Here is a 267,202-nt window from a genome sequence, read left to right on the forward strand (position 1 = left end):
TTGACAGGCACTCGTAAGAAATATCCCTCTTCCTAACCCTGAGCCCTCCCGGATCACCGTCTCCAGCCAGGAGCTGGAGGCAACAGCAGTTTGGGTGCAAAGCGCATGGTTCTTTTGCACTGCTACAGAAGCACTGAAATGTGATAGTTGCGGCAAGGGTGGTAAGATCTGCTAACAGGACGCATTGGGCTGGGTGCTCCACAGACACGCGGTGAGAGACAGGCCCTGCCCCGAAGGGCTGACAATCCAAACAGACGAGACAGAGGAAGGAAACACCAGCCCCGTTTTATAGACGGGAATTCAAAGCCTGGAGAGATGCACAGACTTGTCCTGGGTCATACAGGGAGCCTGTGGCAGAGCCAGGAAATAAGCCCAGATCTCACACATGCCCAAGCCCAGTGCCTCCAGCACTCGACCACCCTTCCCTCTCTGAATAGCGAACATCAGTGCTGCCTCCTGCTCAGCCTGTCCAAATCGGAGCGAATCTCCCTGCTCCCCTAGGCGAATCTCCCCCAATTTCCCCAGAGTTTTCCCTGAGGAAGGGACGGATGATCTGACCCTTTAAAGTAATGTGTTCAACTGCCCTTTGAAGCGCTTTATGGCGGATGTTCGAAGTGCTCCTGCTGGGACGCCCTGACATCCGTACGTGCAAATTGAGTCATTCCCTCCCCACCCCCACTCATGTGCACAGTAAGTCCTTAATTGGAAAGGGCCCTTCCCAGGAAAGTTTGGTTCTTTTGTACAGCCCCACAGCCTCTCCTGCCCCTGGAGCAAGCCGACATCTCATCATTATCACGACCCCAGCATCAGAACCGCCCGCTCCTAGTCCAGTACGTAGTGCATTATTCTACCCAGCCTCACAGAGCTGCCCCCCCCCCCGGGCCAGACGTCACACTGGCGGCTCAGCTGCAGGCAGTGGCTGGCAAGGAGGGAACACAGCTAGGTGCTTAGAAACCCCAAGGCCATCCCCGGGCAGCTGGGGAGGTGAGAGAAAGCCTCTCTTCACAAGGAAAAGGGGGGTGCGGGTCACTGACAGCAGAATCTGACCCCTCAGCCTGAATATCCCAGAACACTCCACAGCAGCTTTAATTTTTCCCTCTTGAAATGGCCTCACTCCTGCAGAATGGTTTGGCAGCAGGGTCCGAACTGAATTTCCTGTCCAAGCCTCAAGTGGGAGCGGCAGGCTCCTTGCACGCCTCTAATCCCTTACGCACCCACCTGGATTTAAATCACCGGGGAGTACTCTGTGAACACAGAGGGATGGGGGGGGGGGGGGAGGGATAGCTCAGTGGTTTGAGCATTGGCCTGCTAAACCCAGGGTTGTGAGTTCAATCCTTGAGGGGGCCACTTGGGGATCTGGGGCAAAATCAGTACTTGGTCCTGCTAGTGAAGGCAGGGGGCTGGACTCTATGACCTTTCAAGGTCCCTTCCAGTTCTAGGAGATGGGATATCTCCATTTAATAAAAAAAATAAAATAAAAAAAAAAAAAACACGCCCGACAGAGATTCTGCTAAGGTTGCCAACCCTCCAGGATTGTCCTGGAGTCTCCAGGAGTTAAAGATTAATCTTTAATTAAAGAGTATCGAAACCTGCAGGAATACGTCCAACTAAAATTGGCAAACCTAGATTCTACCCAGGCAAAGTCTGCAAAGCATGAGCCCTTTGGTAATGCAAATAAAATCTATTCATTACTTCCCAATCTACCCATCGCAGTGAAGAACAGAATTGTCAGACACATAGATGAACTTAATATGTTGAGGAGGAGTCTTTTGTAAAAGGAAATTACGCCTCACCAATCTTAGCATTCTGAAGATGTTAGCAAGCACATGGACAAGGGTGATCCAGTTGATATAGTGTACTTGCCTCTTAAGCAAAGGAAGCTGTCATGGAATAAGAGGGAAGATCCTCTCATGGATCAGTAACCGATTAAAAGACAGGAAACAGAGGGTAGGAGTAAATGGTCAGTTTTCACTGTGGAGAGAAGTAAACAGCGGGGGCCCCAGAGGATCTGTACTGGGACCAGTGCTGTTCAACATATTCATAAATGATCTGGAAGTGGATAACCAGCGAGGTGGCAAAGTCTGCATACGATATGAAATTACTCAAGATAGTTAAGTCCAAAGTTGACTGCCAAGAGTTACAGAGGGATCTCACAAAACTGGGTCACTGGGCAACAAAATGGCAGATGAAATTCAATGTTGATAAGTGCAAAGTAATGCACATTGGAAAATATAACTTCAACTATACATACAAAATGAAGGGGTCTAAAGTAGCTGTTACCACTCAAAAAAGATCTTGGAGTCATTGTGGATAGTCCTTTGAAAACTTCTGCTCAGTGTGCAGCGGCAGTCCAAAAAGCGAACAGAATGTTAGGAACAATTAGGACAATATCATAATGCACTATATAAATCCATGGTACGCCCACACCTTGAATACTATGTACAGTTCTGGTTGCCCCAGCCCCAAAAAGATACAGTAGAATTGGGAAAAGTACAGAGAAGGGCAACAAAAATGATCAGTGGTACGGAACAGCTTCCATATGAGAAGAGATTAAAGAGACTGGGACTATTCAATTTAGAAAAGAGATGACTGAAGTGCGGGATATGATAGAGGTCTAAAAAAAATCATGAATGGTGTGGATGAAGGGGGAAGTGTTAGTTACCCCTTCATATAACACGAACACTAGAGATCATCCAATTAAATTAATAGGCAGCAGGTTTAAAACATACATAAGGAAGTATTTCTTCACACAACACACAATCAACCTGTGGAACTCATTGCCAGAGGATGTTGTGAATACCAAAATTATAACTGGGTTCAAAAAAAAATTAGATAAGTTCATGGAGGATAGGTCCATCAATGGCTATTAGCCAAGATGGTCATGGACACAACTCCATGCTCCAGGTATCCCTAAACCTCTGACTGCCTGAACCTGGGACTGGACAACAGGGAATGGATCACTCAATAATTGCCCTGTTCTGTTCATTCCCTCTGAAGTATCAGGCACAGGCCACTGCTGGAAGACAGGATACTGGGCTAGATGCACCATTGGCCATACTGGGTCAGACTATTCTTATGTTCTCACACACACACACACACACACACACACACACACACAAACAAGGGCCAGAGACACCCCTTCAAACCAAAGCCAAATGCCCTTTCCAATGGCACATGGCTCCAGGTATAACCCCCTAAAAGGAGTTCGTGTTTGACCACTCAAAGAGATGCAGCACATCACACTTACAATTAGTCCTGTGTTTGTACAGCACTTAACACAATGTGTCCTAGACAATGACTGGGGCTCCCAGGCACTGCACCAATACATACCAATAATGAAGGTAGACTAGCCATGCTAGCACTGGGGACACCCCCAACCCTTGCAGGCTGTGGGGCAGCAGCAAGCTGCTCTTTGGCTGGAAGCGCAGCTGCCTCAGTTCAGGCTAAGCCCTTCCTTGAAGGTAGGGCTGCAGGGTGATTGTGGACTCATCAGCCCCCCCTGCGCAGCTACATGCGGAAAGTCCCCGCAAGGCAGAGGAGCCAGAACTCTCTGTTGCTAACCCCCAAAATTTGCAAATTAGGAGAGAGATCCCCCCAAAATACCCCTCCAGTGTGCGAGACACAAACTTTTGCCATCTATAGTAATGTGATTTCGGCCCCTGCTGCAGGAACTCCCAAGATTTGGGCCCCATCGTGCTAGGCACTGTACAAACATGCTGCACAAGACAGCCCTTGCCTCCAGCTTACAGTCTAGTGCAAAACATAGGGGTGCGTCCATGACACAGCTCATTAAACCAAACTCATTAAGGGCCACCAAGTATCCAGTAGGTGGGAACAACTTTTAATCCCTGCTGAGCTGGGCAGGAGTCATACTGCTCAGTGAAATGCTCCATAGCTCATTAGCAATGCCCTGTGGTATCCTGTTCCCTCCAGTGCTAATGTTACACCATGGGGAATGCCCCTGTCCAGCCGGGCCAGTGCGTACTGACTGCCCCTTGGAAAACCACATTCACTCTAGTGCCCCTCTCCTCCCAGTCGCCTCCCCACAAAGGGGCCCAGCAGCTAGGAGACGGTTTTGCTGAGATGAGCATCTGCAGCAGTGCACTGCAAATCTTGTCTGTGCTGTTAGCAGGATTCAGAATTCTGATATAGCCCCACGTCCACAAATCCCCACGCTTTTCCCTGCTCCCCTCCCCACACAGCCCCTTATCCTCCAACTGCCCGACACATGGCCCCCTCCTGTCCTCTAACCCTCCACTGCCCCTTTTATCTCCCCCGACACACTTTATTCCCCTTATCCTGTCCCCAACACATGCACTCTGCCTCCCTTATCCCCCCCCCCCACTCACCGCCCCTCCCCATCCCTGTATTCCTTCTCTTGTGCACACTCTACGCCAGATTTGCCCGCAAGAAAAAGCCGAGCTCTATCTGCAATTCAGAAGAGACCAAACTCCCTGATCCTGAATCTGAACCCGGATTTCATAGTTGGCCCTTTTCTAACTGGCTCAACCCCAAACTTTGGACACAGATCCACATTTTGCAAAATGGCCCCTGTGTTTATAATGGACTAAACCCAACCTACAGATCTGAACACTTTGGGCCATCTTAGTTACAAGTTCCCTATGCCCTCTCTCCTGGCACAGTTCATCTTTCCCTGGCTAGAAAGCGGCAGAATGAAAAGAGCAAACCTTAGAAACCTGGGACAACGTTTGCTAATCCACAACTCAGACATGGTTGGTGTGTGTGTGTGTGTGTGTGTGTGTGTGTGTGTGTGACAGCACTTTACATATTTTAACAAGGTAACCCCCTTCCCCCCAAACAACTGCACAACTCTGCAAAACAAACCTGTCTGATCAACCAGTGCCATTTCCAAGCAGCACAAAGGAATGAAAATACACAAAGTTTAAAAAAACCAAAAAAAGATACATACAATAAGCAATCCACCTCAATCTGTCCTGTGCCTACCTGTGAGAGGAGCCCTGTGCTTCATGTAACCGCTCCCCTTTGTTAATCAATAGCAAAAAATTAAAGCAAGCGCCACACTAAAGAACACAGATAAATTAATTCCACAAACCTCATTAGTGCTTTGTCTGATTCAAAGTCCAAATCCTCTGCAACAATCCAAACAGCAGTCACCCACACAGCAAGCCAAGAAATTCTTCTGAAGGCAAAAGGGGAATTTCACTGCTTCACTGCCACCAGCAGACTTCCACACTTAGCCTGTTTATTTTATTTCTTTGGTCCCCTTTCTCTCTTTTCCATTCAGTTGCCAAGTTTAAATCCACAGGACAGGCAGGCAGCTCATGAACTTGACATAACTTTGCAGGGCTCTCTGTCCCCTCTGATCAAATATTGACTTCTTTTCCTCCTCTTTCTCTTAGGAGTTACTCCCTCTGCCTGTCTCTCTCACCAGTGGTGTAAGGAGAGGAGGAGAGAGGGTGAGGTGAGGATAGCTGTAGTGGGATCCTTTTTCCAGAAAGGGACAGTTTTATTCCAGCTCAGGTAGAGGGGGAGGGGAGGCTCCCGTGACTCAGTCTGGCATTCCTTCAATTTATGCACACCTGTATGGGCAAGAACAGCGAGGGCAGCTAGGCACTCTCTCCCTCCTCCCCATCCACACAAACACCCACCCACAGGAAAAGGGCTGGGAGCTGAGACATAGCCCAGCCCAGTTACACTTCACCAACAAAGATTTACAGAAGGGATTGTTTGGAGAGGGAGTGGGGCTTGTGTCTCAGCCTTTGCGTTAGAAACCCGATGAGTTCTGTCTGGTAGGATCTTTTCCTCCAGACTTTCCATGCTGGGCAAGCTGAGATAATATTGTATTGCAGAATTCAGGTCCCAGCAGAATCCCTGCAAAAAAAGGTCAATCAAGTTCCAGCAGGGACAACCACCACCCCTTCCCCACCTACCCTGTCTCTTTCCATGTCTGGCTGACAACAATTAATGGTCAGCGTCCTCCATTTGCGCCCTGAATGGGAGAAAAAGCCCTCAGACCTCATAGGCACTACCACTAGAACCAAACCAGGGTTCCAGGTGCAACATTTCCATGCAGTAGTGTAAACAGGACCCACCCACATCCCTGATCTGTGCTAAGGCTTAGACGGGCCAAGGCTTTAACACTGTAAGGTGATTCTGGTCCTGGATGCAGCTCTTGCTGGTTGGCTGGTAGGCTGACGGCGTGGAGCTTCCAGCTTCTCCCCAAGCCCCCCCACTTCTAATTAATTCATTAAGTATTCTCCAGCCCAATTAATTACACAACTTCCAGCTACTGCATCATTTTTGCTCCCTCAGCCCACCTTCTGCAGCTCCCAGGGTTCTTCACCCCCCTCTCCCAGCCCTGGGGGGGCAGCATCAATGGGGTTCCTCTCACCCCCTTTCCAGGGTGGTGGGGGCAGCTCTAGGAGCTCTTCACTGCTCCACCTGCCTTCCTCCTGCAGCAGCCCTGATTGGCTGCTCTTCCCCCAGAGGCAGGCAAGCGGGGAAGACCGCCAATAAGAGGGGGTTTCCTCTGGGCAGGGCTGGAGCTTCTCCTGTCATTGGGCTACTGGCTCCAGTAGGGGCCAAAATGGCATTACTTGTGAGAATTGGCTGCACTACCTGGGCCGAGCTGGAGAAGCACCGAGCATACATGAAAGTCTCCGTGCCTGCCCTTGATACCATTTCCCCAAGGTTCGCCACCAGCATGCAGGAGCCGAGCAAAGCAGAGAGAGTCCTACTCTGCCCCGAAGCTGCAGGATGGCGCATGCTCAGTCATCCTTGGGGGATGTGTAGCCTGTGGGGGCTGCATGAGGACAGAACATGTTTAGTGCGGATGGCAGCTTTGAAAAATAACGCTGCAAACCTCTGAGCATGTGCGAATTGTGATTGTTCAGAAGCTCATAACTTGGCCAAATTTGGGCAGATATTCACGGGGATGGCTAAAGGCGCATCCCTGCCACCAGGGCCATCCCCTTGCCAAAATTTCAAGTCACTGCTCCAAAGCATGGAGACAGAGCTTCTCAGCTAAATGGGGGTAAGAATTTAGCATTATCAAAACACCGTCAATTTCCCTAACCTAAGGAAGGGTTGAACCATTTTTACAGAAGCTTCCCAAAAATATTTCAGTCAGAGGCAAACAGGCAGCATGGAAGATTCCTATCTGAATGGTTAAAGGTTGGCAGAGTTATAAGCAACTGAAAACAGGAATCTTCAAATGGGAAGTGTTCACAGATTTAATTATAGACATCGCTACCACTAACAACTATTACAATGCATGTGTCATGATCTCACATTAGGAAGTCATTGGACTGATTTTGCAGGGATTACATGGCATAACAGTTTTCTATCATGGAGTCTGAAATGCAGTGGAAGGTGGATTTTATAGGTACTGGAGCCATTTTGGTTTGGTTTAAATGTATATTTCCCTGTGGAATTAGCTGCTTTCCCTATGTAAATATGGGGATCAGAATTCTAGCCTTCTGAACAGTCTATGGGAGGTTCTCTTAAGATTCACTAAGTCTGGATAACTGGGCACCCAACTTAGTCTCTCCTCTGTACAACTCTCAAGATTCTGACCCTTTGCACAGGAACATGAAAATCACGAGATCTTTGGCTGCTCTGAACAGCACTTCCCTGGGGGGAGTTCCTAGTGGGCTTTTCTTTCAGAAATGGATGGGATGATAGAGGAAGGTGGTGTTTTAATAACTCTGGGAACAGGAATCCTTTTCTGTGGCTGAACAATGGAGGACTCTGGAGGAACCACTTCTAGGGTGAAAATAGTTCATTCCCAGGGCCCATTTAGTCCTTAATTTCTCTGCTGGGATTGCCAGTCAGGATGCCAATTGCTAACACTTAGCTGTGGGGTGGTTTTTTTTTTTTTTTTTAATGCCACACCAGCCTATTCAGTGTCTTGCCTCCTTACATAGTACACCGAGAGTGACAGCCCTTGGATTCTCACTTTGTCAGATCATACCTTATGTTTCTCTTAGGCCAGGTCTACACTACCGCGGTAGTTCGACGGCTGGCAATCGAAGTTCCGGGTTCGATTTATCGCGTCTGGTCTGGACGCGATAAATCGATCCCGGAAGCGCTCGCCGTCGACTACGGTACTCCAGCTCGGCGAGAGGAGTACCGCGGAGTCGACGGGGAGCCTGCCTGCCGCATGTGGACCGCGTCTGAACTGCGGTAAGTTCGAACTAAGGTATGTCGACTTCAGCTACGTTATTCACGTAGCTGAAGTTGCGTACCTTAGTTCGAATTTGGGGGTTAGTGTAGACCAGGCCTTAGAGAAAAACATTCAATAGCACAATAATGAAACACAAACCCTCTTTTGCATTATATGATACAAAAAATCCTCAGTAAAATTTTGTCTGAAGAAAAGATCTGTTTTGTACCAGAAATTATGTTGACGAAAACCCACTGGCAGCATCCTTTATAATGTCATCCCAAGGGAATTTCAGCAGCATGAACTCTGTATCCAGGTAAATAAAAGTTTTCATTCAAAAATTAGTTATAAACTGTAATTATGTATGTAAAGAGCTTAGAATGAAAGGAATTCTCTATCCTACATATGTCAGAGTGGGAGTGAGAACAAACACTGATCACTGAAATGCGGCCAATGCTGGGGTGGGCAGACAGTGGTCAGGTGGACTACAGACACATGGCACAACAGCAAGAGGAAGAGGAAAAATGTTGGCCAAGGGCTGCAGGACAAACCCCTACTCTGGCTTAAGGCTCTATGGGGACTTTAACATCCATACAGAGCTGATAGATGAGACATCGCAAAACCAAAGTCCTAACTGACCTGCAAAGAGAAACCAGGAAGAAACTGCATTTACCTCTGAAGTTTGAGGGACTTTGATGACTCCACTGGAATTAGAACCAGTTGCTCTAGGAAGTCTCATTACATCAGTCCTGATGCTTTGACCACTAAGAAAGGCTCTCAGCTCTGTCTCTGTCCCCTGCCATGCTGCGTACCAGCCACTGCCACCCTAAAGTAAAGGAATCTGAACTTCAGCAGAGTGGATGCTGGATGATTGTTCCTCCAAATTCAAATGCAACAGCAATGATGAGCTCTGCAAGGCCATCGGGACAGAATTAAAAATTGGGACGAATTGACATTTAATGGAGAATGCCTACTCCACGTCCACATCCACATCCTTTGTGCTTCTGGGTAGCCTCCTCTCCTTTCTGGCAATCACTGGGGAACACGTTTCTCTGAGCACAGCTGGTACTCAAGCTGTCAGAGCCAAGCTATGGCTTAAATTATACATGGAGCAATGTCAGTGGGTTGTAGTGTTCAACAGAAAAGGTCCAAGACACACACAAACACACACTCTCCATCTTGAGTGACTTTGAGGCAGAGAAAGAGGCAGGGAGGGGAGAGAAAATCTTATTTCTAGGAAACCGCTTCTCCCCCTCATGAATTCTGCAGACCACTGGGCTAATTCAATGCCTCACACCTTCATCTTTGGACTCAGCTAGGATTCTAATGCAGAGAATCTTCCTCTTGATGTTTCAGTCTCTCTTCAGTACTGAGACCACACGTGGCTGCTGTACAAACTAAAATAAATAAGATACAAGATAATCGGTAGGAGCCCATTTCCTGCTACGCACCTCATCACAGCAACTGCACTGGAAGGGGACATACAGGCTGATGGAAGCCAGGTTCTAGTGCAGCGATGTTGGAGCGTTCTCAGCAGAGGGCTCTCAACTGTGCTGTGCCTTAGCACCTGAGATGAGGCTGTACCAGCCTCTTGATACTATTAGGATGGGATGCAAGACACCTATTCCAATAGTAGGGAATGCAAGATCAGCCCCTATTGCGTGCTCTAGTTTAGAATCATCTTGAGTAGAGACTTAAAATTGACAAGAGGAGCAGAGAGATTTGTTCTTTTTTGGAAGACTTAACTTGTTTTAAAGCAATCAGTTATAGTATCCCTAAAGCAAGAGATACCTTGGGACTGCACATATAAGATTCATAACATCAACTGGCATGAATCGTGGAGTTTGCTTCTGAATGGCAGCAGAGCCCATCAGGTGAATGCAGCCTCGTGGTGTATCTTAGTGCAGAGTGGAGTTCTGTCTGCAGTAGCACACAGTTCTCATTTCTTCGGGATGTCTTCCTCTTTCATGTCTTCAGCTGGCTCACAGAATGTTTCAGGCTGGTGGCTGATGGATCTTTACTTTTTCCTCCAGTGATTTTCATTCCTCCCAAATGAATTAACAATCCTGTCTTTCGCATTGCAACCCATATTGGAAGAGTCCCAGAGAGATGCTCTTTGAACCTGAACAAGCAAACTGTAGGTTCCATAAACAAACTACAGATGACACGAGATAAGGGGCTGAATCATCAAGAAATAATCCTCATGGATCATACAGCACCAAAAAGGAGAAAAACACACAGCTACCTGGAAATGACTAAGTGCTTAGAGACACTCCTTTTGGGCACGCTCTTATCAACTAGAAAACTCTCCTATATCAAGCCATAGCCCATGAAGTCGTTACCCAAAGGAATGATCACGTAGACTCATTCAATTATCTGGCTTCCTTGTCTTGGTGAACATTTCATGTCCAGTCAATTTAATTTTCCCCATCCAGTGACACTGATGGGCAGTTACCAGCACTCAGAATTACCCAGGAAAGGAGATCAGCAATCTGATCTTTGCTGGTTTTTTAAATGGAAAAGTGAACAGGAATTTATAGCGAGCCATTACAAAAAATAGTAATAAAGTCAGGAATTGTATATTTTACAAGTTTCACATGGTTTCCATTGTCCCAGTGACACCACACACTCCTGAGTCTTACAGTAAAAGGAGAGAAAACAGGAGTTCTAAATGGCCTGTAAACTTTACTGGACTCCAGAATGCCAAAAGTTAGTTGTATGCAATCCTAGGGAGAACACTATACTTTTGTAGTAACCACTGGCAAGGAGGGAGCTGCTGGAGAAGGACTATTCATGTGGGGCCAGATCCTCAGCTGGAATAAATCATTGTTGCTCCATTGATTTCACACCATGGACCTCTCCCCCAGAAATGATAGCACTTGAGTGGTTTCAGTGTGGGTAGATACACATCCTACAGCCTCTAGACTTGATGTTTCATGGCAAACCAAGGGTAGCGGTATGGTAAGTTCCATCAGCTGCAACAGAGGGTCTCAGTAGGGCAACAAGCACTAGAATAGGGTGGTTCTGTCTTCTGCATGTGACTGCAGAATGGGTAGAAATTGATAAAGTGGATCGAACGTGGCTTCTAAAGAAATGAATGAAGCAGTGTTGAGATTCTTCATTAAGAGGTCCTTCCTCCTGCTGATTTAAGAGTTGCCCTTTTCATCAAAATCTTCTCTCTCCATGTCTAATCAAAGGCCCAGCTGGGAAACAGCAGGCCAAGAGGAGGGATGCAAGAGAAAAGATTTTAAAATTAGAAAGTGACTAAACACAATATAAAAGCCATGCGGAAAGCACAAACTAAAACAGTGATTAAAAACCAGTTTTAAAGAAGGGAAGAAACCACTTGCAACACGGATTATTTGCCCACATTAGATAGAGTATCTAGGGTCCCTGTGCTTAAGATTGTCCTACTGCAAACAACCCCCTCCCCCCGCAACATTGTAGTGTCTCTTAATGAGTCAGTCTGCATAAATCTGGGAGAAAGGCTGCCACTGCATAATGTAATGATGCTTCATAGATATGGCAAGCAAGGGATTTTGAGGCAAAACTAAACTGCTTGTACTAGTAGAATGCTGGGCTGGAAGATATGCTATAGAAGGGCAACGTTATTGGTGTTTTAGCTATTGTAGAAGAGGCCTGGTAAACAACAAGTCTAATTTTCTTTCAGTGCTGGTCTAAACCAGTGGGCCAAGGGAAAGTAAGATTTGTATTACCAGAGGAAGGTGAACAATTTCCTAGTGAAACCCCAAGTGCTTTAGAAGCAATCAGCTTTCAATAGTTTGTTGACTGGAGAACTCAAAAGCATTAAAAGGTTTAACAAATGAATAAAAATTAGAAGCTATCAGCCTCTGTGGTTCTTATTTAGAAGAACAGGGAGGAAGTCCAATGGCTCTTTAGGGAAAAAATCCCTATTTAAAGAGGAACAGCCATAATTAGCAAGGCCAAGGCAGTGGAAGATTGCAAGTAAGAAAATGCTGGGAAGAACAATGCTGATCCCACTAAAAGGGAAAAGAGGGACCTTGCTGGGATCTTATTGCCCATTAGCAATTTTTGATTAACAGTGAATTGTTTTTACACAAGAGTCTTGTAAGCCCCCTCCCCGGGAAATGCAGTTCTCTTCTGAAAGAGCGATGACTCTGCCTCCCTCGGCTCACAAATCTATTGTTCAACTGGAACACCCCCATCCCATTTGGTGACCTTCTGGGCACTCTGCAAGAGACATCTATTTGATGGGTTTTTCTGCAGAGATCTGAGTGCTTGCTTCCCATAATGATGATGGGGTGGGAAGAAGTTTCTATAGGTGTCTGGCTGAATTACTGTTGAAATGATTACTCCAATGCTGCTGGGATTTGACTGCACGATCAATGGTGGGTAGGAGCCTAAGGCCTTGGTGAGGTGGGTTTTTAAACCCACAATATTGGTGATGCATATAAAATAGACACGGGGACTGGCAGCAACAGGACAAAAGCCATAGCTTCAGGCTCCACTAATTTAGGCTTTGAGGTGGAGCCAGCAAAGGCTGCTCAACCTGCTTAGGTTAGAGGCCACATCTTGAGAACACTAAATGAAGCCCAGAGCAAAATCTCACCCCCTTAGAACAAAGCACCTGATACAGAAACAGGGAGGGACAGATCTCTGAACAACAAGAGGCAGCATGCAATGTCAGTCAAAAACCAACACGTACGGGCTTGGAGGCAGGAAAATCTTCAAAAGCAAAGCTGACGCAGCGCAGAGTCTGCCAGAGATGACTTCATTCACCTGATCTATCAATGTCTAAAAAAACCCAGTGACTGGCCTGCCTTGGTATACCCAAGGCCTTTGAATACATGGCTTCGGGCTGAGATAAACCCATGCAAACACAAGGAGCACATGCTTAGAGGGCAAGGAGACTTGAAGCCCACAGAAAAATGAAGGAGCCACAGATGGTGAATGGTACTAGCTATATCCCTCAGAGAGAGAGAGAATGGGAGCAGAGGCTGATTTCATTGTCAGTGAATGGCAACAGTCTCCCATGGGGAGAAGGGGATGGGGAACTGGCTGCAGCCTTTGTGAAAAGGCTCAAGTGATTGCTAACGTAGGATTGGGATGAAGAATGTTTTAGCCCTAAGTAATCTGTTCACATCAGACCAGGATGGCAGTGACTGAAATTATTGCCATTTAAGTGGGATTTTTGGTGGCCTACGTGGAGTGAATTTGTTTCAGTCCAAGCTAGTTCCCTAGAGGACTGTGCATACGTTCAAAAAGGCAGCCTCCTTTGTTGACAGCATCAGTAGACACTAATGATCAAATGGGCCCTTGGAACCAAAATGCGCGCCCAAAGGTAGATCACATCTAAAGCACTTTGGCAGGGAAGCTTGCATTGTGGCTGGCGTATTTCATCAGCACTAAGTCATAGTACTGCAGTAGCAACACTATTGTTACTGGCTACTGAGGTACTTTTGTTATAAACCCTATTTTTAAAAGGATGTTGGCTCCTGGAAAAATCGTAAGAGGCTGGAATTCCAAATGCCCATTCATAGGTTAAAAATGTTTTTATATTAAAATGACAATTAAAAAAAATATCAGCTACTGCCCATGGACAATAGCTAGTTTTCCTCCAATTATGTCAATGTACTGATGTCTGGAGCACCAGCTAAATATGTGCAAACTTGTTTATCTAGAGAGCCAGAGCCTAAAATAAATACATCCATGTTTATGTCACGTGATGTAACATATTAACTTAGACAAATAAAGGAATGAATAGGTTTCCTAAGTACAGTGCAGTGGAAAGATATTTCTAGCCCATGTGAATGTGAACTGTACAAATGACTGCCCTGACCGGGGAGGGGGGGGCGGCTTGGAATTATTACAGATGCTACAGGGAGAGAGGGGAAGCGGGAACATGGGAAGGGGAAGGGTGGGGTGGACAGGAAGTCTATGATGACTAAAATATTTACCAAAAAAAAATTAAAATGATCAGCAAACTGTGTAGCGAGTGATTCATCTCCCAAACCTTTCAATAGTCACCCTGGCTGACTGGTGTGTTTAAGCGCTGGGGAGCAGGCTTGGTACAGGAGATTCCAGCTTCACATGGGCATTGGCAACAATGCTAACCTCTTTCCAGCTTTCCACCCTGAGAGTCCCCTTTTCCTGCCACAAATCTGTTTCCTGGCGGCTGCCCAGCTAGGTTTAGTTTGGCATTTTCAGAAACCCACTAGCAAAGAGGGCTTTACTAGATTAAGAACAATACTAGCTCTCTCTGCTATCAGTGGTATGGAGAGGTGTTTATATAAGACACACAAGAATGACAGTCCATTAGCTGTGACACTTTGAACCAATTGCATTATCATAAGTGAGACGCTTGCGTGTAAACTCATCTGAACTGATAGAAGTCGTCCTTTTGGGTTTGGGCTTCCACAACACCTGCCTCTGAGACGGCCACCTGTCCTAAAGGATACTGGACTGAAAAAAATTAAAGCAGATCTGCACTGCAATGTAAGTCTTATACCTGTGTGGCTGAAGTGTCTTCACAGATCAAACGAACATCTACAGCAACATAAATTAAGATAAGGGTGATCAAGCCTCCCGGTTTAGGGCATACATTGGACAGATGCAGGAGTCAGGAAGGAGTTTCCCACCACCAGTGTGAATAGACCTTATGGATATCAGGTGGCATGATTTAGACTAGATTGGCTAATGGCCTGATCCGATGTGAATAGGATTTGCCATTCATCAGGCCTACGGTGGTCACACAATTATCAGAACTGCACAAAGTCATCTTTTCCATCACAACTGATGCTGATGGTTGGGCTTATTTGATGTTTTTCAGGTTAAGCCGAGCTGATCTTTACCAGGTGGTTACACCCTCAGTGTTTCCAAAATAGGCAGTAAATACACAAGCCGCAGTAGCTGGCACTACTGCTAACTCTCGTGTTACTGACAGCCTATTGCCTGTTCACATTCCAGTGAGAAGATAAAATGTACATTCCCATTCTCAGACAACATCTCAGAGCCTGCTCCTGACAAACATACTTCAAGGATGCAGTCATTGACTGAGCAGTAGGCTCCCTTCTCTTTAGGACACTCTTCCCTTCCACATTTATAGGATTACAAAAAACTGCAATAAAGTCGCTGGTGCTACAGCAGCATCTTCTGTGCCAAAGGAGACTCATGAAATACAAGCAACATTTAATTGCCATTATTCTGCAGAATGGGAGTTAGAGGAAGCTATACCACTACATTTGCTTTGCCTCCAGTTTCAGTGTTTCACTTTCAGCCATGCTGTTCGGCACACTTAAAACCATCTACATTCACATCACACTCACACATTTTGACAGGCCTGCCTCGGTGCTAAACACTGCCCAGAGAGCCATTCCACCTCAGAGTGGAGTTAACAAGGCACCTGCCATAGTTAGTGGGAATCAAGTCTGCTACTCTGTGCAGGGTTCTTACTTCAGTAAGAATGAAGAGAAAAGCCACGCCACCAACCATCCTCATAACAACTCATTCAGGTTTCACTTTCTTGGTATATCTGTGGTGCCACAATCCTATCAGTGCTCCAGTGGACCCCTGAATATTCCAGATAAACAAAATCTAACATCTATCAAAGTGATTAGGAAGAAATCCTCTTCTAAGTATATCAAAAGCAAGACAGACCCATTCTCCCTCCCCCACTTGAAGTTATAAATTTATTTTAGGCAAGCTAGAACTCAAGAAAGCAACATGAAATCCAGAGAAACTTACATTTTTGCTGATCTATTACATCCCTCTCTCGTCCCTGCTTTACAGCTTAAAAGACTAATCTAGGTAGCAATTTTTATCTCAATACAATCTGCAACATCTGGAATATTGAAGCTGAAGGAAATTGGTATTTATTAATGCAGAGTTAGCAATCTTATACTGACTGGTACAATAAACAATTTAGTAGTGATTTCTTCAAACAATTATGGCAGTGTAAATTATTCCATCCACCCACATCAAATAGTATTTCACTGGCTTTCTAGATGACTTTGGGCAAGACACTTCACCATATAATACTTACCTCCTGGTAAAGTACTTTGAGATCCATGGAGGAAAAGGATTATACAAAACACCTGTGTATTATTAGGGGCTGACTGCTGGTAAAATTAAGAAAAACTGGCGCAAGTTTACAAAAATCAGAATTTTAAGGCATCAATCCTAGAATATGGGTTTTATAATGAAAGAGCTGAGAAATCTTTTAAAAGGAATATAAACACAAAGTATGTCCAGAAAATGGTCTCAGTCAACAGACAAAAGTCTAAAGATGTTTCCATGATTTCTTAAAATGTTACGGGGAAAAGTTTTAAAGTAAACACGCCCCTGCAGCATTTGCAACCCAGGTATCAACACTAAAAGTGAAAATAATGATTTTTTCATTAGCTGGTCAGAGAAATGCACATAGTAAGATATGAAAAGGACACAGGAATTTTTAAAATTTTCCATTTTTATAATGAAGAATTTTTAGTAACATAGGTAAGAACCCCCGCCCCCAAATAAAATTTAAGTTGACAGTATCTTTTTCACTACAATGGAGCAAACAGCACTGCTGTGTGTATTTCACAGTATAAGTCACTACATTATACATAGACACCATAGGCTTCTACATTAGGAACACTTTCCTCTGACAATCTGGTATCTGATTTTACTCCATGGTGACAAAATTTCTCTCAGCAGCTCCTCTCCAAATGCACGCTCGGATTTCACAAATGTGACACCGACAGTCCAGGTTCTGCACAGGGGGTCTCCATCTCTCCAAGAGGCTAGCAAAACTTGACTATTTCACTATTTTATATCCAAAAATTTCAATGCTTTTTAACACCTGATTACCAAAATAAAAGCTACATGGATATGCACATAGGATACAGATGTGAACAGCAACTGTATGAATGTAGACTCATTTCTTTGCATGTAGATTATACACTCACATCTCAGCTATGCTTACGAGCAAGGATGCTGATCAGCCTTGTGCACGTTAATTCCCTTGAGGCAGAGTGTGTGTGCGTGGGGGAGACCAAGTCATAGGGCAACAACCTTTAAAGCGTGGCCGGAGGTGCAAGAGAATGACTGACATTTTCCCATTTATTTTTAAAATTCAGATTTCCAGTAGGGATAAGACTCTCCAAGCCATAAAAGTAATAACAATACAGCACTTAAATGAGCTAATGTTTACAAGCTGACACATTGCACACCATTGTCCTTCAGCACACTATAGAGCGACTGGTCATTTCAGCAGTGACACGGGATGGAGAAACTTCTTTCTATGAAGGTCAGTCCTGTGTGCACACACCTGATGTTCCTGCTTCCCCCACTTCCCTTAATGGGGGGGGGTAGGGGGGGGACGGCGCATGTTGGGTCTGTTTTCAAGTCTTGCCATTTTGTACTGAGCAAATAAGAGTGACCCTCTCCTCCTCCCCTTCAAAGGGTGGTGCCTTCAATGAGAATTCAGTCTGGAAGCCCAGGTCAAGTCTCAATGCACTTGTCACTGCTTTGCTTTTTTCACTATGGTGCCAACAGCAGAGATAACTGTGGTTTTGGAGCCGCTTGCGCTGGTGGTTACTGTGACAACAGCTGGCAATGTTGCAGTGGTGGTGAGGATGGTGGGCTGAGCTATTGTTGTTACCGGGATGGCGGAGTCCCACTTACTCTTTCTCTTTTGAGCATCTGATTTGGAAAAACCAAGAGATACTAGTGTTAACATTAACAGCCATTGATCTTAACGATCCCCCTCCTTCTCAACCCTCAAAGAGCCATTGCCTGAGTGGACAGCATCTCCTCACCCCTATCTGAGGCAACTGGAACTTGGTCAGGAAGTGTTGAGCATAAACCTAATGGAACTTTGAACCCCCAAAGGCAAAACTGAAGGATCTGCACTGTTTATGCCCCTGAACTCTTAGAAAAGTGACATGAGATTCACTCTTTCCCCCAACACCAAAGTAGGTTTGGTTTGGACAGAAAACATGGATCTCCCCATTCCATTAGCACAGGGGTTCTCAAACAGGGGAATGGGACCCCTCAGGGGGTCGTGAGGTTATTACATGGGGGTCATGAGCTGTCAGCCTCCACCCCAAACCCTGCTTTGCCTCCAGCATTTATAATGGTGTTAAATATATAAAAAAGTGTTTTTAATTGATAAGGGGGGGGGGGGGGGAGTCGTCACACCCAGAGGCTTGCTATGTGAAAGGGGTCACCAGTACAAAAGTTTGAGAACCACTGCATTAGCATGAGGTATAGCACTAACTGTCAAGAGTCATTATCCAAATTACAACATCAAGTTGTTCATCTCCTCTTTTCCCAACCCTCTCCTCAGGCTCTGGGGAAAGACCTGTTCAAGAGACACTCAACATACAGCAACAAATTCCATTAACCCTGGCACAAAGAAATCCTTCCCTTCCCGAAGCTACTGCCAAGCCTTCCTACCAGGAAAACCGGCCTGCAACCCCCAAACCCAGATACCAGTATTAGTTAACACCAAGGCTACCAACTCCTGGCAATCTGCGTTCTTTGGGCTGGTCTACATTACTGCTTAGGCCGATGTAACTTGCGTTGCTCAGTGCCGCCCCCCCGAGCAACGCAAGTTACATTGACCTAAGCACTGTCCACACCGGTGCTATGTCAGTGGGAGACGCTCTCCCGCCGACACAGGTTCTGCCTGTGGAGGTGGAGTAATTATGCTGACGTGAGAGTGCTCTCCTGTTGACATAGCTTGTCTTCACCAGATGTGTTACAGTGGTGCAGCTGCGCTGATGTTGCGCAGTAGCGTAGACTTGTCTTGTGTGTCAAGGGGATGGAGAAGAAAGGGAACTTCTAGGGTTTCTGGGTAGCATGAGAGGCAAATTGCATTGCAGTTGTGGGAATTAAGTTTGAGGTCGTCACATGTATTTACCTCCAACGGCAGTGCTGACTGTTGTGGTTGTGGTGGATGAAGCATTTGTTGTTGTGCCCTTCTTAGTGCCAGTCACAAACTCAATCTAGAAAGGAAGAAGGGGGGGGGGGGGGGGAAAGAACAGATGTTAATATCTAGGTCTTCTTCCCTCACTATAAAGTTATTCTTTAGATCCAGAATATAGCAAGGTATTAAAACAAGACAATATAGGTGAGGTAATATTTTTTTATTGAACCAACTTCTGTAATAAAAAGTTATTACCTCACCTACTTTGGTCTCATACATCCTGGGACCAAGAATGCTACAGCAGCTGAGCAAACAAAGTATAAAAACATTTATTGGGCCATTCCACTTATCATTGGCATGTTGGGGAGAGAAAAACCAAGTACTCCAAAATGTACCAGTTATAACCATTATGAAAATGTGTAATATGAAGATTCTCCATGTGTAGACAGATCAAAAAGTTTGGTACCATCCTTAATGGACAGATCAGGACTCGAATCCTGGTCTGTACAGACATATTCTTACAAATCATTTCTTCAATGAGAAACCAAGATAGAAAAATAAAAGCTGTCCTAGAATGCAAGTCCCCACACGCATCGTTTACAGAGACTGCACCACAGAAGGAAACCTAGCAACAAGGGCCACAACAGCCTGCAATTACATACCTATAAGTCTACAGCCATGGGAGATGAGGGGGGATAGTCACAGGTGACCGTATTGCTGTGCATAAAGCAAAACAAGAGGCAAACAGAGATGGCTATAAAAAAAAGTTTGCTGCAAAAATGTACTCGTTGCCAAAAAAGCATTCTACAAATCTGAAGTGAGATCTCGTTAATTAACTATTTGGATATGATTTCCGAATGCCAGCCACTAATCCAAGCGCCTCTCCATTTGGTGGGGGTGATGTGAAGTCCTCCAGAGCTATATAGCGTTTTAAATGCATTTACTCAATTTCCTAACACGCAAAGACATTTTCAGGTATCACGGGGTTGATATGGGTCTAGATACAGTCAAAGTGGTAATAAGAGAAAACAAAACCCAGGCCCGAGTTCAGCATGATTTGCTGGGGAAATTAAGCTACGTTAGGCTGCGTGACTAGAGGCATAGTGTGAAAGACTAAGGACCTAGTAGTTATTTACAGAGTATTGGTGATCTTGTATTTGGAATACGGGGTCAGTTATGCATACTCTGATTTAAGAACATTGACAAAATTGGACAGGACTCAAGGAGCAAAGGCAATGGGGCCTTGAGAGAAACTGACCTACAAGGAAACGCCAAAAACCTAAATCTGTACAGTTTGGCAAAGAAATGAATAAGGGGAAGATGCCAGAACAGTCTAAAAATACCTAATGGTCAATACAAGGGGTAGTACATGGAGGAACATGAAGCAACGGAATGAATTTGAGAAAAGAACAAATAAAGGCTGGGAGATTGATCTCTAAATTCCATAATTCTTGATTTATTACCTTTGTGCGCTCCTTCTTGGCCTTTTCCAGTTTGTCCATTTCAATCTTCTGTGCTTTGGCTAAAAAAGGTTGATACAAGAAGTTATAAAAAGCAAGAGATTCAGCAAAAGGAGTAATTCATCTCCACAACAGTCCCCTTCCCCTCCCCAACAATCAATGGGCAAGGTCCCACATTCAGAAAACTATTGAATCAGCTATGAAATAAAACTTTCTATCAAGGCAACATTCCACTTATACTTTCTTCAGCCTCTTCACTGCAACCAGAGCCTGCTTGTATCTCAGACCAACAATTTTAAGGGAGGGACTCTCCAAACGAATGGAAACTCAGGAAGTTCTAGGTCCGTCCAGCCAAACTGGACTAGTGCCTAACCAGAATGCAGCAGGCATGTTCCATTCATTCAAAAGGGTGTTCAGTTAAAAACGGTTGCTAAAGCTCCCGCATGATTCAATAGCACTGATAAAAGGGATAAAAGCTGTCGGAGGGATCAGAAAGAACTTAAAGATATCCTTAAGATTACCTAGTGCCTCATAGTAGGAGTCCTCAGACCACCCATGAGGGTCAAACATGTCCTGAAAGAGAAAAAGTTTTACATTATTTCAGGAACTTGTTTGAACAGCAAGATATACAAAACACTTCAACATTTCACTCAGCATCAAACATGTACTTCTATTAAAGTACCACAAGGAAGAGTAGGAAATATTCACTACAGCTCTAAATGCCCCTCTCTCTTATCCCAATCAGACATAAAAGGTTCATATGCAGTGTAGTTGTAGCTGCATTGGTCCTAGAATATCAGAGAGACAAGATGGGTGAGGTAATATATTTTATTGGACCAACAGAAGTTAGCTTATGTAATATATTTTATTAGCCTAAGAATCAATGAATCTCTTATACAGACGTCCCAAAACTGTGGGGCACGCCCCCCAGGGGGACACGGAGGAACATTCGGGGGGTGCAGCAGGTGCAAGCCAGTCCCCACAGGGGGTGGGGAGGGAGCACCACCCAGCCCCATCCTAGCCCCATCCCAGCTCTGCACCCGGCCCGGGGCCCGGCTGCTGTTCCCTACAATGGCCCAGCAGTGGCTTTGCTCCTGGCCCCGCTCCTGCCCCCAGCCTTGGCCCCTAGCTGCGGCTCCATTCCTGGCCTTGGGCCGAGGCTGGGGCCGGGAGCAGAGCTGCACCAGGCTGCAGGCCCAGCTGCCGGCCCCCACCACAGCCTGGCTGCAGCTCCTCCGCGCCCCCCCCCCCCCCAGACCCACCCCCAGTTTTGGCCCCCTTACCTTTCCACATGACACCCCCCACCCCGCCCAAGCCATAGCCCTGCTCCCAGCCCGGGAGTGAGGTAAATCATGTTGTGCTTTTCTAAAGACCACTATTTTTCAGGTGTGAATAGTCAAATATTTTACAAGATGTTGAGGCTGAAGGGACTAACATGAATGGACACCCAACTCCCAGGTGCCTAACTGTCTTTGGCTTCTTTTACACAGTCTTAGCCTGAAGCTAGATATGTTCCTGGTACCATTTTCCATCTGACAATTCAGCAATTTGCATGATTTGTACCGGTTATGCCATTTCAGCGAGTGACAGATGCACTAAATATTTCTCATTGCAAATAGACACTTGTTTCCCAAATTTGTGCCTCCTGAAAGACTGACAAGTCAAAGTACAATTTTACCTACACCACTACAAACTCTCAAATTAGCTGTCCCCAGCCACAGAATTCAAAGTCTATATTGCAAAGCTACAGCTACTGGAGTTCACTGTTACACAGAGCACATTTTACTTCAATGCAACTGGAAATCAAACTGCAGACAAATCTCTAGCTGACTATTTCCGTCATCAGCCCTGAAGTACGAAGCCCTAAATGACCTGGCTGAGAAAGAGGACAGAACTGATGAGAGCTTCATGTACCCACCCCATCTCCCAGGAAATCTTTCACTCTTCTTACCTTGGGATAATTCGTACCAAGTTCGTCGATGGCACAAAACTGGATCAGCTTTTCATAGATGCTGAGACAGAAGAACAATTATTTATTTCTAGCTTTTCCCCGCCTTTCTTCAAGTTTAAGCTCATTGGAGTCGTTGGTACAAAGAGGCTGGTGCTCCTTTTCAATGGCCCAGGTGCAGAATCAGAGTGCAAAGAGTAACACTCTGAAGACCCATGAACACCACCACAATATGCAAAACAGGCCATAAACCCTGGTTATTCCTCCCCCCAACCAGAGATTCATCTCTAACTCCCAACCCAAAACATACCATCCACAGAATCATACCTAAAGCCCCACACACTTGGTTTTAAAATTTGTGTTTTAGTTGTGGTTACATGGATCTCCAAAGAGTCTCATACTCACTCATTTTTGAGATGTTTTTCTAGATCCTCTTGCTGATTTCATGAGCAGTAACAGCGTCTATTGCTCAACATCCCCAATTTCTGATAGGACTCTAATGGCAGGGACGACGAGTCTTGGGATTAGCTTTCATGTGGAGTTGTAACCCCAAAGGGAAAACTCACCTGGGATTACGAAATTCCTTCTTCCTCTGAATGATGTAGTTCATGTCCATGCCCTCTTTCATCTTCCTATCGTACAACTTTTGAATCTTATCCTAGATAAAAAGGAAACAGTGTAAGAGCCAACACCAAGTAGTAACACACAGGTAGGAGATATTCAATATGCACGAACATGGTTGTCTTATTTCTGCATAGTTAAACCCAAAATGGGCACGTGCCTAGGGGTGCTGGCATTCTAGACAGGCCTTCCCTCTCTCAAACTGTGTGCAACATGAAGATCAGCTGTAGGTGGGGGGGTGCTGAAGATGCTGTGCCTAGGGGCGCGTAATGTGTAGATGCGGCCCTGGGTGGGGGAGGCACAAAAAGTGAAAGATCCCTCTCACTTCACATGTCCTTAAAGTCTTTCCTCTTATTAGCAGGACTGCTCACCAAGTTGGACTTACGAGGCTTTAGATTAACAGTGCAACTGAGATTCAGAGTCCACACAAGAATTTCTCCACTAAGTTACTGAGACAATTGGCGACATCCCAGAAGGCTGATTTGGGAAAAAGCAGCCAGCATCAATGTTCCTCTCTGAGAGCCCCTAAAGTATAGATCACATGAGAGTACTGGGGGAAGGGGGGAATTAAAGCCAGGGGCAGTAAGAGGTATGCCAATAGCTCAAACTGGGCAACCAGCATTCGTACAGAACAGTGCAATTCAAGTGTTTAATCCTCTCATCTATTCTCAAAATCTCAGATGTGCAACTGGAGAGAACGGTCACTGGGCTATCCCAAGAAAAGGACATGGCTCATTGCCAGATCTGGGTAGCACAAGGGAAGGGGAGCAGAGTTTTGCTGGAAATCTAACTTAGATGCTCTGTGCAAACAATGTTATCTGCAGGCATTGTTGATGCTGTCCACTGTCAGTGCCATGCTCTTGGTAACTACCCACTTGTGAATGTCTTTGGGCATAGGTGTCTGGTTAGGTGAAAGTGACCTCTCCTTGGAGGTCCTGCAGCTGCACAACGCAGGGAGTCTTCCAGTGAAACTTGAACTGCTTGGGAAAGGCAACTTAAACAGATTCAGAAGGTTGGAAATACTGGATATAATTACCTTTCAAAAGGAAGGCCTTGATTTAAAGAAAACTGCATCTGTTTTGCTCAGCAGGGCAGCATAAAATTTTTGAAACGCGCTCCCTACTCCAGTGATTTCGGGCAGAGTGTCTGACATGGAGCACAGAAAGCAGAAGAGGGAAGATGCACTTTCAACCCTGAATAACCTGGGAAATGTAGTTACTTGGTAGGTTTTAAATTACAATCGGTATTTGAATCTTGCACGAAAGGAAGTCATCCTGCTGCTAAGCAAGGTGGTTTGTGACACTAGCACTATGGGGGGGAGGGGGGGAACTTACTTATAAAGCTAAACTATTTTACAGGAAGTGAAATTCCAGAGACTTTACAATAGAAAATTAAGATCTTGTGGCTGAAACCCAAAATTTGGAGGCAGGAGATACAGATTCATATTCCCTGTTCTGCCACTGACCTCCTGTGTGACCTTGGGCAAGTCTCTTAAACTCTCAGGTCTCAGTTTCCCTTTGTGTAAAATGGGGATAATATGTCCCCAACTCAAGGAGGTCCCTTCCAGCCCTGCATTTCTGTGATTTTATGTGTAGCAAATTTCACTACAGTTTACACAAAGTAGCAAGATCCTTGGATGAAAGGTCAAGTATCATCAGGTATAAAATTGCTATTTCCTCAATTAAAGTTAAGCTTTTAGGTTAAGTTCTACACAGACAGTGAAGTCACACAATTACCCTATTAACATGTCCAAAGGAGGTACCACAAGTTTTGAGAGAACAGTTGCAACAATCACTGAAAATTCAGCCTCTAAATCTGAAGTGTTGATAGCACCACCAAGATGGAGTCCTCATATTTAGAATATGGAACTTCCACAAAGCAAAGAACTAGTGGGTCACCTTGAAAGTAGGAAAGAATTTCCACTTTGCATAGACCTTTTCAAGATACAGCATATTACAGAGATAAACTGACCAAGGGAAGGTAGAGATACCAATGGAATAAAGGACAGTTTATTTCCAAATCTCCAAAGTATGTCAGGCCCCCCCCTACAGAACTGAAAAATGTTTTAGTTGTGCAATTTGAAAAAGGCAGTTTGCTCTGCTTGCAAAACTGGAGCAAGTCTCCACTCTTTAAGGTGGTTTGGGGTAGACATATTCCACACAGGGTGGAGACAACTGAGAAAGGAAATGGATCTGTCTTAATTTATCAGATCTTCGCACCAGTTTACTGCATTCCTCAGACCTATGCACTCTTACTCATTCACTGATGTCACACCATTAAAATCTCTTGCAGTACAGAACAGAACTAATAATGGGTGCGTCAGGTACAGCACACAAAGAGGATGCATTCTGTACTGTGATTCAAAACGACTTACTAACCATTACAGGGTTGTAACTCACCTTTTTGACGTTTCCCCACAACAGTTCTTCACTACTGTGCCATCTTAAATTGTCCACCACTATTAAACCTACTAGCAGTTGGCAGGAAACAGCAGCCCCACACCGCCTTCATTTACCTTCCCCAATCTATGGCATGCAAGAATGGGGACCACTATTAAGTAATATTTGAGGTCTTCTTCCACTTGTTCCAGGGAATAACAGTTTTGATACACAAAGGGGCTGCTACACATTTCTATGGACAGCTCTCCCAGATACACATATGAGTAGAGGCTTGGAAGAATGAGATTTATCAGTAAATGGTGATAAACAGATTTCACCATACATACACAAATGGATGAAAAATATATTTCCAAGGATAATCAACATTTACAAATAGGCAAAGAAAGAAAAATGCTGCTTGAGAACTTTAGAGTTTGATTTAAGGCTATTTACTTTGTATATTCTGACATGTGATGTTGATAATTTGTGTTCTAATGGTTATAAAGCTTTAACTTTTTGTATCTCAAAGTCTATTGTAATTAAATAATTACTGTCTGACCCCACCCCCAATTTCCCACAACTGTGAAACTTTAAAAATAAATGCTTAAAAATATCAAAGTTTATCAGTCAAAATTATGTTTAAAAAAAATCAAATTCTGCTATGCCTACATATGCACTAAACCCACTATCAGTAGATAATTCTGTTCCTTTGGCATGGAGTTAAGTTGATGACAGCACCTCGCCTACTAATACGATAAAAGACTGCATTAGCATCAGATGCAAACAAGCCACTCTTCATCACAGGGTAGCATTAGCAACAATTATACAATTGTATGCATTCTCCTGTCTCCCCACTAAATCCAGCTCCATATCTGCCTCAGAAAGGAAGACAAGCTGGGCGAGGAAATATCTTTTTATTGGACCAACTTCTGTGTGGCTCGGACTCTCTCACCAACAGAGCTCTTCTTCAGATCTGGGAAAGGTACCCACAGCAAAACGCAGGAGGGTCCCAGAGCCTGGGTTCCAGCCCAAGCCCAAAATGTCTATACTGCATTTAAACAGGCCTGTCACCTGAGCCCAAGTCAGCTGACACAGGCCATCAGTGGGTGTTTAACTGCAGTGTGTACATACCCTTAGAGTTAAAAAACCCCGTGGAAATATGCTACTGTTAGATGAGAGAGCTCTTACCAAGTGTGGAACCCAAGCAAAAATGGTAGTTTCTGGATTTAGAACAGAACCCACCACTTCTGAATTTCAGCGCAGTACTGGCCAAGACAAGATCTGGGCTGCGGTATGCATTCCCACACTATCAATTTATTATTCCTGGATAGCTCTGGAAGCAGGGCAAGAGTTACTTACACAGATTTTTTGTTTGCATAGTACATTTCTCCATCTAGTTAGAAATGGGGAGTTAATTCGGTTTCTTTGAAAAGGCTTAAAAGCAGCTAAGGTGATAAATGCAGTTCCTTTCTATTCAATGAATATGTCATTTTGCCCAGTGTTGGGTGAAAGACCTTGCTGTAGTGCTCACACTGAAGTGCGGTAAGCATGCTGGGGAACCTTAACACTGCATTTGACCTGTATGACATTGAGGAAAAAATCTCTCTCAGATGGTTTTGATTCTGTGGGAATCTCTTTTGCTGCATTTTACCAGCTCTTAGGATGTTTGGTTAACTGAAATTTCAGACAAATCCTGAGAGATGACAAACTGGAAGAGAGTTTGTACCTACCTGTAAGTGGTTTGAACACCTGCCTGGGGGTTCTGGAGGGATTTTGATCTCATCTGGAGACATATTTCTTACTCGCTCTGAGAAGGAGGCTGCAATGAAAGATCAGGACATGAGATCCGGCACCACTGCAAGCAATTTTAAGCCGACACAAGTCATGAAAACTCATTTCACACCCTCACTGGCACTATTCTGTCATTTTGAGGATTCAGGATTGGCAAAATGGGGAGAAAGCTGCAAGTCTGCACCCAAGGAAATTTGGCAATTTTGTGCCAGGGGCTTGAGACTAGGAGTTTTGCAGACTGAAGGCTGAAGAACATTGGCAGAGACGTGCATAGGAAGCTCATGCAGCACCTTACACGATGGCTTGCTCTGGCCAGTGCTTAATCCTTCACTTTCATGAACACAAGAATTCATTTAGTTGCATTGTGAAAGGCAGGTGATTTTCCAACTTTATCTACTGCCCCTTCTATTCCAAAGTGGCTAGCAGTTTGCTTTTTTGGGGAGCGGGGGGGGGTTTAAATCAGACAGAAATGGCTCTGCAAGTACAGGAACAAAAGCTGTTCAAAAGGCATTATTCTATCCCAGCACTGTATGCCACCCTATGCACTGTGCTTCACTTCTGCACCAAACTGTGCACAACAATTACTTGCAGTCTTGCTCTGAAAGATTCAGATAACGCGCTGTCTGTAGCCAGAGTCTTCCCCCTGCCCTTCAGCAGATAATATCACAAAGAGTGTCATACTGTGAAAGTGAAGAACCAAAAGGAGGAAAAACCTAAACTAGCCCAGATTATGGTCTGTTAGTTTTGGAAGAGACCCAATTTGGACTCTGCTTATTTCAGGACAGCATGTTTACATCAAAATGATGCAGGCTGAAAACAGGCACACATCTCCAACAGTTGCCAGGAGTTACCACTCACAGCTTCCATCTTCATCTTAAAGTTAATATTTTCTTAACAGATGCTTTGATTTCTACTTATGGGGTCAGATTATTACTAGAAAGAGCAAATCATTCAGTGAGACTGATGACAGAGCAGTACAGGTTTGACACGTTGTTCCACAGCTAATTTTTAATGCTGGTCTCCATCAGTATGGTATCTGTGCGCTTTACACATTCAAAACCTCAGTAAGGCAGAACACCAGGCTCCCATGTGAGCTGCAGCTCTACCTCTCAGCTAGGAAACCAGGATTGAATCAGTTGGGAATGCCTGGACAAAGATGCATCTCATAGCAGATTCTGAAAGTGGCCAGGTTTGCACTTTATCTTGTTTCCACAGGGAACAGATTCCAGAGTCATGGACTTCCTAATGAAAACACTTTCCGCCAACACCCACAAGTTATGTCACTCTTGAGACATTCACATTTGTGATTCCACAGCTACAAGAAAGAGTTGATTAAACTGCAGCTCCAGAATGTCCAAGTTAAACCCTCTTTGATTAAAGCTCAGAAGGGCCCCCGAAGGACAGACAGTATAGAATCTATATCAGAAGACAAGATGGCATGGTAACACATAGCTAAGGCCTGGTCTACACTACGACTTTAATTCGGATTTAGCTGCTTTAATTCGAATTAACGCTTGACCCGTCCACACAACGAAGCCATTTAATTCGAATTAAAGAGCCCTTTAATTCGATTTCTGTACTCCTCCTCGACGAGAGGAGTAGCGTCAAAATCGGTATTGTTAATCCGAATTAAGGTTAGTGTGGCCGCAATTCGAAGTTATTGGCAATTCAATGTTATTGGCTACCCACAATGCAACGCTCTGGAAATCGATGCTACTACGGTAGCTTGGACGCACACCACCGAATTAATGGTGCCTAGTGTGGCCGAATACATTTGAATTTATAAAATCGGTTTCCTAAATTCGAATTATATAAATTCGGATTAATCCTGTAGTGTAGACATACCCTAAGTCTGGCAGATAATAAGCATTACACTTCTTCAATGTGAACAGCTTTTTTTCTTTTATATGAATGTAAAGCAACAAGAACAGCAGCAGAGGATGCAGATCTGGCAGGCGACCACTCGTTCTGCTTGATCAGGATGTTATTGAGAGTTAAATTCTTCAGCAATTGCAAGTAAACAAAAAAAAGTGTCCTTTGGCATTTACAAAGGGCATGCACGCCTCTGTGGAGAAGGGAAAGCTTGCCAACGTCCCTACAGAAAAGCAGTCACTTCGGGACTCCTGGACAACAAGGCCACATTTGTTATAGGTTACAGCGGCTGATGGCATGGGGGATGTCTCTAATTTAAATTAGCATTTCAGAAGTACAGGAAGATACGAGAGTGCACAGAAATGTTAAGTGACAAAAGGGAGACAACATACTCCAGAAAAGGTAAAACAAATTATTGGGATCATAAATGCATTCACATTATTGGCTGAAAGATTACAAGAGCAAGGAGGTTACCCAACCCAACCCAGACTACATAGTGTAAAGGAGCCAAATTAAATCCAGGTCTAGCCCTTCCAAATTCAAGATCCAGGTCTTTCACGGCTCCTCTGCAGATGGTTAGAGGATCCATTAAGTGAAATAAAAGGATATAAGGAAGTAAGAAATAGTACTTTCACAGAAAGGGAGTTCTTAACCAAAAGTCAGCCAGGATTTGAATGCAGGAACCCTATACTAACCCAGCATATCATTCAAATTAGCCTGTAAAAGGAGATGGGCAGTAATCAGTTAAGAAAACTTTTCTGGATAGGGATAAGGGGGAAAGAACATGCTGGGCTCATGTTGGGAAAAAGAGGGATATACTGAACCACGCTATTTCAGTTTTTACCTCCCTCAATTGCTGGTCTGCATTTGAGGCATATGGGAGTGCTCAGTTATTGGCACTACCCTGATGTGCAGTCCAACCTCTCCTCAGTGTATGGCTATGTCTCCACTGAACAGTTAACCCCCTACCATCCACATAGAAAAAACCTCTAACTGCGTGGTTAGAGGGGCTTTAAGCCGTACTACATTACCCAGCTGGAGGTATGGGCATAGGGGCTTTAACCCCATGCTACATTACCCAGTTGGGGGCATGGGTGAGAGCCCAGGTTGCACTTTAATCTAACTGGAATCTGGCCCACTTTGCAGTGAAGACAGGCAAAAACCGCACAAACACTCAATTGCAAAAAGTCCTCCAATTCCCTTTCCACAATTCCCCCCCCAAAGGACAAACTCTCATACAACTGACACAAATGACTGGGAATGCATCCTAGAGCAACCCAGCACAAAGAACCATGGGATATGCCCCAGACACACAGGCAAGTGCAGAAACAATGAAGACATGGTAATTCAGGTAGGACTTTGCAGTGGGGGATGCTCACACCCGGTCTAGGCTAACCCAAATGCTCAGACCTGAGAGCGGGTTAGAGCTGAGTGAATAATTTCCACTAAACTGAAAAATCAGTCATGTGCCTGACCTTCTGGCATGAAAGGAATATTGTATCCAGAGAAAAAAAAAAAATCTTTGGAGGAAGGGGTGTCAGGGTTGTTTGGTTTTGTTTTCCCGAAGATGTGCCTTACTACGAATGGAGTAGAAGAGGTTTCAGTTATTTATCATAGTCTACATTAAGGGCTAGGTATGGCAAAGAGGAGCCTACATTCATACTTTTGAGGTACTACAACCTTCTCTCTCAGTGCATACGAAGATTACCTTAAGAGTCCAGAGCCCTCTTTTCCATTAATTTTTTCCTACTTGGTAGATGGATTATGACTCAGGAGAATCCTGGGAACTCCAGCATACTGAGAAATCAGCCATACCTGCTCATTTAACTAGTCTTATTTGTTCACTACTTGTAGTGCCTTTATGTAAGCAATGCAGAGAGCTTTTAAGTGGCAAGCTCTCCTCTCTACAGCTCTTTCCATGTATGCAGGTGTGAATGTATTCAATCAGGGGTGGCCAAACCACATGGGGCTCTTTCACAGTTAAAGTGCAGCTTGAGGAGCCCCCCCATTCCCCACCTACCCGATTTGGGGGGAGGGAAGCTTGGGACCTCTGCCTTGCAGCAGGGTGGTAGGATAGGGGCTTCTGCCCAGCGTGGGGGGGGCCTCTTGGGGCTTCAAGCAGGAGTGGAGCCCCCGCAGGTGCCTTCCGTGGGGCAGAAGCCCCGAACCCTGGCTGGTGTGCCCCAGATCCTGAACTTCTGAAGATTGTTGTATGCAGCTCCGAGGGTCAGTAAGTTTGCCCACCTCTGTACTAGATAGCAATGCCATGGTGTGTCCTCACAGGATATGTCCAGTTGCTCTGTGCATCTTGTTATTTCTACAAGATCAAAGCTTTGCTTTTTATGCCAATCAGAGGTAGCGACATTGGGTGTGGCTTCTGATTGAGTCTGCAATCTGCTCGCTTCCGGCCTAAAGGATCTCAGGAAGTCAGGTGGCTGGCATGAGTCACCATTTCAGGAACACCCAAGTTCTGGCTTGTAATAAGTAACTATTCATACCTGGCAGCTATAGATCTGATTGGGATGAGAAAACTTGCAAAGAACAGGTCGTAAGACAGACTTGCATGAATCAGCTGGTGGTTGAAACAACAAGGAGTCCGGTGGCACCTTAAAGACTAATAGATTTATTTGGGCATAAGCTCTCATGGGTAAAAAACCCACTTCTTCAGATGCATGGAGTGAAAATTATAGATGCAGGCATTGTATTACTGACACATGAAGAGAAGGGAGTTACCTCTTGGTTGACGTATATTTGGGAGCATGTCCCAAGGATACTGCTAGATCAGCAAGTGAAGGCATCCTCTTCCAAAGCGTGCAAAGATGGCCAATTTGCTAGGCCTGTGGGTTTGCTTTCATCAACTGATAATGTAGTTTAAGAATTCAACTGCATTTAATTAATTTGTGCAATTTTATAGCTACTTTTTGGATAGCCATTGCATTCACCCCAGGAAGGGTGAGAGGCCCACCTGCATTTAAGTAAGACGACACAGGTCCATTAAACCATCAGAATGTGCTTGGGAAAGGTTCAGAGCACCAGAAGTCAATGAATACTTGCTTGTCAGAGTTCTTGACCAGACAGAGCATCAAATCAAAGCCTGCTATCTTTAGCCTGCTCCAGCTGGGTAGTTTTTCTGGCCAATACACCAGGCAATAGAGGCTGCACAACAAAAGAAGTGGGGGAAAGTAGAAAGGGTGACAAAAATGTAGATGCCAAAGAGGAAACTGTATAGCGGTCAGTTCCTTCCAGTTCAAATAAATGGCCACTCTCAGTTCAAACACTGTGTGTTGAGAGGGAGGAAGAGATGGAAACAGGCAGGAGTTTACTTCTCCTGTGTAAGACAGGAAAGCATCTGATAAACATTGGCACTCTGTACATGTGCAACAACTTCCAGACACTCCACACACTTGAGCTCTGCAAAACACACAATGGAAGTTACCAAAGCCTTCCCCTTTAGTCACAGTGAGTATGGCACTACTCTTCAAGCAGTGGATTGTGACTGAACAAGTCATAAACCAGTATACCAAGAGATCTGTGTGTGCTGTACTTTAAGCAGCCATGCATTATGGATAAGGCTAAGATTTAGTCACAGGTATTTTTGGTAAATGTCATGGACAGGTCACGGGCAATAAATAAAAATTCACGGCCTGTGACCTGCCCATGATTTTTACCAAAAATACCTGACTAAAACTCTACTTTTGGGGTCCTGCTGCTCAGGGGCCTGCTGGGGGGCCCTGCTCCAGTGCTGGGGGTTGACTGCCCCCCCCCGGCGCCCTGGGACCACCGCTGCTCGGGCAGTCCCTGGAACCAGCTGCCTGGGACCGCATGAGCAGTTGCCATTGTGGCTGGCCCCGGGCCCTGAGTCAGCCCCCATCCCCCCAGGACTGCTGCCCAGACAGTCCCCGGGGCCGCCCCCAGGACTGCTGCTCAGGCAGTCTGCAGGACCAGCTGCCTGTGGCCTCTCCAGTAGTAGCCGGCCGTGGATCAATCCAGCAGCGTCCGGTGCGCCAGGCCCTGGGGCCAGCCACGCCAGCTGCTGCAGAAGTCACGGAGGTCACAGAAAGTAATGGAATCCATGGACTTCCGCGACTGCCATGAAAAAATTAATTATGGATAGTGTAGCACCACCTGACAGTACCTCTACATGTAAGACCCCCAAGATCTGTGAAGCACTGGCAAATGGAGAAGTGACATGCAATAAAGCCCAGGCAAGCCCAAATGGAGCGTGGTCTGCATTCTCTTCCATCCAAAACAAGTTTGCTTTCTAATACCATTACTGGAAGTGTGGGTTTCCACAATTTCCTGGCAGCAAAAAGTAGAATCCCAGGGAAGAATATGAGGCATTAACATGCCACTGAGTCATCCATCTTTGAAAGGCTGGGGAATGCAGAGGAGGACCAGCATATATTGGCCATATTTTCTGATATTTATAAATTTTAACTTTGTTAAAATATCCAGAGCACTAGATGCTTCCTTTTGTATGGGCTGAAAAGAAATTCTCTCCTTGCACAGCTTTATTTGCAGCTAAAGAATCAGTATATTGCTGCTCGTGGCTACTGCAACAGCATGTATTTCAGAAGGGCTATATGGAGCAACAGCAAATGGAGATGCAGCCATCAGCATTACAACTGCTCCCACTTTTCACGCAGCTAGCAGTTCTTCTGACTGGCAAAGTGCTCTAATGAACAATCCCTTCAGAAGAAAAAGTTCCACACATTGATGTATACTGTACTCCCCGTGCTCTTTCCCTTTAATGTCTGGCACAGATATCCTTGCTAGAAAAAGAACTGGTATTTCAAACTTTAGGGGGAAGGAGAAACTGAATAGTTATGAAACAGCTTCTATGGAAGATTTTCAACATACTGGTCCTGCAGATAGACGGTAGATGCTCCTTTTGAGCTGAAAGGATTTGGGATATTTGATCCAGGCTCCAACTGTAAACCTTCAAGGGGCACTTTGCTGCAATACTAAAACACTCTCTTCCACTGCAGAGACTATCGTAGTACTTCTTTATCAGGCTGACAAAAGGTTCAGTCTGATTGAAGATAGTTACACAGAATCCTGCATGGCACACATTGACCCTAGGTAACCCAGCACCACGGTTTAGCTGTAGGCAGCTTGCCCTTTGCATGCTTCTGTTGGGAAAGGAAGTTAATGCAGATCTCATGTCTCAGCTCTTAACAGGTCTCCAACCCACCTTAACCATGAACAAGTTGAGGCACCAAGGACTATGTTGGGTGCTACATACCCAGGTTTCAAACCCAGGCTTTTCACAGAGTGTCATCCAAACTATGGGCTCAAATAGGACAAGGGTGTCAGCCTTGACAGAGGTTACTCTCTCGACATGAGTATTAGGGCCAAAGCAGTCTTTGGATGAAGGGGTGTCAGAGTACTTTAATGCTTAGGCTATGTCTACACTACGGCTTATGTGGGCAAAACTTCTGTCATTCAGGGGTGCGAATAACTGTCTCCCTGAACGACGCAAGTTACACCTACATAAGCGCCGGTGTGGACAGCGCTATGTCAGTGGGAGACTCTCTCCTGCTGACACAGTTTATGCTGCTTGCGGGGATGGGTTTTTTATGCCAATGGGAGAGCTCTCTCCTGTTGGCATAGTGTCTTCATCACATGTGCTGCAGCAGCACAGTCGTACCGCTGCAGCGCTGTACGTGTAGACATGGACTTACTCAGGCTATGTCTACCCTACAGATCTTACAGTGGCACAGCTGTAAGGTCTCCTGTGTAGCCACTCTATGCCGACGGGAGAAACCTCTCCCACTGGCCTAATTAAACCACCCCAACGAGCACCGGTAGCTATGTCAGTGGGAGAGTCTATCCCGGAGCTTCTGTCCATGAAATTTATGTCCGTTTTTTCACACCCTTGACTGACAAGTGCTAGCGTAGACATAGGCCTTGTCTACACTACCAAGTTTTGTCGACCAAACAGTGAATGTGTACAAAATACAACCACCCCGACGAGAGACATGTCTTTTTCCTCTAAATTTGTGTCGACGAAGTGCCAGTGTAGACACCATGCTTGATTTCATTGCTTTAATTGGCCTCCAGGAGGTGTCCCACAATGCCCATCGTGACTGCTCCGGTCAGCAGTTCGAACTCCATTGCCCTGCAGCCCGGTAAGCAACCATCCGCCCCTCCCCCTTAGAAGCCCTGGGAATTTTTGAAATTTCATTTCCTGCTGGCTTGGCGTGGAGAGGTCTCATCGCATCTTCTCAGGTGACCATGGAGGGTTATTGCACCAAAAGCCCTCCTGCTTGGACAGCTGCTGAGCTGTTGGATCTGATCAGCATATGGGGAGAGGAGGCTGTGCAGTCCCAGCTGCACTTGAGCCGTAGGAATTGGGATACCTACAGGCACATTTCTCGAGGCTTGTGCGAAAAGGGCTATGATTGGGACACGCTGCAGTGCGGCGTGAAGACGAAGGATCTGAGGCAGGCGTACCATAAGACAAGGGATGCAAACCGCCGCTCCAGTACTTCACCTAAGACCTGCCAGTTTTATAAGGAGCTGGACTCTATCCTTGGTGGCGACCCCACCTCCACCGCCAAGAACCCTGTGGATACTTCGGAAGGCACGGAGGCGGCGGAAAGAGGCACTAACCTGGAGGACGAAGTTATTGATGAAGAGGTGGAGTTAGAGGACTATGTACAGTTCCCATTGGGGCAGGCAGCCAGGAACGGTTCTCCACTCCAGAGATGTTTAGCCAGTCTCAGCAGTTGCCCTCTGGTGAGCAAGAAGCAGGAGAGGAGATGCCTGGTAAGTGGCTGTGGTTTGTGTAGTGCGGAGGTGGGCTCACGGTAGAGAAATGCGGAAGGCTGGCTGTGTTTCTGCGAGATGCACATTTCCCTGGGTAGCTAATCGGTACGGCGGAAGAGGGTGTTGATGCACGCCGAGATCTCACGGGAATCCTTCAGAGAGATCTCCAGAAAAACTTTCCTGGAGGTACTTGGCAATCCTCTGTCGAAGGTTTCATGGCAGAACAACTTTGTTCCTTTCCCCCATTGTAGGAAACTTTCCTGCGCCATTCAGCAATCACTTGTGCAGGGACTAAAGTGGCACATAGGTGAGCAGCAAAGGGAGCAAGGCGGAAGCCACAAGCATGGAGTAGATTTACCCTCGTTTCCCTGCTTACCCTTAGCAGTGAGATGTCTGCTAGAATTACCCCCGCCTGTTGAAAAGTGTGGGAATTTTAGAATTTTTTCCCTAGTATGCTGCGCCATGACCCTTGCAAAAAGTGTATGCTCTTTTCCCCTCACGTGGAGTGACCCCCTCTGCCACTCACTATGCTTTGGGTGTTCGTGGAGATGCGGTGCCTGGCGAGGGTCAGTGAGAAAGTGATGGCAATGTTGTAAAAGGTGTATTTAACTGAAATGTTTGAATACTGTGCATGGCTAACAATCCTGCTTCTGTGCATTGTCCCGTGTGCTTCGACAGAGGTGGCCTTCAGGAACACCCCACACACCCCGGCCAAGCAACTCCACCAGATCAGAAAGTGCCTAAGATGCAGCAAAGACGACATGTTCCGGGAGGTCCTGCACTGCTCCAATGCAGAGAAAAGGGAACGCAAGGAGTGCTGGGAAGCCGAACAGCAGGCCAGAAGAAAGAATCAGAAGTTTGTTAAGGATGCAACTGAGCAGATGATTAAAGTAATGGAGGAGCAAAGGCAGATGCTGAAGTCCTTAATATTGCCGCAACTGAGCAGCTCCGTGCTTACCCTCCCCTGCAGCACGTTCAGAACTTTTTTCCATGCCCTTCCCCACACCCCAAACTCCGCCCACATATTCCTTTCCACTTTCCAGAACTTCTTGTTTTCCCATTCATTCCACCCCCTCGGACAACTTTCACAATGATAGCTGGACCTATACGTAGCTGTGAAAGTCTGCCTTTCCCTGGTTCCTCTTTTCCCACCAAGCATCTTTGTGGGTGCTGTTTCTTGTGCAATAAAAGCAAAGTTTTCGAATGATAAAGCATCTCTCTGTTTTCTACCAATTGAGATTGCAGGCACTACCAATACATGCACAGGCATTTTAATCATTTGCTTACTGGAACACAAGGCCCCAAATGTCACCATTGCTTCCTAGGAAAACTACATGTAATGTAACATTGAAGCACCAATCACAGAGATATACATTACTGGTTCTCATTTTCAAAGTGTTGCCTCAAAGCGTCCCTGATTCAAATTGCCCCCCTCTGGTCTCCTCTGATTGCCCTAGTATCTGGCTGCTCAAAATCAGCAGCCAAGAGGTCTGCCTCAGCACTCCATCCCTGAGCAAACCTTTCAATTTAGCTTCACAGAGATTATGCAACATACAGCATGCAGCTATGACCATGGGAATATTATACTCATTAAGGTCTAACCTGCCATAAAGGCATCGCCAGCACACCTTTAATCTGCCAAAGGCACATTCAACTATCATCCAACACCTACTCAGCCTGTTGAACAGCTCCTTACTGCTGTCCGGGTGTCCTGTGAGAGGTTTCATGAGCCACAGCTGTAAGGGGTATGTCAAGTTTCCCCAAGATCACTATGGGCATTTCAACACCTCCCACTGTAATCTTGTGGTCTGGAAAGAAAGTCCCCGCTTGTAGCTTTCTGTACAGGCCGGTATTCCTGAAGGTGCGTGTGTCATGCACCTTTCCGGACCACCCCGCACGGATGTCAGTGAAATGCCAACAGTGATCCACAAGTGCTTGCAACACCATGGAGAAGTACCCCTTCCTATTGATGTACTCCATCGCAAGGTGGCCTGGTGCCAAAATTGGAATGTGTGTGCCATCTATCGCCCCTCCACAGTTAGGGGGGGGATAGCTCAGTGGTTTGAGCATTGGCCTGCTAAACCCAGGGTTCTGAGTTCAATCCTTGAGGGGGCCACTTAGGGATCTGGGGAAAAATCAGTACCTGGTCCTGCCAGTGAAGGCAGGGGGCTGGACTTGATGACCTTTCAAGGTCCCTTCCAGTTCTAGGATATCTCCATTAAAAAAAAAAAAAAAAATTCTACAAAGCCGTCCACTATTTCATGCACATTTCCCAGAGTGATAGTCCTTCGTAGTAGAATGTGATTTATTGCCTTGCACACTTGCATTAACACAGCCCCAATGGTAGACTTCCCCACTCCAAATTGATTTGTGACCGACCAGTAGCAGTCTGGAGTCACCAGCTTCCACGCAGCGATTGCCACATCCGTCTCTACCGCTAGGGCAGCTCTCATTCTGGTGTCCTTGCGCTGCAGTGCTGGGGCGAGTTCCGCACACAGTTTTAGGAAGGTGGCTTTCCACATCCAAAAGTTCTGTAGCTACTGCTCTTCATCCCACACCTGCATGACGATATGATCCCACCATTCAGTACTTGTTTCTTAACCCCAAAAGTGACAATCTATTTTATGCAGATGATCTGTGAATGCCAAAAGCAATCTAAAATTGCTCCTATCCATATCATGCAGCATGTCAGGTGCCTGTGAGTCTTCTTCAGTTAGGAACTTCACGATTAACTGCACTACCATCCACAATGTCTTCATGACAGTTAACAGAGAATAGGAGAGCAGTGCAGGATCCATCCTTCTCACAAAGATGCCATGGAGCACAGCAAAGGAGGGCCATTGCAAAAATGCCATGAAAGAAAGCTGGAAGCCCATGGAGTGCTGGGACAGAAAGCAATGCATCATGGGACATTGAGCCCGGTCCCAAGATACGCCACGATCTGCTCCGCCTTCCCACAACACTTAGCAACAGAAGGTGTCGAGCTGGACTGTAGGATAGGTACCCACAGTGCACTGTTCACACTCTCAATGATAGTGCACCCACTGTGGATGCGCTCTGCCAACAGAGGGAACGAGTGTGAACATGAAATTCTGATATTTATTATGTCGACTTTTGGGTGTCGACATTACTTTTGTCGACAAAAAACTTGGTAGTGTAGAAAAGGCCATAGCCTCAGAGTGTCATAGCTATATATAAGGTGGAACAGATTGTTTAGCATAAGCAGTTAACACATTTCAAGGGACCATTCAAGGTAAAATGGCTCATTAATACCCCTCCAGTCATAGGGAGGAAAGGAAGGCAGGGAAGGGAGACGAGCAACTGGGGAGGGGAGTGTTAGGGTATGTCTACACTACGAGAGTAGTTCGATTTTACTTAAATCGAATATGTGGAATCGATATTGCAAAGTCGAACGTGTGTGTCCACACTAAGGACAGTAATTCGACTTTGTGAGTCCACACTAACGGGGCAAGCGTCGACATTGGAAGCGGTGCACTGTGGGCAGCTATCCCACAGTTCCTGCAGTCCCCGCTGCCCATTGGAATTCTGGGTCGAGCCCCCAATGCCTTCTGGGGAAAAAAATGTGTCGAGGGTGGTTTTGGGTAACTGTCATCATCCAACCGTCACTCCCGCCCTCCCTCCCTGAAAGCGCCGGCGGGAAATCAGTTCGCGCACTATTCTGGTCAGTGACAGCGCGGACGCCACAGCACTGCGAGCATGGAGCCCGCTGCGACCATCGCTGCAGTTGTGGCCGTTGTCAACGCCTCGCAGCTTATCATCCACCTTTCCCAGAGGCAGATGCAGATAAATCAGGCGAGTAGGCTACGGCACCGCGGTGAGGGCCTGAAGTCTGAGTAGCACAGACCTGTCAGAAAGCACGGGACCCAGCGCCGAGGACATCACGGTGGCAATGGGTCATGTGGATGTTGTGGAACGGCGATTCTGGGCCCGGGAAACAATCACGGACTGGTGGGACCGCATAGTGCTGCAGGTCTGGGATGAATCCCAGTGGCTGCGAAACTTTCGCATGCGGAAGGGGACTTTCATGGAACTTTGTGAGTTGCTGTCCTCTGCCCTGAAGCGCAATGACACCCGGATGCGAGCAGCCCTGACTGTCCAGAAGCGAGTGGCCATAGCCCTCTGGAAGCTTGCAACGCCAGACAGCTACCGGTCAGTTGCGAACCACTTTGGCGTGGGCAAATCTACCGTGGGGGTTGTTGTGATGCAAGTGGCCAACGCAATCGTTGAGGTACTGCTCTCAAAGGTAGTGACCCTGGGAAACGCGCAGGCCATCATAGATGGCTTCGCCGCGATGGGATTCCCAAACTGCGGTGGGGCTATAGATGGAACTCACATCCCTATCCTGGGACCGGACCACCAGGCCAGCCAGTACATTAACAGAAAGGGCTACTTTTCAATGGTGCTGCAAGCACTGGTGGACCATCGGGGACGTTTTACAAACATCAACGTCGGATGGCTGGGCAAGGTTCATGACGCTCGCGTCTTCAGGAACTCTGGTCTGTTTAGACGGCTGCAGGAAGGTATTTACTTCCCGGACCACAAAATAACTCTTGGGGATGTGGAGATGCCTACAGTGATCCTTGGGGACCCAGCCTACCCGCTAATGCCCTGGCTCATGAAGCCCTACACTGGCGCCCTGGACCCTGAAAAAGAACTGTTCAACTACCGGCTGAGCAAGTGCAGAATGGTGGTGGAGTGTGCTTTTGGCCGTCTCAAGGGGAGATGGAGAAGCTTACTGACTCGCTGTGATCTCAGCGAAACCAATATCCCCATTGTTATAGCAGCTTGCTGTGTGCTCCACAATCTCTGTGAGAGCAAGGGGGAGACCTTTATGGCGGGGTGGGAGGTTGAGGCAAATAGCCTGGCATCTGATTACGCACAGCCAGACAGCCGGGCGATTAGAAGAGCCCAGCGGGACGCGCTGTGCATCCGGGAGGCTTTGAAAGCTAGGTTCCACAGTGAGCAGGGTAACCAGTGACTTTTAAATTTCTGTACAGAGAAGCTGAACCTGCAACCGTTTCTTTACCCAGTTAATGTTGACTATCCTCTCCAGTTACAGACCCCCTCCCAAAAAAATAAAATCAGTTTTATTTTGTTAATGAACACCGTTGTCTGTATTACTGTTTTCGCGGGAATGTTTGAAACCTGGGACGCAGACTGTGGTGGGGAGCGGGTGTAGTGTACTGATGCAAATGATCCTTCTAAACTACAGGAATGACAGGATTCGCAGTGGCGGACTGGTTGTTTCAATGGAGCCTGCCAGCCCTCCTGAGCGGGACTGCGTGTATGTGGACGCTATGTGACTTTATGGCAGGGGGAGGAGGGTTACAGATCCCCTGCTGCGTGGCTCTGTGATCCAGGACAAGGACCGCTGCATAAGATTTGTAACTGCCCTCCCCCGCAACAAAGTCACAGTGCAACCCCCCCTTCCCTCCCCACGCACAGAACATGAAAACCACCTCCCAGACTGACCAGGGTAACTAGTCACTGCACTGTGTATGTGCCCTGCTGCTGGACCTGCCCCCGCCTCTGTACCCTGCTAAAGGTGACTGTCCTGTCCAATTACCAAGCCCCTTCCCCCCCTTCAGACAGACTCTCCCTCAAAAGAACATGACTGAAACAGTAATGAACAGAAACGTATTTTTTATTAACAACCACACATGAAACTGGGGGGTGAAACTTGGACGGGGGCTTGGGTGAGGCGGGCAGGAAAGGACTTTTCAAATTTTGGGGAATGACAGCCTTCTGGTGCTTGAGCAGTCTGCAGGGGTGGAGTGAGAGTTTTCACGGACTCTGCCGCCCCTCCTTCTTTGGACTTTGGGCGAGGGGGGTATGGGACTTGGTGGCGGGGGAGTGCGGTTACTGATAGACTGCAGTGGGGCTCTGTCCTCCTGCCTCCGTTCCTGCAGAACATCAACAAGGCGCCGGAGCGTGTCCGTTTGCTCCCTCAGAAGTCCAAGCAGCGTTTGAGTCGCCTGCTGGTCTTCCTGCCGCCACCTCTCCTCACGTTCCATGTGTGTCCGGTGCATTTGGGACAAATTCTCCCTCCAATGGTTCTGCTGTGCTGCCTGGGCTCGGGAGCAGCCCATTAGTTCTGAGAACATGTCCTCTCGCGTCTTCTTCTTCCTCCGCCTAATGTGCGCTAGCCTCTGGGAGTGTGATGCCAGGCTGGGTTGGGAGACAGTCGCAGATGTGGCTGTGGGAATGAGAAAAAGGTAGTGAATTCCTCCGAAACATAAATGTAGTTGTGAACAAAGAACATAGTCTTTCTCTGTGAACAAGACCATGCACCGCACCTATCACATGCGCACTCAGGACAAGGTCGAATTTTCAGACCTCGCCTTCAGTGCCTGGGGTTTTGCACTGCCGATCTGGGAAGCGTGGCAGGACACCGTAATCTCTGTAGCAGGCAAACATGGTAAGCCGTAGACTTGTGGCTGCTTAAAACTTTAGTAGTACCACTGGCCTCCTTTCACATTGAAAGCAATGCCAGTCTCTGCTGCCAGCAATCGGCCAAGCATAAACTCTGGCCCTGTCCCACCCCCTCGCGGATGTCCCAGGGAAAGATCCCTGTATGCTGCCCCTCTCCCGCCTCCACCGCGTGGCTGTAAACCAGCGGTTACAGTTCTGTAAAGGAACTTGCAAGCAGTCCCAATACTAACAGTCCCCTACCTAATTCAAAGCAGGTCATCATGAGCGACATAACTATCATGAGGATCTCGGACAGCGAGAAGGAAAGGATGCTTCGGGAAAGCCTGCAAAGACCAGGGCCCTATGCCGCCATGCTGTGCAAGGCTATGATCCCGGAGTACTTGCTTGTCTCCTGGCGCGGGAACGTCTCCTACTTCGGAGGACCCAGTAAGGCCGCTCTCCCCAGGAACCTGATGAACAGGCTTTCCCATTACCTGCAGCAGAGCTTCGTCGAGATGTCCGTGGAGAATTATTGCTCTATCCCCGGACATATAGACCGGATTTTCATATAGCTGCAGTGGCAGGGACTAAAGAGTGGAGTAGCTTGGGCAGCAGAATCATGCACAACTGGACACTGTTAAGATTTTTTTTAAATAGTTGGAACTGAATACTTAAGCGCCCAGGGTAAAGAAATCATGCAGCACACATTGTTCTTATTCTTAATATTCCAGTTTTGTTAAAAATAAATGTTTAGCTGTTTAAAGCACTTACCGCTTGATCCTTCCCCTGAATCTGTGTCCGGGTTAAATGCTGGGGAGGGTTGGTAGGGGATCTCTGTAAGGGTGATGAAGAGCTCCTGGCTGTCGGGGAAATCAGCTTGGTAAGTGCTGTCGACTGCCTCGTCCTCCTCATCTCCTTCCTCATCTTCCCCGTCCGCTACCATGTCCGAGGAAGCGGCCGTGGACAATATCCCATCCTCAGAGTCCACGGTCAGTGGTGGGGTAGTGGTGGCGGCCGCACCTAGGATGGAATGCAGTGCCTCGTAGAAACGGGATGTGTGGGGCTGGGATCCGGATCGTCCGTTTGCCTCTTTGGTCTTCTGGTAGCCTTGTCTCAGCTCCTTGATTTTCACGCGGCACTGCGTTGCATCCCGGCTGTATCCTCTCTCTGCCATGGCTTTAGAGATCTTCTCATAGATCTTTGCGTTCCGTCTTTTGGAGCGCAGCTCGGAAAGCACGGACTCATCGCCCCACACAGCGATGAGATCCAAGACTTCCCGATCAGTCCATGCTGGGGCCCTCTTTCTATTCTGGGATTGCACGGCCATCTCTGCTGGAGAGCTCTGCATCGTTGCCAGTGCTGCTGAGCTCGCCACGATGTCCAAACAGAAATGAGATTCAAACTGCCCAGACAGGAAAAGGAATTCAAATTTTCCCGGGCCTTTTCCTGTGTGGCTGGTCAGAGCATCCGAGCTCGGACTGCTGTCCAGAGCGTCAACAGAGTGGTGCACTGTGGGATAGCTCCCGGAGCTATTAGCGTCGATTTCCATCCACACCTAGCCTAATTCGACATGGCCATGTCGAATTTAGCGCTACTCCCCTCGTTGGGGAGGAGTACAGAAGTCGAATTTAAGAGACCTCTATGTCGAACTAAATAGCTTCGTGGTGTGGACGGGTGCAGGGTTAATTCGATGTAACGGCGCTAAATTCGACATAAACGCCTAGTGTAGACCAGGCCTTAGTGGTTTACAGATTTTGTAATAAGCCATAAATTCGGTGTTTCTGTTCAGTCCATCATTTTTAGTGTCTAGCAAAGTTACGTATTTAAGCTCCCAGGCACATCTTTTGAAAGTGTTGTGCAGGTTTCCTTTGAAGATGAGGACTGATAGCTCAGATGCACACTGACCTAACAGTGTAACATTCACAGTAAAGCACTCCCTCCACCACCTCCAATTCTTCAATTTACCATTTTACTAACTATCATCATCATAAGCAAACTCACTATTGTTAGCCACAGTGAACGTATAAGTAGGAATTGCAGGTACAAAAGTGGTCCTTTAAGCAGGTACGGATAGTTAGAATTCTGCAAAAGATCTATTTGTCCAGGGTAACTGTTTCATAGGCAAGTAAGAGATCAGATTCTGCCCCACCATCCTGCTGCTCATGACAAAGATAGGAGAATAGATTTTGAATTTAGGTTGGTAAGTTTCCATGCCAGTTTTGCAATGTTGACTTACACTACAGGCCTAGGGAATCCTGCGTTAGCACAATGGCAACAAACGGAACCCATATGTTACAATACATCCATGCTTTAAATAGAAAAATAAAACTAGTAGTAGTGTTACTGAAAAAGGTCTCATCAACAATTTCCTTAAGTCTCTCCCCTTCCCCAATAATGAGGGTTCTGAAAGAGGCTGCCTGGACAAAATCATTACTGTTTTTTATTTTCCAGATGAGTTAAAAAAAACAAAAAAAACAAAAAGACCTTTTTTTTTTTATTTCCCCTATATTTTAGATGCATATAAAAATATTTGCACACATTTTGGGAATGGCTGTCTCCCTTCCGAAGTTCAAGCCAAACAAACATTAGCCCGGTAGATGAAGTCACTGAAAATATTCCATTGAGATGAAAATGAGCACAGAGGATAAGCCAATTAAAAACTGCATGAACAGAAGGGATCCAAGATGATCTTCATTAGTGGAGAGAGAAGCACAAAGAGATGGTTTGGATGTATATTTTTAAATATATAGCATTATGTGAACGTACCAACTAGCTCCTGGGGATCTCTCTTCTCCAGTTCTGAGAACTCCTGAGGGAGGAAAATATAACAATGTTAGCAAGATAGGTCATGCACTAGAGTCATTGGCTACACAAATGTATATAAAGATTAAAAGGAAGAACGGAATGTAAAATATTAAACATAAAGCAATGCTTGCCCTGAGACTCAGAAATGTAGGACTAGAAGGGATCTCAAGAAGTCATCAAGTCCAACCCCCTGTGCTGAAGCAGGATCAAGTAAACCTAGACGGTCACCCCTGACAGGTGTTTGTCCAATCTGTTCTTACAAACCTCCAATCATAGGGATTCCACAACCTCCATGGGAAGTGTATTCCATAACTTAACTACCTTTATAATTAGAAATTTTTTCCTAATCTAAATCTCCCTTGCTGCTGACCAAGCCCATTATTCTTGTCTTGCCTTCAGTGGACATGGAGAACAATTGATCACTGTCCTCTTTATAACAGCCCTTAACATATTTGAAGACTTATCAGGTCCCCTTCTCAGTCACTTTTTTTCAAGACTAAAGATGCCCAGTATTTTTAACCTTTCCTCATAGGTCAGATTTTCTAAAGTTTTTATCATTTTTGTTGTTCTTCTCTGGACTCTCTCCAATCTGTTCACGTATTTCTTAAAGTGTGATATCCAGAAGTGAACAGGTATTCCAGCTGAGGCCAAGAAGAGCGGGACAATTACATTCAACACTCCTGCTAACACACCTCCAAATGACATTGGCCTTTTTTGCAACCGCATCACATTGTTGACTAATTCAGTATGTGATCCACTATAACCTACAGATGAGCAGAACTACTTACATCACGAAAGCCATCAAACCCCCTTACAGGATGCTTTCTATTCTTGCAAAGACAATGTTATCTAGGAATTAAAGCTTGCTTTCTACGAGCACTGAGCATTCTCAGCTCCCAGTAACTTCAGTGACAGTTGGGGTGCTCAACACCTCTGGGGGTGGGAGGGAGGATCAGGTCTTAAGGATTGACCAAACTGGATCAAAAGATCATTGATTCATCAAGACTGGTACTTGACCACCGACAGTGGAGAATACTCAGTGCTTCAGAGGAAGGTTCCCACCACCCCTAAACATACAATACACTTAGCCAATTGTGCACAGCTAGAGTGTCTTCCTTTTATTAGGGAGCCTTTTTATTCATTCACAACTCAGAATTCGATATTAGAATTCCCTTAAAGGGACATAAATGTAAACAAGATCCCATATAAATTGTTTGGTAGACCTCAATGCTGTCCAAGAGGTCAATGAGACCACCATGAAAAAGGGGGAAATAGTCAAATGGAGAAGTGAAATTGCTCGTCTATCAGTCTTTTGACAAGGTACACCTCTACTCTGATGTAACGTGACCCGATATAACACAAATTCGGATAGAATGCAGTAAAGCAGTGCTCGGGGGGGGGGGGGGGGGGGGGAGGGAGGACTGCGCACTCCAGCGGATTGAAGCAAGTTAGATATAATGCGGTTTCACCTATAACGCGGTAAGATTTTTTGGCTCCCGAGGACAGCATTATATCGGGGTAGAGGTGTACTCCAACAGTGTGATTAGCACTACAGAATAGTAGTAATATCCAAGCACCAGAAGAGACGCAGGCTCAGAAGCAACACCAGTTCATTATCTTTGCTGATAGAGCGCCTCAGATGCATCAGGTATGAGTGGCTATACTGAAAGCAAGAGTTATTCATCACAACAGGAAATACTGCTGATTTGAGAGGATTGCTAAGCAGAAGTAGTGATAAGACCATGGGCCAAACTGTTCATGGTTACACTCACGTGAGGTTATTTTGAACCTACATTTACATACACATAAGAGCAGAATTTGGCAGTATGGATTTCTACAAGAGAAGGGGGTTATAAAAAAAGGTGGTCGAATGTGATTAAAGATTATCCAGGGCCAACTTTAGAAGCAAGCATCATAACACTTCGAAGGTCCCAGGAAAATGACTAGTTCTTACACAATTCTCCCCAAATGACACAAGGGCTCTGAAGCAGCCGTGGCAACAGTATTCTAACCACCTCCCTCTTCCCAAAAAAGCCTTTCACAATTCATTGGGCTCTGTGTCCAAAATTCCTCAGCTTCTCAGAACACTGAATCTATTCATTCAACCTGAAATGAACACAATGCTGCCTCCTTGTTGCTTAGGAACCAAACTTTCACCACTATACTCCATTAAGGAGGGGCTTTTTATGTTGGGTGAGGGGAAGAGAAGGAGAGGTCAGTAAGCTAATTTGGACATTTGCTGTGCCAAATTCAGGCTGGCATTATAAAAATCACCAATTCCCAGGGGGATTCAGTGCCTTCGGGATCAAAAACCCAGCATTCCTTTTGTAGAACTAAATGAAGTGTAGTGATATTTACCGCCTTTCATTAAAAAGCATTGTGGCTGCAAGTACATTCGGGTCATAGAAACACAAGGCTGAGGCTATTTTAAAAAATGAGGTACATGGAGGAACACATGTGCCTGCTAGCCAGCTGGCTAGAAACCAGTCTTGTCCTTTTATGTGGAACTGAAGTGGACTGGACTATTGTGTCTTTGATAGTACTGATCTTCCTATACATCGCTAATGTGACCACACTGTAGTCTCTAGATGCCAGTATCCTACCACCTGTTCTCTCAGGCCATTTAAAAGCCTTTTGACAGATAATAATGATATATTCAGGAGAAAATTAAAAATAGATACTTAAATTAGGAGTCTGCAGGAAATTTCCCAGCAAGTAATTTTAAGCATTCACCGAGAGGAGGGACATTGTCTTCAGGTTAAAGCACTGGACTGGGACTCAGGTGATGTGGGGGGGTCTGTTCCTGTATTCCTAACAAACAGTGTGAGACTGTGGGTAAATCACTAACTGTGTGTGCCTCAGCATCCCATCTGTAAAATGCGGATAATCCTTCCCTACCTCATAGGATTGCTGTGAGGGCAAATTCATAAAATGTGAAATACTCACATACCAAGAATGAGCACAACAGACTAGCCTATGAAAAAAAAAAGTTCATACAGTTACAGATATGGAAGAGAATCATTGGGTCCTTCCCCTCCAACCAATGCAGGATTTTTCCTAGAGTGGTTTAATCATGTCTCAAGCACTGTCTCTCCTGGGAGACTATTACACAGCCTAACAGATCTAACTTAGAGAATTTTTTCACTTCAAGGTCCCAGAAGCAAAGACAAGGTTTTCATCTCGAGGCCAAAAGACCAAAAACATCAAGACACTTGACCACGGCCTTGGATAGACCAAGAGACTACCTACACTTGACCAGAGCTCGGAGAGCCGAGATACATATTATCTCTTTTCACCCGGATATCTAGACACTAAATACACAAATTTAAATCTTAACATCTTTGTGGGGGGGGAAAAAAACTACTTTTCACTCCACCCATAGTGAGGTAGTTATTTGATAGTTCTTTTCTTCTGTGGGGACACCTATGGGGAAAGAGGACTACTTCAGTAAGTACCTATTGTCCCTAGCCTTTATCTAGAGTTCTGACCTCTCCTTGTTTTTTCACAAGGAATACCTAGATGACATTAACGAGTGAATGAGAGTGGTACACAGAACGATGCAAGGAGATCCCACTGGAATGAATTATACTGCTATGAACATACTTAAAGGTGACCAAAGGAAATGGTCAGAAATTCGACAGCTTTTAGAAATGCGGTAACTTTCCCAAATAACCAGGCTAAGAAAGCATTCAGCAGGCCACTCACTTATTATCATGGTTTTAAGCTAATAACTGTGCTAAGAAGGGCATTCACCACATATAGGTAAAGTTACTGAATTTTCAAAACACCATTTGCAAGTCACCTTTAAATCATCTGGAGCAATCTTTGCAATAGTAAATCTGAAACCGAGGGCACTGTCTGCACTACAAAATTATGTTGATCTAACTACTTAACATAAGAACAGCCATAGTGGGTTAGACTAATGGTTCATCTAGTCCAGTATCCTGTCTTCCGACAGTGACCAATGCCAGGTGCTTCAGAGGGAATGAACAGAACAGGTAATCATCAAGTGATCCATCCCAAATTAAATAGCTTGTGTGTGTTCACACTTGGCTCCTTGTGTCGGCAGTGCACGTTCTCACTAGGAGCACTTGTATCAATTGTATTGTCAGTGTGAGGCATTATGGGATGGCTCCTGAGTTAACCTAATTACACTGACCGTGACTCTATGCTGCTCAGGGAGGTGGTGTTACTAAATAGGCATAGAGAGGCACTTACACTGACAGGAGCCAAATTTAGGTGAAGACACTTCCACAGCTAGGTCGATGCAAAGCGGCTTACATCGACCTAACCCTGTAGTTCAGGCCAGGCCTCGCCTCAGGAAAGAGCAGACAATAGTCTTAACAGTAGTAACTGGATAACTGAAATTCCTCTTGGTAACGTTCTTGTTTTAAGAAGCAAAAATTGATTTTTAAGAAGTGCTACATATCACAAATAAATTAGCTCTGAACAAGATCGGTGTGATTCTATGAAATTCCAAAATCACAAATAAAGTATTGATTTCTGGGAGGTAAATATTTCTTTATCTTGGCTTGCGCTCTACAGTTCCTAGAAGGAAAGAGTCTTCCCCATTTACAGCAGTTTATACAAAATGGATCCCTAACACTTGGTAGATATATATTTAACCAAAGGAGCCATCTGCACAAGACAGGCATGACGCCATCATCTCCAGACTACCCAGAACTGCAGTCACACCAGCAAGTCCAGTCTCCACATCCTCAGGGCACAACCAAGACATCAGAAACTCTAAACATGCACAAAGAAAACAAGTTCTAAGGAATCATAACCACACCCACTGCCCAGAGGATATGAATTTTGCTTACTGATGAATGAAGTATACCTGCTGTTCCATGATTAATTAAGCGGAATGCATCTAAACAATCTTTCATTAAGTCCCTCATTTCAAACTTTACAAATGGCTTGCTATGAAAATGAAGGACTGGTTCTCTTAGCCCCTACATGGTACTTTACTTGCTCCGAGTGTTGTTCCTCTAGTAATCCTCAACATCCTTTGCACCAGGCAAGTATCCCTATGTAGCAGATGGGAAAATAGAATTTCAACATCTTGCCCAAGGTCATACAGTAAGGACTTGTCTACACATGAAAGTTATTCTGGAACGTTGTAGCTATTCCAGAATAACTCCATGTGGGGACATTTATTACACAATAAAAGCATCTTATGCAGACTTATCTTAATCTTCTTCCAAAGTGTGTTAAACGAATTCAGAAAAAGCCACTTTTTCTCCGTTCCAGTATACGAGTCCACACATGGAGTTAACCCAGAATAATTCCATGTGTAGACAAGCCCTAAGGACTTGTCTTCACTACCAGGGAGATCAACGCTGCTGCAATTGATGCAGCGGGAGCTGACTTAGTGGGTTTAGTAAAGACCTGCTAAATCGACGGCAGAGTGCTCTCCGGTTGACTCCGGCACACCTGCTCCCTGAGAAGAGTAAGATAAGTTGATGGGGCAGAGCGTTTCCCGTCAACACAGTACAGTGAAGACACCGCAGTAAGTCGACCTAAGCTACGTCGACTCCAGTTAAGTTATTCACGTAGCTGGAGTATCATAACTTACGTCGCCATACCCCACTAGTGTAGACAAGACCTTAGATAATGGCAAAGAGATTAGAACTCAGACTGTCTACATCCACCAGCACCTCCTGGGAGCACAGAACTCCTAACTTCTCAAAAGGTCCACATAGCATTAAGGCCTGGTTTATACTTAAAATATAGGTTAACAAAGGTACAAGGCACAGGGGTATGAAAAATCTACACGTCTGAGCACCATAGCTATGCTGAAGTAAGCCCGAGCGTAGAGGCAGCTAGATTGATGGAAGAATGCTTCCCATCAACCTAGTTACGGTCACTCAGGCAGGTGGAATTCCTGCAGTGATGGAAAAGCCCCTTCCATTGCTATACTCTGCATCGATGCTACGAGGTTACAGCAGTGCAGCTATAGCTCCGTAGCTATGCCACTATAGCGCCTATAGTGCAGACATGGCCTTAGACATAACTCCCATTAGTGTTCGTGGGACTTCATATAAACAAAGGCTTTACTCTGAATGCTTCCCATTGACTTTAGCATAGGCTTCAACACATGAAGTAGAAGTGAGGGTGTTTAAGTACAGTTAACTGTTTTTCTTAAATTTAATGTGCTATGGATCTGATCCCAGACCAAGTTAAAAGGTGAGGGAGGGAAAGCTTTGAGGAATAATGTAAAGAGGCACAATATAAAAGTGAAGGGTTGCAATACTTTAGCGTGGTAAGTGGAAAAGAATATCCATTTCTTGACACTGACTAACAAGTTTTCCAGAGCATTTAACAAAAGGAAGATATTTTGACTGTAAAGTGGAGGAAAATTTTAAACCCCAGAGTAAGGGATCTTATCCGTTTACATAAGGCACCAGAAGCATTCATGGTACTATATACATAAAGCATTGGAAAAGTAGAAGTTAGCTCAGTGTTACTCATTCTGTGGCTTGCGAGCCACAAGTGGCTCTTTAATGCGTCTCCTGTGGCTCTTTGTGATGTAACAATGAATTCACACTACTGTGGCTTTTGTGAGTCATGTTGATTGCTAATTTGGCTCCTGAACCACTGAGATCTGAGTATCACTGAGGCTAGTCAAGCAGCACTGTGCATTGGTTGTGTCCAGAATCAAGCCAGATACTTATGATGCTGTAATTTCATCAAGGAATGTGTATTTCAAGTCAATAAGTCGGACATCTGTGAAAAATTGTGCATATTGACCATGTTCCAATGGGGAGCACTCACTGAAGTCAATAAGGTTTGGATTTCACCCCCAGCGTTTAACCTGGAGTGGACTGAGTGCCAGCACTGCATCGTTTTCACAACCTTGAGCTCTGGAATGCTGTGTGGGAAGCTACCCACATTTACGTTTGTGGTCAAAGTCTTTTTCTGGACACTGGGCTGGCCACACTAATGAATCAACCCAGAGATAGCTGTTGGCTAAATAAGCCGCAGTTTATCTCCATCACCAGGGAGGTATGACCTCTTGTTCCTGCATATCCCAAGCCTAATAGAAAGGCTTTTGTCCCATCTGATATTGCAAGCTGATAGGTGAAAACTGCCAGGATAAAAAGTGTAAAATAAAGGGGCTTTTCCCCACCTCATTTTGTGAAGGACAGAGTAAATATATTCATTAAGTAGTAGTAGTAGTAGGCATCTTTCAGTCTCAAGAGACCATGGATATGTGCCCCTGAGATGTAAAGAATTTACTCAGTTGGTTTTAAGGCAGCCATGGCTGTGGCTGAAGAGACCCACTTGAGAGAGAATCTCTGTTTACTAAGGTTTTATACTAAAGGCAGACCCCTTGGAGAAAACCTCCTGTTTGAAGACAAAGCTTGCACTACTGCAGTGCCACTGGTGCTCAGAACAGTGGGAATACTAGTGTAAAATAGTCCATCTCCCTTCTTCTCCCATTAGAAGGGGAGACCCTTCCCATCACTCTCCTCTCACCCTTATCAAGGAAGGTGTACCCCACAATTCTCTCCCTCACCTCCCCTGCTGGGAAGGTCAGCTCCACACTGCCATCTATCCCCTCCTGCTGTTCATCCCTCAATCAACATGATAATGTTCACAGCTACTCCCAGCAGCGGCACACACCATGACACTTGTCAGACTGGTCAGTTTCACTACTGCTGCTTACAGCTTCTGAGCAGTAGTGAAGGTGAGAATAAATCTTACTGAAATGCTGCTAATGGTCAGCATCTGTGCAGGTGGATGGAGGTGCAGAGCAAGGAAATATAAAAAAAAGTCAGATTTTAGGGACCTCTGATCACCTATGTTTCTAAGATCTCTAGACCGATCTCATGCATAACAAGCCATATGATTTCTGGTCCATGTGTTCCAGAGCAGTTTAGTGAAACTTACAAGAGTATTATTTTCACCAATGACTGACTTCAGCTGCTATTTAAGTTTCAGTATTGCTGTTCTGCTAGCATTCAGAAAAAGTTTCCCATTTACTACTGTTGAGCAAGTAGACAAGTGCCTTTTTCAAGCCTCGGGCAACGAGACACTCCCTCTGGCAGCCCGACGGTTGTATTTATTATTAAACTGAGCCACCAAGATGGATTCATACCTGTTGACCAAGGACAGGCACTGTTTCTGCTTGTTACATGTAAGAATTGCAACATGAAAGCAATGCATTCTAGTTAAACTCCTCATCCTACTGTGACAAGATATGGACTGTTAGTAAGAGATTCAGTCCAACAAAACTGCAGGGTGTGTCCACACTATGGAAGGTTAAAAAAAAACACACACATAAGAACGCAGCCTACCGTCAGGTCCCACTGCAAAACTCAACAGCAATCCCCTCAGTGGGAACAGAGATTAAAACATAGGAAGGAAATGAAAACAATATGAATCTGACACTGAAGAATTTAAGCTTCAGAAGATTTACCGAGAAAAGTCCATTTTATTTGATGGAAAGAATGGACTTATTTACAACAATGCTTGCTAAATCCTTCCTGAAACAAAATCCATAAAACCAGTACAAAGCACACACCCACACTGTGGAACACTGCAGCTACTGGGGTTAGGATTGGTACCCTTTGGCAAGAGCTATCAACTTCACAGCTGCAGTGGCATAAAATTACTAGGAGTGCATTTTAATCATGCAGAAGGCGAGGGGGCAGGGAAGATAACTGCCTTGTGGGGAAGGAAAGCATGTAATGTCTAGAGGTACTTGGGTGCTTAAAACAAGATCCAAGTTGTGAATTTGGATTGACTGAGAAGTCAGTGTCCAATTCCCCAGCTTGGGTTCTCTCCTTTCCCATGCTTTTTCAACCAAGCCAGACCCACAAACTCTCTCTAGTTTCCCCACCACTGCTGATTAGCATCTATTAAAACAATCTAATGGGTTAGAAGCACCAAGTTTTTGCATAATTAGCCTGATCTTACGTCTGTTAATCAGATCCTCCTTCCTTTCATTTATTATATCCGCTCATTCCATCTGGTCTAAAATTAGTTCATGCCTATTCCAAAGAGTTTACAGTGTCCTCCTACTAGTTTGTACAGCACCCAGCGCAATGGGACCGTGATCCTGATCAGGGCCTTTGGACACGTCCATAATAATTTTAAACACACCCTGATAGTGTTATTATCCTTTCCCAGCCTGTGCATCCTGAGGCATGATGCCATCTGATTTATTTAGACATTTCTTTAGTGCTCATCAACTTGGTAGCTGATTATTGAACAAAGTTGTAAAAACAAGTCCACATATGCAGATCACAATGGGTACAGTGCCCTGAAAAGTGAGAGGTAGAGAGTTCCAAAGCCAGGGACCTTGTGTAAATAACTGGATGCCAGTCCTCACTGGTTCAATCCCAGCCAAAACAAGAACATGCTAACTGACAGGCTGGCACGGCTGGACATCAGGAGAGACACACTAAATTAAACGAACCCACTGATTGTTGCAATTCAGTGTCCAGATTCAAAGCACACTGATGATACTGGAGATTGGGCTGGCAGAGACTGATTTGTTACAGGGATAGCTATTTACACAAAAGTACATTTGTAAAGAGATGGAAAGTAGTTACAGCAATACTTGTGACCACCCACAGGGTTCAGCAGAATATATTGCCTAGTAGAAGACTACCTTTAATCCAAGTTTTTAGTACAGTGTTTGACCAATACAAAGATACTTGCCTATTGGTGGTAAGGTCATTACAGCAGGTTTCACCCCACATGAACGTAGGTACAGCTAGAAGTGAATGGACATTTTTTCCTCTCTACAACAATTCATGCATTGGGTGGAGGGGAGGAGGAGGGGAGTGAAACTGTCTCTTGTTAAAGAATCTGCTAAGGCAACAGTATCATTCTGCTGCAGAAAGGATCTAAAGTCTGGACGCAAATACTTCCATCTCCAATACCAGCCATAACAAAGCAAGAGGGAAGAATACCTATATGTAGACAGGAAAGAGTTTATGATTAATTTCTCAACCCTTCTCATCTCCGGGCAATGCACATGCTTCAGTATATGTAGTTAGCTGGATAACCTAGTCATTCCTACAACAGAGACAGACAAAATATTAAAATCCATCAGATTTGAGGAGTTAAGAGCAAAGAGTGAGCTGCAGAAAGAAATGGCAATTTCACCTCTCACCCACCAAAGTTTGTCAGTTGTAACATATGCTACATTAGAGAATCTGGTAAACAGAATAAAGTCCAAGTGTGTGTGGGGAGGGGGGAACAAAAGTACAAAGTTTTATTTCCTTTCCCAACAAAAGAAAAGGAGAATCCTGGGAGAAAGCCCAATACAAGCCCATTTCCTATGGCCATATCCTGTTTGCCAGCTCTGTCACATTGCTCCAGGCAAACTGCCCAGCTCCGGAGGAGAAAATGAACTTATCAGAAATATGAGAGGAAGCCGCTGGGGCCATGTTATGAAAGCACCGAAAAGCACAGCGGCGAGCCACCTCTAGGGAAGAATTGACTGTTTTCATACTGCAATATGAGACTTCTATACAGTCTGCACACTCTGAGGTGTCACCCTGTTGTAGACAGTGAGGAAGAAAGAACAAGACAGGAAAGAGAACGCCTCAGACTCTTTCCCTATCTTTAGGAACTTATCAAAAGAAAAGAGCAGACCCAGCTGACACTGACTTTTACTTTTTAAGCTATATTAAGTCTGTGCAAACCCACTGCAATTTCACTTCAATTCTATGGCAATAAAACAACAACAAAAAAAACCCCAGCCAAACAAGACTTGCTAAGTCTGAAAGTGATAAAATGTTTTAGACAAAGGAACTTCTATAGCAGGAGAGCCTTTAAATAGTTCCTGCTTGAAATTTGATTCCATTCATCTGACACATGGTGTTTTAATAGTTTTCAAATATATCTGTTATTTAGAGTAGCAGCTTCTAACCAGGGGTTACAGCAAAGGGCCCTGAGCCAAGGCTCTTGTATTCTGGGTTAGTAGCAGAGCCTGGATCACTGTGGCATTTGGGGCAAGTCACTGAACCTCTGTGCCTCAGATTCCTCACCTTTAAAATGGGACTAGTATCTTCCTCACAGGGATGAGGAGTTTGGTGTCTGTAAAGCATTAGCAGAGCTTCAGCTACAGGAGTGCAAAGTAAGGGCTCTCGGTATCACAAGCAATGGTCCCAAATATGGTGGCATACACATGTTTAAGAGCAGTAAAAAAACAAACCAAAACAGCTCTCACTGATTGTCCAAACAGACCAATTAAAGACCAATTGGAGCAAACAAGCACTTGACTGGGGTTGCCAGAACTTTGAATCCACCTCTGCTCATTTCCATTAGTCAGTGAAGTTGATTAAATGACCTTAAATGACTGCTGCTTGGAGCAGCTAGTCCTGGAACCCACAAGAGGAGAGGCAATTCTTGATGTAGTCCTAAATGGAGCATAGGATCTGGTCCAAGAGGCGAGTCTAGCTTGACCACTTGGTAATAGTGACCATAATCTAATTAAATTTAACATCCCTGTAGCGGGGAAAACACCACCGCAGCCCAACACTGTAGCATTTAATTTCAGAAAGGGGGACTACACAAAAATGAGGAATTTAGTGAAACAGAAGTTAAAAGGCACAGTGCCAAAAGTGAAATCCCTGCAAGCTGCATAGAAACTTTTTAAAGACACCATAATAGAGGCTCAACTTAAACAGATACCCCAAATTAAAAAACTTAGTAAGAGAACCAAAAAGGTGCCACCATGGCTAAACAATAAAGTAAAAGAAGCAGTGAAAGACAAAAAGGCATCTTTTAAAAAGTGGAAGTTAAATCCTAGTGAGGAAAATAGAAAGCAGCATAAACTCTGGCAAATTAAGTGTAAAAATATAATTAGGAAGGCCAAAAAAGAATTTGAACAACTAGCCAAAGACTCAAAACGTAATAGCCAAAAAATTTTAAGTACATCAGAAGCAGGAAGCCTGCTAAACAACCACTGGACAATCGAGATGCTAAAGGAGCACTCAAGGATGATAAGGCCATTGCGGAGAAGCTAAATTAATTCTTTGCATCGGTCTTCATGGCTGAGGATGTGAGGGAAATTCCCATTCTTTTTAGGTGACAAATCTGAGGAACTGTCCCATATTGAGGTGTCATTAAATGAGGTTTTGGAACAAATTGATAAGCTGAACAGTAATAAGTCACCAGGACCAGATGCTATTCACCCAAGAGTTCTGAAGGAACTCAAATGTTAACTGTAGTTTGTAACCTATCATTTAAATCAGCTTCTGTACCAAATGACTGGAGGATAGCTAATGTGACGCCAATTTTTAAAAAGGGCTCCCGAGGTGATCCCGGCAATTACAGGCCAGTAAGCCTGACTTCAGTACCGGGCAAACCGGCTGAAACTATATTAAAGAACAAAATTGTCAGACAAATAGATGAACATAATTTGTTGGGGAAAAGTCAACATGGTTTTTGTAACGGGAAGTCACACCTCACCAATCTACTACGATTCTTTAAGGGGATCAACAAGAATGTGGACAAGGGAGATCCAGTGGATACAGTGTACTTAGATTTTCAGAAAGCCTTTGACAAGGTCCCTCACCAAAGGCTCTTAAGCAAAGTAAGCTGTCATGGGATAAGAGGGAAGGTCCTCTCATCGACTGGTAGCTGGTTAAAGGATAGGAAATAAGAGGTAGGAATAAATGCTCAGTTTTCGGAATGGAGAGAGGTAAACAGCGGTGTCCCCCAGGGGTCTGTACTGGGACCAGTCCTATTCAACATATTCATAAATGATCTGGAAAAAAGGGGTAAACAGTGAGGTGGCAAAATTTGCAGCGGATACAAAACTACTCAAGATAGTTAAGTCCCAGGCAGACTGCGAAGAGCTACAAAAGGATCTCACAAAACTGGGAGACTGGGCAACAAAATGGCAGATGAAATTCAATGTTGATCAATGCAAAGTACACCTCTACCCCGATATAATGCTGTCCTCGGGAGCAAAAAAAAAAATCGTACTGCGTTATAGGTGAAACCGCGTAATATCGAACTTGCTTTGATCCGCTGGAGCGCGCACACTCCCCCCCCCCCACCCCCGGGAGCACTGCTTTACCACGTTATATCCGAATTCGTGTTATATCAGGGTAGAGGTGTAATGCACTTTGGAAAACATTTTAATTCCAATTATACATATAAAATGATGGGGTCCAAATTAGCTGTTACCACTCAAGAAAGATCTTGGAGTCACTGTGGATAGTTCTCTGAAAACATCCAGCGGCAGTCAAAAAAGTGAACAGAATGTTGAGAATCATTAAGCATGGGATAGATAGTAAGACAGAACATGTATTGCCTCTATGCAAGTCCATGGTACGCCCACATCTTGAATACTGCATGAAGATGTGGTTGTCCCATCTCAAAAAAGATGTATTAGAATTGGAAAAGGTTCAGAAAAGGGCAACAAAAATAATTAGGGGTATGAAACGGCTGCCATATGAGGAGAGATTAATAAGACTGGGACTTTTCAGCTTCGAAAAGGGACTACTAAAGGGGGATACGGTAGAGGTCTATAAAATCATGACTGGTGTGGAGAAAGTAAATAAGGAAGTGTTATTTACTCCTTCTCATAACAAGATCTAGGGGTCACCAAATGAAATTAATAAGCAGAAGGTTTAAAACAAACAAAAGGAAGTATTTCTTCACACAATGCACAGTCAACCTATGGATCTCCTCCCTAGAGGATGTTGTGAAGGCCAAGACTATAACAGGGTTCAAAAAAGAACTAGATAAGCTCATGGAGGATAGGTCCATCAATGGCTATTAGCCAGGATGGGCAGGGATGGCGTCCCTAGCCTCTGTTTGTCAGAAGCTGGGAATGGATCACTTGATTACCTGTTCTGTTCATTCCCTCTGGGGCACCTGGCGGAAGAAAGGATACTGGGCTAGATGGCCCTTTGGTCTGACCCAGTATGGCCGTTCTTATCTATTAGTTCTGATTCAGTGATTTCCATTTTGAATGAAAGCAACAAGTTTAGTCATAAAAGTAGCCAAATATAGCCTCTGGTAATTCCCATTAAAAGTGGACAAGCTCAATAGAGCTGTTTATTGCTGTGTGAAGCCCATGAACCCAGCAACTTCTCTCATCCCATTTCTGCCTCCTATTTGATTCCACAGAGAAGTAAGAATGGCAACTTTGTGAGATCATAAATATCAGTATCACATGGCAATGACTGAAATGTCAAATCATTCTGAGAATTTTCTTTAAGGATTATTTCACAGCAGGATTAAATTGAAGGTGAAGCTGAGTTGTGAGAAAACTTAGATCTCAGCAACAACAGCAATGGAAAAATGCAAAAGTGCTGGCAAAGGGAATTTCTTCTTGTACAGTAATTCTTTGCCAAGTACATCCCATTGAAATTCCTTCTTCAAAGTCTAGAGAAAGAGATTAAGTGCCATAGCAGAAATTCAGAGAGCTGGTAAGAGCAACAACCAAAGAGGACTATACTGCTGCAGACAGATATTTAACGCTAGAGAAGGACCCATGGCAAGTGATGGAGGAAAGATATTGTTCATTAATTTGAAAAATGAGAGATAAGAAATTGCAAGGTTAGTTAATAAAAATCCATGAAAAAGCACATTATCCTAGCAGTTCTGGGGTTAATTATTTATGCCAGCAGAAAAAGGGTGCAACAAAGATTTTCATTCTCTAGGAAGCACATCAGAAACTCATATCCACCAAGCATTGTCTAGAGAAGGATTCCCTGTGCCAAATTAGTTTCCAGCACGCACAATGCATTGCTATAAGGAAGTTTAAAATGGTATGAAAGACTGCTGTCTTGGTAATCTCAATTTGTCTCCCAGTGGCAAGTGTCCATAGCACAAAACTGAGCCATCAGCACATGCGGCACTATTTGCACCTCTGCTGTCACTCTCAGAAAGGCCCAGGACTGAATACGCTCTGGAGACTGAGGGCAAAGTCTACACTATAAAATTAAATTGACCCAAGTTACTGCGGTGGCTGTATGTTGATGTAATTGAATTGGTTTTACACGTCCACGCTATGCTCCTTGTGTCGGCGGTGCTCGTTCTCACCAGGAGCGCTTGCACCAATTTACCTGACAGCATTTGGAATTGTGGGACGGTTTCTAAAAGGCAGCAACAGTCAATGTCAGCAAAGCAGTGTCTACACTGACACTGCGTTGACCTAACTACATCGACTTAAGCGCTATGCCTCTCGCGAAGGTGGAGTTATTAAGTTGGTGTAGTAGGCGAGTTACATCGGTGGGAGCTACATTTTAGTAACTTACAGAGTTAAGGTAGCTTACGTCAACCTAACTGTAGTGTAGACCACGTCTGAGGGATCACCTCTAGGCATGAAAGGGTTGGTTAAGATATGGGATAAGAGTGGAAGGTTTGCACTGATGCTGTATGCTGTCATGGCTCTGTAAGTAAAGGGAGAGAGTTCCAGGGCTCTCAATCTGGCACCATTCAAGAACATTTAATAGAAAAGTTACGATGCCAGGAATGTAAAATAAAACAGCAGGTTTCTCTGCAGGTAGTCAGAGGGTCAAAAAATAAGTCATGCTTTAATACAAAATGTGCATATTCTTCCAGTCTAGCTCTAGCTGGTGAAAAGAATGCAAGGAAAGTGGCACCACAAGTTACTCAGTGTTCTGGAAGTTTTTATAAAACAGATTAAAAAAAAATCTTTCATGGCTCTCGCTGAAGAGATGAGCCACACCTATGTCAATAATCTTTGGTATTCAGCACTTCAGGGAGTGAAGAGTCTGTTGCAGCTTGTATGCCTGGCAGGGGAGGAATGAGACATGTCCAAATACGTGCCTACTCATCTTCCAAAACAGTTCATAAGAATTGGTTTACTGAATTCAGGGCTGCAGCTTTGAACCCAAAGTTTTAAGCCAACAATGCTACAATCTCTCTCTGCAGTTCTCAAGCCAAATGGGCTAGAGGCAAAGGGGGGAAAACACACGAGAGAAAATTAGAATAAAACTTTCAGTGCCAGGTTCATTCTTTCATGTCAAATTGTGTTTAGCATTTGCCAATATACTCGGGCAGATAAAGCTACTTGTAACCATGCCCACCTGCCTAGAAAAAGTGGCTAAGATACACCAACTGCTTTAATTTCTGATACAAAGAGCACTTATTTTAAATAGTGGGTGAGGACCGTACAAGAAACTGACTTATCTGTACTCTTCTGAAAAACCTTCCAGGCATAACAACATCAGTGAAGCCTCTCAATACTTTGGGTTTCTTAATGGGAAGTTGAAAGGCAACGTCTCTAGTGCTGAGAATAAAGGAGGGGCACAATCAGTGAATTACTGTGTAAAACTAGGCAGAACAAGCAGGTGTTCTGATTGCAGGAAGCCAAGAGAAAAGAGAACACTGATATAATGTTCAGTGGACACAGTGCTACTCCTGCAGAGAATGGTTTATTGTACAGCATTTAAAGTCTAAATCAGAGAGCAATAACTTAAAGTACATTTTCAGGGTTGGTGGATTCCTGAAGAGAAGAGCAATGGAGATAAAATTCAAGCTCACAATTCACTGTGGAAAGGTTAACTCCTACCAGACCAGGCCATGTCTTTCAGAAGGTCAATACAGGACCACTGCAGTCATCACTGAATAGGGAGGTTTGGGGGGTTTTAGAACTGGCTCTTGAACCAGACTAGTTTTCAGAATTCCCCAATGACATTTTTAACAGCTGCCCCTTCAACACATGAAAGCAGAGGAATGACGATTCACTTGGGCCTACTTTTGAGCTTTGTCACCCATAAATAAAACATTAACATTCATCATAAGAATGGCCACACTGAGTCAGACCAATGGTCCATCTAGCCCAGTATCCTGTCTTCTGACAGTGCCAGGTGCTTCAGACGGAATGGACAGATCAGGGGCAATTACAGTACAAGCTGTTTTATCCGGCATGTTGGGGGGGGGGGGGGGGTGAGGGGTGCTGGTAAGTGAAAAATGCCAGCTGACTGGGGGGGGGGGGGGGGGGGGAAGAGTTTGGGTGTGGGAAGAGATGCGGGGCAGCAGGTTAGGGTGCGGGAGGAGGATGCCGCGTCACTCACCTCAGGTGGCTCCCTGCAAGCGACCTGTCCCAGCTGCTTCTAGGTGGAGATGCGGTAGGCGGCTCCATGCGCTGCCTCCGCCCGCAGGCGCCGCGCCTGCAGCTCCCACAATGAGAGCTACGGAGCTAGCGCTTGGGGTGGGGGCAGCGTGCAGAGCTGCCTGCGCGCCTCTGCCTAGGAGCAGCCAGCACAGGTCATCATTTGCGGGGAGCCACCCAAGGTGAATGCCCCCCAGATCTGGCACCCCACACCTCCTCCTGCGCCCCAACCCGCTGCCCCAAGTCCCCTCCTGCACCCCAACTCCCTCCCAGAGCCCGCGCTCCACACTCCCTCCCGTGCCCCAACCTCCTGCCGGCCCCACACAAACTGGACTATAAACCGGAATTTCAATGAAGATCAGAAGTGCCAGTTTATAGAGCTTTCCGACTGGTGAAGTGCCAGATAAAACAATTTTTACTGTATTAAGTGATCCAGCCACTGTCATCCAGTCCCAGGTTCAGGCAGTCAGAGGTTTAGGGATACCTGGAGCATGGGGTTGCATCCATGACCATCTGGGCTAATAGCTATTGATGGACCTGTCCTCCATGAACTTATCAAATTCTTTTTTGACCCCAGTTATAATTTTGGTATTCACAACATCCCCTGGCAACAAATTCCACAGGTTGACTATGTGTTGTGTGAAGAAGTACTTCCTTATGTTTGTTTTAAATCTTCTGCCTATTAATTTCATCAGGTCCCCCTTAGTCATCTCTTTTCTAAGCTGAACAGTCTCAGTCTTTCTAATCTCTCCTCATATGGAAGCTCATCCTTTTAAGACATGTTAATACTAATTCCTATTGCTTATGATATCCATTCCCTATACTTGAGAGTTACCTGCATCCCACAGCTGGTTGAGTGGACCTAAAGATATTAGGAACATTTTAAAAGTTGCTAATTTGAGCTTCATAACTCAAAATGTTTGCCCAATTAAACTTAGAATTTCCCTAAAAAAATCCTTTGGCCTGAAATATAATCTGCTTAGTCTTTCTCTGGTGGAGAATTTTTTAGTGGAAATTCTAAGATTAATTGGGCAAACGTTTTGAGTTATGAAGCTCAAATTAGTAACACCCCCCCCCCCCACCCCACCTTTTTTTGGCAGAAATTGGTGCAGGTGGCTTTCCAGAATTGGGCTTAAAACAGAAGCTGTCTTACAGCCTTGAGTGGAGGAGAGTTGCTAGTGTGCTTTGACAATGCCAGTGTTAGAGACTCCATTATTGTATGTTCACCTGTTGGTTTACAGAACAAACTAACACCCGAAATCAGTAATATCTCTGAGAGCAAACAATGACAGTTAGGAAGAGCTGGGGGAGGCAAGAATGATCAAAAGCATCACAGTTTGGATGCTTACTCCCATACTGGTATTACTCTCCCCTCCCCCCAAATCAAAATGATTGCTATCGCCTCCCTAAAGTAGCCAAGGGATCACTCATCCATTGAAGGAATTATTCTATGGGAGGGCCGGATCAAGGTTACAGTTAAAGCTGAGCATGTCTCTGAAGGTTATCAAAAGGCCCTTTGTTAGATTTGCTTAGGAAATGCATGTTTCTCTACAAATCTGACACCGCCTCTGCTCCTTTTGTCCTGTAGTCTAACTTGGCAGCCTCCCAGAGTCCCAAGACACAAAGTGAGGGGAGGGGAGGGTTCTGTAAAAAAGGAACTTCTGACAGGACAACAAGCTTTCAAAATCTGTAAGCAGTTGTTGGACTCAGGGTATGTCTACACTGCAGTTAAAGACATGTGGCTGGCCTGAGCCAGCTGACTTGGGCTCACAGGGCTTTGTCTCCGTGGCTGTTTAATTGCAGCGTAGACATTCTGGCTGGGGCTGCAGTGCAAGCTCTGGGACCCTCCCACCTTGTAGGGTCCTACAGCCCCGTCCAGCCCAAGTCCCAACGTCTATACCTCAATTAAACAGCCCCTTAGAGCCCCAGAGAGCTGTAGGTTATTAACTGCAGTGTAGACATACCCTCACTTGCAAGGAAGCGGCCATATACAGTAACTTTCTGATATCAAGTGCAATCAACACAGTAATCAGGGCTTGAGTTAATGATTGCCCTGCGAATGCCATCTGAAGTGAGCTGAACAGAAGGGTTGGGCTCACAGTCCTTGCTTGACTTCTACGCCCTGTTTTAATAGTCCCATCCCCACAATGTCTAGGTCCAGAATCCTTCAGATCAGAGTTTAGTAGAGGGGTATGCCCAATACTCTGTTTCAAACCAGTTTCTCTCTTTCCCCTGATGACTAGCCCAGTTTACAGTGAAGGAATTAAACAAAAGGAAAGAGTAACAATATTCTGTACTTCTGGCAGTAGGCCAAGCACACTGTATGACTACACACAGCTCCTTAACCCTTCCCACCCTAAATAAGAGAGCCAAGAATGCCACATTTTAGAGCCAGGTTCACAAAGCCACCATACCTTTCCCTCTTGCCTTAAACCCATGGCTCCACACCCAAAAGAGAGGACCCGAAGAGGCTCATGTAGGCTGTGGGATGCTATCCATCCAAGTCCTTTCCATGCTAGCTGAACTGTCAATCATTTCCTTCCCCCTACTAAATATAATTCTTTGTGATTCTGTAGTTTTTTATATATTATATATATATATATATAAAAAAAATTTTAAATGACTACCTGCTTACAGGTAAGGGGTTTACCTTCTTGGTCACTATAAATCCCCCATGTAAAGGGATTTGGGTTTACACTCAGCATGCAGGGTCTCATACCAGGAACAGTTCTCCCCAGAGAAAATTCTAGAGATCAATCTGCTTTTTGCAAAGTTACAACCATCAGGAGCTTGTGCTTCTTTTCATTAGAACGCCATATTGCTGAACTAGCTGCCGGCTCACTACCTGCTCTGAGCAAAAGTTTACACTTCTCTAATCAGTTTGAAGGCACACCCTTCCCATTCACGCCCTTCTTCAGTTAGTCAAACAGCTCTGGTGCATAAAATACTTCCACTAGTCTTCACCTGTGCTAAAGAGAAACAGTAGTGTGACGCATCAGTATCTGAACTTGAAAAGCTTATTGGGACTTGCTGCTCCAAAGTTTAGTGTCAACATGACAAAGAGGAAGCTGCAGTCTGTTCGGTCATTCAGGCTGTTTTCATCCATGACTGAGATAAGTGAGAATGTGTGTGCCTGTGGCACTCCCCATAAGTGAACAGAAATACGTTCATCCACAGCAACTGTGATAATTTGATCAAAAAAAATCAAGGAAAAAGATACAGGGTAAATGTAAACATAAGAGCTGTGTAGGTGAGAGGAGAGGAGCCTGGGCACTTCTCTATATTTGCATGAGTCACAGGTAGGGACCAAATTTGGAAAGCAATCCCCCACCATACCCTTTAATATAAAACTAGTACAGAAAATTATGCCTTTATCCACTTATAACTTCCACAGCCTTTGCCTACGACAGCAATGACACCTGATGAGCCTTTCAGAGGCTCTGTGTTTTTGGCCTAAACATCAATAAATTCTGAACTGCTTTTATGCAGTCTCTGGAATGGACCTGAGCCACAGGCGCAAGGAAACCTAACCCCACGTAACCTTGTTTAAATTAGAGAATCAATGTCTTGCTTGATTACTGTTCAGATAAAATCCTACATCTAAGCTGACTGAGCACAAACTTAAAGAATTCATTCACCATTTGCTCACAGCTGTGCCTATTAGAAAGACAGCAGAACATATGTTTATTGGTTATGAATAACTGCACAATTAACTGATCCAAGGATAACTGTTTAATCTCCTTTTTACAACAGGATAGCATGGGTTCATCTTCGGCTTGCCCTAAAACCTGAAAGAGCTGCACCAGGCCATTTCTACAGCACAAAAACGCCCAAGCCTTGCATTTAACACAGATTTCCAAAAGTGAACTGTGTGGCTTTATTCTGAAATATGCAATATTTATTGCATATTATACCTTACATCTAACAGCAAAAATATTTGTAAGTACATCAGAAGCAGGAAGCCTGCCAAATAATCAGTGGGGCCACTGGATGATCAAGGTACTAAGGGAGCATCAAGGATGATAAGGCCATTGTGGAGAAGCTAAATGAATTCTTTGCATCAGTCTTCACTGCCAAGGATGTGAGGGAGATTCCCACACCTGAGCCATTCTTTTTAGGGGACAAATCTGAGGAACCATCCCAGACTGAGGTGTCAATAAAGATGGTTTTGGAACAAAGGGATACATTAAATAATTATAAGTCACCAGGACCAGATGATATTCACCAACAGTTCTGAAGGAACTCTCATATGAAATTGCAGAACTAACAACTGTGGTTTGTAAACTCTCTTAAATCAGCCTCTGTATCAGATGACTGGAGGACAGCTAATATAATGCCAATTTTTAAAAAAGGCTCCAGAGGCAATCCCAGCAATTACAGGTAGGTAAGCTTAACTTCAGTACCAGACAAACTGGTTGAAACTATAGCAGAGAACAGAATTTCAGAGACATAGCTGAACACAATTTGTTGGGGGAAGAGTCACTACGGCTTTTGTAAAGGGAAATCATGCCTCACCAAGCTATTAGAATTCTTAGACGGTGTCCACAAGTATGTGGACATGGGTGATCCAGTTGATATAGTGTACCTGGACTTTCAGAAAGCCTTTGACAAGGTCCCTCACCAAAGGCTCTTAAGCAAAGTAAGCAGTCATGGGACAAGATGAAAGGTCCTCTTATGGATCAGTAACTGGTTAAAGGATAGGAAACAAAGAATGGGAATAAATGGTTAATTTTCACAATGGAGAGAGATACATGGTGGAGTACCCCAAGGATTTGTACTGGAACCACTGTTCAACATATTCATAAATGATCTGGAAAAGGGGGTAAATGGTGGAGTGACAAAGTTTGCAGAGGATACAAAATCACTCAAAATAGTTAAGTCCAAAGCGGACTGCAAAGAATTAGAGGGATCTCACAAAACTGGGTGACTGGGCATCAAAATGACAGATGAAATTCAACACTGTAAGTAAAAAGTAATGCACATTGGGAAATATAATCCCAATTAGACATACAAAGTGATGGGGTTTAAAGTAGCTGTTACCACTCAGAAGATCTTAGTCATCATGGCTAGTCCTTTGAAAACATCTGCTCAGTGTGCAGCAGCAGTCAAAAAAGCTAACAACGTCAGGAACAATTAGGAAAATATAATGCCACTACATAAATCTATGGTACGGCCAAACCTCGAATACTATGTGCAGCTCTTATTGCCCCAGCTTAAAAAAAAAAAAAAAGTTAGAATTGGAAAAAATACAGAGAAAGGCAACAAAAAATGATTAGGAGTATGGAACAGCTTCCATATAAGGAGAGATTAAAGACTGGAATTGTTCAGTTTAGAATTATAAATAAATTAAATTAAATAAATGAATGGAGATATCCTATCTCCTAGACCTGGAAGGGACCTTGAAAGGTCATCGAGTCCAGCCCCCTGCCTTCACTAGCAGGACCAAGTACTGATTTTTGTCCCAGATCCCCAAGCGGCCCCCTCAAGGATTGAACTTACAACCCTGGGTTTAGCAGGCCAATGCTCAAACCACTGAGCTATCCCTCCCGCCATAGGGGAGGGATAGTAGAAGAGAGACTACTAAAGGGAGATATGATAGAGGTCTATAAAATCATGAATGGTGTGGAGAAAGTAAATAAGGAAGCGTTATTTACCCCTTCACATAACACAAGAATTAGGGATCTCCCAATGAAATTAAGAAAAAGCAGGTTTAAAATGAACATAAGGAAGTACTTCACAAACTGCATGGTCAATCTGTGGAGCTTGTCGCCAGGGGATGTTAAAAAAGTTTAATTGGGTTCAAAAAAGAATTTGATAAGTTCATGGAGGATAAGTCCATGAATGGCTGTTAACCAAGATGATCAGGGATGAAACCTCATGCTCTGGGTATTCCTAAACTTCAGACTGCCAGAAGCTGGGACTGAACAACGGGGGATGGATCACTTGATAATTGCCCTGTTCATTCCCTCTGAAGAATCTGGCATTGGCCACTGTTGGAAGACCGGATACTGGGCTAGATAAGTATGACCATAGTGGGTCAGGCCATGTTCTTATGAAACCAATGGAGAATGAAAATTATGTTTGGCTGGAAAAGACGTTATCCAAAGCGGTTAGTGGATTAATCAAATGGCTCTCCATTAGCCACGCTTTGGGTTTATGATAGCCAGGATTATGTTTACTCCCTAGTTTGAACATGTTAAGAAGATCAAAAGGACGAGAAGAAATAAAACAGAAATATACTGCCACTTGGTGGAAAAGGTAGGTATGAAATTCCTGCTACTCTTACAAGCAGAACTTTTAAAATTAAGTTTTCCAATGGATTTCTTGGTAGCATTGCTAGTGAAAACTCAACCAGCACCTTAGATAAGATTTACGGTGATGTGTTTTAACAAAATCCCACCCCACCTTAGGAACCTGGTATTGGGCCACCTGGCAGGATGACATCCTGAGGAAGCCCAAGATTGGGGACTCTCCAGGCTAGCAGTTCATTTAAAAAACAAACAGCCTAATGGATATTTTGTGGCACTCTTATTTTGCACCCTAGGCATATGCCTATTCTGTTTATGCCTAAGGCCAACAAATAAGGGAAACATAACTGGAGCATTACCAAAGTTCCATTTCCTTTTGCTCTCCCTGCCATTTCTTCTACCTCTTCCCCAAGACGGATGCAACTTCATAAGACTGCCTCCTCACACAGAAAGGATATTTCCATGTCCAGCTGGCCAAGATCTAGTGCAGTGGTTCTCAACCTGTGGCCCAGTTAGCACACAGCTGCAGCCCAGCTGAGTGCTAAAAAAAATTCAAAATTTGCAGCTGTGGTCTGATGGGAGTGGGGCTGGCTGAGAGGGAGACAACATTTGGCTGCCTTCAGGAGGGCTCCTGCCAGCAGGGTGCTGGTGAGTGCAGTTGGCAAGTGCAGCAGGGAGGCAGGGGGTGAGAGAGTGGGTCTCCAGGCAGGCTGAGGGGGAGGGGGGAAGGCAGGCAGGCTCTGGGCTGTGATGGGGTAAGGGGTGCTGGGAAGCAGGGGTTTGCGGGGTGCCAGGTTTTAGGTGGGGTTCTGCACCTAGGGTCTTCGTTGCTGGCCTGCAACTGGCACTCCACTCCTGGCCTGGTGCCGGGGTCCCGGGTTCCTGGTGCCCAGCCCCGTGGGGTCTGGGTTCATCTGCCTGCCCCGAGCCCAGGTCTCCCCTCCTGGCCTCCTCTGTGGTAAGAGGGGTGGGGGTGCTGTGGTTCTCAACCTGCAGCCCACGTAACACATTGTTGGCCACAAACAGGTTGAGAATCACTGATCTAGTGTAACATCAGTTTATCATCTGATATGTTTTATATTGAGGAGGGAATGATTATATCCTGCGCTTGAAGTGGAAAGATCTAGCCTAAGAATTAAGATCTTATATTTTAGAAACAATTTCAAAGACCTGGTTTAAATGGGATGTGGAATGTTGTTCAGCTACTTAACTAAAACCTCAACTAAAGCAGGGGGCAAACAGCTCAGCTGTTAGTTTATGTATCAGGATTCTTCTTAAAATATGTTTCCACTCTCTGGAAAGAGTCAGAATAATTAATCCTTGCGTTGTCAGCACAAGCAGCAGAAGTGGGAGAGATGACAGCAACTCTACTTGCCCGCCTGTCCTCATAATGGGTTCACTATTTACATTTTCTTTAGTCTCCTTTCCTATTGGGGCATTTTCATAAATCTTCTTTCATACATTGCTTTGAGGCGCCTCCAGTTTCCTCATCTGTAAAACGGGAATAATGACATCTCCTTTGTGAGGCACTTTGAGATCTACTGATGAAAAGTGCAGTACAAGAGCAAGGTAATATTCCAGACTGAAGAGAAGTTACACACACTTGCATTAAATATATCATCTTCTCTCAAAAGATCTGAAAATACTTCATAGACACTTCAAAACCTCCTGGAGGTAGGTGGAGAGAGATTAAACAACCTGCCTAAGATTACACTATGCCTGTGGAAGAGTTAGGAAAATAATACCGGTCTCCTCTCCCCTGCCCCAGCTCCCCAAGTCCTCTGTCTTAACCACAAGACCTTTCTTCCTCTCATGTCTCCTCCCAGCAAGAAAGTTGGATTCTAAGTTATCTTAAAATGTTTATTACTTCTCTAAACTGAATAGTTAATTCAAACACAGCCATAATCATATCAGTGCTCCCAAAGCGATTATTGTAGAGTAGACACGGGCTGTCAGGTTATGAAAAAAAAATAATTGAAAAGTGTGAATTATTTTTCAGAAGCATAATGACAGAGTAGTGTTCTTCCCCTCCAGTTTTCCATGGGGTAGTGTTTTAAACCATTCCACTTTCTTCTTTTTTCACATTAAGTTGGAGCTCTTGGTTCTCTGTGTGCAACTTTTTTCCTTGTTAAGGGCATTAACTGCTATAGTAGTGGGTACAAGTCCCCTGAAGTCAATGGTGATTCACCTGCTTATGTAAGTACTGAACTTGGCCCTAGATCTCAGCTTTCACTTCCCCCTAGGCATAGCCTCCCTCCATGTCCAACATATTCCACTTGCCTAAATACTCCCTAAGCCTCAGCCTCCCATTCAGCTTTACATTTTCTTACATGCTACTGGCTATGACAGCAACAGTCTGCCTCTTGTCATGACTGACTCCTCTTCTCATGTCTGAAATCAAGCATTTTCTCAATTCCCAATATCAATCTCCTCTTTGATGCTCTATTCCAAGTTTTGAATATAACCGTCTCTCTTTAATACTGTATTTGAATTAGACCATTAAAGTCCTTGATGCAAGACCTGCTTTTATGTTTGAACAATGTTTTGTTCATTTACTGTATGGCTCTCTAAAAACATTACTCTATGTAACTCTGGATTTCCCCCATTATCCCTTCTGTTATAATTATTCTTCCCCAGGGCAGGTATAGCTGGCACTCTGCTCCAGCTTTGATAGAACAGCAGTGGAAAGCTAAAGTGAAAGAACAGGCCTTAAAAAGAGCCACTGCCAATTCAAATGGAGGAATAGCACAGATGTGAATGGTGGCTCTATTCCTAGAACCATTTGAATTCCAGGACAGTACTAGATCAGTGGCAGGAAGGTGACAAAGTAGAATGCATTTTCTGGGAACCAGGGAGGCTGCAGGCAAGGTGTTCCTAGTTCAGGCACTGGAATGGGAATCAGAACTTACTGCATTACCTTAGGCATGTCACTCAGCCTCTGTGGCTTTATCTCCATGTTTGTATTTTCTTGCCTGTTACCGCTCATTACAAATGTGTTTGCACAGAGAAGCTCTATTCCTCCATCTCCTGCCCGTTTTACTTAGCAATTCAAGAACCCAGACTGTAAGTGCCTTGGGGCAGGAACTATCTTTTAGTTAAGTGTTTGTACAGTGCCTAGCACAACAGGCTAAGCCATGAGCTGGGCTCCTAGGCAGTACGGTAATAGAAGTAATACTAAGAGTGTTCGTGGCATCACAACTGCAGCCCTATTGATTGATTGGGACAGCAGTGCATATTAGGCATTAGAAGCATGGAAGTTAAAGGAAAAAACGGTTTATGAATGAATATTTTGATAGATAGCAAGGTGATAGTTTAAGTTTTAGCAAAGTAATACATAAGATGTAGCAAGAGAGATCGCACCACTGCTATCATGGACAGGTTTTTGTTGTTTCTGTTTGCAGCTGAATGACGTAACATGGGGAAGAAAATTAGTATTTTCTGGTGGAATTTACAGCTGGAAAAAGCTGTACATCAACTGCTCTGGAGATTGAGCTCATTCATTCACACAACAGGTGCGGGACAAGTAGCCACACCAGGGCCCTGTGTTCTGCAGCAGGGACTAGATTCTGCTGGAGAGTCTAAACTTTTGTTTTAAAAATTGTTGCTAGCCCATATGGCTGTAAAAACATGAACCAACTGCAAACCAATGTGTATTTTCTTGAGTCTGCTGATAATTTTAGAAGAAACATCCAGCTAATGTGCTTAGCCATTGGTGACGGATGCAATGGCCAGTATTTAGAAGTGGAAAGTGGTTGCTGAGGTGGGGAACTAGAAATTTGAAGCCTGCTCCCCAGCCTCTTCACCCAATTAACATAAGAATGGCCGTACTGGGTCCATCTAGCCCAGTAATCTGTCTTCCAATAGCAGCCAATGCCAGGTGCCCCAAAGGGAATGAACAGAACAGGCAATCACCAAGTAATCCATCCCCTGCCGCCCATTCCCAGCCTGTGGCAAACAGAGACTAGGGACACCATCCCTGCCATCCTGGCTAATAGCCATTGATGGACCTATCCTCCATGAACTTATCTAGTTCTTTTTTGAACCCTGTTATAGTCTAGTTGCGATCACTTTCCCCCTTGAATAAAGACGGAAGAGAAAGCTGCAATGTATTTCTCCTTTTTCCTAGTATCAAAAGCCTCAGCCTCCTCCTGTATGCCAAAAACCTCTACCATGTCCCATGCACTCCCAGGTGCAAGACACCCACAGACTCCTATCCAGCTGCCAAAACCTCTAGGTATATTAAAAGTATAGACAGACTTAATCCAAAGAATTATGTAAACTGATGAGGCGGGGCTATTGTGAAACATGTTCAAACTGGATAAAAATACTGAAATCATCATGTTAATTTTCATGCTATCCAATAAAGACCTCTATATTTTAAGAGTACCTGAAGCTACCATAGCATTTCCAATTTCCTGATGAAAATCAGAAGGCCTTGCTGTAGGGTTTAGATATAGCTTGTCAGAGAGGACACAGGTCCTTGGTAAAACTAAGGCCTTGACAATCGGTTCTCTTTCAATATCCAACAGCACTTTTCATATGGTTAGGGAAATTAATTCTTAACCTAATTTCTTAGCCAAATTCTAACACATTAGTTTTCACTCTCTACAGATGCTTCCTATGCTATTTCAAGCGGATACAGTATCCCCACCAAATGTACTTCCTGTCCCTGTTTAGTCTTACTACATGCTATTAAACAGCTGTTGCCTCGCACCACAAAGGTGTGTAAAGTATTCCCTGGTATATGCTATACAATGCACAAGGGTGTGAGAGGTAATTTATAAAAGCAATTATTTGGAAATCTCTAATTGGATATTAATGATGGTCGTTCACAGTCAGATGGCTTTGCACAAAGAATCCTTACAACAGGAACACTAAGACTAGTGTCAAGTGCTTGGATTATTTCTCAAAATGATTTTGTAAGATTTCACAATCTCCGGGAATCCACTCCAAATTGAATCATCAAGCTGTTTCTCGTGTAAAATCTGTCTTCCAGGTGAAAGTGTTCAGACGTGTGTCAGAACATGGCTCTGAATAGTCAGGATAGGCTCCTTGTATTACATTATGATCTCTTTCGGATCAGTGCAATAAAGCCTCCTGTCAGTATCCCATCACATCAGATCCATTTCACAACATGGCTCACTCATGATTTCAGACCTCTGTATGCCAATCAATCAATGCCCCAGCTAGATAGCTCTGCTGCCTCTTTAGATCTTTTTCAGGAGCCAGAATTAAAATCCCTGAATATTCATGTTACAGGTGCAAATAAAATAGAATAAAAACAATTAAGCACTAAGACTAACCAGAGCAGAAAACAAACCATGAACCAAGCCATGCTGTTAAGACTTATTCCTGTTGCAGACAGCTACCCAACCACATCCCACCACACTTCCAAATACCTTTAGGTCACCAGCCTCAGGTTTTTCAGTCTCTGAATCGTCATCTTCCTACAAGACAAGAATTTACAGGATTAAGCTTAAAGGGTGGGCTTGGCAAGTTCCTGCATATATAGCAAGGGGCTTGCATTCAACAGCCCAGTGACAGTCCAAGACCCTTTCAACCAACAAGTCATCATGAGCTCCATCCCACCCCTTTGCACGACCAAGAGATGAATCACATAAACCATGAAAAAGTGTTGTTTAGTAAAAGAACAACTCCAAGTAGCAAATATCCCCTGCAGAATTCATACAGCTCCTGGATATTCAAAACCGGACAATAAAAGGCAGCAAGCTTGTCTCATCTGATAATTCCAGCCGTTAGTTTTTGCTTGCTCTATAATCCTCACAGAAAAAGCAGCATTTGCAAGACTTACTGCACGCCAAAGCATACAGCAGCAACATACACAGGACACACCTTGCCTGCCGTCCCACTCATAGACTCATAGACTTTAAGGTCAGAAGGGACCAATATGGTCATCTAGTCTGACCTCCCGCATGATGCAGGCCACAAAAGCTGACCCACCCACAACAGAATCTTCCAGCCTGCGACTCCTGCCCTATGCTGCGGAGGAAGGCGAAAAACCTCCAGGGCCTTTGCCAATCAACCCTGGAGGAAAATTCCTTCCCGACCCCAAATATGGCGATCAGCATGCAGGCTTGGTGGTGCTAAGCCAGACTCACAAGCTTCAAAGAGACAGTGATACCAGCAGACACCGCATCTTTGTCTTTCTAGTTTAGTGCCCTAAATTGCTTTCACCCAACTTCCAAACACACAGGAGGAAACAGCCGGTGTTTGGAAGGATTTAATTCTACCATTTCCATCCAGAAATAAGAGCCAGATGTTGCACAAAATGCCACCAAGTAAAGAGTTTGAAGAGATCAAGTTTTGAAGTGCATCGGCATGGTAACCCCTGTTAAAGGTGACCTTTGGCTTTACCAATAGGTTTGATGATCAGCTGGGACTACACTGCTCCATTAGCTACTTAACTTGGGTCATACAGAGCTATGTATCTTTAGAGGTAAATACATAACTCAAATCAAAACAAGTCACTTTTGAAGAAATAGAATATATTTTGTCCTCCCATAACTTAAAGACCGCTGCTTGGATTTCCCCCAAACTTCTCCATTCAGTTTCAACTCTGGCCTGAACCCAAACACTTGATGTTTCAGCTTCAAAAGAAAAAAAAATTAGAAAGTTAAAAACTGAAAGAGAAGTTGCTAATGAAAGTGCCATCTCAGTCTTAATTAGCATGTCAAATTGCCAGAAAATTCAAGATCACAGTAGAGAATAATTCCATGTTTTTATCAGAGTTGTGATGCTTTTACCAATGAGAAGGTGACCTTTTGTTTAAAATGGCTATTAAATCAAAGAGAACATGGGGTGCAATACTTTCACGAATATTAAGTCTTAGACAATGCAAAGGGTTTTTAGAAATCTACTGCCTTAACATATAGGTATTATTTACAAAACCAAACATACAAGTTACACACAACTATTCAGGAAAGTAGCTTACCAGCCAATACTATGGCCAATGTAAACATATGGAAAAACAGACAAAAGCTTAGTCAATTAAGTGCAACTTGCCTGGCTCTCTGAAGGCCACCAAACCTGGACTCAGATGAACCAGGAGAAGTAGCAAATTCCAAAGTCAAAAGCCTTCCACAAAGAAGGCTCTAATGCTGATCCTTGAAGTATTAGTCCTAGAAATTGATGTCCTACTATTGCAACAGTACACAAGATGAGAGTCAGTCTAGGTAACTGGGTTGTAGACCATCCAGGGTTATGTCACGTACACAGCTGGAAGTGTATGAATAATTAGTACAGAGATTTGAAGAAAGTTAGATGCTCTCCACATCTTGCCCCCTCGGAGATGGTGGCTAGCTACATTATACATTCCAAGAAATTGTGCATGCAGATTTTGAAAAATCCACTTCTCAGTGCTGAACAAGAAAGTTTTCTTGGCAAGCATTTCAGCCTAACCCACCGGTTTCTGCAAAATTTAAGCTCTCTCTTTTTTTTTTTTTTTTAAATAAAAAGATGCTTTTAGCTCTTACGGTTGCCAACATTAACACTATGAAACTGCATTAGTTTACACTCTTTCTGAACACCCAAAAATCACTCCAAGGTCTCTGCTGTCATAGCTTTTCTAAGCTGCAGAAGAATGAATTTAACAAGAACAGTCTGCTTCACTTCTGCTATTCAGAGCCAGTGAAAGTAGAACTTAAATTCCAGCTGCAGTTTGGGACAGCTAAGAGCAGTAGCTGAGACACTGAAGTTAATCACAAGGGAGGGTCACAAAAAATGGAATTTGTGGAGGATTACAGTCACAGCGACCACTTCCCTCCCGCACTCCTCACAGCAGCTAAAAGGCTGGAAAAGGGGCAAAGCAGCAGAGATACAATCTTGTACCAGCCAGTAGTCTGTGGACGGCAAGGAGAGAAAAGCTCCTTCTCTTCCTTTCTGCAGCTAGAGGAGGGAAGGAGCTTCATGTTTCTCAACCACCTACTACCAAGGGTTGGATCCAGAAGATGGATCCGGTGACGGAACCCTAAAACAGATTCCCAACTTCCCCATTCATAGCAGTTGGGCTTTTCATTAGGACACTGCCCCATGGTGAGACTGACCACCCTTTTGTATCTCATAACTACATTTGGCTAATTGGTGCCCTGTGAAGTTCTCATGCACTGTATATGTCTTAGGGATGCTTTGCGATACACATTACTTTGGTATTTAAACGCTGTTATAACATGCCAGCTTTCATGACAAACAAAAGCCATACAGATCTAGACAAGAAATCACTGCTACACCAAGATACTGATGTAGTAAGTGGGATTATGCACAAAAAACCCAACATGATGCTACACAATTTCATTCCTGCTAATCCTCCAGCCTGATCATGCAAAAGCTAGCTGTCCTTTTACAGGGCTTTCCCATGCCTCTCAGAAGTGTAGTTGAGCTTTCCACCTCTCTTCTCCATTTCCCCACTACAGGATTTCATAACCAATTTTATATATCAAGAAATGAAGGTTTATTTTATATTTCAACTATCAATACATAAAGCTGGTACCTTATCTTATCCATAAAGTGGAGTCAAAATGGCAACTAAAAAGTTAGCAACAAGCAACACAGATGAGTTGAGCTGATATTTTTAAAGATAGAGTTCTTGGATTTTGAAACAGACCAAAGGAAATGAAGTTATTTGGTAAGCATGGTTTGGTGGCTGAAGAGTCAGGGTTTCTGGTGTGTGTGTGTGTGTCTGTGTGCTTGTTAGAGAAGCACTCTGAAGTCCCTACATAGAAGGCACTATAGAAATATTTAAACGGGGAGTCAGACCAGCTAGCAGAAAAGGACAAAACTACTTACTGAATGTCTGCTGTTTTCATCATCCTCTTCCTCATACCCATCCTCATCTCCTTCCAACCGGGTGAAATCATCTTCGCCATATGCTTCTGACACCAGACCTCCTTTTTCTTCTAGTCCATGCATAGGGGAAAAAAAGAAAAAAGAAAAAGCATAATCAAGGCATAAAGTTAACTTTTTTTTTAAATCAAAATTTTAATTTAAATTAAGTACATTTTCTCATCATAAACACACTTAAAATTTGAAATTACGAGAACCTGTGTTAAAGCCTAAATTCACTACAGTCAAATCACTTAATAATAATAATAATAATATTGAGTAGTATTTGTTTTTATTTTGACGTTTTAAAAAAAGTCAAGCCACCAAATTGGTTGAAGTCACTGACTAAACTCTTGGAACCAGAGTTTGTTGAAGTGCTAAACCAGTTTTTGACAGCAGTACCCTCTTCTCCAGGTACAGAGAGAATATTTTCTTCATTTCAGTTTATTCAACTAGTTCAATTCAATAACTAGTTCATTCAAAGTTAAGAAACCGATTAGGAACTGAAAAAAGCAGACAAGCTTGTTTTTCTCTCTCCCAATCTATTAATAAACAACTAGATAGGAAGAGATGAGATCTACTAGTTCTAAAATTCCAAAGGATATGGTGACCAAAAATAATCAGGTCAATTCACTAATTAGATCATTTGTTTAATAAGTTAGTTTTGTAAAACATATTTTGATAATTTTTTTCCCCTTCTGTATCCACACTTATGATAGCTTTATTTCTTAATAAAAACAATTTTAAAATGCTGGCTTTGTACTTTTAATTGAATTCCAGTTTCTAAGTACAGCTTGATACAGAATGACGGCAAGTGATCATCTAGTAAAACAGAAAATGGTGACTAATGTATTTAATATAGTAAAAAAATGCAAAAATAAAGAAGCTGAATAAATGTATGTTAAGCTACATAACTGGTTAAATGTGTAGAGCAATAGTGCACCCTCCTGATTAGCAAAATTTAGCGTAACGACTATAATTTGCAACTAAAATAACACATTTGAATGGTTACCAATGAGCATCAACTGTTCTTTAGGTCAGGAAAACAGCTTAAAAAGTACAATTACAAAAAAAAGATTAAGATGACTGCACCCTGATTTAGATGGACACTAACAATAGCAAGCACAAAATGTGAGTTCTGCAACAGGACTGAACTGTTCTCATATTAAATTTGTGATCCACTATAATCCCAAGATCCTTTTCTGCAGTATTGCTTCCTATGCATTCGTTTCCCATTAGTATTTGTGCAATTGATTATTCCTTCTTAAGTGCAGCACTTTGCATTTGTGCTTATTGAATTTCATCCTATTTTGTCACTCCAAACTGTCAAGATCATTTTGAATTCTAATCTTGTCCTCCAAAATGCTTACAACACTTCTCAGCTTGATATTGTCTTCCAACTTTACAAGTGTACTCTCCATGCATTATCCAAATCATTTATGAATATCTTGACTAGAAGTGGACATAGGACAGATCCTTGTGGGACCCAACTCAGTATGTCTTTCCAACTGGACTGATGACTATTTTCTGAGTATGGTTTTCCAACCACTTGCACGCACATCTTATAGTAGGTTTGGCTAAACTATATTTCCTTATTTTGCTTACAAGAAGGTCATGGGAGGCAGCATCAAAAGGCATACTAAAGTTGAGATATAGTACATCTACAGCTCCCCCCTATCCGCAAGGTTTATTAGCCTGTCAGAGAAGGATATTAGGTTGGTTTGACCTGATTTGTTTTTGACAAATCCATATTGCCTGTTTCTTATTACCTTCTAGGTCCTTACAAACCGATTATGGGATTATTTGCACCATTATCTTTCCGGGTACCAAAATTAAACTGACTGGCCTGTAATTCCCAATATATTAACTTCCCACTAGACTCAGGGAGGAGAACTTTTTCACTTGTAATGCTGATTGTATTCTGAAGATGGAAAAAGCAGCTGACTCCTCTGTAAGCCACTGGGGACGGGAGGTTGCTCCCTTTCTCTGGTTACTGGTGGCGAGGGAGTAGAAGTAATTTCTTCCTTCTCGCAGCTATCGCAAGAGATTTAGCATACCGGGGATAAAGTGATACGGTTCCACTGGGACCCGAAGGAACAGTCTCACTCCTGCTACAACGAAGGGAGGAAAAAGAGCAGATTTCCCCTAAACCGGGGAGAGGCTCCCCCTACAGATTATGAGCGGGGAGCGTTTTATCCCTTCCCCGGGGCGCTCTGGTGGAGGGGGGCGCCCGCCTCTCGTAGGGGCATTTCTCCGCCGCCACTCGCCTCCCGCCCGTGGGTGAGGGGCGGCGGGGAGGAGTGGGCAACGCTTCTCGGGGGGGGGGGGGGGAGGTTGCTCCCCGGGAGCGAGGAGGATGCGACCCCCGTCGGGGACGGGCGCTCTCCGGCCGGTGAAGGAGCCCGGTCTGAGCAGGGGCGCTGCGGGAAGGAGGAGGAGCAGCAACGGCAGCTCCCCCGGAACTCACCCGCTGCCGTCCCTCCATCGCTCCCCGCTGCGCCGGCCTCGCTGTCGGATTCGGGCTCGGAATCCTCCGCGTAAACCGCCAACGACGACAAGACGCTCTTCTTCGCCGCCGCCATCTTCCTCAGCCCGCCTACTGCACACTTCCGGCGACCGAGGATGACGCAGGCAACACGCTGGGATTAGAAAGAGGCGAGCGCTATAGCAACAAGACCCACCCCTTCCGGCTTGTGCTAAACCCTGTGAACTCAAGCCTGAAGCGCTTCGAGGGTTAGCGTGGTGTCCAGAGACACGTGGCCCTGTTAGAAGAGAGGCTGGGGAGGGGAATGTGCGCGCACGAGGACGGAACTCTAAAATTAATGGCACCTACTGGGCTGTTTAAAGGGGATTAGCTCTGACGTCATCAACCCGCGCCCAGGCGGGAGCAACAGTACAGCAACAGCAGCCGATACGGAAGCTGAATAAGTGCGAGTAATGAGGTGGGGGGCAGCCTGGGCGGAAGGATATAGGCAGGGGGAAGTGGAGGAATAAAGGGGCATGGGGGTAACACCTGGGCATAAAGTAGTTCCTGGAGTGAGGGTGCAGGCAGGGGCTAGTCTCTTAGGCCTCAACCTCTCCCTGGGGGGGCTTGATTCAGGTGGTTCCTTTGCCAAGCAGAGTTACTGCCCTAAAACCAGCTCCGGCGTCTGGGCCTGGTCTGGGTTAAAGGGGACCTTGAACCTGCCCATTTCCTTCACCCCTTTCCTCTCTTGGCAGTTTCAGCTTTGCTCCCTCAGTGATAATTGGGGGGGGGAGCTTTCTGGGGGAAGGACAAGGTGGTAAGAGGCAGGAGTGTGGGTGGAGGAAGCAGACTGAAGGCAAGAGGATCTGGGCATAGAGAGGACGTGGGTGTGCGAGAGGGGAAGGAAGGAAGGAAGTAGTGGGTGTAAGGGGAGAAGAAGGTTGTGGGGACAACTGGGAAGCAAGTGCAGGTGGAGAAAATCAAATGACAGGGCTCTGAGTGAGATCAGGCCTGGAAAGCAGTAAGGTTGGCAGAGAGGGGAGGAGAGCAGGTGAAGAAGGTGCCAGTATGAAAAGAGCTGGTGTGAGGGGTTAGAGGCCATGGGATGAGAATTGAGAGCAGGCAGAAAGGACACAGATATTTCCTTAGCCTTTCCTGTTTAATCAGGCCATTCTCCCACAGTAAGCTTCCCAGTGGGGTGGCAGGTTGCGTGTGAATCAGATGCTCTGCTCAGTCTAAAGAGAGTACTGCATAAGTGGATTCTCTTCTTGCTCAGTTGTTTCCGACATGTGGCTCTATATTAGAAACACTAGCTAGAGCTGTCTGTAAGAAGGGATTTGCCACAAGTGTAAATGAGATTAGATTTTCCTTATTTTTAGGATCGGGGAGGGAAGCTGATTTACAAGTGATTCTGTCTCTGTCAGAGAGAGACTTTGGAAGCATATATACTCCCAGAAAAATATTCCTGGAGCAGTTTAAACTGATGCTTTGGCAGCCAATAATCTAATGGGAAAAATTCTCTCTGTGACCAAGAAGAATTTGTGATTGGTTGCTGGTGTGAACAACAGTTGAGCTAAGTAAGCTCCTTTCCTTCTCATTTACCTTGACCTATTTCCAGTACTGTACCTATACGATGAACGACTACACTCCCTCAGGCCTAGATGGCAAGGTCCAGAAAACTCTGAAAAAGATCTTTGGGTTTGACTCCTTTAAAACCTCTCTGCAAGAGAGCGCAACCATGACAGTGGTGAAAGGTAAGGCATGACTGTCTTTCTTGGAACTCTAACCTTGTCTCTTCAATTTTAAGTCTTGCTGCGTGAGATGGTGTTCAGAGAACCAGTGTCACACCTGTTTTGACATTGAGTCAAAATCCCAGGATCCTTCTCTTGTTTCCACTAGAAACCAGCACATGCACACAGCTGTTGCCAGCAGCCATGGTGGCATTAGATCACCAGTATGGTTCTGCCTATTAAATAGCATGGTATTGGTTGGCATCCTTCTCTGTCAGTGGATGCTGTTTAATAAAGTGATAGTTTATTTGATAAAGAATACTCTATCTATAACGGAAAGATTCTCATCTCCAGTCCAGTACTGGGAGAATTTGTGGTAAAGTTTAACAGGCTGCGGTAAAGGTCCATTTAGTTTGGTAGCTGGATGTAGAACCTGCCAGATGAGTTAAAAGCAAGCTTCTCTGGAAGTGAGCTGATATAAGTTTGGTATGTCATTTAACTTCTCTGTACTTTGATTTACACCTCTGGGTAGAATAATTCCTGTCACCCAAGGGTGTTATGAGGCTTAATTCATGTTCATAAAGTGGTTAGAGTTGCTTGGAAGGAAGCCGGTGGAGAAGTGCAAAATATTGCTATTATTTTATTATTATTCTTTTAAAAATTAAAAGAAACCTCTCTCATGTTGGCATGCAGCATTGTACTTGCAGAGACACACTTCTAATGCAATTTGTCTTGATCTAAAAGACTTTGTGCCCAGTCCTCCAGAGCAGAATCTAGGTGAATTGCCACGGTTTAGTAGCCTTGAGCTTTGTTTTGTTGTCTTTGCAGGCAAGAACGATGTCTTTGTATGCATGCCCACAGGGGCAGGGAAATCCCTGTGCTACCAACTTCCTGCAGTTCTGGCAGTGGGCATCACCATTGTCATTTCACCTCTGATTGCACTGATTCAGGTAACCATCTCCTGTTAGCTGTGGAAAAGCAATCAGTGAAGGGAGGGTGGGGAGACTGTGCGGATGCACAGTTGGGTCCAATCCCTTCCCCCACTGCCAACCTCTGATCCCAGTTTCTCTTTATTCTCATTTCATTGATGTGGGTTTGGTTTTCTGATCCTGTGAGTAGGTAAGAATACTGCTGCTAACTGCCTTGACAGTAGAGTCCTGGGGCACCTTATAGAGTAACAGACGTATTGGAGCATGAACTTTCGTGGGTGAATACCCACTTCTTCGGATGCATCCAAAGAAGTGGGTATTCACCCACGAAAGCTCATGCTCCAATATGTCTGTTAGTCTATAAGGTGCCACAGGACTCTTTGCTGCTTTTACAGATACAGACTAACACGGCCACCCCTCTGATACTTGACAGTAGAGTTTTTCCAATTAACCGTAGTTTAAAGTATCCTGGCTTGCAGAACCATGGCAGGGCTGTATCACAATCTAACATCCTAAAGGGGAATAAGGGGATTTGAACTAAACTAACTGCAGGGGGATTTTTTTTTTTAAATCTTTAATAGGTGATCTAAATGATCACTTCTCTCCCCTTTTGCCCCGTTGCCTGTTACCTCCATTCAGAGATGTACTATCTGGAGGCAGCAAAGTAGAACATCTAAAATGGATTAAATTGGACCATTCCTAAGAAGAAAACTACTATTTTATTTATTTCTGTAGTAAAACCCCTGGGAAATATCAGTTTTTCCTCATAACAGATATTTTGCTTAGTATCAAGCTGGCTTTCTGTCATTCTTCCCCATTCCATCACAGAAAGAGGAAGTTTCAGGCAGCGCCACTCCTTGAACACTTAAGGCTTCAGGGCAATTCCATATGGACATTTGGCCTTTTCTGGTGCTTTGTCACCCAGTTGTGAAGAGTGACTTTCCCTGCTGTTTTACTTAGTCTTTTGTAAGGCATTTGATTTAATGCCACACAACATTCTGGTTAGCATGTACTTTGGCATTGTCTTGTGCTATTTTTTTTAAAAGGAATCAGGAACTGGCTAACTGACAGATCTCAAAAAATAATTGTCAATGAGGAATTCCCATCAAATGGAGCTGTTTCTAGTGATGTTCCATAGTGATGTTCTAGGACTAAGTTTGACACTTTCAATATTTTTCAATAAGTTATTTGGAAATACATACAAAATTGCTGCTGATAAAATTTTTGGATGACACAAAGATTGGCAGAATGGTAAATGTTGATGACTTGGATCACTTGGTAAGCTGGGCCCATTCAAAGAAAATGTGTCTTAATACAGCCAAATGCAAGTTGATACATTTAGGAACAAGGAACGCAGGCCATAACTACACAGTGGAAGACTGGATCCTGGAAAGCAGTGATTCTGCAAAGGATGTAGGAGTCATAGTGGACAAGCAACTCAACATCAGCTCCCAGTGTGAGTCTGTGGCCAAAAGGGTTGATGCGATCCCTGGATGTATAAACAGGAGTAGAGCGGTGATCTTACCATTGTACGGGGCATTAGTGAGACTGATACTGGAATACTGCATACTCTTTTTAAAAGGATGTTGAAAAGAGAGAGTGAAAGAAAGCTCCAAAAATGATTTGAGGGCAGGAGAAAATCCCATGCAGTGAGGGATTTAAATAGCTCAATCTTTTTAGTTTATCAAAAACAATATTGAGCGGTGACTTGATTACAATATATAAGCATCTTTATAGGGAGAAAATAGTAGGTACTAATGAGCTCTTTCATCTAGTTGAGAAAGGCGAAACTGGAAGTCAAAGCCAAAGAAATTCAAATTAGAAATAAGGCACAAATAGTTAACAGGAATGGTGTTTAACCATTGGAACAACTACCAAGGAAAGTGCTGTATTCTTCCACTTTTGATGTAATCAAATTAAGACTGGACACCTTTCTGGAAGAGATGCTTTAGCTAAAACACAAGTTCTTGGGCTCTGTGCAGAGGTGATTGGATGAAATTCTATGGCTGGTGTTATGCAGAAAGTCAGAATGGATGATTTAATAGTTCCTTCTGGCTTTTAAAATTGATTTAATTTTACCCGAGGTGGCTCAATTTTAGTGGTGAACGAAGTGATCCCAGTCTATACCCATAGTCTATACTCAGTTAAATTTGTAAAGTTCTTTGGGATCCTGAGGGATGAAATGCGCTATAAAAATGTGAGTAGTTGTTGTCATGCATTTTCCTTCAGTGCAGTGAGCTGATGCGGATCATCCTGAGATGATCTCATTGTCATCTCCAATGTCTGAAAATAACTGGGTCCCTGCTGACAGTCTCATTGCTGATAAGAGAACCTTTGTCTCTTATAAATGCTGATGGTTACCTGAAGAGATGGGTGGCTGATAAAGCTGAGCAGTTTTGTTAGCTGCTGCAGTTAAGCCTGTTTAAAAAGACTCCTGCACTTAAAGACAATTGGAGCTGAGGCTATGCAGTAGGTGAGATGTGGGTGGACAGGGTCTGGAAACTACAGGACTAGAGGTAAAGCTTGGTTATTGTGTGTATCTCTGTAGTAGTTGTTTTGGTAAAGACTTTCTTCAATGCCACTTGCTTCTTTTTTAATCACAGGACCAAGTGGATCATTTGTTGGCACTGAAGGTCAAAGTCTACTCTCTGAATTCCAAGCTTTCTGCTCAGGAAAGGAAGACCATCCTGGCTGACTTGGCAAGCGAGAAGCCCCAGGTGAAGCTCCTGTATATCACCCCAGAGATGGCAGCCGCCTCCTCCTTCCAGCCCACCCTGAACTCCCTTGTGTCTCGAAACCTCTTGTCCTACCTAATAATAGATGAGGCTCACTGTGTCTCCCAGTGGGGACATGACTTCCGACCCGACTACCTGCGACTGGGCTCCTTACGCTCTCGCATACCCAACACGCCATGCGTCGCCCTGACTGCCACAGCCACCAAACAGGTCCAGGATGACATAGTGGTGTCACTGAAGCTAAAGCAACCTGTTGCCACCTTTAAGACGCCTTGCTTCAGACCTAACCTGTTCTATGATGTGCAGTTTAAGGAGCTCTTGACTGATCCCTATGCGAATCTGAAGGATTTCTGTCTGAAGGCCCTTGAAGAGAAGAATGCCCAAGGGGTAGGTTTAAGTCTCAGAAGCTACTTTCAAGGGCAGAATGGTAAATGGAACAGAACTGTCCTAAACGTTGTGGTATCGGGATGGCACTAATAGGACTAAGATGGGGAAGGGAGAGGTCACTGAAAGAAACACTCAGGTACTTTTTGAAAAACTTCTTCTAAATCTTTGAAATACTTGGCATCCTTCCAGATATTGACCTCACCGTGATGGTGAGGCTATGAAACTGAGTCGCCCCATAGCTGCTACGGCAGTAGCCTCGCTGGTTCAGCATCCTCTCTCCATGTGGTAGAGAACACTGGCCATTGCAGAGGTGCTCCTGTCCCTTTCTGTAAGCCTGACTGTTCAGGGAATTACTGCGGGGCAGCATTTCCGTACATATCTGATGGAGACCCTCTCTGCGGGCTCTCTGGTAAAGCATTGGAGGGCGTAGCACTCAGGAACGGTCTCAATGCTTATTGGGTCTGATCCTGCAAAGTACCCTCCGTTCCCTACTGAAGTCAATGAGAGTTGCCAGTGTTCATCAGTTCACAGGATCAGGCCCACGGTGCCAGAGATCATTGGCTGGCACCCTTCCTGGTGAGCCTTCACATGTCCATGTTGTTTCAGCAGATGCTTTATTTCCCTTATGGTTAACATTTCTTTCTCAGCTGATTTTGTTTTCTCTCACTTGACAAACGCACACACATCGGTTTGGTTTTGCTGTGTCTCTGTGGCAAAAAGTAAGAGAGAGAGAGAGAGAGAGGTTTGCCCAGTGGTTATGGCACTAGCCTAGGATTTAGAAGAACTGGGTTCACTTCTCCCTGTGTGACCCTGGGCAAGTTGCTTAGCCTCCCTGTGCCTCGGTTCTCCCTGTGCAAAATGGGGATAATAGCACTGCCCTGCCTCCATTACAGATTGTGGGGAGCTCAGATACTACAGTGATGGGCCAGGCAGTACCTAGGATAAACATGCTTCCTGCTTGGTTTACTTCCATGCTGGTTTATCAACCCCATTGGGAATACTTACAACTCAAAGGATATTTTGCGGCTGCAGGGGAGCCAGCACAGGGAGAAGAGTCTCAAGCTTTTGTAGCCCTGTCCCCTCAGCAGTAATGGCTGTGAGCTTTTTCCGTCTTCCCCCGGATAGCGTGCTGGATTTTCTCTTCTCTGGCTCTGTGTAGGTATACTCTGGCTGTGGCATTGTGTACTGCAGGATGAGAGAGGTCTGTGACCAATTGGCTATTGAGCTGAGCTACAGAGGAGTGAAAGCCAAGGCCTATCATGCAGGTACTGGATGTTGTGTCTACATTGTACAGCCCCTCAGGCAGGGCTGCAGAATTTCACATTATCTAATAGTCTGGGTCAGGGCTACTTTAGGGAGCAACTCTGTACATGTGATCCTGTGGCTGCTGAGATTTGGTCAGGAGCTTGAGTTGACAGGCCCTTGATCTGAGCGGGGTGGGATGGGGTGGAAAGGTGCTCCTTTGGCTCTGGAACTCAGTGCCCTCTGCCGGTCCTATCTATTCAGGCTCTTGCCTGAGAGGGAACTGAATTTTCCTCTTGGGGTGGGGGGAGTATTGAGTCCTTTTGTTTGATGATGAGCCAGTCTGAAGTGGGGGGTAATGTACTTGACTTTGACCAGCACATTTTTATACATAGGAGAGTGGGGAGAGATTGCTGGGGAACTGAGGGGTGAAAGGGTATCTCCTCTTTCTCTCTGATTTCCCTGCTTTCTCTCCTTTTCCCTCCCCAGGGCTGAAGGCAGCAGACAGAACTTCGATTCAGAATGAGTGGATGGAGGAAAAGGTCCCTGTTATTGTTGCTACCATCAGTTTTGGAATGGGAGTCGACAAAGCTAATGTCAGGTATGTAGGAGCTTGGGCAGAGAGGGGAAAACATCCTCCTTAGGGTCCCTCCCCCGTATACTAACTGCAGTCTCAAGAGAACTTGATACGCTTCTCTAGCCCTCCCTGTGAAGAAACCAGATCTCCACAAGAGGGCGTGGGGATGGGAGGAATTCATCTTCAAACTTCATAAACATGTGAGAGGTGTTTCTGTTTAGAAGCTGCAGAGAGTGGAAAGGTTGGGCTTTTACTCGTTATGGGATACCAGTGTTAAACACAGATCATTAGAGGGTCTGACTTGAGGGGACCTGCTACAGACAAAGAAAGTGTACTCTCCTTTGCTGCTGTCTGAGGTATAAAGGGGCTTGACAGTTGCTTTTGCAAGGTTAGGTTTTGATTTCCTTGTTTTCCCAGAGGTTTCCCTGGAGGGTTGGAGACTGGCATCAAATAGACAAATTTGAGCAGTGGAGAGGGAAAGACTTTCTTAGCTGCTGTTTAAAACTATGCTTAATTCCTGATTAACTCAAACTGCTGGCAGACGCTTCGAAGAAAAGTTGTCTTTGTGAAAGATTCAACACACCTGCCCCTTCAGCTAAGGGCCAAGAGAGCTAAAATTCTTTTAGTCCTCTAGCAAAAACTAGGAAGACAAGACTTGATATTCCTGATATTTCTAAGGTAAAGGACAAACAAAAAGAAAGAAAAATCCTTTAAGGCCTTCTTTATGCATCATAACATTTGGTTTTGGGTTGTTGTTTTTTTAAAATAGGGGGGCACATGCAAACATGCCTGTTTGCAGGTCACCAGAAAATTCAGAAGAATGCCTTCTCTTGCAGTTATGCCTGGGCATTATTGTGGGGAATAGCATCCCTATAGTAAGGATGAGATTTGCTGATTTTTCTGAGTGCTCTAAAATCCTCATGCATAATAGCATTAAATGGAAGGTTAAAGTCTCTAGTCAGCACCAACAATACAGCAACCTGGTCATGCTGCTCACTCAAGTCCTGAACAGTTGAAGACTGAGGGCTTGGCTACACCTGTGAGTTAGAGCACATTAAAGCAGCCCCGGGCACCCTAGCTCACTACCCGTCCACACTGGCAAGGCACGTAGAGTGCTCTGACTCCAGGGCTAGAACGCTCCTGGTACTCCACCTCGGTGAGAAGATTAACACTTAGTGTGCTTTGGCTGAAACGCCCAGGTGTCAGTGTGAATGAGGTGTTGCATTACTGCGCTCTGATCAGCCTCTGGAAACGTCCCAGAATCCCCTTAAGTCAAGTGGCCACTCTTGTCGTTGTTTTGGAATCACTGCAGGAATGCAGATATGCCCTTTGAAAGCTCCGTTTCTGACAGCTGGCATGCTTATCTGCTCTGAGACAAAGCAGCCATTATTGTGGAATGCTGTGTGTGGGGGGGGGGGGTCTGCTGCTGTCTGAACTTACAAGACAGCATGCTGACATGCTCTCAGCCCCCCAAAAACCCACATTCTCTCCCCCCACATACACAACACACTCCCTGTCACACTCCACCTCCCCACCCCCCATTTGAAAAGCACGTTGCAGCCACTTGCATGCTGGGATAGCTACCACAATGCACTGCTCTCTGTGGCCATTGCAAGAGCTGCTAATGTGGCCACGCCAGTGCGCTTGCAGCTGTCAGTGTGGACAGATTGCAGCGCTTTCCCTACTGCGCTCTATGAAGGCTGGTTTAACTCAAAGTGCTCTACATCTGCAAGTGTAGCCATGCCCTGAGTGTGATCAAAGAAAAACAAGTAGTGATGGCTTCACACAATGGCAGCATGATCAGAGAGGCTGCTGGACATCAGCATAAGCGCCCACAATAAAGTTCTATTCTAAGAACTGGATTGATGTTGACACGGACAGATGACCGTATCAAACCAGTAATATGTGTTTGTCATGAAAAATAAACACAGTAAACAAATTTCATCTTTCTACAGTAATTTATCCAGTCTAGAGACACCAAAAGTTTACATCTATCCATATTACCTCTCAGAGGGCTGTAGTTTCTGTGAAAGAGGGCTGAAGGAAATGTCAGATACTAGAAAAATTAGTCATTTGCTACTTTTTAAAACAGTCATAGCAAACCTCAAATGGGATTCCCCCCATAACAGCTTGATTTTTCTACAGCAGTTTAACAAACAATGATAAACATTTAAAAACCATCCCTTAAAAACAGACTTTGTGCTTGTCACCCCTGTTAAAATGGAGATCGTGGTGTAACTGTGGTGGCATTATCAACCCACATTTCCCCCCCCTCACCCCCCAATATTGCTGTGCCACATCAGGGCCCAGCATGGAGTTAGTAGTGCAAATTGGGGTAATTTGGACAAGGAGTTCCTCAGATACAGGCCTCTCCTCCCCCATGAGGAGCTGATTTTAATATTAAAATTGCTCTAAAACCCAGGGGGCTGGACTAGATGACTTCGTGAAGTCCCTTCCAAACCTACATTTCTATGGTTCTATGTTTAGAGAGATTTTCTTGAAATTACTGTTTCACAACAGGGGCTGGGGTAGACTTTGGGAGATGGGGAAGGACCCCATTGAGATGAATGGGTTAGCTCACACATGTGCCATCTTCCTAAGCACAGTCATGGATGCTACTAGATTGCTACAAAGGCAGAATTGACTATTGTGCTCCTCTACTTGTACAACCCACATAATTCAGCACAGAAATGAGGAGTCTCCTTGTACAGTATTATGAACTGTAGCAACCTGCAGCAAGAAATCGCTGTACCAGTCAATATGCCAGTCCCTAACACAGTGGAGAGCAGAGGGAGAGCATACAGATGAATGAGAAAACACATAAAACAGCACATTTAGTCATTGTGTTGCTTGTAAGGGCAACCCTTGACAAAACATACTTACAGTAGAACCCCAGTGGCTCTTGCCAGCTGCTGGTGCAGAGTTAAGTTTGTTGGGCAGAACGGACTATTTCCTGGCTTTCAGTGGTTTAAAGATAGACACATTTGATATTCCAGAAGGGTATGTGGTACTACCAATCAACCGTAACCCTGCAGTAACAAAGTTCTTGGGACAGTAATTGTACACACATCATCAGGTATAAGATCATGCCTGAGAAGTGTGGAGGAGGCCCCTGAGGGAAATGAAGGGAGGGTTCCCTTGCTGTTGCCAGCCCCTCCCTATTTGCTGCTTATTCACTGTGGCTGGAGATAACGTATTTGAGGCGCTCATAAACATACAGGCAAGGAGGAAATGTTATGCTCTGCTACCTCCTGCCTGGCCCTGGTTCTGACAGAGTGTTCTTGTTTAAATGAGGATAACCAGTGACTAGATTTCTGCAGTCTCTCACGCCATACGTCTGCAGCACACAAACTTCTGGAGTATGGGGTTTAGCATACAATAATGAGGCCACTTTTGAGGGAACTCTTTGTATAAAATATTGGCAGCACATCACCGAAGCATAAACTGCTCTGGGACCCAGAGGGTAGAGAACACAGCTGTCAGTGAATGTTCTAGCATTTATAGGTTTAAGTCAGCCATGCAATGGTATTTTGATTGCCGTTTTTGTGTGCAACTTCAATGGTTGTTTAGTAATGATCCATGGTGGCATATTATGATTGCAAGGGAGCCCTTACTGTACAGTTGAAGTTTGTAAGACAGAATTCCATACGCATAGCTTGTAGGCAAAGAAGCTTCTAACTGAAGTTTAAATGGGGAAAGTTCTATCGCCTGTGTATACAGGAGGTCAAACTAGATCACCATGGTCCCTTCTGGCCTTGGAATCTATGAATAATAATATTATAAAACATGTTGCAAATCCTTAAAGTAAATAATGCATATTAATAACATGCACAACTTTACAGTAAAAGAACGCAAACTCCTGGAGATCAATACTGTTTTCTCCCCCCTTCACAGCTGTATATCTTTATGCATTTATAGTATATACACCATGCCTAGTCTCCTCCATTCGCTTTGGGTGTGTCCCACTGACTTATTGTTTACACACACACACTAGGCTTTTGTTGTAGCTTCCCTTGGTGCCTCTTTACTGTTTTAAGAATGCCCAGTTAAGAATCCTTTGCTCCATTCCCTCCTAAGTCCTTGCTCTCACTTACGCTGCTCTGTTTCTACTTTATTGTTGGCCTCAATAGAGAACATCTCTGTGTTTACAATGACGGGAGAAAGGACTTCAACTTGATGCTTACCATTCTCTTATCCCATGCAGATTTGTTGCCCATTGGAATATTGCGAAGTCGATGGCTGGATATTACCAGGAGTCTGGAAGGGCTGGGAGAGATGGGAAGCTGTCCTGTTGCCGTCTCTATTACTCTAGGAATGACCGGGATCAAGTCTCCTTCCTGATCAAGAAGGAGCTCTCTAAACTCCAGGTAGGATCTGCAGAAGAGCTTCCTACAGCACTACTAACGCTAGGTTTTGCTCTTTATCTATGTCACAGGCCTGGCTAGCACCACTTTCTGTGCAATGCATGGTACTATGGGTGGTCCCTGCCTCAGTTCACAAATTGTGGCAGCCTGTTTGGAGCAGGGCAGTCTATGCTGCAAGCTCAGCACTCATCTTTACACAGTTAAACTCAGAATTTGGCTGTCTGTGCCTTTAAACAGGCAAGTGCTTGATTGTAGTGCTTGAAGCCAAGGCCCTAGCCTGGTTCAGGGTTTGCACTGAAGAGCTCCTTCTCTGTCCAGGTCTCCCCCAGTACTCCCCTGGAGAGGAAGCAGACAAGCCTTCTTAACTGGCCTGCTGGCTCCTGATTGGACAGGGTCTCCTCCTGGCCTTTCTGGGCCTCTGGAGGACTAACTCTTGTTTGTAGCCTGGGCTGAGTTGGTTTTCCTAGAGCAGGGGGGTGTCAGTGCTTCAACCGCTGCAGCAAGAGATAGAGAAGGCCAGATATACCCCATCACGGTCTAGTTCAATGGCTCTCAACCTTTCCAGACTATTGTACCCCTTTCAGGAGTCTGATTTGTCTTGCATACCCCCAAGTTTCACCTCACTTAAAAACTACTTACTTCCAAAATCAGACATAAAAATACAAAAGTGTCACAGCACTGAAAAATTGCTCACTTTCTCATTTTTACCATACAATTATAAAATAAATCAATTGGAATATAAATATTGTACTTACATTTCAGTGTATAGTATATAGAGCAGTATAAACAAGTCATTGTCTGCATGAAATTTTAATTTGTATGACTTCGCTAGTGCTTTTTATGTAGCCTGTTGTAAAACTAGGCCAATATCTAGAGGAGCTGATGTACCCCCTGGAGTATCTCTGCATACCCCCAGGGTTACACGTACCCCTGGTTGAGAACCACTGGTCTAGTCAGCCCCTTGTTTGCAGTTACCTCAGACTGTCCCAAGGCAGAATAGAGTTTTCCCAGTTCTGGCCACATTACTGCTACTAGGACTGGGGTTAGAGGCATTGTGCTTGGATCTGGCTGCAGCAGTGTCACAGCTTAGAGTGGAAGAGGCAGAAGTGCTGGGGAAGAGATGGCTGGACCTGGCTGCAGCGTTGTCAGAGGGTCTGAAGGCATGGCAGAGGAGGTGGTGGTCACTCTTGGCTGCGGTACTACCATGGGGTGGAGAAGTGGAGCATAGATCTGGTTGCAGCTATGTTCTGGAAAGATGGTCGGATTTGGCTGTCAGCAGAGGTGCTGCATCCGTCCATAGCTACATTGAAGGTGGCTTTAAGCATTGTCTTTTATTATTCCCAGGAGAAAAGAGGCACCTTGAAAGAGTCTGATAAAGCTGTGCTGACGGCGTTTGATGCTATAGTGAACTTCTGTGAAGAGCTGGGGTAAGTGTCTCTCTTGTATGCATTGATAGCGGGAGGGGTGGGTGAATTAATCTACTCTTCCCCTCTTTGGCACCATTATTGCCAGTGTATTCTGGAACTATGATGCTGTGGAAAAACTTAAATTTCTAGACCTCAAAGTTTTGGTGGAAAATGTGAACTGAATGTAACAGATGCAGTACTGTCTATGGGAAGACTGTCAGAAATAGTAGTTCTAAGAGGTGTGAACTGCCTGCTTTCATTTTAATTCAGTTACTCCTGGAAGACAGGGTACTGGGCTAGATTGGCCACACTGGGTCAAACCAATGGCCCTTCTTATGTTATGTTCACAAACCCCATCATCTGCCCACCTGCTTTCCCAGGCACCAAAATACACAACTAACTGTCTCCTGTTAAAACCTCCAACTTCCCCTATGACAACTTCTACAAGGCAGTTGTTCGCTGCCAATGCAGAAATCTGCAGCGTGTTGACAATCAGAGAGAAGCATAAAATAAACTGACTTTAATATTAAAATAAATAGCCAAAAGTTGTATTTTCATATTTAAAACACTCTACTTTTAAGTGTACATGAAACTACCCCAGAATTCCTAGTTTGCTGCAGAATTCTGCACCAGGTTCTGCATTACAGAAACCAGGGGCCCTTGTGTTAGATTGCACAAGGTGTTGGCTATTTCTACTGATGATTTGGGCCACCTACCCTGTATCTGAGTGTCACTGCCTCTGAGACTGGCCGGTTCAATGGCTTATGTAACCACATGTGGTATAATCTTGCCTCTGTTCTGAGCATCTCATCTTTCTCCATCTCCTGTCAATGGGGTGCCCATTGCCACCAAGTCCTCAGAGTGTGAAACTGGCACCTAGCATTGTATATTGATTATCTGGTTATGGGAAGGGGCTACTGTATGACCATGACATCCTCCCATGCTACCACATGGAATTGTCATGCAGCATCAGCATTTTTCTGCTAAAGAAACCAAAGGGAATGGGCAGTGTTTCTTTGCGCAGCTTTTCCTATTTTCTGACTCACACTGGACATTCCAGTTGTCTATTTTTGACTTTTTCTTTGCCACATCATCTCTGCTGTAAAGAAAGGCATGATCTAAAGCCCAGCATCTTGGTGTAGAAGCAATTAGCTTTAATGTTTGCCTCTGACTCGAAAGAGCTCCATGCTGCAAGATGCTAAGTGTCCCAAATTCCTGTTGTCCTCGACAGGAGTTTAGGGTGCTCAGCACCTTTCAGGATCAAGGCCATAGCGCGCACACGCCCAAGTTGGGGAACCTAAACGCAGACTTGTAACCACTATACACGTTACAAATAGTGTACTGTAAATCCGAGAAGGCTATAATTGTAACAAATTACTATGTGCCACTAGTTTGAGACAGCAAGACCTTAATTTTCCCAATAAGAGAGCAGTGTATGTTTACAAACTGGGAAATGAATATCCTCCCTCCCACATATAGCCTTAGATCCATTTTCATTATATGGCTCTGCATCCAGAGTGGTTTTGTCAGGATTCAGTGGTGGAAACGGGAATATTTATTTTCTCATTGCTGGAGTCCTGGTGAGGGCGTTGCCTTCAGTCATGTTTTGACAGAGAACAAGACCTGTTGAACAGGTTATTATGAAGGATTTTTACCAGTTGCCCTGAGGTCTGGCCCAAATGTCAGAATAATTGGCATGCCCTTGAAACAATGCTTGATTGGTTGCAGTTAAGGTGACTCCACTAGGTGTCTGCTGTGAGGCACCATGCTCTAATATTTTGGTCAGTTTATGCAGCTAAATCAATCTTCAGCTGCTGTTGCATGCCTTTAGGTCCTACCTAGAGTAGCCAGCTGTTGCTTCTGTTGCCAGTTGAAATGAGAAGTCCTTTTTAATAGCTATGGGGTGAAGATATCTTAGCTTCCGTCTCTGATTACTCCGTGATCTCTCTGCTGAGATTACTAGCAAGGGTTTTGTCGCAGCTGGTTTGCAATGGACACTTGTGCACTGGGAACTCACCTGAGACTGCCAAACTAATTTTGCACAAGCCATCAGTAGTTATAGCAGGACTTTCTAGGGTAAGTGTTAGTACCAGAACTTGGGTTAGTTAAGGTTCATGTAATTGCTCCGTCATCTTGACTTACATCTCCCACCCTAGAGTGCCGGGAGCCTGGCTGTTCTTTACAGAGATGACTCTCCCTGGTGCTGTTCCACTGCAGCAGTAAAGCAATGGGTATGTGCTAGGGAACTTTGTATGTGGCAGACCCAGGTACTAAGGTACTAATACTTTACCTGGAAAAAATAGATTTTCTTTAGCTGAGACTGTTGGAGAGAGGAAGAGTGTTTCTTCTGTTCCATGGGGGCATTTAAAAGTAAAATCACCCTTTTCTTGCTGCACTGTTGTTAAGGGGGGAAGGGGATGCTGACCACTCTATATTTAAGGCTGAAAGTAGCTTCCAATTATAAATCTCACTTTTTTCCCCCCAACCCCTTCAAAATCTTCCCTTCCCTAACTTCACCAATCCCCACTACCCCCTGAAATTCCACATGCTACCTCTCATCCCGGGGTGATCTTTACTGCAGGTGTCACTGCAGGGCCCCTCCTTGGGTTTGTCTGCTGCATGTTGTAACTTCCTACTAGCTAGAAACCCTTGTTAAGAGACTGTTCAAAGAAACATCATGTTTTTCTGTTATCCAGTTTTTTTTATTTTAAACTAATAGGTTTTTCTACCCACTTCCATAAAAAACAAACAAACCTCCAGAAACCAAAACAACAAAAACCCTGACCTTGTGAGGTCCTAAATTACAACAAAAGGAGGAGAGAGAGACACTTGGATTGTCTTGCACGCATGTTATTTTAGGTTGTTATGTAACCAGAGCAGAAGAACGTTGCATCAGCTTCTTTTAACGAAAAAGCTTTCGACATAGAAGGGTCGAGATGAGCTTTTGATCTGGGGGCTATTTCCTTCCTCATCTGAATGTGGTGGGGTTACTCGAGGGTCTCTTCCAGCTTCAGAATGGCAGTAACCCAGTAATTTTCCTTGTCAGGGAAAAGTTCAAGCAAGCAAATATCTTGACTGTAAGGTTTGGCTGGTCACATGGTCCTGAATTGAGATTGCATTGTGTGTGGAGATTTGTAATTGAGTACACAACAGCATGAGGGCCTCCCTTGCAGGCGCAGTCTTATATGCGGGCTGTCAGATTGCGAGTGCCTCAAGTCTGTGTGTGAAGAATTAACCACACAAGAAGGATAAAAGATGAAGCTTCCCTTTGACCTGATCAAACAGTTCGTGGATGGGCCAATTCTTGCCTGGTTGTGGTATTCGTGAAATGCCCCACTCTTGTCCTTGTGGTTTATATGCAACTTGATTTACGCTTTGGAGCTGAGCACCAGCCAAAGATGGCAGCGAACAAGAGGAGGGCAATGAAGACTGTGCAGAATGACCCAATCACCACTAGTCCTGCGAGAGCCCAATCATCTGTCAGAATGCAACTCTTCAAGTTTTCCAGAACTGGGGAAGCCGTTTGTGTTGAGGACGACATGCTGGCCCGTCCCTGCTGGAATTAGAGTGGGGAAACCAGATGAGTGTCTGATACTTGTCTACCTTCTCTACTTCCTCAACAGATATATGCACGCACATACCCTTTACACACTTACTAGCATTGTTCTTTCAAAAGGTGTAGTCACTCTTTAGAGAAACCAATCCCATGAACATAAACAGAATATAGAACACCAAAGAACTGTCTAGTGGTCTGTGCCAGAGAAGATTCTGCCCTTAAAATTCTGTTCAGGAATTAATTATTCCAGCAGTGGGGTTTTATTTTACCAATATTTTAGCAGTGACTGCTGGTGCAGCTACAGTCATGGCTTTGTCAGAATCTTCAGTATAAGGATTGTATAGTCTGGATGTAAAAGGAATATAATAAAAATCAATGACCATAGCAAGTCTGTCAGAGCAGAAGGCATTTTGAACAAGATCCTCAGCAGGGGTAAATCAGGATAGCGCCACTGAAGTCAGTTGAGATACTCAGGTTTACACCAGTTGAGGATGTGGCCCTTTTAAAATAAAAAGTTAGGCTCTTAAGTCATGGGAGTACACCAGACATGGACATATGCTCTTGTACCCCTATAGCAAAAGCAATCTGTTCTGCAGGCACATTATCAAATGGGGGATTAAACCTTCTTGTCGTTTAATACAAAAAGAGAAGCAATTAGAACAGCCAAGCTACCTCCATGCAAACGTTTCTCCTTCTGCAGGTGTAGTTATGCACAGAGTGTTAGTTTTAGCTTTTCCTCCCGTTTTTGACCCAAACCTTACCATTTCTTTAACAGTAACACATGCATGTGTGCACACGCACACTTTCTCACTAATGGTGTTAAACTGCAACTAAAATATTTTTATTTTATTTTATTGACCTAATTTAATCTGGAGTCTCACTAGGCTCTACACGCTTGCTCATTCAATGCCATCTTGCCCGTTGCCTTGCTCACAGCCATGCTGTTACACCATTTAAATAACATCTGACATCTCTTTGCAAGAAGCTTTAATGCTTCCCTGCTTTATACACCTCAGTGAGAAATGAAAGGATGGATGGATTATTCCTCCTTCCGTCAGAGCGACTGCTATCCTGACCTAATACAAAGAGTGGGGGAGAGGGAGACAACACCTCACTAAATTATTTCAGTCTACTTATACCTGTACTAGCCCCCTCCCCTTGCATTTCTGCCCTTAATACTGCATGAAAGGAAAAGGGTTAGACAGTGTGAAGTTAATTTCACCCTCACAAAGCGGTGCCCGCTAGAATCTCAGAAACACATTACAGTTGTTGTTTGTTACTTCTGCCCCAGCAGCCAAAGTATTTGGATACTGCTGTGATTCCAAAAACCAAAGCATATCATTTTAACAGGGTCCTTTATAACTCTGCAGTTAGACATGTAGTGACAAAGGGCCTGTCTGGATAGTTCACCCCTGAGAAAGCTGCATGCAGACCCTCTGGGACAGTCTCCTCGCCCTCTAAAATAGTGACAGCATCGATAGCCTCAAAATAGGTCTCCTCCAAGCCCGAGGGAAGAAATACAGTCTGACTGGATACCCCAAAGCTGCCATCTTTCCTCTGAATGCAGTCAGCCTTGAAACGAAGTAGTTGTGGATGGTTCCACTATTACCTGAAGCTGCTGTGGATGTAGCGTATGTGCCTTCTGCCACTGGTGCCTTCTCTGCACGTCCTGCAGAAGATCCTGGCCTGCTGAGAGGTCCCTCTTCAGTGTGCATGGGAAGGGCGGACTCTCTGTGGGAATTGCCTGTTTGTACTTGAGTAAATTATTAACAACAGTGGCAGTGTTTTGTGTCTCCCCTGCAGACTTTCTGGAAGGGTGGTGAGGCTTATCTGTGGCTTGTCTGATTGTACAGTTCAGAGACATGGTTTGCCCATGACTCAGCCACTCCCAAGCCTTATTTGTGTCTGTGTGTGTTTCAATTGGAGTAGTCCTGCTGGAAAGGTAGTGGAGGGAAATGGTAGGTATCATGTATCCAGCCCTTGATTGCAGTGTGACTTGTGATTAAAAGCTGTGGCCCCTGATCAATGCTGTTACTCCTTGATCTATTTGATCAAGCACCAGTCAGTGAGAGAGCCTGGGGGGGGGGGGGGGGGTATGTTGGCAATATGAACCTCTTCCCCAAAGGAGTAAAACATTCATCACTTTGGTAGAGACCTAGAGTTGCTGCCTTTAAAAGTTTGTCCTGACCATGGGCCAAATTGATTGGATCAGGTTCAGACATGGTGTGAAGTTGAGTTGCATATGCATGCACCAGGTCTGAATTTGGCCATGTTTGTCATCCCATCATGATGCAATGTCCTGACTCGATGCTGTGCTGACTCCAAAGGATATTTTTGAACATTTCAATGTCGTGCAAGTCTTACTTGTATGATGTGAGACTGTCATAGGAAACAATGCGACAGGTAGCAACCCTTCCTCTCTATAATTCATCCCACTGATCTTTTTGCTTTATGGTCTCCACATGACACTGATTGAATCAAACATCTTTTCTTCCTCCTTTCCATGCCTGCATCTTGCTGCAGGAATCCATTCCAACAAAAAACCTTACTGATACTTGAGAGGACCTGCTAGTTCTTGTAGCTGCTGGGTCAGGTGGTAGCTCACAACCTCACTCTTGGTGGAGGGGATTCGGCTCTAATCTCTGATTTATGTACAGAAGTCAGTATCCCAAGCTCAGTTTAGAAACAAAGGGCATGTCTACAATGCAGCCCCTACAGCGGCACAGCTACAGCACTGTGCCACTGTAGCGCCATAGTATGGGGATGCTTTCTACGTGAACAGAAGGTGTTTTTCCCCTTCACAGCCTGCATGACCTAGTCAATCTAATCTTTAAGTGTAGACCAGGCCTTACTCCTCTCTTTTTAGAAGTGTGTTAAACAAGGCCACGCTTCCAATCAGTATCTTCATCAGTTTGTAACAGTACAGGCAGAGTAGTCCCTTACAGAGCAATTGCACTGTGGGATAGCTATGATCAAATAGTCTCTTTGTTGCTTTCTTAAAGTGGAACAGGAAGATTACACAAGTAGAGGGCTCCAGGGGCATGGGGGAGAGGGGGAGGTGAACTTGTTGCTCACCGTCAGATCCTACAGTCTGATCAAAAGTAGCATTAACTGAGGTCAGTTTAGCACTCTAAAGCGGGAGGGTTAATCCTGGCGAGTAGAAGCTTTTATGTAAGATATACGTGACCACACTCCACTTTACCAAAATGAAAATTGCGTAACAAGAAAACTATGACAGCTGCGTCGTGGAAGACTAAGGCAATCGTCGCGTGCATCTTGCACTTCCTGCTTTCATGCTAACTCCAGCTGTTGCACGTTTACAAAAGCTTCTGCATTTGAAGAGAGTTATTCTCTGCCTGTGCTTGCTGGACTTAAAAAAATTCCCCTCCTCCTATCTGAGCAAGGAGGCGCCCCAGATCCAACACCGCGCAGGGTAAATCTGCCTGTGGCTCCCATCCACTTTATCTGTAGATTATTTTCAGCCAAGAGACTAGAAATATAGATTCATATAGATTCTAGGACTGGAAGGGACCTCGAGAGGTCATCTAGTCCAGTCCCCTGCCCGCATGGCAGGACCAAATACTGTCTAGACCATCCCTGATAGACATTTATCTAACCTACTCTTAAATATCTCCAGAGATGGAGATTCCACAACCTCCCTAGGCAATTTATTCCAGTGTTTAACCACCCTGACAGTTAGGAACTTTTTCCTAATGTCCATCCTAGACCTCCCTTGCTGCAGTTTAAGCCCATTGCTTCTTGTTCTATCCTTAGAGGCTAAGGTGAACAAGTTTTCTCCCTCCTCCTTATGACACCCTTTTAGATACCTGAAAACTGCTATCATGTCCCCTCTCAGTCTTCTCTTTTCCAAACTAAACAAACCCAATTCTTTCAGCCTTCCTTCATAGGTCATGTTCTCAAGACCTTTAATCATTCTTCTTGCTCTTCTCTGGACCCTTTCCAATTTCTCCACATCTTTCTTGAAATGCGGTGCCCAGAACTGGACACAATACTCCAGCTGAGGCCTAACCAGAGCAGAGTAGAGCGGAAGAATGACTTCTCGTGTCTTGCTCACAACACACCTGTTAATACATCCCATATGTGTGTGTGGTGTGCAGGTGGAACTGGTCCAGTGTTTATTAGCCAATCATAAACTGTAGAAATTCAGTGAGTTGAACTAGTATTTGTGGCGTCGCCTGAAATTCTTTGTGCACTGGGACTTAGACCCCATCTCGCCATGTACTTAAGCATCTGCTGAATTCCAAGCATGTGAGTAATCCCACTAACTTTGAGGGGACTGCTCACATGCTTGAAAGAGCAAGTAGCACCTCAGCGCTTTGCAGAACTGAGCCCATAGTAGCTGTCTCCTCGCGAGGGTGGGGTGTCCATGTCACCTGCTGGTAGGACACCGTTCCCCTGGTCTGAAATATGATCTTGGTTTCAGGCTGTCTTCAGCAAGTGTTTAAATTCCCGATTGCTCTCTTTCTATCCCTCCCTTTTTTTTATTCCCGGTTGTTGCTAATTCGGGAACATATTGTAGTGGAGATAAGGCAGGGGCCTGCCTCTTGCTGCTCTTGGTCAGTATTTTAAGCCTTGTTGCTATGCCTGTGTAGATAAGGGCTGGTAAATATGGGCTTGCTTGTCGCAGTCCCCAAGTACTCACTGTCACTCCAGGTGAGTTTTTCCTCACTGCAGTGTCCTCCTTGTGACAGCCACCATGACTGCATTAGCACAGGCAGCTCCATGATGGTGAAACGCTTCATGCTAGGATCCTATTCATTTCCATAACAGCCACTGCCTGGCTGAGGGTAGGGAAGAAGTAGGTGCTGTTTCATTGGTCACAGGTGTCTAGGTTTCGAGTTAATTGAGAAACAAAAAGCTCATCCTTATAAGTCAGGATGTATCAAGTTTCCCGTTGGGCAGTCAATTAACATCTCTGTGCCTCAGGGATAACCACAGATGTACCTAGTGTGAGGGTTACTTCCCTGATGTCTGGAATGTTGTTGTAGTCATGTTGGTCCCAGGATATGAGAGAGACAAGGTGGGTGAGGTAATATCTTCTATTGGATAAAAATACCCTGTTACTTGTGGGCGAATACTTTTCGCAGAGTGTTCACTCCATATCTGACTTATCAGCCCTGGTCCTCCAAGGAAACCTTCACAACACCTTCAGTGTAACCCCCTTATGCTTAACAATCTGTCCCACCTTGTATTTAGTTGTAACATTCTGGTTACCTTTTCCAGACCTGAAGAAGAGCTCTGTGAATCTCGAAAGCTAGTCTCTTTCACCAACAAAAGTTGGTCCAGTAAAAAATATTGCCTCACCCGCTTTGTCTCTCTAATGTCTGTAAAACACTTGGAGATCTTCTGTGGGAGGGTGCACCAGACCTATGAAAGCTTATTATATTAAACTGATACTACACTAGGGCTTAGTTGTCCCAATTCCTTTGTTAGGAGATGCAAAGTTTTGCTTCTACCATGTGCATTGTGGCAGCCAAATGGAAAGGCTGGGCACTTCAGTCTAAATATAACTTTTATTCTTTGTGTGTGGCTAGCTTATAGCAGTGGAGCATTATTATTATTTAACTTTTAATAGCCCCGGTCAAGTTAGGTCCAACATTTTTAATTCTCTTAAAAACCAAACCATCCCCATTAGCTATAAAAATGCATTTTATTTTTGCACAATTGAAATGCTGCGGTATTGTTTTTTCTTAATCTAAACATTCCTCTGCATTGTTGGCAGCTTCCAGAATTGTTCCAAAGTATGAGAATGAACTCAGATGCAAAATGGACAAATCTAATTGAGTGAAGAACAAAAAGCTAAACAACACAAGTGGTGAAAAGTAAACTAGTTGATTTTGTGTGTGTGTATTTGTGTGTGTGTGTGTGTACACACACATATACACACAGAGGATATTATTAATAATCTAGGGTGCTCTTAGTAATTTAGCTAAGGGATTCTTTTAAATATTTTTCCTCTTTTCATTGCTCCTTTTTACAGAAGTGTCAGCAAGTGTTAAAAAAGCACCATATTCAAAGCTTTGTAACTCAGCCCACCTTAGCTGAACTCTGGCACTGTAGATATGTATGTAGTACATTTGGCTGTTTCAATCATAGTAGTAAAAATGCAAAATGCGAGTAGAAGATTTGTTTACACTCTCTTAACTCCGAATGGGCTTGTTTTAATTTCTCTTAAAGGTGATCAGTTCATATTGTGGCATAATTGCTTTCAGTTTTAAAAATTAAACCCCTTTTAACTAACGGATTACTGAGAAAGGGGAGTAGTTTTTCTTCTCCTTTCCTACCCTTAATTACAAATGTCGGGCCCAATGCTGCAGACTTTATACACATGTAACTTCCTTTTGAAGTTCCCTGGACTATAAACCAAATTTACACAGTGGCTGCAGTGTTGAAAGGGTATTTATTTGCACTTGTTAACTTTAGTGATACAGTTTGCTTGGCTCCAGTTTGCTCCACCACTTGTCATGATGCCATCTCTCAGCTGCTGCACGTATATCCTGAATTAACACTGCCCTCACTGTATATTCTTTCTCTGAAATACATGTGTGAATAAATATACCTTAAACATTTGCTGCCGTTAATATAAACTACACACCGGCCTTCTTTAGTGCAGGGAGCAAGGCATGCTACTCCCATGAATAATAATGGGGATTTGTACATCTGCTTCAGTGCCCCATGCACTGTACTGAACACTCACCCTGCAATATGCAGAAAAAGCAACACTTTTTCATGGAAGAGAAGGATCTAAATAAAAACCTTTTTTAAAAAAATGATTACTGGCAGGGCAAGCAAACAAAACAATTTGTATTAGGGTTTTCCCCTCTTGCCTTCATCCTTCAGTGTATGATGGATATTGCACATAGTCTAATTGTTTTCCTCTTTGGCAGTTTTCTTGTCTTTGTAACACTGAGAAAATAAAAGCAGGGAGCATTTGATGCCAACTGTACTTCCAGTCTCTGAGCTCATGTGCCAGCTGAAAGTTCATGTCATGCTGTGCTCTGAGTGGATGGCTCTGTTAAATTTCACGTACTCTATTACTCATGGTTTTAAAGAAAGTAGAACAGGGAAGGAAAAGCCATACTTGCTTTGGGCTTGATCCTGACGGGTGCTGGTAATGGATAGCTCCAGTGATGACAGTAGGAATTGCTAGTGCCCAGCACCACCTCACTGGATTAGGTCATTTATCAAGAGAGCAGGGGACCTTCCTAACCCCGGGGCAGTCTGCATGTGGTCTTTGTGGTTTGCTGCTCTTTGCTCACAAAAAGAGAGCCTGTTGGAATTTTCTGCCAGCCCAGCTGCAATGTTCGCTTTGGGAAAAGTCTGTTTTTTGTGTCTTTCTATGGCAAGGAGACAAGGATGTCAGAATACTGTTACCTATGTGGCCACATCACAGACCCAGGCAGTGATCATTGCAGAACAACCTAGTCCATCTTATGATCCACTTTCCTCCTCTGCATAGGGTTAGCAGATAGCAACTGTGAAAAATCGGGGTTGGGGGTAATAGGCGCCTATATAAGAAAAAGTCCCCAAAAAACTGGACTGTCCCTTTAAAAACAGGACATCTGGTCACCCTACGGGCTGGTCTACACGGGAGGGGGATCGTAGCAAATAGCGTAGCTGAAGTCGAAATATCTTGGATCGAATTACCTGGGCTCCAGACGGCGTGGGATCGATGGCCGCGGCTCCCCCGTCGACTGCGCTACCGCCGCTCGCTCTGGTGGAGTTCCGGAGTCGACGGTGAGCGCGTTCGGGGATCGATATATCGCGTCTTAACAAGACGCGATATATCGATCCCGGATAAATCGATTGCTACCCGCCGATACGGCGGGTAGTGAAGACGTACCCTACCTCTGCCGCGTATTCTCATTCACTCCCACCAGCCCGTTCAGAGGGTTAGTGTAGAGAGGGTCATTCCCAGGCCATTCAGCCACAGTGGCTGCCTATGTCCTCTTTCACTGTCTTCTCCTGATGCATTTCACACATGAGCAGTTGGCTGGATCTGGATCTTCCTGCCTCTCTGATCAGGGCTTCCGTGGCAGCAGCAGCGATAGCAGCAACAGCTGCAGGCTAGGATCATCAGTGACAGCACAGTAACTGAAGAGAGAAATGAAGAGTATTGGCTTCTGAAAAGATCTTACAAGAATAAAAACAGACCAACTTTGCAGTGCCTTGAAGAGGCAGAATTTCCTGGAAGCTCTGCTGTAAATGTTGGATTTATTTCTGGGCAGGTGGAGATGGTACGTTATGGCAAAAAACCAACAATGTTGGCTTATCAGTATGTGAGCAAATAACCTTAAAGCTATAGAATAACATTTATAATTACATTATACAGCACATTTAATTCCAAAGGATCTTAAAATACTTTCCAGACTGTGGGTCCCGTGATGCAGTAATTGCACATGAAAAATTCCCATTGCCATTCCTGGAAGTTATATGCTCATAAGGCCTGGGGCATCAGGCCTAATGGGAATCCCTCCACCCCTCTTAGGACAGCCTCCTCTGGAGTGAAATGCATCAGCTGTGTAGTGTTGTGTGGCTTTAAAGGGTGGAAAGTGAAGAACAGTGTCCATTCAGATGAAATTACAGGGGGAATCTTAAGGTATGCAGGGAACAGTTACCAGAGCTGGGATTTGTCTGTGAGGTCAGTGTTCTCATCCCATCTCTTAAGAAAAGTGACTTTAATGCCAACAAAAAGAACAAGAGTACTTGTGGCACCTTAGAGACTAACAAATTTATTTGAGCATAAGCTTTCGTGGGCTGTAGCCCACTTCATCAGATGCATAGAATGGAACATAATGATAACAGGTATTCAGAACTTTGGGGTTTTTTTTCCTTCCAAACTGGTAAACTAGTAGGCGCTTATATTTTTGTTCGTCATAGAATTTAAGGCTAGAAGGGACTCTCAGATCATCTAGTCTGACCCCCTGTATTTCACGGGCCACCATCACCACCCAGCCACTATCTGTCCAAACTATATATAGTGTCATATATAGGGTTCCCTTTAAAAACAAAGAGCTGAACTGCCAGGATCCTGTTAGGGATGATGGTCAAGATGGGGATGGGATTAATACCTTTCTCTGGAAGAGATAAGGGTGATGCGTTAAGTGTTACATAACACCCATTGTGTTTGTTCCTTTAAGTGTAATCCATTGACAGGATGCCAGGTAACCAGACCCAGTGGGGAAACCAGTTGTGTCTATGAGAAGCAGATATACCTGCTTCCAAATTCCAGCTGAGGGAGGGATCCCTTTGTGGTGGACACCGCCGTTCCCCATGGCATTCAAACTGCGAGCAAACTCCCCCCTTTCCCTTTCACTCAAGGGTTCCTGCCTTTCCTCTTCCTACTTTTCCACTGTTTAAAAAAACTTTCTCCATCTGACCGGACAGCTGTTTATTCCCCCTCCTCCAACACCAGTTACTCCATGACAGGGTGACTCCATGAGCTAACCTCTTCAAGGGGGAGGCACTCTTTCTGTTCACACCAGGAAAAGAAATGTGTCCACTAAAGTGTGCCAGTTTCTAGGAAGTAGCAGTAATGGGGGCAATCCCAGACTTGAGTGTCTTGTCTGGTGGCAAGATACACTAATACCATTCTTCACAAACGCTCTCCTTCTACTCCTCAAAACATTTACACATGATGTGACTCTGGGATTTACTCACAGCGATAGCAAGCGTGCTTCCCTCCAGATCAATGTTCAGGGGCGATGGTATGGGGAAAGCTTGCACTGCTGCTCCCCATGCTATATGTTCTGTACATAAACAGGAATGAATTCTTCAGGGCCATTGGTCTGGTCCTATCCTGAGTGCTAAAATTCACTTCCATCAGAATGGATTTGTGGGAGAAAATAAGCTAGAGAATCACATTCTTTAGAACAGCTGCAGAACACACCTGCTTTAGCAAAGTCCTCAGCACAGCCTGCCAGCCTACGAGATCCGAGAGGTTCAGGCAACAACGAGCACATAGGATCCTAGCACTCTTCCATGTACTTACCGATAAAGAAGAGGATAATACAAAATGACACTATCTCCACAGGTTCAGCCTGGGGCAGCTTCTGGAGCTTAAGCAGGAACTTCTCACCAATGGTCTGTATTTCCTTCAGAAAGCCTTCAGAAGACATCCTGGCCAGCACTGTCCAAGTGTGTTATACTGGAGAAAAGCCAAAGAAAGAAAGAGAGAGTGCGCATGAAGCTTTTTACTGTCAATATTATTAACACTAGGGAAACAAACAGCCTTCTTTAGGGAGCTAATTTGGGATCACAAGTAAAACACGTTTATCCGGTCTCAGCCCTTGCTCCCAATAGCTAAGGAGGAGGGATTTTAACTATCTGCATATCCTGACATTGCTTTTATTCAAATCTGGAGCTAGCTGACACTCTGGCTTTGTATCAGATCAGTTTGTGGGTATACTCTCCATCTGGGCTCTGCTTCACCGCTTTTAAAAAGCCAAATGATTTTGCACAGTTGGGCAAGGACAAAAATATGGTGTTCCCTCTCAGCCTGCTATGTATGGGATGACATTAAAGCTGGCTGATTTCCACAAAGGGAAAAATTAGTTGTTGCTTTTCAACTGTCCAAGCTCATGTTCTCCCAGAAAATAAGCTGACTTTCACTTGCTAACCTGAGAATGTGTGTCCCAAATCATGCCCACGATGCTGCATTCTGTATACAAAATTGTCTTCCCCTGTGTAACGCAACACACGCTCCCTTTTAAGGTTTCTTGTAGCTCCAGCAGCAGCAAGCCACCTTGTGAGTGCTTCCATTATCATAGCACCCTTGTGTAATACTCATGTCACATTTCTGGTTTCTAGGGCTGGTGGTGTATGGTGATATTGTGAATTTTGACTGATCCACATCTATTTAGGAGACATGAATGCTTTAAGTTTATACAGCTGACTGTGACTTTTGTACCCGGTAAGATAAATATAGATCTGTTTGACCACACATTTGTAGTAATGTAGTGACATATAATCTGACTAGGGGATTTAGACTTCGACGCATTGTGTATATGGGGGGGTGAGGGGGGGAAGGGGAGGAAGGGAGAACAAATGCCACGGAGATCTGTTTGACTTTAGAGCCTAGTGTAGATCCTCTGTGAGCTGAGGGGTGAAAACATTATCTATGATCCTTACTCTCTTTCTACTGCATTCCTCTTGTAATTCCATCAAGTATGAAAAGGCAACTTATTGTCAGGAGCTGAAAATACTGTTGATAAAGTTATATTTATATAGGGCAACATTTTCAAAGCTACCACTTCAATTGTATCCATAATATTTGCAAGCCTGCTCTTTTGTGGGATCAAAAACTTCTTGTGTCTACAAATGGATGAGCTTGCAATGTTACTGGAGAGTGATGTAGGATGCTGTTTTTAAGAGCTTGCCTATGCTGAGAATGTAATTTGGATTAAGGGAGGGTGTGAATTTAAAGCAGAATAACTATTCCCGATTAACTGTTTGCATGGATGCTCCTTATTCCAGAATGAGAGTGTCTTATTCTGAATTAGGATAATCCACTTTTCAAAGCAGGTTGGCTTGTCTACATAAACATTTAGTTCACGGCAGGCTAAGGTGTAAACTACACCGCACTAGCCTGCCGTGCTATAGGAGTCTGTGTAGCCTCTGCTGATGTGCACTAACCGTTCCTTAATGCGCTTTGATCTACTCCCAGGGTAGATCAAAGCACAATAGGGAACAGTTAGTGTGCTTAGTAGGGTTCACGCAGACACTTAGTGCACAACAGGTTAATATGGGGTAGATTTACATCCTAGCAGCTGCAAGCCAAATGTTTGTGTAGACAACCCTAAGCTAAACAGGAACAAATCACTTTAGTCTGGAATAAGAGCATCAGAGCATCCACGCAGGATTGGGAATAGTTATTCCAGAATAGTTTTTCCAGATTAACTCCCCATGTAGACAAACCCTGAAAGGTGTCCAACTGCATTAATGTTGTAGCATGTATAGCAGGAGCAGGCAACCTATGGCACGCATGCTGAAGGCGGCACACGAGCTGATTTTCAGTGGCACTCACACTGCCCGGGTCCTGGCCACCGATCCAGGGGGCTCTGCATTTTAATTTAATTTTAAATGAAGCTTCTTAAACATTTTGAAACCTTATTTACTTTACATACAACAATAGTTTAGTTATATATTATAGACTTAGAGAGAGAGACCTTCTAAAAAGGTTAAAATGTATTACTGGCACGCAAAACCTTAAATTAAGAGTGAATAAATGAAGACTCGGCACACCACTTCTGAAAGGTTGCCGACCCCTGATGTATAGTATGAACAAAACTGAGTTTAGGTTTTCCCATCATCAGTTCTTCAAGCCATTGTGCCTACTAGTAGCGTAGGCTGCTTAGAAGCATGCAGCCTGTTAGACGCATGCAGAACATGGTGCACGCCTGGTGTGTGCTTGGACCCCCGACTGAGTTAAGGTTCTCATGCCATTGTTCAATTGAAATTTCCTGGCTTGTTTAAATTATATTAGTTAACAGTATTTTATGGGAGTCCTTCATGTTGCAGTTAATTTCTGCCTTTAGTGGTGACATAAAGCAAACAGAGATACAGAAAATGCATCATAAATAAGCCAACCAATTCACTGCTGCACTTTCTGCTTTGGTTTGCCCAGTGGATGCTCTGGGTTCAGCCTTCAGTACATTTAGAACAATTACTTGGGAGAGATCTTGCTTGGCTCTTTCTTTGCAGGCTGGGTTTAAATGCTATACTGCCAAGTAAAACTGTATATTTTGAATGTGGATGCAATCCAGAGATTTGTTCTTTTAAAAACAAGGCTACAGAGTTTATGGGGAGGGAAGAGTCAGAATCAGATGGGTTCTTAGGGGCTGGGGGAAAAAGGCCAGGTCCAGTAGGAAGAGTGCTGCCAGGTGCAGTGAAGCACAGTTGTGGCCTTATGACCTGAAATGATGTAGCCTGATCAATGCAGGGCCGGTGCTACCATTAAGGCAAACTAGGCGGTTGCCTAGGGCGCCAAGATTTGGGGGCGCCAAAAAGCGCTGCCCCCATTTTTTTTTTTTTTTTTTTTTTAACAGCGTTCCTGGGCTGGGCACGTGCGGCTCAGCTGTTTGGCACCGCAAGCCTGGGGGGAGGAGAATTAGAGCCTGGGCGGCATGCTCGGGGAGGAGGCGGAGCAGAGATGAGCTGGGGTGGGGAGCTGCCGCACGGCTACCCAGGGTGGGGAGCTGCCGTGGGGGGGGCGCCTCAGGGCAAGGGGGGGGGTGTGCCTCAGGGCGGAGGGGGGAGGTGGGGAACTGCCGCAGGGCTGGGGGGGGGGGGGGCGCGCAAGATGGAAGTGCCGCCTAGGGCGTGAAACTTCCTTGCACCGGCCCTGGATCAATGTAATTAATAAATAATCTATAGATTACTTAAGAGTTCCCAATTATCACTTTGAGGGTTGACGGGTTCTTGTCCCAAGATCAGGCCCAGTATTATTCAAATTATTATATAGTTAGGAACCCTGATGTGCACAGTTTCAACACTCACACTATAGGAACTCTTCTATATTTACCAATCATTGTATTAACATTTAGCACAGTCACAAACACTCCAGCCCAGTAAGGTAGATAGAGATACTACAGAATGTACCTCTGAACATCCATATACTGTACTTACACCATCCCTCCCTTGCAGACCAACCTGAAATGTTAGTAATCATCTTCCTCATTACCTTGCCCTACATCAACAGTGGCCATCATTCTGGCACCTCCCAGGGGCTACATCTATTTCTCCTACTGCTCATAGGCTAGGATGCAACTTTTATAATATGTTACGCTGACACCACTATGTCTGATGCTTATTCAGTAGAGGTTTCTCCCCTCTTCCTTATTTGTATTTCCTTACCTTGCTAACGTTGGGTGTCCTTCTCCTATAGGTTAGTATATCAGTGATCTCAACTTATTATCATACACATCAATTTGTTGCCTTGGCACCCTTGTGGTTCAGTATGCGCGGTAGCTTATGTACCAGTTGTTATCATGTACATCGATTCATCGCTATGACACTCTTGTGTGGGATTTCCCCTTAAACGCTCTATTTTTCAGCTCCCCAATACTTGGGGTTTTCCATTGGACCATTTACCTGTGCCAGAGTCCATAGGCCTCAAGCCTGATGCTAATGTCTTATAGGATACAGGCCTGTAGGTTCCTTGCATTACTACTGAATATAATAAAGGCAGAATGAAGGCAAAGCTGTGAATATAATAAAGGTAAGCTAGCCCTATAGGCTATAGTGGCCATTGCACAAACCAGGGTTAAATATTTCTCTCCACGATTGATCTCCATGCCCAAAGTGAACTGTTCCACGAATGGCTTTTCTTCCACCTCGCACACTTTTATAGGATTCTATGTCTCAGTTTGATTTCCAGTCAAACAAATGGAAGGTGTGAGGAGAGGCAAAACAGTCTGTGCTTTCTGATCTTGGCTTCAGAGGTAAAACATTTTGGTTTGTCCCTCCTGATGGTGTCTTTCTGCCCGGAAGATCCCACAGCAAACAGTCTGTCAGAAATGTTTTTGTGCCGTGCTCTGGGCTGGGGAGAGAGTTGCTAGTATGATATGAGCTAGGCCTCCAGAGTTTTGGTGTGAAGTGTAGAATTGTTGCTGTAGCGTGGGTGTGACACTGTATGGGTTAATATAGGGTTCAATCTATATAGGTTGACCAGGATCCTGGCTTGACTTTCTTTCCTCAGTTATGGGTGTTCTGTTGGTCAGGCTACCTAACACCGTCGTGGGTGAAGGAGTCTGATGTTTAAAAGTTGCAAGGAATGTTGCTTGTTTATCTTGGTTTGAACACCTTGTAGGGAGAAAGCTTGAACTGCAGTATCTGGCTGCCAACAAGGGAGTAAATACCTTTCTACTCTACTAACCAAGATGCCAGCTCCAGAAACTCACAGCATTTCAGGATTTATAATCGCGGGACCAAACAACTTTGCAGAATTCACTCTTCCACTTATTCTCCTCCCTGCCTCTGCTCCCCATCCCCCCCAAAAAACTGTGTCTGTCGTCTTCCATTCTACCAATTATATAAATTGCTCAGAACTAACCTTGGACTTGATCTTACTCCCACCGAAACCAGTGGTAAAACTCCCATTGGCTTCAGTGGGGCCAGGATTTTTCCCTAAAGATTAGCACATGGGAAGGACTGGGTTCTATTCCTAGCTCTGCCACCAATTCACTTTGTGACCTTGAACAAATCACCTAACTTCTCTGTGCTTCCACTTCCTTATCTATAAAGCGAGGGCGATGATACTTACTGACATCACAAAGGAGTTACAACGATTAATTCATTTAGTACGCTTGTTTTTCAAAGAAGCTGCAGAAGACCTACAGTAACAGGTGAAAGGTGGTACAGAAGATCAGAGCGAATGATAATTATTAAAACGGACATCTCTCTGTGGAAGATACAGTTCCACTACTCTGTTCTTGTTTACAAGGGAAAGTAGCTGATGTTCTTCTCACTCCATTACTTTACAGCATTTCAGATGATAAGAAACCAGTTTGGCCGCTGGTGATCTCTGTGTGATACTGGAGATGCAGTCCCCCAGACGGCTTGAGGCCCCCACTTTAACTGGCAGTTTACTTTCCAAGGATAGAATGTTGTTGGGGGTTAGAGAAGGCAACTGGAAATCGAGTTCCTGGATTCTATAGTAAGCACGGTCACCAATGGACTGTTTCACCTTGGGCAAATCAACCTCTTCATGTCACAGTTTCTCCAACTGGGTGTCTCTCTTTGCAGCTGACCTCCCTCAGTAGTATGTTCACTGGGAACAGGAACATGAGAGCAGGAGCCAGTGCTCTTCTGGCAACAGCGGCAAGACTTTGGAGCTCATTACAGGAGAAAATCAGAATGTCCACACATTTCCTGCCTTCGCAACACAGAGTAAACCTTATTATTATGACTTGGCATTCACACAGCTGTAACTAAAGGCTGCAAAGAAGAAATGAGAAAAGGTGGGGAACGGAGGGGGAGAGAGGAGGAAAAGAGAAACTTAAACAAAAATCAAAGCAAACACCACCCTGAACTGCTTCATGGCAGGCAGCTTGGAGCATTCCCTCTAGCCTGCCATGGCAGCCTGAAAGTTATGGTTCCAACCATCTTCTTTTCTGACTGTTCACTTCTGAGAAATTCCTCTTTAAAGCAACAAAACCCTACATTGTAGCCAATGGGATTAAATCTTCAGATCTCCTATTCACACTGCAGGGAAGTGAACTGAGTAAATCAAATCTTTAGATCTCCATATTGTTTTAGAAGGGAGGCAGAACCTCAAGGCATTAGTCTGTGCTTGTTCTCTGTCCAAGCAAGTAATAGTGCAGAAAGATGTCCATTTGGTTTGCAGTGCACGTAGCTCAGCCGCACGGGTTAGGTTACTTTAAACCAGCAAGGCACTGCCTGTGTTCCGGGCTCTCGCAGGTTGTTACTGATTAAGGTTAAGGTGATGCCTAGAAAGTACTATCTTATTTCTTTTTAATGCAGATTCATCCTGCAGGGCCAGTTGGGTAAAGCTGTGCAAATTGCCATAAATGCCCGGGAGGCCAAATCTTTCCAACTAGCTTTAATAGACTAAAGCCGTATGGTACCTAAATAAGTGGCCTGACTTTCAGCTGATGAGCACCTGCAGCTCTTATTGATTTGATTGGTAATTCTGGCGGCTCAGCATTTCTGAGAATAAGAACATTTATTTAGGCACCTCCGGTTGAACATTTTGGCTAGAGCAGTGCTTCTCAAAGTCGGGCTGCCGCTTCTTCAGGGAAAGCCCCTGGCGGTCCGGGCCAGTTTGTTTACCTGCCGCGTCCGCAGGTTCGGCTGATCGCGCCTCCCACTGGCCGCGGTTCACCGCTCCAGGCCAATGGGGGCTGCGGGAAGCGGCGCGGGCCGAGGGATGTGCTGGCCACCCTGGGCTAGAGCCTTTTGGGACTGAGAACCAGCTGTGTGTGTCACATCTTTGATGTCCATTGTAAGTTGGCTGGACCTTAACCAAGAGCGAAGGCTGCATAATATGGTCGACTATCCATAGGGCCCAGATTCTGGTATCTGGCTTAAGCTGGTCCAGTCTCCATGAATAATAAATTATTTGTGGAATGTATACAGTTTAAACACCCTTCCCTTTAACAAGTTACACCCTTCTTCTGTGCTTTCATCCTCTGCGTGGAGAAGTAGGTGTGTTGGAGGGTAGGAGGGCAGGTGAGGCTAAACTTATTGTTGAGGACTAAGCCATGGGTTAGTCATAATGCTGGTGCCATTTCAGTAATGTATGTTTGCACAGAGGGGAAGAGAGCGAGAGAGATGATGATCTTGTGGTTAGGGCACAGGACTAGAAGTCAGGAAATGTGATTGACTTCAATGATTGACTTCAATGTCCTCTTGCAAGCAAACCCTTCTAGGCTTTTGCTGTTGCTGCTTTCTGAAGTCTGAGATGAAGCTTTGGGGAGTCTGTTGTTGAAGGCTGTTGTTAGCACATGTAGTTCTAATGCAGCACTTCCTAGTCATGTTGATCTTTGATTCTGCCTGAAGACCGGCATCCTCTTCACCTCCCATCCCATAGTGGCAACCATTTGAGACCTCACAACTCAACAAGAGGGGCACTTTCAGAAAGTGGGGACTACCTGATGATCCCAAGCAAGGAGTTTGTCTGTTGTCACACACTCATCTCTGACTCCATTGTAATGTTTTCTTTAAGATGTTTTCTCAGATTTCTTGTCTGCAGCTATTAACACAAACATTGTGTGCTATGATCTATTCCCATCAAGTCACACAAGATAAGCAGGGTGAGTTTGGCCCAATACTGGAATGGGAAACACCCCTGGAATGCTTAGGAGCTGTAGGAAGGTAGTGTTGGTTGCTTGGCAGGGAATCTTCCAAGTCCACCCCAGCATGGTGAAAAAGGGGTGCTGTATTGCTGAAGGTGCTGCCCTCCCAGTGAGGCTTAAAACAAAGGGTCTGACTAGTTGTGATCACTTTCTCAAGAGTAGGTGTTCAGCTGTGGTGTCGTGGATTAATTCTAAGTGTGGTAGCTCCTTTGTACTGTACTGAATTATTGTTCTGGTTTCAAATGGATAAGATCTTTTCCACTTCTGTTCCTAAACTATTGTCATGTTGCCGTGCATTGTTAAATACTAAGTGCATTTTGGCAGTAGATGAAATAATCCCTGTATATGGTTTATATATTTAAATTTGCAAAATGTTTTGAGATTAAAGGGATTATAGAAATAGGGAAAATCCACCAGCGATATTACATTGTTACTGCAGCTTTTGCTGGCATGGATGTAGTTGACCAACCGCATGATCTTCACGACAGCCCACAAGCAAGTCTTGTGACCATAACAGGAGAGGTCAGAACCAGTGAGGCCAATAGTTCATTCGCTGGCAGGAGAAAATAGTTCCCAGCTCTAGAGAATTCAGCCTTTGCCCACATGCACACAAGCTGGTAAATTGTGGTTCAATTTCATGGGAGAAAAGCTTTGACCTTGTCAGCCAAGGTTGAAAAATCTGAAGCCCTCCCCTTCAGATTATAAAATAGAATTGATTGGGTACCCAAATAGTCAAGATAGCCTGCAGTCTAGTTTGTCCGCTTATTGGAGCTAGGTTTCCCAGCAGCAGTAAAGATGCCCCAGTCCTGCCCTAATCACCTCATATTTAACTAATGTGTGACAAGTTCATGGGAAGGCATTGAACCCCCTGAAATATCAATCAAGAGTCTGAAATTGATAATCGAGACCACTGAGTTGGGAACTTCTATAAAACTCTTAAGAATGCTCTACCCTTCTCTAGCACATCTCATCTGAGAATCGTAAATGAATGAAGCGCCTTGATAGGTCATTATTATTACTCCTGTTTTACAGATGGGAGAAACTGAGGCACAGGGATTGTGACTTGCCTACTGAAAGGACAAGCTGTATTAAAAATAAATCTGCAACTAACAAGTGGGGTCTCTGACGTTCTGTAGTTACTGCTGCTTGGGTCTCGGCTCTGTAGTAGACTGAGTAATTAGAACAGCTGTTTTCAAGGACAGCTGACAGAATGAGATGTACCATGTTTGAGTGTCTGTGTCCAGGTCTATGAAAGCCCAGTAAATAGCCACTTCAGGAAATACAGGTTTTCTGCCAATAGCCTCGTATTTCTCAGTGCCAGATGCCTCATCACAATATCGGGAACACATTCTCTAGCTGCTTTCCATTACACCTGGGTCCTTATTTGCACAGCGCTGTCCAGAACTCAGAAACTGAATGAATCCATCCTAGCCAGGATGCCATGCTAGCTGTAGGGACCTGGAAAATCCAGGAAGTTGAAGCACCTAATTCTGATCTCTTGAAAGAAGCAATTTAAATGATGGGTGAAGTGTGAAGCTTATGAAATGGATGGTGTGGGAGGAATGATGGCACTAGTTTGTGTCAAGTAAGGGCATGGGCAGGCGCTGCACTTCCCTGGCAACTCTGCCAAGACACCTCAATTTTGACTACCAGCTCCCCTGGCTATTCCAGTCCTGGGACTGTCCTAAGCAGACTCTCAGTTGTGGTGGGTTTGTGTTGTGGACTAAAATCCATTGTTTTATCACTTTTTTTTGTTTCTCTCCCACTTGCTTGGATTTAAGTCTCTCCTTCTAAGGTGAATGGCTAGTGTACTAACCCACTGTACATTTGGCCTCCAGCAAAGGCCTTTCTATAGATCTGTCATTTTTGATACAGGCTAAGAGGCCTCTGTGCTACGTGACAGCTGTAACGTAAACCATGTCTCTGCCTTTCTACTTCCAGACACATGTTTCGTATTGCTTATTTTTCCTCCTCTGCTGCTGGATAAGCCCCCAGTCATAACCCTTTAGGATTTTCACTGCAAGAAAAATTTGGCCTGTTTTTTTCTCTCTCCTATTTTTCTCCTTGTTTTTCTCTCTCCCACTTTTTTTTTGTTTTTTTTGTTTTGTTCTTTCTGTTTGGAAGCCATCTGAACTGTAATGTTTAAAAACAAATGTAAACCACAGAGCCTTCAAGAAACCGCTAATGAGTCTCTGGAATTCAAACTAGTTAGGAGATGAGTTGGGCCCAGTAATTACTGTACTATTACACAAGCAGTTCTGCAGTTTTCTTTGCGTGACAGGCGAGTGGTAAGATGCACCACCCTTTCCAAATAAGCAGGATCCAACGGGAAATGGAAGGAGAGGCTGAAAGTACTTGATCCTTCACATTTCTCTATCTGTGCAACATGTGGGGAGAACTGGCTTTCTCTCTCTCTCTCTCTCTCTCTGCTTGTTTGTAAACAGCTGAACTTTGAGCCTCTGGAGAACACACCATTTGTCAGCTCAATGCGAAGGGTTACAAAATCTTCCAAACAGCATTGAGAAATAATTGGCTTCAGATGGAGAAAACAGAGGGGCTCATGGGGTTACATCTTTGGCAGTGAGAAATGGTGAGTGCGGGAAAGGGGTGGGAGGGAGCTTTGGTAGCCAGAAGCAAGGCTGGCTCGAGGTTATTCTTGTGCACTTGGGGCTCTTTCTCCCCCGTTTCATTTCCCTCCTGTGTTGATCAAAATGTGCTCAGACCCCACAGCCTCATGTTCAGTAGGACTTGGGCTGAGAGACGTGGTGTTCTCTGCCAGAGCTGTGGGTTTCTGGTGCTGTTTTGGATAGCAGACCAGAATCTGCTCCTGCTACCATTGCTGGTCTCCATTTGGAAGCTGTGTAAAAGCTTCCCCTTTATTTCCACTGGGCACAACGTTTATATTAATTTGCACCGTAAGCTGGTTTCTCTGAATGGGTTTTGTTTTCTGAGCGTTCTGCTTGCTTCAGGGTTTAGGGGATAAAACTCAGCACCAGCTGGGAGCTCTTTTAGGTAAAATTCCCTGGCTGGAGCTTGCTGTGGTTTGACATACGCTTGCCAAAGTCGGTAGCTCCCACTGAGCAAGGAGTCACCAAAGCTGCTGGCTAAAAGAAGTACTCACACATGAAAACACCTCTGCAAAGAATGCCCTGTGGCAGATCCTGCTCATGGGTAGGGCCAAGTTCTGCACTGACGTGCACCCCATGTAACTCCAGTGAAGAAGTGAGCACAAGATACAGCCCTTAAACGGTCACTAATCAGCTAAAAGTTACTCCCTTCTGCTTCAAACCTGATGCATGTGATAAGAGTGAGCAGTAGCTGCTTTCGTTAAACTCTGTTGTAGCACAGCTTTCCTGACACCTCAAAGCTTTTGGCTCTCACCACCCTCCCCCCCCCCCCCTCCCCCAAGTGTCCTTTGCAACCAAATTCCGGCTAGCAAACCCTGTTCAATGGCTGAGCACAATTTGCCATGCAAACAGCTACAAAAGCTTGAGCTACTGCTGACTAGCTGAATCCTCCTGCTATTGAGATGCTGTGGTGGAAATGAACCCAGGCAACAACCCAGCCTTACCCCAACAGTGCCGCAGGACTGTCCTCCACCTCCGGTGGTTGTTTTTCTGTCGTCTTAAAATTCACGTCTCTCTCCCCCCATCCTGCCCCTCTCTGGCTTGGGGTTCTTTCCTCGCTTGGCTCCTCTCCACTCTGCTGCTGACAGCCAGCTGCTGTCTCTGCCGGAGCTCTTATTTTTTGTTGTTGGTCGTTCTGGAGATGTGAGGTTTCGGATTACATGTGTGCTGGGGAGGGAGGCAAGAAGTGAGCACAAGCAGAGCCTGGCAACTGGTACTAACGGTCTAGAGCGGAGCCCACGGTGCCAACACTTGTTGGAAACTTCCTATGTATCTTCCTGCCAGCTAGGTCTCGTCTTTGTTCCGATTAATGACGGCTTTTGCTGGAGTAGTCTGGGTTGGGGTCATATTGATTTCCTTTCAATAGTTCGGTTGCATGTTAAAGCAATTAACTTTCTTTATGCTGTCCAGTTTCCTGCTGGCTCCCAATGGGGAATGCACTGTTCTCTTGTGTTCTCTGAAGAAGCTAGGAATAAAGGGGATGAAATGACAATGCCATTTCCTTTAGAAAAGAAGAGGAAAGAAGGATGATCTTGTGGTTAGGATGGGGTACTCGGAGGCAGGAACCTTGTGTTATTTTCTTGGCTCTGCTACGTATCTCCGTGTGACTTTGGCCAAGTCATTTAACTTCTTGATGCCTCAATTTACCCTTCTGTATACTGGGGGCAATAATACCTACCTGCCTCAAAGGAGTGTTGAGGCTTACTTGCCACTGATACATTGTTTACTCTGCTTGTGTGTGGTCCCATAAGATGCCTTTTCGCCCCTCCCCCCCCGCCCCCGAAATTGGCAACTAGCTGAACAATTGTTTTTTATTAACTAATTCCTGAGTTGTCTTGGTGCTTTGCTCCATTCAAGAGGATCTCCCCTCCCAAATGGTTGGGATCCCTATTCAGCAGACCTGGCGTCTCTCCCTAGTGTATCTCACTGGAGATGCAATATCTTTTCAGAGACACGTAGTAGCTATGCTAAGATAAATGCACCTTTCCCTGGTATTTTATCTTATCTCCAACCAGAGAGGGAAGGGGCTGAAACATTCTTCACTGGACAAAAGCAGATGGCATAAAGAAAGGAGAGGCAGGGCACTGAACTCTGATGAACATCCTCGTTATCATCTTGTCTGCAGTGATAGGGTTTCACTAACATTTCGCATCATGTTACTGAAATTTATCAGTGTTTGCTTTTCTTTCTGTCCCTTAACACAAAATCAAGGGGGTTTCTCAGTGAAATGAAAGGTGACTACATTTAGAAAAAATTGTCAGTCAACCTGTGGAACTCGCTGCTGCAGGGAGAGAGACAAATACTATGGCTGGATTTGTAAAGGGCTGGATAACTTCAGGACACTTGTGACAATGTAATCTGAGATAATGGGTATAACCAAGTCTCATGCTTCAAGGCTTGTGGGGCAGAGGAAGGCTATCCCACCATGTAGATCGTTGCACAACTAGCTAGGTACAGTAGAACCTCGATTTTTTTTTTTTTTTTTTTTACAAACGCCAATCTTATGAACAACCAGTTACACAAACCCTGCTTCGCAGCCATGGGAACAGATCACATAACACAAGTGATGTCTCTGAAGAACAAGTCGTCATTCCTTCACAGTCCGATTCCTTCAGTGCATTGGAAATGTTTGCAGTGGTTTGAAGAAGAAAGTGGTACAGTACATCATACTGCAACTTATGCACTGTACCTGCTGCAATTGAGATGTTTAGTTTAATGAACTCTTCAATTTTGTGAACCACTCAATTACCAATGTGTTTGTAAAATAGCGGAGTTATTGTATTTTATTTGTTTTGCCTTCATCTGAAGCATTAAAGTTTTGGCTGTTAACAGGACACCAGTGGCTTCAGAGCTCCTCCGTTCTTTGCTGCAGCATTCCAGGGCAAAATCTTGTTTGTTGGTATTAGGGGGTTAAATGTACATGCAAACATCTTCCCCTCCCTCCTAACCCTGTCACTAAAGCTCTGAGGGGAAGGAGGGAGGCATGACCAGCCGCTATTATGTGCTTCACTCTTAACTCCAAGAGGAGTGGTGTGTGTCGGACTAATGAGAGAATAATGCCTTCACTTTTTTCTCTCTTTGAGAAACAAAGAACTGACTCACAGAAGTCCTTTGACATTTCTGTAATGGTGCTGCAGTGGCAGGACCTGCAGCACCCTGCCGTTCTTTTGGAAGGGTAGCGGGAGAGACTCAAATGTCTCTCCCTTTTTTCCCTGGCTGTGAAAGACCTCTTTCTCTGAATTCAGGACCAGAATGAGTCATTGCTGCTTTGCAGGGGGATAGAAAGCCATCTTTGTAGTAGCCCCTATTCAGCTTTCAGTGACCTGGGCTCATAGTACAATTAATTCACTGTCTCGATCCCCTTACCTGGGTAGTAGTGTGTTCCTTCTGACTTCAGCACACACGCTCGCACTGAGCTTGTTTGGAGCCTGTTGCTTTAGGTTTCTTCACCAGCTCTTGGCTGTGTTTTCTGCTTGGTAAATCAAAACCCCTGGGTTGCAAGAGAGTTAATGAATAGGCAGTCATTATGGACTTTTAACAGAGTCTACTTGAAATGCCTGGAGCCAACAGATACTCTGCTGGATTCCTTGCCATCTTCTGGGCAGGAATCCGGTCTTAACCCCCGGCCCCCGCCCCCTTTCCATGCACCTGTTTGTAGATGTCACCATTCAGACCTGCCTTTAAAAGGTAGTTTCTAATGGAGGAAATACTTCTTTTCCTCTTTTCCCTTTGTGGCCATTTTGCTGCTGAAGCTGCCAAGCCAGCTGGAGTGCTTTTGGTAGAGAAGAGAAAATGGTCCCGCCCAACTCTTTAATAATTATAGTCGTCTTTTACATTTGTGTTGTTTTAGTTGCAGAGCCTGTTAGAGGCCAAGCCCAAGTCGGCTGTGCTACACAGATGCCCTGTGAAGTAAGTTCACTGGAGTTGCATCTTTGTAACTGACAGCAAAACTTGGTCCAATGTTGTCAACTGTTTGGGGGAGTTACAACCTTAAGATGAGACTTGGCACCAAGGGCTAGATATTCAAAAGCAAGCCATGCATCTGAAATACGCTTTTCTCTCTGTTTCCCAAGTGCTGCGTAAATAAATTAATCATCATCATTATATTGTATGTGTCCAAAATGTGCTAGACACAATACATCAGATGCTATATACAAATCAATAATAAGCAGCTAGCCATTAATCCATTTCCATGGCCTGGCTCTAGTAGAGAGAAGTGGTGCATGTGTGAGAGGGGAGAAAAGACTAAAGTACTTCAATTGTATGCTCACTGGGGCAGGGAGCGTCCTTTTTGTTCTGTGTTTGTACAGCACCTAGCACAGTGGGGTCCTGGTCCGTGACTCAAGCTCGTAAGCAGGATGCTAGTACAAAAAACACGTAAGATTTTGAGTAAAATCCCTGCAGCTGTTGTTGATGTGTGGGAAAGTGAGGCGCTTGAGAAAATGTTCCCTGTTCTAAAAAAATCCCAATCACACTTTTATAGATTTAGCAAAAGCAGGTCTATGAGAAAAGTAGCAAAAATGTAGTCCTTACTGAGGACTGGTGTCTGCTTGATTTAACAAAGTTATGGCTATTTGAAAATTGTGTCTTGAGAAAATGTCTGTCTGCACTTCACTTAGTCACTGCTTCCCAGCTAGCTAAGGGCAGGTCTGCACTGCAGCTGGGAGCGTGCTTCCTAGCGCAGGGGTTCTCAAACTGGGGCTCACGAGGTTATTACATGAGGGGTCGCAAGCTGTCAGCCTCCACCCCAAACCCCGCTTTGCCTCCAGTATTTATAATGGTGTTAAATATACAAAAATGTTTTTAATTTATAAGGGGGGGGGGGTCGCACTCAGAGGCTTGCTATGTGAAAGGGGTCACCAGTACAAAAGTTTGAGAACCACTGTCCTAGCAGAATAGACAGACACACGCTAGCTCTGTTCAAGCTAATGCACTAAAAATAGCTGTGTAGCCGGGGTAGCATGGGCAGCAACATAGGCTAGCCACTTGAGTACGTACCTAGGGGATCCAGGCGGATTTGTACTTGGGTGTCTAGCCTGAGTCACTGCCCATGCTACCCCCAGCTACCCTACTAATTTTAGTGTGCTAGCTCGAAGCAGGCTGTCAACTGTAGTGTAGATGTATCCTAAGTGAGCACTGTTTGCTTTTAAGGAACTTGAAACCCTGCTGTTGATACTTGAAAGCCCTGCAAATAGGTCTTGAGTAGCTTATGGGAGGGCATGCGAGCTCTGGAAGTCAGATAGATCTGGATTTCCTCCAGCCCTCTATGAACAACAAATAAATTAAATGCAGGATCACAAAAATTAAGGTTCCAACATCTATGTTGTACCCATGTTCTAATGTTCCATTCCTGTTTTTCTTATTAAAAATGTGTAGCTTAATATGTTACTCCTTTGTGATAAAATTAGGGCTGTCAAGCGATTACAAAAAAATGATCGCACGATTAAAAAAAAGTGATCGCGCGATTAATCACACTGTTAAACAGTAGTAGAATACTATTTATTTAAATATTTTTGGATGTTTTCTACATTTTCAAATATATTGAGTTCAATTATAACATAGAATACAAAGTGTACAGTGCTCACTTTATATTTATTTTTTATTACAAATATTTGCACTGTAAAAAATCAAAATAAATAGTATTTTTCAATTCATCTCATACAAGTACTGTAGTGCAATCTCTTTATCATGAAAGTTGAACTTACAAATGTAGAATTATGTACAAAAAAACTGCATTAAAAAATAAAACAATGTAAAACTTCAGAGCCTACAAGTCCTCTCAGTCCAATCGCTCAGACAAACAAATTTGTTTACATCTGCAAGAGATAATGCTGCCCACTTCTTGTTCACAATGTCACCTGAAAGTGACATCAGGCGTTCTCATGGCACTGTTGTAGCTGATGTCGCAAGATATTTACATGCCAGATGCGTTAAAGATTCGTATGTCCCTTCATGCTTCAACCACGATTCCAGAGGACACGCGTCCATGCTGATGATGGGTTCTGCTCGATAACAATCCAAAGCAGTGCAGACCAACACAGGTTCATTTTCATCATCAGAGTCAGATGCCACCAGCAGAAGGTAGATTTTCTTTTTTGGTGGTTCGGGTTCTGTAGTTTCTGCATCAGAGTGTTGCTCTTTTACGACTTCTGAAAGCATGCTCCATACCCTCTTCCCTTTCAGACTTTGGAAGGCACTTCAGATTCTTAAACCTTGGGTCAAGTGCTGTAGCTATCTTTAGAAATCTCACATTGGTACCTTTTTTTTGTTTTGTCAAATCTGCAGCAAAAGTGTTCTTAAAATGAACAACATGTGCTGGGTCATCATCCAAGACTGCTATAACATGAAATATATGGCAGAATGCGGGTAAAATAGAGCCGGAGACATACCATTCTCCCCCAAGGAGTTCAGTCACAAATTTAATTAACACATTATTTTTTTAATGAGTGTCATCAGCATAAAATCATGTCCTCTGGAATGGTGGCCGAAGCAGGAAGGGGCCTATGAATGTTTAGCATATCTGGCACGTAAATACCTTGCAATGCCAGCTACAAAAGTCCCATGCGAATGCCTGTTCTCACTTTCTGGTGACATTGTAAATAAGAAGTGGGCAGCATTATTTCCCGTAAATGTAAACAAACTTGTTTGTCTTAATGATTGGAGTGCGTGGACTTGTAGGCTTTAAAGTTTTGCATTGTTTTGTTTTTGAGTGCAGATATGTAACAAATAATATACATTTGTAAGTTGCCCTTTCACAGTAAAGAGATTACACTACAGTCCTTGTATGCGGTGAATTGAAAAATACTGTTTTTTATTTATCATTTTTACAGTGCAAATATTTATAATCAAAATAATAATAAAAAGGGGGAAGTGTACACTTTGTTGTAATTGAAATCAATATATTTGAAAATGTAGAAAAGCATCCAAAAATATTGAATAATTTCAATTGGTATTCTGTTGTTTAACAATGCAATTAAAACTGCGATTAATCGTGATCCATTTTTTAATCATGATTAATTTTTTTGAGTTAATTGCGTGAGTTAACTGCGCTTAATCTATAGCCCTAATTTCAAATATTGTGGGTGTATATTCAGCACTCCTACTATCACTTGTCTATTCTAAACTGTATCATGATATATATTAATATGATCCTATGTACTATCTAGGAGCAATTTGAAGACAAACTGAAAGCATGGGCTTACAAGGGATATAGAGTTTCCCTTAAGAACATACTTTGCATTCTCATACACGTGTAGAGCTTGCTTGCTTTGTAGTAGGTGATTTTTTTTAAAGTGGGTATTTTTAAATCAATTCTGTTCTGTGTAGGAGTTACATCGCTATTTTTTCAGGGCTTCAAGTCCTAGACACTCTACAGATATGTTAAAGACAAGACACTTGCTAAGAGCTTACAGTCTAAAAGACAAGGGGATACAATATACATGGAAAATGGAACTAGTTGATGTTGGATATGGATCTTGTTTCACTTTTTAATTTTTTCTTTAAATAATCCCCTTGTCCCCACCTTTCCCATCAGCCCTGGCCCGCTTGTTCAGTTATTGCAATCCTAGGTTTCAAAAACCTCCTCATTCCCCGTCATCTAGCTGAAGAGAGGACTGCCTGGTTCCGCCCTCTCTAGCCAAATCAGATGATGCTTTCACCAGTTCAAGCATGGGGTGCTTTTGGATGTGGGGGTTTCTCTTGTCCCTGTAGTGACTGAGCATATATCTGTATACTGTAATATAGACACATCTTGAGGAGCTAAACTGTCTGCCCTGGAAAATCTAGTCACCCACACATGCCTGGTTGCTAGTTGAGTATAACTGGTTGGGCAATATTGCCTGAGCAGATGGCCTGGTTTTCATTGCTCACTAAAATGCCTGTTGAATCCTCGTGGAGATTTGGCCATCTCTTTTGTCCCCCGGAAGGGGTATGTCTAGCTGGGACTGTGCATCCCAGCCCAGGTAGACGGACTTGCGCTAGCTCGGCTCAAGCTAGTATGCTAAAACTAGTAGTGTGGACATTGTGGCAACTCAGGCTTGACCTCCGGGGTCTGAACTCAGGTGGCTAGCCCTAGTCTTCGCCAGAGCGGCAACGTCCAGACTGCTGTTTTTAGCACACTAGCTCAAGCCCCGCTAATGCAAGTGTCTGCCTGTGCTGAGAGGCTCCAGCTGGGTAAAAGAACTAGCCTGTCATCCTTTGAATTACCACTGTGATTTCCGTAACGTAAAATAAATGAGATGCTCACCATTGTGTGATCAATGGACCTATCCAAAATCAGTGCAGCAAAACTGATCTAAATACATGTTTATCTCAGAACCCCAAACCGATCAAATGGAACATGTTTATCCGAGAGACCAGAACTAGTGCAAGTGTAAGGGGCCTCTCTGTGCGACTGGCTCTGCTCTGACAAAAGTCAATAGTAAAACTTGTGGGTTTTCAATCAGACTTACCTTAAACTGGGTAGTAAGGTGTTGGCTAGTCCACAGCCATGTCGTCTCTGGCTCTTCCATTGTTTCAGCAGCCTTTGCGATCGCCCTGATCGAAACTGAGAACAAAGTAGTATTTGGAGTATGAATAAACTAATAGGCCTATTTCTCCCTTCCACTTAGCGCTCCATACACATAGTGTAAGGGCAGCTGAATTTCTGCTTGTGCAGCATATTGGGGTGTGGGGTAACAGTGTGTGTAACCTGGGGGTTTGGGATGGCTGTCTGTTTGCAGTGGCACTGCCCTTAAAAAGTGAGCATTCAAAAGCGCCCGGTGTTGGCCTGACTGTGCTCTTATGGAGGTCAGTGTAAGACTCCCCTTGACTTCAGTGTGGGAGTTAGGCCAACACTGAGAGCTTCTGAAAATCCCTCCTGAAAAGTCCAAAACAGATGAGTTTGGGACAGCCCCATGTTGCCCTTGCTATGGTGTTTTCCTTCACCCCACCCCATGTTGCAGGTGTTGCAGATTGGATCTGCAGTATTACGTATCTTTCCAGAATGTTCTCACCCCTTCCGTGCCTCCCGTACTTTACCTCCCCCCCTTGCAGTAATTGTTCTCCCATCAGCATGTCGCTGTTCCCTTCTTTCTCTTGTCTCCTAGATGTCGCCATGCTGCCATAGCAAAGTACTTTGGAGATGTCACCCCCCCTTGTAACAAGTGCTGTGATTACTGCCAGAACCCAGGAGCAGTGAAAAAGCAGCTGGATTCCCTGGAGCTGAGCAGCAACAGCTGGAGCAGAACCTGCATTGGACCCACAGGTTCCTCTCGGGATGCCTATGACCCAGAGCTATACGAAGGAGGGAGGAGAGGCTCTGGAGGCTTTAGCAGGTTCGGATTTGATTGCTGAGCCTCCCAGAGACTGCGGCACATTCTGTTGGGGAGGGTGGAGCTCCTCCTCTTTGGACCCCCCTGCTGCCAGCCCAGCTGCTCCTAATTTCAGCAGATATTTCTGTGTGGTGTTTTCTTGTCACTTATGGCCTCAAGACCAGGGACTTTTTTCCATATACTGTGGCTGGCTCAATCAGATTCATATCCCTGGGAGCCAGAAGCTGACCTCAGATGATCTAGAACAATTGATTGTCCCACAGAATGTAGCTGATTCAAGGAACTGGCCTAAATTTTGCATCTGGGTTAGGAGACAGAGGAACTAGACTTTAGAGAGACTAATCAAGTGGCTAGCTCCAGACTTTTCCTGGATTCTAGTCCTAGCACTGACTCACTAACCTAGGGCAAGTTGCTTAACCTCTGCGTCTCCGTTTTCCCCTTACCTGTAAAACAGAGATGGGTGTTGGGAAGTGTGATTAAATCTATATAGTGCTTAGCACACTTGGATGATGATGCTATAGACATGTGCCATGGTGGTGCTGGTAGTAATTATTAATTTTTCCCCAGTGTGTAACTCCTGTTTTGCAAGGGGATTTTGTGTTTGAAAGCAAAAGGCTGTTAGCACTGCTGGGCTACAGCCATCATGCGGTCAGACACAGTGCAAGCGTCTCTGCACACTTCTACCTATGCAGCTCTGTCATGATCTGCAGCACTGACTGCCGTTCCAGCCCTCTGCTTCCACAGGTTGACACAGATTGGTAGCTTTAGTTATCAGATGGCCCTGGCAGTAGGATGAGGCCAAATGACTAGTGACCCTGAGCTATACAGTAACTCCTCGTTTAATCATAGAATATCAGGGTTGGAAGGGACCTCAGAAGGTCATCTAGTCCAACCCCCTGCTCAAAGCAGGACCAATCCCCAGACAGATTTTTGCCCCAAATCCCTAAATGACCCCCTCAAGGATTGAACTCACAACCCTGGGTTTAGCAGGCCAATGCTCAAACCACTGAGCTATCCCTCCCTAATGTTGTAGTTTGTTCCTGAAAAACACGACTTTAAGCGAAACGATGTTAAGCTAATCCAATTTCCCCATAAGAATTTAATGTAAATGGGGGGGGAAGGGGGGATTTAGGTTCCAGGGGAAAAAATTTCACCATACAAAAGACTATATTTTTTTATACACATACACACACACACACACAGTTTTAAACAATCAGTTTAATACTGTACACAGCAGTGATGATTGTGAAGCTGGGTTGAGGTGGAGGAGTCAGAGGGTGGAAGCGGGTGGGATATTTCCCAGGGAATGCCTTACTGCTAAATGATGAACTAGCACTCGGCCGAGCCCTCAAGGGTTAACACATTGTTGGTAATGTAGCGTCACACTCTACAAGGCAGCACGAATGGAGGGAAGGGAGACAGCATGGCAGAGAGAGACAGACACACACACTGTGTGTGTGAGAGAGACGTGCATTGCCCCTTTAAGTACGCTGACCCCACTCTAAGTACATTGCCTTTTTAAGTAGATCAGCAAGTTGAGACAGCAGCTGCTGCCAGGAAGCTCCCTCAGTCCTGAGCCCTGTCCTCCTGAGCCCTGTCGTGTCCCCCCGTGCTCTGCGGAGATGTGGTACAGGAGTGGGGGGAGGGGGGCACCCTGACATTAGCACCCCTCTTTCTCCCCACCCCACCCCCCTGCACAGCAAGCAGGAGGCTCCTGGGAGCAGCTCCAAGGCAGAGGGCAGGAGCAGCTCACGGCAGTGTGGGGAGGGACAGCTGAACTACCTGGCAATTGATAGCCTGCTGGGTGGCTGCAGCACAGGGAACTTAGGGGAGTGGGGAGCTGATGGGGGGGGGGGGGGGCTGCCAGTCCACCCTGGTTCCAAGCCCCCACCAGCTAGCTGCAACTGGCTGCTCTTTCTGCAAGCAGTGGACAAAGCAGGCGGCTGCCAAACAACGTTATAAGGGAGCAATTTTAAACGAGCCTGTTCTCTAATTGATCAGCAACGAAACAACGTTCACCGGGCCGACATTAAGTGAGGAGTTACTGTATTTGAACCCAGGACTCCAAAGGCTATTGCTTTAACACAGGGCACTGCTTGCTACCTACTTTACTGATTTTGTGCCGCTTGGCTGTACTGTCTGTTCAAAGCTGTAGTGGTCACTGAGGACCCAGCTGTGCCAACCGTACTCGCTGTTGTTGATTTCAGTGGACTCTTAGTTGAGGAAGTACTGCTCAACTTGAGTAAGGATGGCAGAACTGAGCTCTAAGGTGTGGTCATAAAAGTCCATTCATTAGAAAACACCTTCCTGATATGATTCAGGCTTTCTAAGGCCTTTAGACTAGCTACTGCTCCCTCTGCAGGAATTTGTATCCCTCTCCTAACTCTCCTGCCTTCTCATCCAGGTGTGATGAAGGAAACCGTGGGAGCGGGGACGAAGCCAGTGAGGAAAATCGGAAACGGGAGTGGTGCAACTTCTACAAAAAGCAGATGAATCTGCGTAAAGTGAGTTGACATCCCTTCTCTAAGAGATCCGAGGGCTTCTGGCTTTTGGCCTCTGTACAGCGTACCTGCCTCTACTGCAGACACAGCAACTTCCTGTGACTAGCAGCAGGACAATCAGTGGTGTAACAGATAACGCCTCTCTGGGTGACCAACGGACATATTGGCAAATGAAAAACCAGAAGTCTGTAAATCTGAGAGCTAGCATTGCCCTCTCTAGTTTTACTACATTCAGATATACAGGCCTTGTCTCCAGACTCTGGACCAGATCCTCTCATGCCAGTTTTCCTGTGGAATGGGGTGCTCAGAGGAGGAAAGCTCTCCACGGTTTCCTGAGCTAATTTGTCCTGAAGCCATTCTGTCTGGGGGTGTTTTCCACCCCCCTCTTCAGTCCCTCTGATCTCCCATGCACCTTGGAGCTCCACCAAAAGTCAGAGCCATCTGCTGAGATTCAGGAGCCGCCTGACTATTCCTCCTGCTTCCTGGAAATATGTTTCCATTAACATTCCACAGTGCACAGTGACCTCTGCAGAAAACTTAGCGCAACCTCAGTCCTCTAAGGATTCCTCCAGAGGCTGGGGGTGCAGAGGGCTGGATGGTGGGTGCATCTCCAGCTGGCCCTCGGCCCCTGGACCGATCTCCAGATGGAGATCCCTCCATTGGTAAGGGGCAGAGTAGAGGGAGGATGTTTTATGAAGATTGTTGATGGCTCCTGTCCCTCTACAACTTATTGCATGGAAAAAGGTGAAGGATCTTGGGGAGTGATGGGATTCTTGTAAATGGAGACTGGCATAAGGGGAACTAGCTTGTTACATTTAATAGATGTAACCAAGTCTCTGATAAACTGGGAGCCTGCATTTCTGCTCCAGGAAGAAGTGGAAAGTACAGCAGCCTATGTCTGTGCCCTGCAGGATAAACCCCAGCACAGACAGATAAAAAAGGGGCTGCCAAGATAAGAACCAACAGTGCAGGGAAATGGCACCATCTGCCCCTCATTCTTCCCCCTTCCCTCCCTCAACTCCGGTGCTCCATGTCCTGCCCCCACCCGTCTCCCCGCAGGGGATTAATGACTATTACTGGAGCAGGGGGATGAACTCGGAAATCCACCAGTAGACTCACCTATATTTAACCCTCTGAACCTCTAGCATCATAATGATAATACTTCATCCTCCTATGGAGCTTTTCAGCCCCAGATCTCAGTGCTTTAACGCGAACGAATATAGCCTCACCCCACCACTGTGAGGACAGGTAAGCATGACTCTGACCCATCTGCAGCATGGTGTAATAAGGCACAGAGAGGTTAAGTGACTAGCCCAGGGTCTCTCAGTGAGCAGTGGCAGTGCTGGAAATAGAATCCAGCAGTCCTATCTCCTAGGGCTCGTCTATGCAAACAGTTAGTTCGCAGCAAGCTGGGGTGTGAAGCTGTCACCCTGCTGATGCACATTAACAGTTCATTGATGCACTTTGATCTAGTGCTCTTTGAAATGGGATGAAATCAGAGCACATTAATGAACTGCTAATGCATTTCAGCAGGGTCCCTGTGGACAGTTTGTCTGCGACAGGCTAATGCGGAGTAGATTCACATCCCAGCTTGCTGCAAACAAATTGTTCATGTAGACATCCTTAGTCTTCTGCTCTGACCATTAAACTGCATTTCCTACTAGCATCACTGCTGCAGTACTGGTGCCCATGTTGTCCTCAGCTCCTTAATAGTAGCTGTTGCTACATCCACCCTTGTGCCTTGCTGCTGCTTGATCTGGTTTCTATAATTTGTTCCAATTGCTGCCTTTACTACACGGTTTTGATTCCCATTTATGTGAAGAAAATCTCCTTGACGTTATTTACGAGCTGGACCCTGCCCTACTCTAGTCAAGGGGATCCTGTCTGCTTTAACATATCTAATATTTGACTGGCCTCAGTCAGCCCCTCTGGCCTTTGCATTGCAACCCTTACCTGCTCCCCAGTCTCTTCTGTCCTTTTTGCTGCCTTCCCCGCACCCTTAGAATTTTGGCATCATCCTTCCTGGAACAGGTGACTGGAAAGGCATACAGGGTCTCTCGTGTTCTCTGTAGTCCTACATATATGTTGCTCATGATGGAAATGTTTGATCTCTCTCTCTCTCTCTCTTTTCCTGCAGGGCAAAGAACCAGAAAAAGATGACTTTGTTCCTCCAGGTAGATCTCTCCATTGCTTTACAGTTTTACCAGATGGTCTCGATCAGTGAGAGAGTTCCATGGGGAAGGAGAACATTGTGGTTGCCTTATGTAGCACCAATATCTGGGAATAACAAAGAATGCAACTTAATCCTCTCCTGTGGCTGGATGTTCCACAAAGAGGACACAGCTGAATTCACCCATACTCCAACTGTTGGGCACCAGGACCAGAGCAGTGGGTCCCTGGCTGTGGAACTCCTTGCTGGAAGAGGTCGGTCTAAGCCCAAATCTGAGATTGTTCAGGTCAAGATGTAGATTGCATCTTTCTGATACAGCCTGCCCCAGAGGAACACCTTTTGATCTGGGCTTTCGGCCTCTCTAATTTTGTGCCACGTTTAAATACCCCAGTTCTGGCCACTGTGTCAAACCTGAGCACCTGAGGGAGGTTTTGCTGTTTTGACCTGTGCTGTTTGGAGCTTTGTCAAGTGGCAGAATTATTGCTACAGGCCAAAGGGGTGCCCTACAGCAGTGGCTCTCAAACTTTCCAGATTACTGTACCCCTTTCAAAAGTCTGATTTGTCTTGTGTATCTCCAAGTTTCACCTCACTTAAAAACTTACAAAATCAGACACAAAAATACAGAAATGTCCCAGCACACTATTATTGAACAATAGCTGACTTTCTCATTTTTACCATAGAATTACAATATTTATATTCCAATTGATTTATCTTATACTTGCATTTCAGTGTATAGTATATAGAGCAGTATAAACAAATCATTGTCTATGAAATTTTAGTTTGTGCTGACTTTGCTAATGCTTTTTATGTAGCCTCTTGTAAAACTAGGCAAATATCTAGAGGAGTTGATGTACCCCCTGGAAGCTCTCTAAGTACCTGCAGAGTACACGTACCCCTGGTTAAGACCCACTGCTCTACAGAATATGTTGCTCTGCTCAACTCCCCCCTACCCCCCATCTCGCCCTGAATGAGGTTGCAGAGCCCACGAAAGCTTATGCTCTAATAAATTTGTTAGTCTCTAAGGTGCCACAAGTACTCCTGTTCTTTTTGAATGAGGTTGTTTTTTCTGAGAATTGAAGGCCCTGAAAGGGGCTCGCTGGGACTGAGAGCTCTTTGACGAGCAGCAAGTCTTGTGCTTGTGACACAGACGTACCCACCTCAGTGATCTCACCTCAGCTCCCTCCTGTTCTTGAACTTGTCCTTCCCCCTGCTCAAGGGGAACTTTGTAATGGCCCGTGGGTGGCATGGTGGGAGGGCAATTCCAAGAGATGCCGTACTAACATCCCGCCTGGTAAGGGTGGTGGGGTGGCATGGCAAGGAATGGAAGGGTGGAGAGCGTCTCTTTAAAACGTCACTTCTCTGGTAGATGCAGGCTGCCCCCTGAAAGACCCCGCCAGCCAGAAAATCTCCAAACTCACGGTCAAGGTAAGGAAAGGCCTGGATGAATTCAGTGCGGCGTTCTCACCCCCTCTGCTAGTAACTCTTGTCTGAGACTGGCCAGAGGTGCTGCCTGCTCCTTCCTGTCCCTTCAGGGGGTGGAGGAGAAAGGCAATGCCATTCCTGCAAGAGGATCTCCTCTCTCTCCTTTTGGTTTTAGGCCCGAGAACACTGCTTGAAGATGTTGGTAGAAGCTCTGAGCAGCAACCAGAAGGCAGCCCCGACAGGACATGGGTATTAAACAAGGCACAGGAAGGGGTAGAGAGAAGAGGTCCTGATAGCAGGGCTCTCCTTGCTCTGAGCAAGATCATTGTGTGCAATAGTCACCCTTGTCAGTGAATCACCTCTGGGGCTCTGCGAGAAGCCTGACGTGCAGCGCTCTTCCCTCCATCCCCATTCATATCTCCTTGCTGGGCTCCACGGAGATTCACCAAGCCCCCTCTGAGTGTGCTCCGAGCCTCCTGGGTGGTAGTTCCACCAGCTCCCTTTATGGTGATTCCAGGGCTTGCTGTTCCCCTTTGCCCCACCAGAGGGGGATAGCGTACTACACAAAGTCCGTGCAGACCCACACAAACCAGAGAATCTCCAAATGTGCGTGAGGAAAGAGTCATGCTTTGAAGTAAATCTGCTGTGCCCCTGCCAGGCACTAAAACAGCCCCTTGACCACCACCTGCAGTTTTTACACATTCGGGCTTAAATCCCAGCCCTGCTTCTGCACCGGCCCTCTCCCAACCCAGACCCTTGCGGGAGACACTTCACCAACATGAGCACTCCTCTCGCAAGTGGAGAGCTGTGTCCTACCTGAACTGACCGCAGCGTGTGTTGCAGGTCAGACCCTCACGCCTGCGCCGTGGAGATGGAGTATGAGGCTTTCAGAACCAGTAAAATGTCCAACTTGTACAAGGCAACTGTGCTAAAGAAGGTAAGGAGCTTGCGGGGGAGGGGGGGAGCTGGAGCTGCTCCCTCCTGTCCCTGGTGTCACCACTGCCATAGCCCTTGAGCATGGTACATGTTAGACTCAAGGGGCGCGTTCCCGCTATGTGTTACAGCTCTCGCTCTGCCCTGCTTACCTCCCTCAGGCTGTTTCTTCCTGGTATCCCTTCCAGGAGGAGCTTTTATCTCACTGGATTCTTCCTCCCTGTTGGCTGTCAGCTGTTGATCAGAACATCTGTCAAAACATCTGCAGCCATCGGAGAGCAACCCAGCCTTAAAAATAAGAAGGGCGGGGGGTTGCCCCAACCACCCTGTGGCTGCACCATCATTACATGGTAGAAATATCCTGAGTTGGGCTAGGCAGTTGGCTCGAGCCATCCTGGGGTAATTCATGGCCATAAGGCAGGAGCAGCCCTTGGTGGAGACCTGCCCTTTGCCAGTGAGGATTGCGATGCATGCTGAGGAAGAGGGAGACGTAAAGACTCTGCCATTGGGCGATGTTCTTCCTCTCTTCCAACCCAAGGTAGCGGAGATCAACAAAGCCTCGAAAGAAGGGGAGCTGTATCCAGCATTTGGGTCAGGAGCTGGTGGCGGCAGCAGCCCCAGGACGAAGTCTGAACCCTCAGCTGAAGATGGCTTTCTCCCTGCATCCCAAGTCTATTCGGTGAGTACAGGTGACTGCTGCACGGAACGATGACAGGGCTTGCAAAGCCTATTGCCTGGAAGTATTGTGGCCGTGTAAAATATCACACTGCCCAGCTGGTTGTATGAAAACGCCGAATGCCTGAGCTAGAAAACGGCCAGGCAGTTTTTGGCTAGGCTGTCTAACGTGCTTGAGGTGAAGCTGGGCAAAGAGGAAAAGGTGAACAATGGGCTTTGGGGTATGGTTCTTTGCAAGGTTTGTTGCTTAGCTTTGGCTGAGTGTTTGTGGTGGAATGTTTTCCCTCCCATCCTGCTCCTCCTGCACATGGTGCTCTTGTGGTGAGGACAGCTCAACCCCCTTGTCATGCTGGATCTCCTGCTTTTCAGACTGTATTTTGCCAAAGAGACTCCCCTCCTATCTAACTTGTCATCGCTCAACCAAGGATATTGCCCGTCCCCGTATTCTGGGGCTACAGCTTTCCTCCACCCCCGTCCCCCTTACTGTGCAGCCATGACTGCTCTGATGTGTCTGCTTCTGGTTTTAGACAGTGTGCGCTCCCTGAAAGGAGTGTGCTGCAGAGTGGCACCAACACAGCTGGCAGACCCAACACTAGACCTAGCAGTCATTGGCAGACTCCATCCAGCGACACTGGACTGGCTGGCTTAAGCTCTGTAGCTCATTACCTATCACTAATCCCGGTCCTCTCCCACTGCCAGATCCAATCCAGAGCGGTGGTGGCTGAAAGCTGTTACCATCTGATGGCTTTTCAGTAGCTCTGTGAAGTGGGTTTGCTGGGCTCAGTACAGTGAACAAGTGCTCACGTTGCAGAAACCACTCTTGGTACTGCCTGCACCTTTGTTGGCAGCCTCAGCAGAGAGGCTGCAGGAAGTCAGAGAGTGTAAGGCTGGACTGAACTATCCCTCAACCCAGGGGGGTGATTCCTCTGGGTCAGGGTGAAGCACTTTGGGAGGGGAAATTTGTCCTCCTGCTTCCTGTGCTGTGGGAAGCTCTGCTGGCCAGGGCTGTGAACCTGGCTTCTTTCACATTCGTTGGCAGCTCCTGCACGTTGCTGTAAGCCAGGGCACATGGCTGGTGTGGTTCATAGATGCCCCCAATACCTGCCTCTTGTGCCACAAGAGGGAAAGCCTGACACACAGCTGCCTGCAGCGTGCCCTAGTGCAGCCCCTCTCCCAGCTTCTCCAGAGCCTCCTGCTGAGGTTCTGGCTGTTTGTCCCCACATCTCCTATATACCCATCCCAGCCATGGCCCCATGATGTCACAAGATCTCATCAGCCTCCTCCTGGCTCTGGCCAATATGGCCATCCATTCCAAACTCAGCAGGGAGGTTCTCTGTAACTGGAGGGGACTTTTTCCATTCCCTGGGCATTTCTTGCCTCTGGGTAGCATCCACTGATGCCTTGGTCTCCTTTGCAGAGCAGTGGGCATTGTCCGGTGTTCTCTGCTTGGTGTGCCCATCCAGTTCCCTGGTTTTGCACCTTTGTCATCCAGTTTTATCATTGTTTGGTTCCAGGGAATCACTTTTCTGGGTCATGTGGCCTCTCCCTCACCTGAGGGGGCAGGCCATTAGGTTGGTGGCTCTACCCGCTGCCTTCCTGAACTCTAACAGACAGTACCTTTCACCAGCAGTAAATTCACAAGTCAAAATTAAGCCATCTCCATTGACTTCTGAATAACGCTCCTGTGACAAACCATGTGCACGTAATGGAAGGAACCAAGTCTCCATTTTGTGTCCCCCAGTGTGGGGGGGGGTGTGTGTGTAAACAGGGAGACCACTTCCTTGGCAATGCCTTTGTAACCCTCTAGTGCCCTCCCTCTGTCTCCTTTCCTTTTCTTTGTAGTTTAAACCCAAGCGGATAGGAGCTGGGTTTCGAAAAAGTTCCAGCTTGTTCCAGACTGCTGCCGAACTGCTGAAGACAAAGGAGGAGAGTGATGCGACGCCTGTGGAGAGGGAAGCGGATAGTCCAAACTGGCAAGGTGACAGCAAATGTGATTCAGAAATGGCCAGAGTCTCTGTCGTCAAGAGCAAAGAGAGGGTGACCAAAGCAGTACACGAAAGTGCTGTGGAAGCAATACAGGCCCATGACAAGAGGGGACAGCAACCCAGTCCAGATGCAGATGCCGCCCTGTCAGATAGCCCTACCAAGAAGGCAAAGCTCACCAAGAAGCAACAGCTGCTAGCAGAAGCAGCCAGAAAAGAATCCCAGAACATTTCCAAATTCTTCTCTCTCACCAAAGCTGGGCTTAAAACCTCAGGATGTGCCTCGGCAGAGGAAGACGATTGTCCTGTGAGTGAGCTATCTCAGTCTCTTTCTCAAAGAGTATGTCAGGAGAAAGAGGAACCTCAGGAAAATGAAGATGTCTCAGGAGGAGCTTCGGCCGGGCAACCCCAGATGGAGGACCATGAGTCAAAAAAGATGGAGGAAGCACTGACTGAGAGAAGTCAGGACTTGAAGTCGAAACACGACCCTGGATCTGAAGCCACACAAGCAGGATTAGATGGTCAGACAAAACCAAGGTGAGAGAGCTCCCGAGGTCCTGCCCCATTCTTTCCTGCTTTGCCTAGGCCATCCCACAGCGGTGTCTTGTTAGCTAATTACACGGGCAGCCCTTTGATGGAGAGCTGCCATGATAGTATTTAATCAGTGTTATAACTCTGAGCTGGTCTGGACAGGGCGTCTCGTTCATGCTTTACTGAAATCTCTGCCACTCGCTAAATATCAGCCTGGTGAAGTCTTCATCTCATAGCAAGTCCCTGTCTTGAATAATCCAACCAGCAGAAATGATCTTGTCCTTTCCCTCCATCCTCAGCTGTGACGAAGCTGGTATAGAAATCGAAACCACCTGCGCTGGGGAACGTCAAGGCAGGAAGAGGCCAGGATCAGATGAGGTGAGATCTTAATGAATTTCATTTCCCTCACCTCTGTCTGCTCAGCTTTGTGCCCAGCTTCTCTATGGAAATGACATGCCTGGTCTAAACCTCACCTGGCAGTATCCGTTATCCAGGTGTAGTCCAGTCCCGATCCCAGCAGAGACCAGCAATATGGTCTATGTGGGAGCCTGCGCTCCTGGGATCTAGGCCCGGCTCTGCCACTGATGCACGGCGTGACTCAGGCAAGGCACTTTTGGCCTGGTTCTCGGAGGTGCTGAGCACCCACAGCTCTGACTGAAATCTGTGGAAGCTGCGGGTGCTCAGCACATCTGGCAATCAGGCCCTTCACCTCTGTGCCACTTTCCCCCTCTGAGAGAGGTAGACGCTGATACCTACCTTGTAATCACCGTCGCCTGATGCAAGTGGGGTCCTGAGTGTCTCCACCCCTCTGTCACAGAGAGCAAAGTGATGCTTTATCAGTTGAGGGCAGCCGCCAAAGCTGACCCTATGGACCAGTCAGTACTGGGTGATCGTGCAGCAAGGGCTGAGCGCCCTGCCTTGCAGCCCCTAGCCCAGGGTTTGACATCTGTGACAGCCCTGAGACCTGGCTCTCTTGGCTGCAGCACCATCCCCATGCTTGGGGTGAATTGGAGTGGGGCACTAACTGTTTAACTCAAAAGCAGAGCGGATTGCCCTTGTGGATCTATCCCAGGCCTCGTTTCCTGCAGCGTCTAGCTAGGTTCACCCCAGGGGGTATCCAAGAAGATTTCCCCATCCCTCTTTCCTCCAAGCACTCAGACACAGCAATCCCTGGAGAGGCGAATCCCACAGGATTTCTTCTAAGGCCTTTTCCTGTGTGATGGGGACAGCGGGGCTGCTTAGATTAATGCCTCGAGTACCTTCCCCGTGACTAGCCCAGGGCCTGTCTCCAGGGGACTGAGTTGGCTAAATGTATTCCTGCATGGCATTCTCTATGGGAGCAGCTTGCAGGCTGGCCTGGGGATGCTTCTGCCTCACATGGCAGCTTGGGCCTAGGAGTCTGGAACTGCTGCATGAACGGTTGCTCCTCTTCACGCTGGTCTAGGATCTGGAGAGCCCTGCGACGAAGAGGTTGCAGGCGACAGCGTCTTCCATCCTGTCGCAACCAGAGGGCAAAGGCATGGGCCCAGTGAAGAAGAAGGTGACTTTTGATCCGAGTTTGTCACAGGTTGATAAAGAAGGAACTACCAAGACCATCCAGCCAGCGACCAAAGGCGTGTCCCTTAAAGAGACAGCAGATATTGTCGTCAAATACTTGACCCCTTTCTACAAGGGTGGTAAATTTGCTTCCAAGGTAGGGCACAGACAACAGCTTTCTCTATCAGGAGGAGACCAGAGCTGTGTCTCCTAAGGCTGTTTGGGACAGGGGGAGAGGGGTGCATGATGCTGGTGGGTGTTCAAATTTAACCACAGGGTCTCGCTGGTACTTGGTGGTAGGGTGTGTCCCCACCTGCCTTAGTGACTCAAGAAGCGAGACGCGTTCTGGAGAGGAATGGTGGGTGGTGACTGCCATGGTGCTACGGGGATCCCAGTTATTCCCTTCGGATTTTAAAAAGCAAAAACTGAGCCGGGAACTAAGAGCAAATTCAGCCCTTGGCTGTTTCTACCCTGAGCGGCTCCACGTACATACAGTGCCTAGCACAACGGGGCCCCGATCTCTCTTGTGACTGGTAAGCACCACTGTAATACAAATAACAGTTGTTTCTGTTACGGCCCGATGGTGCTAGAGGCTGTGCAGAGGCATGCAAACCTACGCCGATTGTGTGATGAGAGGGTGATGCAGCCAGGGGTAACCTTCGCTCTGCGCTTTGATTTCTCTACCCTGCAGGAACTGTTCAAGGGATTTGCCCGACACCTCTCCCACTTACTGACTGAGGAAAAGAATCCCGTCCGCAAGGCTGGTGAGTCGCCACGTGCTGGGGAGATGTGGCTGCTGGGGATATACTGGTGCTAAATGGGTCAATGACCTGCAGGAGGGGGGGCTGCAGACTCTGCCAGAGTCTCCTCAAAGGGGATGTCCCCTCTCTTTGCAGTGAAAGAAGAAGCACAGAGACTCATCAAGGAGTTTTTCAAAACCCGAGTCAGGTGTGAAAATGAGACAGACTGGCAAGCGCTGCCCAGCTCGGAAAGATGATACCGGTTCTCCAGCTATGTCCATTCCCTGCTGCAGTCGGTGGAATTGAAGGCTCACGGAGACACAGGGGAGTTTTCCATTCATGTTACTGCTTGTTCTCCATGGCATCTGTGCCACGGGTGTGGCCTTGAGAACATCTCTAGGGAGGTGATCCCTGGGAATTTGTCTCCGGAGCTCCTCTGGTGCCTAAGGGACGATGAAGTCCTCCAACAGCCCTTGCTAAGAGGTCTGGTGTCTGCCAATGCTGCATAGCTCTGTGGCCTCTCAGCTGTGCTGTGATACATCCCGCTGAGAATTGCAGACTCTGATTCCAAGTTGGGTATGAATCCCGCTGCTCCCCACAAGTGTCTCTGATCCTCCCCACCCACCCCTCCTTGCCCCCCTCCCTTGCCTTTTTATTTAAATGTTACCAATAGAAGCCTTACGCTGAAAACACATTCAAATGCCCACGCTTTGCTCAGGGTTTGTTGATGGGAGCTGACGGTTAAGTTCCTAGAGGGGACGTTTATTTTGAAAAAATGTTTAGGTTTAGACGATGGGACGTGCAGCGTCTCCTTTCCCAAAGCTGGGGACCCCCTGCAGGCTTTTTTTTTTTTTTTTTTAAACCACCTTGAATTTTGGTTTTACTCTGGCCAGCTGTGTGTGCTCTTTAACTGGCGTGGGCAATAGTGCCGTAGCCTGGACAGACTGGCAGCTCTCTCACACACACCCCCACCCTTGGTTGTGCATTATAAGGGGGCAACACCAAAGTTGATGCACTTCCCTAGTATTTGCTTATAGCCCCTGGAAGCCATATCCCCTCACTGTGCCTAAACCAGGGACTTAGGACAGAGGATGCTGCTGCTGGTACAGCCAATTACCCACCCGCTGCTGTGGCACTTGTAGACCCAGTAGCTGTGGTGCATCTGCTGCTATATTTATGCGAGGGCCTGAACTGGTGGGAGTCGGTGAGTCGTAACGTGACCCTAGTGTGCCCAGGATTGTCTTTCACATGTAGTTTTTGTGGGGCTCTGCCGTTGCTCTATGCCTAGGGAAGAGATTGGCCTTGCTGGCATTAATGCTGCTGGATCAACCTGCAATCTTAGAAGCCAGGAATGGAACAGGCTTCTGAATAGCTTGTACTCGGGGAAACTGGGCTTTTATATGTTACCGAAGGGTGCATGGTAAACTGACAATAAACTGAACGTCACAGTTGCGATGGGCTCTCTTTGCCTAGTTCCTGCTGTTTCATTACACGTGATGCGCTCTGCTGCTCCTGGTTACCTTACTGAGCACGCACGGAGCGTTACACTGTGAACGCCTCGGTAAAAGCAGAATCGCTTGTCCCTTGAACAACCGATGAACTGAATGTTAGGAGCTGGTGGCTAGGAATGGGCAATAGTGTTTGGAACACACAATTCTTCTCTTCCCCTAGAAGTAGTTAGCTGGAATCTCTGTGCAGACCTCGAAGAGCCAGCCTCCATTGTCAGCTAGCCTGAGTTTCCAGCAGCTCTAGCTCCAGTTAGTTTTTGAGGGGTGGTGTAAAACAGACAATGAGTTAGCTGTGCATCGTGTCTCAGACATTTCTGCTTTTACCTGTGCCCTTGCTGCTTGAGCTGCAGCAGCATGTGTGATTTTGCTAAGTAGTGGCTTTCAACACCCCCGATGCTCCAGAAGTGCATGGTTGCATCCCAGTCATGGCAGCCTTTTGTGCTGCAGTAAGGTAAGTACTTTACATGCTATTATTATTGTGGACTAGGATCTTTGCATTGCCATTAAAAATCCCCTGGAACTCTTCCTGTGAGTAGAGGATTGTCTCCCTGTGCTGAGCCAAGACTTCCCAGCGGGGGGGGGGGTTGTTCTGTTGTCTACCTACCTTTAGTCCTCAGAGGTACTCTGTCCAGAGCTTGTCAATCCATGGGATCCTGGTGGTTCACTTTTGTTAGTGTTCTGTACCGCCCATGAGGGCTGAAAGGGATAGGAGAATCTGCCTCCTTCCATGCTGCCTAGGGGCTCCAGCCAGGAAACACATAGGGCGCCCCCTGGGGTGGATGAGGGGGGTTGATAGGTTTATAAGAAGAGAACTGGCAGAGGGTGGTGACAGCAGAGGAAAGAGAAGCTCTGGGTCTCAGTGTCCTGTTTCTCTTCCTCCCTCTAGTCTTTCACAGTGCCCTGGTGCTGCACCCTCCCCTTCCAAGGCCCTGGGAGAAGGGAGGGTGGGGCCAGGTTGTTAGAGCTGCCTCCTGCCTATGTGTGGGGGGAGAGAATATACAGGCAACAGATCTAAAGCAGTGGGGGCCATTTCAAAGGTGAAGGTTGAATTGCCCTGAGAATGGTTTTGTTAATGCTATACTTTATACTATGCTGTATTGAATAGTTAATGCTGTACTTTGCTTAGGGAGAGGACCAGCCAACAGAACTCCTGGCTTCTAGTGCCAGCTCTGTTACACAACGAATCAGTCAGCCATTTAAGTCTCTGACAAAGCGGCCAACGCTCTTAGCACATGGGCTGCTGGGAACTGAATGTGCAGTCTCCACATGAGGCTCTCTTTCCTAACCCTTTCTTCCTTTCCACCCTGCAAGAGGTGGTCGTGCCCCTGGAAAACTCAGCCATGGGACAGCTGGAGCATGGGCAGCTAGAGTGCAAGATTCGTTCATGGCTCAAACTGGGAGGCAGCCGCAAGGAAGGCCTTTTAGCCTCCGTACCCATGTAGTCATTGGCGTTAGTTACAATATGGACCCTTGGCTACCAGGAACTGCTGCCTTTGCTAACTCACATCACATTATCCCCAGTGAATTCCCAGTGGGTGGCTAATGTTCACGTGCTGAGCATCGGGGCTGGCTTTCAATAGCTGGCCCAAGGGGCCATGTTCATTCCCAACCTGCTCATGCTTTTCAAATGCCCCAAAACGTGCCCCTGAGCCCCCACTGACAGAACAGCCTCTTTGCCTAGTGCACATGGAAACCAACGGTTTTCTTTTCATAGCTCCAAAAACTGAAAGGAACCGAGACTTTAATAATTTATTGGTTATTAAATATTTCATTGATTTTTTTTTTCCACAGAAGCATAAACACCTCTCCCCCAGCTGGAAATCTATAGTAATAAAATAAATTAAGGATTTATTTTTTACATTCTGATTTTTTCCCCTCTGTTGAGGAAGGCAATTTGTATCTTAGTTCGCTGGGCAAGTAGGCATCATTTAAATATACAGCTGTATGGTCAGACCGAGTTCTTCAGATTAGAAAGAAAAATCACCATACACTATGCAGACGGCCAGTAAGAAATGGAGTAGCCGTCAACAGTCTTACCATTGCAGCTCAAACTCTGCCTTGGCACACGTGGTAATTGCATATTGACACTCACCGACCTGCTCTGTGATAATGTCAAAGAGCTGCCACCAGTAAGATAAGAGGCCGCTCTCAGGAATTTAATGCCAGTCGATGGAGTCGTATCTTTTTCTCGATGATGCAAAAATCTCTGGCAAGTACCAGACTCCCCTGCTGCTGCCATGTGTGAGTTTGTTGTTAGTGCAAAAAAGGACTGCAGTACTGTACCTTGAAGTCCCTGGGCTGCTCCTCCCCACTTGCTTGTAGCAGCGTGTGAAAGACCAGGGCCTTGGCCCATTGCGTGCTCTGCTCTGGCGGCGGAGACCATGCAGCTCCAAAGGACTCTGAATGGGAGTGACGTACGAACCCAGCCTGGGGCGGGCAGGGATGAGGAGCAGCACTACGGCGGACGTCCAGGATCTGGCACGTGGTGGTGCAGAAGTAAGGTGACCAAACAGCCTGGACGACAGGCTGGCAAGGGAGTGGCAGCCTTGGAAAGCAGGAGAGGGGAGTGTGCTGGTAGAACAAGGCAGCTGGAGAGCAGGATGGTGAATGGGGCTAGCCCTGCCACAGGCCAGTGTGAGAAGTGCTTGATAAGCTGTCCAAGCTGAGGATAGCCCTGTTCTGCTTAGCCATCTTCCAGCCTGGGGCTTTAGGGCTGAGATTCTCCCTCCTCCATGATGACTGTGATCGTGTGGTACAGTTCCTTGGCCTGTAAAGATTACAGCCCAGTAGAAGTAATTCCCTGTTTACCCTGAACACCGCAGCCCCTCCCTGTCCTGTCCCCTTCACTTCCTCACCTCTCCTAAGGTGGAAATTTGACACCAACAGAGGCTACATCCAGCCACCTACCTCTGCTAAACCAGCAGGGCTGGGCTTAAACCCCAGGCCTTCTCTTGGCAAAGCAGCTACTGTTTTTGTTCGTTTTTTTTTTAAGGTGGAACCATTTTAACCCTTTCCAGGGGCCCCCTGCAATGCCACTTCCCTTGGGTAAGATCATATTGTTACCTGTGCTCTTTCTTTTAAAGAACCAGCATGTAACCCAGGTGCCAAGGAAAATGCTTAGACCCTGGTCGCTGGCTATAAATCTTAGGGGATTTGTTTATTCCACTATAACTGGGGGGGGGGGGGAGGGCGGGGAAATGACTGTTCTGTGCTGCTGCAAGCACAGGGGCATTCATTGACTCACTACAAGGCTGGCAGCTGACTGGGGGGTCGTAATTCTAGCCTTCCAAAGTGAAACTTCAGGCTTGTCTGGGGGGAGCCTCGAGTAGCTGGGGCACTCCAGCGACTCTGCACTATCTCCCCGTGTGGATACACTTCAGTGTGCTGAGCTAAAGCACACAGAGGTGCTCATACGGTGGAGTACGAGTATCCACACGGAGACGGTTCATACCCTCGCTTACTCTGCACTAAGGCTACGTTTCTGCTGGCGCTGTAGGGGGTAAGTGCCAGCTCAGGCAGACAAACCCTCGCTAGCTCTGAGCATGTTAGGTGCTAAAAATAGAAGAGTAGCTGCAATGACTCTGCCGCTAGCTGCCCTGAGTTTATTCCTGCCTGAAACCATAGGGATGTACTCAGGGCGGTTAGCTCCTGGCACCGCCTCGGCTACACGTCTGGCTGTAGCACGCTAGAGTGGGACCGGCTCCCTGAGCTGGAAATACCTTCCAGCTCTGGCCTAGGCATACCCTACCATCCCTGTGTAGACGAGCCCATCGAGGTTTAGCAGCCCCCGAGCCTGCTGCTGGCACTAAACTAACTTCTCCTTTTTTTTAATACAATCCATTAAGCAGAGAGCCAGCTCCAGGCCTGAGCCTGTTCCTTACGCAAGGAAAAGCCATCACTAATTTCGAGGCAGTTTTCCTGCTCAAGGCTTTAGCAGCTGCCATTTCCTCCCCCAACCAGGGCCCAGAGTCTCACGCTGCACCTACTGCAGGAGCCTGAATGCTGGTCTTGCCCAGCAAAGAGCCTGCGAGCTCTCCTATCACATGTGAGAGCGATGCAGCCGCTGCAGGTAGTGCTAGGGAAGGTGCTGCTGTGTTCTGGGAACCTCGGAGGATCACAACCAGGGTAAAGGATGAGGAAAGATTTTTCATCTTTAAAGGAAACAGGCCAGTTTGGATGGGACATGACCCGGGATAGCCCATGGAGTGGCTCGAGCTTGCCACCCTCTACTACACAGGGATGCCCTTGGTTGAGTACAGCTCCCAGCACAATACCAACAATGCTGTTTGGCTGAAGAGGGAGCAGTGGATGCTGGGAACTGTAGTTCACAGAGCCCCTATCTCTGAGCTAGGGGAAGGCTCTAGTGCTGTCAGCCTCGGTCTCAGTTGGACAAAGTGTGGGCACCAGTGGGCTGGAGAAACCAACTGAGACAGGATTAAATATCGTCCCAATAACTACGTTCATTGACATGGCCAGTAGCAGGCAATGCTCAGGGCTCTCTTTACCTGTTGCAGTTCAAACCACATGGTCTGAGGATTTTCCACAGAGCCATAGTTCACTTCCAGACCCGGCACCCCAGCGTCGTCCAAAGGCCGCAGGGTTCGCATCCTCTGCACCTCCTTCAGCGGGATGCGGCAGCAGAGCTCCTGTGCCCAGGGAGAGAACCCGCCATCAGAGGGCTGCTCCAGTGCCCTCAACACCCCACCCCAGTGCAGGCTTTCACCACAGTCATGTAAATACAGAACGTTAAGGAAGCAGAGCTCAGCCCTTGAGCCTCTTCTAAGCCAGTGCAGGGCTATAGGACACCTCATGGAAAAACCACCGAGCCAGAGTACTAGGTGGGGGTCCTGGTGCCAGCTTACCTCCACGCTCACTGTGTAGGGGGGTGGCAGGGAGTGGACAAAGTCCACTGGTTTTGTCCCCTGCCATGGACTCCGACTTGTGCGAGAAAGAGAAAGTTCGCACAAAGCCAATGCACGAGTGGGCCGACGTAGCGAGATACTGACCCCGGCGCTCTGGGCAGCATACCTGGGACCTGCTGGCCACAACGACGATCTGGTCCCTATTCACTCCCAGGATGCAGGGTAGAGGAATCCTGGGCTCGCTGCACCGCTCCACGGGGTACACGTTGTAGCCGAAGAGAGGCAGCTGGATCACATGCTCTGCGGGAAGGGAGACTGTACTAATGCCTATGTCCAAAATCTGCAGAACGCTACGTGAGACAGCGCTAAACGCTGCACCCACCCAAGCACTTGTTTGCAAATCAAACAGCGATAATGGCAACTCCCCATCCCCTGCAGCCACATGCTGGCTTTATTCATGCCCTGGCCTTTGAAGAACAGTAAATACGCACAGAACCAGAACCCCATGAAGAGCTCTTAAGGGTTTTGCATGGAACCCTGGCAGGCCTCCAAAGCGAGCCAAGGCCAGAGGTGGGGACCCTCTATGACGAATGCCCTGGCCCCAGGCTGAGCTCAGGTTCCCTGGTCCTGGGCTCGTCAAGGCTTTAAGGATCATTGCCAACTTTGCAAATAGCACCTGGTGGCAAACAGGAAGCCAGCGCAAAGGTGGCATCCACTGAGCCCAGGCAGCAAGCAGTGCTAGGGGCTCTTCCCTTCCCTCTCCCAGGGGCCCCTGTCCACAGTCGCCTCACCTACAAACTGGATTTTTGCCTTCTGCTGTCCGGGTGGCTTCATGGTTTCCAGCAGCCGGTTGACTTGGCTTTGGAGAGCCTGTGGGTTGACGAGCTGGAGCACAGGCTTTGGGGTATAGTCTATCAACTCCTGACTAACCAGACAAGCAGAGAACATAAGGACATGCCTGCACGAACAGTTACTGCATGGCAAGCTGAGGTGCAGATCTACAGCGCTCCAGGTGGCCGCACACTAACTGTCAGCACGCACTAGGGAACAGGTAGTGCGCATCAGCAGGCTCCGCATACACCATTAGTGCGCGGCCGGCTGCAGTGCTGTAGATTTGCTCCCCGACCTGCTGGGCAGTAAGTGTTCACTTAGACATGCCTTAACTCACTTCCATGCGGGGTTAGTAGAGAAGAACCACACAGGACTAGTTGAGGGCATCAGGAGGACATGAGATCAGTTTATAGGGGCAGGAATGGGGTAGGTGGACTAAGTTATGCGTGAGTTAGACACAGACGAAACAAGGGACATCCAACTTCAGCAGGAAAGAAACGTACACACCAGCGAAGGGCAAGCCGGTGCCCAGTGAAATAATTTACGTCCCAAAGACAATTAGCACTATTTGAATGAAGGTTGCAGCATTGCAATAGAACTACATGGTGTTGCGTACTTGTATAGCTAGCCAGTGGGGGCTCTGGGGCCACCGGTCCCCCTAAACCAAATAGCACTTTACACCTCACCCCCATCCTGGCTTACTGGAATGCCTTTACAGCTTCCCCCTCAAGCAGACATTCCTGACCACCTAGTACCCCAGAGCCAGGATGGTTCATCTCCACCAGCGGTGGCTCATGGGAATTTCAAAGATGCTTCCACCTCTGCCAACACCACCCCATTCTACACAGGGTCCAAGGACACTGTAAGGAACCCTGCAAATGAAGCTCCCAGCTGGTGGAAGGAATCTTTGTCTCCGTGCCCTTTGTCCCTGCAGCCTCCTCTAGGCAACCTTCATCCATATTTATTAGATGCCTAAATATGGTGCCTAATGTTAGTGAAAAGTTTGCCCTAATGCGAGAGAACAAGGGAACAGTCAATAAAATTGAAAGGCAACGAGTTTAAACCGGATCAGAGGGAACCCGTTGTACTCAAGTCATTGTAACCTTGTGGGACTTTGCCACAAAGTACCAATGATGATAAGAGCTTAGTAGAATTTTTTTTTAAAGATGTTACGTGGCTACTGAGAATATTCACAGGTCGGTTAAGAGCGTAAGAGGGATGTGAACCCTCGTGCTTCCAAGCGTGAGCCAGCCACCAAGTGCCTGGGATCAGGAAGGAACTTCCCCTATAGCCAGGTTATTCCATAATTATCCACTGTAGGGTTTCTTGCATCTTGCTTTGAAGCATCAAGACAGGACTCTGGACTACCTAGAACACTGCTCTGGTCCAGGCTGGCCACCCCTGGAAACCCCACAGAGACAGACTTACTTGGATGGTGGGGAGCCCAGTCCTCTGGCCCAGTGCTGGAAAAGGGCCATGGTGCCCACCTGCTTCTCCAGTTCACTGTTGTAGTTCAGCAACAGCATCCCTTTCAGGTAATCCCGCTGCACCTGAGAGCAACCACAGCACAGGGGAAGCTTGCCTGCTGCTAAGAACTGGCCAGGATGGCCTCCCACGGCAGAGGCCTGGAATCTGCACTGCAGGGAGTTCTATTGAGAGAGCACTAGAGCAGACGCCTAGCTCCCAGCCCCATTCTGGCAGATGCAAATAGCCAGGGACAGCAGGAACCCAATACAAAGAGCTCTGCTTGTCCTCACACCCCAGCTCTAACTGGATGCCAGGCCACAAGCTCCAGCCTGGGCCCAGGGCAGCAGGGTGAGGGCCCCTCTTCGTTACTCAGCCAAAAGGCACCAGCAGCTCACTAGTGGGACATGTTCTGGGTACCATACAGACCCCATGATCGACCTTTGGGCTCCCTGTCTTTCACACCTAGCTACCTGCACTGCACCCTTTAGCCTCTTCTTTGCACACTGCTTCACAGACCCCACGGCGCTGCACGTGAGCCAACCAAATGGGACGGGGATCTCTGGAGCAGCTTTCTCCAAGCAGGGGAAGGGAAGGAGGAGGAAGCAGGAGGGGTCTGCTCACTGATCCCTAAACGCTGGATTTAGCCAATACAGCTGCAAACAGCATCCTGGCAGCCTGTAAGGGTGGCTGCCCTACGCACAGGGCTGGGGTGAGTACTGGGCTCTTCCCCAGGGGGAGATGTGAGAGAGGGGACAGGCACTAAGGAGGATCAGACAGTGATGGGAGCGTTAAGAACATTAGAAGCCACACAAACTGGAACAAAAACCAACCCAGATCTCATGCTTCAGTCCAGCAGCTGGCTGCCTCCCCCACTGCTTTACTGCCCGGGAGGACACGGGGGCTGCCATCCTTGGATCAAGCATTAGCTATTGGCCACTCCTGGAAGTGGGATACTGGGCTGCATGGATGGTACCTTTATGAGACCCTCGGGGGAGTTCTCAAGACCCACAAGCAGTGTGTGGTTGGCTCTTTGGAGAAGCCCCTTAGCAGTATGCACAGTGCCCCTGGACTCTGCTCCGTGGCTGGTGGGCCTGGCTGCGTGGGCCTCAGGGGGCTCGTGCGGATGGTGCTGACTCCGCAAGTTACCTGGCTGTAGTGAATGCTGATATAAATCTCGTTCTCGAAGTGCAGGGGTGTCTTCCAGGAGAGCCGGCGTAAATCCAGGATCACTGAGCTGTCCTCCAGCAGGTAGTCATGGATGTATTCGTCCTGGCGCACCGGCCTCACCACCTTCCCTGTACATGCACAGCCCTGTCACCACCTCCTCAGAGCAACTCCGGGAGGGCACCAGGGGGCCTCTTCACCCCCACACAGTCCCCCAGTGTCAAATAGCGCTAGCCACCAGTCATTCAAGGGGAGGACCAGCTTTAGGAGCAAGCAACACAAACTACCGGACAAGAGTCCCCCAGCCCTTGGGGGTAGGTGTCATAAACCAGGGAACCCCAAGCAGAAAGGCGCCATCAGTTAAGGGCACTTCCCCAGCTCTCATGGGGGAAGGGCAGCAGGGGAAGCAGCAGCCATGATACTTTGTGCTGGAGAAACCGCGTTTAGAAAGCAGCCGCCTGCAGCAAACGCTAACAGCCTAGGAGGGACGTTCAGCCGCTGCTTGTTCCCATCGCAGCGTCACAGACGCTGCAGCCTGGTGTGCAGCAGCATCACAACAGGGCCCAACACCAGCACGTGGGGAGGAGGAGCTGACGGGCCAGGCACAGTTCCAGCCCTGTGCTAGCCGATGCTCAGGGACTGCTCCCTGCTAGCAGCCCCAGGGGGAAGCACCCACAAAGGGGAGGGGGAAGAAGCCAGGCCATGCCCCCTCCTCACAATGCACCTCAGAGCTGCCTCTAGGGTGGGCTGGCCTGGCTCACTCTGCACTACCCCAGCTGATTTCAGCAACCTGCGGGTGTGGAGCCCTGTGGGATGGAGAGGGGTCAGAGAGGTTCCCAGCTGAGCCAAAGCCCCACATCAGGTAACTGCAGGGATCTGACTCTACCCCAGGACAACGCAAACACTGTTTTACTTGCCGCCGTTCTTGCTGGCGAAGAGAGCGAACTCCTGGATCTCCTCCTGCTCGCTGATCCCCATCTGCTCACAGATCTCCCGCACCACTTCCGCAGCCACCTGCAGCCAGGGAGGGAGATGGGCGGTTTTTACCCTCGGGACCGGGCAAACACCCCTTCCAAAGGGCGAGCAGATGCCTCTGGCCTCACTTCCTGCTACAGGGTGGGCGTGACGGGGAGTGGAGAGCGACAGAGCAGAACCCAAAGACAGGGTCTGGGCACAGACGTGCCAGCCAGCCTCTGGGGCTGGTGGTTTCTCTGTCCATACCCCAAAGGGGCAGCAGCTGGGAACATTTGCTTGTTCAGTGAATCAACCCTCGAAAAGCCCTGACACTGATTCACAGGGGATGATTCCAACTCAATTCTACTGCGCCCAGAAAGCTTGAAGCACCTTTGCCCTGGGCAGAGCTCTGGGAGCAGCCAGGTAACTTACAAGCCCAGCCCAATGAGGATGGGGTTCCCCTGTCCCCGCAGTTCTGGAGGGGAAGGTAATGACAGTTCTCTGCTAATGAGACATTGCGCAGACACATGGCTGCGGGGGCCTCCCGGCAGAGGGCGGCTGCTCAGTCCCAGGACCTGTCCAGCACTCCCGGCATGGGGCAGACGCATGGACCAAGGGGGCCGCCCAACACTCCCGGAATGGGGGGGACGCAGGGCCCCAGGGGCGCCCTTGGCATGGGGCAAACACTTATGAGTTGTGCTGGTACTGTCACATCCCAGGAGGGAGCCGGTGCCAGCCGACACGAGGAGCCAACCAAGTCCCAGGGCTGGAATTATCTCCTGGCTCGGCTCTTCCCGGGAGCACTAGGCAGGGCCTCACCCATGTGGCTGTGTAATGCTGCCCATCTCCCCAGTGCCCTAGAGCCTGGACCAAACGGGGGTGCCGGGGGCAGGGAACTCACAGTGAATGTCCTGATTTTGGTGGTGTATTCCAGGGCCCCGGGCAGGACGATCACTATCCGGCGGGAGCCACGCCCCTTCTGCCCAGGGAAAGCACAGGGTCAGATAGAAAGGTGGCAATGAACCCATACAACCCCCACAGTGCTCACTCCACCCTGCGCTGCACCATCTCCACCCCAAACACTCCCCTCCCACACCCAGCACCCTCCACTCATGTCCCATGGCACCCAACCCACCTCCACAGCTCCCTTCTCCCCATGCCACCCCCACCCTGCATGCCCCAGACACCCCGCTCCTCCCCCTGCCAGGTACCAGGAGCGCTTCCATCTCCACGCGGAAGGGCAGGTGCCGGCGGCCGCCGTACATGATCATCTTCCGCAGGTTGCCATAGCAGGTCCTGGCTAGATCTGTGGGAAAGGGAGAGATGCCACAAGCCGAGGAAGAGGAAGGGCTGAGCAGCTAATCCCCCTGGGCCGGGTCAGCCTGCAGGTACCAGACCCCGATCAAGGCCTCTGCTCTAGTGGAAGAGACACCTAAGCCCTTCCCAACAGAAATCCACCCAGGGCAGCACAGGCCTCTCTGCGACCTGCTGGGGTTGGCAGGGGACCACCGGGGCACAGGAGGTTGCAGGGGAGGGAGGAGGACTGGCAGCCTCCTGTCACCCCAAGCTCCTCAGATCCCTCCACCCAGCCGGTTGATGGCTCAAGTGACAGAGCAGCCTGACCGGCCCTCAGCCCCACGGGTACAGTTATAACCAGATCACAGGCCACACTGACTTCAAAGGGAACTGGATTGGGCCCCTGGCAATGAGTGATCTGTCCAGACCCCCCCCCCATCCATGCAGAGCCCCCAGCGACCGCCTGCTTTGTGTTAAGGGATACTTTTCAAACACTGCCCTCCAGTAACCCAAGTGCTCCATCAACTCCCCAACGCTCCCAGGACAGCTGCTTTCTTGGGGAGAGGGAGGTCTAACCAGACCGACCCACCCCACCCCACAGCTGGTGCAAAGAGCAGGGGCTGGGAAGCAGCCGGTACCTTGGTGGGTGCTGGCTGGATCGGCGCTGGCTTGCTGCAGGAATTTGGTGGCGTATGGCATCAAGGTGTTGGAGGGAAGGAAGAAGCCAGTGAGCAGGCTCAGGAGCTGCCAGCCATGGATACAGCTTTCCCTGCAGGGCCCAGAGAAACAGAGGACACTGGATCGCCAGGTATGGGGTAGTGAGGGAGGCAGGGGGAGAAACTCTCACACGGAGGGGGGAGGGACACCCTCGGGTGGAGAGGGGGGGTTGAAAAGAACTAAAACCAACGTCACCAACTCACAATTTTATCATGAGTCCTGTAATATTTGGGGGTTTTCTTAAAGCTCCAGCTCCTGGAGCCATGAGATCCGGGGAGGAGCTCAGTTTTCATTTACAATACAATGACGTGTCTAGCCCGCCTGGCTGCAGAGAGAAAGCTTGAAAACTGACCCCTAAAGGCTCCAGCACTGGGAGTCTGATAGAGGGAACCCGCCAGGGATTATTCTTTACAATCTCACGAGTTTTAAGTGAATCTCAGGATTTGGCAGGAGATGGGGGGGGGAGGGGAGAGAGAGAGAAAATGGTGTGGAAGGGACTTCAGTTGAAGCTCCACTGCTCAGATAGCACACGGATGTCTAACAACATGGATGCCTGGCTGGAGAAGGAGGAGGGGAAGGGATTGATGGAGGGAGAGAAAACCCACAGTGAAAACAAAACCCTCCACTGCACACACAATTCTCCCCCCAGGGACAGAGAGCAGCAAACCACCCGGGATGGAGGTCAGTCACATGGCTTAACACGTGGCCGGACGGGGCTCTGCTACCCCGGTGCCGAGGAAGGTACAAGAACCCGAACAGAACAGAAAACAGTGAGCATGAGACTGTTTTTTCCATCATTTCAGCCAGAAAAAGGAAGCTCAGCGGCTGCCAGGTGAACTGGATCCATGTCAGGGACCTGCACCACAGTCACACCGGGGCCCCCCTCAGGTATCGGCACCCTGTTGTGCTGGGCGCTGTACGGGCACACCCAGGCCTTGTCTACACACATACACATACGTTGTACTACTTCAGGGATAGCCGTGTAATTTTACTGGTACAGCTACCCTAGAGTGAATGCAGTTATAGCGGTGTAAAGGAGAAGTAACCCCCTTCCTGATCAGGAATAGGCTGCTGTGGTCTAACCCCCTTTATACCTGCATCTGCAGTAGGGCTTGTACCAGTATAACTATTTCAGTCGAAATTCTCCCCACACCTGGCACTTTTCCCAGTACAAAGCCTGCATGGACAAAACCTTGGAACCAAGAGACAGGCTCTGCCCCCGGGAGCTCCCAGTCCTGGCGACTGACCTATCACACAGCGCTGCAGGAGGACAGTGACGGATGGAGGCAGTGATAGCTGCCATTCAGCCTTGGATCAGTGGTCTCTGGAGGAGAACCAAACGCCGGCTATCCCCAGGAAGAGCAGAGATAAGGCACAAGAACTTGCACCAATAACTGGAATCGCTGCAGCAGCCACAGGAATGCAAGGGCATCTCAGAGCCATCAGCAGCTTATCAGGGAGCTCAATATAGAGGCAATTGGGACTCATCAAATCACCAGGGCAAAACGTCTGTCAGTGCAAATACACCTCAGCAACTGAGACAGACAAGAGCATTGTTCCATGAGTGACTAATCCCAACCCATAGTTACTGTTTAACTTCTTCAGAGCCATAGCCCTGGGGTGATGAGCAGATGGGGTGCACACGCAGGGAGCTGGGCATGCTTACGGGCATCCACAAGGTGCCCTGATAAACTGCACGGCTATGGTAATGCACATGCCAGGCAATTACTGCTCTTGTAGTGGGGCCCACCAAGTTTACACCAGGGTAACTTCACGGACTGCAGGGGATTTACTCCTGGTTTACACCAGCATAAGAGAGGAGAATCTCAGGTCCAATGTTTCTGCATTGCACTCACTGATGAAATAGTTGAAAAGTGACTCTGCCCCTGCTCCTTAATCAACATTAAGGTGACTGGGCAACAAAATGGCAGATGATATTCAATGTTGATAAATGCAGAGTTATGCACATTGGAAAGCATAATCCCAACTATACATATACAACGATGGGGTCTAAATTAGCTGTTACCACTCAAGAAAGAGCTTGGAGTCATTGTGGATAATTCTCTGAAAACATCCACTCAATGTGCAGCGGCAGTCCAAAAAGCAAACAGAATGTTGGAAATTATTAAGAAAGGGATAGATAATAGGCAGAAAATATATTGCCTCTATATAAATCCATGGTACGCCCACATCTGGAATACTGCGTGCAGATGTGGTCACCCCATCTCAAAAAAAGATATATTGTAATTGGAAAAGGTTCAGAAAAGGCAACAAAAAATGACTAGGGGGTACGGAACAGCTTCCATATGAGGAGAGATTAATAAGACTGGGACTTTTCAGCTTGGAAAAGAGATTACTAAGAGAGGATATGATTGAGGTCTATAAAATCATGACGGGTGTAGAGAAAGTAAATAAGGAAGTGTTACTGTATTTACTCCTCACAACACAATAACTAGGGGTCACCAAACAAAATTAATAGGCAGTGGGTTTAAAACAAACAAAAGGAAGTATTTCTTCACACAACGCACAGTCAACCTGTGGAACTCCTTACCAGTGGATGTTGAGAAGGCCAAGACTATAACAGGGTTCAAAAAAGAACTAGATAAGTTCATGGAGGATAGGTCCATCAATGGCTATTAGCCAGGATAGGCAGGGATGCAAAACCATGCTCTGAAGTGTCCCTAGCCTCTGTTTGCCAGAAGCTGGGAATGGGCGACGGGATGGATCACTTAATGTTTACCTATTCGGTTCATTCCCTCTGAAGCACCTGGCACTGGCCACTGTCAGAAGACAGGATACTGGGCTACATGGACCATTGGTCTGATCCAGCACGCACGCACACACACACACCTGCCAGTGTGGGCAGAAAATATATTCCCCACACTCACCGCCCTCACTCTTTATGGCCGCAAGGCCGGCTCTCCCTTTGCATCACAACCATGCAGCCAGGAGGTTGCCCTCCCTGTGTTCTCCCAGTCCCTCCCTCCAGCCAGGTAGCCCCCTCTGGGCACACGCCCATCTCTTGCCACGGACAAGCCCTTGGTACTCACAGCTTGGGATTCTGCGTGATCTGCTTGATGACCTGGCAGTAAACCTCATCGCGCAGGTTCTCCTTCTCCTTGCAGAGCTGCACATGGGAGACCAGCATCAGAGGGGCCAGACCTCCGAGCCAGCCCCTGTGACATCTCCCAAGCACACACAGGGGACCCTCAGGGCCTCACCAAAATCCACCCAGGGGTTCCCATTCACTGGTCTCTGAGCCTTCCTGGGACTGGCAGCCATCTGGCCCAGCAGGAAATGGACTGCTCCTACATCATCTTTATGGAGAGATGCCCAAGGAGTTGAAATCATGGGTTCTCCTTCTCACCAACCCCGATTCAGATTCCACCTCTCCCTCTAAGAGGGAGTTCCCGGATCTCTGCCCACGCACACCCCTGTTTCCCAGAGAGCCCAGCTCCTGGCTTCCCATCCCCTTCAGCACCCCAGCACATTACCGTCAGGAGGACCACGAACCTGAAGAATCTCATAGATGTAATCGATCTCGGCCTGGTTCTTGAGGGTGGGCTGGTCTCCCATGAACCTCATCAAAGCTGCAAGGCAGGAGCCAGCATTAGACTGGGACTGGATGGGTAGAAGGTGGGGCTGATGAAGCCCTGGTGTGTGGTTCCTGGGGTGTCCAGGGGGAGGGGTGTGGATCCGGACGCTAGAACACAATCTCGTCTCCAGTACGAGCACACCGAGCACCAGGCAGACGAGTTTTACGGAGCACATGGTTGTTAGAGGTGGAAGTGCTGTCCCTTCCCACCAGGTTATTCTTCCCTCCTCTGAGCAACGGGCATCTTTGTGTGGCCACTGGGACTATCTAAATCAGCCCCTCTCCAGGCTCCCACAGCCCCACCCCTCTATGCCCCAGGGCAGCGACTTACTCATGAAGCTCTTTGTCGCCAGCTCATTCATCTCGCTGTCAGAGTACTGAAGCAGGGGCTCCTGGATCGGGACCTGCAGAGCCAGAGCACTGGGGTGAGTGGGAGCAGCGCAGGGGAGATGCTGGCCTCGCTGGGAAGTGCAGGCAACACAGGAAATCCCAGCGTGGTCGATGCATCCTGCAGGCCCAGGGACTCCAGCCCGTCAGCCCTCGACTCCAAACCACCCCCCTCCCCCCCCAAATAAACACACCGCCCCGTCTGGGGCAGGGGGAGGTGGCCCTGGGCTGAAGTTCTGTCTGGAGACTCACACCTCCTTCCTTCCACCCCCAAAGACACCCACCTTGGTGTGCTCAACCAGGGCAGCTGGGCTCCTCCTCTCCGCGCTCATCCCCTTCCATCCCAGCCTAGAGAGAGGGGACATTTGTTTGGCACAAGAGATGCCACGGCTCGCTCTGCGCAGGCAGGGGCTGCCTGCATGTGTACACACATGTACACACGGCCACGAGCAGGAGGGGCCCGGGCTACTCACGTGGACTGGGCCTCCCTGAAGTGCGCCATGGCAAACTCCACCATGGTGTAGTGATGGGCGTCTGGGGAGAAGGCAGAGCTGGTGATTTCCGATGCCAGGCTGGGGACAGAGCTCTGAGGGGACAGATACCGGACCCGCCCCCAATGTTAACTCAGAGGGCCTCTCCACCACCAGTCTCTCCTCTGCAGAACCCTCTCCCTTCCCCAGGTGGGTCTTCCCCTCTCCCCTCCAGGGATCTAGCTAAGGTACTCATCTGTTCTCCTCACAGCCTTTAATGGATTATCCTCAACACCCCTGTGAAGCAGGATAGTGCTGTTACCCCCATGATTCAGAGAGCAACCTGAGGCACAGGGAGATTAAGTGATCCAACCAAGGTCACACCGGCAGTCTGTGGCAGAGTAGGGAACTGAACTGGGGTGTGCCAAGTCCTAGGCTGGTGCCCTAACCACTAGACCATCCTTCCTCTCACCTGTGCACTCCTACTTTCATCTGGGTGACAGTAACTGGCAGGACCCTCCCCCTGGATACTTCCCTCTGCCTTTCCAGAGACCCTCCTCCGACAGCCACTCCAGAGCCCAGCCATGTCCCCCCGACCCCACCGGAGGCCTCACCTCCTTGCTAACACTTGTCTCCAGCCGGTCGCTTTTCAGGCTCTTCTGGAGCCTCTCCTGTCTGTCCATGTGGGTGCTGAGGTAATCGGGGGCTGCTGCCAGCTGCACCATGCTGGAGGGGAAGAGGCCGGAGCGGCCGCCAACGGAGCCGAACTGCCAGCCTGCCAGAGGTGGGTGAAGAGAGGGACAGGTCGCTACCAAGGAGCATGACAGCATCAGGCAAAGAGCAAGGAGGGGTTGTGCTTCTGGCAAGCACCTCTGAGGGCTTTACAGGCAGCACAGAGCCTCACGGCCCCCCCAGAGTAACATCCCTGCCATGCAGGCGCAGAAACAGGCACAGAGCAGGGACGTGTCTTGCGTGGAGTCACTCTGAGTCAGTGGCAGAGCTGGGCAGGAGGGCGTGGAGGGGAGCTCTTCTCCCCTGCTCTAACTCCTAGACCGCTCTTCTCATGCTGTGCCAGGCCGTTGCATGCCCCCACCCGCTTAGCTCCCTCCAGATGGTGGCAGGTGATGCTGGGAAGGGCACTAGAGGATCTCCCTGATACCCCGTTGGCTGGGGCTGGGAGGAGGAAGTGGGGGTCTGCTGGTTCTGATGTTAGGCAGGGGCAGTCCCAGTGCCCGGGTTACAGCCCTCCTCTTGCCTGGGTCTGTTTCCCGGCAACGCCATGTTGCATAGCAGAACGCCCCCTGCATGGCAGGTGGAACGTCTGGGACGATGGGCCCCTGGGCACTGCCACTGCAGGTCGATTCCCATCCTGCCCAGCTCGGATCCATGCTCTCACCTGGCTCCAGCCCCTGCATGGGCAGTAACTGGATGAGGTCACCCTTTTTGAAGCTCAAGAGGCTCTTGTCATCCGTGACGTAGCTGCGCAGAGCAATGACGTAGCTGGAGTCCTGTGGGGGAAGGGGACAGTGAGGGGGCTGCTGCCTGTGTCTCTGGTTCCTGTGACTGACGAGTCCTCCTACGGCACGTTGCCCTGCCAGGCCCACACGCGCTCACCGCCACGTCTCAGCCGCTCTCTCACCTGCTTCAGCTCCTGGAGGAAAAGCTCCACCATGGCCTTGACGTGCCGAGCCTTCGCCGAGTGCAGGATCAGCTGCTCATTCTTCAGGGAGAACTCCAGGCTGCCGCTGCCCCTCAGCTCCACCGACAGCACCTCTGCAAAACTGAAAAGGGCCGGGGTTGGGGGCCGAGGACGCCCCCAACACTCGTATCACTGGGGCGACCAATGACAGGAAGGGCTGTTCAGTGTTTCACTAGCATCACAATCCCTTGTGCAACTGCCCCCGGGAGAACCGACCTGGCAATGGCACTCTCACCTTGCAAACGAAACACAAGGCGGGGGGGGGGGGCGGGAGAAACTAAACAATTGATGAGACCAGCCCACAAAAATTACCCCAGAAGGGCTGAGCGACACTCTCCAAATGGCAGTGCGTAGGCAGGGAAGCTGTCGCCCCTTCAGATCCTCCACTGGCATCACCCATCTGTCTCCGGCTCAAGGGGCAGAGCTCCACACGCCGACGCAGCAAAGCACGTTCTACACGTCACCATCACAACATGGAACTGCCCGACAGCCCAACAGCGAGGGAACAGACCCGCCCTCCTGCCCTGCAAGAACCACCCCCTGCAAATTTAAGTCCTGCAGCTGGCTCTCCCTGAACCCACCTCTGGGCCCAGCCCCTCACCTGTAGCTGCAAAGGATTTTCAGGTATTCAGGGCTGAAGCTGGCTGCTTTTGCCATCTTCAGCAGCCGGAATCCCCGGTGAGAAACCCCAAGGAGCTGGACGTCACTTCCTCTTTCCCCCTGAAAGAAAAATCCACCCACAGGTGGGTCCTGACCACGGGCCCCTGGCAGAGAACTTAGCATGGGCCCCGTCTGAAAGGATACACCTGGGGAGACCTTTTCTCCAATATGTAAAGATGACAAGGTGCTGCCAGCCCCTGAATGCAGCACTCTGGTGACATTTCTACACCAGTCTGACAACCAACGGGCACAGCAGATAGGCAGAGACCGAGGGACAGGAGTCCGTGAGAGCTAAATAGGCCAAGGGACGGACGGGGGCATGCTGGGGGAATTGACTCGTAGGCAAGGAGAGCATGGCAGGGGGGAGACAGAGGGGGAGATATGAGAATCGGAGGGGGATGGACAGATAGACAAGGAGAAGAGACAGGAGAGGGAAAGCAAGACACAGACAAGGGAAAAGAGCGGATAGGGAGAGCATATGACAGATGGATGGGAAGGGACGCGAAATGGGCCAGAGCTGCAGAATCTGGGTTTTTAATACCCCACAGTGTAGAGTGTTTGGAAATGGGGGTTAAATACAGGAAGGGGCCAGGGGCACATGTTGAGCTGGGCCTGTGTTTGAAGTTTGATTCCCCCACTATCCCAAAGCTTGGGCGGGGGGAGAGAGGGGGAGATGCTGATCTGGGGTTTGGAGAAGAGAGAGACAGACTTACCTTAACTGGGAAGAGCCGGGAGAAATAGTTGGCCCAGTTATCCCGAGCAGCCACCACAATCCTCTTCTTTATCCCGTCCTCTAGAATGGAGGTGGCATCCGTGCCGACCTGGAACTCTGCTGCCAGGAACAGAAAGCAGAAGCTCCGTCACCGAAGGTAGGGATGGCCCAGCCTCTCCGCTAGGAGTTCACATACTGATTGTGCTCAGGTAGCGAGGGGCCCCTACCAACACCTTCCAACTTGGAGGCCTTCAGAAATTGAATTCCAGAGGTGAATTTTGCAGCTGGAGCCCAAAAGCCACCACAATGGGACCACTTGGTCCCTGACTCTCCAATCAGCCCTATTCCCAGCCACGGTGGGAGGGGCTAGCCCTGAATATCAGGACACACTTGTCTGGGCCAGTGGAGCTGGTCCTTCCCCACAGTTAGAACTTCTCCTGCCTCTTCCCTGCACAGCTAACTTCCTGTTGCCTGCTGGAGCCTCTTTCTGACGAAGGAAGCCCCCTGTGTCTGAACGTGCCCTCTTCAAAGTAATATCCAGCCCATACGGCGTGTCATTGCAGCCCCCTCCCCACCAGCACAATCCCCAAAGCCAAGCCGCCTCTGCTGGCTTGGCAGGCACTGGGACAAGGACACTCCAGTGCGGTTCAGCACAGACCCGTGTGACTCGTCCCCTCAAAGCCCGCTCCAGCCAATGAAACTCCCATTGAGGCAATGGGGTTAGTGGATGCAGCCTGGGGCCAGGAGGCAGGAGCGCCAAACTTCTAATCAGTCTCTGCCTCCAACTCATGATGCAGCCTAGGGCAACTCTATGTCACTGCTCCGTGCCTCAGTTTACAATGGGACTAAAATGTCTCTGAGTCACAGAGCCGCCAAGAGGATTAGTTAATGTTCCCAGGGTGCTTTGCAGATACAAACGCTGCAGGCTTAATGCCAGTACAACTCCTGCTCCGTGCAGCATCACCCAGGCCAAGTTCTTCCGTGTAACCCGCTCATTGACAGCTCCTGCTAGGAGTTCTGCATTCCCGCCATGGGGAAGAACCGAGCCACCGGTTACCCAATAAGTCTTTCATCTTGCGCCTCTCCTCCTTGGAGATCCGGATGCAGGACTCCGAGTAAGTGTCTTGCATGATCTGCAAAGGAACAAAGCAGATGGGATTCCATTGGAGATGCCTCCAAACACATCAGCCCAGTGGAGTCTCTGAAGCTGCATGTCAACTAGAGACTCAGGGAGGAGAGAGCAGGTGCATGGCTTGGACAGATACAGGGGAGGGACTAATGGGTCGTTGATGAAGATGAGGCGGCAGCATGTTGGAGAGATTAGTGAACGGAGAGGATGGAATGGGACACACACACACTTACCTGCTCACACAGCAGGTTCAAGCAATACGGGTGACTGAAGTTTTCTTTGGGGTAAAACACCTGCAGCCAACACAATGAAAACATCGCCTATGTTAGACTTGTAACAACAGGCTCTCCCGTGGGAACTGTTTTGTGATCCAGCTGTCCTACCACCAGACAAAGGGTCAACCTCCAACCGTACACTGGAGACAAAGACAGCAGCGCTGGGGGAAGAGAGCTAGAGGAGAACAGAGTCATCACCAAAGCAGTGGAGCAGTGGGAGAAGCCTGGCCGTGTCAGCGTGTGCTCAGCTGCCAAACACGCTCGTGATAATTAAGGAAATCAGAGGGCTCCGGAGGATCAGTCAATCCACGTGGGCTCTCCTAGGTACCATGCTGGCTAGGGCTGGGAGGAGGTAGTAGGTGTCTGTTGGTTCCAATACTGACCTGGGACTGTCCCAATGCCCTGTCTGCAACTCTGCAAGAGCCCTATCCCTCCTCTTGTGTGGGTCTATTTCCCAGAGACGCTGTGTTACAAAGTGGAACACCCCCTACGTGGCAAGTGGGACGGCCGGGATCCAGGAAGAAAGAGGTAGCTTACAGAAATAGGTCGCTTATATGTGCTTTTCCTCCATCGCTCACACTTTACAAAGGTGGGCAACCACACATGGGGAAACGGAGGCATAGAAAGTGGCAGTGATTTGCCCAGGGACACGCAGCAAGCTGGGAACAAGGGATCTGGGTCCTGACTCCCAGTTCAGTGCCTTCCCTACCCACTGGGTCATGCTGGCCATACCATTTACAGCTGGCTTTGTACTGTCTCCAGCACAGATGGGGCACAAGGCAAAGCAAGGTTTCCCTACGGCTGCAGATTGTGGGGGGTGACTGCACCCCTCCCTTCCACAGCTGGCACACATCCTTGCAGTGGGAGCACAGACCATACCTCTTTGCGGAGGAAGATTTTCCAGGGTGTGGTGGCATATGAGAAGCTGACGCTGGCAGTGAGCTTGTAGAGTTGCGTCTTGATGCCGGCATCTTCTTCCGCCATTGTCCAAGCAGAGCCTAGATGGAGGAAAGGACAGTCAGGGGAGCTCTGGGGCACCATGGGAATGCTGTGTCCCCAGCCAAAGACTCGCCAGGACAGGAAGGCGGTGCTGCATCGTCTCAAAAGGCTACATTTTCAGAAATCAGTGACCAGCCTGTGCTCACTAAACACGTGACCGCATGCATAAAATGGATAATGGCATGACTAATCAGGCATGCCTGGCAATGTTTATACACGGTGTTACATATGCAAAGTCCATTCCAGGGGGAGAAATAAGGAACTTGAGAGTTCCAGATGGAACAGCTGCCCTCTTATCCTTACACATCGGAATATGGCCTCACTTTATGCCATTATAAAATGATTGTCAAATGATCTAATAGAAACTCTTATACAATCTTACAGACAGTGAGTTACCAGTATGCCATGTAGAGTCTTCACGCTTGGCTTGATTTTTAATTCTCCAGGAGATCGACTAAACAATCTAGGTTTGAAGACAATCAGCTGGGCAGTTTTAAAGTTATGAATGTTTATATCTAAATGGTCTCAACTTTGACACCTCAGAGTTTGGAGACGGCCCACAGGCTAAAGATATCCCAAGGTTAAGACTCCCATTATATTCACTTAGGCATTTTCAAATTGCTTGGTTTGCCTGGACATTCCTGCATTTTTAGAATGGGTGGGAGAGCCAGGAGAGGCAGTATTCTACAATAGTGCAATTTCTGCCGCATGATAATTGCCAAGCAAGAAGAGGGTGCAATACAAATGGAGTGTTTATTTGCAGTAACAATAGCGCTTTACACATCATTAGCACTCTCCCCCCTTGAGGCCCGCAAAGCACTTGATGACTATTTATGAATGAATGGCTCCTGTTGTAATCCAAGGCAAAACTCCCATAGAATTTAATGGGCACATCCCAACTCCTCTGCAAGGTAAGGATTGGCTCCATTTTATAGACTGACAGAGAGTCCACACAGCAAGCAAGACTGTGTCTACACTACGGGGACTCTAATGGCATAGCTATGGCACTATGGCCCCGTAGCACAGATGGAGCCTGCAGCGATGGAAGGGGTTTTTCCCACCTCCCCAGGCAACTGCAGCTAGATTGATGGAAACATTCTTCCATCTAGCTGTGTCTACACCAGGGGCTCAGTCGACATGGCTATAGTGCTCAGCAGTGTGGATTTTTCATACCCCTGAGCACTGTAGCTATGTCGACCGCAGTTTTAAGTGCACCCCAGGCCTAAATGGCAGAGCCAGGAATAGAGCCCGGATCTGTCTCCGAGGCCTATGCTCTAACCACTCAACAATGCTGCCTCTCAGACACGTCAGTCGATTTCTCCGAGTGCTTTGGGGTGGGCTGTGATGCAGAAGGAGCCCAGCCTCTCGGGAGGGCTTTGAAAGGCAGGATCCCTGTGCTTCACGTTCCTCACCATTCCAAAGTCCGTCACCACTTTAATTGCAGCTTTGATAACGAGTCTCAGACTGAAACTTGGCTGGACTTTGGCAGAGGTTCAGCCCAAAGGTCCTTGGCTTTTCTTAGTTGCAGTTTGAATATCCGCCCAGCCCCTCTGACGTTTCTACCCATTGCATTCCATTGCATTGCCAAGCCAATTGAGTGCTGGCCAAAGTGGCTCAGTCCACGGCACCAGATGGTGAGGCCGTTTCACCCGCAGCAGCAGCGTGAGATTCCCTGACACCGCACGACTGGGATGCCTCAATCAGAGCCGAAGGGCCAGCTCTGAGGGACAGAGGCTGTTTCAGATCCCACGGCCTGTTCACTCCTGGGCCTGTCGGCTGACAGCAGGAGACCAATTAGCACATGTGGCCACATGCCCACTGGGAACTGGGCTAAGACCCACCAAACTCGTTCCGCACACACCACTGAAGGGGAAGGGTGTGGAATGGAAGGGGCCCCGCTCACCTTTCGGCTCAGATTGCTGCGTGGCTTGGTCAGCAGGCGGAAGGGGTGGGGGCAGGAGTGGGGGAGGCGGAGGGATGAGGGAAGCAACAGGAGAGGTCGGCTGCTGGCCGAAGAGGTTCATGAGAGGCTGCTGCATTTCCCTGATGGATGTGGCGGTCTGGCCCTTCTTGGTGGGCGGAGGGGGCGGAGCCCCTCTGGGGCTCTTGTTCAGAGAGGAGGGCTGGGAGCAGAGAGAGAAAGCATTTTAGATATAGTCACACACTGCCTCCATGGGTTCAGGGGTAGGATACTCTCTGACAGCAGCTGCAGGGGCAGCTTGCCAGGCCCTGGGGCAGGAACCACATGGACAACAATACGGAGCCCCATAAACCGGCAGCCAGGTTACACACAGACATGCGTTAATTAAAGTCAGACGTGCAGTAGGCCAGTGCTCAGCGGTGGAGCCACCCACAGCAGAGTGGAAAAGAGACATCACCTTGCCAGGATCCCCAGGGCCAAGCCAGCGCCGGGCGGGCAACTCTCCCAGGTTGGTCTGTCCCTAGGTCAGCCCTGAACACATGCTGATATACAACTTGAAGTCGTGACGCGGGGCCTTCCCATCCAAGGATCTCCAAGGGCTTTATCAATGAGCATTAGGACCCATAACCCATCCTACCAAGTGAGTGGTATAGCTAGAGAGGTTGGGTTACACAGCCAGCCAGTGGCAGAGTCAAGAGTGGAACCCAGGAGTCCTGGCTCCCAGGCCCCTGCTCTGACCACTAGATGGTAGATTGGAAGATGTTGAAGCTGAATAGGATGTGTGCTGGTTCGGGATCGGCATGGGAAGTGCTCACCGATTTTGGGGGCTGAGGACTCGCCATCCCCAGCTTGGCCAGAGCTTCGTTCTTGGGGTCACTCTTCTTCAGGAAGGTCTTGGATGGCCTCCTGGAGGACAAGAGGAAACAGACCTGCCCAGTTTACACACAGGGCAGCATGGTGCCAATGCAATCACACAGACAGCATGGGACATGATTCCTCCCCTTCCCTGCCTGCCCCGCCCTCTCACCTGACGGGCACGATGGGCTGTGGCTCCGGGGCTGGCCGGCTCTGGTACATCTTAATGATGTTGCGGATCTCCCGGCTGGGCTCTCTCTTTGGCGCCAGGTCTGCAGCCACCACAGGGCACGGCTTCTTCTTTGCTTTCTTCTCTTGCACTTTCTGATTTGGCGTGGGAGGTGGCGAGGGAGGTGCTGGAGCTGCAGGGCAGGAGGGCATTTACCAATGGAGCCGGTGAGCAGCACAAGAGAAACCCCCTCGCTGCACTAAAAGCTACCTCCTGTTCCCCTCAGGGGCTTCGCGGCCCTGGGAGCTCCATCACTCTTTCCCAGCTACCCCTGTTCCCCAAAGCCCATGGCCTTGTCCTCCCTAATCCGCTGCTTCAGTCCAGGCCTGGACTGCAAGAGGCTGAACAGGGCGGTCACAGAACCAACCAACCAACACTCGTGCAACCCTGCATGACTGTGCAGGAGATCAAGGCTGGGTTCACAGCTGCTCAAAGCCGGAGTGGGGCAGGGAGGGAGGGACAGACATCTGTGTGTTGCACAGTGGCCTCCGGAGGAGCGCTAAAGGGGTTCCCCATTCAGGTCTCCCAGATCAGAAGGATGGCTGCCCATAACTTGCCCTGTCACCGGCAGCTGCAGGAGGCCCCAGCAGCAATGGGACCAGCATGGGGGGAGAGCAGGATTTCTGGCATCTGCACCCTGCACAGTCGGGAGGGGTGGGACCACTAGCACACAGTTCCAGGGGCCTCACTGCTGCTCCATGGGCTGCAAGGAGGAGTCACATGGGGTTTGGGGGAGAGCTTGGGCAAGGGACAGTAGGATCCTCAGACTCTGTAGAGTCCAAGGGAGCAGGGTCCTGTACAGGCGCTCAGCCCCCTTAGGATCTGGCCCTGCAGTGGGAGAGCTCTCCACCTGCCAGCGTCTCACACCCTCCTCAGCGCACAGCCTCACCGGTCTCTGGTTCTGGGCTGGACCTCTCTTCCTCCTGCTGTGGATTTCTTGGAGGGGTCCAGCTCTTGGAAGGGGGCCTGACTTTCTTCACCTGGATTTTTTGCTGTCCTGCAAGGAGAGGAGGTCCGGGGGTGAGCACAGAACAGGCAAGGTCTTTCTGGGCCTGGTGGTGCCAGGCCCTATGCTTGGCACCCTGCTGCTGGAGCAGGCAGAGTTCTGTGTTAAAGCGTCACTTGCTCTGTGTGGGGGTCACGTCCCCCGCATGACTCACACACACTCCCAAACCCAACAGGAGACCTCAGGAAACCTGTGAGTCTCCCGCTCGGAACCAGAACCCAGCCCATCACGGGCCAGGCTCAGCCCCGGCTCACACACGGCTCGGAATGAGTTCTGCATGTACAGCTCCCGTTCTGGGCTTCACACACACTGCTGCACCGGGAGCTGCTTCAGGAACAGGCTGGCTTACGGTTGCTAAAGCTAGGGGAGGATGGGTCCCATTTGGGGTGAGATTCATGGCCAGGCAGCGACTCACCCATTTTCTGGAAGTACTCCCGCTTCTGCTGGAAGGTGTCTCGAAAGACCGAGTCCTCATCACTGTCTGTCAGCTGTTCTTCCGGGTAGTCATGGATCTACAACACCCGCCCCCCACAACAAGCCCAGTTAGGACTGTTGATGGACAGACATACAGCATGGGGCATTTACCCCTGTCCTGACTGACCACGTAATCCCCTTAGTGCCTCCCTATCTTTCTCTTACACACACAGATCGGGCCCAGCGGTGCAGTTCAGACACTGATCCAGATCCAGAACTTCCCCCAACTCCGGGAGCGTTTGGACTGATCCAGGTTCGGGACCCTTTTTGAAGTGTGTGTGTGTCAAGTGCTATATGAAATAGACAATAATTCCTGCTGAGCTGCACTGAGCCCTCCCCTCACACACACACCCCTAGAGAGACCCAGCTCCCCCCACACCCCTACGGAACCCTAATCTGAGCCCAGAACCAAGGATGGAGGCAGGAAGGAGAGCGAAGCCCCTGTCCCCACCCCCAAGGCAGGTAACTGCAGGACAAGGCAAGGGATTCAGGCCTGGTCTACACTTAAAACGTAGGTAACCCAGCTACATCACTCAGAGGTTTGAAAAATCCACACACCTGAGCGCTGAAGCTAGGAGACGCAGCTAGGTAGGCAGAAGAATGCTGCTGTCAGTGTAGCTACCGTCACCTGGGGAGGTTGTGTTACTACAGCGATGGAAAATCCCTGTCTGTCAGCGTAGGACGGCTGTGTCTACACTACAGCGTTATGCCAGCATGGCAATGGCGCCACGGCTGTGCCAGTGTAGTCCCCGTGGCACAGACATGGCCTGAGTGTTGAGACTTTTGACATTAATGTCCGTGAAACTGCAGGGTCTGCATGGACCTCAAGGCCAGATGGGAATGAACCGGCAAACCCTGCAGTTTCATTGACGTCAATGGCAACCCACCGCCCCAGCATTTGGCCCTGCATCTTTAATCCTCTGTGAGTGAAGTTTGACAGGACTCAGCATGGTAGCTGAATACAACTCTCTGAGCGAGGTTCTCTACCACCCACTCCACCTCCGCTAGGCTACGAGAGGAACAGGGGCACTGTCACATGGAAACCCAGTTTGCTGCTGGAGACAGCCTGGCTGGTACCGGTTCTGCTGCATCAGCTGGGGGCTCTGGTGTCTTAGCTGCTGGTGCAGCATTCTTGCTGTTATTGGTTCTCTTTGGTTTAGGAGCCGGAGCTGGGGCCGAAGCTGGAGCTTTAGCTGTAGCTGGGGCTGGTGGCGGAGTCAAGGCTCGTCTTGGCCTTGAGGGCTCAGGAGACCTCCGTCGCTGCTGCTGCTGGGAAATTGTCATGGCCTGGAGGGTCATCTGCTGAGCCTGCAAGAAGAAATCCAAGTCTCCATGACCTCTGCGTACCCACAGACTGGAGATGGAGCAAACCCTCCCCATTCTTCCCCCAGGAGGCACAGAACCACTCATCTCCTAAACAGGCCCATTCATGTAACCTTTTGGGGTTCCCCAGTGTTATGGGCTAAGGCAGGTCCAGACCCACCATGCAGGCATGTTCAAGGAACTCTGGATCCCCACCACACCATCCATGTAAAGCTCTCGGTGATGAGGTTGTTCCATCAGAGAGGGTTAACATACTGTCAGGCGCTAGGCTACGGAGTTAATACACCTTGGGCCAGACAGAAAGAGATGCTTCAGGATTTGTATCCCCAGTGACTCTCCAGTTGGCTGCTTTGAGCTTTTGGTCTAGTGCTTAGAGCTGGGAATTCCTGTGGTCTATTCCCAGCTCTGCCACTCACCCACAACGTGGCCGTGGGCAAGTCACTTATCCTCTGCGTGCCTCGGTTTCCCCTTCTGCACAATGAGGATAATAAAGGTTCCTCACTTCACAGGCTTAAGTGACCAAATCCTTACACACACACACACACACACACACACACACACACGTTAATACCCTCAGAGGCACATGGCAGAGAAATGCAGCATGTCAGGGACAAGCTAGACTGGGCTCGGTGTGGAAGGGAATGGAGCTCAGCCCTCTCAGTGCATTCACTCTGTGCATTCTCTTGTCAGAGAGATGTGCCCCCTCCCCCATTCCCTTCCACTCACCATGAGCAGGGCCTGCTGGTTGATAAAGGCTTGCTGTTGTGCTGCGAGCTGATTGGGATCCACAGCTGGGACCATCGGCTGGGGCGCAACCATGGCTGAGAGAGAGAGACGACACGATAAAGAATCACGGGGCCAATGCAGCTGCCCTCCCGGTGGGGCAGGCGAGCGCTCACGAGGGTCCTCTGCACATCAGGCTGGGGACACAGAAGTGCTCGGGGTGCAAGCGGTGAGTCTAACTCAGGGGCAAATGGAAATCAGAGCCTGAGCATGAGGTGCACATGGCAGAACCAAGCCCATGCCAGGAGTCTACCTCTTAGCTTTCCCACCTCCAAACAAACAAGAGATTGTCCTGGGCCAGTCCAGGCTGGGTGACTATACTCTGCCTCCTGCCCTAAGCCCCTCCTGCACTTTCAATTGGATACGACACACATTTTCCATTTCCTGCTCTAAACTATCGTGTGTGGCCGTAGGGCTGCTGAACAGTCACGCTCCAACACAGAGGTGGCTGCATTTCAGGGGTGGCTGCCGCAACTCCTGTACGTGTCATTTGTAAAGTGCGTCATAGAATCAGAGAGTTCAAAGGGATCGCAAGGGTGAAAGGCCCTGTGTAAATGTACTCACTCAACACCCGCCCATTCCAAAAACTGTACCACCCCTTTTATTTACTGGGCCATTTTTGCATTTTGTTACCTGGCATGGGTGCTGGCATCATTGGCATGGGTGCTGGCATCATTCCACCCATCATTGGCATGGGTTGGTAAGCTGGTATTTGCATCATTCCAGGGTAGCCTAGGTGGAAAGATGCCACAAGGAGTCACGGTCAGCGACTCCCAAGTAGGAAAGCGCTTCCCTGCCCCAGGCAGCGCCCCAGGCAGACCTGCTACCGTTGGCGCTGCCAATGTGTACAGAGGACGGTGACATGCGATGGGGCTTCCCATCAGGCTACACAGCAACACCCAGGCAGGAGGAAACCGTCAGGAGAACTGGCCAAGCGGGAGGGGACGCCTGGCAGATGAACACACACTAACCCCACTCAACAGCATGCTCTGGACTCTGCCCTCCACCCAGCCTCACTCTGCACCCCTTGTCCTCAGGAAGCTACTGATCCCAAGAAACCAGGTCTGCAGGATTTGTGTTTACAAGGGAGAATGTCTTCAACTGATGGGCAAAGCTCTCTGGACCTGCCACATCCAACGCATGGATAAGCCCCCACCCCGCAACGTGGCTGGACGGGCAAACAGCCCACAGCAGACACAGAACAGAGCGTCAGCACAGGATGCTGGGGAAAAATGCCCTCCCTCTCCTGGAATAAGCCCCTGCTGTGCACCAGGCTGTAAAATAGGAAGGCCGTTGTGCACAAAGCTGGTAACCCTTGTGGCATCCAGGCTGTGATCACGGCTAGCAGAGAACGGGAGGGTTTCACGCCCTCCCGTAGAGCCACAGAACAGTACAGACCTGCCCCATGGCCCCATTCCAACCCATTTAAAAACACCACAAGAGAGAGCCCACCTGCCTCGCTGATTTGTTAACTAGCCGTATCTGGCAATTGGCCATGCCGCCGTGATTTGTAATAGCCACAAATGCGTCCCATGGCCGTGCCCCAAAGATCTCCAATAGCCACTGATTCCCCCTCACCCCCGTCTCACAGACTTGCAATAATCATTAAGCTGCCCGTATGTCTGCTTCCCATGCGTTGCAACAGCCACAGGTATTCCCACGGCAATGCTTGGCCACACCCCACAGAGATATAACCTGGACTCCAAGCCAACAGGCAAAAAAACAAGGACAGAGAGAGAGAGAGAACGAGAACGAACACACCCAAACGCAAGAGCGAGAATCTGAATATGGTTCAGACTTACTAACCCTCTGAATAGCTGGGGATGATGGGGAAGGCTGGGAGGAAGCAATAAGAGAGATTAAAATCCTCCACTCAGAGGCAGCCAACATTGTGGAGCCTGTTGGGTCTGTTTAGTGCTGTGGGAGGGGCTAAGGTGAACCCGAGATACCACTGATGTGCTCATTGGGTGGGGGAGGGACGAGCCATCTCCAGGTTCAACATGGAGAAAGGCGTCAGACTCCTGGCAGGAGGAGGCATTGAGCGGTGGTGCTGTTGGTGGAAGGCCCCGGGCCGATCTGACTCTGGGAGAGGAGCACGGTGGCACCCCCTCTACACAGTAGAGGGTAGGTATAAAGGGTAGATATAAATGGTCAGTTTTCAGAATGGAGAGAGGTGAATAGCGGTGTCCCCCAGGGGTCTGTACTGGGACCAGTCCTATTCAACATATTCATAAATGATCTGGAAAAAGGAGTAAACAGTGAGGTGACAAAATTTGCAGATGATACAAAATTACTAAAGATAGTTAAGACCCAGGCAGACTGGAAGAGCTACAAAAGTATCTCTCAAAATTGGGTGACTGGGCAACAAAATGGCAGATGAAATTTAATGTTGATAAATACAAAGTAATGCACATTGGAAAGCATAATCCCAACTATACATATAATACGATGGGGTCTAAATTAGCTGTTATCACTCAAGAAAGAGATCTTGGTGTCATTGTGGATAGTTCTCTGAAAACATCCACTCAATGTGCAGCGGCAGTCCAAAAAGCAAACAGAACGCTGGGAATAATTAAGAAAGGGATAGATAATAGGACAGAAAATATCATTTTGCCTCTGTATAAATCCATGGTACGCCCACATCTTGAATACTGTGTGCAGATGTGGTCGCCCCATCTCAAAAAAGATATATTGGAATTGGAAAAGGTTCAGAAAAGGGTAACAAAAATTATTAGGGGTGTGGAACAGCTTCCGTATGAGAAGAGATGAGTAAGACTTGGACTTTTCAGCTTGGAAAAGAGACGACTAAGGGGAGATATGATTGAGGTCTATAAAATCATGACTGGTACAGAGAAAGTAGATAAGGAAGCGTTGTTTATTACTTCTCATAACACAAGAACTAGGGGTCACCAAATGAAATTAATAGGCAGCAGGTTTAAAACAAATAAAAGGAAGTATTTCTTCACACAACGCACAGTCAACCTGTGGAACTCCTTGCCAGAGGATGTTGTGAAGGCCAAGACCATAACAGGGTTCAAAAAAGAACTAGATAAATTCATGGAGGATAGGTCCATCATGGCTATTAGCCAGGATGGGCAGGAATGGTGTCCCTAGCCTGGGCTAGATGGACCTTTGGTCTGACCCAGTAGGACCGTTCTTATGTTATGTTCAGTAGCCTCCAGGGAGCGTTACAGAGCGTTACAGCCTCCCGAGGCACATGCTGACCCAGTCCAGAACGCACTGTGAATCAGTCGAGCACGTGGCCTCACCTCATCCTAGAGACCAGCTGGCCCACACTAGCTCACACACCTCTGTGGCCCAGCAGCAGTCCCTGTCACAGCCTCTCCACACGCTGACCCGGGATGCTCACCCCTCCCCTACTGACCTGCAGAAGGAAAGGCTCCTTGCTGGGTGGGTCCAATTTTTCCACCTCCTTTCATGCGTCCAGTAAGGCTCCCTCCATTCTCCATATCCTAAGAGAGAGAGCCCAGCATTACACGGCTCACCAGGACAGGGGTTGGGGCAGATGGACAGACAGAGTGTGCAGCAGGACAGACAGCCACACACAGGCATGCTGGGATCACATCTCCCCATCCCACTGAGCTGAACTCCAGGGAAGGAACATACAGACTGACACAGGCAAAAGGAGGGAGAGAGGGAAGGAAAAGCAGCTGTAGGCAGACAGAGGGGAGGAAGCGACGTGAGACTTACTGGCACTCTGGACCCTTGATGGAGCACTGGGTCAAAGAGGTCATCCACATAGTGCTCTAGGCCTGTGTGGGTCCTCGGGACACCTTGGACTCCGAGCCCTGGGAGCAAACAAGGGTCCAGTCACCAATTAGGTGTGGAATAGCCCCTCCCTCCCTTCCCCAGTCTTGTTACACTGGGTATGAGCCCGCCCCAACCCCCTGCCTCCGTGAATGCTGCTGACTTCGGCCGCCAGGGCACTGGGGTCTACTCTGTCTGACTCCTCGAGTGCCTGCCTCGCTCCTGGGGAGGAGCTCACCTGAGTAGGTGCTCTCAGCATCCAAGGATGGCGGCGGAAAGGAAGGAGGGAGAGATGGAGCCTGAATGCCTGGTGCAGGAGGGATGTCCCAGTCCATCCTGTCAGAGGGAAAGTCAGAGAGTTGAGAAAAGCACCAAGTGCTGGGAGCATAGGCGCCGACTCCGTGGGTGCTCCGGGGCTGGAACACCCACGGCCACCCACCGGCAGCCAACCTCCCCGACCCGCCCCCCCCTCCCCAGCTCACCTCCACCTCCTCTCCTGAGCGCGCTGCATCCCCGCTTCTCCTCCCAGGCTTGCCACTGTTTCGCGGTGTAACAAGCTGTGGGAGGGAGGGGGAAGGAGTGGGAACGCAGCGTGTTCAGAGGAGGAGGCTGGGAAGAGACGGGGTGGGGATTTGGGGAAGGGATCGGGCGGAGACTTTGGGGAAGGGGTTGGAATGGGGCAGGACAGGAGGGGGCGGGGCAGGGGTGCAGTCAGGGCGGGGCCAGGGGCAGGGGGACACGAGCACCCACTGGCGCCAGGAGAAGTTGGTGCCTATGGCTGGGAGTGGGGATGTATGCTTGGGAAGCGGCAAGGCGCACTCACATGTCCAGAGAGGCGCTCCGGGACGGGCTCCCTTCCCACTCGGGTGTGATGGGATAGTCAGCCGAGGACAGGGAAGGGTGTCCGGCCTCCTCCATCTCTCCAATGAGATCCAGCATGAAGTCACAGCCGGGCAGGTCCCGCCACACCTCGCCTGTGAGCATGGAGACGGACCACCCTCGAGGGGCCTTATCCAAACCCCTGAGAAGGGGAGAGAGAGGGAGAGGAAGAGAATGCCAGAGTCAGTGCAGAGGAACACCAGGGCCATGGGGGAGGGAGCGAGGGAGGGAGACGTGGTGAGAAGAAGAAAGAGTTCAATTTCCTTCCCCTAGCGCAGAGGTTCCCAAAGTGGGCGATACCGCCCCCTGGGGGCGCTGGAACGATCCAGGGGGGCAGTAGTAGCCTCGGGTGCAATTGGGGGGCGTTGAATAAAAATAAGGGGGCGGTGGAAGCATAAAGAAAGAAGAGAATATAAGAAAATTTTGAAAAACCGTTCGTACATGTTTCATCTGTTGTGTAACATAGAGTTAAAGTTGTAGTGATTACTTTATTTTCCAAATAAATTCACAAATTATAACCGATCAGGTGTCAAGTCCGCCAACAGCTCTTAACAAGCAAGTGTTGGCAGGCGAGCGTGTCGCGCATTGTCGGGAAGTCCAGCATGCATCGGCAGGAATATGTGCGTGTAATGACTTGTTTACAATACGATACTATAAATAGGCGACATGTATGAAATCTAATTTAGATTGTTTCTGAATTGTGTAAAAAGCAGTTAACAATAGTGCAATAAGTATTTAAAAAATTTTATTCATATTTGATACCTTCGATCTTTACGGATTATGGATCACATACAAAGCAAATTGTATTATTGTTGTTTCAATAAAACAGCAATTTACACGTGAGTATGTTTATACATTTTCTTACATATCTACCATACGTTTCTGTGTCTCTAGTGCTTACTAATAATAAAATCGTAGCAGGCTTGTGTCGGTACAGTACTATTTGAAGTGTACAGTCAATATATTTGTCATATTTTTTATTACAATATTAACGAAAAAAGGGGAATGAAATCGTAAAAAAACTGTTAACTATTAACATTTATTTATATCTATCGAATCATCTGTGTTAATTGGTAAATAAGGCATGTGTTAATAAGGAACAATTATTTAAATAAGGGCAAACTAAATTAAAACTATTAACTGATTTTTAATTGCATATTGATTATTTTTTAAATTAATTATTTCTTGATAAATTTAGTTTGATATTTGACAATTTAATATCAAATACATATATCTAATGCTGAGCAAAGAACAAAACCCAGTTTATTAGTTTCATTAGTATTTTAGTTTGGTTGTCTTTTGCCGTCTTATGCAAAAACCACTGTATACCTGATGTCGTGGGCGACATTCTAATAACACATCTTTCTTTACTATATTGTAGGACGTAGGTAGAAATACAGATACATAAAAGAACGCAAATTTGTCACTGCATCTTTCTGTTTGTTCGCTTAAAGAAGGTAGATTTCCAGGGGCGCACTGAGTAATTTTTTTTCTGAAAAGGGGGCGGTAGGCCAAATAAGTTTGGGAACCTCTGCCCTAGCGCCATTTTTTTCTAGTCCAGGCTGCTTATTCCTCCCCTCAGCAGACTCCACACAGCCCCCAGCTAACCCTAACCCTCCCCCAGCATATATGGATCTCATAGCCTCTCATAGCCCCCTGTGAGGGACAGATCACCATCCCTGTTGTTCAGAGGGGAGAGTGAGACACAGAGTGATTAAGTGATTTGCCCAAGATCAGACGGAGAATCTGGCAGAGCCAGGGACTGTACCCAGATCAGCTGATTCCCATGCCCCAAGGCCATTCTTTCTCTCCCTGGGATCAACGGTCCTCCCTCTCTTCCTGCGCTCTGAGCTAGGACAGACACTGGGAGACACACAGCTCCTCCTAACTTGAGAGCATTTCACTGGGCTCTGCCAGACAGGGTTTCACCAGCCCCATCTTGCTGGCCTGCCCAAAGGCAGTGTGGCCTAGTGAATAGAACACAGGACTGGGACTCAGGAGACCTGGCTTTTATTCCTGGCTTTTCCAGTGGCTGATGGTTGACCTCAGGTAAGTCACTTCCCATCCCTGTGCCTCAGTTTCCCCATCTTTAAAATGTGGACAATGATACTGACCTCCTTTGTAAAGTGCTTTGAGATCTATGGATGAAAAGTGCTATAAGAGATCTAGGAATCACTATTATCCTCACCACCACCACCCTTTTCAGGTTCATCATCTGCACGCGCACACACACACACACACACACACACACAGCAGGCTGTATCTGCACATCAGTGTCAAAAAGGAATGCAGAAGAGAAAGTCATAGGAGGCTCCATGCCATATCCTGGAGTCCTTGACACCCCCTTCCCCCCCCCACATCCCCACATTTCAATCTCTTCCCTTCCATCCAATCCCAACCACTTCCCAAAGAACTAGAACTGTTCAGTCCAGAGAGGCTCAGGAGCCCAAGTTATTCACAGAATTCTATTCTGAAATAAGGGATGTAAACTCTCATGCTTCAGGGCAAGAGCCAACCACTAAGGGCCTGGGGTCAGGAAGAATCATTCCCTCATACTCTATAATTGTCCAGTATGGGGTTTCTTTCAACTTCCTCTGAAGCAGCTGGTGCTGGCCACATTCAGCAGGGCCGGCTCCAGGCACCAGCTTAACAAGCAGGTGCTTGGGGCGGCCAAGGGAGAGGGGCGGCACCTGCAGCAATTCGGGGGTGGCAGGTCCCTCACTCCCTCTAGGAGCGAAGGACCTGCCGCTGAACTGCCGCCGCTGATCGCGGCTTTTTTTTTTTTTTTTGCTTGGGGCGGCAGAAATGCTGGAGCCGGCCCTGACATTCAGAAGTGCGATCCTGGACTAAATGGGCCAGTCTGGCAATTCTTATGTTATTGGATGTATAAACAGTGCGATCCCATGCACAGGCACTGGAGAGACAGAGAACAGGTGATGGTGGGAAATGCAACTATTCCAGGGATGAATGCATTACTCCTGGCCTGCAGCCCTGCCCAATGTGAACCCAAAGAACAGCAGCACTCCCCCCTTGGACTGTACCTTGAACTCAGGATCCAGCCTGCGTACTGTTCCCCTGTTGTCCAGGACTCTACTTCAGCAGAGAACATCTCCTCTAGCCCAGGAAAGAGAGAGTCAGCACAAAGCCTTCCACAGAACTAAAAATGGCACAAGATGGCAGCATGCGGACAGCCCTGTTGGAGATTCTCACACACGGGCTGCTAAGGAGACTCAGAGGGGCTGAGAGCAGGTTGAGCACTCTCCCCGGGGGCCCTCTCTGGACTAGCACATGGTGGCTCCGTAATTATTGTGTGCTTGCCAATGCCAGGGCATTCTGGATCCCACGTGTGTAAGCTCTAATCGGTAGCCAGGTGCCTGTAGCCGCTCGCTGAGGCCTGGTTTGCAGAGGTGCCAAGCACACACTACGTTACAAAGAAAGTACATTGGAATGGAAACGTTTTGGGGGAGGGAAAAAAGCCGGGAGTGGAGGTTCAGCTAATCAGCGAGCAGCAGGGAAAGTGACTCCTGCTGAGGACACAGAGCAATGGGGAGCAGGGGAAGAAGCAGATTTTGTTCTAGCTGGAGCAGGAGCAGCGAGTGACGGCTGCAGCCAGGGCACCAACTCAAACGAACTGAAACTTTGGATCAGGCTCTAGATGAGCATCCAGCCTCTGTCTCTACAACAGGCAAGACCCTGAATCTCTGACTTTGGGAGGGGTTGGGCACCAGGTTCAAACCCTCATGCTCATGCCAGCAAGTAGCACAGGTCTTGTGCCCACTTCCAGCCACGGGAAGGATTTTCTGAGCAGGGCCGGCTCTAGGATTTTTGCCGCCCAAAGCGAAAACAATTTTGGCCGCCCCCCCTCCCCCCGTTTTTTAATTACCCCACCCCCAGCCCCGCCTCAATTCCACCCCTTCCCTGCCTCCTCCCCCCAGGCTCTCAAGCCTAGGAGGGAGGGGGAGAAGCGGCGCCCGCGCCGCGGCCACTCGGAGTCTCCCCCTCCCTCCCAGGTTTGAGAGCCTGGGAGGGAGGGGGAGACCCCGAGCGGCCGCGGCGCGCGAAACAGCTGATTCGCGCGCCGCTGCTCCCCCTCCCTCCCAGGCTTGAGAGCCTGGGAGGGAGGGCGAGTAGCGGCGCGTGAGCGGCAGCAGCAGCGGAGGTGAGCTAGGGCGGCCGGGGCACATTTTTAGGGGCGGCATTCTGGCGCCGGCCATGCCGCCCCTAAAAATGTGCCGCCCCAAGCACCAGCTTGTTTTGCTGGTGCCTAGAGCCGGCCCTGTTTCTGAGCCCCCTTTCTAATTCCTGCGTCAGCAGAGGCCTCGTGGGGGTTCGAAGTTGGGGAGGGCAGGAGCTAGTTACCATTATAGGTGAAGACGTCCAGCACCATCTTCCCTCTCCTCTGGTTAGCAGTCCACTCCAACAGGGTGGGAGGATGGGCACGGGAAACCTCGGGGTCCGTGTCTGTCTGCTGCATTGCCGTGAGGATCTTGCGCTGGCAAACAGCATTGTAGCCTTCCAGCCCGTAGTCTGACACGAACCTGCAAACCAGGCAGCTGCCTTTAATACGTGCTGCTCCTCTCCGGAAGCAGCAATAAAAAAGGAGCCACCTCTCCCCCTTCCTTACTTCAGCAAGGGTTTCTCCAGTGCTGGTGAAGGGGTAAATGCACTCAGGAGGGCAGTCATCAGAGCATAGCCTCGCTGGCTCTGCTCTGTGTCTGGGTTCTTCCACACCTGGCTGACCACCTGACTCAGAAGCTCGTTGCGCAGGGCCGGGTTGCCCAGCCCTCGGCTGGCGATGTAGTTACCCAGGAGCACTTCCTGCCAGCTCTGGAGGTTCCTGTCCCCGATGAACCGCAGGATCTAAAAGACGCCCAATGGAAAAACAGCGAGAGGATTAAACCGAAACATTCCGACCCAAGCTCCAATTGCAGGTACCTCACATTTCCGGAGACATCTGAACCAGGAGGATCAATTGGTCCCCAGGAGCCCTCTACAAAATTCAGATCTGAATTGGGGTTCAGATTTCAGGCACCCCCAAGGTTTAGGAGAATTTGGGAGGCAGCATGTCCTGGGGATAGAGCAGCAGACTGGGAGCCAGGACTCCTGAGCTATATTCCTGACTCTGCCAGTGACCTGCTGTGTGGTCTTGGGTGAGTCGCCTTCCCTCTCTGGGCCACGGTTTACCTGTCTGTACAGTGAAGGAAATGATGCTCACCCAGTCGTTGTGAAGAGCTCTGAGATCTATATACTGTACTAAAAAATGCTAAGTGTTATGGAGGCATTAGTAAAAACTCCATAGTTAAGGCTGGGCTGATTATTGCACTTAAAGCAGACATTTGACCTCTGGTTTGTATGAAAAACACTGCATATGTTTCCCAAAATTACAGCACTTCCTCTTTGACTATGGAATGAAGGTTCTGAGAATTCACAAGTATATCTATGAATAAGTTTAGGAATTTAAATTATTCTAAATTAGGCCCTTTAAAAAATTTTAGCACACAGACTGAGCCTCTTTGGTCTCCAACGGTAACAGAAAAGACTCTGCAAACTTCCTATATAGTTAAAACTCACTGAAATCTTGTACACAGGCAACATTTTTAAAGGGTTACAGTATTTATCCTTTTCCTCATTATTTCCACTATCCAGGAAATTTGAAGAGTCTGTGCTGATCTGTTAATGAGATCTTTGGAGACAAAAGAAAGTTCTGATTTAGGGTGCTAAATTTCTTAATTAATTTTTAATGTAACTGAATTCCTAAAGTCATCAACAGATTTACATGTCAATTCTCAGAACATCCATACTGTACTGAAAGAGTAAGTGCTGTAATTTTGGAGAAGATACGCTGTATTTTTCATACATAACAAAGAGGCTGAATCCCTTCTTTAAACAAAAATCTCTACTCCTGTCCCCGTACAACAGCACGACTACTGAACACCCCTCCCTAACACAGGAAAACAGACAATTCCCTCCCAGAGACAGTAGAACGTGGGTAAAGTCACAGCTCTGCTGGTTCAGCATGGACTGTAAGACTGAGTTGCATTTTTTAAAATATATAGACTCAACCACTATTAATTAAACTATTTAGAAGGGAAGCCACAAATGCTGCAAAATGCAACATAATGGAAAAGAACAGCAGCCATGCTCAAAGTCTCATTAAACTTTGAGCCATCCAGGTGTACATATGCCTACACTGAGAGTCACTGCACAATTGTATTGCTGTAACTCCGGCCTCCCTCACTCCACCCCTTCCCTGTGGTTTGTCATTCTCACATGTTATATCAGATCTATACAATTAGCCCCATAAAACACTTTCGGATATAAGCATTAGTACAGCCCTCCTACCCCTTCCTCTCAGGACACTTGCCTTTAAATATATCAGGTGATCCTGGCCGCTTTTCCTAACTATTTTGAGGGCCCTCTTCAAACCTCCCCACCCTGACTGACTATGCTTCCCATTGTTGGCTTTGAAAAAACACTAGTGTTTTATTTAACCAGAGTAAACATAACAAACCTCACAACAGTGCTCAATAACCCTTCTACTTCCCACTGCTAATCTTACCGGAGCCTTCCCTTCCTGATCACAGCCCAGCTTCCCAAACCCCGCTGTGATCCTGTGCCCTCTCTCCTCCTGAGCCAGCCACGACCCTTCAATTCTCCCCTCTGGGGGAGCCTTCCATTCGGGAATCCAAACCTCTGTGACTCTGTGCCCCCAGTAGCATATGTGCTTTTGATCTCCATCCAACAACAACATGCCCCAACAGACAATTTCACTTTACTCTCACCCTATAACAACCTCTCACATCATACAATTTAAAGTTAACGTAATCCCTTCTCCGTCCCCACTGGGTGTTGCCCCTAACCTCTTCCCTCCACCCCCATTCACATACAAAACTCTCACCCAACCCAGGCTAGCTGTCCCAGCTGGAGCTGTAGGCTAAAGTGCTTTCACTCAAACTGCCACCCACTCCCCTTTCCTGTGTGGATGCAGGCTAAACCACTAGAGTGTTGATAGCCCTGCACTGCCTTTCCACAATTCCCCCCGTGCGCCCAGAAGGACAGACAAGTTCTCCCACCATTCACTGGGAAAGAGCCAAAGAGTGGCTCAGCTTGATGCAGGGCTAAGAACCATGGGATATGCCCCCAGAAGCCCATGCGATGTACAGGGGTGAGCACAGCATCCGTGAGAACACAGCAACTCGCGTGTGGCTTTGCAGCACAACTGCTCCCACCCCGTTGCCCATTGCCAGCATTAACGCTGCAGTGACTGAGGACGTATCATTAGCCAATTTACTTCCCCAAGAAATCTCAGCTCAGATCCCACCTTCCCTCCTGGCTTCCTGCTTGTTTGAATGAGGCTTAGGGAGGTCAGAGGACCTGCCCATGGGCTGACAGCGAGCGAGCGACTTGCTGCATATAAATCCAGGGTCCTCCTGGCTCTCAGTTCTTTTGCTGTCACCTCTAGACCGCATGACTTTCCTTCTGGGGGTACCACTGCGCTCGAGGTCCTGTGAACCCCAGCAAAGCCCCTCTGCTTCTGAAGACAGAAAGCTTCTAGAGGAGCAGAGTGCCTGCATAATGTGCCTTCATATTTCACTAATGCCCCACTACAAAGGCCAGTGGGGTTGCTTTGGGATTGTCCGATACTGTAGGCTAGCTGCACCCCCGCCCCCTGCACTCACCAGTTTGTTGATCTCCAGAGCGCGCTGCATGTCCTCGCCCTCGAGGCGGGTTAAGGGCTGCTGCAGGGGCTGTCCAAGGGCAGGGAAGTTGGGCTCCTAGGAGGTGAAAAAGGACGGAGTTCATGGCTGGCATTTCCAATGGCAGCGTGTCCCCCTGCTACAAGCCCTAGGAGAGAGCCGGAGTCCACAGCGGGACTCTGCATTCTCCCAGCTGTGCCAGGCAAACAAGGGCAAAGAGCGGGCTGAGGAGGCATCAGACGGCTTGTCGCGGGGCTCAGTTCTTTATCAGACTCCTAGGCAGAGGCCCTAGTGACAACCCAGTGCCATAGACACAGCCCATGGGGATGTACAGCACAGACAGCGTATGCAGCCCCTGCGGGGCTGTCTGCAGGCACGTACTGGAGCGGAGAGATGAGGAGGTTACGGAGCCCAGGAAAGCGTCCTGACAGAGAAAGTACGGGCAGGGGCCCTGGAACAATGTATATAGCGGGGCTGCTGAGAGCCATTGAACCAAACTGTAAACCCTGAATATAATGGAAAGCATTTCGAGCCGGGGGGTGGGGGGGTGTGTGGCAGTTTCAGCACCTATGAGTATGTGAGAGAGTGGGGGAGAGGCAGATCCTGGGGCAGACTGGCGGAGGCGTGGAGAGGAGGAGACAACACTGAACGGGGGGTGGGGGTAAGGAGGTAACAAGCAGGGAGGAGGCAGGAGAGAATGGAAGGGTCCCTGTGGCTTCTGGCATCAGCAGCATCCTACCTGGAAGTGAGACCTCATGAAGACGGAGAAGGGAGAGCTATTGATGTTGGGTGGGAGGGAGAGGTCACACTTGGCCTTGACCTCCGGAGGTGAAACCTCCATGATCTGATTGGCCTGGGCATGGTGCTGACCTGTAAGAGAGAGAGAGAAAATGGACACAGCCTCAGGCCCATCTAGACACGGTGCCACACGCCCAGTTACCAACACACCAGAGACACGCGCACCATCGCCCAAGCCAACCGCACCAACGGCCCTCCCCGAGACACCACACCCCCATCACCCTCCCCCACCAGACACCCACAAAGTCTCCCTCCCCCAGAGGCACCTGCTCCCTCCCCCAGCCCTCTGCACCACCCCCACCTGAGACACCCACACCATCTCCCCATCCTCACAGACCCCTGCCCACACACAACTGAGCAGCTTCTCTGGTCACCCTCACGCTGCCTTTTCTCTAGCTGGGGTTGGAGCGACAGAACAGGCCTCCTCAGAGAATGGACTCAAGGCTCTTTTAGAAAGGGGGAGTTAGAAGAGCAGAAAACAACCCATCCAGGATTAGCTCAGTGAAGGGTGTGGACCAAACCTCTGATGCCCGCAGCCGTCCATAGGGAACGCCCCAGGCCAGGGCTCTGAAAGGGTTTCCATTCCTTCACAGGTATATAAATAATGCAGCACTGCAGAGACTCTGTTGGCAGTGTCCCAGTCGATAAATAAACCAGAGGTCACCATGAGTGAGGCAGAAGATAAGGGATTTATCGGGGCGATAGGACAACAAACGCCTCCCTGGCTGCAGAGACTTCCCCAAGCAACACGGCTTCTGCCTGCCTTCTCCAGCAACGCTACTTTCCTTCCCTCCCACCTCCTCTCCCTTCGCTTTCCAAGCCAGCGCCTCCCCCACTGCCACCTCCTCTGGTTAAACCCTATTCACGCTCCAGGGGAAGCAAAAGGTTTTCCTGTCCCAGGAAAGCTTTCAAGATTTCAAAACTTTCTCATTCTGCACTGGGACGAAGTCAAGACCTTTCAAAAATGTCCATGAATTGAAAACAGAGGTGGGCAGGGAAGGGAAGTGGGGAGAGAGGGAATAGCCTATTGCCTGGTGTTCAGGGCACTCAGCCGGGATAAGGGAAAGCCAGGTTCAACCTCCTGCTCTGAATCAGGCTATTCCTGGGACGTCTCTGTCTGCCCCTCTCTCTCTCTCTCTCTGACCAGATGAAACCTTCCTGATGAAAGCTTTGTTGAAATGGATATGTTCCCCCCAAAAGGATTTGGTTTTGATGAATCAGCATTTTCCGATGGAGGGGAAAAGGCATTTTGTCAAAACATGCCCAACCCGCACGACTCGCCACACATCTCTTTGGCCGCAATGCTTCATCATCTACATCTCCTGGGGGATGCTTCCATGGGCAAGGTGCACGGGGAACTCAGCACCGTCTGCTCATTGACAGGTGACTTGCCCCGCTGACTAATTAATTTGTATTATGGCAGCACCTAGGAGGCCCAACTGAAATAGGGGCCCCAATATGCTAGGTGCTGTACAAAGAGACAGGCCCTGCCCCACAGAGTTCCAATCTAAATATATGAGCCATACAAGGGGAAAGAGGCACAGAGAAGGGAAATGACTTGCCCACATTCACATGGTAGGTCAGTGGCAGAGCCGGAGGGATGAAACCCCACGTCTCCCAAGCTCCAATCCAGTGCTGTATCCACTGGACAATGCTGCCTGTCTATCCCTGTATCTTGGAGGAGGCCCTTATATACATCCACCTGGGGTTATCGTGTTTACATTTCCAACACCAACAGAGCAGATACGATATAGGCGAGAGAGCGTGCCGAACACACACACATGCAAAGCCACGAATGCAAACACCGTGTGTTAGAACCGAGCGAGCGGGCTGGAGGGGTTTTCTTACCTTTGGCAGAGTGCAGGAGTGCCGCAAGCTCTGCGGGGATCTCCAGCAGCCCCACGTCCTGAGGAGAGAGGGAGCAAAGAGTCAGCAATCGGGGTCACAGTAGCCAAAGAAAAATACATTCATTTCAGGCAACACACGGGGTCAGACGGTGTGACGTTATTGACATAAACTGGGACCATGTAGATCATTGTTGCAACCAAGGTCCTGTAGTGGCACCCAAATCTTGTATAAAGGGGGTCAAATGGGGTGTCTAAGACAAGGTTATGGTTTACTGGTTATGATTATGCTGTCTATATGTGTGTATCAGTTTTGTAGTTGAAGTTATGAATATTGGCTCTATACTGTCTGTATGGCAAACTTATGCTATGCTTCTGGGTGACATCCCAGACAAGCTGGGATTAGCTCTGCCTAGCCTGCTTGATGGCCCATTAAGGACCATCAGCTATACAATGGACCCATTGAGAGAAGGCAAATATGCCTTCAGACTCAGCAAAGTATGCAGGAACTGGCCCATGTGACTCCAGGCTCCATTTTGCTGTAATTTTCCACAGTAAGAACAAAGAGGTGTTCTTACACCTGGAAAAGACTATATAAGGCTGATGCCTCATCTCCATTTTGTCTTCAATCCTGCTTCTTATCTCTGGAAGGACTTAAATTTTTATTAGAGAATATTTAAAAATAAACGGTACAAAAGATTTGAAGAGTCAGTTGTCGATCATTGGGGGAACATACAAAGTATGAGGGGGGGATGTTGTTATGTCGGGGTTGGCAGCACACATAATACATACAGACTGTGATGTCTCCAATGGGGGGGGGAAGCGGTGGGCGAGATCAAGACACAGTTGGTAAGCGGTGAGGGTCAATCATCCACATAGGGGGTACAAATAGTCATGGGTACAAGTAGGTGGGCTGGGTAATGGTGATGGGGCGACCCTCACGTGGTGGGATTCGGTTAGGTTGGGTAGGTTCGGGGTTCAGGGAAAAAGGCCCAGCGGGGGGGGGGGGGTTAATAGGTCCCTTCCCCCTTGCGGGTGGGCGAGGTCTCCCCGGCTCACTCTTGGCATTGGCGGTGGCCGGTGAGGTTGGGTGGGTTCAGGGCTCAAGGGATAAGGCCCATCGGGGGGGGGGGGGTATATAGGCCCCTTTCCCCTTGCGGGTGGGCGAGGTCCCATCGGCTCACTCTCGTTATCGGCGGTGGCCGGTGGGGTTGGGCTGGTTCAGGGCTCGGGGGGGGGGGGGGGGGGATATGGGTCCCTTCCCCCTTGCGGGTGGGCGAGGTCTCCCCGGCTCACTCACTGAGTTGGCGGTGGCCGGTGAGGTTGGGTGGGTTCGGGGCTCTGGGGGTAAGGTCCCGTAGGAGGGGGTTTAAAGGTCCCTTCCCCCTTGCGGGTGAGTGAAGTCTCCCTGGCTCATTCTCGGCATTGGAACTGGCCGGTGGGGTTGGGGCTCAGGGGGTAAGGTCCCTTCCCCCTTGTAGGTGGGTGGGGTCTCCCCGGCTCGCTCTCGGAATTGGCGGCGGCCGGTGAGGTTGGGTGGGTTCGGGGCTCAGGCCCAGTGGGGGGGGGGGGGGGGGTTAGTGAGTCCCTTCTCCCTTGCAGGTGGGCGAAGTCTGATCGGCTCACTCCTGGTATTGGCGGTGGCCGGTGATGTGTTCCGTGTAGATGTCCCGGGACCAACGGATAGTGTCTGAGACCATTAGGCGTCTCATGAGCCGTGCGTAGTGACAGCCCACTCCACAGGTCTTCAGCACTCGCTCGTTGCACGGGTCCCAGGCACCCAGGGCCCCGACAAGCAGAGCGTCTGTGTGTACCTCGTAGCCCTTTGACCGCAGAGCGTCAGCCAGGGGGGCGTATTTTTCAAGCTTGCGGGCTCGGGCTACATGGAAGGCCGGGGTCCTGTTCTCGAACGGAATCGTTATGTCGACCAGGATGATCTTTTTACCGACCTCGTCCGTGACGACGATGTCTGGGCGCAGCGGGCTGTCGGTGCCGGGGACGGTGCGGTTAACGGTGACTTCCCCCAGGCGCGGGTCGATGGCCTTCACCAGGCGGTCCTGGACGGCGTTGTGTCGCAGTTGCCAGGCTCTGGCGTGGGGCTTGCAACTGCATAGGACGTGGGGCAGGGTTTCGGCGACATACCCGCACTTCCTGCAGCGCTTGTCCCGGTTCCCGTGGCGGATGGCACCGTTGAGGGGGACGCAGTTCAGCCGGGCGCGGTGTATGAACCGCCAGTCGGCGAACCGGGTGAAGCTGCCCGTGGGGAGGAAGTGGTTGCTGGAGTCCCACTTGCTGGTTACTTCGAAGGCCTTACCCTGGTCCGGTTTTTTCTTCAGGGTGTCCACGTAGAGCGTGTGGACGGCGGCCTTCAGGGATCTCTCCAGCACGCCTCTGGCTCCGGGGGCGACGATGATGTTGTCCTCCGTTCCGATCCGCGGTATCAGGACTCCCAGCTCCTGACGTTCCTCGTTCCATTCCCAGCGGCAGCCCAGTCGCTTCCCCAGCCAGCGTGTGGCATTGCGGGCGTGGGACCACAGTGAGGCGAGATCGCCCCTGTCCCGGGCGAAGTCGCCGTCCAGGGAGCCGCACAGGAAGGTGGCCACATCTCGGTCGGAGGGAGGTCTGCCGATTCGTTTCTCGGTGGCGGCGTGCAGGGCGGTCGTTGCAACGTTCTTCACCTTGGTGTCCGGGCACGTCAGGAGGCGGAAGGCGTGCGTGATGACCGCGATGTCACATAGGTCTCCCATACGGGGGACGCCGACACCACCGTGCCTGTGCTTGATGTAGATGAGCTCGTTGCTGGCTCTCCGGGGCAGGGACAGCCATTCCTTGACCAGCCGCCAGATGGTGTTGTCCAAGCTGAAACTTTGAACAAAGGACTGAGGACCCATCCCAGCTGGGGATGTTCCAGAGACTTAATTTGAACCTGCAGTTTATTCTATCACTGCTGCAAGCCTGAACCAAGAACTTTGCCATTACTGTATGTAATTGATTCCATTTAACCAATTCTAACTCTCATCTCTATCTTTTTCCTTTTATGAATAAACCTTTAGATTTTAGATTCTAAAGGATTGGCAACAGCGTGATTTGTGGGTAAGATCTGATTTGTATGTTGACCTGGGTCTGGGGCTTGGTCCTTTGGGATCGAGAGAACCTTTTTTCTTTTATTGGGGTATTGGTTTTCATAACCATTTGTCCCCATAACGAGTGGCACTGGTGGTGATACTGGGAAACTGGAGTGTCTAAGGAAATTGCTTGTGAGACTTGCGGTTAGCCAGTGGGGTGAGACCGAAGTCCTCTTAGTCTGGCTGGTTTGGTTTGCCTTAGAGGTGGAAAAACCCCAGCCTTGGGCTGTAACTGCCCTGTTTGAGCAATTTGTCCTGAGTTGGCACTCTCAGTTGGGTTCCGCCAGAACCGCATCATCACAGACGGGGACAGGTGTTTTTACTCAGCCTTCAGGCTACACTGCTACTGACATCAACGACAGTGTGGCTGGAGCCAGGACTTGAGCGTTTGAGCCAACCAGAGTAATTGGGGTGTGTGCGTTCTAGAATTTTATAAAACACAAGGAATAAATAAGAGTCGCAATGAAGAGCGCACTGGAGAAAGGATGGTAAAGTAGGAGAAAAGGTCACTGCTGCTGAAGATCAAGCACTACGGGGGGAAAGATACCAAACTTATTGCATTTTGGTTACTTCTCCCAGGTCCAAGAGGTTCCTAGTTTTGCATAGATGAGACCATGGTTCTGGGTTTTTCCCCCACTGCAGCTGCTTTTTCACTATTTTGCAGCATCCAAGAGCGCTACCGTACAAATAAAAAGAAAAGTGGCCATGAAGTTAATGGAGTTAATCTGGATTTATGAGATCGTAACCTGGCCCCTAGGGTCTGTTCTCTACCTCTCTGCACCTCGCATTGACGTGTACACCTATGCAAAGTGGACACACCTTGCTACCATTTCAGAATGACACCACTTTGAACAGGTGTCATTGGGTCTGTCTACACTGCAATCAGAGGTGTGAGTGCAGTATGTGTAGACATAACCGAGCTAGCTTTGATCCAGCTAGCTCATGTAACACTAGCAGTGAAACCGCAACAGCCTGCCCAGGACCCTGGGTACGTACTCCAGAGGCTGGCCCATGCTGCTGCGGCTTCACTGCAATTATTATTCAAGCTAGCTAGATCAAAACTAGTCTGATTACGTCTACACGGGCTGCAGCCACACCTCTGACTGCAGCGTAGACAGACCGATGACGGTATATGGTGCAAAGCAAAGGAGAATCACGCCCCGGGGTCCTTGCCCTGAATTTCTTATACTTATTGGGCCCGATTCTTTCTCCTACAGTTGAGTAGTACCTTGCTAGGTCAGAAATCCCATTCATTTCAATAGGCTAGTCACTCAAGTCCAAGCCCAAACCCGTCTGATCCACAACAAGGCCTCCATAGATGTATCATATGCTTCACTGCCATCCACAACCCGAGACAACCTGACCTCAGTTTCAAGCCAGCCTGGGCTGAAGCACATTGAGCTCAAAAACCAAGCGTATCTCTAGGCTTCATGTGAGTCTGTCCCATCCTAAACCCAAAAGGAAATCAGGAGAGTGGGTAGCCGAAGGAAATGAAACCGAAGGCGGTATTTGCATAAAGTGAAAGCACCATCACAACAAAGCAAGTCCCAGGCTGGGGCCCGGCCTTGAAGAGGGGGATTGGCCTTTGCTTGTTTTGCAGCAGCACCCAAGGGGTTCATGCCCCAGACAGAAGAGGGGGTGGAGCATCCCCTGGGAGTTGCTGAGCACACACAACTCTCATAGAATCATAGAATGTCAGGGTTAGAAGGGACCTCAGGAGATTCTAGTCCAACCCCCTGCTCAAAGCAGGACCAATCCCCAGACAGATTTTTGCCCCAGGTCCCTAAATGGCCCCCTTAAGGATTGAACTCACAACCCTGGGTTTAGCAGGCCAATGCTCAAACCACTGAGCTATCCCTCCCCCCGCTTTCTAATTCAGTAGCCGTTGAGAGGTCCTGCTGCCAGGGCCATCTTTAGGCATATGCGTGGCTGCGTAGAGCACCCGAAAATTTGGGGCACCCCTGTGTCTTAGTGTCCACCCTCCCGCCTCTTCCTATCCCTGTTCTGCCCCTTCCTGCAGGCTCCCACCACAGCTGGCTGCTGCAGCCTGGTGAGGGAATCTAGTACTTAAAAGTGAAAAAGCCTCCAGCCTGCCAGACCTATTAGTGCAACAGTGAAACTGTTAAAGAGCCATTCAAGTGGTAATGACGCCATTTAACAGGCATTTGCCAACCCCCAGGTATATACTGTCAGTTTCTGACTTTACTGACAAAAACAGTTGTACATCGCTTCTCCGCTCTCTCTGAGCTGGGTGGTGAAAACATTATTTACTCAGAACATGTTAGTCGACAGGACCTTCGTTTAAAATGTGCTTTAAAAATATTTCATTAGTGTGTTGCTGGAGATTATAAAAATCACATCTCTAAAAAAAAATCCTTGCATAGATTTTTAGATGCACAATCTGAATATTCATCTTTAGCCTTAAATGCTTGGCTCTTCAGACATATAATTTTTTAAATAAATCCTTCAAAAGACCACCCTTATCTAAAACACACATGCAAGCCCGGGCTGCCATCGGGCACAGGGGCACCAGTTTAATAATACTGCATAGGGCCCCATAAATCCTAAGGATGGCCCTGCCTGCCACAAACGTGGATAATTCAAGGACAGAAAAGCAGGCCAAACTTGTCCCAAAAAATTGTTCAGAGGGAATCGTTTGCCCAGTTGCATCCTCGGCCCCTCTTCACTGCCGTTGTGCAGGTGACAGGCTGACATTTCTGCTCAATCCTGCATAATTAGGGTGACCAGATGTCCCGATTTTATAGGGACAGTCCTGATATTCGAGACTTTTTTATATATAGGCACCTATTACCCCCCACCTTCTGTCCCAATTTTTCACCCTTTCTATCTGGTCACCCTATGCATAATCCATCACAGAACTGATAGAAACCACTATGATTTATTGGGTATCATGCGAACACAGCAGTAGCCTAGGCATTAACCCCTTCATGGCAACAGGAAGTTGCACCTTCACCTCTGAAGTGCAGGAGCATGGCTGGAATTTTGGCACTGCAGAGGGAGACACCTGGAGGCTGCTCCTGATCATATCAGGGATCAGGCCTGATAACCAGACAACAGACAATACCCGCCTTACAGATATTATTGTTGCTAATATCTTATGATTATAAATTGTATTTTACCCCAAAGCCCTTCATCCACACTGCCTCTCTCACATCTATAGACAGACCCCTCTCCCCAGCACACACAGGAATGGTTCAGGAACGATCACGCCAATGTAGCCACCTCTGGGGTGGAATACAGGCAAACAGCAACAAAAGCAACATCATTCTTCAGTTCAAGAGAAGATGATGATACCATACCCCCTCCAAAACTGCAGGTGGAATTACCCAAGGTGGGCTTTGGCCCCTGGCTTGGGGCTGACATCCCTAACTCCAAGGAAAAATCCCACAGAATCTATCATAAAGGCAAGTGGTTGGGATTGAGGGCCCTGATTTTGCAGGTCACCCAGAAAGATTTTCAGTCCCTTAGAGCATTTGGACCCCAAATTCCATTAATTTCTAAAGGGAATCCAAATCCCTTAGGCATATTTCCAAAGCTCAGCCCCAGGCATGTGGGTGCCTATATTGCTCCTCATCGATGCACATTATCCCATGGAATTGCAGCACTTCGACTCCCTTGGATGGACGGAAAGGGCTCCTCTGCCAGCTGGCTCAGTTATACACTCCCCAGCAGGGACAGACCTGCCGGATCACATCCATGAAGTGAATATTATCTCTGTCACACTGGTGGAAACCCCAGCAGGCCCTCATAGCTGATACATCAGAGTTTATTGACCTACCATTCCTGGGGAGCTACCACTCTCCTCGCCACCTTTGGCCAGCGACTCCTCTCTCTGCCTGCTGTCCTCACGCCTCTGCTGTCAGAAGGAAAAGAAATGGCATGTGAGGGCATTTTCTGGGGTGTGCCAGGCATCTCGGAAGGGCAAATGCTCTGGATTACCAGGTACTTCTAGCTACAGTTCCTGGGGATGTGCAGTATCTGGCCTGCCATGTCAGCCGCTGGCGTGTTAAAAGGAGAGGGTGAACACTGCATCTTCTTAGGATCTATCTACATTAGCGGGCTGAGGTTTGGCCACCGCTCTTAGCACCCGCCATGGGTCTAAGACCCCTCATTCCCAGGCTGGACGCAATCAGAAAGGAGCTTCTGCCACACGGCCTGCTCCAGACAGCCTGGCATTCACTGTCTCACGGAACACTAGTGACAGTGCCCCACTAAGCATTCAGTGACCAGAAACATGGTTCATTGCCCTCTCTCTTGGCAGCTGGAAAACCTGAATCCAGCCTGGAGAGGGCCACCCCCTGCCCCCGAGGGTGGGACAAGGAGTCAGGGGAAGCCGGGTTCCCATTCAGCTCTGCCCTTTCCCAATCTGGGGGCAGGGATATTCCACCACGTCCCACCCAATGCTACTCACCTGCCTCCTGCTCGGAGGCTGTGCGGCTGTCTCGCTCCCTCTCTCTCCTGCTTGTCTGCCGAGGACGTGTGGGGCTAGATGGGAAGGGACCAGGGCTGGGTCAGCCTGGGCTGAGAAAAGGGCAGGCGTACTAAAGTCCGCCCAGGGCAGCGCCGCAGGGGAAGGCGGGGTGGGGGGGGGAAACTGCGGTTCCCTCAGGTGAACTTTGAGACCTTTTATTGTCGTCACTCCGGGAGGGAGCAGAGCCTTAGAAAGCAAACACGGAGGGGAGGGGATGGGAGCTTTTCTGTGGTTACGCTGGCGAGGGATTGGAGCAGAGCTGAGAACACAGGTCCTGCTCTGGGAGCACAGCACAGCCACCCATGCCTGGCCAGGCCTTACACTGCAGGGATTTTCAGTGGGTGTCCTGCAACCATCCTTCTGGCCCAGGGGGCAGCTAGATGAGTCTCTCCTGTGGCTCCTTGTGAGCCCTTACGCCTGAGGAGTATGTGCTAGGCACCTCCCCTGCCTCCAATAAGAAGCTGAGGTCCCACCTTCTGCAGAATAAAACAGAGCAGCAGTGGCTACTGTCTCACAGCTCTTCGGCAGCCTTCATGAAACGAGTTTGACGGTCTCATGTCTCGTCTCTGTGGATGTGTGTCCACAGCACAAATCCACAGTCACTGTAGCTGGCACTAAGGAGCCTGGCTGTTGGCCGACGGGCCCAGGATTTAAATGGCTCCATTCGCTCTCAGGGTCAGGACAGAAACACGCCGGAAGGGGCAGTGGGTGGGAAGCTTGTGTGACGGCTGCCATTTTGGCCGTCACCGGGGATTGATCTGTCGACCTCCGAGCTAAAAAAAAGGCACGAGTCACTACAGCTTGAGCTCAAGGCTTTGCAGTTGAGAGCTCTCATAACCTCTCACCCCCCGCGGCTCAGGCACAGCAGGGGATACCACACATCAGTGACCAGGGGGTTACGCGTGTGCGGTCTCTGCCGATGCTGAACCCAGTCTGTGGAGAGAGAACTTCAGTCTCCGGGAATCTCTCCATCATTTGGAGCCTTCCTATCAAGATTGGGTGTTTTCTAAAAGAAATGTTCCAGCTCCACCACCAGAGACGGGCTGGATGCAAGAATTCCTAGCTGGAATCCTACAGCTTGGGTTTCACAGGGGTCAGACCAGATGACCATAATGGTCCCTTCTGACTTTTAAACCTATAAATCAATCCCTCTCCTGAGAGTACCTGACTATCCCTGGGCTGGATTCCAGGAACATGATGGGAGATGGGCGGAGTCATTGTTCTCAACTCCATAAACACTTCCCCAGCTGAGATTTCCTTCTTGTACGTGGTGGTGAGACCTGGCACCAGCATGTCTCCTTCGCCCCCCAGCACCGTGTGACCCTGAGAACTGGCTTAAAACCACCCTTGTTTAAAGCCACACTGCTGTTTACAAACGCCGGCTAAAAGCAACCAGATGCCAGGTTTATTTTTGGTCTAAATTAAGCTGAGGTGACCACTGGCACCCGAGAGCCACACTTCGACGCAGCTGTTTGCTGCATCAGCTCTTTCAATCAGGCAATCTCAGTCCATGCTGAGCATGTGGCAGGCAGGGCAGCTCCACGCACTGACACCAACAGGCTTCTGCCTAAGCAGGTCTTGATCAGAAAAAAAGGTGAGCAATCGCCTCCTATTTTGGCCTGTATCACTAGACACTCTCCTGCGGTGGAATGAGGATCTCCTGTTATTAAACACTTAGCAGCCTTAATGACACCTGCTTTGCTCTCAGTTGAGGGGCCACCTCTCAAGCCCCTCTGGGACACAACCCTGCTCAAGTCACATCTCCCACCTTCCCCAAGAGTGGGGTGCCCCCAGTCTGGGTTTCAGGCTCCTCTTCACCCTGATGACTGTACTTTAGTGATGTGAGGCTGCCACTCAGCTCTCCCTGTGCCTGCACCTGCTGCGGGTTAGGCCTGTTCTGCCTGGCACCCTGAATACTGAGGCCAAATAATGTTTTAAAGCTTCCTTGTATTCCCGCAGGGCCTTGTTCATAGCTCCTGCCCTCGGTCGCAGAAGGGGTTTAAGGGGACTCGCCTGTAAAGCCTCAAATTGTCCACCGGGGCTCCCTGTGCAGTAAGACAAAGAGCAACCCATGTCCCCCATCCCTGCTCGCTCCCAGTCCCAGCCCCTTCATCTGCTCTGAGAGCCAAAGGCAGGTTTAACAGGCTGGGAAATGCCACTGTCTAAATCCCAGAAACTATCTAAAGAGATCACCCTGTCCCCACCCTAAGCACACCTCCACAAACTGTGTCTGCATATCCCGGAGCGTGAATGGTCCCTGCAGCGCTGCTGTGTGTGCCATCTGCTCCTAGGCATGGTAATATTACCTGGCAGCGCTTCCGTGTCTGCACCAAGGGCCTGGAGATTAAAACTACCGTCCCAAGCTGCACCAGCATCATCTTCAGCCTCCTGTAGCGCTTCCTGAGAGCAGAGTGGGGGCAGGAGGGGAAGGGAAATTCAGCAAAGCAGGCCAGCCTGTGGACTAAGCCCAGGAGCACAGGCCCAATGCAGCTCTGGTGTAAGCAAGGCACAAGCTCAGCAACACCAGAAAAGAACAGGCTGCATTTGATTTGGCCTTCCTGGTTAGCCTGGCCTCCCCTAAACAGTTACAGCGGTGTCTGTTGGGGGGAGGGGGGAGGGCAGGATGTGGGGGGGTTTTGGTGTTGTTTTTTTAAACCAATATACAAACATAAGCCCTAGTGTGGATGCAGTTATACCAGCAGAACTGCTTATACCCGCATAGTTTATGCCACTTTCCCAACCTATACCAGTAGAGGTACTTTTGTATCAGTATCACTGCATGCATGGCAGGAGGGTTTTGCCAGTTTAGCTATATTCATACGACTATCAGCAAAACATCTTTAGCATGGACAAAGCTTCAGTTTGCCATCTGTATTCATCGGGATTGAAATTCCCAAGGGAGTTAGGCACCAAATTCCCAATGTAATTCAATGAGATTTAGGCGCCTATCTCCCCAGGGCATCTTTGCAAATCCCAGCCATTGTTCCTATCCATCCTCTGACAGGCCACTACAGCACACAGGGGGATTAATAACCAGTTATGATAAAGTATCGGCCTTAGGATCAACCCTTGCACAACGCCCAAGGGGAGAGGCGAACTTTTTGGCTGTTCCTATGTGTTAGGAAGGACGAATACGGGGCACGTAAGGCCCTGTGTATCACAGGACTTAGTGGGCTACAACCCACTTCTTCGGAAGAAGTGGGTTGTAGCCCACGAAAGCTTATGCTCTAATAAATTTGTTAGTCTCTAAGGTGCCACAAGTACTCCTGTTATTTTTGCGGATACAGACTAACACGGCTGCTACTCTGAAACAGGACTTAGTGTCAGATTTGAAATCATTTTCCAAGCACACTGATGGGCAAACATGGTGAGAGTCCCCACACGGTGCTGGCTTGTGTGAGGGCCGCCCCCATGGCCAATACGCTGGGGATTGAACCGGGGACCACTAAAGCTAAAAGCATAAGCTGCTACAGCTTGAGCTAAGGCTCCATAGCCATGGCTGTATCAGCCCATATCTTCTGTGGATTGACAGAGGGGGACCTGTAACACACACTCACCTGTGTGTTACACTTGCTTAAGAAACTCTGCTTCCCACTATCAAGAGCGTGAGTTTGCAACATGAGAACCGCTGTCAGGGTTGTCTCAATAACTGCACTCTGAATCTATGTTAGACCCCGGTGAGCTACATCCACATCGGTAAATGTTTGTCAAGCAGGGCCCCGCTCCTAGCATGGACAAGCACACCAGGTGGGCAATCAAGATGGACAGTGCCCATTCTGTCCCTGCATCCCCTTGCAGGTGGGGACACAGGGCTGGACTCTGAGTTACTGAATCGGTGCACGGCCCCCAGCAGGTGCTTATGCTTACAGCTGGCTACAGAATATGAGCATTGGTGTGGCCTTTGACCTCTGACCTTGCCTGGTGCCCCCGGAAATGAGCCTGGATGATCATGACCTTCTGCCGGAAGACCTGGAATTGCCTGCGGCTGATGAGGCCTCGGAGGTTCCGCTGGAGGGTGACAACGGCCCAGCTCTGCTTCTGGTTCCATCTTCTCTCCAGCAGCTGCTTGGCCTTCTCCTTCAGGAAGACCTAGGCAGAGCAAACAGCTGCTGACCCCCAAGAAGAGGCAGAGTCTATAATAGACACTGGTGTTTACAACCCCTTAATGTCACCCTAAACCCCCTGGAGCCATTGCCGCCCATCATAACACAGGCTACCCACTGACATGAGTCCATTGTTCTTAGATAAGGTGCCCCTGGGTCGCTATTCCAGGCCCTCTATCTATCTAGGGAGGGCTGGAATGGGGGGCTCTGGCTCAGGATTGAGGTACCTCGGGAGTGCCGAGTGCGGGGGGCCCAGCAGTGGAACACCAGGGCGTGCTGTAGGTTAGCACAGTGGTGCACACAGAAGGTAGGTGGAGGCACAGGTCAAGACTGAGATGCATTGGCTGCCCAAGGGAATCAGTGTCTGCCCTACGGCTGCCTACAGCCAGCGTTGTCTTTCCCTTTCACAGGCACTAACAATTTCCAGCTAAAAGCAATAAAATAGAGGTCAAACAATAGAGACGGCCCGGGCAGGAGATCAATTCTCCCACTCATCTGTTCATGTGCAGGAGCTGAGCACCCTACTTAACATCAGCACCAAGGGGATGGACAGACAGGGCTCTGGGATCAAGACAGGGGAATCCTTAGACACCACCTTTGTTACTCCAATCTGATAGAGGTCCGAGGGGTCCCCCACCACATGCGAGAGCACCGCGGCGCATCCATCCCTCTCCTGCGAATAGCTCTGCCCTTGGCCAGTCAGGGCCCCATACCTGAAAGACAAGGAGGAAGCCCAGCATGCCCTGGATGACACCAGGAGGGTCAGGTAAGAGAACCAAGCCCAGCACTCTGGCAGCTATGGAAAATCAGGCACAAATGATCTCCCTGAGGCCTTTTGGGTACTGCTGGCAGCATATGTCATGCGGATATTTAATTAGAAACTGAACTGAGAACATTTCACAAAGGCCACCATAAAGCCATCCCTTGGAAGTGGCTTTCAGCTGCTACAAGTATGGACCCAGTCCTGCCAGCACTCACACACATGAACAACTCCACACACTGTGTGCCATGGGATTCCTCATGTGCAGAAAGTTACTTGCGTGTGTGTGCGCGCGCACTTGCAGGTTCCGGGGCCAAGACTGGATTTGAACTCATGGCCTACTGGCGAGAGCACCCATTCTCCTATTATCAAATCCTTGTGCCACTTCCCTTCATTGACTGCCGATGTTTACCTTCCCAAACCTAGACTCTTTAGAGAGAGACATTTGGGGAGAACATATTTTGATTTGAATTATCCACCAACATCTCTTTCTTTTATTTTTCTTACCAGGAAAGACATCAGCACTTCCCTACCTCACAGAGATGTTGTGAGGATAAATACGTTAAAGATTGTGAGGGACTCTGATATAGGGTTGCCAATTCTGGTTGGACATATTCCTGGAGTTTTCATCACACCATAATCTTGAATTGAAGATTAATCTTTAATTCCTGGAGACTCCAGGGCAATCCTGGAGGATTGGCAATCCTACTCTGATACCATAGTAATAGGAGCCAGATAAGTACCTAAGATAGACAGATCCAAACAAGCCTGAAGGAGGTAGGCCCAAGACAAATAGCCACACCCCATTGCTTGCTTCATTCCCCTTGAGCTGCCTAGAAATCCCAGCCAAAAGGAAGAGGAAGAGAAGACAAACCAAAGTACCTGACTAAGAAGTGCTGGAATGGGATGCGGATGGGGTATCCCTCCTTCCTGATGTGTATGGCCTCCAGTATCCCAGAATGCCTCAGCTGACGAGTGACATATTCCACATCAAAGACGTCGGACAGCTGTGATGTGAAGCCACGGGGAGAGGAAAGCCGGGGTGGATGGGGAAGAGGGAATGGACAGATAGAGACGTGGACCAATAAGAACAGCCACTCCTTGTTGGTTTATCCCCCCCCAAGCTTCCGTGAATCCCATACAGCGATTTTGCCATGCTCGAGGGCAGGTGGTATGCTCTCCACATCCTGCCCCTCAGGTTTCTGGAGGCACTGATGCAATTTCCCAACAGGTGTGAAGGAGGGACCACGTGGGCAGAGGTTGTGAGAGACAGAGCAGAGCTTGTAGCTGGGACCACAGAGTAGTTGTCACTGAAATCCTGTTCCAGAGAGGGTCTGCGCAGGCAGGGCAGAGGAGACACCTCGCAATGCTGTGCCCCACTAATGGGAGTGAAGACCAGATGGCAGCAGGCCAAGTGGGGAAGACTGGAGAGCAAGGGAGTGAATTCCTCTGTCTGAAGGGGTCCCCCAAAACCTGTGGCTGCTTCTGCCACCTAAAGCAGGTGGTTTTCTTACCTTTTTCGGATTGGGCATGATGCAGCGAATGAAGAAAGTATGGCTTCTGCAGGGCAGAGGAATGGGAAAACACATTAACCTCCCAGTCCCAGAAGTGTCCTGACTTAACCCCAGTCCATTCCCAGGGCCAAGGGGAGCTCCCAAATCCCCACAGCTGCTCAGTCAGTCTCTGCCACACAAAGCCAATCCTCCTTTTCTGGTTCTGTAGCCCATTTCCAGTCCCCCCAAGCTTCCCAATCTCCCCTCAAACCAAGCCCTTATAGATTCTAGCCAGGGGTGACTCTGAGTAGGGCAGTCAGCTTGCAATGGGGACAGTGTCATCATGGTGTTGCTCACCTCCTCAGCTTGGCTGTGAGATCCTGCAGGGACTGCTGGAATCGGGACACCAGTGTAGAGGCGTGATGCTTAAGCCCTTTGCCTCCCATGGCCAACGCCCCCTGCAGTCCGTGATGTCTCTTGGCCCGCTGGAAAAGGTGGGACACCAGCTGGAAAGGAGATGGAAAAGGGAGATCAGTGAGTAACGCTCCCCTTTGTGCTATGAAATACGAGTTTCTGAAATTATTATGGTCAAAGAATGAGGACCCGGCCCCATCATCCTCCCATCCACAAGAGCAGGGCTGGGACTGTTCGTGACCAGAGTATGTTCCCACTTCGCCCATTTGCCCATGGAGTTGGTAAGGTGTATACTTTGTCTCCAATGCATTTAAAGAAGGGACTGTGGTTTCCCCTAGCTCAACGGAGCTTCTTATTGCCTAGAAGCATCAGAAACAACACTAAGGACCAACCCTGAGGGTGTGTATCAACTCCTCCAAAGCTGGCACCAGGCCACCAGGGTGAGCAGAGTCAGGTGTTTGTCTCTGGGGGGAAAAGGGGTGGGGGGAGAAATATTGGAAAGGGAAGGGAAGGAGAGACAAAAAATAGGGATTTAAGAGTCTGGAAGAGGTAGTGGATAGATTGGGTTAATTCGCTGTCAACATACACCCTGGGCACTGCGACTGATCTCCCTGGGGGGCTCAGAGGGTAAGCCAGCAATGAGTTTGGCTTTAATGGGTCTATATCCATTGCTCAGTCCAGGTTTCCCAAACGGCAGTGTCAAGTTTCTTACTATTTCCCAAACTACCTCCCATCGCCTGGGTCTTTGGGCTTCCCTGAAGAAAGCCATAAAGGATCCTGCATCAGAGCAGCATAACCCAGAATGAATACTGTACCTTGAGGTGACTCTGGGAGAAAATCTCAAGGACCTCTGGGCGCAGCTGGTCGTGGTTTTTATTCAGAAACTTGTGAACCTGTGAAGTCAAACTCTGACTGATCAGAGTATAGATCATCACAGCCAGACACAAAAACCCCATCACTGACCGATGCAGCCCGGCATGCTGCAAAAGTTCCCTTCAACGAACCTTCTGACACGTCCTATAATGACTCAGAATTAGCCCAGTGTAACTTGAGAACAGTCCACAGCTTTCCCTAAGAAGCACCCCCAAGCTCCCAACGTACTGACGCCTTATTGCCTCCATCCCTAGCTCACTGCTCAGAGACTGCTCCAGCCTGGTCCCAGGAGCTTACCTGGTAGGTGACAGGACCTGCATAGTGCTGCACGGTGAAGACTGGTGAAGGCAGTTTGGGCTTGCCGTACCAAGGGCTGTTTCCATGATGGTAATGGCACTTCTGGAGGAAGGTGTGGTCAGTGGCCTGTGCAGGAGATAGACACATGCCTCACAGTGTTTTAGCCTATTCTCAGATTGTAGAGCCATTGTTAAATTGGGATTAAGGTTGTAAATACATATTAGTTCCTTAAAGGGAACCATTTTACACATTTTACACTGTATGTGTGACCCACTGTTCAGCTGTGTTATACTTTGTACCTATCTCATAGAGCTGGAAGGGACCCCAAAAGCTCATCGAGTCCAGCCCCCTGCCTTCACTAGCAGGACCAAGTACTGATTTTGCCCCAGATCCCTAAGTGGCCCCCTGAAGGATTGAACTCAGAACCCTGGGTTTAGCAGGCCAATGCTCAAACCACTGAGCTATCCCTCCCCAACTGCTAGTGGATGGTTCACATAAGGGGGTAAGAGTCTACTACAGCTATCAGCTATTAGAGTCACTCTTTTAGTTTAAGAGGTAGCAGCTCTGTGTTTTAGTGCTAGGGTCTGGTGTTCAAACCCCACTGACAACCCATGATGGATGGGGAAAGAGGATTATCATATCAACTCTTCAAGGACAAACAACAGTAATGTCCACCTTTGACCACGCCATGACATTTTAAGTCGGCAAAATAACTCTAGAAAATAACCACCCCACCCCACCTTTTCAAATATATTCGAAGACACCAGTCCTCATGGAGGTCTACTAAATAAAACACACTTGGAATACTTGCACCAAACTGCTTTTGAGATAGGATTTTAAAAAACAAAGTATGCCAGTTTCCAAGCAGTGAAATAGCTCAGCTTTTCCAGGCTGTCTTATCTCACAAATGTCTTCTCTACTCTGTACCCCCCCCCAACACACACACACACACACACAGGTAAACACAATCCCATTTAGCCGGATAGCAACCCTGAAAATTTTCAGTAAAACTGGAGATGAATGAAGAGTGAGCATCAAAATCAGGATTCACTAGTCCCGAGTGACCTTTCTCCAAAACCCACTAACCTACTCCCCACTTCACTTGCTGTACCAAGCATGGTTGAAAGCCATGATGCGTTCTTAACCTGAGCCAATGAAGTCTGGTCATCCAGGATGCGTAAAATGCCATGGGGCTTTGCAGCAATCAGATCCAGGCATGACTCATTGTGCATCTGGGAAATGGGAATCCAGACTAGCTCCTCTTGGGTGTATTCCTCCTACGGATCAGAGGTCATCCAGCCAGCCCCGCCCACCAGCCATGAAAAGGAGATGAAATCAGGGAGTTAGCAGAGAGATCCAATTGTTAATCAGTACTGTTAGAAACTTGCATGGTAGTTCCCCCATCTTAGCCCATTGGACCCTCTTCTAAGCCTGCTAACGTTCTTTCTAATCTGTGAGGAGAGAGCTACACTAGAGCAAGAAAAGGGGGAGTGTAAGAGATACTGAGTCTGGAAATTACACTGATTTCCTGCACAGAGGCAAAGCAAGGTGAAACCCCTAAGCTACCAGAACAAGCCTTAAAGTCATAGGTGTGATCAGGGTCTCAGATCCCGACTAAGCTGCTTATAACCCTGTAAAATGGAGAAGAAGTGCTCTAGCAGTCTCTCTCTCTCTCTCATGATCTTACTGCAGAATTAGCACAGGGTCATGAACAACGTACATAACCTCAGAGACATGCCCTGTGGTGAGAACACATTGGTATTGGACGAGAGCACCAGATCCAGTCAACCCCCTCCTTTCCTGCGAGGGAGCACCAGCCAGCTGAGACTGACTCGACTCGCTGCCATGTGTGCCATTCCCCACCTAATGGGGAAGGTTCTATTTTACCTCTTCCTGGGCAACGACTGTCTGGCTGAAGAAAAGTTGGAGATGCTCGTTCGCAAAATTGATGCACAGTTGCTCCAAGCTGTTCACCCCCAGATCCTGCGGACGTGCGGGAAGACACATGCCTCACTCTTTTCTGTTATTAATCATCATTGTTATCACAATAATGCCGAAGGACCAACCCCAAGAATGGGGCCCCATTGTGCGAGGCACTGAACAAAGAGTAGGAGGCAGTCCCTGAGCCAAAGAGCTGACCTTCTCATGGAGAAGACAGACACAGGGCAAGGGAAGGGGTGAACAATGGGATGGCAGCAAACAGCATGTCAGTTCCTTGATTTTGGGGGAGGGGGTGCAGAAATTATTCAGAAAGGGATCAGCTAAACGGCAAGAAAGGGGACGGGAGAGGGGACACTGTAGGGATGAGGGGGACAGGGCAGGGCAGAAGAGGGTCAGAGGGGCAGGTGTGGAGTAAAGTCAACGTGAAGAGGTTGTGCCGCAGTCCCTCCTGGAGGGTGTGCAGAGCTGTACAGAACATGCAGCATCAGCCTCTGCTGACTTGAGCCCATAGTCCGGCCAGCCTGTTCTTGGCAAACCCTGGTAATTAGCCTGAGAAGTACAAGTTGTCTCATTTCTGGTTTGCTCCAGGTCTTGATTAGGGCTTTGAAGTGTTACTGCAATACATTAGTAATCTCACAAGGCTTCCATTATAGGTCCTGCTTCCAGGGTCTGATCCAAAGCCCCGTGAATCAATGGGAGTCTTTCCATTGACTTCAGTGACTGTTGGGCCCTTAATCAGGTCGGGAATGGCATGAGAGCAGGAAACAGGGGCACGTGGAGAACAACAACAAATTAAAAAACAAGTAAAAGAGTGTTAACCCAACAGAGTTTCAACTTCATCAGAGTGCCCAGGGATGAACGGGCACCGTCAGGTTAAAAAGCATGTTCAACAAGAAACGAGTTTCTTACTTATGTTACTGGGAACACCCAAGATGATTAAAACTCAATTTTATTCTATTTTTAAATCAAGTGCATTTGTCATCATTTGTGCTGCTTGTTTACTTTTGGTGTTTCTCTGGGCTTGGACAATGAAAGTGATCTGGCAAGTTTCATTCTCCAGCTCCCCTGCACTAGCACAACATGGCAAGGTTGGGGCTGCTAGGGAAGCGTTAAATCCAAACTATTTTCATAGGAATTTATATCTATTGCTTCTAGGTTCTGCAACACCTTCTTTAACCAGAACCTAAACACTGGGTTTAAATTAGTGTCTCGCTAACAGCCACACACAACTTTCTTTGTCTTTCAACTACAACACTCTCTTCGGGGCCATGCTTTTGATCTATATTTAATACAGTTTATGTCTTGTAAAGTGCCAGGTACTGTCATGACTTGGTAGAAACCGGAACAGAGGTGTAGTTTGGATTCAGTTCAAGTTTTGGATAGAGACCTGGGTTTGTGCTGATGTAATCCCAAGTCGCTTGGCCATCTGCACGCACGCACACACACACACACACACACACACACACACACACACAGTGCCAAGCTAGCCCTATTATTATTTTTCTAGCACTGAAAGTACACACGGTGCTTTACAGACATTTCAAATACACAGGACCCCAAATTTTAGGGGACACTGTCTTCTCCCCCAGCCAACACCTATGACCTCCCCCTTCTATATTAATAAATGAACCAGAAGCCCAAGCAGCCCTTTCCAAGACCATACAATGTAACCAGAAAGTCACCTCAAAGCCATATATGTCGACAATGCCCAGAGTGCTGTCCATTTCCCAGGGGGCTAGCCACTCATTGATCTTCACCAGAAGCCAGTCAAAGAGCAGGGAATACAGAGCCTTGGCAATGGCATCCCTTGGGGAGGGAGAAGAGCAAAACAAGTTACCATAAAGACAACACACTGGGTTTTATCTCACCAAACTAAGACAAAGAGACAAAAGCATTGGAAGTTACCTGGCATCAATGGCGCTTTCGACAGACAAAGGGGTGAATATTCGATCATAAGACGTCACCTGGACAGAAAGAGGCACTATTTGTTATAAAAGGCTGATGGGAAATGTTTTTATCCGGAAACCCGTAAGTAATTGAGTCAACGTAACAAAGCTCTTTGCCTGGGAGATCCCGTGGATAAAGCAAGGTGAAAGTTAGAATAGAACTTTATTAATAGGTCCCTTCGTGGTCTGGGAGTCAGCTGTCAGAGATCTCAAATCAGGCCAGAATCACATGTGCACTGTGGCACACTTATGCATGTCTAGCAATACAAAGGGGTCTTACGGTAGGTGTAGATGTAATTTATGCCCACTTCAAGGTCTCTTTACACTGCCAGAGTGACGGAAAGGGGTCTTAGTGTAAATAAGAATTAAACCCATCAAATCTCCCTCTACAACCCACTGCAGGAGTCATTTTCCATTGCTCTTGCTGTCAACTCCCAGAGTTTAAGCCCTCCAGGACTAGTGCCAGGTAGGGTGACCAGATTGCCTAATTTTATAGGGACAGTCCTGATATTTGGGCCTTTTCCTATTATCCTATTTTCCTATTACCCCCCCATCCTATTCCTATTACCCCCCACCTGCTGTCCCGATTTTTCACATTTGCTATCTGGTTACCCTAGTGCCAGGACATTCTCATCGGAGGACCCATCCCTTCGGGAGCCTTCTCCCTCCAGCATACTGCCGGATCCTGAGTTCAATGCACTTCAGAGCCCCTGTAAGAGTTACCCCTTTGGTCAGGCTCTTGACTCAGTAATGTAGGGGATGGGGAGTGCAGGAATCTGTTGGTAAATTTCTTAAATTGGAAGGTTTGGATGTTGATGATAATTAGCAATTGGTTTATGGATGCCAGCTCCCCCCAGATTTTAACTATAGGCACAAATACGAACTCCTTAATAAACAGGGCCTTTTTGCGGCATAATTTAGCCTGGCCAGGGGTGCAATCTGTTGCCGCATGAGCATATCCCACTGTATCTCAATCCATGGCTACTCAGGATTGCATGCAATGGGAACACGTGAGCTACTCACATCTGCACTAGCGCAGGAGGAAGAAAGTGCACCCTTGCACAGTCTGCTCCTGGGAATGAGGAGCAGCAGCATTTTTGTTCTCACCTGGATAGGAGGCCTGGCTCTTCAGCTGCAACCTTCCTTGCATCACTCAGTAGGAGGCAACAGTAAAGCAGCTGCCAGCAGACACGCTGCTCAGATCCCTCTGCAGAAAGAGCACTGGGCTGGGGCACAAGCACTCTTTCTACACAATGCAACCTCAACACTGAAGTCCCTCAGGATGACGGGGAGCGGGCTGAAGGGGCCATGCGGTACTCACCGTGACTCGGTGAGTGATGGCGCTTTGGAGGAGATCTGCTGAGACATGCAGCAAATTGGCCACAATCCGGATTTCCGTGTCGCTGGGGATGGCTGCAAGGCCAAAGGATTCCTTCTAAATCATGGGGGAGAAGAATGCGTCTAAGCTTGTACTGGATACAGAGTCCCACACTTAACCAGCACACTTCTGCAGAAAATTGAACTCATCCCACTGCATAGGGGTGGGTCACACTGTAGTGGGCAAAATCTTGCCTTTGGCTTGTAGATCAGCTCTTCCGGCTCTAACTGTCCCTTGGCAGCCCAGGCATCTGGGTTCTGCTCTCTGTTTCTCTGGCTATTTGCCGCAGTCTTGAAGGAGGGGAATGGGCTCTAGATGACCACGTGCAACTGAGACTACTCTCCCAAGACCCATCACACAAGGCTGCTGACCTGTTTGATATTAGTCACGGTCACACTGGCGAAGTGTTAACATACCTCACAGGAGGTAAAACAGATGTTCCCCAGCTGCAGGATGGCAGCCAGCACTGCCCAGATGGAGGTCAGCTGATCATCTGAGAGGCCAATCACCTGCAGAGCTTGCACCAAGACCACAAACTCCCGATCATCTTGCTTCCCTGTGAGGTCGCATGCTCTGCCCTGAGAGAACCAACGAAAGCCTGTGGTTGGACCCACGGCCCTTTCACACCAGGCTCTCGCTCCAACGTCACTTCCCAGCACTAGAGAGGGGCCCAAATTGTAAAGCTCAGATCTGGGTTTCAGAGCTCAGGGGGTTAGGTTGGGCTCATCAGAAGGAGAGAGCCCATTTCAGAAACATGCCTACCCAAACTTTTGAACCCCCACAGGCCTCAGGCAGCGGTGCCGGAATGAGGGTGTCAGGGGGCCATGGCCCTCATACTATTTACCAGCCATAAGGGTGAGCGACGGGGGGGGGGGGGGGAAGAAGGGGATGGAGAGGAGCGAGCAGGGGACGGGGTCTTGGGGAGAAAGGGCGGCGTGAGGGCAGGGCCTCGGTGGCGGCACAGGGGAGACAATGCCACAGTTCGGGCACCATTGGCCCCCCCACTTTTAGGGCACTTCCACCACTCCACTCCTGGCCTTGGGGTATTCAGACCTGGCATATTAGACTGGGCCTCTCTCCAGCTAGGAGCTCTCTCCCTCTCCTGACACAGCGTATTCCACACCGGGGCAAACACGACATGAGGAAACATTGCTGCTGACAGGAATTTACCCTGATGTCAATTTCCAACCCCCTCAGCTACTGCTATGGCAGACATTTGTATATGAGCAGCAGCCTTCTCCCTTCAGCCCAAATCCTTCTCCCACTGAAACCTGCCCTGCAGTCATGGTGACCTGCAATCTAAGGCCACCAGAGGGAGCTCATAATTTGAATAAAGGTAGGAAGGCATGGGGGAGGAGGGGGAACCCAATTGGCTGCTTATAGTAGGCTACACTTGGCCCCAGTTTGCATTGGGTTGGGTTGAGACCATCAGAAGGAGATCTCTTGTATTTGCCCAGTGCGTCCAGTCGCTTCTCTCTCAGGTTTTAAGCTCTTTGGGGCAGGTTCTCTCTTTATCTGTGTGTATTAGCTATGTGGGGTCATACGCCGGCACCCATCGCCCTATTATCTGAATGGCAGTAGGCACATTGCAGGTGTTTCAAAACAAATTACTAAATTCCATGGAAATCAGGTTGATGCCACAAATTCAGCACAGGACACGTCAGCAGACTGAGCCAGAGCAGAAGGACTGGCTGAGCCCCTGAGGGGGACATCTCCAACGGCCCTGACTAGTCAGAAACATAGCAAGGGAAACTTTAAATAAAACCCATAAAAGGCTAAGTAATTGAATGGTAAATAAGGGTTGTACTGAGTTTCTTCAATGGGAAAGCTTCTCTTCCCCTGTGGGGGGTCTGAAGATGAATCATTTTTCCTAGCACCAGCCTGGCAGCAACTTGAGGCTTCTCCAGATAAGAGGAGGTTAAATCACAGGTGATAGAATCATAAAACTGTAGGACTGGAAGGGACCTAGAGAAGTCAAGTCCAGCCCCCTGTGCTGAGGCAGGATCAAATAAGCCTAGACCATCCCTGACAGGTGTTTGTCCAACCTGTTCTTAAAAACCTCCAGCGGTGGGGATGACAAAGGCAGAATGGAACTGGAGGGGGAGTTCAGCAGCCCCATATCAGCCGGGGTCACAACCAAGAGAGGGCGCCTCAGTACAAAGGGGAGAATGGTCCCTTCTCTCAAACTCTAAGGCTATGTCTACACTTAAAATGCTGCAGCTGCACCGCTGTAGCGCTGTCGTGTAGACACTGGCTACAGCAATGGACGGTGTTCTTCCGTCATTGGAGTGACTTCATCTCTCTCAGAAACAGTAGCTAGGTGGACGGAAGAATTTTTCCATCGACCTAGCGGTATCTACGCTGGGGCTTAGATCGGCTTAACTATGTCATACATGGTGCGAACATTTTCACAGCCCTGAGCACTGTAGTTAGGTCAACCTAACTTTGTAGAGTAGACCCGGCCTTAGGCACATAGGTTTGTCCTATCCAATCAGACCACTGGTCTGGCACCCAGCAACACCCAACACCTGATACCTCAGAGCAAGGCAAAAAGATATCTATGTCCATTGTGAGAGGCAACATGGTCTCATCATGAGAGAACTGATCACGGTTCTGTTCCCACCTCCATCACCAAATCTTACCATGACCTTGGGCAAGTCCCTTCCCCACTCTGTGGCTTGGTTTTCCCCTCTGCAAAAATGGCTCCAATAATACCTGCCCACCTTCACACAGTGCTTTGAACTCCTGAGATGAGAGGTGGTGTAGAAGTGCTAAGCAAACATGCCCAGCAATCATGCACTGATGCAAGGAGGGCGGGGGAAAGCTCCCAATTGACCCCCAACTCTGAACTTTGGTGGATCAGATAAAGAGAGAGAGACCAAGATCCAAACTACTCCTGATTTTGCAAACCCAAAGTTTGACTGGTGAAGTTTTGCCCTTCTCCCCTAATCTCTTCCCGCACTTCTCAACAGGCCTTGCCATGTCAATTCTCACTGGGACTTTCCAGGTACATCATTATCTCTAACTCAGGGCTTCTCAAACTTCATTGCACCGTGACCCCCTTCTGACAACAAAGTTACTACAGGACTCCGGGATGGGGGAGGAGACCGAGCCCTGCTGCCTCGGGTGGGAGGAGAGGGGGCCGCAGCCCGAGCCCAGCCATCCCAGGTGGGGATGGAGTTCAGGCTTCAGCCCTGGGTCCCAGCAAGTCTAATGCTGATCCTGGCGTCCCCATTAAAATGGAGTCGCGACCCACTTTGGGGTCCTGACCCACAGTTTGAGAATCGCTGCTAGCTAACTAAAATGTAGCACCATCCCGCTTGGTTCTCCCTTCCCGGGTTGCTAGGGAAAGGTCTAATAATGTCCAGTTCAAGGAGAGATCTTTTAACATGCTGTAATTGTCTGATGTGAAGCTATTGAGCATGTTGAGCCTTTAATTGCCCTAGCCTCCTAGGAACAATCAAGTCATTAAGGGTACTTGTCCCATCCTTGCTAGGAGGAAAGCTGATACTAATCTAATTATGGGTGAGGCTAGGATTGAGTCCTCAAAATGGCAGAGCTGTGTAAGGGCTGGTCTACATACAGAGAAATTGACCGGCATAGCTGTAGCAGAATAATTACTCCACTTCAGCTATGCCAGTGTAACTCCTCTGTGTGGATGTTCTGTTTATTCCAGAATAAAAGTGATTCTTTCAGAATAATTATTTTGCTATAGCTAGGCCGGTCAATTTCCCCACATAGACAAAGTCATAGAATCATAGACTTTAAGGTCAGAAGGGACCATTATGATCCTCTAGTCTGACCTCCTGCACAACGCAGGCCACAGAATCTCACCCACCCACTCCTGTATCAAACCCCTAACCCAGGCCTGCACAACTCGTAAAGCGGCGAGGGCCATATTACTCCAAAGAAAATAGCCGAGGGCCGAAACCCCCCGGCCGTACTGAAACGCCCCCCCCCCCCCCCGCGCCACCCAGCCCCGCTGAACCCCATCTCCCCCCCCCCCCCAGCGCCGCCCAGCCCCCGTGTAAGCAAGCAGGACTCACCCCGGCGGCGCCTCCTGCTGGTCTTCTCGGGAATTAGCTCATCCAGCCGTTGGAGGGTCCGGGGGCATTAGCTGCCTTCCCCGCGGAGCCTCTGGCCCCCCGGCCCGCTGGAGCGCAGCCGAGCGGGAGAGGTGCGGGGCTCCCCGGCAGCGGCGGGGAAGTTTATCGGTTTGGGGGACCCTGACCGGCTCCTCGCCCCTGTACGCTGGCCGCCCCGCCTGGGACAAGTCTCGCCCCGGCAGCCCCTCTCCGCCGCGTGTCTCTGATGGGTGGCCCACACCCCCGGGCCGCGCCGCCCACCCGGGCCCTGCCCGCTCCGCGCTGCCCCCGGACGCACCGTGCTGCCCCGTGGGCTGCAGGGCTGGAGCAGCCGCCGCGCTGCACTGCAGCGCTCCCGGCCCCGGCCGGCCATGGCCCGTGTGCCCAGGCTGCTGCACAGGGGCATCTCCTTCCCCAGGCCCAGCTCGGGATCCAATGGGGCAGTGAGGGGGCGGGGCTGGGGGCAGGGATTTGGGGAGAGATCCAATGGGGGAAGGAGGAGGCGGAGTGGGGCGGGGAGCAGAGGGCAAAATTGTTTGTTTGTCCAGTGTCCCGACCGAACATCGTTCAGGACGCGGGACAAACAAGCAAATATCAGGACAGTCCCGATAAAATCGGGACGTCTGGTCATCCTAGCGCCGCGTCCAGGAGCAGCCCTGGACAGCGCTGCAGCGGCGCTGCTCCAGAGAGGCCTGAGCTCCTCCCGCTCAGAGCCGTGTGGTAAGAGGGCGGGGCTGCGAGCTGCAGCCGAGCAGCGGGAGCTCACGTCCCGCTGGAGCCAGGCCGCTGCAGCGCTGTCCAGGGCCGCTCCTGGACGCGGCGCGCTGAGGCTCTGGGAGACGGGGGAGGCGGGGGTTAGCAGCATGGTAAGGCTCTCTGAGCTGGGCATCCCCCCCCAGCCCTGACCCCCAGCTCCGAGCACAGCCCCTGTGAGCTGAGCAGCCCCCGACCCCATCCCCCAGCAGCCCTGACCCCCAGCTCCGAGCACAGCCCCTCTGAGCCGGACACCCCCTGAACTCAGCCCCCCCCCGGCCCTGACCCCTAGCTCCGAGCACAGCCCCTCTGAGCCAGACACACACCCCCGACCCCATCCCCCCGCAGCCCAGCCCCTCTGAGCTGGACATCCCCCTGACCCGGACATCCCCCTGACCCCAGCCCCCGTGAGCTGCAGCTAGAGCCCAGGCCGGATGCCTCCCCCCTCGCTCGGACTTACCAGGTCTGCCTCGTGCCCAGCCAGCGCTTCCCGCCTCAGCAGCCCCGGAAGTGACGCTGGACGCCAGGCAGGAGGCGCGGGAGATGGCGACGCGTGTGCGGGGGGGGGGGCGACCTCACAGCCCGCGGTGGGGGGCAGTTTCCGAGTTCACCCCCTGCCCGGGGGGCCCGACCTCACAGCCCCGCGCGCCGCGCTCTGACTGCCCTGACAGTCAGAAGCGCGGCTGCCGGGTTCGCCCCCTGCCGGCAGGGGGGGAGGGGGGGCGACCTCAGCCCCGCACGCCGCGCTCTGACTGCCCTGACAGTCAGAAGCGCGGGGCAGGGGGCGAACCCGGCAGCCGCGCTTCTGACTGTCAGGGCAGTCAGAGCGCGGCGCGCGGGGCTGAGGTCGCCCCCCCCGCGCGCCGCGCTCTGACTGCCCTGACAGTCAGAAGCGCGGCTGCCGGGTTCGCCCCCTGCCCGCGGGGGGGGGGCGACCTCAGCCCCGCGCGCCGCGCTCTGACTGCCCTGACAGTCAGAAGCGCGGCTGCCGGGTTCGCCCCCTGCCGGGGGGGCGACCTCAGCCCCGCGCGCCGCGCTCTGACTGCCCTGACAGTCAGAAGCGCGGCTGCCGGGTTCGCCCCCTGCCCCGCGCTTCTGACTGTCAGGGCAGTCAGAGCGCGGCGCGCGGGGCTGAGGTGGTCCCCCCCCCCCGGCAGGGGGCGAACCCGGCAGCCGCGCTTCTGACTGTCAGGGCAGTCAGAGCGTGGCGCGCGGGGCTGTGAGGTCGGGCCCCCGGGCAGGGGGTGAACCCGGAAACCGCCCCCCACCGCTTGCCCGCGGGCCGCACAGTGGGCCCACGCGGGCCGCATGCGGCCCGCGGGCCGCGTGTTGTGCAGGCCTGCCCTAACCTATGTCTGAGCTATTGAAGTCCTCAAATCGTGGTTTAAAGACTTCAAGGTTCAGAGAATCCTCCAGCAAGTGACCCATGTCTTCATTAAGTCTTTAATCAGCACTGCCTTTTATTGCTTCTAAATGTACTGCCATTCAGTTTCTTCAGGTGCTTTGTTTTATTCCACAAAGGGTACAGAGAGGCTCCCTTATAGAATCATAGAATTGAAAGGGACCTCAGGAGATCATCTAGTCTAACCCCCTGCTCAAAGCAGGACAAATCCCCAGACAGATATTTACCCCAGTTCCCTAAATGGCCCCCTTGAGGATTGAACTCACAACCCTGGGTTTAGCAGGCCAATGCTCAAACCCCTGAGCTATCCCTCCCCCCATAAAGATATACCTATCTCATAGAACTGGAAGGGACCCTGAAAGGTCATTGAGTCCAGCCCCCTGCCTTCACTAGCAGGACCAATTTTGCCCCAGATCCCTAAGTGGCCCCCTCAAGGATTGAACTCTCAACCCTCATCCCTTGATCCAGCCCACATCTCCCCAGTCCTTTTTAGCCCACAGAAGATTATAGGCCCAGGCAAAAGCAGGTTAACCCCATTGTAGAAAGTTGTTTTCCAGTGTTGCCAACTCTCATGATTTTATGAGCCTCATGATCATTATTGTTTTCCTTAAAGCCCCAGCTCCTGGAGTCAAGTGGAGATGTGATGATTCCAGCCTTCATTCTTAAAGAAAAAGTAAGTTTCTAGCCCTTGTGGCTGTGCAGAAAGCTTCAAAGCGTGACCCCAGTGGACCCTAAAGGCTCAAAAAGCAGAAGGTGAATAAAAAACACCAAAAATCTATTATTTTTACATAATCTCATGGTTTTTGTTGAGCCTGACTCATGATTTTTGAACATTTGGGGTTGGAAATACTGGTTTTCTTAGATAGGTGGAGCCATAGGGCCTCGGTGTTTAGATGACCCATATAAAATCAAGAGTCCCAATAACACGGCTTTTTCCAAGAGGCAATGGAACCTGAATGATGGGAGAGGGAGGAGAAGTGACCAAGCCTCTCCAAACAGAAAGACACGTTCCTTGGGTCAAGAGTGAGAGGGGCCCAGACAGTGCAAAGGACAGCCAAGATCCAAACCGTAACCCTGTGCCACCTCCGGGAGGGGCAATCCAGGAGGGAAGCACAGAGCTCATCATCTTACCTGTTTCCTGTTGGGTCCCCAGCAGCAGGCTGATCAGAGACAAAAGCGCTGGTTCAACCATGTCTCTCCCTCACCTCTGGAGCAGCTTGCTCCACCCCTTCACTCACCTGGTTCAGGTAAAAGTAAGTCTCTGCCTCATGCAGGAAAAGCTTCTCTTTCTGCTCCACTGGCAGCCCCGCCAGCAGCTCATAAAACACGTGGTAGTTCCTCTCGCCACGGGCCTGAAAAGAGATCGCTCACACTGTGGGCCAAACGTCTCTCTCCACCACCCCATCGCATCAGAGCTAAGGGAAGTCAAAATTTCATCAAATTCCCCCAAAGTACGGCACCCATGCAAACCTCTGGGCTTTGCAAAGCCAGGCTGCAGACTGCAAAAGAACAGGCTCACTTTGAAGTTTCCATCCAGTGCTTCCTATAACCAGGATAGAAACAAACACCCCCCTTCACAGGGCTCCCACGGCTGGTCCTTGCACACCCGAGCAGAGCAGGGGGAGAGAAAAATTAATGGAACTTTTAATAAACTTTAAGAAGTGTAGTTCAAGCTGCTGGGGATAGAGGGAGCACTTATTTATCCATACTCAGTTCTCCTATCCCTACTGCAAAACTGAGCCAAATAATTCCTGTTAACTTCAGTAGGCCAGCTTTTCAGCTGGTATAAATCAATGTGGTTTATGGACATCCGTGGAGCTACCCTGCGTACACCAGCTGTATAGGGTTGCCAACCCTCCAGGATTGGCCTGGAGTTTCCAGGAATTAAAGAATTAATCTTTAATTAAAGATTATGTCATGTGATTAAATCTCCAGGAATACATCCAACCAAAACTGGCAACTCTAGCTGTGAACCTGGCCCAAAGGGGTTAGACCGATGTTAAGTCAGGGCACATTTTGTCCTTGTAGCTTCATCCAAGGAAAAATATACCCAAGTGGAGAATTTATTACTAATCATGCATTTCTCGTGGGAGAGAGAAAAAACACAGGGGGAAAAAAGCTTTCCAAAGAATGATAGAAACACTTTGACCAACTTCTAGACATCTTTCTGGAGCTACTCTTGTTCCCAGATCTGTCTCCAAAGCAGTTTAACTCAACACCTGCATGCAGTGGCGGATTAATAATTTTGCCGCCCCTAGGCCGGGAAATAATTGCCGCCCTGGCCCCGCCCCGACTCCGCCCTTTCCCGCCCCCATTCCAACCCCCTCCCCAAAGTCCCCGCCCCAACTCCGTCCCCTCCCTTCCCGTATTGGATCCCTTCCCCAAATCCCTGCCCCCGGCCCCGCCTCTTCCCCCAGTGCACGGCGTTCCCCCTCCTCCCTCCTCCCTCCCTGCCCCGCGAAACAGCTGTCTTGCGGTGCAAGCGCTGGGAGGGGAGAGAAACAGGACGCGGCGGCGGGCATGCAGAGGAGGCGGAGGTGAGCTGGAACAGGGGGCCGGGGCGCGGAGGGGAGCTTCCGCCCCTGCAAATTTGCCGCCCTAGGCCTAGGCCTTGTCGGCCTAGGGCCCTAGGCAATGATACGGCGCTGCCTGCATGCCAGAACATTACTTGCAACAATGTTCTGCTGCCCAGTAGGAACACAACAGTTTACATGGACTTTAGCTTAGCCCATGTGCATATGGGATGGCTTCCACCTTGGCCAACACACCAGAGACTGAACTGGGGACTTGAAGATCTAAAAACATGAGCTGCTACAGCTTGAGCTAGAGAGCCATGGCTCTCCAGCTGGACACAGTAACAACTCTCATCCTCTGGGGAGTGACAGAGGGGGACTTGTAACACACCCCTCACACATATTAGATTACAAACCCTTTCGGTTAATACTAGGGTTGTCGATTAATCACAGTTGACTCACGCGATTAATTCAAAAAAATTAATCACCATTAAAAAAATTAATTGTGATTAATCGCAGTTTTTATCGCACTGTTAAACAATAGAATACCAATTGAAATTGATTACATATTTTGGATGTTTTTCTACATTTTCATATATATCGTATTCTGTGTTGTAATTGAAATCGAAGTATATGTTATTTAATAAATATTTGCACTGTAAAAATGATAAACAAAAGAAATAGTATTTTTCAATTCACCTTATGCAAGTACAATAATACAATCTCTTTGTCATGAAAGTGCAACTTACAAATGTACATTTTTTTTTGTTACATAACTGCACTCAAAAACAATGTAAAACTTCAGAGCTACAAGTCCACTCAGTCCTACTTCTTATTCAGCCAATCGTTAAGACAAACAAGTTTGTTTACATTTTCAGGAGATAATGCTGCCCTCTTCTTATTTACTATGTCACCAGAAAGTGAGAACAGGCATTTGCATGGCACTTTTGTAGCCAGCATTGCAAGGTATTTACATGGCAGATATGCTAAACATTCGTATGTCCCTTCATGCTTCGGCCACCATTCCAGAGGACATGCTTCCATCCTGATGATGCTCATTAAAAAAAAATGCGTTAATTAAATTAGTGACTGAACTCCTTGAGGAGAATTGTATGTCTCCTGCTCTGTGTTTTACCCACATTCTGCCATATATTTCATGTTATAGCAGTCTCAGATGATGACCCAGCACATATTGTTCATTTTAAGAACACTTTCACTGCAGATTTGACAAAACGCAAAGAAGGTACCAATGTGAGATTTCTAAAGATAGCTACAGCACTTGACCCAAGGTTTAAGAATCTGAAGTGCCTTCCAAAGTCTGAGAGGGATGAGGTGTGCAGCATGCTTTCAGAAGTCTTAAAAGAGACTAACACGGCTACCACTCTTAAAAGAGCAACACTCCGATGTGGAAACTACAGAATCCGAACCATCAAAAAAGAAAATCAACCTTCTGCTGGTGGCATCTGACTCAGATAATTAAAATGAACATGTGTCGGTTCACATTGCTTTGGATTGTTATCGAGCAGAACCCGTCATCAGCATGGACGCATGTCCTCTGGAATGGTGGTTGAAGCACGAAGGGACATATGAATCTTTAGCACATCTGGCACATAAATATCTTGTGACGCCGGCTACAACAGTGCCATGAGAACGCCTGTCCTCGCTTTCAGGTGAAATTGTAAACAAGAACCGGGCAGCATTATCTCCTGCAAATGTAAACAAATTTGTTTGTCTGAGCGATTGGCTGAACAAGAAGTAGGAGTGAGTGGACTTGCAGGCTCTAAAATTTTACATTGTTTTATTTTTGAATGCAGTTTTTTTTACATAATTTTACATTTATAAATTCATCTTTCATGATAAAGAGATTGCACTACAGTACTTGTATTAGGTAAATTGAAAAATACTATTTCTTTTGGTTTTTTTACAGTGCAAATACTTGTAATCAAAAATAAAGTGAGCACTGTACACTTTGTATTCTGTATTGTAACTGAATATATTTGAAAATGTAGAAAACATCCAAAAATATTTAAATAAATGGTATTCTATTATTAACAGTGCGATTAATCGCGATTAATTTTTTTAATCATTTGACAGCCCTCGTTAATACACTAATATGGCACTATAGAAATAAACAATAGTTATGGGATTAATGCATTGTGCAGAGCCCATGTCAAACAGACAGCAGCGAGATCATTTCTTTCCCGCAGTTCTTGAAATTGTCTACCAACGGTAATGATGGGTTTAATCAAGTCAGTCATTTAAAATCACCTAATTAGATTTGGTTTACTGAGAACGTGCGGAAAGTGCTGTAATAGTTGGACGTTTAAAAAACACACTACAGCTGAGTGAAGTGTTTGTGAGGCCTGTGATCTATCTTACCATATAAAAAAAACCAGATAGAGGGCTTGGATGGAGCAGTAGAATGGGGGCAAGGCCATCTGGGTTAGTCCATCATCTCTGGGCACCTGTGCTCCCAAGGCAATAAGCTCAATAGTGTCTGAACCCAGGTCCTGATGGATATTTGTCCATTTCACAAAAGCATCACACAGTTCATCCCAGCTGGCAGCATCTGCTCAGGGGAGGCCCAGGACTGGCCCAGCAGGGAATGCTGCAGGGCAGCAGAGTGGTGCATGGAGGGCTCCACCATAGGATTCAGCCCATGTAGGTGACACATGAGACTAACCCTAACCCAAAACTCTGCTACTGTCCACTAGGACTGAGGGTCTGCCTCAGGAATTCCTTGCACTTGGTAATTAACATAGACCTAACACACAAACACAGCCTAGACATGCAGAGATTCTGACCTGTTTGGGGAAGTGGGGGTGGTTGGTTCTTACCTGAAACACAACGCGGGACTTTTCCAGAAGGTACTGGGAGATGGACGTACCCACCACGACCCCACTGTGTGTGCGAGAGAGAGGGAGAGACGGAGGGAGGGGTTCCGTGAGAGAGGACTGAGGGTTTGCTGGAGACCCAGCTATACTCTGTACAGGGGGCCAGGCAGAGGGAGTCCTTACCTAGAGATACAAATCCAAGATGCAAAATTTGGATCTGAATTTCAAAGCCCATCGACACCAAAGTTTAGGTCTTCAGAGCTGGGATCTTGGAGCAGCTCCATTATAGAGAAAGGAGCCGGCTCTAGAATATGCATCTGGATCCAGGTTTAGACTGTGAACAACCTCCCCAAATTCAGGGGCACTTGGATCTCCCTTCTCTACACACAGCAAACCACAAAGATCCCCACTGAGCAATCCCCAAAATGGTCCCAGGTGTAACCTGTGCATGTTCCCTAAGCATTCTCCACACGTCTGTGCTCACTGTTTCTTTGTGCTCCCTTGTCTGTCTACATCCACCCGTCGTCTTTTACTTAAATTGTAAGCTCTTTGGGGCAGAGACCAGCTTTTTGTCCTGTGTTTGTACAGCATCTACCACAGTGGGGTCCTGATCCATGACTGGCTCCTACGTGCTATTGCAATAATAACAACGTGCTGTAGGGGCTGGAGTTTGGGAGAGACCTAAACATTACATGGGAGTTATGCTGTAGGGATGGTTTTATTACAGACCTTTACTTAGTAAAATATTTGCCATGTCAAAGTCGTAGCTTCTAAGTTGACTCCTTCCCAGTTCCCACCACATGTACCCCAGGGCCCTCCCCAAGGAGGAGGGTCTGCAGCAGCTACCCAGCTGGCAATGCAATGGTGGAGCTTTTCTTGGAACGCGGTGACACCAATATGACTGAGCAGCATGGTAGGTGTGGATAGGTCAGGGGTTCTCACACTTCATTGCACTGCGACCCCCTTCTGACAACAAAAATTACTTCATGATCCCAGGAGGGGGGACCGAAGCCTGAGCCCGCCCGAGCCCCACTGCGTTGTGACTGGTTCGAGCGCATGATACAGCTCCAGTTAAGATTGTTCAGTCCTCTCTGCACTGCAAGACTGAGCCATGTTAGAACCTCACCAGCTTCTACTGTGTTGTAACTGGTCTCAAACACGGTAACTTGTCACGCTGAAGCAGACAGAGGTCCAGCAGATAGGGCACACTGGACTGGGAGTCAGGAGACCTGGGTTCTTGCTCTGCAACTGACCTGCTGTGTGACCCTGGGCAAGTCTGTTAATCTCTGTATGCTTCTGTTTTCCCTCCCCCCCTTCTGTCTGTCTCATCTATTTGGACTGTAAGCTCTTTGGGACAGGGACTCTCTTTCCCTGGGTGTATGTACAGCACCTAGCACAATGGAGCCCTGATCTCAGTGCTATTGTAATAAGGAGAACACAGTAGATGGGGGCTTGGTGGTTTCAATCAGGGAAATCTTGCAGGTTTCATGTGTTCTTTTGTAGACAAAACTCAAAAGCAAACCCAGGGGTGCAAACTGACCCCACCCCCATAGAAAGTGTGGGGGGAAGGAGGGCTGTTGTTGCATAACCCCCCTGTACAACTCACTTCCCAGCAGATTAGCACTGGATCTGTTCCTGTGTATGCCTGGCTCATTCTCCTCCCGCTCCAGCATGCATCACTGCACAGCTGGCTAACGGCAGTGCCCTTTGACTCACTGTCTCAGGTGGACGTGCAGAAACTTCCCAAAGCGGCTCGAGTTGTCGTTGAGGATGGTTTTAGCATTCCCAAAGCTCTCCAGGATGGGCAGTACGTCACAGGGCTGGAGAGGGCAGAGGATACAAGACCTTATGTTAAACACACCAGATAACACTCAAAAATAACAGGATAACACTGTGACATTGCCCAGAGACCAGGGCCCCATAGTAGCAGGTACCCTACAAACATAGAACAAGGGGATGGTCCTTGTCACAAAGGGCTTTGGTCTGAAAGACATGACCAGAGACACAAGGTGAATCCAACAGCCAGCCAGGGGATACAACTCCAGGGAGCAGTAACACGATACAGAGCCTCTAGCACTAGGTCACTAGCTGAACCCAAACCTAGGCTGGCAGTGACTGATAGTTGTTCCCACCTCACTGCTGCCCAGTGACCTAAGCATGACCTAAGTTGCTTTTCAGTTGCTAAGTTCCTAACAGGTTAGGTGCCCGCTTCACAAAAACCATCTCTGCCATAACTGGGCCCTTTGCTGGCGACCTCGGTAGAGAGATGGTTCAGAAGGCTGAACGGGCCTTACAGATGGGCCTTCCAAGCCAGAGGGGAGGTGCAGCCTGGGGAAGCTTGTGCCACTTCTACCACTGCCTGTTCTGTGAACAATCGACATAGGGTTCTAAAGCTGCGCACCAAGCACCCAAGAGCAGTGAATTCACTCAGAGCCCTTATACATTCAAGGAGGTTTTCAAAGGTGCCTAAGCCCCACTGACATCACTGGGACTCCGGCTTCTTTCAAATGAGATTCCTGTGGGTCTGCACTCACGTGACCTGAATTCCAAATCGAGATTCAGGTCACGGGATCAGTGTAACTATCGATGGCTGTTGCTCATCCATGGGGAAAGTGAAGCTAGAAAATGTTCTGACTGGTTCAAGCCAGCCTTAGAGGCCAGTGCAAGGTGCCCCAGATCTTAGCAGGCTGGTGTCTGGGCCTTGGACAGCTAGATCAGCTACCTTTGACTGAAACATGTGGCCCCCAGTGCCCCACTTCATGGCGAACATGGCCAGCCACACTCTGATGCCAGCCACACTCCCCTCTGTCTCCACTTCCAACTTAAGAACAGACATGAACGGTGTGAGCCCCTGCTTTGCTTTTGTCTTTCAGTCCTGGTCAGCTTGATGTTAGCCACTCCATGCTGACCCATTCTATCCCATGCTCTACTATTCAGTTTCTTATATTGTGCTCATCACCATAGTATCTGAGCACCTTCCTGTAGTGCCTTACACCACATGACTACAAGCACACATCATGGTGCATAGGCACCGACTCCGTGGGTGCTCCAGGGCTGGAGGGCTGGAGCACCCACGGGTGCTTAGCACCCACCAGCAGCCAGCTCCTCCCTCCTAGTGCCTCCCGCCCGCTGGCAGCCCTGTCGATCAACTCCTACCCCTCCCTCCCAGCACCTCCCACCTGCCACGATCAGCTGTTCCGGGGCATGCAGGAGGAGCTGGGATGGAGCATGCATGGGGGAGGGGGCAGGACTGGGCAAGGCGGGGGTGGGAAGAGGAGGGGCAGGGGCAGGAAGGGATGGAGGGGGGCGGAGCCTGGGACTGAGTGGGGCTTGAATACCCCCTGGGAAAGGAAGAAGCCAGTGCCTGTGTTGCAGTACGTAGAAACATTAGCCACCCCTTACCTGCCTGATCCCAGGGCTGTCTTGTCTCCGGTACAAGGTGCTCAGGTACTGCATGATTGCTTTGGCAGCTTCTGTTTTACCTGATCCACTGTGCCCACTGGGGGAGAAAGGGCTAAGGATCAGAGACGGCTATAACGATAGGACTAGCTGTGCCTAGAGTAATTAGGCAAGATCTTCAACTGGTGTGAGTCAGCATAGCTCTGCCTAAGACAATGATTTACAGCAACTCAGGATCTGGCCCATATTGTTTAAAAGTCTGGCGGCAAGTTAGAAAAATGGGCCCAAGCAAAAAACCCAGATCCAGAGCCAACCCACCTCAGACTGTGGGGAAATCAGCTCAGGCTTATGATGAACAGCTAAGTTCAAACTACACGAGCAGGTTGTGGAAGGAGAGTCCTAGCTTTTCCCAGCTCTCCATTCACACAGCTTCCCTGCGCCAGACAGTGACACCACATGCGACCAAACAAACACAAGATAAATGCCTGACATCATAAAAACAAAACTGTCATTGGCTGACAGTCTGACCATACTCGGAGGGCAAGGCATTGTAATCAAGCAACTTTTGAAGGCTGCTGGCTTTACATATTAACCTTTCCATGGATGTCGTACACACCACAGAGACAGTCAGCACAATTTTATGTCATCCTGTTTCATCTACCCAGACAGGACTGACCCCTTCTATGTGGTGACGGAGTCATATTGTGTGAAATAGTACAAACAGCATTTCTTCCAGCAGCAATGTATTTGCAATGGCAACCAATCAGCACAATCAGCATGGTAACATCACTCACATGAGCGGTGGAAGTGCCCTAAAAGTGGGGAAGTCCCACAGGAGCCCAAACCATGGCCCTGCCTCCTCCATGCCAAGCCACACCCCCAAGGCAACACCCCCACACCGCCCCTTCCCTCTGAGGCCCCACCCCCCGCTTGCTCCTCTCCCCTCATCACTTGTCCTTACGGTCGGTTAAAAGTGGGAGGCCATGGCCCCCTGGCCCTCCTGTTCTGGCGGCCCTGCCAGGAAGTGCTGTGTGCCGGGGTGATTGTTTCAAAAGTGACACTGACAAATGTCATCATGCATAGCCAATTGTGAGTGGGCAGGTCTCCCACTAGCTCAGAGGCAGCTGGAGATGCCCCAAGAGGGCAAGACTGTTTGTTAGGAACATAGGACATGCCAGACTGGATCAGATTCAAAGTCCGTCTGTCCGACAGTGACCAGCACCAGATTCTTTAGAGGAAGGTATGAGAACCCACAGTGGGCAGATATGGGATAATTACTTCCCAAAGTAGGTCTCACCCTGGTCTCCCGGTTAGAGATTGGCTCAACCCCTGAAGCATGAGGTTAAACATCCTTTCCAGCGTTATCATTAGTTATAACCACCCTGGATATTCTCAGTATCCATATTAGTGTCCAACCCCTTCTAACTCTTGCTACGTTCTTAGCCTCAATTACTTCCGGAGGCCATAAATTCCATAGTTTAAACTACACATGGCATGAAAATATTTCATTTTTACCAGTTTTGAACTTTCCGCCATTTCATGTCTTTGAAAGTTCCCTGTTCTTGTGCTGTGCAGCATGGAGAACACAAGCTCCCGATCTACCTTCTCCAGACCATTCATTATTTCTTAGCCTTATGCCCCCTCTTATTCATCTCCTTTCTAAGGTAACCATCCCAATCTTCCCCGTCTCTCGTCACGAGAGTGTTTCCAGGCCACTGATTGTTCTTCTCACCTTTCTCTGAACCCTCCCACACACTGCTCCAAGTTTCTGTAATGCACTTTCTAAGAGAGGGTGAGCAGTACTGTGCAGAGTATCCAAATAATACATTTCCATTTGTATAGACCAAGAAATCTTTGCAGAGGGGGAGCTGAACCTCAAGTGATAAGCAATTGAATCAAGTGATTGTGTACAGTATTACTGTATTATAAAAGTGTATAGTGAGGTCTCTTCTGAAAGCTAATGGCACACTGGTGGCTAATAATCCTTCTGAAATGTATGTATTTTTATGAGGAAATATGGATATTTAATGATATTAGGCTTTAAATTCTGTGACCAAACAGGGAGAAACAGGATTCGCTCCCAGGCAGGAGGGAAGGCAGCTATCTACCTGTCTCCAATGAAATATAAGCCAGATAAGACCAAAAACAGTAGAAGCCCCATTTACACAGAAATCAGCTAGGGGATGGGAAGTCCACGGGGAGAGAAGAACAGCATGAGGCCATCTTGCTTCTTGAAACAAGGTCATTGAACTTTGGAAGATATAAGCAAGGACAGAAGACATCTTTGGCATCCATCACTAGACAGGCACAAGGGGACAGAGCTCTTGCAAACTGGGATAGATGGTTCCTTCAACCAAGTTGGGGTTGAAGTGTCTGGGAACTGAATATAGGTGAGAAAAAACATCTTGAATAAAGCCGATCCCTTGCTAGATTAAGTTTTAGACTTCTAGAAGCATGTCTTCACTTTTATTTGCTTGTAACTCTGTCTAACTTTATTTCTTGTACTTGACATCACTTAACCTATGTGCTATTGTCAATACATTTATTTTATTTTTTACTATAAATAACTCAGTACTGTATTTGCAGGGAAAGGTGAATAAGCTGTGATGTGCTTTTGTCGCTTTAAAGGAGTAATGAACCTTATTATTTCTCTGAACTGTCCTGGAGAGGGCTGGGCATTGCAGAGCACATGGTTTTGGGGAAATCTGGGACTGGGCATGTGGTAGGGTCACCTTTCAGGTTGTAACAAAGCCTGGTGGAAGCCAGGATGTGGGGGCTGTAGACAGGCTGCTGGGGTCAGAGCTGCTAAACCAGGGCTGTCTCGCACACACACACACACACACACACACACACACACACACTCAGGGTGTGACCTGCATGCTTGTGGGCTGGCTGTGAGTGTCCCGGGCTGGGAGCTATAGCAGTAAAGCATTGTAAGGCACCCCGGGTTGCACGGCAAATGCTGACACAACCCCTTGCTGGTCTGGATTGCATCCCCCAAGGTGTAACAGTGACAGCTGCAGATTTTGCTACCTCCCTGCTCAACCCCCTTTCCAGATCATTAATAAATACATTAAAGAACACGGGGCCTACTCTAGAACCTGGAGGTCCCCACTGTTAACTTGGTGCCATGATGAAAATTCATCATTTAAACTTACTCTCTGCTTTCTGTATCCTAGCCAGTTTTTGATCCAAGGCAATACTTTGCCTTAGAACATAATTTCTTAGCTTCTTTAGTAGCCTCTTGTATGGAACCTTGTACAAGGCCTTATAGAATTCTAAGAGATTAGTGAGGCATGATTTTCCTTTGCAAAATCTGGCTAGTTAAACCTTATTATATCACGATCTTCCAGGTGTTTTGCTGTTCTGTTTTTATAGATTCAATCATTTTGCCAGGCACAGATCTAAGACTTACTGGTCTATAATTCCTTGGATCACCCAGAGAGTCTTGTTAAAATATGCATAACACATGTGCTACTTTTCAATCCTCTGGAACAGTTGTTTCAATGGGGCAGAAACTTGAAGAGAGAGGAGGAATCTCAGCCCCACACAATGTCCTCACTTCCTACCTGATGACGATGCACTGCTCTTGCTCTGAAGTCTGGGACAGAGTGTAGGCCATTTCCGCAATGGCAAAGATGTGTCTAGATGAACAGAAAAAAAAAAAATTCCATTTGTTACTTTGGCCCTGATTTCCAACCTGCACAAACACAGCACCGCGGGTTAGTTAGTGGATATCTGCACTGAAGGTGAGCCTGTAACAGAATCCCAGATCCGAGAGTCATGGCCAGAGCCAGTGTTAGCTCACTGGGGGCCGTAAACAGGAATATTTTTTGTCCCCTCCTGCCCCCCACAATACTAAAACAGGCACGTTCTTATAATAAAAAGGGAATAGGGGGCCCCATTGAGCTGCTCGGGGCCCTAAGCAATTGCTTAGTCTGCTTATGCCTCTGGCCATGGCAGCATATGTATAGCTGGGCATGGGAGGGCAAATCTCTCACTGCTGCAGCTCCGCTAGTAATAGCCACCTTGGGAGCCCTAGTGTGAATAAGGCTCCTGTAGCCAACAGCTTTTAGACTCAATCTGAGCAAGTTAAACAAACCAGTGGCCACAGGACTAGGGCTCCCAATGTTGCTAGCTCCAGCAGAGCTGCACTGGTGTTAGCAATGGTGGGATGCTACTGCCAAAATCCCTAGGGATGGCCACAGTCTCTGTGGTCATCAGCAGGGATTGAACCTGGGACCTTCAGCTAAAGCTGAAGGAAAAACTAGAAGAGGGAAGCTGTTACAGTAGTCGCTGGATCCAGCAACTAGACAAAAGCATCTGCACAAAAGGCCTGATTCAAAACCTACTGAAATCAAGGGGAGCCTTTCCCATTTATTGCAACGGCTTTTGGACCAGGTCGTAAGCCAGCGTTTTACCTGAGGATCCATGAACTTTGGTGGTTCGGAGCTGGATGCAGAACCAAACATCACAGCTGGGTCTTATCACTAGCATGGGCTAAACACTCTCCAGCCTGGTTGGAAGTGAAGATGTTCTCAACATTGTGGCTCAGCTGGGCCAGGCAGTGCTTGGATATGTAAGTGCTGAGTATCATTATAGCGCTACACAGGGAGGGACATTTGTCAGGCTAGGGGAGATTTCAATAAACTTCTCTTGTTTCAGTCTCTGGCATCTTAATCCCTCAGAGTGTTACTGCAAGGGGAAGAGGGAGGTTTGATTAGGGTTACAGACTCTGAAGTGAAGTCCTTTTCAGTCTCTCTCTCATTAGAAGAGATGAGCCCAATGGCACAGCTCAGGTCTCAGTCCAAGCTTTTCCGACATTCAGTGGTGTTTGCATCAGGCCCACTTTTTCTCCTCAGGTGGAAATCGTTAACAAATAAAACATGGCATATGGCACCTACAGCAACAATATCAGAGTGCCATACAAGTACTCCTGTGCTGGATGTATCATACACTTCACCCTGCACCAGTCCTACTCCAGAGATGACCTTTGGCCAAGTGAAATGGTCCTGGGAGCCCAGGGCAACACAGGACTCTGCAGGTTAAGAATAATGAACAGACTTAGTTGTGAAGAAACAAGCATACATACGGGGCATTTTTGGAGAGCGTCTCCTGCTGGTACTGGGTCACCACATCTTCCAAGTAGAGATTGAGGGGCTTGAAAGGATTCACAGAGACCAAGATTTGCCCAATGTAGGTCTAGGAGGGGGAAAATAAAGTTTGGTTTTATTATATCCACTGGATGATTAGAGATTTCTGGATGGGATCTGGAATTAACTGGGAAGGCCTCGAGTATATATTGCATAACCAAAACAAAAATTAAATCAGCTTTAAAGCAACATTAAAGAATCTGATTTAAACTTCTGGAAGCCAAAATCATTCTGGGCAGAGCTGAGCTTGACTGTTTTGATTCGCAAAGGGGCTTAGTTAATTTGGGGGGCATGTTCTTCATATTCACACACTTCCTCTGAGCTCCATTTCAGGACCAAAGTGAAACTTGGCCAAAGCCAACATGTTCTGCATAGTTTGAGGCCAAAACCATAAATCCCATTTGGCATTCTAGGGATGAGAAGGATGGGTGTTCCCTCCTAACTTAGCCAAGCCTGAAACTGGAGCCAGGTGTTCAAAGAACACTCAAAATCAAGGGAAATTGAAGGCTTTCCAGGCTGCATCACAAACATTTCACACTGCCCCAGTTCTGGGTTCAAGGCAATGATCATCCTCTCTCACCCCATTATGCCTGGCCATTCAAAGGGTCTTAGAGCAGTGGGTAAATGCCTGTGCCAAATAGATTACAATACCAAAGCACAGTGGGGTGAGATTCCAGAGTTAAGGAGTGCCTACTCTGCAAACATTCTTGGGTTCCACCCTTCTTCTCTGTCCACTTATTGGCTTCATTTACCACTGAGATGGTTTCTCTGGCTTCAGCCTTCCAGACTCCCCACTGGGGGACCAGCAAATCCAGATGGCTTCTGCCTCCGCAGCAGCTATAAAGATTCTGCCATCAGAGCCCTCAGTTGTGCTGCTGATGGGCAAAGCAGAGCAGACTGCAGGTCACTCTCCTTCCTGTAGCTGCACTGGCTGTGCTAGGCTAACAAGAGTCAGGTCTTATCTTTGCCAGAAAAGCGAACTGATATGTCTTGTGTGAAAGACATATAAGGAGCAGATCTGTTGTGCCAGTTTTACCTAGTCACTTATCTAACCACAACCACATTCGCTCTATGCTCCCCTGTCTGGATTGCATACAGCAGAAACACATACACACACCCTCTGGTTTTCTATTGGGTGTGCATAGAGTGATGGCAATTGGTACAGGGGTTAACAACGACCAAGCAGCTATGTGGGAGCTGCTGTGATAGGATCCATTACCTAGGTGCATTTGGTGTCTCAGTTGTATCCTGCACTGGCTGTGGGGAGAGAGACAGTCTACTGCTGACTTTGAGACTGGCCATGCTGACCATAGTGGGAGCAGGTAACAACTGTTTTGTGAGGTTTGGGGAGGGGGATCTGGGGCTACACGAGGAACGAGAGAGGGGTCCCATGCTGGACAAATACAGCAGGTGAAACCCCGGTGACGCCAACATCTCATCATTACTGGGAAACGTTGGGACCCTGGGGACTGTACTCTGCTAGGGCTGGATGGGGCAAGGGAAACCCCACCCTCGGATTCTTTGTCCCACATGAATAAGAATTGAAAAACCTAGCAGCCATACGTAAATGAAATTGCGATGGAATCTCTTCTTCAGACACAGAAGGACTGAGCTCTCACAGACCTCCCTAGAAACACAAGACGCGAGCCGTCAGCCAACTTCATCCAAGGACCTCACTCATGTATTATAGTCTGTTGGTCGTCTGAGGGATGCTGCAAGATGGGGAACAGATGCAGCATCCATTGATTTTATACGGTAGGCCCAGCATATGGCAGGCACAAGCAGGGCCAGCCCAAGCTGTTTTGTTACCCACGATGGAAAATGTTTTCAGCAACCCTGAACAGACGAGCAAACAAAGGGAAAAAAAAACCCACCCCCATTTGGTGCCCCCAGAAGTTGGCGCCCAAGGTGACTGCCCTCATCGCCCGCCCCTGCAGTCAAGATTGTCCGGTGGGCGTGTGTATAAGAGAGAGAGGGAGAGAACACTGCTGGGATGGACTGTGACCTATCCATGTCTGCGCGATTGGGCTAGCCCCTGCTGTCTGCAACCTAGAGGATATCAGCTACGCAACCATGTGGATTTCATCAGTTATTACTGGTTTTAGCAATGCTAAAGCTTGCCAGGGCCTGTGTGGGGAACTCCCATGGGCGTTCCTGTGTCAGCTAGGGTAACAATCCCAGAGATACAAGACATGTTAGAGAGCCTGAGCCTGCTGCAGCTGGTCAATGGGAGGTTTGCCACTGATTTCAGTGCGAGTAGGATCAGGCCATTAGATAGATGCTCTGTGTCTCGTCCCATGGATTCTCCTTTTCCACCACATACATCACAACAGAACAGTGCGCTCTTTGTTTCTGGCTATTTTACCAGATAGTGGCCTAGTAGTTAGAACAAGGACTCTATTCCACCTCTACCATTTGCTCTCAGCCTGGTATTAAGAAAGTCACTTCAGCTCTCTGGGCCTCTGTTTCCCAATCTGTAAAATGCACTGATCCTTGAAAACCCATTTCAGGACAGGGCGCGTCTTACAGTGTAGATGGGGTTCCCTGTCTGCACCTCCAAGGGGGTCGGATAGCCATTACAAACCTCTCTTTCTCTGGTGTTCCTCCCTGGAGATAGAGCGAGCAATGTGTACTCTGCCTATGCACAGAGGAGTTTGGGGAGGGACTGCACAATAATGCCATGATTCCCCTTACACCAGCGCAATTCCCCACCCACTCCGGTGCAGGCGTGGGCCTAAATAGGACAATTCAGCCCTTCCTCTGGTTTAAAGGGCCATCAGTCCCTCACGGTCATGAGCATCGAAGCCACTCCATTTTTCAGAGCTATAGCTGATGTTCTACTGTTCACCTTCTCCTGAGCCAACAGTGTCTTTGATGGGTAATAAATAAGCCCCAGCCACTTCCTGCTATCCACAGATCATCACTGACATACTTACTCCAGTCTGGACAGATCTTCAACCTCCTCAAGCTTCACTGAGTGGTTTTCATCCAGGTACACCTGAAACGTATGGGAGAAATGGCTATGAATTGCGTGCAGGTTGACAGCACCCTAAAGCTTACGTGCCTATTGCAGAATATACCTGTTTCCATGTCATGTCCATCTCAAGGATATCCTCAGTGACATCTTCTGCCTCCCACCTTTCTCTCAATGTCTTCGGCCTGTGGGTCTTGACCAGATCCTGGTCCTTATACATGGCCCATTTGCTGAGGTTCTCAATGGTGAGTCGCGGGAGCAGCATTTCAGAGTTTAGCCATGCCGTAGGATCACACCCTAGAGTTCGCCGCTGAGTCCAGTGCACCTGGGCTGGGGCTTCAGACCCAGCATGTTGGATGAGATTTGCAGCCTCTTTGTCAACATCTCCCTCAAAGTAAGAAGCCATCAGATCCTCTGAGCCCTCTCCTTCCTCCTTTGGAAGGAAGTCCTGCTCATACCGATAGTTTCCAGCTGCCTCTGGGAAGAGGGCGGGTTTAGTGGCATGGTATGGTGACTGCCCTCTTTGCCCCTTTGTGAGGAACTGGGATTTGGATACATCTTTCCCTTCGGACGTCTTTATCCCTTGGGATGAGGAGCTCAAAAGCCTAGTCACTCTGTACTGAGTTGCAAGGCATTTTGCTTGACTCAGATCACCTGGCATTGACGGATCAATTTCATCGTTGTGGGGAAGCCCTTGACTGGTCCTCTGACAGGTTTGCTCCTTCGAGAGGTCATGTTTGAACTTGCAGCCCGGCTGCACAGACATCACTGCTTTCCTGCTAGATACATCTATTGACTGTGGCTGTGATTCATTATTCCCGGAAGAAACACCTCTTGTCTTCACCATGTGATGGACCCTGGGGAACACGATGGCGAATTTGGCATCAGTGACACTGTTCTCCTTAGCAGGTCCGTCCAGATTTAGCAATTGCAGAGAGGAGCTAGCTTCATTAAGGGGAGAATCGCATGAAGCCAACTGGGCTTCTTCCAGCTCCTCTGCCACCTCAGTACGGGGATGATCACATTCTAGCAATGGCTGAGAACAGCTTTCGCTACTCAACTCCCTCTTTCTCTGTTCTCCCGCTGGACCAGGGGAGGCTCTGACCTGTCTATTGATTAGTCCAGTGGTGCTAACAATCCTGATCGCCATTCTTCTTCTGAATCCAAATGACTTGCTGCTCCTCTTCCCAAACTTCTTCAGGAGCCAGCCTGAGATACCAACTGCACGCATCACACTCAAAAAACGATCTTTCAGGCTTGCTTTCTTGGGAGGCTTTTGGCTGAGCCAGCCGGTTACTTTTCTAAATGCCGAAAGGGTGAAGCCCTTTTGCTTCAGCACTCGCTCTTTTTCAGCAGGTGCCTCTTCAACCACTTTCTCCTCCGCTATCTCTTCTCTTACTGCTGGAGTCTGACATGAAGCGTGTTTGACGCTTCCAATTACTTTCCCAATCTTCTCTCTCTTGTCAAGATGCTGCTTATCAACAGATAGGTTTTTAGTGCTAGAGGAGGAGCTTGAAACACTGGAGAGACTTAATCTTGGCTCTCCAAGATCCTTAGCTATATTGGAGTCCCTAAGTGCCTTATAGGTTTTTGTAGCACTCTTTTTAGAAGGGACCTTTTGAACCTTCTCCAGGTCAGAGCTAGTTTCTGCTGCCTTCTGGAAAGGACTCTGTTTACTTCTTGCCAACAGTTTGGCCTGGGCAACTTTATGATTGTTTTTCAGATTCAGGACAATCTGGGATTGCATAGTGAGAGGACTGCACTTCTTTGCAAGTACAACCACTGAATCCACCCTCCTGTTGCTGTCTGAAGAAGAACTAACCTGATGTACATGTTCTAACTCTTCACCTTGCTTTATTGTCTCAGGCTTCTGGGATTTCTTTTTTGGCATTTGCTGTGTGGGCCACGCAGGGCCATCTCTCGCCATCCTGCCGTTGTCATTCATATTCCCTTCCCAGCTGTTTCGCGGAGGGCCTTTGCTCAAGCCCATGTTAAGGAGCTTTGCTTTGACAGTGCTAGGCAGCGGTTTCCTTCTTGGTCTCTCTCGCTTGTTGTCGTTGATTCCTTCAACCCCATCCTCCTGGCTTTCAGATTTAGCTTGCTCATCTTCAGACATTTCTTCACTGTTGTCTTTTTCCACCAGGTTTTCCTGTTCTTCTTCATCACTCTCGTTTTCTCCCTTCACTGGGCATTTGACTTCATCCTCTGAAGCCCCTGCACTATAATCTTCTTCAGTGCTATCACTTAGAGTAGATTTTCTTTGCTTGGAGACTTTATCCTGTTCCTTCATTTTCCCATCTGCCTCAGACTCTTCTGAGACAGTTTCTTCATCTTCAGATTCTTGCCTGTTGTCCATCATCTCCTGTTCTCTTTCACTTTCCCTGGTTGCTTTGTTACTTCCATCATGAGACTCTTGGAAGCCTTTTCCTTTGGACGGAAGCCAATTTTCCTGTGTAGTTTTTTCCTCAATAGAGAGTTCTTCTTCCAAAGAGCTTCTCTTGTCTTCGCTGATTTGGGTGTTGTCATCATCAGTCTTTCTCTTTCTTCTTGCTTGGCTACGACTGGCTTCATCTCTAGAGCCAAAACAAGACCCATCATCTGAGCTTTCCAGGCTCTTTCCTTCCTCACTTGCACTGGAAATAGTCCTGGCTGATTTTCTAACTTGTTTCTTCTTCTGTCCATCACCATCACCCCCACACTTCACTGCCTTAGATCTGAGCTCCAGACTGCCCTGGAGCTGGGAACCTGACTTTCTGATGGTGGTTGCTTTGGAGACATGCTTCTTATTGTATTTTTTCCCAGCACTGACACGACTATCAGTCTGAGGCAACTCGCGTTTTTGAGAGGAGCCCTCAGTACTTCCCACTGTGAAGGACTTTACAGACTCAGTCTCAATGGCCATTTCACTCACACTCAGGTGCTCTCTGCGCTTCCTTTTAAAAGTACGTTTTTTGCAGCCTTCAATGGCCTTTACCTCATTGCAAACACTGGCCTTGCTTCCTTGGCCTGATCTCAGATCCTGTTGCTTGGAGCCTCTTACTTTTTTCTTCTCCTTGGATATTAATTGTTCTCCATGTTTTCCACCAGAACCAACTTCTCTTTTGTCCTTGCCCTTGGAGGTTCTTTCCCCTTTGGCTTGCTTTTTGTGACCATACTCTTTGCCTCCCTTAATCCTTGCCTCCCTCTGGCTCTTTGATGTGCTCTGTACAGATGTGACTAAAGGAACTGTCTCTTTTTCAGAAGAGGGTTCTTCAGATGTAGCTTGGACATTGCTCTTTTCTTTCCTCGGTCTCCCACCTTGGACCATGGAATCCTCAGGAGGGCTCTTTTTCTCACAGCCAGCAGCTCTCTCCTTACCAGCTTTCTTTGCCCCAGCAGCTTTGTCCTGAGTCTTAGATCTGGAAGGTGCCATCATGCCAGTATTCAGAAGTGCACATCATTTACTGAAGTTCACCTACAAAAAGAAACACACGCTGCTTCTACTGTACAACTTTGCAACTGCTGCTGATACAAATAGACAAGTGAAGAGGCTGGATCCTGCAGAACCATAATCATGTGACTTCTACAGGATTTACTCACACATCTATTAGACTGAAGAACCAGATCCATAATGCTGAGGGGCATTAGTTGTCACTGTTTAAATCACTCAGTATATCCTCTATTTGGTTTTCTCATTAATCCTCCTCAGATTTGGGACATAGACTCCTTTTCCTGAACCCCACCACTTACAAACAACTACAACAATTTTCAGCTTCAAGATCTAGTATGCCTAATCCACACATGGGCCTGATCATTGTGCATGGTTAATAAAGCTTAGAGGTAGCATCGTGTTATGGCTAAAGCAAGAAGGGCCATTTTATTTTTATTTTTCCTTCTCCATTAACCCTCTGTGCAGAATACATCGTATTAACTACATCAGAGGAATGAAAGGTGAATGGAGAACTCACCTTCCCGGGTGACCATGTACCAGAATGAGCCACACTTTGGTTTTTGGGCTGAAAATATAGGATCCACTTGGTCCTACTGTGGAAAACTACAAAGACTGAAACTGAAGCACTTGCAAAACAGAGATAAAATGTATCTGACCCAACCTCTATAAACCAAGTTGATATGAAGTGCCAGATTATCTGCCCAAAATATAGGTACAGTTTTTGTTTTATAATTTGCTATTATTCTTCCCCCTTTTGTTCCAACATTTCTTTGTTAATGGGTAAACAGCAGCTGGGTAAATAATAGTTAAGGGTAACTAATGGCATGGGTAAATAGTAGTAACTTATGCAGCAATTTTCAGTTTTATTTTCTGCAGTGGAACAGAGACACAATATCTAATGGATCAGGCTCAAGATTTGACTTACCCCAGAACTAGAGATTAGCCTGAGCTACAACAATTTGGATCCAGAACCAAATTTTCACAGCCAAGATTAAGTCTGTCCTGGCTGGCTCAGTTGGAGTCTTATTAGAGAGAAGGTATAAAAGGGAAATAGGTAGAAGACATAAGGTAGGGGAGGAAATTGACACACTAGCGAGCGGGGAAGAGGGGAACAGCGGATTGCTCAGATCACAGCCATGGAAGAGCTGATGCCGCCTGGTTCCCTCTCATTGTCTGGCCTGGTCAGAACATCTTTCAGGAGCAGAAAAAATAAGTCCCAATGGTTGCAATATACATTCGGAAGTCCCAACATACAACAGTGAGGCCCATGGTGCCCCTTGCCACACTTGATCAAGTTGCTAAGTACTCTCCAGGAAAGCCATATCCAAAAGTGAGGGCAGCCTGGCCCCATCAAAAGTGATAAATTAAAACAAGTTTCCAATGGCCTATATGCCCAGTTCCTTTCATCTAGTACATTCAGGTTGTAAAGAATGTAAACTAATATGTGGATTTGCCCAGACTCCCCTGTCTGTTGGAGAATCTCATCTCTCCCCTTTTCAGTTATGAAGACCCTTTACTCTCCAATTCAATCTGCTGTTGCCAAACAGAGGGAAATACCACCTAGGCTCCAGACTCCAGCCCTATTAATTTCCTCCTTCCCATTTGTCTTAAGGAGGCATTAATGGCCGAGCCTGGTTTTAATCCTCCACATGCTAAACGCTCCAAGGCAGCCAGATAAGACCAAAAACCATTCAGCTAACTAAGGACGTAACTAGGAAGAACCTGGTAGAAGGGAGGAAGGGAAAATTGAGGGTGAATATCAGAGAAAATGTCTAGCAGTGAGATCTACCATGCTGTGGCATTGTCTCCAAAGAGCCCCATTGCTTGGGACATTTAAAACTAGTTTACATAAAGCAGTAGGGCATGATGTGTGCAGAACAATCCAGCAATCAGCGGATGGAGACGATCATATACATTTTTCTCTCTCTGTAATTAACTTCTCTTCTCTGCACTGGCCTCCACCAGTCAATCTCCTCCCTCTTTGTTCTCAGAGACCATCTTTAATGGCTCAGTAGATTTGTGCAGGGGGAAGGGAAACTTCTGCTGATAAGTTTCCTGCAAACTTCTAGACAACAAAGACCTATGAGTCAGGAGTCTGGAGTTAACCCTCAGCTTCACTCAAGCCCCACAGAGCTGTTTGCTAAGAGCTTGCATGGATTGTCTGGGGAGCCTCTACATCAGTGGTTCTCAACCTATGAACCATTGTGGGCCACATTTGCAGCTGTCTGTGTGTTGTGTGGGCTGCCTCCACACAATATAGATACTACCTGATGGGTGGTGGGGGGGGGGGGGGGGGGACAGGCAGGGCCGGCTCCAGGCACCAGCTTATCAAGCAGGTGCTTGGGGCGGCCGCTCAGGAGAGGGGCGGCATGTCCAGGTATTCGGCGGCAATTCGGCGGACGGTCCCTCACTCTGCCTGGGAGCGAAGGACCTCCCGCCGAATTGCCGCCGCAGATCGCGATCGCAGGCTTTTTTTTGTTTTTTGTTGTTTTGGCTACTTGGGGCGGCCAAAACCCTGGAGCCGGCCCTGGGGGCAGGCCAGAGCCCCACCGTTGCTTCTGGGTGGGGGGCGGCTCAGGGCCCAACCGCCGCCACTGCTCCTCCGGGCGGGGAGCAGCCCAGGGCCTCGCCGCTGCTGCTGCTAGGGTGGGGGAGTGGCCCAGGGCCCACCTCCGCTATTGCTCCAGACGGGAGCAGCCCGGGCCGCCACTGCTGTTGCTCCAGACAGAGGCGGCCCAGGGCGCCACTGCTGCTCCTGGATTGCTGCTCTGGGGCAGTGCCCGGGACCAGCTGCCTGGGACTATCTAAGCAATGCTGATGCAGCTGGCCCCGGGGCTGCCCCAGCTGCTGGGGCGGCCCTTGGGTCAGCTGCACCAGCCGCTGCAGAAGTCCCGGAAAGTCCCGGAATCCGCTACTACCATGACCTCCGTGAGAGACTCGCAGCCTTACTCATAGTGTAGCACCGCACTGTAGACACTTGCTACAGCAACAGAAGGGGTCTTTCTGTCAGAAGTAAATTTACCCCCTCGAGAAGTGGTAGCTGGATTGACTGAAGAATTCTTCCATCGACCTAGTGGTGTCTATACCTGGGCGTATGTTGACTTAACTGCATCTCTCATGGGGTGTGAATTTTTCACACCCTTGATTGACATAGCCAGATCGACCTACGTTTTAGGTGTAGACCAGGCCTGAAATTTGTCTAAGGGTCCTCAGAGGTATTTAAAAATACAGTCCACAATACATTCCAACCCTTTGGAGAATCTAGCCTGGGCAACTAAGGCCTGGTCTATACTAGGAAATTAGGTCAGTATAACTATGTTGCTCAGGGGTGTGAAAAATCCACTCCCTTGAGTGATGCAGTTAAAGCGACCTAACCCATGGTGTAGGAGAATTCTCCCGTTGACCTAGCCACCGCCTCTCAGGGAGATGGATTACCTGCGCTGACAGGAGAACCCCTCCTCTTGGGGTAGGTAGCATCTTCACTAAAGCACTACACAGCTGCTGCACCACTGCAGCGTTTTAAGTGTAGACAAACCCAAAGCATGGATTGCTGCACAGATTTAAAGGACCTCACACTAAAGAACAGCTGATCAAAGTCTGTCCCTAGGCCTTGTTAAGGACAAGAGGGCTGCAAAATCGCACTTGAGAATTATCTGCTTCAGAAATGCTCACGGAAGCTAGAATACATGGTTTGATTGTGTGTGCTTTTTGCACTCCACTACTCAGCTCTCTCCTTCACTGCAAAACAAATCCCCACATCTGGGGAAGTGATTTTCCACTAGGTCCCAACTCTGACTTGTGCAAACTGTTGCCCAGCTGAAGGCATCGTTATTAAATAGAGGGAAAGTGGGTTATACAGACAACAGTGCATGCCCTGAGCGGTAGAAACAATCAACCAGTGCCTTTAGTATTTCCTTTAAACCTGATTTTTCAGGTAGTCTATGGATGCCATTATCCATAAAAATAACACTTAGCACATATGTACCACAGTACAGATTCAACGTCCTGTCACTAAACCAACTTACCGTACCCCTCTCTTTAACACTCACCTTTTCATTGCCTGAGCTCGGTTAGGGCTCTTTTCAGTCTCCCCTCATTTTAACACTCACATCCCCCTTACCCCCCTTCCATTTACCTTGTTTTTCAGGTTCTGGTGTTTATGGCCTAATTCAAATCTTCAACCTGCAAGTGAACAGGAGTTTTGATCACTGCTCTTAGTGGCAGCAGGATTGGGCCCTAAATCCATAGACGGGGATAGATGTTAGTATTCTGGTCTGAGTGCTTATTGTAAAGTGTATATCACATCTACGCAAATAGTAAATCATTTCTGTGCAATAGAGATAATTGGGTTTGTGCATTATTGCTAAGTTGGATAGTGTTTGGAAGGAAAATAAAATCCAACACATACTACAGATGCCCCAATGCCATGACACTTGGATCTAGATGAAGATTAAAAACACCTCGAAGTTCAGGGGCACTTGGACCCAGGATTTCAGTTTGGCTCATTATAAAGACAGGGATTGTTTCCAGAATTTGGATTCCAGTTCTGAGTTTGAACAATCTCATAGTTCAAGACTATTCAGACGGAGGGTTTCAATTCAGGCGCATCTCTAACATATAACTAATAAAAACAAACACATCATTGGCTATATCAAGCTACTCCCTAAGAATCAAAGTTGCTTTCATTAGCCACCTGGACCATCCACTTGACTGTGATACACTTGTGGCAGCTGCAATAACCTGCCCATCAGTTGCTCACTTCATCTAACCACACAAACATGCTCTAATCAATTACAGGACAACAAAACAGTTCCAATTTTCCCATCTGCACTGGAAGAAAGGGGAAATGCCCATCTCATCTGAGAAGGAAGAACCCAGATGTTACTAAGAAATATGGCAGTAACTCGAAAACAGAGAGAAGAGCAGACACATCGCACTCTTACAATATTTCTGAGACAGGCAAAGTGTTACAGATAAGTCTAATTTTTCCTCCACATACCACTTTGGACTGTTTCACCCTAACCAGCCCATAGCATCCCATAGGAGACACCGTGCAGCCATTCATCTGAAATTGAAACACTTGAAAATTATACATTAGTAGTTTATGTTTTCATTTACCCGGAAGAGTTGAGCAAGCTTCTTGTTTATCACTATCTACACAGTCAATTTCCCGACTCACCCATCTTGTTCTTCCTGATCCCAGTTAAGAGCTCAGCAGCTGACAGGCCACATTCAAATAGATGGTAAGGCTTTTTAAGTCCCCTATTTCTTGCTTGAACCCCACCGTAGTCCTTGCAAGCCTGCCCAGCTGTGAAGTCTAATACAGAGTCTGGCTGAGCTATGCCTGGGCAATGAGCGATTATGGGCATATGGAGGGAAGCTGGCATCAATAATTCAAGCTTCCGCATGGCACCCTTGAACTTTTCAACCAACAGTGGCACCAGCTGGTTACCAGGGGCTTGGGAAAGAGGAGATGAGGGACTTCACTCGAGCCAGAGCCAGCATCAGACCTGGTGTAGCAGGTGCAGCTCCAGAGTCTGAAAGAGCAGGTCAGCTCAGAGTCGCAGGGCTACAAGCTCAGAGGTTACCAGGCTGAGCAATGTTGATGCCATCCCATGCATTGCTCTAGCTAGTGAAGGGGACGGAGTGCCCTGGTCTCTGACTTCTGTGCCATTAGAATTCAGTTCCAGCTCAGGACCCAGGTGGACATGGGGTTTGGTGGCCTCTGACCCATTCTCTTTCCCCACATCTAGCTGAGGCCTGGCTGCAGTCCCTGCTGAGGAGGACAGCAGTGCAGTCGGGTTTCTGATCAGGACAGGAGTGAGGTACAGCAGCAGTGATGTACTGGAGAGGCTTGCGACACATGCAGAAGCACTAAATCCTCCCCCAGTTGCTTTTCAGTTAAGCCTCACCTCACTTTCCTTGAATACAGATCTCCCAAGAGGAGAATTTCACTGCTGATCAAGTATCCGAGGGGTAGCCGTGTTAGTCTGGATCTGTAAAAAGCAACAGAGAGTCCTGTGGCACCTTTAAGACTAACAGATGTATTGGAGCATAAGCTTTCGTGGGTGAATGCCCAGATGCCCCAGATGTATGCTCCAGTACATCTGTTAGTCTTAAAGGTGCCACAGGCCTCTCTGTTGCTTCTTATTGTTGATCAAGGATCCCTCCCAGTAGAGGGAGCCTTCAAGTGAGTAAATCCCCTTTCCATTCCCAAACACTCAGTGTAATGTAATGAGCTTTGCTTTCCCAGATTTCCAAGGGGTGATTTTTTTTTTGCATTGGGATGGTGCGGCCTAGACACATGCTGCATGCCATTCCTCTCTGTACACCAAGTACCAGTCAGATTGCAAACTAGCTGCCGTGCTCTTTCTGGTTAGCATGGCCAGAGCATAGGGCTTCTCTAAGGACAACACTGGCCTGGCCCTTTAAGGCAAAGTCCTAGGCTCCAGCCCTGTCCAGAAGCCTCCCTCCTGATTAGACAAGATAGCTTAGGTGGGGCCGACAGGCAAGGGAATAAGTGGCTTTAACCCCAAACGTGATTAGCACTGTTAAGATAAAATGTTGGATGCTTAACCACAGCTATTTGTGTTTTGGGTGGGGCCTGTTTTCCAATCTCCTGCCAAGAAAAGCCCCTTGCTTGCTGCCATACACTGTGGTCTCTGCTGTGTAAGAGCAAAAACTGGATGGGGAGCTGGACAGCTTAAAAAAAAAACAAAAAACAACTTACTTTTCCTAACTCCTTCTGCCACTGGATGTTACTCTCCTCGTTAGCTCACAAAGAAAGGGGCTGTAGAACAACAGGTTAGTTAACTATTTCATGACCTTGTTCAATTCATTTGTTATTTATAACTAATTTCCTCCTCCTCCCCACCCTGGCCATGTATTGTTTTTTAAAATTACAGGATGATCAGAGTCAGCTGGGGCATGGATCCTTCATTAGCTCTGCAAAACCGCCTAGGCTGCTTCTCTGAGGTTTAAAATCCTGATGTGGAATAACGGCTTCCTTTGGAAATCCAGCTGTTTAGGTTTTTTCTAACAGGGAAGCAGCTCTCATATGCCCTTTGTCAGTAACAGCTGGAGCCTAATGCCTTCCTTTGGGACTTTCCATGGCAGTCAGACTATGTGATTAGCTTTTGCTGGGAGGAGCTGGGCTGTGAATGGGCTTGCTTAGAAAGTTATTCTCTTATCAAAGGCTTTGCTGTGTCCTGAGCAATTTAAATTTAGTCAGTGGCTTTGTTGCCCAAGTTTAACCCTTACATGGTGTGTCTCCCCCCCCCCCCCCAAATGTTCCTGACACTGTAGTGCCTGTTCAGAAATAAAAAGGGTGTGTGTGCAAGTCTGACCAACAGCCCCATGAGCGCTGAAGGAGGGCCTACCCAAAACCAAGCAAAGCAATCCCCCTGAGCAGCTAGATGGGCACCAGATCACTGAGACAGAAGATCTGGGTTTAGGTCCTAGCTCTATGGGCAAGTCATTTCACCTCGCTGAGCCTCTGTTTCCTGACTTCTTCAGTGAGGATGAGAACACCAGCCACCTCTGTCAAGCACTAAGTAAGGTTATTAGCCAGGAACCTAGTCAAATGGCCCCGCTTAGATCAGAACTTCACACAGGGCTCTGTAACTCACCTTAGCTGCTCAGGGACTCATTCAGAAGGCATTTTAACAGTGCTGATCAGAGCCTTGGCCAGCTGCTTGATCAGCTTTGGAGCCCGCTACTGGAATCTACACTCCTCAGCACCGCTGTCGCCACACAGAACCTTTGGCTCCAAGAGCTGTGAATGACACACAGCTGTCAAGTGCACGCAATGTTTAAAACATTTTACCCTGGTCTTATTCTCTGTTTTTTTTCCCCCCGGACTGGCAGAAGTGCCACCAAACCCAGCCAATCGGTTGTAAGTGTGAAGAACAAGGAGAAAAAACAGCGAGCTTGGTTCTGGCATATAGCCAGCTGTGCTCCGTGCATGCCTTGCTGGGGAAGGGCAAAGAGAGCTTCATGCCACTTTTAGAAGCTCCCCTATTTTGGGGCCAGTTTGGCCCATGTGTATGTTAGAGCAGCCTCAGGGCTATTCTGTTTTAGGGCCAGCTGCCTATGGCCCCAAGGGGACATTCCAGCAGCCAGGAATGGCCAAAGCATAGAGATGCTCCAACCAGAGGCAGACCTTTCCCACCCAATGCCTGTACGGGCTGTGTATATGGGAGATGGGGCACCCAGGGATTCCTATACCAAGGAAGTCAGATCTTCTGGCTTTACAGACCCTTTGCACTGGGGGGATGGCAGGAAGAGCCATATCAGAATGGAGACTCTGTGGCTCCGTAAAGTCTAGGGAGCAGTGGGAGACACCTGCAGCAGGTAGAAGGCGGTGAGGAAATATTTTAAAAGGAAGCCACATTCTGCAGGAAAATTCCAGACTCCCTACTTTCATTAGCACATGGCCTTCCAGACCATTGGACACTCTGTGCTCCAAGCTGATAAGGCCTCTCTCTCTTTCCCCTCCTCACTGCCTTTTTAAGGTATCCAAGCGCCTCATCCCCAGAGGAAACCTGAGGAGGTCAGATAAAGTATTCATGACTGCAGGAGGAAACCAAAACAATTAAGCAACACACCTTTGAAAACAGACCCCCTTTAATATTTCAGGAGCGCTTTGTTGCCTAATTGTCTGTAGCTCAATGGGGCTAGGGTGATCCTGTTGCAGTGGAACTTTGGAAGCTGGCCCCCCATTGCTCCTGCCCAGAGGTTGACCAGAGGGGCAGGTGTCTGGGCTGAAGCATTCCATGGAGTTTTTGGAGGAAGATTGTGTTACACTGTGCAACAGGGCTGTGCTTTGCTTTATTAGGGTCTTAGCTGAAAGACTCTCAAGTCCCCTGTGGACTACACTAGGGCCCAGCTCAGACTCTCCCACTACTAATCCCCAGAGCTCCCTGTCTGACCCTGGAAAGGGAGCAGTCTCTGTTCCCCTTTGATCATAAAAGCTCACATTTGGAGAGTTCTCTCCATAATTGGGAACAATGGGCTATGGGGCAGATCTAAATCTTGTTAGAGTCAATGGAAATATTCCCATCAACTTTACGATCAGCCTGTACATGCAAGAGGCAGTTACTTAAGTGCCTGGGATACAGAACTAGTATGTGCCTGTACACCCAGCCTGTTCTCCCATGAGTAGTGGCCCCTCTAATCCATAGGGAGGCAGCAAAGTTCTCTATGAATAAGAGGATCAAAATGTTCAGTTAAATTCCGTAAAATAAGATTAGAATAATTATGAGCAGGGCACCTGAAAATTCCCAGGGGAGGTTAATGGGCTTGGGGACATAAGGGCAGAAGGAACTGAAGTGTTTCTTGTCTAATTTTACAGTTCAATGAAAAATACATCATAAGACCCGTTTTATCAAGAAACTGCTGTCTATCCACAGCATGCCCAGGTAGGATAATACTCGGCATTTAGTATATTGCAGACTTTTCCTCAAGGCCCACAGTGTGCTGTGTTAATGCTAATTGGTCCCACACTACTGTGAGCAAGGTAGTGTCCACATTTTCCAGAAGGAGAAACTGAAACACAGAGCATGACTGACGCAGTGGTAGAGCTGAGAATAGAATGCAGCAGCCCCTGCTCCAAGCACTAGATCATGCTGCTTCCCTTGAAGCCTGTGTATCTGCACATTTGAGGTGCATGGCAGTGAGAGACCTTATTATAGCAGTGATATAGGCTGGGAGTTTAATTGTTCAGTTCCCATTGAAATTCAATGGGAATTGGGTGCCCAAACGCCTCATGGCTCCTTTGAAAGCCCCAGCCAGGAATTTTATCCTTCAGTGAAGAGAGCCATAGTAACTGGTAGAAGTTGCCTCTTCAAATATAGTGCAGCTAGCTTAAAGAGCTTATGGTTGGAGAATTCACAGCTGTGGCATTGGCTAGTGACCATTTCTATGTAAATAGCAGCCTGTGCTATTCAGTCAGGCAGAATTACTCTAGCAGGGCACATGGAGCAGCCATTGGAGGTAGCAATGACATCACAGTGCTTATGACATTGGAGGGGCCACACCTCTGCTTGATCCAGCTACAGATGCCAGGGCCTGGGCCAAGAGCTGCCTACTGAAGCATTTGTTCTAGAACCTGCAGTCTCCTGGCAACAGCCCAGCTATTCCTGGGTAGCGATCTGATAGCAGAGGGAGGAGGTTCCAAAGGGATTGCCCAAAACCTCACACCCCTCCTTCTCAGAGTGATTAACTGCTCTCTTCTCACCCTTTACCTCTCAGAGACCCCACTGCCCCGGGCACAGCCGCCATGCAGGTTGAGAAAGTTGGGTGCTGCAGGAGTGGGCTAGACGGGCCCAGGTCCTGCAGGGAGAAGTTCCTACAAGCTTGGAATGAAAAGCTGAAACTCCAGCCTTGCCCCATCTCCCCGCAAGTGCCAAACTGCCCGTCCCCCAGCAGCATTCCGACCCAGGGGCAGTGGCCTGGGGCTGAGCCTGTACCTTTCTCTCTCAAGGGGGCTCTGCTGCATCCTAGCTGCCATCCTGGTGACAATGCACTTTACTTCCTGGCAGTGGTGACTGCACTGGACCACTCAGGCTCCACCCCTGTGTCTTTTGTGGCACCTGGGGGCTGCTCCGGGCACACACCCAGAACTCCAGCTGGAATACGACCCTGTGACAAAGATCCAGGTCCTTTCTACAAGGAGCTGGCAAGACTCCCCTTGGCCTGGGAAGGGGACTCTGAGGAGGAACTCCTCCAGATCTGTGCTTCAGACTTGCTGCTGGGCTCCTCTCTGAGGAAGAGGCCGCGGCTGTTACCCCCCAACAGGAAGATGCACGTAGAGGTATGGAAAAGAAAACCAGCATCCCATCCTCTGGAGGAAGGCGCGAGAAGCCCAGTCCCTCTGGAGTACAGTCACCTGGTAGATGCCATGGCAATGACTGAGCCCGCCGACATTTCTGAGGTGGAATCTTTCTACCGGCAATTCACCCCCTGGCCAAGGAGACGAGGCTCTTGCAGGCGCACGAAGGCTGTTCACGCTCAGACAGACAGCGCGTTGCCTGTCAGGAAAGCAGATGAGGCTGCCCCCCAGCAGCAGAGCCTCTGGGGAGCAGCAGGCAGTGGCTTTGAGCAGCACCCCAAGAGGGCCATGGCCTCCGTTTCCACCCTTATCCTGGCTGCCAAGCGGCCCAGAGACACTGCTTGGAGTGAGCATCTCCCACCCAAGAAACGGTACATCCAGTACTGACTCCAGTGGACACATGGGGCTCTTGTTGTTCACTAGGACCGGCTGGTGTGCTCCTACGACTTCAGTGTAATGAGGAGTTCTCTCCCAGCCAGAGCCAAGTGCCCGTCAGAGCAGCATTCCCTGCAGCAGCACCCAACTCAGGGACTCCGGCTAAGCTGCCCTTTACCTCCATTTTAAATAGACATTTGTGTTTTTAAAATAAATCCCTTTTTTAGAGGTCACCTGGTGTTTGTTCACTGCAGATGGTGGGTTGAGGAAGAGGTGCTTGGGAGCTCCTTCAAGGGAAGGGTGTGTCATTTACTATGTTTGCACAGTGCCTAGCCTCTAGGTGCTATTGGATTATTAATTTTAATTAATTGGGCACTCCCTGGCCACTTCTCAAAGAGGGGATGCTTTGAGCAGGAGAGAGGTGAAGCCTCTCAGGAGTGTTGTCACCTTACTGAAAGCAGGGGCAGCTCTATGTATTTTGCCGCCCCAAGCACGGCAGTCAGGCGGCTTTCGGCGGCGCGCCTGCGGGAGATCCGCTGGTCCCACGGCTTCGGCGTATCCACCGCCGAATTGCCGCCAAAGCCGTGGGACCGGCGGACCTCCCACAGGCATGCCGCCGAAGGCTCCCTGACTGCCGCCTCCACAGCAACCGGCAGGGCGCCCTCCGCGGCTTGCCACCCCAGGCACGCGCTGGTGCCTGGAGCCACCCCTGACTGAAAGCATACAAAGCATTAATTGGTTTGCAGCCTAAGGGTATGCACAGGGACTATTCTGGAGCCCATGTGACCTTGTGTTCTACTAAGGTCAAAGATCCCAGGCAATTTAAAAGTTGCTAATAACTCCTGCTGCTCCAAGCAAACAGTGCTGGAGGGCTCTTGAAGAAAGGGACTACCTCTCCTGAACTGCTTTGATCTCTCAGTTCTCGCAATCTCAGATTTAATAAAAGTGAAGGATTTTGATAAGTCCCTCAGTGTCTCCTGCTTCAATATTCAAGTTAAACATGCATAGTAGCATAAACTAACTCCCCTAATACTCAATGGGCAGATTCTTATTTGCTTTATTAACAGACTAATCTATTCTCTCCCTATGCATGTGAGATGCCCTGACATGGGATGACTACCTCCACCTAACCCTTCTTTAAAAGGGACTAGTTCACAAAGTTGGGTGCCTCTGCTTAAACAGCCTATCTACTAATGGAAAAAGTCCTTTTCGGTAACCAGCTGGCCAGAGACTAGTGCACTAGCAAGTGAGCTAACCAAGGGCTCTTAGCTATAGGGATGATATTTTATTAGCAAGTGAACATTCAGGAACAGGAAGTAGCTGTGGTTGCATCTGCCCACAACCAGATGTGACCGCATCACCAACACCGCTACCAACATGAATAGGAGTTCACAGCATGGGTGGTTGGTGGAGTGATTTAAGAATCCCCACATAATGTGACTTTGGTATTAGCTCAGCCATGTCACTAACCCCTCAGAGGCCGGATGTTGAGTATGCTGGTTCATAGGCCAGATCAGAGCTATTGAAAAAGACAGGCACTGCTCTTGTTCACTAATAATTGTTTTCTATGAAAGATATCTTAATTCCAGCAGGGTTTAACAAAACTATAGAAACAGCTGCCCGAACAAGGCCCAAGAAACTAAAGGGGTGGCACAAAAGTGGAACCATATCATTAAACACAGTGTTCAGATGAACTAGGACTGAGGGGTTCAAACCAACCCAAGCTGTGACTCTCTGGGAGCATAATGTACTTTAGGAAGAGGACTGCATTATTTTCCTTTGAACATTGTATTCCACCAATCTCACCCCAGTCTAGCAAACTTTCTGGGGTGGCAGTCTACTGGTGTATGAGGGTGTGGGGGGTTAGTTCCCCATTCTCACCCCTCTTCTCAGTATAGCCACCCCCCAAGCATTTACAAAAATCATGAATCAGCCCCTCCCCCAAAAAAATGTATCAGAGATTTTAAATAGTAAGTTACGGGTTTCTCTTTGCCTTCTGATTGCTGAGCCATTAGGGCACACTTCATGTTTTCACAAGCATGAAGGCCAGAAACTGGCTGTATTTATTTTTAAAGTGAAAACTGATACTCTTACCTAATCACAGGCCTCCAGGAACAAAGATTTTTTTAAGAGGGAACCTCCCCAAAAAACCCACCACCACCCAAAAAAAACAAATCACAAGTCACGCTAAGAGCTGACAACACTGCTGTTCAAAATTGTGGGCAGTTTAGATGGGTGGAGGATGTGTGTGTTGGAGGAAGAATCACAATCAGTTTGCTTGGAAGGCACTTCTACTCCTGCACAAAAGTGTAGTATCTAGAGACAGAGGCAAGGTACCCCATACTCAAGGAGGGGAGGGAAGGGAAGGTGATCAGATGAGGATACCCCTCATCTGCAGGTCTAGAGGAAAGTTTTATTCCACATCCCCTGGGTGACAAAGAAGAGTACAGAGCTTTCATTGGCACAGACAGGTTGTTTGGCCATTTTAAGCAGATCAACTTTGAAGTTTTCACACCCGTGAGAAGTAGCTATGCCAACCTAACCCTGAGTGTAGACAGTGCTAGGTCAACAGAAGAGAGTTTATGACTGTACTACTGTCTAGTAGGAGCCTGTCTGTTAGAATCATCTAGTCCCTTGTGTCTTCATTTTGCAATGCTCAATAACACCTTAGTGCTTATTGCAACCGAAGTGCCAGTTCCTCTCCATTTACAGTGCACATGCCGGTTGGTGGGTTGATTGAACTATTCATGTTCTGGACCATGAAGTCTCCTAGCACACACCTGGCTAATTTCTATTCAGAGCTCAGTAAAGCTACAAACTGAAAAGTCCCTTTGGATTATCTAGTCCACCTGCTGGCCAGTGAAGGACTGAGTTACGAACTGACCAGTCAACCTCATTTGGAGCCAGAAGTACACAATCAGGCAGCAGCAGAGACCAAAACAAAAAAAAGGCAAATACAGTACAGTCTTGTGTTCAATGTAAACTACTAACAAAAATAAAGGGAAAGCAGCATTTTTCTTTTTCGTAGTAAAGTTTTAAAGCTATATTAAGTCAATGTTCAGTTGTAAACTTTTGAAAGAACAACAACGTTTTGTTCAGAGTTACGAACATTTCAGAGTTACGAACAACCTCCATTCCCGAGGTGTTCGTAACGCTGAGGTCCTACTGTACCTTGTGCAGTCTTGTTTCAAAGAGCCCACGGCAAGGACTGTTCCCGACAGAGTAGTGAAGGAAACAATATAATCGCCCGTCTGCCCTGTAGTAGAAGATTTCTGGGGGTTGCAGGTCAGCTTCCTGTTGGAGGAGAACTCAGTGATGTGGAGTCTGGGTATATTTCAGTGCAACTTGTTTTATTTACACTGTACTTACCAGCCCTCGAACAGAGGCGGTCACAAATGGCCCTGTCTGAAATCTCAGCCTGAGCACCAGTGGACAGTGCCCAGGAAGGAACTTCGCCCCCAAAATAAATTCTAGTTAAAGAGATGAAGGCAGGGAGCGAACTCTTCTGCTGCCTGCAATAACTCCCCACCCCACCACAGAAATTACATGGCAGAACTACTACAGCATTTGTACAACCACCCTGCACAGCTCACAAGTGAGGAAAATAACTTGTCAATCCATGTGCAACAGTGCCATCTACTGGCTCCTACTACCACCATGTCCGTTACCATGGGAAAAGATCTTCCCTCCTTTTCTCCTCATGGAGGGAGGCAGCCTGCAGGGGCTGCCCAGCCATTCAAGCCAGCGCAGTGGGTGTGGGCAGGAAGAGGGCCAAGTGCTGCAGGGAGACAAGAAGAGTTCACCTGCTGGCGTTTCCCTTCTTCAGTGCCTCTACCTCTTGTGTGGCCAGACGCAGCTAGTCCCGGGGAAACATGGGAAGTGGGGCTGCGTTGTGGGAGGATAGCACCCCCCCACACACACACACACCAGGAGCCTGGTGCTGACCGCAGGCAGCAGCAGCGGGAGGCATAAGAAACAGGTGGACAGGTATGGAATACCAAGTCAGCAGGGAAAAATTCTTCCTAACTAGTATTGTTTGTCTGAGTGTAGCCCCTGGACTCCTCAGTGCCAGGTGGTGTCCAGACACAGAGCAACGGGACGCGCCCTGCCCTGGAGAGCTGACACTCTGAGTATAGGAGACGACACGTAGGTACGGCTTGTCCCACCAAGGAGCTGGTCCAGTCAAAGGTCTGACCTCACCCACCTCGTCTCCAACAGATGGGTACAGCCCGCCCAGGGAGCAGGAGGAAGCCTGGTCTGCCTATCCCAGACAGACACAGACGTTGGTGTCGTGATATTTTTTCCTTTTGGGGTGGGTTTACTTAGGAGGGGGATCAGTTACACAGGGAAGGGGGAGGGGAAGTGTGGAGTGAAGCTGAGGTGAAGAGACTGTGGGAAATGGAGGGGAAGAGTTGGAGCAAACAGCCCATCAGCACAGGTCCCAGAACATCCTGCAGGTCTGGCTGGAACCTCCCAGGGCTGGCTTTGGCGGCTCCCGGCCTACCAGCTGGAAGCAGTGGCTGGCTCCTCTCTATAGTTTTCCCCCCAGGCCACCTGGTGAGGGAAGGGAAGGCACCAGCGGAGTCCTTATACTCCCAGGGTGGGGGGCATCTCCCCTGCACAGTTCCGGCTCCAGAGGGATGCTGGGGGAAAGGGGCTGTGTTGAAGCATACCAGTCGCCTGTACTGACTGACACGGTCACTCCGCATGTCATTTTGGAGGATGGGGGAGACACAAAGCAGCTTCCACTGAACCATAGAACCCATGGCGCTGACAGTTAACATGCCAGATGCACTGAGCTGGCGAGCTCTGAAGAGGAGCTCTGACATTCTGCTCCTCTTGTGCGCCTGCCGCATGCCAGGGCCGCCGAGAGCGGGTTCGGGCCCCGGTGAAAAAAAATTTTTGGGCCCCCCAGCAAGGGCGGACCAGCTAAACAGGGCCAACAAGAGGGCGGGGAAGCCGGGCCCCGGTAATTTGTACCAGCTTCCCCCCCCCCCCTCCTCGGTCCTGGCCACACAACCAGCATCTGACTCTTCACTGCAGAGGAGGCCAAGCTTGCTACCTTCTGGGAGCAGAGATGTGTGCAGGAAAACAATGGCCCAGCTGCCATATAAGCAGCCTGAGTCCTATCCAATGACAGGTAGATACCAAGTCATAACAGAATGTTTCAATTTTTGAAAGGTGAGAGGGTTTTTTAAAAAAACCTTAAAATTCAGTCCCTGGCACAGGCTAGAACAAGCCTGGTGTATTTGGTAATGCTGAAGCATTACACAATGAGATTCTGGGGTAGAGAGAGGATTGTGCAGCAATTTTTTTTTTTTTTTTAAGTCTACATGATGTGTTTGGGGCCCATGTCTGTGACAATAACCACACCTAGAGAACAGATGAGAAGGCTAGAAAATATGCTATTGGCCACTGCAATATTTCCCACCAAAAATGCTCTCTGCCTTAGTATCATTAGCCTCATGAGAGTTGATCAGTGCACTAGAACCTCCACTGTGGACCAGCCCATACCCCTCCCCCACTCCAGACGCTATCGATAAGATATCCCTACTTAGTGGAAGGAGATAGTTTCACTCTCCAAGCTTCATCTGCCTTTTAATCATAAATGCACTTCATATGTACCCCATGAGGATGCTATGAACTCCTAAAAGTTCAGCCACTAAGACACTTATTTTCCTCAGTATATAGCGCAAGTCTGAATTTATTGGCAGTTTAATTTTGTCCAGGGAAGAAGCAGAGGTTCACCTTCCATTTTATAGAAAGAGTCTTGCCCACCCTGTAACACAGGAAGAAAAGCATTAGTAAGAGATGCACGCATAGATGAGAATGCAGGTTTTGCATCAGGTAGGGTAGATGTGGTATGGAACTGGCGACTCTCTGGCTTTCCATTACCTGGTGGCTGCACAGTTCTCTGCTTCTGAATGCACTGAGGAAATCAGGAGTCATGGTTTGCAGGATTTGCTGGTCTGGTATTCAGAAACACTGCCCTGCCCACGTGCTGACAGAACCTGATTGGAAGGGAGGAATTGATTTAAGCCAGCACTGCAGTGCTAGAAGACATACCTCCGAGCACCCAAGTTTATTTTGCCTGCCTCAGCACTGGAGAAGCTGAAGTTATAACTAGGTCATTTCCTTGCATGGAGAATGGACAAGAAGAACTAGGATCACAGTTTGCTTAGGAACCTCTCAGCTGCTCTCATGTACTATGGGCACATCAGAGTATCTGCCCAGCCCTCATCAGGAGGTGGAATGGGAGGGTATGAAAAAGACAGCAGACTAATTAAGGGCAGACATATCAGAACTACCAGAGGCCCAAGCCAAGTGCCTACTGCCCAGTTTTTCTGTCTCTTTACAGAGGAACTCACTCCTTTTCATATTTGGCATTAATATGTACCAAACTAAGGGCTTGGCATGTGGGGACACTCTGGAAAGTTTAAATGAATTAACTACAGGGGTTAAGTTAATGCACCTAAACCCCTGTGTAGACACTGTCACTTAGAATGAGAGTGGCTTTAGTTCATTGTAGCTAATGCAGAGGCTCAACCTTTAGTTAGGTTTCAGAGTAGCAGCCGTGTTAGTTAGGGTTACCATACGTCCGGATTTTCCCGGACATGTCCGGCTTTCTGGGCCTCAAATCCCCGTCCGGGGGGAAATCCCAAAAAGCCGAACATGTCCGGGAAAATCCGGCGCTGCTGGGTGCTGGGCCGGGGGCCGGGCTGGGCGCCGGCGGTGCTGGGCCGGGGGCCAGGTCGGGCGCTGGGCCGGGGCCGCTGGGCCAGGGGCCGGGGGTGCTGGGCCGGGGGCCGGCGGTGCTGGGCCGGCGGGGCCGGGGGTGCTGGGGCCGGCGGTGCTGGGCCGGGGCCGGGCCGGGGCTGGCGGTGCCGGGCCGGGGCCAGCGGTGCTGGGCCGAGGGCCGGGGGTGCTGGGCCGGGGCCCGGGGGTGCTGGGCCGGGGCCGGGGGTGCGCCGGGCCGGGGGCCGGCAGTGCTGGCCTGGGGGTGCTCGGCCGGGGGCTGGCCCGGGCCCGGCACCCCAGGGCCCGAGCCGAGCCAGGCTGGAGACGCTGGGGCTGGGGCCGGGGCCGGCCGCCGGAGGGAGCCGCTCGGTTGGGAGGGCCAGACTGGGCCGCGCCTCCTCCCCCCACCCTCCCCAGCTTACCTGCTGCCTGCTTCAGGCTTCCCGCGAATCAAATGTTCGCGGGAAGCAGGGGAGGGGGCGGAGTTGGGGCGGGGACTTTGGGGAAGGGGTGGAGTTGGGGCGGGGCCCCATGGAGTGTCCTCTTTTTGGACACTCAAAATATGGTAACCCTAATGTTAGTCTGTATCCGTAAAAAGAACAGGAGTACTTGTGGCACCTTAGAGACTAACAAATTTATCTGTCTGTATCATACAGATACAGACAGACAAAATTTGTTAGTCTCTAAGGTGCCACAAGTACTCCTGTTCTTTTAACCTTTAGTTAATTCATTTTCTTCTGAGTGCCCCTGTGTGAACAGGCCCCAAGGCAGGTTTTTGCACTACATAAGTCTAGGAGTGCTAGCTGAACCTAAAGCCAAAGAATTTTCCAGTCCACTGCTGTCCTCTGTCTCCTGAAGCCCCCCTCAGCACCTGGCCCTCATACCAAGCTATGGAGAAGGCACTGAAGGATAGCAAGCTGAGATTAGAAGCTTTATAGCATTCAGGGAGGTGAGCAAACCCAACTCATTTGCTACAATATTTCCTTGAAAAGATTAATTCCTGCAAGACTGGAGTAAGGAAAGGAAGGAGTTCTATTCTCCCCCTTTCTCAACACCTCCTCCCAGACTTAACCACCAGCTAGAATGCTGCACCCAGCACCTGCCCTCCCAAGGCCCATGTCTTCTCAGATGCAGGCTCCTTACTTGACATAGAAAAAGCTGATTAGTAACTAGGCAGCTGCACCACCTCCCCACCCCCAGGTGCTAACTCCTAAGAGTCACATTAAAGATTAGATTAGACAGAAGTGATATTTCAGGATGAGCATTCAGATGTTCTGTACGCAGGACAGATTCCTACACAGAGCACCTTTGAGATGTTTGGACTTTGCAGATTCCCCTGTTTCTGCTCTAAGGACTGTTTTCTTAGATTGGAAGTTCCTCAGGGCAAAATCTGTCTTTCCCCATGTTTGTACAGCACCTAGCACAACAGGTGCCCTAATCCTAGTCAGGAAACCTTGGAATAGCCCTGTTACACCCAAAGCACCACTTTCCCAGTACATCTAAATCAGATATTTGGGGCTAAATTACTGTTTGTTTTTGTTTGGGGGGGGGGAGAAGGGGGAAATAGACACACCACTATCACAAAAGATTCTGGCACATCAGAACTCCAGTGTCTGCTAGAACACATTTATACACACACAGAGCAAAGGTTTCAGAGGGGTAGCTGTGCTAGTCTGTATCAGCAAAAACAACGAGGAGTCCTTGTGGCACCTTAGAGACTAACAAATTTATTTGGGCATAAGCTTTCGTGGGCTAGAACCCACTTCATCAGATGAATGAAGTGAAAAATACAGGAGCAGGTATAAATACATGGGGATGCTTTACAATACAAAGGATGGGGGTTGCTTTACCAAGTGTGAGGTCAGTCTAATGAGCTAAATCAATTAAATGCAGGATACCAAGGGAGGAAAAATAACTTTTGAAGTGGTAAGAGAGTGGCCCATTACAGACAGTTGACAAGAAAGAGTGAGTAGAGCGCTTCCACACCCCTTTTGGAAAGGAGGAATCTTTGAGAAGCAGCTAGTTTAGTTCTAGATTCCTTGGTTTTGCTTTTGCAGCCCAGTTCTTCCCCACATCACCTTGTCAAAGTTAGAATCAGGACTCACAATTTGTCAAGACCACTCTGTTTATTAGCACAGCGCTATGCCAGCATATACAGATAATAATGTGAGCCCCATGCAAGACTCAAACTGTCCTTTTTATAGAGATAAAAGGGGAGAACTTAACAAAGGAACAAAAGAGGGCAAGCCTGATAAATTTACCTGAGGCAAAAACACACATCTTATTTCCTCACTAACTCTTACAGATCTCCGGCTAATGTCCGACCATTAGCTTAAGTGGACCTATTGTTCTATATCTTAATGTTTCTCTTCCTGACAACTATATCTCAACATTCCTTATTTCTACTTAAAGGCACATACAGCATTTCTTTAATCCATTCTATTTCTTTAATATAATTCATTTCACTTTCACAACCCCTACAGATTAATTTAATGGGGGAGAGGAGGAAGATAAAACCTCTGACCACTTATACCAGCCCATAAACACCAGACCATGTTATAAACCACTTACTGCTGCTGGTGAATTTATAATCAAAATAAGAGGAAAAACTGAAAACAGCAGGAGATTGACATTTGTATTCAGCCAATACCTGCCCAAGGCAAGGACACGCACACACAAAATCATTTCCTTTTAAACTCAGAGAGCTCTACTCATATACTCCTGAGCCTTAAAAGCTCCATTTGTGAACTGACAGTTTATACCTACACTGCTTCAGTTAATCAAGGGTGGATGATGGGGATGAATGTGATAGTCACATAGTTTCATTAACACAACAATCTTTTCTTAAAGGGATAGCTCGTTATTCTAAGCTCCTCTTTTAAAGAAGAGATGTAAGCCATCTGGGGGTTTACAGGCCCCTCTCCAATCACCATAGTATCTGAAGAGGGTGCTGATGTTCTGAGTAGAAACATTACTTTAATCCACAGGGTGTCACAAGCCCTTGGTTTCTGGGGTTTGTGACACCAAGGGCTTGTGACACCCTGTGGATTAAAACACCAAGTTTTCTCCTCCCAACCACCAGTGTGGGCTGTAGCCCACTCCATTCTGGACACATCACTGAACCAACACCCAATATGACACAGCATCAGCTGATGCTCGAGAGAGACCCAGGGGTGGAATAATGAGGAACTGATGCAGCTCAGGACTGGGGTGTGCACACACATTGTTGGGAGGGGTCAGTAACAGTAGAAGAGCCAGGGCAGGACCAAGATACATGAGCAGAGTGGTGTGGTTATCGCAGGGGTGGGACAAGTCAGGACTGAAGTGCATTGGCAGACTAGCGTAGGGATCCTGGACTGGAGTGGTAGAGGGTGCAGGTCAGCACAGGAGTGAACTCCCTAGGGAGAGATGTGGGGGGCCTAGGAGTGGGATAATAGGGGGGTAAGGCTGGTCAGGAGTGAGGTGGATTGGCAGAGCCGTCTAGGAGAGAGAGGTGTTCACTGACTGCCTGTTTTTCAAGTGATGAGCCCCAGCCAGGGAGGTTTGCAGGAGACCTGGCAGATTTCGTTCTAACAGCATTGACAAAATTAACCATCTGAGTGGCCCTTGGCAGTTCAGGCCAATGGCACTGTAATGGTGCAGGCATTCGGCGCTCACCTGCCAGGTGCAGGCTGCAGACTGCCACCAGTGTCTGTCTACCTCCATGGCTCAGTATAAACTTCCCTCCTAGCAAGAAGGTGGGACATGGAGGCTGAGATGTATTAGAGCGGAAACACCTGTATTCATATTAGACACAAGGCTAATAGCATATGGACAATTCCTCCTTTATAGTCCTTTTCTGCCACTGACTTGCTGTGTGTCCTTAGTGCAGGTCCATTAATTTCTCTGTGCCGCAGCTACCCAACCTGTAACAAGGGAAGAATAATCCTGACGTACCTCTGTACGGTCTATAAGGTTTATCAAACAAAAGCGATTGGTCCTTATGCAATCTGCAAAGCGATTGGTCTTTGCATGCAAGAAGCAGAGATGTTAGTAGCTAGGAAAGATGTATATTAACTGTGTGGTGCGTGACATGAATTGGAATTGTGGTATCACCCTGTACCTCAACCCCCTGTGTCTGTGCCTAGCCAGTGTGGACAAAGAGCTGTTACATGCCTAATAAAGTAACCTGGGTGACCAGCTGGAATCGAATTGAGTTTTTTTGGATCCCAGAGAACTGGATGAAGTGTTCTGAATAAGCCGAGTGGAAAGGTCTCAGAGAGAATCCCAAGAAAAGTGCTTGGGGATCCTTGAGTGAAAAACACCATCAAAGGACAAATGTTATAGAATGGCTTTGTGAGATGGCAAAAGTTTCCTGCCAATACCCACCAGCCCTGGTATGGTAACCTTGGCCTAACTTGTTAGCCATACTGATACTTCTCATTACCCAGGGCTTAATCCTGCTCTCATTAAAGCCAATGGGAACCCCCACCTGACTCCACCAGGTCCTGGCTCAGGCACTGTGGGAGATGACATGCTCTACAAGGCTGAATTTAGGATTGTGACCCAGTCACACAGCTGTGTTCTAGCCCCAACGGATAGAAGCCAGTTATTCTGAAAAACAGACCAATTAGTCTGTGACGTAAAGCCAGCTCCAACAGGGCCAGTCTAGCCCAGCAGCAGGTGATGGATCCACGTGGACTTTGCAACCAGGCAGATGTCAAGAAAACAATTTTCTAGATTAACTGTAATAAAGGGAAAATGGCAAGTGCCAGACTCCCATAAATCCCATTCTTCTCACACATGCCAAACAGGCCTCGGGCTAATGGCTAAAATGGATACAAGCATCTTCCTATTGCTCCTAATACCATGCTGTTCTGTCTCTAATAGAATTATTAGAGTAAAACTCAGCACAGCTGTGTTCCCTGACTCAACTGCTGAATGGCTGAAGAAAGCTTAAGAAAGAAAGAAAAGTGCCGTGAGCTAAAATTTTCCAAGAAACTAAGGACTTTGGCTGCCCAACATGAGACATGTTGAAGGGGTCCACCGAGCATCTGCTCTCTGAATCTCAGTTCCTTAAAAAAAGGTACCTCAAGTTGGGTACCGAAAAATCTTTATTCATTCTTGGAAAACCTTGTCCATAGTTCTTCAATTGAGGGCCAAGACTTTTCCACTGGCCTCTACTACAATACACAAACAGTCCTTTGCTACTTCCCCTCCCCCACCATCCCATAGCGCAGCAGGGTTTATGAGGGGTATGACACATCCTTAAAGAATGTCTAGCAACTTGGAATTTTATCCAGAAGCTAGCAACCATTGCTAATAGCAGATCAGTTTTTGCCGGGGTGATGTGCTACCGTCAAACGGCCACCAGTATTTTAGGTATTGCACCAGTTAGATCTGCTCAGAGTGTGGTTAGGTGACATGGTGCTAGACTCCAGCAGCTGTCCAGAGTTGAGCACTGACACAGCTAGCACTGGACCAGTGGTAACCATGGCAATCCATTTATGAAGAATTTCCCTGGTGCAACGGAGTGTCTGAACACTTGGAAAGCATTAGAATTTTGGAGAGAGCACACTGCAAATAAAGATTCAGCTTGTGATTGGAAAGATTAGTATCTGAAGAAACCCATGACTCTGGGAAAGTGTCTGGATTTAAAATGAATTAAGCCAAATCTGAAATGCTTGCTATAAATGTGCCAGACTCTGAGAAGTCATATCTCCAGAAAACATTGGGGGTATAAATGGGCAACAAATTCTATAAGATACCTAGAAAGAAGAGCTGGGCACAGAACAGAGAGAAATTTTGGCAGACCTGAAGGCCCAGCTCAGAAGCAGGCTACCACCACACCAGAGCAGACAGACAAGCTAACATCAAGAGCCAGATGGAGGAACTTTGCATCAGAGGCAAGCTGGACGGGACAGACATGCAGAAGGGGCAGTCTCGTCTTGCATTCACGAGCTGCTTACAGACACCTATATCAAGAGGTGTATCTAGCTTTTTTATAAGCAGCTCGCCCACCCAGAAGTGTAGTTTTTTTCACTAGTTGTTTCCCCAGAGAAACAATTCTAGCCTCATTTACTTTGTATAGGAGCAGGTGGGAGAGGCTTCCCCTATACGGAAAGCAAGCAGTAGGAAGATGTTGCAGTGGCCTGGGACAAAATGCCATTTATAGCAGAAGCTAGCACTTCACTCCTCCTCCTGCCTCCTCACCGGCTGCTGCTTTTCCTCCACTTCTCCCATATGATGGAAAATGTAAGCCCTAGGAGAGTCTTATTACTGCCTCCCCCCACAGAGAAGAGAACCCAGGGCCGGCTCTGGGTTTTTTGCCGCCCCAGGCAAAAAAGCCCCCCGCCTCCCGGCGGGGAACGCAGCAGGGGAGGGCGCCGAGCCCGGCCGCGGCCCCGCTCTCCTCGGCCGGCCGGAGCGCCACGGGGAGGGCGGCGAGCCCGGCTGGGGCCCCGCTTTCCCCGACCGGCCGGAGCGCTGGGAGGAGGGCGGTGAGCCCGGCCGCGGCCCCGCTCTCCCCGACCGGCCGGAGCACCGGGAGGAGGGCGGCGAGCCCGGCCGCGGCCCCGCTCTCCCCGGTGAGCGCCGCCCCCCTCCAGGTGCCGCCCCAAGCACATGCTTGGTAGGCTGGTGCCTGGAGCCGGCCCTGAGAGAACCAGGCAGCTTCTTCCAGGAAGTCCCTCCTCTGTAGAGTGCAGATTGGCCCTGCTTGCAAGACCCTCACCCTGTCCTGTTTTACATAGGAGCCTCCTCTCCATTTTACCTTAGCCATCACCCTATTACTGGACTAGCTTTGAAGACAGAGACTAAACATGATCACAAGTCATTTGTTTTCAGCTGTGTTTTACTGAGAGGGACCATGATGGCGCTCTGGGGGTTAATCTGCCACTTTGTAGGCATCCTCCTCAATTCTGTAACGGAAAGAAAAGAGTCTCAATGCAAGCAGGTCCTACCTGGAAGGGAGAACACAGGCTCCACCACACTCAATCTTCTACTCTTCCCATCACCATGGTGTCAGAGCACCTGCAAGTGGTGGTGGTAGCTGTGGCAGATATGGCAATATCCTGGGCAAGCCTTGGTTAAGTTAAACCTGATTGAATTACGTGTGATAGCTTTGGGGTCCCTTGTATTGAAAATGCAAATGTTGGTGTACTATTGCGGGACTGTATGAAGCTTGTTGAGGAGGAAGGAGGATTAATGCGATCTCTGGGAGATAGCATGAACTTCAAAAGACGATGTTGACCAATACAAGCAGACATGATTGATCTTTTGGGACAGTGTGTGTTAAGTGGAATGCCTAGGAAGCCCTGGAGAGGAGGGGATAGCAAACCCCCACCTACTAAATCAGCCTTTATATCTTTGTCCTGAGTGGGGGGACCTTTTGTCTGCTGATCACCTGTTACATGAGGCTAGTTCAGAGACCCAACCTGGATTCTCCAGGGACCAACAAAGAAAGGATTTTTGAATAAAAGTTTAAACTGACTCGGGGCCTTCATTCTGATCCAGCAAACGGACAGAACCTTCTGTCCAGGGGTGGGGGGGGGGGGGGGGGAAGAAGCCTTAGGGAAGGGTTGGAAGGATGGAAACAGATCAAAACCTTTGTGGACTTGAGGGTGCTGGGGGGTGGGAGTGCTCTCTGGTAAGCTTATTAGCATGCACGTTGTTTTTTGGTGTTTTTAATGTTTTCTCTGTAATGCTTTTATCTTAAGAATAAAATAGGCTTGCTTAAAAAGAGCTGTGTGTGGTAACTTATAACTGGGAAATCACACTGGTATTAGTCTCTGAAGAGAGCAAACGGGCCTGCTTAGGCAGCCTGTCTTTTGCTGGGAATAACACAGTGAAGGCAGGGTACTATTCAGCCTGGATATACTCCTTTCTGATTGGAGTGAGACGCGAGTCTCCACCCAAGAGAGGCGAAGGCTGGGAAGCCAGAAGCATAGAGTGGCTGCCCTTGCTAGGCCTGAGAGGAGAACAAGCAGGCAAAAGCACATCCCACATTAGAGGCAGGAGTCAGTCTCAGAGATGGTCTGTGGGTGAGAGGGTGCATGAAATGGCCACCTGCATAGGTCAGCAGCCGGGTTTGAACCCAGCACCTCCAGCATTAGAGATGATACCTCCGTTATCTGAGCTGAAGTAACGATTGGGTAGTGTACTCTGGCTCCACAGCCCACCAGCGTTCTCAGCTGGCAACTCGTCTAAGGAGCTGTGAGCACTGGCGGGTACCTAGCACAAGTCATGAACTCCCCCGACAACTATCGTTTCTGCAGTGAGAGGGAGACCCTGGCACACATCTAGGTAGGGTGCGTCAGACTGCAGCCCCTCATCTGACTCCTCCAGAAACTCGTACTCAGTAAGAGATTCTGGCTGCACTTCTCCCTGCACCGCCTCATGGATGCACACCCCAAAGTTGCAAGACCTCCTTGTCAGCCTCCTTCTGGCGCCGGCCAGGATGGCCATCCATCACTCCAGAAGGAGGAAGCCAGACGGGGGCAGGGTGCTCTGCGCCTGTGGGGCCTATTTCCGATCCCTTGCTCCGAGCATAGTTCCTCTGGGTGGTGTCCACTGACTCCTGGGACACGTTTGAGGAGCACTGGGCTTGGTGTCCCCTTCTGGTTCCCTGATTGTTTCCCTTTGACCTTCATTTCAGCCCATTTATTGTGGCTTGGGGGTCACTGGCCCCCTCTGCCTCAGTTGAGGGGGCCTTTAGTTTTGGGCAGGCTTAGGCCCACCATCTCCCTGCAACCACAATAGGTAGAGTAATGAGTAGTGAACATAGACCAGGGGTGGCCAACCTGCGGCTCTGGAGCCGCATGTGGCTCTTCAGAGGTTAATATGCGGCTCCTTGCATAGGCGCTGACTCTGGGGCTGGAGCTACAGGCGTCAACTTTCCAATGTGCTGGGGGGTGCTCACTGCTCAACCTCTGGCTCTGCCCCCACTCCACTCCTTCCCCCGAGCCTGCCATGCCCTCGCTCCTCCCCCACAGAGCCTCCTGCACATGTGAAACAGCTAATTGCAGCAGGTGCTGACTGGCGGGGCTGCTGGCGGGCGGGAGGCACTGGAGGATGGGAGCTGATGGGGGGCTGCTAATGCATTACTGTGGCTCTTTGGCAATTTACATTAGTAAATTCTGGCTCCTTCTCAGGCTCAGGTTGGCCAGACATAGACTTATCTAACCACCAGAGGGGGCTACAGCATGCACTTAACTCGCCTGGTTCATACAGACACGGGCTGTGCTGTGCAGTAGGGGAGACTCAGGACAAACCCAGCGCTCTAGTCGGGCTTGGAGCGGTGGTTCTCAACCCATGGCCCAATCAGCACACAGCTGTGGCTCATGTGACATCCTCAGGGCCATACAGGTAGTATATGTATTGTGTGGATGCAGCCCACACAACACACAGGGAGTTCCATATGGTAAATAGGTTGAGAAATGATCGGATTTTGTTTACAATCCAGGGGTGCATGAAAATAGGGGAGCAAAGCCTCTCTTCCCTCGCTCTTAGAGGCCCTTTAGTCATTACTGTTGGAACTTCACTCTAATTTAAGAGACTACAAGGACTGTATTCTCCACCCCTTCCAAGTTTTCCTTATTAATTCACTTTAAGACTCAGATAAATGCAGAAGCAATCTTTAAAAAGGAAGAGGAAGGGCTGTTCAGATGCTCTGCAGGCAAAGCAGTTTCATTGCTGGTGATTCATCATCTCACACCGACTGAAGTGATTGTCAGCATTTCACTGTATTGAGTACTCTAGTTCACGTCTTCCTTCTAAGGGTATGTCTACACTTACCTCCGGGTCCGGCGGCAGGCAATCGATGTTCTGGGATCGATTTATCGCGTCTTGTCTAGACGCGATAAATCAATCCCGGATCGATCCCGGAAGTGCTCGCCGTCGACGCCGGTACTCCAGCTCAGCGAGAGGAGTACGTGGCATCGACGGGGGGAGCCTGCCTGCCGCGTCTGGACCCGCAGTAAGTTCGGACTAAGGTACTTCGAATTCAGCTACGTTATTAACGTAGCTGAATTTGCGTACCTTAGTCCGAAGTGGGGGGGTAGTGTGGACCAGGCCTAAGCAGTATAAACACTTAAAGTTGGATTCCAAAATAATACTCTCAGAAGTGTAACGCAATGGTCCCCAAACTTTTCAGTTGCCCACCCTTACCCCTTCCACAGGCCTCCCCCAGAGCTAGGGTCTGGAGCGGGGCCACACCTCCCAGGGTGGGGGACGCAGGTGGGGTAAGGGAGCCAAGGCTGGGGCCAGGTGTGGGGCCAGCTGTGGAGCTGCAGCCAGGGGCTGAGACTGGTGCCAGGTGCAGAGGTGAGGCTGGGGCCGGAGCAGATCTGGGAGCAAAGTGGGGCTGAGTGGCACTCCCTCCCCAGTCCTCCGAACGTTCCTCCACACCGCTTGGGGGGGGGCACACCCCACAGTTTGGGGACCTGTGGTGTAACGTGTAGCAATACATCATCTTCATAAGGAGGAAGGGGTGTTTTTCCTCCTTTAGAGGAAGCCTTGTAGCAGAGCTTTTTACAGCACTACACCAAGACTATCCCTATGCTTTCCCCTCTCTATTACTATGTCAATACAGCTCATAGAGACAAGATGGATGAGGTAATATCATTTATTAGACCAACTTCTTTTGGTGAGAGAGACAAGCTTTCGTGCTTACCCAGAACTCTTCTTCAGGCCCAGGACAGGAAACGTACTCAGTGTCACAGTTAACTACAAGGTGGAACAGGTTGTTTAGCATAAGTAGTTAACACATCTTTCAAGGGACCATTCAAGGTGAAATGGTCCATTAACACCTCTCCAATGGGGGGGAGAGGAAAAAAGGTTTTTTTGGGGGGGAGGTTAGTGGGTTACAGATTGTTGTAATATGTCATAAATCCAGTGTTTCTATTAAGTCCATGATTTTTAGTGTCTAGAAATTTATGAATTTACGCTCCCAGGCTCGTCTTTTGAAGATATTGTGCAGGTTTCCCTTGAGGATGAGGACTAGATGGTCAGATATAGGGTGATCGTTTTGTGAAAAGTGTGATAGTGTGTTTTTGTCTTTTATCATTGTTCTTTCGCAACAATGGCAACATCACCCACAATTACCAAGTCACCACCAACAATCATAGGAAAAAAGAATCATCTGACTTGACACCCGACAGCAGATGAAACAACACTTTTGATCAGTATGTTGATTGCTTCAGGAAATCTTAAACAGCACATCCACCACCACTGAGAGGTCAGGTATACAGTCCCTGAAATTCAACTACCAAATAGCAATCAAACCAGCAAACAAAGTAGGCACCATAGTAGTCCTCAACCATGACAACTACATTAATGAGGCCAACCAACGATTCTCTGACACCACCTATTATAAAGAACTCAAAGGAGACCCCACACCACAGTTTACCCAGGAATAGGATATCATCATTCCTTCCCCAAACAACTCCAAGGGAAACTCTACAACCTCATCCTCCATGAACGCACATCCCAGGGACTTTCTACACGGTACACAAACAAGGGAACCCTCAGATTTGGCCACAGCTCTCTTACTGAAGGAATATTGGGACTTAGAAACCATCCGCAAACCACTCACCACACAAAGGACCAGCATCCTCCAGGACACAACCAACTTCCTCTAGAAACTCTGCAACATTAACAACCTCCGTCAGAACACCATCCTTGCCTCCATGGATGTCACTTCCCTACACACCAACATCCCTCACAATTACGGCATAGAGTTAGGTGAGAGACCCATTTGTATATGGCAGTGGCTCTCAACCTTTCTGGAGTCTGATTTGTCTTGCGTACACCAAGTTTCACCTCAATTAAATACTACTTGTTTACAAAATCAGACATAAAAACACAAAAGTGACACAGTACACTATTACTGACAAATTGCTTATTTTCTCATTTTTGCCATATAATTATAAAAAGATAAATTGGAATATAAATCTTGTACTTATATTTCAGTGTATAGAGCAGTATAAACAAGTCACTGTCTGTATGAAATGTTAGTTTGTACTGACTTTGCTAGTGCTTTTTATGTAGCCTGTTGTAAAACTAGGCCAATATCTAGAGGAGTTGATGTACCGCCTGGAAGACCTCTGCATACCCCAGGGGTACGCGAACCACTGGTGAATGGAATAGTAGGAGCCCTGGGCAGCCTGCAGCTGGGGATTTTTGTTGCAGGTGATGCTTGTAAAAATACAGGCCAAAATTCCCCACCATTCCACTATGAGAAGGGAAAAATCCTAATGTAAACAGAGCCCGTAGCGGCTGGAATTGAATCTGGCTCTGTCCAGTGCTGGATTTGTGAGGCGGGGAAGGAAGTCTCAGAGTCATACTGTGCACTGGAAATCCCCCTATAGACATAATGCAACATAAACCTATGGATGATGCAACCACCTGTACAGGGCTTCACCAGTCGACTGTCAGCCACCAATAGTTTATTTAAAGAACAATCCACAAAAACTTCAATTTTCTTCAAACTTTATTGAAGGAGTTTAATCTTGTGCTATACAGGGCCCTCAAGGTCTGCTGCCTTCCACCCTGTAGATGAATTCTTCTCTTACCTGGTAACAAGGGTGATTCATTAGCAAGATGCCATGGCCTGGATGAGATTATCCATGACCGAACAAAGAATCTTTGCTAGCTGGTAGCTGCCCAGTTCTCTGCCTCTGCAGTTACCAAAGATCTCACAAGCCACATAGTATTGAGAAAGTGTTGATCTCATTTCCAGAAGCAGTGCCCAGCGCCGGTGCTGACAGAAGCTGAGACTTGGCAGGGAGAGGGAATTAAGGGCCTGAACAATTGCTGAATACCAGAGAGGCTCCCATCAGAGCACTGTAGTCTAGAAGCGTGAGGATATGCCAAGTCTCATTAACTGGGCAGACGCTCAGCTTTGACCCCACTTTATGGAGGTCTCAGCCTATGCACATTTTATGTTTCATGTTTGGCCTGCACAAGGCCATTTCATTTGAGACTGTCACTTGAGTTGCTTTTTAGACAAGGCCATTGATCGGCATCTCCATGGTGATGGCATTGGTTGAGCCAAAGCAGTTAACAGGATGCACTGCATGAAGATTGCCATCTTCCTCTCATGCACATATGAGAATACGGCCGCATAACAACAAACCCACAGTTGCCCATCTATGAAGATCTCCAAACTCCCTCCCTCCACCCCTGGAGAGACAGTCTTAAGTCCAGGAACCCCATGTCCTTTGGCCAAAGTTCTCAAAACCTCAGGACTGTCACCAAAAAAGACAAGTGAGAGAGGCTCTGAGAAAACAGTGGGGTCAAGATCTGATTGCATATCCTACAGACCGACCACCTGGCTTCACCCTGCCACATAAGATATAGATCACAGCACAGGCATTGCAATTACACACTGCACAAATGAAAACTGAAGGGAAGCCCAATATTTGAATGTGGAGAAGACACTCAAACCATGGAACACTAGTGAAACGCTGTCCTCTAAAACCCTTCTGCAGAAAGACATCCTTGATTCATTCTGTGTCACCGAAAGCCACCAAGTGGATGACAAACTTGGACATCGACCTTTAATGTGTTTATTTTTAAGTTGCCATATGAAAGCAGCAGACTATGCACAAATACCACTCACAACTATTAGCTGTGCAAACACCCGTGGTGCTGAATGTGTCACAAGCTGTTGATATGACAAACAAGCTGTGGGTGGGAGTGGGAAAAGACCACGAGGAGCACTGTACATTCATTCACTATTTCTTTACACACAGTAGGAGGAACGGAGGCATTTGGTGTGACTGCCCTTTCTGAAAGCAGAGCACAGCTATGGAACGCAGCCCGTAGAAGTCTGGCAGATTGCAGTCATACTCACAGGCCCACACAGCGGATCTGTCAGCAGCAGAGCCTCCTGGCTGTGAGCACTATACCAAGGGATGCATGTGAGCATATGCAACTGTAAGCTGCTCAGGGCAGAGACCTTGTAGAATAGCCAGTGGCTAACTCCACTGTATCAATGTTAGGGGAGCACTGTGACACAGAGGCCCCTTGGTGCTAACTGGCAAAGGGGTCACTGTTCTTTCCAAGCAACTCCCACCTCAGACCTGACAAACTCACCACACCTAACACACTGCTTTCATGGTGTTTATCCATAAAGGGTAACATGTCAGGTCCCTGCTGAAAGCTTGTAATTTATCAATACTCATAATAATTGCAAGATGGGTGTATGGGTAATACCTAAGGAATAAGTTAATATTGAAAATTATGCCCTTATGGTCTTGAAGTGAAAGTGAGTCACCAGGGAATGATGTGTCTGGGTGATGGCCCATTCAAGTGGGAGAGAGTTGTCACCCCTCCCTGGCTAGCAATTATGTAACATATTGCTCCACTTTGCACCACTCCAGAAAAGTCAATAGAAAACCATCAAACACAAAAGAAACCACTTGGAAGTGAAAAAGAAAGATAGGACAGTGAAGGGAGTGCCTGTCTGTGAATAAAGACAAAAGACTGATTCAGTATATCACAGGGTGGAGAAAGACACACTGCATCCATTTACTGAAGAGGTACTTTGATGAACAGGGGTGCTTCATGAAAGACCGGCAAGCACTGCAAAAGACTGAACTCTGTGGGATGAGAAAGAATCTACTTTATTAGCTAGGAAATGTAACATCAATAAGTGTAGGCCTGCCTTTGTGTTTTATAATTGGTTTGTAATCATTTGTTTCCATCACTCGTTTCTTTTTGAATCTCTACTTGTTCTAAAATAATTTTGTTGTTTTACTATAATTGAACTCTAGTGCTGTGTGAGATACAGGAGTAGTGGGCTAAGATAAAACTGGGAGACGACAGTTCCTCTGAGAACAAGATCTGGAATTTCTGAGGGTATCCAGTGATCGGGGCTGGACACCACAGGGGGACACTTGGAAGGGACTTGTGGCCGGGGTCCATCTCTTTGCAAACTTCAGGGCAAAGGCAGGGCTGGTGTAGCCCAGAGGAGAGTCAGTGGCTGAGTGGCTGGTGGTGTTAGGGAGGTAACATTCAGCTGGCACAAGTTTCCTCATGCTGGAGTCAGGTTGCAACTAAGGCCATGTCTACACTAACACTTAGGTCAGCAAAACTTTTGTTGTTTAGGGGTGTGAAAAAAAACCCACACCACTGAGCAACACAAATTTTGCGGGCATACGCGCTCGTATGCACAGTGCTAGGGTAGCGGGAGACGCTCTCCTGTGGATATAGCTACCGGCGCTCGTTGAGCTGGTTTTATGTCAACAGGAGAGCACTCGCCCATCGGCATAACATAGCTAGATGAGTGCTGTTACAGCAACACCGCTGTAAGCTTGTAAGTATAGACATGGCCAAAGTGACTCTCAGTTCTGGGTGCCCCAGAGAAGCAACACAGCCCCCCCATTTCTGATCATGGCTTCTGGCTGGTACAGCAATAGCAACAGAAGTGATAGAGTGGCTGAGATAGAACCAGCTCATAGGTGGGCCTTGTTAGACAAGACTACAGTGGGCAGGAGACAGTTTCTTTATAGCCCCTCAGTGAACAGGCAACAGCTAGGATCAGTCTCAGGAAACCTCCTTGTGGCTTACGGTTCTATGCCCTAACACCCTGTTATTGCATAGCACTCAAATCCTCGCCTGCTGGAATCACAAGCAAGAGAGCAGGCCCAGGCCAGAGAGCAGCAGCCCCCAGGGTGATCAGGAATGCAGGCAGCCATGCTGCTCTCTGCCTTCTTCCTTTACCAGCAGCTCCTCTTCTGCAGGAAATGAGCTGCAAGGCTGGCCTTGGAGAACAAAGCAGGTCTCGCCCAGTCTCCTGTACCCATGCTCCTTGAGAGGCCATTTACCCCGCTCTCCCGCCCAGTCCCCTGGCTCAGGCTTCCAGGACTATCCTAGGAGGGATGGTGATGGAGGTAATAGGCAAGGCCCTTGGCTCTCACAGCCCCTCAGGGTTCAGCTTTCCTCCCCAGCTCCTATAACTCACTGTTGGAGCTCTGTGCAAAAACTGGGGGGAGGGACACACCATCCTGGCTGCGCCTCTGCTCCCTTTCCTAGCTGGTGCAGAGGTCCCATTAAACTGCTCCCTCTGCGGCTGTGTGCAGCGTTCTCTGGTGGGGCCTGGGGAGATTAGCTGGAATATGATCTCCTCCTTCGCCAAGCCAGACATTCCCCAGGACAGTTAGCAAGACACTTCACGGTCAGAAATAGTAAATTCCATCAATTCCTCTGCCTAAAACAGCAGAGGATTTCAGTGCAGAAGCATAGGAGCTGCTGCGCTAACCCATCTCTGGAATGGCTGGGGAAGCACCTGTACAGTTTCTCAGCCAGCTAGTCCCCAGACAAGGAAGTGAAACCGACCAAAACACGGAAGTGACACTGATTAGGTGCAAAACATTGCCAGATAACGTTTTTTCCCCTGTGCTTTTTGGCATCTAAAGGAGTTACAGGGCAGATTAATACAGACAAATGTGATCTGAGTTGACGGCATCCTTTTGGAAGCATGCCAAATGTATCAGAGAAGAAGGGGACACAGTGGAGTTATTTGCCATTTATCCCCCTACACTCAGCCCATAGGCAGGCACTTGGAGTCTTGCACCACTGAGCTCTTATTCATATCTCCGTTCAGCAATGTTCTTCCCCAATGCACTTATAACTAATGCAATGGCGGCACACAGACCTTCCTCTCGTGCAGTGGAAGCTGATGGATTATGAAACCGTTTGACAGGAGCTCTAAATATTTCATTACCATAAAGAAAGTTCAAAAATTTCCCATCTCATGAACATCTGTCTGTGCAAAGCTAATAAATGCACCATTTGTCCTTGCACCCTGAAGGCCAAATTCAGCTGCTTTGTCATGGGGAGGGCTGGGGATTTTTCTTATGTGGTTATAGGGAAAGAATGAGGTTTGCAGGGCAAAAATTGACAGTAGATGCCACTTTCACTGTAGTAAATTGGGGATGGGGTTAAGAGTTCAGAATGAACTGTCTGTATAATATGTCAAACCTCAACCAACACGATAACCATCTCACCATTCACTGTGTCATCCAAAGAGTGTTGCTTCATCTGTCACAGAAAACATCAATGTAAAGTTTCCACATGCTGACCTATAAGCCAAGAAGGCAACAGCTCTATAAACGAAATCTAGGAGCCATGACTGCATAGAAATGGGCCACAGGTAATCAGATCCTATAGTAACTGGTTCTATGTTAGCTAGTAATTACTGACCACCTTCCCCATCAGATACTACAGCAAGAGCCTCAGACCAGCAGGGCTAAGGAGTGCTTGCACATAATATATTAGCACCGCAAGCAGGGACATAGGTGGAAAAAAAGAGTTACCTTTTTCGTAACTGGTGTTCGAGATCTGTTGCTCATGTCCATTCACATTAGGTGTATGTGCCCACCATATACGCCGATGCTGGAAGTTTCTCCCTCAATGGTATCCATAGGGGACCAGCTCTGGTGCCCTTTGGAGTGGCATGCATATGCCATGGTGTAAGGGGCGCTCGCGGCTCCCCCCACCCTCAGTTCCTTCTTGCCAGAAACTCCAACAGTGGGGAAGGAGGGCACATCGTGGAATGGACATGAGGAACACATCTCGAAGAACACCAGTTTCCAGAAAAAGGTAACTTTTCTTCTTCGGGTGCTTGCTCATGTCCATTCATGTTAAGTGACTCCCAAGCAGTGCCACCAGAGGCGGATAATTCATGGACGTGAAGACTGTAACACAGCTCTGCCGAACCCCGAGCCGTCTCTGGCCTGCTGGGTGATGACGTAGTGAGCTGTGAACGTGTGCACCAAAGACCATGTTGCGTCCCTGCAAATATCCTGAATAGGGACGTGTGCCAGGAAGGCTGCTGAGGACGCTTGAGCTCTAGTCGAGTGGGCCTTCACAATAGGTGACGGTTGGACCCGTGCCTGCTCATAACAGGCCCAGACACAGGAGGTAATCCGGTTGACGATCCTTTGAGAGGACACCAGAAGACCTTCATCCTATCCGCTGTTGCGATGAAGAGTTAGGTTGACCTGCGGAAGGGCTTGGTACGTTCCAGATAGAATGCCAAAGCGCGCTGAACATCCAGGGCATGCAGCTGCCTCTCAGCAGTTGAGTGCTGTTTGGGACAGAATACCGTGAGAAAAATGTCCTGGTTGACGTGGAAAGAGGACACTACCTTCAGCAGGAAGGATGGGGTTGGATGGGGTCACCGAATATGGCGGCTCCGAGATCAGGGCTTTCAGCTCTGACACTTGCCTCGCCGATGTAATTGCTACAAGGAAGGTGACTTTCCACAACAGGTAGGAAAGGGGACAAGAGCCCATAGGCTCAAAGGGTGGGCCTGAGTCTGGCGAGGACCAGATTGAGGTCCCATTGTGGGACTGGGTTCCAACCCGTGGGAAGAGCCTCTCAAGGCCCTTCAGGAACCTGACAAACATCTCGTGCGAGACCCCTGATTTTCCTTGGACACGTGAGTGAAAGGCCAAGATGGCCACTAGATAAACCTTGATGGAAGACAGGGCTAGGCCCTGGTTCTTCAGGTGGAGCAGATAGTCTAGATGGACTGCAGGGATGAATGCATCGGGGAGATGCTACACGCCGATGCTCAGTGGGAGAACCTGATCCACTTCGCCAGGTACATCGCTCTAGTGGAATGTTTTCTACTGTCCAGGAGGACCTGCTGTACCTCAGTAGAGCAGGTCCGTTCCTCCCACGG

The 267,202-nt window shown here is 48.0% G+C and overlaps 4 protein-coding genes across 5 annotated transcripts; 1 reads left to right on the forward strand and 3 right to left on the reverse strand.

Annotated features, from left to right (window-relative positions):
- Nucleotides 1–16,581: 16,581 nt before the first annotated feature.
- SAP30BP (SAP30 binding protein) lies at nucleotides 16,582–79,868 on the reverse strand. Of its 2 annotated transcripts, none has more exons than XM_065415627.1 (11): nucleotides 79,731–79,868; nucleotides 77,228–77,334; nucleotides 73,825–73,872; nucleotides 45,077–45,119; nucleotides 27,175–27,263; nucleotides 23,012–23,103; nucleotides 22,449–22,509; nucleotides 21,019–21,070; nucleotides 20,501–20,559; nucleotides 19,032–19,116; nucleotides 16,582–17,809 (listed from the first exon to the last, which is right to left on the reverse strand). In XM_065415627.1, the coding sequence occupies exons 1-11, from the start codon at nucleotides 79,843–79,845 to the stop codon at nucleotides 17,628–17,630; spliced, it is 933 nt and encodes a 310-aa protein (XP_065271699.1). In that variant the 5' UTR covers nucleotides 79,846–79,868; the 3' UTR covers nucleotides 16,582–17,627. The 2 variants fall into 2 exon arrangements, with proteins under 2 accessions (XP_065271699.1, XP_065271697.1); XM_065415625.1 differs by having other exon boundaries at nucleotides 77,228–77,337.
- Nucleotides 79,869–81,360: 1,492 nt separating this feature from the next.
- RECQL5 (RecQ like helicase 5) lies at nucleotides 81,361–139,453 on the forward strand. Its single transcript, XM_065415858.1, has 19 exons — nucleotides 81,361–81,481; nucleotides 82,286–82,407; nucleotides 84,990–85,508; nucleotides 86,668–86,773; nucleotides 87,240–87,351; nucleotides 91,532–91,694; nucleotides 93,036–93,118; nucleotides 126,204–126,431; nucleotides 128,833–128,932; nucleotides 131,067–131,103; nucleotides 132,466–132,524; nucleotides 132,697–132,770; nucleotides 133,365–133,458; nucleotides 133,993–134,133; nucleotides 135,972–136,648; nucleotides 136,942–137,020; nucleotides 138,087–138,335; nucleotides 138,870–138,942; nucleotides 139,075–139,453. The coding sequence occupies exons 1-19, from the start codon at nucleotides 81,361–81,363 to the stop codon at nucleotides 139,173–139,175; spliced, it is 3,138 nt and encodes a 1,045-aa protein (XP_065271930.1). The 3' UTR covers nucleotides 139,176–139,453.
- On the reverse strand, nucleotides 104,646–106,792 carry SMIM5 (small integral membrane protein 5). Its single transcript, XM_065415068.1, has 2 exons — nucleotides 106,666–106,792; nucleotides 104,646–104,768 (listed from the first exon to the last, which is right to left on the reverse strand). The coding sequence occupies exons 1-2, from the start codon at nucleotides 106,790–106,792 to the stop codon at nucleotides 104,650–104,652; spliced, it is 246 nt and encodes an 81-aa protein (XP_065271140.1). The 3' UTR covers nucleotides 104,646–104,649.
- A 3,680-nt stretch (nucleotides 139,454–143,133) lies between the features above and the next one.
- On the reverse strand, nucleotides 143,134–183,412 carry MYO15B (myosin XVB). The gene is given in 42 exon segments (XM_065415320.1): nucleotides 143,134–143,193; nucleotides 144,932–145,072; nucleotides 145,455–145,588; nucleotides 146,080–146,213; nucleotides 147,548–147,669; nucleotides 148,733–148,881; nucleotides 149,668–149,764; nucleotides 150,606–150,683; nucleotides 150,916–151,010; nucleotides 151,639–151,769; nucleotides 154,768–154,844; nucleotides 155,231–155,307; nucleotides 155,644–155,716; nucleotides 155,984–156,034; nucleotides 156,169–156,285; nucleotides 156,784–156,944; nucleotides 157,566–157,677; nucleotides 157,809–157,950; nucleotides 158,470–158,588; nucleotides 159,242–159,360; nucleotides 160,298–160,373; nucleotides 160,603–160,662; nucleotides 161,524–161,642; nucleotides 163,547–163,766; nucleotides 164,380–164,470; nucleotides 164,592–164,781; nucleotides 165,538–165,645; nucleotides 166,070–166,166; nucleotides 167,206–167,436; nucleotides 168,178–168,272; nucleotides 168,868–168,966; nucleotides 171,620–171,707; nucleotides 171,946–172,043; nucleotides 172,241–172,338; nucleotides 172,826–173,023; nucleotides 175,923–175,995; nucleotides 177,241–177,419; nucleotides 177,506–177,741; nucleotides 180,561–180,656; nucleotides 181,318–181,448; nucleotides 183,225–183,282; nucleotides 183,362–183,412. Coding segments are annotated over 42 exon segments (4,881 nt in total).
- Between the last annotated feature and the right edge of the window lie 83,790 nt (nucleotides 183,413–267,202).

Source organism: Emys orbicularis, chromosome 13 (assembly GCF_028017835.1).
Source record: "Emys orbicularis isolate rEmyOrb1 chromosome 13, rEmyOrb1.hap1, whole genome shotgun sequence".
Classification (NCBI taxonomy): Eukaryota; Metazoa; Chordata; order Testudines; family Emydidae; genus Emys; species Emys orbicularis.

Excerpts from the sequence above, each read along its gene's own strand:
- SAP30BP (XM_065415625.1), bottom strand. The coding sequence starts at position 79,845 with ATGGCGGCGGCGAAGAAGAGCGTCTTGTCGTCGTTGGCGGTTTACGCG. Across the intron at positions 77,338-79,730 it reads CGATGGAGGGACGGCAGCGG|AAGAAAAAGGAGGTCTGGTG; the intron begins GTGAGTTCCGGG and ends TGCATGGACTAG. Across the intron at positions 27,264-45,076 it reads AGATCCCCAGGAGCTAGTTG|CCTCCTTCTCAGAGCGAGTA; the intron begins GTACGTTCACAT and ends CTTTCATTGCAG.
- RECQL5 (XM_065415858.1), top strand. The coding sequence starts at position 81,361 with ATGAACGACTACACTCCCTCAGGCCTAGATGGCAAGGTCCAGAAAACT. Across the intron at positions 81,482-82,285 it reads AACCATGACAGTGGTGAAAG|GCAAGAACGATGTCTTTGTA; the intron begins GTAAGGCATGAC and ends TTGTCTTTGCAG. Across the intron at positions 138,943-139,074 it reads GAATCCCGTCCGCAAGGCTG|TGAAAGAAGAAGCACAGAGA; the intron begins GTGAGTCGCCAC and ends CTCTCTTTGCAG.
- SMIM5 (XM_065415068.1), bottom strand. The coding sequence starts at position 106,792 with ATGTCTTCTGAAGGCTTTCTGAAGGAAATACAGACCATTGGTGAGAAG. Across the intron at positions 104,769-106,665 it reads TATTATCCTCTTCTTTATCG|TTACTGTGCTGTCACTGATG; the intron begins GTAAGTACATGG and ends TTCTCTCTTCAG.